At 48.7% G+C, this 211,114-nt stretch overlaps 2 protein-coding genes and 2 pseudogenes across 5 annotated transcripts; 2 read left to right on the top strand and 2 right to left on the bottom strand.

Moving 5' to 3' along the window:
* Positions 1-14,448: 14,448 nt before the first annotated feature.
* Positions 14,449-171,876, bottom strand: Eml1 (EMAP like 1). 4 transcript variants are annotated; one of them, XM_059278953.1, is made up of 23 exons: positions 171,559-171,876; positions 81,588-81,770; positions 72,190-72,322; positions 61,595-61,726; positions 49,300-49,328; positions 48,496-48,546; positions 45,187-45,316; positions 43,501-43,650; positions 42,360-42,429; positions 40,540-40,650; positions 39,614-39,709; positions 38,175-38,309; positions 37,483-37,582; positions 36,283-36,437; positions 31,715-31,840; positions 31,347-31,478; positions 28,787-28,854; positions 26,145-26,233; positions 19,861-19,958; positions 19,662-19,749; positions 17,814-17,909; positions 16,585-16,715; positions 14,449-15,940 (listed from the first exon to the last, which is right to left on the bottom strand). In XM_059278953.1, exons 1-23 carry the CDS (start codon positions 171,584-171,586, stop codon positions 15,815-15,817), a joined length of 2,457 nt encoding a protein of 818 aa, XP_059134936.1. In that variant the 5' UTR covers positions 171,587-171,876; the 3' UTR covers positions 14,449-15,814. The 4 variants fall into 4 exon arrangements, with proteins under 4 accessions (XP_059134936.1, XP_059134935.1, XP_059134937.1 ...); XM_059278952.1 differs by lacking the exon at positions 171,559-171,876 and adding an exon at positions 123,169-123,287; XM_059278954.1 differs by lacking the exons at positions 48,496-48,546; positions 171,559-171,876 and adding an exon at positions 123,169-123,287.
* On the top strand, positions 30,815-30,933 carry LOC131924811 (5S ribosomal RNA; annotated as a pseudogene).
* Positions 73,754-74,628, top strand: LOC131923795 (elongin-C-like; annotated as a pseudogene).
* A 5,338-nt stretch (positions 171,877-177,214) lies between the features above and the next one.
* On the bottom strand, positions 177,215-206,368 carry LOC131924265 (cholesterol 24-hydroxylase). The gene is made up of 15 exons (XM_059279537.1): positions 206,167-206,368; positions 198,458-198,538; positions 197,572-197,653; positions 193,727-193,800; positions 193,267-193,353; positions 187,972-188,110; positions 187,159-187,269; positions 186,212-186,362; positions 185,975-186,037; positions 183,674-183,746; positions 181,400-181,484; positions 180,760-180,870; positions 178,836-178,924; positions 178,211-178,277; positions 177,215-177,926 (listed from the first exon to the last, which is right to left on the bottom strand). Exons 1-15 carry the CDS (start codon positions 206,283-206,285, stop codon positions 177,756-177,758), a joined length of 1,503 nt encoding a protein of 500 aa, XP_059135520.1. The 5' UTR covers positions 206,286-206,368; the 3' UTR covers positions 177,215-177,755.
* Positions 206,369-211,114: the final 4,746 nt, after the last annotated feature.

Below are 211,114 nucleotides of genomic sequence, written 5' to 3'. Positions count from 1 at the left end.
CCAGCCCTTCCTGCAGCTCATGGAGCCCTCTGATGAAAAAAACAGATTAGAGAGACCTCCTTAGGACCTGAACTGCTAATTTCATTAATTCACTCAGTGATGTGGAGACGCTCACTTGCCCTTTCCCACAATACCTGTCTCCTTTTCCAGGGAAGGACTTGCTGTAGTTGGCATGGAAGGACCACAAAGGGTGTTTATGTTCTGGTTCTGTCAAGAAATAAAAATTATCTTTGATCCATTTTGCCCTTGCAACTTGAGATTAGCCTGGTTTTTCGAGACAGGGTTTCTTCGTGTAGTTTTGGTGCCTGTCCTGGATCTCGCTCTGCAGACCAGGCTGGCCTTGAACTCACAGAGATCTGCCTGGTTTCTGCCTCCCGAGTGTTGGGATTAAAGGCATGTGCCACCACTGCCCGGCTCTGGGATTTCTATTTTGACTCTTTCTTTCTTGAGTTCCTCCACTCCTCTGGTGACTCTCCTTAAGAGTATGTTGCACAGCTTGAAGGTGGGTAATTCCTAACAGGGCCTTGCTGCCCACCCTGCTTGGGAAGATACCAAGACAGGGAACACTTGAGGGGAAGCAAGACTGGTGTAGTGGGAGGGAGCCTGGGGTGGTTGTCCTGCAGGATCTGTGGGTCTTGAGAAGAGACTGAAATGCATGGCTGTTGGGGGGGGGGGGGGGGCGGCCAGACTGGCCAGAAGTTCTGGAGGAGCCTTGTCATGGTGTTTCAATGTGTCTCCCAAAGAGTATATTTTGGCAACTTAGTGCCCAATGCAACAGGACCTCAGAGGGAGTCACTGGGCCACAGAGCTCTGACCTTGTCAGCAGATTAATGCTGAGTTTTAAAGGGCTGAAGGCTGCAAAAGGAAGGTCTCACTCATGTGCAGCAAATTGAATGGCTTTACCCACTGAGCCATCTTGCCATCCCAAGTCTGGAAGACACTGAAGGAGAGCAATCTGAGTTTAAAAAATAATTCTTGTGACAAAAAAAATACATAATTTCAGAAATTAATTAGAGGCAGAAAAAAAACAGAAGAGACACTTAGCTAGGATTTAAAAAATGGCATACTTTTCTGTTGTCAGCTCAAAAACAAAGCTGCCAGCTCAAAAGGAATAAGAGAGTTTATTCTGGAGCCAAATATGAGTGAGTTTGGCCCAGGTACACAGATTCAACTTACCCCAAATACCATGCTCCAACACGGTAACAGTTTCAAGAAGCTTTTAGAGTTGCAAAACAGGGCTCTGGTTAAAAGCACTGGCTTCTCTTCCAGAGGACCTGGGTTCGATTCCCAGCATCTACGTGGCAGCTCACAACTGTCTGTAACTCCAGTTCCAGGGGATCCAATACCTAGGCACAGACAAACGTGCAGGCAAAATGCCAATGCACATAAAATAGAAATAAATAAATACGTAGGGTTGCAGAACAAAAGGAAGTCATAAGTCAAGGCATTTTTCCAATACAGCAGTGGAAACATCAGGTAGGTGGCTTACAGACAGCTCTATGCTCAGATGCTAATAACATTCTTAGTGGACAGGAAGTGGCCCATGCCCAGTGACCCACTTCCTCCTGCAAGCAAGACCTCCTGCAAATTCCACAATCTTCCAATTTGGGACCAAGTGTTCAAAAACATGAGCCTATGACACACACAACACTGCTGGTACCTTTATTTGTGCTCCCAGACTACGGAACTGTGAGAAAATAGGCAGCTGTTGTTTAATCACACGCCTGTGGTATTTTGTCATGGCAGCCCTGGCAAATGAGGTTTCTTTGGAGAGATGAGAAAAGCCATCTAAAATTAGTAGTGACGGTGGCACACTCTAGAATATGCTGAAACCACCCAGAGCACACTTTCACCAGGTAATCTTGAGAGGATGCAAAGTCTAGCTCAGTAAAGTTGCAAGCAAACAAAACCCAGAAATTACCATGTTTTGGAGAAGATGGATAGGGAGGACATATGGGTTCTTTAGAAACGATGACCTTTGTCTTCTCTGCTGTACTAAATGGAGTCTTAGGCAGGCCTGTAGCCTTCTTTCCTCAGACATCCCTGAGCTTCACTCTAAGCCACAGCTAAAAACCTGAGGGCCACTCTGATTCTATCTTCCACAGTGTGCATTAGTGTCTGTGGCAGACATGGCAAACAAATAATAAACAGACCTGGGCAGTTCGAAACAGAGCACATTATAATCTTATGATTCTGCAAATGTCTGACACAGGGGTGGGGTGGGCTGAGTCCTCTGGAGGCTTGGAGAAACTGTGCCCCTCACCTGTCCACATGTTAGAAACAGCCCATATGCTCTGCTTCATGCCCACAGGCAGAGACCTTGTTCAAAGGCCACTACAGGTTTGTCTTTCTCAAGTAGCATATGGACCTTACTTCTGTGGTCACTCCCTCTGACCTCTTTGCTGCCATCTTCCCACTGTTGGAGACCCTGTGAGTAGATTGGACCCAGTGGTTACACGCGTAACCCCCAAATTTAAGGCTGCTGTAGACTGGATGTTGTCTATCCACCAAGTTCATATATGTATTGGACGCTTAATCCTTGGTGTGGCCATGTTGTGGGGCAGGGGAAAGTTGTAAGAGATGGGGCCTCCTGAGTCATTACGTCACTGATGATGCTACCCTTGGAGAGGATTAAAGGGTTCTTCCAACACCCTGGTTAGTTCTTGAAAGACAGTGATGGTAAAAGAACAAGACCAGCCCCTTCTTAATCTCTGGTACCCTGTGCTCCCTCTGGAGCCCTCAACAGAGCTGGTGACTAGCAGTTTGTACTACTAACCTCAACACTGCTAAGTAAACCTCTTTACTTCATACATTACTCAGCCTCAGACATTTTGTGATGACATAGAAAATGGGTTAATACAGAGGCCCTCCACCTAGCAACTGCAATTCCCCTTCACCATGTAACCTGCAGCACAGGCTTTAAGGTCAGACATCTTGGGGTGGGCAAAAGGCACTTCTATATATGAGAAATGTGATGTCTTCCCCTGTTGTGGAATATTTAACTATGTAAAGATGTGTTACATTTGTTTGTGCTGTGGAATATTATTTAACTGTGTAAAGGTGTGTTACATTTGTTTGTGTTGCATTAAAAAGTCCCGAGGCAGAACATAAAGAGAAACAGATTTTAAAAAGAGCTAAGATACATTTGTTTGTGCTGTGGAATATTATTTAACTATGTAAAGGTGTGTTACATTTGTTTGTGTTGCATTAAAAAGTCCCGAGGCAGAACATAAAGAGAAACAGATTTTAAAAAGAGCTAAGATAAGGCTGAGCATTCATAACTAATAGTAAGTCTCTGTGTCATGATTTGGGAGCTGGTTGGTGGTCCAAAAGAAAAAGCCTGCTACATTTGGCGCCCCACATTGTTACATTGGGTAACAAATGTAACAGGCTTTCTTCGACCGCCAGCCCCCAAATCATGACATGGAGACTTATTCTTAGCTATAAATGCTAGGCCTTATCTTGTTTTTGTTTTTTGTTAGCTCTTGTAACTTAACCTGTTTCTCTTCATCTATGTTTTGCCTTGGGGCTTTTTACCTTTCTTTCTGTATGTTCTATTCCATGTCTGGCTGTCTGGCTACTGCCCTGGGCATGTCCCTCTCTTTCTCCCTTGTTCTCTTCTCCTTCTCTCTCTCTTCTTTCAAGCCTAGATTCCTCCTCCTACTTATTCTCTCTGTCTGCCAGCCCCACATATCCCTCTCCTGCCTAGTTATTGGCCGTCCAGCTTTTTATTACAGGTGCCTTAGGCAAGCAAGTTGAAACAAATGCAACACATCTTTACATAATTAAATAAATGCAGCATAAACAAACGTAACACATCTTTACACAGTTAAAGTAATTTTCTGCAGCATAAACAAATGCAACACATCTTTATGTAGTTAAATATTCCACAACACTCCCCAGAAGCTGGAGTTTCTTATCCTTGAAGTTCAGAAATCTCAGGAGAGGACTGGAAAGACGGCTCAGTACTTAAGAATACTTGCTCTTGCAAAGGACCTAAGTTCAGTTCCCGTAACCCACATGGTGACTCACAGCCACCCCATAGCTCCAGTTTCAGGGGATCCAATGCCCTCTTCTGACCTCCACGGGCACGTATATCATACACATACACACATAGAGGTGAAACACTCATACAAATAAAATAAATCTTTTTTAAAATCTCATGAATGTAATAAAGCCATAAATAACCACAAAAATATGATTAAAATTTGTTAATAACTGTAAAAATACTCTTGGATAATTTTCATCCTAAGGAAGAAGTTGTTGTTACAATTACAAATGAAAAAGAAATTAATGAAAATGGGAAAACATCATGGCAACAACTGTAGGAGGCTGTGATGGCAAACTAAACCAAATGCATATAAATGAGGCATTCAACTTAAATGCAGTGTAATAGATAGAAAATAATCAAGTGCATGGCAATAGCTGGAATAATGTTAAAATTAGTGAATTTGATAACTGAAAAATTAACATCTACTTCTGGAAATAATAGAATAGAAACCCCCAAAAAGTACAAGAAAGGAAAGAAAAACTAAAGGCAGAAGAGTTTACTGAATCTGCTGGAGCTGGTAGGTTCTGGAACAGAACTTGTGTCCTCTGCAAAAGCAGCAAGTGCTTTTAGCTGCTGAGCTCTCTCTCGAGCTCAAAATGGAACATTTTATTAAAAAGCAAATAGCAAGGAGAGACCCATGGCTGGTGGAGCATGGGGGAACCAGCCTCTAGGGTCCTCCTTAGAGACAGCATGTGACACACACACATGGATTTTAGGACATACACACACACAAAGGTGATCATCACAGGCTCTGGGAGTCTGGGCTTCCTGTCACAATACACCAGAGTCTCACAGTGGTAAAGAGCAGAGATTTAATCAATATGGCTGCATAGGAAAAGCAGATCCAGGGACCCCAAGCCTGAGGTTTAGGTTAAAACAGAGAAAGTACTGGGCAGGGAAGGACAAGATATATGTGTAATTAGAGTCTTGGTCAGGATGTCTATTTTTGGAGGTCTGCCTCAGTTCTGACTTGACTGGGTGGTCAGCAGAGGTCGTATTGCTTGAGGAGACAAGCTGCTTCTTAGAAGACAGTGGTTCCTGCACCAGGGCAGCCTCCCCCTCAGCCCATTGGTGGTGTGTGTTCCCTAAGGCTCTGTTGTTTGGAGTCAAGGGTAATGCAGGTTTGGCCTTGTGGGACCTGTGTGGAGTCTGGGATGGAACATCGTAAAAAGCAGAGAGTAAGATATGTCCTGTACTCTGATCTCTGTGGCTTCAGACTGGAAAGGGAGGATGAGGTAAGTTTGGAATCACCAGTTTCTTCATAGGCCCTGCTTGAGTGACTAGTGTGCCTATGTGAAGAAGTTAGCAGGTAACCCAGAGGAAAGGAACCAGAAGGCAGAATGCAGGCACAGAGGCCAGGCTTTCATTCTGTGGTTACTCACCTGTGAGCCCAAGTGAGGAGTCAGCACTGTTTTAGCAAAAGCAGCTTCTAAGTGTCTCTGAAGAAAGGATTCCAGAGAGTCATCCTGAGCTGGGCAAGACGGGTCATGAGGCCCTGTCCCCTCTGGGCCTCTGTTTCCTGCAGAGGTAGATTTAAGACAGTAGACCCTAGAAGGGCAGCTGGAGGCAGCCAGAGACAGCGAGAGGATGAGGTGCTAGCAGGACAAGCATGGGGGAGTGTTTCTGGGTCACTCTGCCCTTCTGGCTGCTTCAGCTGGAGCAGCAATGACCACACGTGTGCAGGGTAGAGTTTCCTGTAGGATTTGTCTGAAGAAATGCTGTGCCTGTGAGGGTTCCTCAGAGAACCAGGATATGGAGAGAGAGAGGTTTTTTTGTAAAGATGGGCTGGAACCTATCATCATGGAGGTTGAGAAGACCCAGGATCTAATGCAAAGAGAACCGGCAAAATCCTAATACAAATGGCAAGTTCTAAGAACCAGTAGATGGACCAGATGGCCTAAGACCCAGTTCAAGCTCAAAGGCCTGAGAGGCAGGAGCCTTAACCCACCACTGAAGATAGGGGGCGCTGCTGAGGCAGAGCAGACTCACCCTCCATCTTTCCATTGGGTTTAGGGGCTCAGCTGCTGGAGGAGGCCTTATTGGGGAGGTGGGCCCTTCACTTATTGGGAATATCCTCCCTGACACATCCTGAAACAGTGCCTCTCCAGCCCTCTGGAGGTCTCTAAAAAGTAAAGTAGACAGACTCGGGAAAGTGTGTCTGTGTGGAACGTTTGTGACCCTGTCTCCCAAGCCCACACCGCACTGACTTCTCCTAACATCTCCTGCAGTTTCTTGGTTTTGCTTCCTGGTTTCTTAGAACTTTAAAGATGTTCACCGAAGCTGTGCATGGTGGCACACACCTTTAATGCCTGCATTCAGGAGGCAGAGGCAGACAGATCTCTGAATTAAAGGACAGTCTGGTCTACATAATGAGCTCCAGGACAGTGAGAGCTACTTACTGAGACCCTGTCTCAAACAAACAAGCAAACAACTGAAAAAAGATGTCCACTGCTGTTAGAAACGGGTCTGGGAGCCGGGCAGTAGTGGCACACACCTTTAATCCCAGCACTCGGGAGGCAGAGGCAGGCAGACCTCTGAGTTTGAGGCCAGCCTGGTCCGCAGAGTGAGTTCCAGGACAGCCAGGGCTGTTACACAGAGTAAACCTTTTCTAGAGAAGAAGAAGAAAAAAAAAAGGAAATGTGCCTGGGGTCTCCAGAAAATGACCACATAAGTATTTTGGCAAGGGTAAAGTTTTACTTCTGCAGAAGGGCACTTTGATCTCAGAAAAACGTTGACTCAGAGAGAGAGGAGAGGATGTTTGCCAGATGGCGTCCTTACTAATTTCTTTAAAGATGGAGCTTTCTTTGTTTTATTTAACCCTTTGAAAGAAAAGACAGCATGGCTCATTCACGTTTCCCATAACACTTTGCTCTTCTCCCAAATCCACATCTTAGTCTGGGACACAATTTTAAACACACTTTTTCGGAATGACCTAGAAATAGGCAAGGGCTCAGGGCCCAGTGGGGCCAGGCTGGGGAGGCAGACAGCTTCCTCACACTTACTGGTGCTCTCCTTTGAGCTGAGGTTTACAGCCTTTAGGTAAAAAATAGCTTTGGGCGCCTTCCACCAGGAAGACAATTTAAAGGGAATAAAGGAGTCATTTACTAAAAAAGAAAAAGCCTACCACATTGCCACTGTAATTTTGGAGGGTTTTGGGTTTTTTTGTTTTTTGTTTTTTCAAATTATGTCAGGAGACATCAAGGCATTCTTGTCCTTTAACTGGGTGACTCCATCCCTGGGCATTTGCCCCCAAGAAACAAATGTTCATGATTCTGGGCTCAGCCCAAAGGACAAAGCTCTGACTACAGTCTCTTTGCCAGGAAGAGGTCTCAGGGAAGGCGTGCAAAACAAGCTCAAATACTCACTTGTGTGTTCACTGAGGTTCACTAAACCTGATGGTACTGAGTACCAGCTGTGCTAGGTGACGGCTCGGGCAGGGTGAATGTGATGTTGATCTTACAGACAGGGCTGGAAACCAGTCTGTGGGATAAGGGGAACGCTCTGGTGGAGGAAGGACACGGGAGGGACCAGAGGCTAGACCCGGTACTGAAGGCACACTTCCTGAGGGAAGCGAGCATGCTGTGGTGGAGACAGCGGGAAGCTCAGAGGTGGACACCAAGAAACACGGTGCTGGAGAGAGACCCATAGTTGCTGAGCAAGCCTGGGCACGGCACGAAGGACCTGCTTTCCTAAGAGCACTAAGGCATCTAAGGAGTGTGACCTGGTCAGGCTGAGAGTTAAGAAAGCTTCCTTAGCCTGCCAGGAGAAAGGATAATGCAGCTATGGTGGTGCCAGCAGTGACTGGTAACTGCAGGCACAAGCCAGGTGGGGGGTAGTACCTGCTGGAGACATGTGCCATGGCTTCCTGTGAGGTGGAATCCTCATGTCTTGGAAAGGTAGAGTTGTGAGGCTGATCTCCGAAATGGTTGTATGGGGGTTAAGATTTTGCTTCTTTGCCGTGTGACTTTCAGAAAGGCAACTAACCTCCCTGGAAGGAAATCAAACAATGGTGATAAGCAGTCAGTTCTTCAGGTTGTCGAGAGTGTTGGAGTCTATGAGCACGGCCTCCTGAAGCACCTGGAGTGAGTGGGTGCTTGCAAGTCACTGTGATTGGCAGCTTGCTGATCATGTGTGGTGGGTAAAAAAGAGGGGCTGAGAGGCATGCCTACATTCCTGGATCGAGTAGTAGGGAGGAAGGGCTCCAGGGTTAAGGGAAGAGATTCATTCAGTTTGGGACATGGCAGATAGTGCCACCAGAGGAGTGAGAACATAGGCACATTCTTGGGGTGCTAAATACTCAGTTTGAAGGAAAGAAGGCAGGTTCAGCTGAAGGTAATGATGTTAGCCTTGCCAAGGTTGAAGAGGTGACTCTGCCCAGGGTGGCGGAGGTGGGAGTGGGGACAGCAAGAAGGGGCCAGCAGAGCTCCGAGGGAGGGGAAGAATCCGAAAGGCATTCCTCACGGTAGGAAGACTTGGTGAAATGATGGTGAAAGCTGCTCAGAGGGGACACACTGTGGGGGACAGGACCCAGTGAGTGAGGCCTCTAAGTGAGTTACAGGTGTTTATTCCAGTGTGCTCTTTCTGCTCACATACTACACATCCAACCTGCTCAGGATTAACTGGCCTCTAAGAAAAATATTGCAGTCAATCTTACTATACTTTGGACTTCCGATGTAAGTAATTCCTGCACACAGCCTCAAATGTACCATGAGCCGTGATCCCTATTTATCATGCCCCTGACTCAGAAAATTGTGTGTGTGTGTGTGTGTGTGTGTGTGTGTGTGTGTGTGTGTTTGTGTGTGTGTTGGGGGGTGTTGAGCAGGTCTAACCATGAAAGCAGCAAGGCATTGAGAGCAATGTCAGTACCCCAATATGTTGGAAACAACATGTAGATACAATGTATTAACATCAGGTTGTGGCTTTGGGTGGTGTTCTGAGTCAGCAAGGCCACAAAACCAATTTTCTCTTCTTGGAGGCTACAGTAGCAGACTGAGACAAAAGTTCCTCACTTCTTTTCATTACCATATTTGCTGTGCTGTGCAATAGAGAGAGAAGATGTTCATATTAGGCTCTTCTGGGACTACGCTCTTAGATTAGAACACAAGAGACCAAAATTCTTCTGAATAAGTCAGGGACACTCTTGGGTAAATCACACCAAGAGTTTTTCTTGTATGTGGCATTGCCATATATCATCACCATCAACACCATCACCAGCATCGTCCTATTTCTCATTACCGTCATCAGCACCACCACCACCACCACGACCACCTTAACATCATCCCCACCGTTATCACTGCCATCATCAACCACCGCTCCCATCATCAGCATCACTAAGATCACCATTGTCATCACAGTCCTCATTGCTGTCATCGTCACCATCACCACCACCATCTTATCATCACTCATCCCCACCATTACCATCAGTGTCACTACCATCACCATCACCATCATCACCATCCATAACCATCATCACCACCCCCACTGCCGTCATCACTATCAACATCCATCCTTCTCACCAGGTCCATTATCATCACCCTGACCACTGTCATCATCACCATCACTACCAGCATTATTTCTATAACTGCCACCACCACCACCATCCTAATCATCAATGTGAGAGCATTAGTCAAGGACACACAGTATCTATCACCATACTATAGACACAAGTTATTTATAACAAACTATAATGGGAAAATACACAAAAAGTTATATAGCTTGATACATACGAAAATGTCAACCAGGGAAGTGGATCTAAAAATTGACTGATAGAGTGAAAATATAGGAAGGATATACACTAAGAGGCAATTGTGCTATTTTGGGGTAGTAGGAGCAGCTGATTCTCTTTTCGAGTTTGCTATAATAAGAGTGCATAATTTTATCATTTAAAGGCACAGTACTTTCATTTTAAAGAGAAGCAAACAGGGTAGCTGATACTGTCCCTAAGAAGGTCACATTGACCTTGGGTAAATCTACTTCTAATCTGTAAGAGAGAGGGCTGCAGATACAACACAGTGGGACAGTGCTTGTTTAGCATGCAAGGCCCTGAGTTAGAGTCCCAGATTCTCAGTATTGAAAAACAAAGAGAGAGAGAGAGAGAGAGAGAGAGAGAGAGAGAGAGAGAGAGAGAGAAACAAAAAACAAAACAAAACCCCTGTTGCTAACAAAAGGGATCTGGAGGAAGCTGTCTCCCTAGGGTGTGCTCTCAGTCTCTGGGCTGGCAGCATGGCTCAAGGACAGATGGGATGGTTGGAACGCCTCACCCAAGTGCTAGGCTTAGCCTCCATCCTTGCTCACCTGCCTGTCTAGTACCCTTTCTGCCTCTTTGTCACTACCTCCAATCACAGTTCCATGACAGGGGGAGCTCACTAGCCTGAGGGTGTGCCTGGCTCAGAGGAAGGAAGGGAAGGAGGGAGAGAGGGGAGAAAACATGGAAGATGGGTGGGCAGCCAGACACAGCATTCGCTCTGGACTCATGGTGTAAGTTAATATAGTCTACTGAGTGCTTTCTGAATGTGGAGAAAGCACTGGCATCAGAGGTCCATGGAACACACTGGGGGATATTCCCCCAAACTACCCACCCCTCAGTTTCAGTGCAGCCATGCCAGGAGAGGCCAGGACATTTCTAGGGTTGTCAACCATATGGTGGCTGCTTGGCTATCCTGAGCCCCATATCTTTCTGTCTGGCTACCCTGAGCATGCTGGGAATTCTTCCCCTGCTTTCCACTGAGGCCCAAGCCCTGGATTTTCCTCTGCCCGGGAAGGAAGGTGAACGGGAGTGAACTTGCCAGGAAGAGAGAAAAGTCAGTTTCTGAGGATGCTTTCAAATGCCATGTACAAACCAGCAATGACTGAAGGTGGGGACAGGGTGACTTCCAGAGCCCAAATGTCACAGCGTATGTCTGGCTCCTCCCATGGCTTGCTGCAAATGCAGACAATGAACGGACATGTTCTATCTAAGCCTGCCACTTCTGTGTGCACTAGAGTAAGACGAACCACAGGAAAACAGAGGGCCACTGGGGGAGTGATGGGGGCACATGAGAAGCTGAGCAGCATGCTGGGCTAGACCCACTCTTCTTTCCAGTAGCCATGATCTGAGGGCCTCCTGGTAATCTTAAAGATGCAGAAACTCATTTGTCCAAAAATATCCCAGAGCATGTGACATCAGCCTTCCTGTGGCAGGGAAACATTTTGACTTCTAGTTCAAGTTTGAAAAGTGGCCTGCTATGTTATAAGCAAAAGTGATATCACCAAATTCTAGGGTCTTCCATTCTGCCTACCCCGCCCACCTATTGCCATGGTAACTCACCAACAAGAAGAGGGATTGAGTCCTCCCTTGTCTAGGAGCCAGCTTCATTGCTGAAGCATGTTCATCCCAGGACCCTGAAGAAGTTGATGGGAACTATGGAGCACCAGGGAAGCCCTCAACACCTGTCATTCCCACCTGTGCTGCGGAGGTGAGGATGGAGAAGGATGGGTCCCGGACTTCCCTTTCTCTTCTTTTTTATGTTAATCCTGCTTGGATGTATTTGTTACTTGTCTTGCTGTCACTAGAGCAAGTTAAGGAAGGGAGGGTTTATTCTGGCTCACTGTTCAAGGGCTGAGTCCACCATGGCAGCCAAGTCATGGCAGGCAAGAGCGTGAGGCGGTTCATCGCACTGCATCTGCAGTCAGGAAGCAGAGAAGGTTGCCTGCTCAGCTCATTTGCTGAGTCCAAAATCCCAGTCCATGGAACGGGGCCACCCACAGTTAAATTGAATCTTACTTCAGTTAACCTAATCTAGATAATCCCTGATAGATATGACCAGAGATTTGTTTCCATGGTGATTCCAAATCACTAGTTGACAATCAACATTAACCATGTGTTCCATACTAGCACTTACCTGGATGGTATGTGCAGAGTACTGATTCAACAATCAGTGTTGGGAGAAAAAATGTCCAGAGCTCTAGTTGTGGAAATGGCCAGTTTTCTAATCACATAAGTGTCCAGACCTAGGCTAGGCAGCTGGCCCTCATTCTGCACATTCTGCAGACTGTACATAACATGTGGTACTTTCTACCCTTCTCTTGGTGCCATCTCCAGTGGGTGCTGATGATAAGGCTCACATAGAACTGTAGGAGATGGCTTGGGAGAGTTGAGGCGTCTTCCCTTATCTGTGCCACCAGCCATCACGAAACCCTGGACAAGTGTTTCTGATCTCTAACCATCTGCTGCTTCATCCTCACAAAAGGCAGCCAATTTACTGCTCTGGGGGCTGCTGTGCTGTTGAAAGTGAAAGGATGGGTCCAGATGTGGGGAAGTGAAATAGAGGGTACCTCTTTCTGCTGCTGGTCCATTCTGGGAGACGATTTGGCAATATCCAGTGTCCACACCAGAACACATCTAATCCCATTCCTCAGTAAGGGTGGTAGAGAGGATGGAAACCCACCATATAGACCCACAAAGAAACCATCTAAAGCTTGTCATCACAGCGGTGTTGGTGATGAAACCAGGTTAAACCTTGAGTCAAGGTCTAATAGGTTAGGCATCTCAAAGGCTCCGTAGGTGAAGGTACAGGTTACAAAAGGCTCCAGGAAGTTCCTTAGACTCCCTCATGCACATACAGACATACAAGATCAGGCGTTAGAAAATTTAAAGAGACAGGCTAGAGAGATGGCTCAGAGGACAAAGATGCTTGCTGCCAAGCTCAAGAACCAAGTTCGAGCCCCACAGCATAAAAGCTGTCTGACCAGCTGCCCTTTGACCTCTACATGTGCACCATGGTACGCACACCTGCACCCATGCCCACTAAATAAACAAATATAATACAAATTATTTTAAAAATATTTTAAAAGTATTTGGGAGGAAGATTTCTCGGTGTGTGTGTGGGGCATGCTGATCTGTTGATCATACCATCTTCCTTTCAGAAGGGAAGAACAGGGGTCATTCTGTCTTCTCCCAAGCCACATGGGGAGCACGCCATATGCTCCCTAGATTTGTGGACCGTGGCTGAAGATTCCAAAGGCAAAAGAGGGCAGTTCTCAGCCGTGTGCCCAAAAGAAGCCGGTGTCAGGCGTGAGGCACAGCGTGTCCTTGGAATAGAAGTGAGCCTCCCCCTGTGCAAGAGAGCCAGAGTGTGCTGCCTCAGTTCCTGCCCAGCAGCCCCCACCACTCCAGCCTCAGATGGGGGAACCCTCAAGAGAGGAAGCCACTCCTTAGACACGAAGTCTTTTCCTGGTTCCAAAGACTGCATAGATGTCAGGGTCTTTCAGGAACCTTTGAAGGCTTTTCTGAGCAGTCAGCTTGTGCACATGCCCCTACACAGCAGACCACGCAGTGGAATAAGAGATCACGGTCCTTCTCCACACACAGAGCTAAGGTGAAAGGTGGACTGTGTTCTGCTGTCTTGCCACTAGGTGGCAGAATGCATCGGACCACGGAGCTGTGCAGGTACGCAGGAAGTACTAACTATATTTAATCTGAGTTCAAAGTGAAGTTAAATACCGCCACAGTTTTCAACAAATGGATGCTAAGACACCTACTTGTTTTTTGGTTCTAGAAAACAAATTTGTTCGTATGTCTCCGTTACAGAGAATCCTAACTACATCCTTCTCTCCAGCTTCCTCAATACAAGCAGAGACAAGTCAGCTTCCTGTCTCCAGGATGGGGTGAGCAGTGGTAAGTCATCATTGTGTGTTATATGAATAATTAACAAATGCTACCTGTAAAGCTAACACTGAGCCATTTAAATATGGTACCACCGCAATAGTGCTAATTAATACTATTTATAAGTAATTACTATATAATATATACTTAATGTTGTGATGGTAGGCTTAAATATATAAAACTTATCATTGTCTTCATAACTAATAAAATATAGAATAATACCATGTACGTACATATCTTAAATATGAGTGTGTGCATATATGTCTCTTCTGCTTGATTTATATGTTGTGTTTGTGTATGAAATGTTGCCCACAGGCTTTGAATGCTTGGTCCCCAGTTGGTGCGGCTATTGTGGTAAGTTCTGGAAACTTGAGCCTCACTAGAGGAGTAGTCACTGAGGTTGGTCCTCAGACGGCTGATGTCTCTGGTCCCTTCCTTCTTGCTCTGTTTCCTGATTATCAGACAATGAAGTCGCTTCTCCAATCTGTTCCCCTCACCATGACGTTCTCCCCAGATGCTTGGAGCCAAGTGACAGCAGCCTGAAGCCCCTGACACCACAAACCAAGCCAAGTCCTCCCTCCCTGAAGTGGTTTCTATCAGGTATTGGTCATGGTAATACCAAAGGAGCCAATAAGCAAACTGCCAGGGACCCAGGGGAGTGAGCCCTCTGTATGGGAACAGAATGTAGTGTGGATCATAACTAATTTAAAATATTTTAATTTATATACTTTCAGAAACATAGGTCAATAAGAAATCCACTTTTCCGGTTTTATTTCATTATAGAATATATTTGATAAGGGTACATACAAACGGCTTCATCTTGAGTCACGTTCTTTTCTGGTACCCTGCCCTTTCACAGCAGGCTAGAGATGGCAAGGGAAATGTCTCCAATGTTGTCCTTCATCAGCCACTCTAAACAACCAGTGTGGTAGAGTTCAGATAATTCAATTCACTTACTTAAATGAGTTAGAAATCTCAGCATTTGTCCTTAACTCTTGGTAATCCTTCTATTTAAAAATCCGAGATACAGTCCCCAATGTAAACAATAAATCAATCTGTCACACAATGGGTAAGGCCTTCTTGACACATTTAGACCACCTATGTTCTACTCGTCAGAGCATAATTTTAGTCCATATGCTGCGCACTGTCCATGCACCAGAGTCGGGAAAGGAAGCTGCCCTTAGCCCTGGGACCTCTGAGGTGCGGCACTCCACAGACCACCACAACACTGAAGAGAGTCCCTCTCCAATTTGATCTACTTGGTCGTCAGGTACAAACGTACAATGTCCAAAGCACACACAGCGAGGCCCAGCCTTGGGCATTTTATCATGAGCTGCTAAACTCTATACAAGGACAATACCGTATCATGCCATTAATACACAGAGTGGTGGCTAAGGGTCTCACCATTAGTCAGGGCACACGAACAGAGATGGGGTGGGGACTGCAATCTGTGGAGGTGCTGAGACACTGGCTGTGTCCCCAGGAAGGACCGTCTATCCAGAGTGTGGAAGCACCTGTACACCCCACTGAAGCCCATGGGTTCTGTAGTAGAAACTGCTTATCCAGAGAGAACACAGCCCCGTTCTTGCCAGCCTCCCAAAGGGAGGAGTTAGTGAGATCTTAGATACATGACCAAGGAAAGTCTGGTATTTGCATTCCTGATTCAGCTGGGCAAATCAGTTATGTGATTTATCCTTTTAGGACCAACTAGTCAACGACCCCAGTTCAGTACTTCATTATCATAAATATCTGACTTAGCAAGGTGAAGCAGTGAAGACTATATACAATATTTTAAAAGGCATTCTGTGACCATTTTGAAGAGTTCATAGAAAAGTGACCACAAGGACACACCAGTCCCTTCCATCCATGCCACTGCCATGTAAACCTTGGGAACTTTCTTTACCCAACATGCATTCTGTCCCGCACTTATAGAACAAAAGCAGACACGAAAGCCGCTTATCTGGTGTGACACTCGCTGGCTCCCCAACTAAGGTAACCGGTAGAGGGACAATTTTCCTGAGGTTTGTAAGAGTTTGTAGACAAAACAGAAATCACAGTGACCAAGCGGAACGTGAGTCTGTCTCCTCGGGCACGATCTGCTCCCGGAGCTCCTTTGGGGACTAAATGACCCGCCATTGCATGATGCTCGTGTCTTTCCCACCCGTGGAGATAAGGTGGCTGTCTTCACAGAGGAAATCGACGTTGGTGACGTGGCTGCTGTGTCCGCTGTAGATGTGGCTTGGAGCCTGGAAAGGAATGGCAAGGAGGAAAGCTTAGATGGAGCTGACTGTGGCGTCAGGAAACGCTTGGATTTGAGATCAGTCCCTAACTCGGTTACTCTCCCCCTTGTAAGCTGCTCTTGTCTGTGCACCCTGCTTTGTTTTCAGGACTCAAGAGGGGTGCAGAAAGAATCCCCCAGGACAGAAGCAAGTGCATGACAGACCTGAAATCAAGTACAGTCAATGCCAGAGGATGCACCAGGTATGAGCCAACCCTAGGGTGGAACTAAGCAGTTGCTATGGTGAGGGATAGGGTCTTCTGGCTGAAGGATGTTCAGATTCACCAAGGCCTAGGAAAGCAATCTAGGCGCAGGTGGGACAGCTTAGCAGGGCGAGTGGGCATGGGGAGGTAGGGAGCAGGGGTGTGTGTGTGTGTGTGTGTGTGTGTGTGTGTGTGTGTCAGGGTGAAGCCCATACAGCTGCAGAGGTAGACATACCAGATATAGAGAGCTGGGTTGAGGTTGCCCCGAGGGCAGTGGGGAACCCCAGAGGTGCTCGGGCAGCAGATTAGCAGGGTCATATGCTGGCAGCTCTTACCCACAGTTCATTTCCAACAGGTCAGAGCATCAGCGCATGCCCTGTAGGAAGCGTGTGAATGGCGAAGGCCTTACCCTGAACTGCGAGCAAGGGTAGGAGAAGAGGTGCACTTTGCCGAAGTCATCGCCTGTACACAGCAGCTTTTTCTCGTGGGCCCGGCAGACAGCATTGATGTCCGTTCCGTCTGAGCCTTCTGGCCACACTCCTGAAACAGGGCACAGACAACACTGGAAACCCCCGAGGAGGCACAACACGCGGGAACTGGTCACCAACAGGCCACAGAAAGAAAACCTTCAGCCTGGGCTCTAGAATCAAGGGCCAGGAGGATGCTCGTTTCCACCTCCTGCCTCTCTCTGGCTCCTGGTTTGTCTACCCTGGGCCAGCCTGGAGAAGCTCCGCATGGCTTCTAATGGCTTCGCTGAATCACACGGCTCCAGCAGCCTGCTGAGCTGCCCGCCTTCATTGGGAGCACTTCCAGGTGCAATGGCAGAGGACCAGCTACCCTGGTTATGAAGTGACGCCTTTCCCTTGTAGGTACTCCAGATTGCAGAGGTACCTGGAGGATAGGGACACTGTCCTGGGAGAGACTTTTGGTTGAGAACTTTACATCTGAGAGAGCTGAGTACACACCAGCTCCTCAGCGGGAAGCCCTGGTGTGAACCTACAGGGCTCGACACTCAACACCAAGAAATGAGAGGCGCCACACTTAGGGAATTCCTGTCAGCCTGCTGACTTCCAGCTGTTTGGATTGTAGCAGCTTATTTTAGGCTATGTATTCCTAAGATGAACTTTGGAGGAAGTGAGAATTTTGGGCTAAGGGTCAAAGAACATAATAATCCTAACAAGTGGTAAATAAATTAGGTGCTGCATGGTTCGTGTAGGTACGACATCCAACAACCACTCAGGGAGGACTGTCCCGTGCTTTGGGAAGGGTTAATCACCTCCTCACCCTTCTCACCTGGCCTGAGCCTGGGAGATGAGGAGAGTGTGTATCATGGCCCCAAGTAGGGACAGAGCAGATGGACAAGATTGAAGGTGGTGGCTTAGAGCTAGGGTTCGATTCCCAGCACCTACATGGCAGATAATAATTATCAGCAATTCTAGTACCAAGGGGATCTGACGCCCTCTTCTGGCTTCCACAGGCACTGCACACACATGGTGCACAGATATACATGGAACAAAACACTCATACCCATAAACAATTAAAAATAAATAAATTCCTAAAGAAAGACTTGAGGTGGTGTGACCTCATACATTAGAACACATTCCATGTTCAAAGTCAGTGACATCTGCGGACCCCTACCAAAGACATGGAATCCCAGGGTGCAGGTGTAGGTGGCCCACTCGATGTCCCTTGTGGTTTCCACACTCACGACTTGCTTACAGGCAGACGGGACCCCTGGAAGAAGCAAACAGACTCGTGACTTTTCAGCCAAGACCCCAGCTCTCCCTGGGGCCAGGCATGGTCCTCAGAGCCGTGCCCCATCTGAGAAGACTCCCACCTTCCTACATATGGGAGCGGCGTACACAGTTGTCAGTTTGTGAGCGAAGGAGTGCAAATCTGAGTTTTAGGAGGGGCTGCCTCTCAGCATTCCATGTCCTTCTCTAAGACTCCCTCCCCTCTGCTCCCCACCACCAGCCTGGCTTCTCCCATCTGTGACCAGTCTCTGGTCCCCAGCCACCTATTGCTCAGTGTCCTCATGGCAGGCCTGAACCCTGCCCTGTTTCTGGACTGTTCAGTCCCCTTCTAGCATACACACACACACACACACACACACACACACACACACACATACACACACACCACACACACACAAACACGGACACACACACACACCACACACACACAAACACACCACAGACACACACACATCACAGACACATATACACCACACACATACACCACACACATACACACACACCACACACATCACGGACACACACACAGACACACACACACCACACACACACACACACACCACACACATACACACACACACCACACACATCACACACATGGACACACACACAGACACACACACACCACACACATACACACACACACACACACACACACGAACACACACATACACACATACACACATACCACACACACATCACAGACACACACACAGACACACACACACCACACACATACACACACACCACACACATCACACACACACACACACACACACACACATACACACGGACACACAGACACACACACACACACAGACACACACATAGACACACACACATTCATACATAGAAACACACACATAGTGTGTTCTCATGCACTCATGCACATCCCTCAGTCTCTTCAGCTCTGAGGTAGGGAAGGAAGTGCATGGAAATCAATCTCAGCAAGTGCCAAGGCCTCCAGGCTCATCTGTCTGTCCCCTAGATGAACCTCACTAACGGCCTAGGTGCCCATGTCTGGTTCTAGACCCAGGCCCAGAGCATCTGCCTGCTTTGCACCTGTGCGAGGCTGGACCCTCAGCGGAAGGGCTCCCTCCCAGAATTGGCTGCCTCTCTTCCCTGCCTTTCCCAGGCTCCTTAACAAGTGGGCAACAGGCCCAGAGGAGTGTAACTTCCTCCCTACCCACCAGCCTTTGGCCCCTCACCAGCATCTGAACCTGGATTTCTTTATTCGTAAGAGAGGACGAGCCCCCTTGGGGGTGGAGAACCAGAGCACTATGATGTCCCACGGCCCCCTCCTTTTTGCTCAGGCACGTGCAGGTACTGCTGTTAGCATCCTTCTTCCTCCCAGGTCCTGCCTAAGCACAGAGACTAGCCAAAGACAGGCTTGAAGAAAAGGAATAGGATCCAGGGGCTTTTGTCCACCCCAAGTGGGAGGGACTTCATGGTGTCTGTTTGTTTGGGAGGGTCCCTTTACCAGGGCCAGTCATACTGTGACATTCACCCACCTCCTGGATCTCCACACAAAGCTCACCTCTTCCCCCAGGGTGGGCCCTGCTCTTCAACAAGACCCCTCTCAATCAACCCAATCTGGGGTTAGGCCAACTCTTCCACATCACAGAGGACACCAAGGGATGAAGAGGGCCTCATTCCACACAGGCCTGAGGGAGTCTCAGAATGAGTGTCCTCTGTAATCTAAACCCAAACGACCCTGTTGCCTGTTACTCACAGTAAAGGATTTCGTAGTCCCCGGAATTTGACACCAGGAACTGTGAATTCACGGACCAGTCCAGGTGGGTGATGAAGCTGGAATGGCCCTAGAGAGGAGAACACTGGGTAAGTTCCTCTTGCCTTTCTGAACTTGGCAGACACCACGCCACTGTAATACAATGACCACATAAGCGTCCCCAGGAAACGGAAGAACGTACGGAGCACTTGCCAACTCTTGTGTATTTCCTCCCGTTGTCTCCAACGCCATATATGTAGATGCAGTTGTCGTGGGAGCCTATCGCTAAGAAATTCCCATCTGCAGAAACAGGACAGGTTGCACACGTGAAGTCACCATTTTATTCATCACAAGAGAAAATGCTACTTGCTGCCACAGATTTGAACCAAGCAGCCCAATGAATTAACTAGTCAAAGGGAAACATTGCTTTTCAATGCATCCTATACAGCTTTCAAAGCTCTCATTTGAAAAATATCCACAGAATAATAAGTACAGAGTCTGGTAAAAGTTTATAAAATCCTTTTTCCCCCAAACTTTTAAACATAGTTTTAAAATATTTATTTTTATTTTATGTGTATATGTATTTTGTCCACGTGTATGTAGATGTAGGTATGTACACCATGTACCTGCAGTGCCTGAGGAGGCCAGAAGGGGGCATCAGAACCCTTAGAACTGGAGTTACAGATTGTTATAAGTTGCTATGTGGGTGCTGGGAACTGAACTCAAGTCCTTTTCAAGAGCAGCTAACGCTCTTAAACACTGAGCTCTTTCTCCAGCCCCTGAAATAGAATTTTATAAATTATATAAAACCCTTCCCTGGCTGTCCCTTTCCCCACCCCTGCAGGGTGGAGACTCAGTTCTGTAGTCCCAGCTATCTGAGACCAGACCTCTGCAGCCACAGCCTTCCTCACAGGGCACAGGGCCTAGAAGGCATCCCTGCATCTCCCCGAGGCTCCACTTTAGTGGATTCACCTGCCTGTGTCAAGGAAGTCTAGGCTGTGGGGCTGCAGGGCTGGTGCTGACAGTCCAGGCAAGAAGCTTTGGATAAGGGTGGCAGAGTCCTTCCTGCAGCTGGCCAACAAGCAGCCAGAGTTGATGGTGGGGGAGACCCTAGGACCTACCAGGAAGAAACAGGGTCTGGAGACTAGTTCAGAAATGCCAGCATGTCCTGAGCAGGGCCAGCAGGAAAGACAAGGTAACGACATCAGAGTGGTGACCTCCAGTTGTTAGGAGGGGAGCTGAGAAAGGAGTCAGGAATGGTGGGTTCCCCAAGCCAGCCTGGCTGCAGGCAAGTCCTTGCTCTTGCTGATCATCCCTCCCTGTCCATGAAGCATGCTGTCTTAGTTAGGGTTTCTATTGCTGTGAAGAGACACCATGACCACGGCAACTCTTATAAAGGAAAACATTTAATGGGATGGTTTACAGTTTCACAGGTTCAATCCATTATCATCCTGGTGAGACATGGTACTGGAGCTGAGAGTCCTACATCTTGATTGGCAGGCAATGGGAAGTGAAGTGTCTCATAGGAAACCTCAAAGCCCACCCCCACAGTGGCACACTTCCTCCGATAAGGCCACACCTACTCCAACAGGCCACACCTCCTATTAGTGCCACTCCCTCTGGGAGACATTTTCTTTCAAACTACCACTCATGTGCAGGCTACCTTTCACAGTCCTCAGTCAGGCTCACTAGACAACCTCTGGGGAGTCCCTGGCAGTCACTGACATACACCGTCACTTCCTCCAGAAGGCCAGTTCTCTCCCCATAGGAGGATTACACAGGGTGGCATGGCCTGAGACCACCAGGAGATGGTATTTTAGGATGCCCTAGCAAGATGGGGAGGAGGGCAAGATTGAAACAGCCTAAGCAGTTAGGAAGCCCAAAGGGAGAGGGCAAGCATGTTTGCTGGGGAGGGGAAAAGAAAGACTATTACAGAAGCTGGGATCCTGGGCAGACCATCCACACGGCTGGCTCCAGACAGGGCCAGGGAGCTTCAGAAGATCCAGTGTCCCTGTACTGACCCCATCTGATCATGACCCTCTGCACTGACAACCACTAGTACTGTCACGTTCCCAGTGGTGGCTAGGGGCCAGTGCTGTCTAAGCTGTTCCCACATTAACCTGCTCCAACGTTATGAGGCAGGGGTTGCCCACCCCGTATTTTAGGATTAGAACCATAGTGGCATAGGGTGTGAGAGTGTGTGTGTGTGTGTGTGTGTGTGTGTGTGTGTGTGTGTGTGTGTATACATACATGCCACACTGCATGAATGGAGATCGGAAGACAATTCATAGGGAGTTAGTTTGCTCTTTCCACCATTTGTCCTAGGGAATCCAACTCAGGTGGCCAGGCTTGGCAATAAGCCTTGGCAATAAGCACCTTTACCTGCCATACGTTTCATGGCTGCCTGGGTTCCAGTGTCAGCTCTGCCAGCCACTGTGACCCAAGGTCACTGTGGTGGTTTGAATTAAGAATGCCCCCCCCCCCTCGTAGACTCATAGATTTCAATGCTTAGTCACCAGGGAGTGGCACTATTTGAAAGGATGAGGATTAGGAGGTGTGGCCTTGTTGGAGCAGGTGTGGTCTTGTTGGAGGAAGTGTGTCACTGGGGGTGGGCTTTGAGGTTTCAAAAAGCCCATGCCACACCTAGCCAGCTCGCCTGTGCATCCTCTCTCTGTCTCTCTGTCTCTGTCTCTGTCTCTGTCTCTCTCTCTCTCTGCCTACAAATCAGGATGTAGCTCTGAGCTACTGCTTCAGCGCCTGCCTGCTTGCTGCCAGGCTCCTTACCGTGATGATGGTGCTGAAACTGTAAGCAAGCTCCTAATTAAATGCTTCCTCTTGTAAGAGTCGCATTGGTCACGGTGTCTCTTCACAGCAATAGGGCACTGACTAGGACAGCCACTCCCCAAAGTCTTTGTCCCCTGCCCAGGTGCTGCTCCTGGGCTTCCCTGCCACCTTCTAGACATGAGTAATATTTTTTTTATCTCCTCCACTCCTCTGTCAGAGAACACACGGGCACCTCCTCTTCCAGTTAACTCTCTCAAATGTGCTGTCTGGTTGTGAAAACCATTGGGTTGACAAAGCGCCCAGACTCCAGACGGGTGGCTGGCCCAGGGCGCTCACATACAGTGGGCAGTCCGTGACTCAGAGGGGAAGGCAGCATTACCCAGAGCAAAGCTCCAGGGACTGCCATCGGGATAACAGAGAAGAAATGGAAACACAGGCCCTGCTCACGTGAGCAACTTCTGAAGAAGACAGGCTACAGGACAAGGCTCTCCCGTACCCGTTCTAGAGCTTCATAGTAACTATGAGAAGGACGAGACACCTAAGGGCAGCCCAAAGAAGAATGCACATGGGGAGCTAGAAGTATCTGTGAGCTGGAAACACAAGTTAAAATGTCTGAGGTGTGGCTTAGGCGATGACCGGGGTGGGGTGTGTGTGTGTGTGTGTGTGTGTGTGTGTGTGTGTGTGTGTGTGTATGGATGATGATTTATAGCATCTGTACCAGGGAAGTTATTCCCTAATTAACCTGGGTGTTTGCCTTCAGAGGCGGAAAAGTGGGAACTCCAGATAAGTCAAACAGGAAAAAAAAAGGAGGGGGGGGCATAAACACTAGGACAGAAAAATAAAAGGAAAAAACCCATCGGTGACACACAGAATTGGCTCTTTGCAAACAAAGATCGGCAAGACTGACATGGCTTTGTCTAGTTGACTGTGAGACCAAGAGAGAGGACCTCAGTTTCCAGCGTCAAGAATGAGAGACAGGCTACTCCCAAGCAGCCTCGGATAAACCAAAAGGATTGGAATCAAACACTGTATGTGTTGGTGCCGACAAATTGCCTAACACACAGAAAACAAGTTCCAAATGGACCCATAGCATCAAACTGCCTTGAAGAAAAAAATTTCAAAATAAAGCTATAATTTTTTAAAAAGGCACCAATCCAGCTGTTAAAAATCTCCCCAAACTAGAAAACATCATCCTGAGAGAGGTAACCCAAACCCAGAAGGACAAACATGGTATGTACTCACTCATAAGTAGATTCTAGATATAAAGCAAAGAACAATCAGACTGCAACCCACAGAACCAGGGAAGCTATATGGCAGGGGGGACCCTAGGATGACTGTGGCTTAGAATAAGTTTTGGTTTTACTCAAAACAAAAATAAATAAATAAATAAATAAATAAATAAATAAATAAATAAATAAATAAATAAAATAAAAATAATAAAAAAAATCTCCCCAAAGTGGGTGTGTGGTGCATGCCTGCCATTCCAGAAGGCAGGGCGAACTGCTAGGAGTCTGAGGCTAGCATAGGCTACTACAGCCAAGTTCACACTAGCCACGATCAAGACCCTGTCTCCAAACCAAGCCAAAGTGCATACACAAATACCACTTACAAAGAGCATCTCCATAGTTTCACTGAAGTTATGTGAATTCTATCAAATAGTTAATAAGTATCCACCAGGTGTGGTGGCACAGGCCTGCAATCTCAGGACTTGGGAGGTTTGAGGCAGGAGAATAGCAAATTCTAGGCTGGGATGTATAACAAATCTCTCTCTCTCTCTCTCTCTCTCTCTCTCTCTCTCTCTCTCTCTCTCTCTCTCTCTCTCTCTCTCTGTGTGTGTGTGTGTGTGTGTGTGTGTGTGTGTGTGTATGTGTATCTCTCTGTCTCTCTGTCTCTCTCTGGACTATAACTCTTCCACAAGCTCAGAAAACAGGAGAGGCATGCCTCATCACACTCTACAAGGCCATAGCACTTTCCTAATGAAGACATCACAGTATCACTATAGAACAACATCCCTCACAAACATGAATGCAAAACCCTCCACAAAATATTATAACTAAAATTTAACAATAGAGAAACGCTGTGAAACACTGCAATAAAACTACTTATCACAGGAATGTAGTTGGTTGAATGTTGAAAAATCAATATGCCACATTTAAAAAGAACAAACACATTCTCCATCTTTTTTTTTTCTTTCAAGACAAGGAAGGTCTCACTATGTAGCCCTGGCTGTCCCAGAACTCACTCTGTAGACCAGGCTGGCCTTGAACTCACAGAGATTCTCCTAACTCTGCCTCTGCTGGGATTAAAGGTGTGCACCACCACGCCTGGCTGCCCCCGCCTCACTTTTTTTTTTTTTTCACATTGTCCATCTTAACAGATGTAGAAAAGCATTTGACAAATCTCAACACTTCTTATGCTGAGGACAATCAGGACGGAAGAGAATGTTCTCGTAATGACATCTCTGCCCCTAAACATGAAAGTCTGAGAGGAAAACAAGAGAGCCACCACGGCCAGCCCCGCCAACATTTTCCTGGAGGAACCGGCAATGTAGTGAAGGAGAAGTAAAGGTGTCTATATCCAAAGAGAAGGCAAACTTTTTATTTACTGATGAAATCGCATTGTATGAGGAAAATCCTGAAGAATTATATACACACATACATAAATCACACATGTACATAAACCACACATATACACACACATTCCACACACAAACACTATACACATTCACACACACATACTACCTACACATATACACAAACCATACACACATACATAGACACACACACATATGACATACAAACTACACACACCACACATACATACACAAACCACGCACACCAAATCATACACACGAATACATACAAACCACATATGTATATACACAAACCACACATACATAACATATACATATATACACATGATACCCCCACACACACCTCTTTAAAACTGATTAGAGAGTTTAGGAAGGGGAACCTTTATAAGATCCATAGGCAAAATTCGATTTTATTTCCATATACTAGTAATCAACCATCTAGAAATAAAATTCAGAAAATTTTCAACCAAAATAACAAGAATATCTAGAAAATAAATACAAATTTACCAGACAGGGCTGGGAAATAGATCATCCGAACTCATGCTTGCAGGGCCCACACTTTACGGAAGGGGCCATGTCTCCAGCCCCCGTGAACATTTATAATGGGCAAATGACACACATCTTGGAGGGGCATGAAGGCAACAGGGTATCACTTCAAAGCCTGGTGATGGGGTGGGGGCCTCACCCTGATACTCTGTCTAATTCTGTTTGAGATTTTCTCTAACACAACCCAGGTGTGGTGGTGCACGACTTTAATCCCTGCACTCAGGAGGCAGAGGCAGGCGGATCTCTGGGGATTCAAGGCCAGCCTGGTCTACAGAGTGAGTTCCAGGACAGCCAGAGAAATCCTGCCTCAAGAAATGAGAGAGAGAGAGAGAGAGAGAGAGAGAGAGAGAGAGAGAGAGAGAGAGAGAGAGAGAGAGAGAGAGATTTTTTAATACAAAATTAAAACACAGTTGCACAGTGACAGTGACAGGGGGCGGGGAGTGCATACCCTACAAACCACAGCTATGCGCATGCTTAAGTTAAGTCTCCCTCGGAGGAGGGTTGTCAACTTGTTTCTTGTACAGAATGGCGTCATTCCCGAGAATGTGAAAGCTGCATCTGACCTGGTGAGTAACGCATGACGGACAGCTGCTCGTTCCCATCTGTGTGGACGGTGACCAAGTCCTTCGTTTCGGTGTCAAACACAAACCACCTGTTGTAAACGTGAGACACACGCACTGATTGGTCTGTGACACGCAAGGCTGCCCGACAGCATGAGCCTGTTAATTGCGGGACTGTGTAAACACACTCGGCTCTCATTCAGGGAAACTCCCTCCACACCAGCTTTCCCCTCAGTAAGGAACGGCCAGTTGACAATCACCACACGCCCTTCAGAACTCAGCACTGAGGGCTTTCTCAGGGTCTTGTTTGCACACAGGAGGCAGGAAAGCCCTGGCCGTGAGCAAAACCTGACAACAGAGCCTGTGGTCAGAGGTGCAGCCGAGAGCCACGGACATGAGGTGGTTGCCCCAGAGCTCTGGTCCAGGGTGAGGAGGGGGACCCCAGAGTGTGGGTAGAGAGGCGAGGGGCTAGGACAGTTTGACACCCCCCCCATGCTCCCCACTGTGCTGGGACTAATCAATGCTTCTCCTAAGGCCAGGGAGCAGGAAACAGGGTGTGTTAAGCATCAGAATGATGGAGCTCCCGGGCCCCAGCTGTGGCTCTGGCTGCTGTGGTTTCAGACCTGGATGATGGATGCAGAGGTACTGCCGTCTTGTCTACCACTTGGGATCTAACTACCCACCCCGGGGGCCTTCATGAAACCTATATGTTGCTTTCAGCTGAGTATTTGGTCCTGGGATCAAAGATGTAGGTGGAGTAGATAAAGTGGTAGGATTAGGTCACATGTGTCATCTATTTTATCCTAGGATAGTTCAATTCTGAACACTGTCACATGTCCCCTGTCAGCAGATGGTGATGTCCGTGAGGCTGCTAGAGTCTTCAGAGGGAAGGGTCTACTGAGTTAAAGCTCTGATGTCTCAAAGAGAGTCCATGTGTGCCTGTATGTGCACATGGGTGTCATTATGCAAGCATTTTTTTTAATAAAAAAAAATAATCAATCATGTGTACAGTGTGAGTCTGTGTGTGGGTTTTTATACACACATGCAGTACCAGAGAAGGCCAGCAGAGGGTGCCAGATCCCCTGGAGATGGAGTTAGAGACGGCTGTGAGCAGCCTGATAGTTCTGGGGAACACACCTGGGTTCTCTGCAAGAACACTATGTGGAGCCATCTCTCCAGCCCCTCCCCTGCAAATGTTTTGCAGAAAGACTCGTAAGATGCTGCTACTATGACTTGTGAGTAGTTGTCTTTATAAACCCCACAGGTACAGAACAGAATCGAGTGGTATGCTTTTAGGAAAAGGATGATGGGAGGGAGCATCTAAGAATATTATAGCTGAAGCTATAATAGACTCAGTCCTCCTCATCCAGGGGTTTGTTCTCTATGACTTCACTGCCCTTTTAAACCTCAAGCTTGAAAATATTGAACGGAAAAATTAAAAAAAAAATTTGTAGTTTTACATTGTGTCTGTTCCGAGGACATTATTCACTCCATTTCATCTCTGTGAGAAAGTGAATCATTTTATCCCACCATAGGGGAGGTGAGTCTACCATAACCAGATGCTTTGAGAAAAAATCATACGTACAGAATGTCCACAGTCATAACGGATCCATCTGATCCTTAGTTACCGTCACTCACCTCTCACTGAGCCGCATTACTCCATCAGATTTTATCCCAGGCATGTATAAGAGGAAAGAGCTAGGCTATAGGGGGTTCTGTACCAACTACATTCTTAGACATCCACCAGGGGTCTTGGAGCACATCCCCGAGGGATGCTCTATTGAGTCAAACAAAACGGAAGCACAGCCAAACCCTGCCAAACCATGATAATACCAGCTGCGCTGTCACCCGCTAGCCAGCTCGGCAGATGTTCCCATGTACATGGCTTTTTCAGTCATCCGTGTTGGTGGAATTACCATAGCTCACAGACAGGAAAGACAGTCAGAGTTTACATAACTGTCTCACAGATGTACGGCTGCTACACGGGGAAGCTGGGGAGCGAATGCAGATCTGCTGCCCAGTGTGTCAGCGGAGGCTGGCGAGAGGAAGCTGAGTTTGAACGTGAGGCCAGCATCTGGGCACTGTCTACAGGGCTGAAAGTTTCTCCGGCTGAGAAAGCAGGCTTCATACTTCAGGGCTTTGGAATGCTTTCTTGCCCAGTGATTCTCACCCTTCCTAATGCTGTGACCCTTTAATACAGTTCCTCATGTCATGACCCCCAACCATAAAATAATTTTCGTTGTTGCTTCATAACTGTAATATTGCTACTGTTAAGAATCATAATGTAAATATTCGTATTTTCCAATGAGTTTAGGAATTGTGACCCACAGGTTAAGAATCACTACTCTGGGGCCTCTGGCACTGGAGGCAGATGGAATGCAGTGGGGGTGGAGCTGGGGAGGGACATGGCTTTCCTCAAGGTTTCAAATGGGAAGGACTCAGTTTCTCTTTCGGGTTTTGATTTAATTCTCAGTAAATCACTGGGACAGAGAAGATGCAGCCAAAGCTGGTCTGTACCTGCCTCTGCCTCTGGGGAGGCTCAGACATCCAGCTGCTCGCCATAACTCTGACAGCACAGGCAGTGCTGGGGGTGGGGGGTGGGGGTGGGGGTGGGGACAGGGGGGGAGTGTGGGGGACGGGCTTACCTCCCAGTCAGTGTTCCGACTGCAACCACAGACCCTGAAGGATGAAAACCGGAAGACTGAGCTGGATCCTAAAATATTTTAAAGGAAGTGTGAATAGACGGCCAGACACAGCAAGACAGCACAAAACCCACCCGTGCAGTACTCTTCCCAGGCTCCCAGGCTCTGTTTGAAAAGCCTCTGTGCTCCCCCAGAAGAAATGAGGTCCCCCTGGGATCCGTGTCACACTGCAATCGCAGTACAGGTCTGTCCTTGCCGAATCTCTCTGTTGTCTTATAGCCTTTCCTATCTACAGTAGTCACGAAAGGCAGACAAAAATGCTCTTCTTCTGGGCTTGTGTGTCCAGACCTCTCGCTGACCCCTGGGCTCAATGGAAAGTTGGTCAAATGGTGTGCTCCATCTATCTGGGAACACAACACAGGGCAGGAGTGGACACTGGAGGCACAGAGCTGCTACCAGATCAACTGAAACCACAAGAGCCAACGGAGGCTCGGTACCAGTCACAACATCTGGCTGACTCCAAAGGAGGTGGTCCTCACTCAGGCTGGTGCTGCCGATGTGCAAGCTGAACTTGGGTCCCCTTGACCCGCTACCTGACAAGCTGTTTCTGTAAACACAGCTCACCTGAACCACATAACTATTTTCATATGAGGTACTAAGGTGTGGAGAGGCTAAGGGCTCCTATCCATCAAGGGTGGTGGGGAGAGGGTTTAGGACACCGCAGGGCTGTGGATGCCAGTCCTGGTCCCAAAGTGATGTTAGGCTAGAGCAGTTAGCTGCCTGGTGACAGGCAGGGAGGTGGAGTGTCAGGGCTCTCGGTGGGTGGCTATGCTCAAGGAACTGCAGGAGGGCTGCCCTCCCTCAGTGCAGTGGGAATGCCTACCCTTCAGACCCTCTACCCTGGGCCTCAGCTGGCTGCAGTGACCAGCACCCTGTGACAGTCTTCTCTGAAAGTGGAAGACAGGAGAGCCAGACCCAGTCCCAGGCCCTTGGAAATACCAGCAGCTTTGCAGGGAGTAAACGCATGATCCTGGGCACTGTGAGAGGGCTGTTTCCTTATATGGGGTGTGTGAGTTGTCAGGATACAAGTAACCAGTGGAGGCTGCCTGTGGTTTACTGTAGTGGGATAGAACAACACAGTCTGAGTTGGGCAACTAAGTCACTTATTTTTTTATGAGTATAAATGTTTTGTCTGTGTGTATGTAAGTGCACCATGTACATGCCTGATGACCCCAGAGGCCAGATCAAGGCGTTAGGTACCCTGGAACTGGAGTCACAGATGGTTGTGAGTTGTCATGTGGGTGTTGGAAACGGAACACAGTCCTCTGCAGAGCAGCTCATGCACTTAACCACTGAGCCATCCCCCAGGCCCCACTTACTAACTTAGTGGCCTTGACAAGTAACTCAGCCTCTCTGTTCCCCACTTTCCTGATGAATAGTCAAAGCAAAAGTAAAATTTTTCAACCTGCAGGGCAGCTGTAAGAACAAAGGACAATACAACACATTCACAGCCTGGTGTGCCTATAGCCCAGGGACGCCAGCCTGATCTCCATGCTGGGGAAGGGATCTGGGGCTCTGATAAGAAATCTATGTTTCCCTGTAAAGTTCAAAACAAATGCTTTATCTCTGCCTTCAAACTCCATAGAGGATACACGAACCCAGGTCCTCAGTGTGGCTTATAACTCTGTTAGACAGGCCATCACACAACACAGGTGTAAGGATTCAGTCCTTAATTACATCATCAGCCTGCGACAGCATCCCAGCCTAAAAAGCAAGCGGGTGGGACCTCTTTGTGTGCCCCCCTTCCTTTCTTTCCTTTCCGCTCCTTCCTTTCATCTGTCCTCTCTCTCCCTCTCTCCCTCTCTCTCCCTCTCCCCCCTCCCCCAATAAAGCTCTAAAAAGGTAACCATGGCTGTGATTCTTCCGATCAGCATTCTCCTCCGCCGGCATGGCCGCTGCGGGCGGCAGCCAGCCACAAGCAGCACGCCGTTTAACCAACATTGGTGCCATAACTCGGATTTGAACCGAGGTTGCTGTGGCCATACCACCCTGAACGTGCCCAATTTCGTCAGATCTCAGAGGCTAAGCAGGGTTGGGCCTGGTTAGTACTTGGATGGGAGACCACCTGGGAATACCAGGTGCTGGGGGGGAGAGGGAGAGAGGGAGAGAGAGGACAGATGGAAGGAAGGAGCGGAAAGGAAAGAGAGGAAGGGGGGCACACACAGAGGGCCCACCCACTTTTTAGGCTGGGACAATGTCACAGGCTGATGACATAATTAAGGACTGAATCCTTACAACAGGTTCTTCACAAGACTTTCTCAGCACCTGGGTCAGTTAAATGTGCTCTCATCTGCTCGGAGATGCTAACCTGCTGTTGAGAAAGCTCAATCTTAAACTTCAACATGATATGGGTGAGGACACTGGAGGCATCCTTAAAAACAAAGTAGTTACTAAAAGATAAAACGTTGCTTTCAAACAACTTCTTATCACTGTTAACTTCATGCAAAAATACATCCCAGATGAATTTTTATAAGGAAACCAGAAAGGCAGCATGCACACTTACCTCTATGATTTTGTCCCAGACGGGCCGGTGACCGACAGCATCCCAGAGAGTGGCGTGCTTGTCATGCCCACAGGTCAAGAACTGAGGTTTGGAGGCATGGATGGCCAGCCCCCAGAGCTCATCAGTGTGACCCTACAAAGAACCAAGACACGGGGACCGTGAGATCCCACGGTCGCAAAGGAGCCTACGTCATGCCTGAATGACTGTCTCCTCAGTTCGTTCCTCCCCAGCTTAATCACGACACAAAACACAACTCTGAAGTAGGTCATCCCACCGGGAAACTCAGGAGACAGCCCTCTTCCAGTGCTCACATATATCTGTACTAATGGCAGAGTGTAAGAGTTGGGCATTTGCCAAGCTGACAGTACCTGAGTGATGGGTGTGAAGTCCCCTGACAAGGTGCCTTGCAGGACAAAGTTTCTAGTCGTGCCTATCAAGATGACATTGCCCTTCCCCTCAGCCACTGTCCGAATTGGGCCAAACTGCTCGGGAATCTGTATAGTAAACAGTCACACGAAAACAAAGATTTAAGGTTTCATTCAGTTGGCTTTTTTTTTTTTTTTGGAGAGGTCTCATTGTAGTGTAGTTCAGGCTAGCCCTGAATTTACTATGCAAACCAGGCTAGCCTCCAACTCAAGGTAATCCTCCTAATTCAGTCTCCCCCAAGTGCTAGGATTATAGACGTATATCAGCATTTAGTTCAGGCATTAAAAATATTTGTGTCATGTGCTGACTTTTATGATAGTGTTATATATGCACCCAGAAGAGGAACTCAGTTATATAGATACCACAGCCAGCTGTTGAGCAAGTGATCAAAACCCTAAACCTTGTGTGTGTGTGTGTTTGTGTGTGTGTGTGTGTGTGTGTGTGAGAGAGAGAGAGAGAGAGAGAGAGAGAGAGAGAGAGAGAGAGAGAGAGAGAGAGAATGCACCTGGGACCTCTTGTATCTCGACAAGTACTTTACCTTTTAAACTATAAACATTTTAAATATCTTAAATGAATCAGCAAGAATAAAGTCTTAGCAGGGCATGATGGCCTTTAATCATAACACTGGGGAGGTAGAGGTGAGTAGATCTCTGTGAGTTTGAGATCAGCTTGGTCTAGATAGTGAGTTCCAGGCCAGCCAGGGCTACATAGAAAGACTCTGTCTCAAAAACAAAAACCAAAAAAACGAGAGAGAGAGAGAGAGAGAGAGAGAGAGAGAGAGAGAGAGAAAGAGAAAGAGAGACTGGCTAGTCTATCCTTTAGACTTGTTAGGTCTCCTGCCTCAGGAGCTGATAAAACCTGAGAAGTGTAAGAGTTCCAAAAACCTCCCTTAACTTCAAAGTGGTCCTGAGTGGTGTCACTGTGCACATGGATAAGTATACAGGGGCACGGGGAAGACATTCAGAATGCCCCTGCAAAGAACAGTTCACTCTGCTAAAGGGAAGTATGTCCTTTCGATGGGGCGGCTGGGCCCAGGGCCTGTCAGGAGGCATCCAGGCCCAGCACAATGAGAAGCAGCCTGCCCTGCCACGGCAGAGACTTATGGCAGGGCAATGACTGAGCTGGTGCTATGGAGCCTGCCTGGACTCCTAGTGCTTAGGAGGCTGAGGAGGGACAGCTAGGGGTTAGAGGCTAGCCTGGTCTATAGAGTGGGATTCTAGGAGATACCTCAGTCAGTTAAGCACTTGCCAGGCAAGCTCAAGAACCAAGGTTTGGTTTCTGGAACCCAGGTAAAAGTCAGATGAGGTAGTGAGGGCTTGCAATCCCAGCAGTGGGAAGATGGAGGTGGACAGATCCCAGTGGCCGCTGTCAGCAGCCTAGGTGAATCGGCAAGCCCCACAGCTCAGTGAGATGCTGTCTCAAAGAATAAAGTGGATGGCTCCTGAGGAATGGCACCAGAAGGTGACATCTGGCCTCCACACGTGCACACACACACACATGTACACACACAGACATACACACATGTACACACACACACATACACACAAATTCAAAACTAAAACTATTTTTCCAAGAAAAATTATAAAGGAGAAAAGGAATGATATTCTGTGCAGTGGAAGAGCTGTATGGTGAGTGATGGACATCATCTGAGATGCCAGAATAGGTTCTGGTACTTTCTTTACAGTTTAACGTTAGAATGCCCATGACCAGCAATGCACAGCACATTCCCTCAAATGCCAATCGAATCTCTATTATTATTATTATTATTATTATTATTATTATTATTATTGTTTTCCAAGACAGGGTTTCTCTGTGTAACATTCCTCATTGTCCTGGAACTTGCTCTGTAGACCAGGCTGGCCTTCAACTCACAGAGATCCACCTGCCTCTGCCTTCCAAGTGCTGGGATTAAAGGCGTGCACCACCATCACCCGGTTCCGATTGAATCCTATTACAAAAGAGTCATGTTTTTTTGGTGCTGGTGTTACAGAATTTAACTCAGCATGCGTGATGTCTTGTCCTGGTCCCTCAGCTTTACTGTCCTCTGAGATGAGATGGCATGAGTGTGATCAAGGACTTCCAAAGCCAGGAGACGGTGGCTACTTATCCACACTCAAGCACAAGGGATGATGTAAGGGAAAGAAAGGAGGAACAGAAACACGGACTCTGAGGAAAGGGACCTGAGAGTGTACCCATCGTGGAGGCTGGAAACAAGGAATTTGAAGGAAAGGCTTAGAAAGGCAGCGTCTAAGTCAGACACGTAGGGGCATCCAGGCAGGACTGGTCTTCACAAGCGGGGTCCTCGATGATTACCAGAGATTTTTTGGCATGCACAAAATCTTATGTCCAGAAGACTTGGGGTCCAGAACCTGCTGGTGATCTTTAAGCAGGGTTCTTTAAGGGTGAACCCCGAAGAGTGATGCTGGAGATGGGACCACTTCCAACAGCTCAGTAGGACAGACAAACGCAGGGCTTCTTAGAGCAATGTGGGCATCCCATCCCCACAAGTCTCAGTCTGATCCAAGGACTCAGAGTTCTGTGAAACTTTAGGGTACTGCATACTTAAGGAATAGGAATGAAACTAGATGACTTCCAAATTCCCTTGTCGGTGATAAGCTGGGCAGGCCTGTCCAAAGATGTGTCCTTGGATCTTTGCAAATCTCCAAATTAGTCAGTACTATCAATATATAGAAATCTCTGTTCCTCTATACTGTAATGTGATGAGTGATCTCCCAGTTGACAATACAGTCTCACCTCATCTGTTACTTATAAAGTATTCTCTCAATCAACCTCACATAATAATGTAACCATTCACATATTCTTTATTTTCATTCAAAGATTTGTTTTTTTATTATATTTATGAATGTTTGTCTGTATGCACATATGTGTACCACATGTGTGCAGGGCCCACGGAAGCCAAAAGAGGATGTCAGATTCTCTCAAACTGGAGCTACAGAGGGTTGAGAGCAGCCACGCAGATATTGGGAACTTAACCTGGGTTCTCTGCAAGAGCAATAAGTGCTCTTAACCTCTGAGCCATCTGCCCAGCCCCTATTTGTTTCTAGTTCTCCTTTTTGTTTTTCTTTTCTTTTGTTGTTGTTTGTTGTGAGACAGGGTCTCTCTACATAGTCCTGGCTGTTCTGGAACTCTCTATGTAGATCAGGCTGGCTTGGAACTCACAGAGGTCCTCCTTCCTCTGCCTCTGTCTCTGGAGTGCTGAGTCTTACTGAGATACACATGGCAAATAAAAATTGTATATCTTTAAAATATACCCATGATGTTTTGACATACATATCCAGAACTCTGATGGCTGAAGCAAGAATATTGCTGTGAGTTTGAGGCTAGCCTGGGCTAGACTTGAGCTCAAGGTCATCCTGGACTATGTAGCAAGATGCTGTGTCAAAAAGAAAAAATGCTAAGGTCTTCACGAGCATCTGGGGAGATGCCAGTTGGGAAGAAGACACACATTAGAACCTGAATGCAAATCTCTAACACCATGTAAAAAACCAGGCATAGCTGTTCACACCTATGGCCCCAGCATGGGGTATAGTGGAGACAGGAGGATTGCTGAGGCTTGCTGGCTGCCAGCCTGGCTCCAGGTTCACCAAGAGACCCTGTCTCAAGGAACTAAGGTGGAGAGTGATAGGGCAGACGGCTGACATCCTTGTCTGGCCTCCACAAATATGTGCATGGGTGTGTATTCCCATACACACACATGTGCACATACCACATACACATCACACACACACACACACACACACACACACACAAAAAAAATATATAAATGAAAGTATACTATCAAATAATCATGGAAAGGGAGAGGACTGCTAAAACTCAAATGAAAGCCTTTCTCTGCCAAGTAACCATAAACCACAACTTCATACTGCCCCAAACATGCAGTGTGCGACTCAGAATCTACATGCCATCACACGCTAGGGATGGAGTGCTGCCCCTCACACTGATGCCAGTTTTGCAACCTGCCTGCTCATGACTTGGAACTAGAGGGAGAGACCTCAGTGAGGCTGCTGGCTGTCGGGTGTCCTGCTTCGGCTCCCGTGGAAAGACAGTCTGCTCTCCAGGTCTAAGGTGGTGAAATGAACCGCAAAGGACCGGAAGTGTTAGAAAGCGTGCAGGCCCTCAGCAGAGAGCTGTGAAAAAAACAGGTGCCCCATACACCCGGTTCACAGTGATGCTGTGACGCTGTATGCGAGCAGCATGCTGGGGATTCGAGAAGAGAAAGGTTCTGGTGATAAATACAAACACTCATAAGGGTCCCTTGGAAAATGAAGATTGTGTCCACTAAAACAATGTTCCAAATAGGAAGTGTTGAGTAACCTCAAGTCCTATTTTGTTTTACTTGTACATAAACTGCCTCTCTGATTTTTCTAAGATTGTTGTCCCCCCCATAAAAATTAATCTAATTTTTTTCAAAACTCTGAGCTGAAGATTCCAAACCATAAACAAACATATCAGGTGAATAAACAGGTAAAGGGTCCACGCTGTGGCTTACCTCTGTTTTGTGAAGCTTCTGATAGTTTCCATTCCAGGAAACGAGCCTCCGGTCCTTCCCTCCTCCTGACACCAGCGTGCCATCTCTCAACATACAAAGTGCAAAAATGCCACCCTCATGGGCCCCTTGGACTGCGTAGCTTATCCGATTTGTACCTAAACATACCAGGAAAAGCACCATGAGCCAGAACTGGACCACAAGGCTAGCTAGCCTCTGGCCATTGTTAGTCCCATTTCAGTTTGTTTTAAAGGTGTTGTGGTAGGTTATGATATTATTTTAATGCATTCCTAGGAAGGACTCAGAGTTTTGACTTTCTCAGAGTCCCAGCATGCAGGAACCAGACAGCTCTGCAATTGAGGCAAGCATAGTATCACAGGAGCTGCGTGTCTGCGAACATGGACTCTGTGTGTACTCTCTGACTTCTCCGTAGTGGACTGTTTCTTCTTAGCCATTTGTGGAATGGGGCTACAGCTTACCCTGCAGGGCTGCTCTAAGGGTCAGATGAGCATTGTCTATCTACAGTAGGTACCAAAACAAACAAACAAACAAAAAACAAAAAAAAAAAAAAAAAAAAAAAAACCACACACCTTGCCATTCTGAAATTATATTGGGAGGTCTGTCTCCCCCTGCATTCCCAGACCCAATTCTGAGACCCAGGAGGACAGGAGGGTGTGTCTTCCTGAACCTAGAAAACTGGTGAATTCTCGCTGGACTTAACTGGCACCTCTTTTCCGAGTGATGCTGTCCCTTCTCTAACTGTAGGGGATTCAGATCTGACCTGTGCACATGCATCTCATCTGTATTGGTGTTGGCAGTGCTCCAGCAATATCTGCCAGATGCTATGTGGACCAGAAAATTTACCCACATAGGCCACAGCTCTATACCCATTAATAACTTCTGCTTTACCATCTGCTAATAGCTCTCCCAGCAAAATGATTAACTCCATCATAGTGTCCAGACCTTAAAAAGCCTTTACCATGGTATATGCAGTGCCAACAACTCTTAATACTTCCCTGTTTTCTTCCATCCTAGTTTTCGGGTTTCACTAAAACTACACACACAAACACACCTATGCAACTTGGAACCTAGTGGTCGTCCTGTACGTTACACCAGCAGCTCATTTCCATACAGACCACCTCCAATGTCTTAGGTACAACATTACCAAAACCACCAAATGGCTTCGGGACAACTGCTTGTTACCTTTTCCCCACACCAAGATGTTGCCACTTGAATCTCCGGTAATGGTATCACCATTTTCAGAAAACGTCACGCAAAGGACAAACTTTGGCTTCTCTTGTTTCTGTGGAATGTAGTAAGTATGCACAGGGATATTATTTGCCAAAGACATCCTTTTATTTGTGTTAATAAAGCTAGGACCCCATCAACCCCAGCTGGATGGTGTCAGTCTCTGCTGTCACCCTGGTGGCTTTTCAATTTTCTGCACTGTCAGAAAACGGGCCTCCAGATGAGTCACTCTAGGAGAAGGAGATTTATGGCAGCCCTAAATGGCTGTGGAATCCTAAAGCTGCGGACGGTTCGAGCAGGGTGGTGGTGGTGGGGTACATGGGGAATGGGGGATAGAGCACAGAAAGTCCCCGCCACCCTTAGCAAAGCCAGGGTGCCCATCCTAGGAGCAAGTGCCTGTCTCAGGCTCCTTGCCGCTAGCTGCCCCATCAGGAGGGCCTGACTTTTCTTTCCATTTTATTACCAAGGAGATTCTCAAGGTGTGGAGGGCTTCCCCACCGTCAGGGGGACCCCAAGGGAGTCTCGTTTTCTCCACACCTCATGTTTGTCACTAAAACAAGTGCTAAGACTGAACTGTCTCGACGCTCCCTTCAAACCCAGCCCCTCCATGTGCCACGCAGGCAAACTGAGCCAACAGTGCAGTTCACCTCAAACAACCCTTGCTTCTTGTTAAGGGAATTTCCTTCCAGGGTCCAAAAGTAAAGATGTGACTTCCCACAGGTGACTATGATATTGGTGTCTGTGGGGTGGAAATCCGCAGCAAACACAGCTTCATTCGAACACTTCGAGAAACAAAAACAAAACAAAACAGAGAATCAAATGCCACAGGCCTCTTACAATGCTTAACAAAACTGGGTGAACAGGGCACTGGGCCTCTCAAGCCCCACTGGCTTCATTTTGCATGTTATTCTGGCTGCTGCCTCCTTCCCCCTTTGTCTTCTGCCCTGTGGCTGGGAGCCCCAGGGAGGTCCTGGAAAGGCACCTTTGAGACTGGCTGGGCAGATGTCTCACCCCTTCCCTCTCCCCAGTGACTGGGACCTCTAGGGAGGTCCCAGGACTCCATCCATCCTTATCCTTGCTCACTGCAGCTGCCCTGATTCCCCCGGAGTTCTTCAGTTTGGGCTCTCATGAGGTGGCTCTCTGGCAGCCACATCAGCGCCTCTCAGTCCATATTCTTACTTCCAGGACAGGCATCCTGGTCCACTGCATCCAGCCCTGACTACTGCTTCTATGTAATGATTCAGGTCTACGTTCATAATCCTACCTAGAACATTGCCTCTGGCTGCTTCTAACCCGGCGCACAGGATGAACCCCGTACATCCCTGCTGGCAACATTGGAAGACAGGGAATGTCAGGCCAGGAAACACATCTGATTAGAATACAGGTCTGCATCCCAGACACGGGACAGACAGCTTAGTAGCTAAGGCTGTCTACGTGCAACCTCCCATAAGGTGCTAAGGCTGTCTGAGCAAGCCTAATGCTATCTGAGGAAGGCTGAACGATGTTTTTCTCTAGAGTTAGGTTAGCTGAGGCTGACAGATGCCAAGAGGAGACATGAGAAGTCAGTTCTTTAAAAATAGGAACCCAGGGGTGCGCTTGACAGGAGAAAACCTTAAGAGAGAGCTATAGGAATGTCAATTCAACGTTCTGTGCAAAGTTGATTAGATGCAGAGTCCTGACCTCAGGGGTGCTGGCACCCATCTCTCCTGCAGCCCTAGAGACTGGCAGGTACTGCGCACCTCAGTCATCATCCACCTCAGGCACCCCTCATGGGTGGCAGCCCAGCACATTGTGGGCACCTGGGTTTGTTGAAGGAAGGAAAGTGAGCACACAGTGACCAAATGAGTTAAAATTAGGCTTGTCACTATGAAATAAGGAAGAAAAAAATCTATAGACCCTGGAGGGCAGGAAACACCCTGGCAGGTCTTCAGCAGGATCTCAGGAGGGAAGAGAGATAGAAGCAAAGAGATCTGACAAGAAGGATTGTTCCCAGGGGTAGGGGTGGTGGGCAGCCCTGGAACCTGCTGCCTGTGCGGGCAATGCCCTGGGGGTGTGGCTTAGCCCCAGTGAATGACTTGAGCCAGACCTTCACGTCAGCCAGTCTCTCTTCTTTCTGCCAATCCCACACAGACAGCACGTGGTCATTGGAGTCGTCCACAGCACAGAGATGGCTTCCTCCGTTCTGCCAAGAAAAAGCATTCACGGGAAGACTGAACGTGAGAAAATGGGACAAACATGACTAAAACATGGTCGTTTACTTTCTTCTTCTTCTTCTTCTTCTTCTTCTTCTTCTTCTTCTTCTTCTTCTTCTTCTTCTTCTTCTTCTTCTTTTAGTGAGGCAGGGTTTCTCTGTGTAACAGTCCTGGCTGCCCTGGAACTAGCTTTGTAGACCAGGCTGGCCTCAAACTCACAGAGATCTGCCTGCCTCTGCCTCCCAAGTGCTGGGATTAAAGCCATGCGCCACTACTGCCACCACCTGCTTGGTGGTGTGCACTTGTAATGGCAACATGGGGGAGGCAGAGCCAGGTAGATCCTTAGAGCTTGCTGCCAGCCACCCTGGCTGAATCCGAGAGCCCCGGGTCTCAGTGAGAGACACTGTCTCAAAAACAAGGAAACTGAGGAACAGCACTGTGGTGAGGTTGACTTCTGGCCTCTGCATGCACATACATGCATGCTCACCTCCACCATGTGCACCTGCAGACACATACCACCCCCCAACACACAGAAAGGGTGCATTATATCATAGATGAAGACCGCACACTCGTTGTTTTTGAGTCCTGTTTTCCTGGCCAGGCACATGGCTGCTGTAAGATTATATGCAGAGCAAAGCCCTAGGCGGGTGAACAAATGGGAGTGTTTGGTGTGAACATGGACGTGGACGATCGAGTAAGTCTCCAAACTGAAGTGCCTTAAGTATGGGTCTGTTGGATCAGCATGCCCTGAGAGAGGCTGGAAGCCATGTGGCTAGAAATGTTGCATTGGAAATGTGTCCCTGTACATGTTCATACTTACAGATTTTGAGAATGCAATGCAGGTGACAGCCCGGTCAAAAAAGCCTATCCCAATGACATGCAGAGTGCTCAGGGTCACAGAATCCCAGATGCGCACGTGTGGTGGCAGTTGCTGTTTGGAAAGAGTACAGCCACCATTTATACTGTCAGCTAATTACTGCTCTTTACCTCAGAACTATAAAATCATTTTGGAAGTGACTTCAATTTTGTCAAACAGAAAGTCCTTTTTCTGCGTTTGAGGAGTCCACCTGAGAACGTAACGAAAGCATTCCCAGTGGCCTCAGGAGGCACTGGGCCCTGCGGGCAACTGACGTGTCAGGAGAAGCCTACCAAGTTTCAACCTTTGCCTAACCGGCCTCTGACAACCGTACCAGAGGAAGTGACACTCCTTTTGGATATTTGTGTTTCTCTAAATTTTAGAAGTGGCATTTCACCAAAGATAGCATCCTGGTGCCATCAGCAGGCTCGTCATCATGGAAGGGGGGGGGGGGCATTGTGCCCAGTGCAGAGGCAGGTGTGTGATGAACCTTGTTCTAGTTCAGCCTTGTCTCCCAGTAGTTGGACACCACATGCCATTATGTAGCTTCTCTGGGCTTCCCCACGGGTCAAAAATCAGCTCAGCTAACTCTAACTTTCTCTATGGTTTAGATTCAGTTCCAGTGCCAGAAATGGAAATACACTTTCATGCCACTAGAGGGCAGAGTAAACAGTTGGTTTCTAATTTCCAAGAGTTCCTCCAGGCTTGCTTTCTTTTTCTTTTTAAAAACAGGAACAACCACTCCATTTATGTGAGTTTACATAAAAGTAGTCTGGCTTCTGTTATTTCACTCCTCACAAGTGTAGAATGTCAATGAAAAACAGCATGAAATTGATGGTTAAAATTGGATATTATGAAAACATCGTCTCAGATACGGCTACATTCATGTTTTCTGGTCGGATATACATTGATAAAAATGAAGGTCCCCGTTGTGATTAGTTGTAGGTAATACATCACACAAGGACAAGATGTACAATCAGGGACTTGAGAAGCTGTAAGAGTTTTGAGGGAAACATGACAATCCCACATGGAAGCCAGCTTGGAAGTGTCCTAGTTGTTAGGGCCCACTTGTTCCCTCACCTCCGTCCTTAAAATCCAGTTTGAAGTCTTGCTAACGCACTTGCGGATTTCACCCAAAGCTCCCAGCAGCTTCTGTGATCAGCACCAGGCATGAACTCCACCGGAGGAAGGGATAACTGGTGGGCACTCCCGGCCAAGGACTTCCCATAACATACGGTTACTTGGTGATTTTTAACTCTGCTTATTAGATTAACGTCTTTCCATGCTGATCATGTATGGAGGTAAGAATTTCAAGAATTGATTCTTTGGCAAGACAATGCTGTTTTTAATGTGTTGTTGCTATTGTTCTCTCTCTCTCTCTCTCTCTCTCTCTCTCTCTCTCTCTCTCTCTCTGTCTGTCTGTCTCTCTGTCTCTCTCCTTAGTTTTTTGAGACAGGGTTTCTCTGTGTTTCTCTGGCTGTCCTGGAACTCACTCTGTAGATGAGGCTGGCCTTGAACTCACAGAGATCCACCTGCCTCGGCCTCCTGAGTGATGGGATTAAAGGTGTGCACCACCATAACCAGTGATAATGTTTATAAAATTTGTTGAAATTAAGGTGAGCTCTGGGGTGGGGGGCTTAAGGTCATGATGACATATTCATTTTGCATAAGAGGACTCAGAAGCTGTAACTACATGTAACCAGGTAGATTCATCAGCAAAATTGTTTTCAGGAGGTTGTTGCTGATTCCTTACAAAAAACAGGAAGACAATGAACAAACCTCACCTTTCCATCCTTAGACGTGCCTGCAACTTGTCCTGTTGCTATGGTGATTCTGTCAGGATGGACCGCTAGGCTAAAATAAGGATATTTATCAGACACCTCCACCACAAAGTCAAGTTTTACTTCCCTTTGATTAGCTACAATCTTCCAAAAGTTTAAACACAAGAATCCATTCTGCTTAGCTTCTTACAGACTCACCCAAATTCCCTGAACAGCCCAAAGACCTTAGACAACAAATGTTATTTCTTTTTTTAAAATATTAACCTATAAGACCCAGAGATGTCTCTCAGAGATCTTTGTTATTTTATTTATTAATTTATTCAAATTTTGTGATCATTGGTATTTTGCCTGTATGTATCTCTGTGTGAGAGTGCCAGAAGCCCTGGAACTGGAGTTACAGGCAGGTGTGAGCTGCCACGTGGGTGCTGGGAATTGAACCCTGGTCTTCTGGAAGAACAGCCAGTGCTCTTAATCGCTCAGCCATCTCTCCGGCCCCCAAATGTTATTTCGTGTATCAGAATCCCCTTATTTCTTCTTAGAGACTTCCAAACTTAAGGAAAGGCATCTTTTGTTGGGAAAATACCACTTCAATCTTAGAACCACTGACTTAGTCCACACCCTTTCTTACAAGTAATTTCTGGGTATGTTAATTAGGAAAGAGGCCTTCGTTTCTGTCGGTAGAATTTTTATCACTAGTCAGGGATCCAGGATGACCCCAAATCCATCTACCCATCTTCCAAGTCACTCCAAGGTCTTCCCTAAGCTATAAAATGAACTGTAGGTATATCAGACTAAGCCATAAGTACACAACAAAGCACATTTACCTTTATCTAAAATTAAAGACCCAGGTTGAAGCCTTTTACATTTGGTATGTTAAGAAAGCTTCCTAAAGCTGTTCCCGCCCCTCCTCAGGTAATCTGGTCACACAGAAGTGCAGTGAAGACAGAGAGCTGTGTGAATCTGGCAGCAGAGCCAGGGAGCCCAGAGACAATATGGAGAACAGAAAGAAAGCTTTACCGGCTTTTCCCAGTGTGGCCTCGGAGCTCAGCTTCCCCACTGTCACCCCGGTATGTGCTCCGATGCTGACCTCTTCCAGCTAAGGCTAGCTCACCTCTGTTGTGACAACCTGTTTGTGAGGACTCACCACTTGACGTCATCGTTGTGGCCCGCGTAATGCCTCTGCAGCTGCTCCTCCACATTGTAAAGCACCACTACCGACGCGATGAAGTACACGGTCTCCCCCGTCGGGAGCAAGTACAAGTTATTGCGACAGTCTCGGCCCCGGTACCCATAGCTTAGTGTCGTCAAGGTGAAAACAGTTTGCCTTTAAGAGCTGCTAAGGCACTGCTTTATTCAACAGGCCTCTAAGTACTGGGCAACTATTCCTATCAGTTTTACCAATTTAAACAACACTGAACAGGAAACAGGTGCAGGGCACGGTGGTGCACGCTTTTAATCCTAATTGGATCTCTGGGAGTTCCAGGCCAGCTGGGGCTGCATAGTGAGACCCTGTCTCAAACAAAACAAAATGAAATACGCTCTATATCTAGTAGATCTTAGTACCGACATGCTTGAAATAATCTTTAACTGTTCATTAAATTAATGAATTAATTAACCTTGCTCCAGCATTTTAGGAATAATTATTAGTGTCCTTCTAAATTTATTACATTTATTGAGAGAGAGAGTGAGTGTGTGTGTGTATGTGTGTGTGTGTGTGTGTGTGCACATGTGCATGGTTGCTATAGTGTGTATGTGGAGGTCAGAAGACAACTTGCAGGAGTCGGTCCTCTCCTTCCACCGTGTAGGTCCAGGAATTGAACTCAGGTCCTCAGGCTTGGCAGCAAGTACCTTTGCCCACTGAGCCCTCTCACTGGCCAACGTTAATTTTATCATGCGTACTTCTGAAAACAAAGCATCACTTGAACTTGAGTGTGAAAAATAACCTTGCCAAAATGCCATTTATTTGGAGCAAATTTTATTGTTTCACATCTTTTAAAACACAACTAAGGAAACATTCTCTGAATAACCTTTTCTGGATTAGATTTAGTAAACTGCTCAACTTAATTAAGAGGCAGAACCCGTCCATGACATGCGCCCAAATAGATTGCCAAGCAACATCTAATCTTTTGACTTCCATGAATATGATTCCATAATCTCAAATACTAATTTCTTGTCAATGGAGGCAAGGCGGCATCAACTTAAATCAACATCTTGGAGTTTGTCTTCAGAGCGTGACATTAGTCAGTGAGCGGCAATCACTGGACATGGAAGTGTAAAGTCTTTGCAGGGGGAGAGTGGTTACTGCAGCCTGTCTGCACGGTGAAAGTGAGTGCGTGGCACTGAGTGGCAGAAACGCATGCCTACACCCCCAACACTCAGGAGACTGAGGCAGAAGGATTGCTGTCAGTTCAAGGCTAGGCTACATAGTAAGACCCTGCCTCAAAAAAGCGAGAACAACGAAAGGTCATTAGAGTCCTACATGGACCCATTTTGATGATTTTTCCTAAGCTTGCTTCTCTGCGGCTGCCTAACTAACGTTCTTTTAGATTGACAGGCAGGCCATAAACATGATGTATTGCTCTAGCCCCCACACCATTCATCTATACAATGACCATTCCCATGTTGTCTTTTCAGGAAAACAGCAGGTATGCATTTGAACAGGAACCACAATCATGAGTACTTGCTCAGGAACTGCTTCTCCTACATGGCCACATTTGAAAACTTGATTTTTTTTTAAAGTTCACAGTAAAATATTGAACTTTTATGAATCTTTTACCACTAGACTTCCAGAAGTCACCCACCGACAATCTGGCCAGTGCATAAAGGATACACCCACTCCAGCTTCAGCCGCTTCGTTGGCAGCTCAGCTTTTGCTTCCAAACTGTAAGAATCCACTTGGTCTTTGGGCATGTACATGGTCACGGGGCGGCCTCGGAGAAACATTTTTACATATCCCTCTTCTACAAAAGCAACAGAGATGTCAGTGATATATCTCGGCACCCTGAGAGCAAATGCCACGCATGGGCTGGCCTGCCACTGCACAGGCGACCATTTCCCTTGTGTACCTTAAAAAAGTTTCTTTTAAAAAAATGTATTTACTTATGTAATGTGTTGGTGAGGGTGTGGGGGGGTCACATGGCACATGTGACGGTCAAAGAACAACTTGTGGGAGTCTCTTTTCTCCTTCCATCTCCTCCTTCCATCGCACAGGACCCAGGGGATCAAACTGAGGTAGTCAGGCTTTGGTAAGCAGTTTTATCTGCTGAGCCATCTCACTGGTCCCATTGTCCCCATCTCCTCTCCCACTCCATGCCATGCCCTTTTCAATTATTTGTTCCAGAAGAGATAAAACCTATCTCCTTAGATGGCTTAGAGGTTAAGAGCACATACTGCTCAGGTTCCAGCATCCACATCAGATGGCTCACAACACTCTGAGGGATCTGCTGCCCTCCTCTGGCCTCCTTTGGTACTTGCATATATGTGTACATACTCCAACACAGAGACACATACACATGTAAACAAAAATTAAGTTAAAAATCTAACACAAAATTAAATAACTTGAAACAAGCGTTTGTGTCATCGTTATTTTTGAGCTTCTCATTCAAGTTCACACCATACATAAGACTTTGAAATAGGTGTGAACTAGATGCTAACAATCATTCCCTGGGACATCTGAGTGCAGATATGTTATTGTTATCAGAAGAAAATGTACAACCAAGAATCACAACTAACTCAAGAAACCCATCTAAGTCTGTCATTGAGTCCAACGTATATACAATATCAGTATCAAACTTTAAAAAATATCTTATGATATTTAAATTGATTTGTAATATTAGAGTGTAAAATATACTTCCATGTATCTTTTACATTGTACAGTTCTTCCAAATGCAAAGAATGCCAAGTCAGCAGAATGATGAGTGCAGGCAAGGATTCAATAAAAAAGAAAATGCTAAATAAAAAAAAATTGAAACAGAGTTTCTTTGTACAGCTCTGGCTGTCCTGGAACTTGCTCTGTAGACCAGGCTGGCCTCAAACTCAGAGATCTGCCTGCCCCTGCCTCCTGAGTATTGGGATTAAAGATATATGCCACCACTGCCCAGATAAATAAATAAATCTTAAAAGCAAAGCATTAAAATAAAAAATAAACACTTAAAGAGAAGCTAGAAATGGAAAAAGAAAGTGAAGACCCAACAGAGAAGGAGGGAGAGGGAGGGAGGGAGGGGGAGAAACCAAAGCGGGGAGGGTTTTCTGGAATGACCATTTCTATTAAAATAACTGCTTTTTAACTGGAAGATTTATTGTTTTTATGTGTATGGGTATATGCACCACATGTATTCCTCGTGTCTGTGGAGGTCGGAAGAGAGCACCAGATACCCTAGGACTGGAGTTACAGGCAGTTGTGAGCCACCACGTGGGTGCTGGGAACTGAATCTGGGTCTTCTGTAAAAGCAGCAAGTGCTCTTAACTGCTGAGCCATCTCTGCAGGCCCCTAAAATAACTTTTTGGCATTCTAGTCAATAGAAGGGCCAAAGTAAAAACAAAAACAAAACGAACAAACGAAAAATCAAACCCACATGGGGCACTCTGACTAGAGTTTCAAGGCCATAATATGAGCAAAGAAAACATGGACTCCGGATGAGTTCAGAGTCAGACCCTCCATTCTGAAGCTCCTGCAGATTGGAGAATCAATGGACTCTAAAGCAGGCAGGGGTAAACAGCAATACCCACCCAAAACCCCACAAAAAGTCACCTTGGAGAGGATACTGATGAGGGTAAGTAGAGACAACCACAATACTTCAACGGCTAAGGCCTTTCAAACAAGGCCACATGCAACACCATTTGTTACCAAGGGCATGCGCTTCAGATCCCAATGCACGTGACACTCTTCATTCTGGGTTTAATGAAGCTTGATATTTAGGTAAGAACCATGATTGTGCTTATCCCTGTGGCACACGCGGTTCCAGCCACTGCCCCGGTGATGGCTGGGATGTTTCTCACATGGGCACCATCCTCCCTGGCTGTATCTGGAACAGTCTACCCAAGACTGCCATCACTGCACTGCAGGCTCTCTTATTGCTCCCTGGAGTCACCTTGCATACTGTTGCCAATCCCAACCAGCCCGGACTTCACTTCATCTAACGCTTCATCCATCAGGCTCACTGCCTACTTGTTCACCACTCGGTCTAACAGTCCTAACTTCCCTGCCAGGCTCTTTATCTGGCCTCATCTTCTACATCCACCTTCATGAGGATTCTCCTCTCAGGCTGAAGTGTCTCTCAGTACCCACCCCGCCTTCCCTCTGAGCCTTGGCTCCAGCTCTCTCCTTCCCTCCTCTTCTGAACCTCTTCCCGTCTCTAACCTCTCACCCAAGCTGCTGCTCTTCCACTGACCGCAAATGGCGACTTAAAAAGCAGCCACCAGCCCCATCTCAGAGAAAAGAGAAGCAGGAATGATGGAGTTTAAAGTGAAGTAGAAAGCGACCAACTCCACCAACTATCGGTAAGACGTGCATCAACCCTGCCAGGATGGCAGGACTAATGCCCATACAACGGCATTTCCAAAGACAGAGAGACAGAGCCGATCATGGGTGCAGACGGTGCACACACAGTCTATTGGACAGTCTATTGAAGTTATGTGGTGGTTAGGCTCCAGTGAAGAATGCCTGTGACTGAGGTTTCCTTACCTCACCCTTAAAAATTACTAGGTCAAAACAATGTTTAGCTGTGTGCCACTGTGTACTATAAACTCAGATGGCCTACATCTAGAGTCAACATGACACGGGAAAGCAATGCTGTTTCCAGACATGTTAGGAGCACAACACACAATCACCAAACCCAGAAGTGCTAGTGGGGAGAGGTCAGTGGTGCAGAGCTTCATGCCAGACAGTGGACACTCAAGGGGCTGCCTTATAGCTCTCTTCAGATCCGTTCAGACCTCCTAGAGTTAGCCAATGATGAATGGCAATCCAAATTACAGCCACGTGTTGAAGCCCATCCAAGTGAATGTTCAGAGGTGCGTTGAACTTAGGACAAGTTACAGAACCGTTGTCATGCGAGGAGGGCTCTGCCTGTACGAAGCAGTCTCTGGACCTGCGCAGCAGCCTCGTGCAGAGAGCTGTGGGCTGGGAAGCTCTGCCTACCTGTGCAGTGCGTCACCCGGCGCTTCCCTTGGGGTTTCGGAGACTGAAGGGCTAGACAAAGAGATGGCTGGTACCGCAAGTGTAACTGGCCTGTCTGCCGCAGGCTGGTGGTACTCTGCCCCCCAGAGGACAAGGGAACAAGGGGACATTTCATGTATCCTGACATGTACACTCAGGACGCACGCCTGTGGGTTTATGGTAGTTACATTTTCAGGGATAATTTTTCATGGAAGGAGGGAACTGGGAAAATTAAAATCAGATGAATTTATTTAATTACATACTCGTAATTTTTTGCATGTTTAACTATATCTTAAAATACAGTTAATATGCTAAAAAAGAGAGAACGTAGCATCTGCTTTCTTATATAGTGTGATTTAGAGAGATATATGGACAGCCATCTATGAAGTATTGGTTTGTAATTTAGGAAATTAGAGGCAGAGAGGGAGCAGGTATTTTGAACAGGTATTTGTGGAGGAGAGACTTTCCCTTGGGGAGAAGTGCAGGAGACTTTGGCTGAGCAGGTGGAGAGATGAAGGGATCTTTATGGTGGAAGTTCCTGCTCTAACCCTTACTGACCTCCATGTGGGTCTGACAAGGGGCGGGGAGTGGTCTAGTCTCTATGCCTGTTTACTGGCAATCCTGCTGTTAGCTGAGCTGCCAGTGGCTGCCTGGTGGCACTCACAAACACCGGAGCTGTTTCCTGAGTCCCCAAGGCCTGGCTTGAGGCCACCATTTCCTATTTGCCACTCAGTCAAGGTCTAAATTTTACCCCTCCCCCCATCCAAGAATGAAAACAGGACCTACCTGGGCTGAATGCAGGTTCCTTGGGTTTGCTGTGAAAACAAACAAAATTTAGTATTATTTATATGCATGTATAATATATACATATATCTGCACATATACATGTATTTGTAGTGTGCATGTACATATAGATGTGTGTTTGCATGTGTGCAGACATACATGTGTGCATGTTCATGTGGAGGTCTGAGGACACGTCACGTTTTTCCTTGATAATTCTCTATCTCATAGATAGAGACAGGGTCTCCCACAGATGGAGGCAGGGTCTCCCATAGATGGAGGCAAGGGTCTCCCACTGAACCCAGAGCTCACTGTTTCAGCCAGTATGGCTGGCCAGCTTGCTCCAGAGAGTCTCCGTCTCTGCCTCCCTCACACTGGGCTTACAAAAGCACTACATACCCACTCAGCTTTTATGGGGCTTTGGGGGATCTGAACTCAAGTCCTCACTCATGCATGGTGAGTGTTTTACCTGATGCGCCACCTCCCCAGCCTCCAAACACTTTTTAAAGGGCACCTGGGTGTTTCCTCCCACAGCTCCACAGCTATATGTCACAGCCATGTTCCACATGCATGGTGTGGAAATAATGTGCACTAATTACAAAAACAATGCCAAACTAATTGCAAAAGAAAACACACACACACACACACACACACACACACACACACACACACATACACACATACACACACATATACACTCAAAATTAAGTAAATGAGATTGTAATCCTGCTTTTCACCAAAGTGCTTCAAGGAGAGCAGATATAGGTTAGCGGACAGCTGGCTCCTCAAGGTGAGAGTGGTCTTGGCGAATGTGTTAGGTTTAACTTTCCTGCTCTCTCAGACGTAAGGAACTTACTTAAAATGAGCAGAGTCCTATTTCCTGCCAAAGAGATACTTGCACATTTATGCTTATGGCTGCACTATTCACAACAGCAAGGGATGGAACCAGTTGTGTGTCTGTCCACAGAAGGGATAGAACCAGCTGTGTGTCCGTCCACAGAAGGGATGGAACCAGCTGTGTGTCTGTCCACAGAAGGGATGGAACCAGCTGTGTGTCCATCCACAGAAGAATAAAAATATGATACGGGCACACAATGGAGTTTTATGCAGCTGCAAAGAAAAATGAAATTTATAGGAAATGAGTGGATCTGGAATATATTATATTAACTGAGATACGTCAGACTCAGAAAGACAAACATCACACATTGTTCTAGTTAGGGTTATTATTGCTGTGATGAAACACCATGATGAAAGCAACTTGGGGAGGAAAGGGTTTATTTCAGCTTACACTTCCAGGTAACAATCCATGACTGAGGAAAGTCAGGACAGGAACTCAAACAGGGCAGGAACCTAGAGGCAGGAGCTGATGCAGAGGCCATGGAGGGGTGCTGCTTACTGGCTTGCTCCTCATGGCTTGCTCAGCCTGTTTTCTTATAGAACTCAGGACTACCAGCCCAGGGGTGGTCCCACCTACAATGCACTGGTCCCTCCCCCATCAGTCACTAATTAAGAAAATACCCTACAGGCCTGCCCACAGCCCGATCTTTTTTTTTTTTTTTTTTTTTTCGAGACAGGGTTTCTGTGTAGCTTTGCGCCTTTCCTGGAACTCACTTGGTAGCCCAGGCTGGCCTCGAACTCACAGAGATCCGCCTGGCTCTGCCTCCCGAGTGCTGGGATTAAAGGCGTGCGCCACCACCGCCCGGCCCACAGCCCGATCTTACAGAGGCGTTTTCTCAATTGAGGTTCCCTCCTTCTGATGGCTTGTGCCTGTGCCAAGTTAACTCAGAACTAGCCAACACACACGAAATCCTCTCATCGGGATCCTAGCTTGAGTGTCTGTCTGCATGTGTGTAAGTAGTGGTGAGTGGGTATAGGCTACGAAATTGAAAAGGAGACCCTGGAGGGGAGGAGCTAGGAGGAGGGGAGGGAGAGCAATAAAGCATATGCAACTCAAGAGTGGAAAGGGGGCTGTGGGGAGTCAGGGATACATGGGGGACAGGGGAAAGCGGGGAGAAGAGGGAGAAAAACCTAGTAAAACACATTGTAGGGAGGCTGGAGAGGTGGCTCAGTGGTTAAGAGCTGTATCTGTTCTTTCAGAGGACCCAGGTTCAGTTCCCAGCACCCACATGGCAGGTCAAACAAACTATTTGTAACTCCAGTTCCACAGGATCCAACACCCCTTTCTCAGTTGAGGGTCCCTCTTCCCAAATGACTCTAGCTTGTGTCAAGTTGATATAAAACTAACCAGCAAACAAACAAACAAACAAAACAACAACACCAAAAATAACTAACCAGCACATCATCACATCATCTTGCATGGCAGGCTTTCTACTAACAGAGCCATCTCCCCTAAAATCCTAAGATTACCCTTTTTCTCCTTCATTCTAATTTGAAATACAATGAAAAATACCTTGACTAGAAGTCACCCATTAGCCCACGCTAGATCACTGGTATTACCCCTCACCACCCCTGACTTCCAGACCACTGCACACATGTGGGGCATGGGTGGTGGGGCTGCTGCCTGCACGGTGGCTCAAGCCTGGCTCAGACATGAGCAGCAGAATTGGCTGTTCATGACGCTGTCTAAACTCTGAACTGCGGCCATCAAAATCAGGGCTGCAAAAGCCCTGTTCGGCCTTTCTGTCTAAACACCTGGGTTTCCCTTGGGGCCCGACGGCCCCAGGCAAGCCATTTCTGGCACCTTGACTAAGCAGCTCCGGCCTGTCTCCAGCCTGTAGCTGATGTTCTGTGGCCTTGCCTCACACACTCCAGTATGCAGCATTGGCTTCCTCCTGGACATCAGCCTGCAGATGACACACGGCTGCAGCTCGGGTCTCTACTTGCGGCCACTTCCTGTGGAGGCCTTCTTAGATGTCCAGCCAACACTGCAGTCTTCTCTCCGGCCCCACTTCCCACACTCCCCACTCCTGCCCCACCCTGGGTCATTTTGTCTATAGCACTTTTAGCCCTGTAGTTTACCCTGCTTTTCCACTGGGCAGAAGGGCCCACAGATGCAGGACCTTCATCCTGCCCACCATGGCATTTCCAGTGCAGAACAGAGGGACACAGCTGCCTGGCACTGGGGGCAGGGCCTGGGGGCGGCTTCTCTCAGGCTTTCCCCCTCTGATCGCACACCACTGATGAACCTCAGAAAGTATCCCCGCCCACATTCCACTCCGGTCTGTTCTGGGCACTCCCTGAAGGTCTATCAGATGAGGAATGTGTGAGAGTGTGCGGATTCCCTTTGTCTTTCTTGACGTTTTACCTAACATGCAGCATGGGCCTGTCCTTGAGAAGGGCCTGTCCTTTTCTGTTTGTTTAAGTCCAGTATACCACTTAGTGGCTTCAGCTCTGTGTCAGACTTAGAATAGCTGTCTTTCTGTGGCTCACCTGGCTCGTCCCCACTGTCAGGGCATGAGTGACAGTCCTGTGATCTGTCCAGAGTCCTGATTCCATGTCATTTATGCATTAGGCTCACAGGCAAGAGTGAGGACAGTAGGGGGGAGACTAAGAAAAAAAAAAAAGACAGCAAGGCAAACCTCCTGAGGTTATAGAAACAGGATCAAGGGAGCCAGGCAGGAGATGGAAAGACAGGAAGAGAATTCTTTCCATCATGATGTTGATCGCTTAGGTAAAAAGATGCAAAAGCCCTGAACACTGACGTCACTGATCCTGGGCAGTTTCCAGAAATAGGAAAATGCAGTTATGGGAGCTGGGGAGGTGACTCCGGCAGTGAAGTCCCTGCTGCACAAGCAGAGGACCTGGGTTCATATCCCCAGCACCCACATAGACAGACTGGTGCTGCTTGGGGCGGGGTCCGAGGGGATAAAGACAGGAGGATTCCTGGGACTCTCTGGCTAGCCAGCTTAGCCAATCGGCGAACTCCAGGTTCAGTGAGAGGGCCCATCTCAATAAAAGGTGGGGAGTGATTGAGGAATATTGAAAGCAGTTGGGGTCCAGCCCCTCGACAGCTTTCCCAGAGTTCCAGAAGAGGCACTACTGGCGGCGAATAAATCTGAGGGATATTCTAGTAAATCTACGTACACGAAATCTCTTAGTCCCTACACTTTATTCTTCTGAGTCAGTTCTCTCTCTACATGGCTTCCATTCTGCTCTCTTACTTAACTCCTTTCTTGCCTGATCTCTCTACACCCTCTGTGCTGCCTTAATTCCTTCATCTAATTCTGCCCCATCTAGGTTCTCATCCATCTAGTTCTTTCCCATCTTAGCTCCTCTTCGTCCTTAGTTCCTCTCTATCATCTTCGAAGTTCTCTCTCATTCTTTCCCATCCAGTTCTTTCCCATCTCCTTAGTTCTTCCCATCTTACTCTTACCCACCTAGTTCTTCCCCATCTGGCTCTTCCTCATCTTCCATCTCTTTCCTCTAGTACTCTCTTCTAGTCCTCTAATCTAGTTCTCCTTCAATCTAGTTCTCCTCCAATCTAGTTCTTCTCTAATCTAGTTCTCTTCCAGTCTAGTTCTCCCCCATCTCAGTCCGTTCCTCTCCAGTTCTTACCCATCTCCATTCTCTTTTTTCTTCTCCATCTCTGCTCTGAAAATAAAACTGCCTTTTATCCCTTTGGCCTTTATCTCTCCAAGCTATCTCTGCTCCCACCATTTCTGGCAGGGTGGGGAAATGTGCTCGGTTGCTAGGCAACTTGGCTAGGCAACTTTCATCACAGCTACATATACCTGTAAGTAGGAACCCTTTAGTTCTGAGTTAACTGTTAAGGGTGGATCTAAAACTAGAGATAAGACTTTGGAAAGGAGAAGGTTAAGCTTAGCACATCCGCCAGGCCTTATCAAACAGATAGTCTAGGTGCTTGAATCTGTTCTTAGAGAGCACAAAGGTATCTCTGATAAAATACTTCATCCATCTGGGGATGGTCCTGGCTGGATGCTGATAATGATGATAATGACAGAAATGGCTGAAATTAGGGATCCTGGCTGTGTTACTGCAGAGAAAGTTATCTAAACATTCCATTAGAAAGGGGAAATTGTGCCCAATGAATGATGGAAAAGCTACAATAGCACATGAGAAATTCATAGCAAGAAATGGCTAATAATCAAAAGCCAATATCACCAAGACTCCCTGAGCCTCAGCTTGACCTCTGGAAGGCCCTTGGCTTCTTCCAGGTATTATTAGCTTGTCATAATCAGCTGAAATCCTACTTCATATTATTGCAGCTTGCAGCAGAGGAAGACAACTGACATTAACCTCTGGCTTGCACACGCGTACATACAGGTGAGTACACACACACACCACGCACATGCACACACATCTACATAGATATAGACAATGGTCCACTGGAAAGAGAAAGCCGACAGAGGAATTCGATCCCTCAAGGATGCGCAGGTATCTAGGACTCTGGGAAGAGGGAATAGCTTTTAGGAGCAGGTGACACAGGTGGGCACCAAAGCCAAAGGTCATGGAAGGGGCACCAAGGGTATTGGGGTGTTCTGTTCCTTTAAATCAAAGCTATGAAGCACAGGGTTGGGGATTTAGCTCAGTGGTAGAGCGCTTGCCTAGCAAGCACAAGGCCCTAGGTTCGGTCCTCAGCTCTAAAAAAAAAAAAAAGCTATGAAGTACATCAGGGGAACACACCCTGCTTCCCCTCAGTAAGCTTTGCTCCTTCATCCACAAAATGGACAGAACCACCTCAGACTTCATGAGACAGGACAAAGTGCCAACACACCGGAGCTGATTACCTCTCACTTGGCAATTTCACCCACAAGAACCCACATTATCTCTATCTCTGGAACCCTCTGCTGACAGTCACAAAAACCCAAACAACTAAGGAAAGTCAGCATCGGTTAGTTTAAACCTTGTTAAGAGGTAAATGTTGCCGGGCGATGGTGGCGCACGCTTTAATCCTAGCACTCTGGAGGCAGGCGGATCTCTGTGAGTTTGAGGCCAGCCTGGTCTCCAAAGTGAGTTCCAGGGAAGGCGCAAAGCTACACAGAGAAACCCTGTCTCAAAAAAAAAAAACCAAAAAACAAAAACAAACAAACAAACAAAAAAAGAGGTAAATGTCTCCAGGGCTTGAAGAGTGAAATGATCCTTTAAGGGACCAAAACACAAAACACAACCCTAAGGCTAAAGCGTGGTATCAATAATTAACCCCTAGGTGGCGCTCTTTACCAGTTTCTTAAATGAGTCTAGGTTTTATGTAATTTCATTCATCCTAGGACGGCTTACTGGGCAGTTTTTGTGTTCCCTGCACTTTGGAAAGTGCTGCAGAGTCAGAGACTGAGAAAGGACAATGTCTCTGCCCTTCTGGAGCCCAAGAGAGGTCATGGGTGGGAATGGAGGGGGGCACAGAGAAGGGTAACAGACCCTCAGCCACACACAGTCTTTCCGCAAAACATCTACCTCAGATGGGGGATAAAGAAGGGGCTCTTCAGCTGAGCCCTGCGGGGTGAGCTGAAGTCTGTGCAAACACTGTCACACCCCTCACTCCAACACTCCACAGCACCAGAGGTAAGACCACAACACAAATAGGTGCTGGGAGGCGTCTCAGAGAGACTCACGAGTTCAGGTAAGCCACTTTCGTCCACGCTTTAAGATGGCTTGAGCACCGTTTTATCCGCTCAGGCTGTGTCTTTCTCAGTGAATTGCTTATCTAAACCCTTTTCCTACCTCCCCCACTGGTCTGTGTTGTGTCTTACTGAAACTGAGGGACCAACGCCAGTCTGTTACCATGCCGTTGATACGTCCTGAATGAGTAAGGCAATAGGCACTGTCTGAGTTCCTGACTCCTTTCTTTTCAGGCTGGGGTAAAAGGCGCAGAATTCTAAGATGTCTCCGTGGATGGTTGATTAGCGTTGTCAATGGGGCATGACCCAGCATCACCTGGGAAGAGCGGCTCCCTGAGGAGTTGTCTGGATTGGGTTAGCTTGTGAGAAATTGTCTTAATTGGGTTAGTTGGGGATCGGGGAGAGCCCACCCTACCCTGAATATGAGCATCCCCCCCCCCCCCCCGTTGTCCTGGGCTATGTAAATGTGGAGAGGGGCTTGAAGCAAGCAAGCAAGCCTGGGCTCATTCTCCACTCTTTCGCTTAAAAATTAATGGGTGTGGGTGTGGGTGTGGGTGTTTTGCTTGCATGTATGCCTGCACGCCACATGAAGGTCTGGTGCCCCCAGAAGCCAGGAGAGTGTGTCGGATCCCCTGGAACTGGAGGTACAGATGGTTGTGACCCTCCCCCAACACGGGTGCTGGGAACTGAACCCAAGCCCAGCCCCACAATCTCTGCTCTTGACCACCAAAGTACTGTGCTTCACCTCCTCAAGCTCTTGCCACTGTGACTTTCCCAAAGTGACAGACCCTAACCTGGAACCGTGAGCTGAAACAGTTGCTTTTTATCACAGTGACAGAAACAAAACGTCCCGGGAAGAGAGGCATTTTCCCGGGGTGGGGGAGGAAGAGTGAGCAAACGTGTGCACATGGACCCTGACACCTTGGGATAGAGCAGCCGTAATGATAGCTGCACATGGCAGCTGCAGGGTCACCCCGTGTGGAGGAAGCTGGGGAGAGGACTTATTCCATCCTCATGACATCTATGAGGTAGATACTATTTCTATGCAGAAGAATCCACCCTCCATCCCCAAATCAAGGAACTTAGAATCACAGAACAAGAAGTGGCAGGGCTGGGATGGAAACTCGGTGTGAGCGTCAGGCTCCATCATTTTAACCTTCTCTTGTCTCATTAAGAGAGAGAATCAGCCAGGTGGCGGTGGCACACGACTTTGCCAACTGGGCTACATAGCAAGTTCAAGGCTAACCTGAAACACATGGGCGAAACCCTGGTTTTTTGTTTTGAAAGTCCCCAATATACACAGTACTTACATAGCTATCTGGTAGGGATGTTCAGGTTATTCAAAATAGCATTTCATTGTTCTAAGGAAATCCTTCCACTGTGCTAGAGAGAAGAGCCTGTGGAAAGGCAAACCTCTTCTGAAGCATTTCAACTCATGTTGACTATACATTGTGTGTGTGTGTGTGTGTGTGTGTGTGTGTGTGTGTGTGTGTGTGTTAAAGAAAACCTTGTTACTACCTAACTGTGTAGAGTGCCCTGTGTACTTGGCTGGGTGTGTGGGGACCCACATCTGAAATGAGTCTGTCTGCTGACACAGGACTGTGCTTATACAGCAAAACAAAGAGGGCCAGTGATGTCAAATCTAACCACACCGCCTGCACGGTGCCCTAGAAAGAAGAGCGGGTTGGGAATGTGCAAAGTGTCCTGTGAGTCCTGAGTCACTGCTGACAGTTTAGGAGACTTTCAAGTCTTCTTTGGGGATTTTCAAGTAACTTGTGTGATAAACTAACTCTAAATGAGAGGGAAAAATAATAAGAGGCGTGCTAGAGAGGTGTGATGTCAGGGCCCAGAAGAGGATGAGGAGCCAGATGAAGGACCTTGACCCGGACTGAGCAGGAAGGTCACCACTAGGGTGGCAATGTAGAAGCCAAACAACCGAGCCTTTAGGACCTGGAGGATGCGGCCAGAGGACAAAGCCACGGCCTGTAGGGCTCTCAGAGGAGGAAAGGCCAGAGAGCACAGCACACACAGTTGACCTCACCAGCCTGTGAGGCAGCAGGGCTGCCTGCCACGGTTCAGGCTGTCCAGCGGAACAGGCATTGGCCTGAGGATACTCGGTTTTCCCTCAAATTGGTTGACTCCAAAGGTGGGCAGTGCATATGTACGTGACAACCAAGTTTCCAACAGACGGCTAGAGAGTTCTTACTCTACAAAAGCAGCCCAAGGCAGCAGGCTGTAGATAAAAACATAGTGTCTTATTTATGAAGTTGACACATCTCTGCCAATGGCTATAACTGAAACACTTTCTCAGTCCAGCTACATCTAATGTAAACTGTACTTATAAACTTAGGAATAAGCAGTCATTTCTCTGAATTAAAACTTTTTTTAAGTTAAAAAATTCCTTAGTGGATTAGTGTACTGGCTACATCACCTTCTTCTCTCAGAATGTTATTGCTGACTCCCTATTTAAATTTAATAAGTACTTCGTGTGACAAGACTCATTATGTAATTATTAATATTCATTTGCCATGAATATTACATAAAGTAAAATATTACATTGCCCTACATTGCTTTTGTCTCTAATGGAAGCGTTGTCAGAACAGAGATTAAATGCTGTTCAAATCCTGAGGCGGGTTAGAAGCAAAGTACTTTTACATGTTAAACGTTCTAAGATGGAAGGTGAAGATTGTACCAAGTCACAAGTAAGCCTGTCACCTCCACCAATCACTTCTAAAGAAGATGGGATATGGGAGCAAAAATACAGAGAGCCTAATGAAGAATACAGCTCTAAATAAAAGAAACGCACACCTGTTTCAGAGGAAGCTACTACATTCAAGGAACGCCCGGGACTTGCCGGACACTTATTCTCTGCTCAAGAGTGAAGAGTTGCACAACGCACACAGAATAGCCCTGTAGCTGCCCTCACTATTGTTGAGGAATAGAGACACTAGCGTGGCACTCTTACACCAACGACAGCGTTGCACGTGGAGTGTGACACATAGCATTACGGCTACTGATGTGTGAGGTTTGAGTCCACACATTAGCGCGGAGCCAGAATTCTCTGGGTGACGTCAGTGTGCTCACTTCTACCTATGTGCTAAAGGCTGTCCTGAGAGGAAGTGGAACGGCCTCCAGCCACCATGAAAAAGTTATCAAAGTTTCTCCAGCCGGAATCATCCCTTCTGCAGTCAGCACACGACAGATGCCTGGCTGGCAGCTGGGAGGATCACGGGGTGGGCCATCCGTTCCCAGAATCATGGTTAGATTTGAATCATAGACAAGATCTGGGTTGTATCCAATGGCCTGGACCATTCATACAGATGTCATTAAACCTGTCAAGCCAAAGAAAAGGTGGGTCACTTCAGAGTCATCCATCACTTTCACCTTACACATGAGGAAGAGATGGCTGAGGAGTTGGGGAAGCCTCGTGCGCTTTTTTCCTGTGCTCTGCTGCCCCAGCACAGATGACCCTTTGCTGAGCACTAAGCACTGGTGTTTTCTTCCCAGTTAGCACCTTTGTAAGAATGAAAAGAATATGGCATGAAAGTCTCAAAACTACAGAGGAAAACCCAGGGCTCTCCCAAGTGAAGGTGCCAAGTCCTTTCCACGGACTTCCCATTCACTGCCTACAGGAACCGAACAGGCAAATCTTTTCAGATGGGAGGCAGCTACCTAAGGTGACTCACTGGAACTCAGAGCCCCAGTGAAGGGAGGAGCCAGCCTGTCTTCACCGTACAAAGTCAGAAGTCAGGGGAGAACTCATCGGGCCCTTCCTAGGCTTTTCTCTGTACTAGCCTGGAACCCAAGAGTTCCTCAGTAAGCCTCCGGGCCGGGGGTGCGAGGCTGGAGCTGGGCAGGCCTGGAGCTGCTCACGTAGGGAGAGCAATGAGGAACTGGGGCAGGCAATGCCCACATTGCTAACTTGACCCTATCACTCCTACTGCCCAACAGATGCCCCAAAGTATCCTCCAGTACCAGTGGGGCCCCAAGTGTCCTCTCTGAACCTCCTGGCAGCATGATGGTCTGGGCAGTCTCTTGATTCCAATGAGATGTAGGGTTTGGCTTCAAGAGGACACTTTCAGTGGCCAGGATTATTTTTAGAAAATGCTTTGCAAACATTCCCATTCTCTCATTTCTAAATCAAAATTCCTTCCTGTGGCATTTCTCAAAAATCCCTTTGTAAATATCTTTTATGGAAATATTTACCCAGTACATTAACCAAAGCCATGGGATTTAAAGGATAAAACAAGTCTAGAGTTTACACAATGTAGATTCTTTCTGGAAATTCCTAATAAAAATCAGATGTTCATACAAGATGCCAAAATCTAGACATTTCAGATTAGCACCAAACTCAATCTGAGTGCCATCCAGAGGCCCTGGCGGGCATGCTCTGTAGCCACCTGGCCTCACTGCCAAGGTCTCACCACCCTATTAGCGTGAGATTAGCATAATCTCTCCCTAAGAAGCACTAATAGTCTGAGAAGATGAGTCCATGGTTTCTGAAACTGTCAGTGGACTATGAACTCAACTTATCATACAGTAGAGAGAGGTGTCAGTATTTTTAAAAATCGTTTTACTTTGTGTGTATGGATGGGTGTTTTGTCTGCATGTGTGTCTGTGCACCACGTGTGTGTAGAACCCAGGTAGAGGGTATCAGAGCTCCTGGAATTGGATGGAGTTACAGGCTGTTAGGAGCTGCTACATGGGTGCTGGGAATTGAACCCGGGTCCTCTGGAAGAACAGCCAGTGGTCTTAACTGCTGAGCCATCTCTCTAGCCCTTTATCTTTTTTTTCTTCTTCATTATCTTCTTCTTCTCTCCCCCTCTTCCTCCCACTCCTTCTACAAAGATCCTTTTCAGAGCTAAAACTGACGCGGAGTTTAAGCATCCCTTACAAGACTGAATCCCCACATAGTTTCAAACTTGGAAGCTTTACAGCCTGTGGTTTGGAACTGACTGTGTTCTGACTAAGCCGTCTCCTTACATGAACATCTGAAAAGAAGCAAGCTTAACCTCTAAAACAGCCTCCTTCCCAGACTTCCCAGAGCAGAGAAACTAAAATCAGAGTGTGGCCGGAACAAGGCCCACACTAGGCAGATAGGCACAGGAACCTCACCAACAACACATTCTTAAAAAGGGCTGTTAAAACGCCAAAAAGCAGCTTTTGTAAAATGTTACTATGCACTTCACAAGTATTTATCATAATCTGCTGTAAACTAAACTCATAGCAGCTTCAAAGTTAGGAGTAAGTGTAGAAGAGGAAACCAGAGTGGAAAATGGTTTGTAATTCTGGTGTTAGCTCGCGATTAAAGACAGCCCCTGAGTGAGTGAGAAAGTCCAGCTTTCAACCTGTCCCTCTCAGAAAGCATTGCTGACAAGCTTTAAATACTCCAGCAAAATTAATTTCAAGATTCATTTGGGAAGGTGTATTGGTGATGGGAGGTCCTGCGCCTGGAAATTCAGATCCACTTTGTGGGCTAATTTCTCAGATACTGCTTTATTAATACCAGTATCATATTAGTATTATTAACTCAGACAATGGGAGCTAGAAGCCTGAGTTATAGGTTTTCTGGATGTGACCTATGATTGCCGGCTGCACACACACACACACACACACACACACACACACACACACACACACTGCCGTTAATGCAATCTCAGAAGGCCTGGAGCTCAGACAGGGCCTTGACTTGTCAAGAGGGCTCTTCCGAGGTGTCCCTTATGAATGAATTGTAATGAAATGTATTGCTAGCCGGGCTTCCTTACCTCTCATTGTTCTTTTTGCCACTGGAGGAACTGCTGGTCGAGCCTGTGCGGTTCCGACTTCCTTTGGAGTCCCCGGAGCTCTCCCTCCGGCCACCTGGAGACACTCGTTCAGAAGAGCTGGTCCTATTGATGCTGTAGGAAAGGCAGGCAGGTGAGAAAGAAGCCTCCATAGTGTGACTGTCCTTCACTGCTGAACATAGTGAGGGTACATGGGGTACACACTCAGGCTATCATACTGTTGTGTAGACATTTAAAAGGTAGAGGGGTCCAAAATCCTTGCTACGGGGATCAAAAGGCTCCCACAATGTCACCTGGAATCCACGCCATGCTTACTGCCTTTATGATGGAGGCATGTGGCACAGTTCAGAGTCATGGAGGAAACTGAGCCGAAGACCCCCAATATACCTGCGCTGGGAGGGTGCTTCAGTCTAGATCAGTGGCACTAATCAAGGGTGACACTATCCCCCAGGAGACATTTGGCAAAGTCTGGAGGCATTTTCTGGTCACAACTCAGGGGAGGGGGATGCTCCTGATGTGATTGGGTAGAGGCCAGAGAGACTGCCGATCATCCTACAATACACGGGGCATCCCTCAACGGGACTAGCTACAGCAACAACAGCACCTGCTCAGGAGAACTCACGCCAAAAGCACTCCACAGACAAATGCAGACAAGGTGCCACCGGTCATGGCAGAAGCGTCTACCACAGGTGAACCATCTTTATCTACCATCTGAGAGCACATAAGCACTCAGCTTCAGGCCATATAATGAACAGGACTGGAGTGGAGGGAGCCTGGGAAAGCGCCAACAGGGGCTTGAATGGGTCAAAATTACCCACACAGAAGAACCTAGGCTAGGGCAGGCTTCTTAAACATTTTCTCCTTGTGCCTTTCCCTGAGATACCGTCACCTGACCGGGGCTTATAGTATCTAAAGAGGCATGCAAATGGAACACTCACCACTAATAAACTATAAATTTATTTTAAAACAATTCTTTGGTATACATATGATTTTCCACCTACTGAAATGATAGCCAATTTGCATATTAATGATGTGATTATTTATTTTGACAAGAAGATTTAAATATCTTAGCTGTATATCTGATACTACAGGGCATAGAGTATCTTCAGTGTTTATCAAAGTTCATTGATATTCTGGTTGAGTAACTGTTGGTGCCAAGAACTCTACTTCATGTAAATGTGTAGTACAAAATGACAGAAGTATGTTTAGGACCATATCAGAACTTGTTGGAAATTCTGTCCTAACTCAAAATCTATTCAGTGATATACAAAATTCAAGACTGTACCTCAAACATCAATTTAAAGATTTTTATTTTTTAATTATGTATATGTACACACACAGTATGTATGTGTGTGTGCAAGTGCACTTGCGCACGCTCGAGTACACACTCACACACGTATATGTGCATAGTGGTCATTGGAGGCCAGAAGAGGGCATTGGATCCCCTGGTGCTGGAGTTCAGACAGCTGTAAGCCACCCACTGTGGGTTCTGGGGACCAAACTCTGCAAGAGCAGCAAGTGCTCTTAACCACTGATCCATCTCTCCAGCCTCAAACAGCAATTTTAAAAACTTACACAGTCTAACACAATAGAATTCAAAGGTGTATTATCAGATACTTACATGCTGAGGAAGGACAGTAAGAAAATATTGACTAAGCCATTATGTACCTACAGGAACAGGAAACTTTGTTTATATAGTAAACACACTGCGGTTCATAGCATATATAGCCTGGAATCTGAGCATAGGTTTTTCAAGCAAAGTTCCCTAACATGGCAGACATGGAGGCATGCACAGTGCAAAGTGCACACTGTGTGTTCAGAACCAAGGCTACAGGGATGCCACACAGTGCCATGTGGGTGGGTGCTGCCAGAAACCTCTGATTCATTACGCATTTAATTTTGAGTTAATTTTTGGTTGCTCATTGTCCAGAAATCTTTTATTCTTGCCCTTTTATTCATAAAATTTTCATGACCCCTTCATTCAGTCACTGACACTCATACGTGCTTGACACCCACAGTTGAAAGTCTAGTCTAGGAGAAAGCAATCGGTATATGGGAATCCCAGGCAGGTGTGGTAGTGCACACCTTTAAACCTAGCACTTGGGGGGCAGAGGCAGGTAGATATCTGTGAGTTCGAAACCACTCTGGTCTACAAAGTGAGTTCCAGGACAGCCAGGGCTGTTATACAGAGAAACCCTGGCTCAACACACACACACACACACACACACACACACACACACACACACACCACATATATATATATATGGGAATCCCATAGACACGGCAAGGAGCCAGGGGACAGTGAAGACTGAGTGTCCCCTTCCAGAGCATCCAATGTTTTCACCTAATGAAACCCTGACCCACTGTACCACAGGGTTGGAGGTGTGGTCCTCTGGGAGGTAATTAGGTCAAGAGGGTGGAGTGAGCCCTGATGAACGTGGTTAGTGCCATTATATAAGGGGCCCCTGGTGATATTTTATTTGTATTAAAATGTTATTTGTATGTTAATAAATAAAGTTGCCCAGGGTCAGAGCTATTAGCAAGCCATAGGAAAGCAGGGCAGTGGTGGCGTATGCTTGTAATCCCAGCACTTGGTAGGCAGAGCTAGGTGAGTCTCTGTGTGTTCAGGGATACAGCCAGTATTGGATACACATGCCTTTAATCTCAATACCAATCATAGAAAACCTGGAGGCCTATACAGACAGGCCATGACGAGGCAGTCATGTGGTTGGGTTTATAACCAATGAGAAGGCAGAACAGAAACTCTATATAAAGACTTTAACACAGAAAGTAGCTCTGGTTCGGAGATGTAGGACCATCGCAGGAGGAAGGGTAAGGTTTTAGCTCTTAGCTCTGACCTCTTGGCTTTCTTCTTTGCATTGGTTCTGTGTTTCTTATTTAGAAAGACAGTTGGTTACATCTACAGGCCCCTGAGAGCCTTCTCCTCCCCGACCACCACATCAGGACCCAGTGAGAAGAAGCAGGCTACAACCCAGAAGAGGACCTCTTGGAACCTGGTGCATGACAAACTCCCACTCACAAACTATGAAGGTCCTGGTGAGGTGCCAGGAGAGAGGGCAGGGGCTGGAGCCACTAAACCAGCTGCTCTCACAAGCTTAGGCAAGTCTCTGTATATACCTGAATTTGTGTTTGTCACCAGTAAAGGGTGATGGCATTTTTGCAGGGGATGTGTGAGATTTAAGTGAAATAATCTATGTAAGACGGGAAGTGTCCAGTTCCCATTAACCGCTGTTCCCATCATCAACAACCCTGTCACCTCTTCCAGGCACCCGCTTGAGTTTGGTTAGTGTTCACAATAGTTGGGTAATAGATGTGCTTTAGCACGCTGTGCGGGCATTTTATGCGGTTCTTTAAATTGCCGTGAACTTAACTCGAACTCCCACAAGGACACTGTAGATTCGACGCACTGGGCCTCTTTCTGCTGCTGCAGTCTCCCAGGGCCCTTTCAGCGGCTCCCACAGGAGAGCTTCCGAGTCTGCGCTGGGTCCTTGGCAGAGGGGACTCAGTGAGCTACAGCAGCTGATGGTTTTCATCATGGGAGGATGGTGAACCCAGGGCGTAACAGTTTCTCTGATCTTTAGACTGTAACCCTAGGTTCCAGAAAAATCGTGTGGTCCTAAGACCTGTCATTTTCTTGTCCCCAAATTGAGCATTCTAAAACAAAACACACACAACAAATGAACAAACCATGTGCTGGCCTTTAGGCATGCCCATGTGAGATGCCGGGTTATGCAGATTCAAAGCTCCTGCCGTCACCAGAAAGGCAGTGTGTAAAAATGATCATGGTCACAGTTACTTGAAGTACATTTTGCTGACTCTGAGAATGGGGTGATTCCTCCAAAGCCAGCACATTAGGTGGCCTTTACCATCGTGACACAGGTTACTATCAAGGAAGAGGGCTGAAGGCTAGACTGGGAAAGGAATGGACCCAGGAGGAAAAGAGAGGCAGGGAAGGAAGACGATGAGTGACAGGAACCTAGCAGCCACAGCCTGTGCTGGAGGCGCACAGCGGTGGTTTCATCCTGGAACTGGGACCTGGCGGGGTCCTGCTGTCTGAGGTCCCTCAGCTCCCATGCACTAGTTTGTGAGACTTGGTGGCTTGTCTTCCCCCCTTGGGGCATGTCCTTCACAGCTCCTGAGATAATCTCCCCCCCCACACACACACACTTCTCTGTATGTACAGTGCTACCGGGTTCTCTTCTTGTCTCTTCCACCTGATTCCATGGCAGCTTTTGAAACTGCTGCTACAAAAGCACTTTCTGTGGAGGCTTTTCTCATTTTATTCCCTCTTTTCTTTCTAAGATTTATTTATTATGTATACAGTGTTCTGACTGCATATATGCCTAGACCCCAGAAGAGGGCACCAGATCTCATTATTGACAGTTGTGAATCACCATGTGGTTGCTGGGAATTGAACTCAGAATCTCTGGAAGAACAGCCAGTGCTCTTAACCTCTGAGCCATCTCTCTAACCCCTTCTTGGCTCTTTTCTTACTGCCTTCCCTGTGTCTGTGGCACAGAGACACCCTTCAATAGCCACCAGATTAACAGTCCTATCCCAAGCCCTAGCATGAGTTGTACACTTGTGCGTGTAACTGCCAAGCTCCATGTGTCCAGTCATACTGGCTCCTCTTTCTCTGTCTGCACAATGGATGCCTTCCCCCTTCTCATAGATCAGCAAGTATGAGCGCAGAGCAACCCGACTCTGTCTGTAGCAGGAGCAGAGGATGAAACTTACCCATTTATTTTATCCTTTCTGGCCTGTGTGAGGCTCTGCAAAGGATGCAAAACTGACTAGTGTGGTAAGATCTCAAGGTTGGCCTACAAGGAAGGTAAGGGGCTCCCAGAGAAGCCTCTCACAGCCATGTGCTCCCCTAGATGAGTTTCAGCTACTTTACCATAGGATCATAAGTCTGTTGACTGACGAGCCAAAGAAGAGGAAGTCTCCTTAGTCACCCAGTAGAGATATCAAAGGGGTTATGTTTCCTCAGGGCTTTGAGGAACACCAGCTCTGCATATCTGATAAGTTTCTACAAATCCAATATCTAACAAAGTAATATAGTTACACAGCCTAAGCCTTGCCATATGGGAGGCCCTGGATAAGGCCATTAAGCCATCATGTTGGAGGGAGAGGAACAAGGATTACCCAGCAGATCTAAGCTCCCTCGCCTTAGCAATGATCTGTTCAGAGTATCTCAGACCCATTCTGTCCACACGTGAGTGCCTGTGTGAGAAAGCATTTTGCTGTTTAGATTTATTTTTATTTTATGTGTATAAATGCTTGCTTGTGTGTATATATGTGTATTACATGAATGCCTGGTGCTCAAGGAGACCAGAAGAGGTCATCGGGTCCTCTGGAAGCAGAGTTATATATACAGCTGTAGGCTGCCATGTGGGTGCTGATAACTGAACCCTGGTCCTCTGCAAGAGCAGCCAGTGCTCTTAACCACTGAGCTGCCTCTCCAGCCCCAGTGGAAAGTGTAGGGAGCTTCGGGAAATTGCAGGCTGCGAGCATCAGAACAGACAGACACCACATTTTGCTCACACAGCTCGGGACAATCCATCACAGCTCTTTTAGGACACTTGTCATGCCTACCTCCATTTGCATCAAAATGTTAAACTTTAAAAAGAAAAGTTACTATTGTCCTGTATGTAGAAAAAAAAAACGAAACAAGACATTTCCTTTTGAGAACCAAGAGCCCTTATGAATTAAAGAGGATTTAGGAGGGCTCAGATGAAGGGCAGAAGACAAAAGCTTGAAGATATCGCAGCAACCAGGGCGGCCAGAGAGAGCAGGGCTGTCGACTCCCTGCAGGAAGCTCCCTCTAATCACCAGCAGGGAATATCAAAGCCCTTACAGTCCCTCTGGACAGCAAGCGAAAACAAAGCTCTTTATTTGGGACGTGGCAGGGGTACCAGCTTGCAAGAGGCTTCTCCACAGCACAGCTCATCTCTTGGTGCTTGAGGGAGTGTTTTTGGTGCCTAAACACGAGCATTTCTTCCCATCTGCTTCTCTGTCCCCACACCCGACCCCAAACTTCTCAGTCTGAAGAGAAAGCGGCTTTCTGTATTTCATTATATATGCGTCGAAGAGTTCTTGCCAATTTGAGTCTCAGACATGATAAAAATTTCCGAAATGGTGACATGTGACATTCTTTCTTGTGATGAGATAATAGCGCTCAGCCCAAGAAGCTAGAATTATGGCTTTCTGTCATTAGATGATTTGAACTCAAGAAATGAGTTTTTCCAAAATTTCACAAAAAGGCCCTGAATATTTACAATTGGGGGAGGGGGGATCTGTACCAGATCTCTTAGGACCCACTCAACAAATATGAGGCATTGACCGAGTCTTACATGCTATGCCGAGTGCTACAGAGGTGACAGAGATTGGGGCCACAGGGGCCTTTTGTCCTGCAAATTATGACATATCTAATCCTGATAGGCTGATGACACACTTTAATAATTAAATCAAAACGCTCTTCCCTATCATTATGATAAATATAGATTAATCTGTGTCTTTCAAAAATTCCTTCCTTGTTTGGTGTGTGTGCCTGCGCTGTGTGGTGCATGCTGGTGTAAGGGCAGGGGCGTGCCCCTGTCCCTGTGGAAGCCGAGGAGGGTGTCACAAGGAGGGTGCCACGTGTCTGCCTCTACTGCTCTCTGCCTTTTCCCCTTGGAACGGGGTCTCTCACTGAACTCAAAGCTGAGCTGGCAGTCAGTAAACCCCAAGAATCCTCCTGTCTCAGCCTCCTACAGCACTGGGATTTCCCACATGTACAATCACACCCAGATTCCTTTGTGGGGGCGCTGAGAGCCTGAACTCAGGGCCTCGTGCTAGTACAGCAAGTGCTGTTACCCACTGAGTCACCAGCCCAGTCCCTAAAACCTTAGTGACACAACACAAGTGCTTTCCCAGAAACACCACCTTAGAAAGTCTTAGAGAAAAAAAACCACTTACCGAACGGCGCGTTTTTCCTTCCACAGAAAGCCAGCTACTTGAGCTATGGGAACTGCATGGTTTCTGATAACCAGCCGGGGCCAATTAGTCCTTCCTGACTTAACACCATAACCATCCTTCTCTGCCTTACTACTGACAACAGATGCAAACCTATATTCCATTTAATACCTTCATGGTATTGGATCTGAATGCAAAGACAGATATTAAAATATCAGGGCCTCACCCTTTATTCTGGTTAGACCTGGAACTTTAGAGACCGCCCCCAACTATATACCACTGGTTCGGTATTGGTGGCAAGTCGACTGTCTCAGGCTCCCAAGTGCTGAGATGATAGAGATGAGCTGCCAGGCCCAGTCTAGAAATAACTTTTCTACAAAATCAACTCAAGTCAGATTTCGCTTTCTGGCTCTTTGCATGGCGTGTGTATCTGGCGCTGACTTCCGCCAGGTCACACATCCAACAGCCTGACTTTTCCCAAAGGGTCGCTGACTGCTTGGACGCCACGGCTACTTCCCTCTCCGGTCTCGGACTGGCACAGAGCACTGCTAAAATGATGCCTGGACCAGATTTGTTCTTTTGATCTCTGCTCACACTCACACCCCAATTGTCCTGCTCTGCTACCCCCACCCCAGACAACAAGTGATTGTCTCTTTCTTGTGCACAGGGAAAACTGTGCTATTGATGGCCTCAGTAGTCCACAGAGCAAGGTGTGACCTACAATGTCTTCCCTGCATTTTCTGCCTTTTTCTCTGACAAAATAGAAACAAAACCTCTTCCCAAGGATTCCAAAGCAGGGGAGCCCAGTCCCAGACTAAGTTTTAATTGGCAACACAATGCACGACTGCTGTGGCTGGACTGTTTCCAAAGGGGATTTTGTCCTTGAGCACCAGGCTAACAGCCCCAGAGGCTTTTCTCGAAAACAAACACCCACCATGCATGCCCCCAGATGTCCCAGCTTGGTTCATTTGGAGTCGTGATTACAACAACACTCTTCGTGATTGTAAATGTGCTTATGGAGCCCCGTCTCCACCCTGTTTTAACCTCCACATTCAGGAAGTCTGGCTGGCTTCTTTTGGCTGTCAGAAACCTTTCCTAATGAGAGCCACTTCACCACATCACATCCAGCTTCCCAGTGAATGGGATGCATGCCCACAGGAGCCCATGGCAGCTGGGAGAACCACAGATCTCCGAATTCTCAGCTCGAAGTCTAGATAACCACACACGGCCAGTCCAAAGCTTCATGCTGAGATCAGCAGAGCCTGTGAGTTGGATGGACTGCTTTGTGAACTGAAAAAGAAAATCTAGAGGGGATGTAGCTCTCTGGTAGTGCCTGGCATGCACAAGGTCCTGGCTTTGATTCCCGGTACCACAAACATTGTCAATACTACAAAAGGGCGGGATGGGGAGGAATGTCTACAGAGCTAGAGAAGGCATGTGTAAATGCACATACACACACACACACACATACTCACATACACTTGCACGTCACATAGGCATGTGCACACACACACATTCAGCATGGTAGCTATGTATCATGATTTTTTTTTCCTCCTCTCAATCTTCCCTCTCTCCTCTTAAGATAATACTACTGAAAACCCTCACCACCTTCATGGTATTGGCTGAAATGAGGTAAAGATCCAACCACCACATCACTTCACACCTTGGCAAACTAGAAAAAACAAAACAGAGGGTTGACAGAAGAAAGGAACCAGTCAAGATCAGCGCAGGAGACACGGACATGAAGCAGGAACATAACGGGAAGGGAAACAGAATACCCGCAGATGGATTTATAAAGAGATCGACGGAACCAAATACCTGTAGTGAAACTAAAAGAGGAAAAGAGAGAGGCGGTTGAAATCCTTCAAGGGTGAATTGGAAGAACGACCATCACAACGGATGTCACCCCAGGAATATAAAGAAGTATAAGAGACTGCTAGGAGAAATTACATGCTGGCAAATCGGATAGCCTAGAGGGAGTGGACACGGTCCTAGAGATATATAACCTAATAGGAACGAATCAAAAAGAAATTAAAAATACAAACAGACCCCTAATTAGCAAGGAGCCTGAGCAGCAATAAGAACATCTCCTGAAGAAAGCAAGCCCCAAACCAGTTGGCTTCACTGGAGAATGCTATCAAACACCAAAAGTTTAATTAGCATCAACCCTCCTTTTGGAACCGAAGGGGACAGAGAGTTCTGATTCCCTTCTATCTGACAAGTATCACTCTGATACCAAAGCCAGACAGAGACATTACAAGAAGGCCAATATCCTTGATGAAAATCTATTAAAAAGGAAAGTTCTCAACAGAATACTAACAAACTGAATTCAACAAGATATATAAAAGACTAGACAGCCTTTAATCTCAGCACTTAGGAGGCAGAGGCAGGCAGATCTCTGGGTTTTAGGCCAGCCTGGTCTACAGAGTGAGTTCCAAGACAGCCAGGACTACATGGAGAAATGCTATCTCGAAAAAAAATGGGGAAAAAAATTGAACAGAACCAACCAGGATTTATCATTTGAATCCAAAGATGTTTCGACAGATCAAAATCAAACAATGTAGAAATCACGTTAACATATGAAGAGCAATCACCACACAGTCACCTCAACTGACGTAGAAAAAGCCCTTGAGGGTCAGTGAGGTGACTCAGTGGGTAAAGACACTTGCCACTCAAGCATGGAAAGTGAATTTGACCAAGCCTGGGATTCATGTGGAAGAAGGAGAAAACCAACCCTGTAAGTTGTCCTCTGACCCCCACACAGATGTTGTGGCATGCACACACACACCTGCAGAACAATCATAAATAAAACATAATAAAATAATTTTTAAAAAGAAAAAGCATTCAAAAACCCTTTCGTGATAGACACTCAAAGAACTAGGAACAGAAACAAACTGCTTCCCACGCAGCAGAAGCCACACAGGAACCCACAGCTACCACACAAGGGTGGAAGGCTGAAAGGATTCTCTCCAAGAGTGGGAGAAGAGCAGCAAAGTTCACTGTTGCTCTGGCATCCAGCAGAGTACTGGAAATCCTTGCCACAGCAGTTAGACACGAAAAAGTAAACCATTCACAAGCCAGCTATACTGTAAAATGAGTGAGCATTTAATTTTCTAAGAATTAACACTGATGATACAATACAGCACAGAAATTCAACAGTCAACAAGTCACCAGAAAGTTGAAAGAGAACTGCAATCTATCTGAAGCTAACACAGGCTTCCAGAATCTCACCATTAGGCATAATTTAAAAGTATGAGTTTACCCAAATCTTACCAATAAAACTTAAGGTTGCTATGGCAATCTGAATTTTTGCTATCTTGCATATGGGGATGTGGGTCACAATCCCAGTTGCTTTTATAAAGAACCTTAAGTCAAAATACGAGTGTCTTCCTGATGTTTGGGCTGAGACTTCACAGGCAACACCTTAAATCTAAAGCAGAGGAACGCTGAGTTACCATCCCATGGATGGCAACACGTCACAACCTGGGCTTCTAAAAGCTTCAGCTCAGAAGAGACCACAAGCATCTTATGAGAAAGAGGTGCTCCTTCTAGACCCCCAAGAAGCTGCTTTGAGGAGTCAGGGGGTCCCTCATGTAGCTTACCTTTTGGTTACTGGCACAACCATTTCTTTCCTGGACCCCGAGGGGGATGGGAGGGAAGCACTGGGTTTCTTTGGTAACACGGTGCCATTGTTGACGGTGGTTCTCAATGGCAGGGTCTGCCCCAGTGGTCTCGCTGCAAGAGAAACATAGGATGAAGTCAGAATTTCCCCATAGCAGCAGTAACACTCCACAGAACCCGAGCTCCACAGAACCCGAGCTCCACAGAACCCGAGCTGCACAGAACCAGAGCTGCACAGAACCAGAGCTGAACAGAACCAGAACTGCACAGAACCCGAGCTCCACTGAAGATGATTTCAATTCTAAAAGCTAGCAGTAGTGGCATAGGTACCAAGGCAAGTCAGTGGGGACTTTTTTAGCAATGGTGATCTAACAGTGATCCCAAACAGCATCCTCTCACCCTATACAACTAAGTCACAAGCAATGAGAAGCACAAAACTGAACATCTCTAGAAGCAAGCTTTGAAGGGCTAAGTGATCTCCTCCTGCTGCTCCTCCTGCTGCTGCTGCTGCTGCTCCTCCTTCTGCTCCTCCTCCTGCTTCTCCTCCTGCTCCCCTGATCTTCCTCCTCCTCCTGCTTCTTCTCCTTCTCCTGCTCCCCCTCCCCATCTTCCTCCTACTCTTCCTCCTCTGCTCCTCCTCCTGCTGCTTCTCTTCCTCCTCTTCTCTTCTCCTTGTCCTGCTCCCCTCCACTTCCTACTCTCCCTGCTTCCCACGCACTTAGATTACAGATGTGCACCATCGTGCCCAGCTTAGGCAGTGACGGGGACCAAACCCAGGGCTTCACGTACCAACCGAGCTATATCCCTAACCCAATGATGTTGCTGTTGTTGTTAAAGATACGATACTGTTCCAGTTTCACTTCTGGTGCTGTGATAAAATACTCTGCCCAAAGGCAGCACAGAGGAGAAAGGGGTTTATTTGGTCCCAGTTCCAGGTTACAGTCCATCACTCAGGGGAAGTCAAAGCAGAATTCAAGGAGCCAGTCACGGCACATCCACAGGAAAGGCTGGAGAGGAAGGAACACATCCACGATGGCTTCTGAGCCTTCTCTCAGCTTTACCCCACACTATTCAGGATGCCCTGCCCAGGAGATGGGGATGCCCACATGGACTAGGTCTTCCTCCACCAATTAAAAATCAAGACACTCTCTCACAGACATGGCCACAGGCCAAACTGACCTAGACAATGCCTGGAGACCAAGGCACTCTTCTCAGGTGATTCTAAGCCTCGGCAAGCTGAGAGTTAAAACTAAGCATCACAGGGGCCAGAGAGATGGCTCAGAAGTTAAGAGCACTTGTTGCTCTTGCAGAGGACCTGGGTTCGATTTCCCGCATCCACACAGTGGCTCACAACCATCCATAACTCCAGTTCCAGGGGATCCAGTGCCTTCTTCTGATCTCCTTGGGCACCAGGCTCACGTGTGGTACTTACATACACACAAAGACAAAACACTCTTATACACAAACTTTTAAAAAATAATTGAGGGTCTGTGGCGGAAACTACTAAAGTTCCTGTGGGATCAAGTAGAATTTTATAAGAACATAATGGATGGAGAGGAGAAATCCTATGGTGGCTGTGAAGGCCCTGATGCCATGTAGGTCAAATTAATATCTTCTGATGGGCATGAATTTATTGTAAAAAGAGAACGTGAGTTAACATCAGGAACAATAAAGGCCATGTTGAGTGGACCAGGGCAGTTTGCTGAGAATGAAACCAATGAGGTCAATTTCAGAGAGATCCCTTCGCATGTGCTATCGAAAGTATGCATGTATTTTACCTACAAGGTCCGCTACACTAACAGCTCCACCGAGATTCCTGAATTCCCGATTGCACCTGAAATTGCACTGGAGCTGCTGATGGCTGCGAACTTCCTAGATTGTTAAATAGAATAAATTATAATAAACTGTTCATTTTTTCAGTATTTAATACCTGTAGTTCAGTTAGTCATTTTTCCACATATAGCATGTTGCCTATATGAAACTGAACTCTAAAGTTAATTGCTGAGCAGATTCCTTCTGTCATTTGCATAGCAGAGTTGAAATTTGTTTGCTACATCAACAAATTAAGGACGTTCACAAGCCAAGAAATAAACAAATAATGCCAGTTTGTAGGTGGTTTGCTTTCTCCTTTGGATGTGACCTTTAAAATTATAAGTAATATAGCAAATTATCCTGGAATGTAAGCATAAATGAACATATTCTACAGGTAAATACAGGGGCTAAGTATTTTAAGTATTTTTATGTTTTTAGTGTTTTTTTAAGAACCAGTTCTGATCTTACAGCCACTGAGCATTACTAGAGTTATGCAAATAATTACATGAAAAAACATGTTTATAACTTAGCCAAACCTTGATTTTTGTAACTCAGAATAAGAGTTGAAATTTCTTATGTGTTTTTTGATAAACTGCAATATTGTTTAATTGCAAAAAAAAAATAATTAAACTAACCATTACAAACATCCAAAGCTTGACCCATGGGAGAAAAATGACAAAGTGGACCTCATTAAGAACTTTATAAGCCGGGCGGTGTTGGCGCACGCCTTTAATCCCAGCACTCGGGAGGCAGAGGCAGGCGGATCTCTGTGAGTTCGAGGCCAGCCTAGGCTACCAAGTGAGTCCCAGGAAAGGCGCAAAGCTACACAGAGAAACCCTGTCTCGAAAAACCAAAAAAAAAAAAAAAAAAAAGAACTTTACAAGTCTGCCAAAGGAACTGAAAGAGGATGGAAACACAGATTACAGGTTGGAAGAAAATATTTTCCAATTGTGTGTCTGATGAAGGACTTATACAAAGAATAATAAGAACTCTGAAAATTCAACATTAAGAAAACAAATAGCCCAATTAAAAAAAATGAATGAAAGATCAGAAAAGACACCTCACTAACAATCTTCAGGTGCCAAATGAACATATGCAGTGGTAGTTAATCACTGTCATTAGGGAATGCAAATTAAAACAATAATGAAATAGCTCTATACATCTATCAGAATGGCTGAAATCCCAAAGCCAAAACAAAACACCAATTGCTGGCCAGGACAGGAGCCACAGGAACCCACATTCATTGATGGGGGAAATGAAAAATGGTGCAGCTACTTTGGAATACAGTTTGGCAGCTTCTTATAAAACTAAATATAATCTTACCATATGATCTAGTAATCATTCTGACACTAAGAATTTACCTAATTGTCTGAAAACTTATGTCTACACAGACCTGCACGTAAATGTTTATAGCAGTTTTAATCACAATTGTCAAAAACTAGAAGTAACCAAGATGGCCTTCCATAGGTAAATGGATAAACAAGCTGGTCCATTCAACAGCAGATGGTGCCTCAGGGATAAAAAGAAATGAATTGCCTTCAAGATTACACGGGACTAGTCTGAGGAAGTGTGATGGTTAGGGTTGACTGGGAACCTGGCAGAATCTAGCATCACCTGGTTCTGGGCATGCCTGTGGGGGATTAGCTTGGTTGTGTTCATTAAAGAGCGAAGACCTGACCACTGTGGGTGGCACCATCCCCTGGGATTCTGAACTGTGTAACAGAAGAGAGACTGGGTGGCCTCAGTAGTGACCTGTATTCATTGCTCTCTGCTTCCTGATTGTGGATACAATGTTGCCAGCTGCTTCAAGTTCACCAGATCCCACCCACTTGGTGGGTGTGAGATGATCTGGAGTGTGTGCCTGCTCCAGGGTCTAAATCTGGAGGGAAGGGGAGAGGTCTGAGAATCTGCCACTTCACTTGGCTCTCAGGCAGGGTTCTGTAGCTCTGGAGACCACACTGAGAACAGCTGGCTATGGCACTGTCAATCTGGATTGTCCTCTTGTCTTTAACCATCCTATCACCCTTCTCTGGGATTCCTATCAGGTATGTGATGGCTATTCTTGGTTGTCAACCTGACATCTGAAATTAACTAAAACCCAAGCATCAGGGTGGACCTGTGAGGGATTTTTTTTTTTTAAATTAAAATCACTTAAAGTGAGAAGACATACTATTTTTGTTGTCATTTTTTCTTGTTTTTTATTTCAAGACAAGATTTCTCTGTGTATTCCTGGCTGTCCAGGAACTCATTCTGTAGGCCAGGTTGGGCTTGAACTCAGAGATCCGCCTGCCTCTGCCTTCAGAGTGCTGGAATTAAAGGTGTGTGTCACCACGACTGGCTGAGGGAAGATCCACTTTTTTTTTTCTATTTTCTTTTTTTTTGAGGGGGTTTTCGAGACAGGGTTTCTCTGTGTAGCTCTGGAGCCTGTCCAGAACTTGCTCTGTAGACCAGGCTAGCCTCGAACTCACAGAGATCCACCTGCCTCTGCCTCCCAAGTGCTGGAATTAAAGGCATATGCCATCACCGCCTGGCGGAAGATTCACTTTTAATCTGGATCTTTTGAGGTGGGAAGATCTGCTTCTGATCCAGGTCTTTGAGGTAGGAGGATCATCTCTAATTTGGGCCACACCTTCTGCTGGCAGCCTACATGAGAACTTGGAAGTGGGAAGCTTGCTCTCTTTGCCTGCTTGTTCTTGCTCTCACTGGCAAGTCTACTCCTTCACTGGCATTACAGCCCGCTTCTTTGGTATTCCAGAGTATACTGAATATACAGCTGAGACATCCAGCCTTGTGGACCAACCAACTACTAGATTCTTGGACTTTCCATTGGTAGACAGCCATTCTGGACCACAGCCTGTAAGCCACTCCAATAAACTCTCCATAAATATATTCATTCTATCAGTTACATTCCTCTAGAGAACCCTGACTAATACAAGGTAGCAGCAGATTCCTCAAAGGCAGCGTTTGGTTGACATTGTTACTGCAGGTGAGTCACTCACTGTCCGAGAGCCATGGGGGAGGGGTCACCTAGACACATGCACCCACATTCTACCCATGTGCTTGACTCTGTACCCAGGCCCAGAGCCCTGGCTAAATACTGTGTCCCTTGGGACAATAGAAAGACATGGTCATCACTCCCAGCCCTCCCTCAAGGACTGAGGGAGGGAGCAGTTACCAGAGCCTGGGAAGAAAGCCTACGCCCTGAGGACTCAGTGACACCAGCTAGAGGGACAGTGCCACACTCACTTAGGGATCCTCACAGAATCAGACAAAGGCATAAATAATCTGATCTTTTACTTTCATTCCCTACCTCTCTGTCCTAGAGGGGAGGTGGAGGCAGAGCGAGCCTGTGTGCAGTAACTCCAGCAGAGACGGCTGGGAAGGGCCCCGAAAGGACCTGGAAGAGCAGAGCCAGCTGTCTTCACACTGAGAATGCTACATGCCACCGCCGCCACCCACCCGACCAGTCTGCTCCAGCAACAGTTGGCTTCTGAGAGGTTACACCTGCCACCAGGCCCAAATATAGGGGGAACCTGATACAGATGGCCTCCATATCCACAGGTTCAATGCCCATGAGCTCTCCCAACTGGAGACAGGTAATGGCTTTTAAAAGTCATGTTTTCTTTTTCTTGCTATTATTCCTTGAATAACACAACTCATATAGCATTTACATTACATTAGGTATTGCAAGTGACACAGGTGATTTCAGTTATACAGGAAGATGGGCATGGGCTGTATGCAAAACATTTTGCCATTCTCCGTGAGGGGACCTGAACAGCCTCAGATCTGGGTATTTGTGGGCCCTGGAACCAGTCCCCAGGGATACGGAGGGATGCCTGTATTTGTCAGTCAGCTCACACTATATTTCAATAACGTAAGATGGAGAGATGGCTCAGCAGTTAGGAGTGCGCACTGCTCTTCCAGAGGACCTGAGTTCAGTTCCCAGCATCCATGTGGGGTGGCTCACCACAACTGCCTGCTAACTGCGGCTTCGGGGTATCTAACACTCTCTCTTGGCTTTTTTGGGCACCTGCACCCATGTGCACAAACACACACACACACACACACACACACACACACACACACACACACATAATTAAAATTCAAATAGAGTGTTTAAAAAAGATATGGTAGAGAGCAATCAAGGCGAGCACCCCCAGGCTAGACACATACCCCCAGACATGTGCACACACCTCAGGGAAGAAACAACATAACTTCCTGACCCCAGGTTCCTGGGAGAAACAAACTCTTGGTTTCCAGAGGACGCTAAATTAGAGGACATCCTTCTGCCCCATAAAGTGTCAATCAAACGTTTTAAAATCACATCTTAATTATCCCTAGAGGTAGCGCAGGTGGCACTGAAAGAATTCAGATAAAGGAGCACCGCAGCACAGATGTGGGTGCCATCAAGGAGGAGGCAGCAGCAGCCCCAGGTCCCTGGGAGACTGACAGGTATGTGTGAATACACAACTGGTCTCCCCAGCAACTTGCATCCGTCATGAATAAGCCAACATCCTGTCTAAGCCTCAATTTCCTTAAAAACTAGGCTGGCAGTGCCCACCTGGCAGGCCGCTGGCAGGGGAGGGTTAGGAATAGGAAGTGAGAGTCCCTAGCACAGGGCACAGCACCCAGAAGATGAGGTAGCTGACATCCTGGCTTCATTTCTATTGCTGTGATAAAACACCCCAAGAAAAAGCGACTGCTGGGGAAAGACATTACTTTAGCTCACAGTTCCAGGCTATCATGCACTGCCGCAGGGACATCAAGGCAGGAGCTTGAAGCAGCTGGTCACACCACAGCCACAGCAGGGAGAGTGGGAGGCACACACGCTAGTACTCCTTCTCCACTCTCCTACAGTCCAGGACCCAACATCACAGCTCTGTAAAACTCAGGCTCAGCCCTCAGCGCTTCAGATACCCATTAGCTTCAACCCCAAACTGACATAGTGGAGGGGCCACGCACCCCTCATGACACATGTCTCCCTATTTCCTGACTGCCTCTTATTTCTCAGTGTGACATCCCAGCTTTCAAACTCGTGAAAGCAATGTACAGTGAGGCATCAGATAACCATGAAAAAGTCACTTCTCTCCGGTTTTGTCAAGATCAGATGTCATTCGTCATCAAGTAAAATAAAAACCCTGGGCAAACCCTGTCTATTATTTCCACTACTCTTCAAAAATAAGGAAATCTTAGAAACCCAAAGCTTCAGTTAAGGTCTTTGGGACACAGTCGTCATCAGATCTATTTGCGGACAGCTGAGTAGGCCACAGACCATCTAAAATAACCGGGTTTCTGGTCTGAAATACCCCAACCGCTTTGTAACTTAGGAGCAAGGATCACTGGAAAGGATTATTCAAAATATAGAGCCGAGGGTAGAATGTGCCTCTGATGTGGATCTGGCCCTTCAGCAGCATGAAGAGACAAAGAATGGGCTTTTCCATGGGGTGGGAATGTAGTTGAGGACTGGAGAAGACACGGCTTGAGAAAAACCAAGACGATTTAGTGTTAGACAGTTCTCCCCCAGCTCCAGTGGTAATCCAAGCCTCAAGCCAACAAGGAGAGAGAGAGGGTGGAAGGGAGGAAGGGGAGGAGGGAGGGAGAGAGGGAGAGAGGGAGGGAGGGAGGGAGGGAGGGAGGGAGGGAGGGAGGGAGGGGGAGAGGGAGGGAGGGAGGGAGGGGGAGAGGGAGGGAGGGAGGGAGGGGGAGAGGGAGGGAGGGAGGGAGGGGGAGAGGGAGGGAGGGAGGGAGAGGGAGAGGGAGGGAGGGAGGGAGGGGGAGAGGGAGGGAGGGAGGGAGGGAGGGAGGGAGGGAGAGGGAGAGGGAGGGAGGGAGGGAGGGGGAGAGGGAGGGAGGGAGGGAGGGAGGGAGGGGGAGAGGGAGGGAGGGAGGGGGAGAGGGAGGGAGGGAGGGAGGGGGAGAGAGAGAGAGAGAGAGAGAGAGAGAGAGAGGGAGAGAGAGATCCTTATTTTTTGAGACAAGATCTCTCACTGACCTAAAGCTTGCCAAGTAGGCTAGACCAGCCAGTGAGAACCAGGGACCCATCTCCTGCTTCTCTAGCCCAGAATTACAAGCCCATAAACCCACCTCACCTCATCCAGGGGGGACCATCCTCTAAAATGTGCATGGCAAACATTTTATTGACTGAGCTATCTCAATGGCTCAAGATAGGCTTTGTTGTTTGTTTGTTTTTGTTTTGTTTGAGACAGTGCCTCTATGTAATCCTGCCTGTCTTGGAATACACAGGGATCCACCAGCCTCAGCTTCCTGGGTGCTGAGATTAAAGGTGAGCACCACCATGCTCAGCCAAGAAAGGCACTGTTAAAGGGACAGTAACATGCTGTAACTTCAGTGTGTTTTAGCCAGAGGAAACTCCATAGCCTGGATGGGGCAGTTACACAGAAAATCAACTCTGGCACAAGGTGAGCCACTGCACTCAGAAGTCAACATCAGGACACTGATACATGTAATACTGCATGTTGCAGGATATTCCTTTACACTGTGTGAAGATGCGTCACTGTGATTGGTTTAATAAAGAGCTAAATGCCATTAGCTAGGCAGGAAGAGGTTAGGTTTTGGGGACAGAGGACTTAGGAAAGAAGAATGTGGAGTCACCAGCCAGACAGAGAGGGACCAAGACGTGCAGGAGGAGAGGTAAAAGCTATGAGTCACGTGGCAACACATAGATGAATAGAAATGGGTTAATTTAAGTTATAAGAGCTAGTGCGACAAGCCTAAGCTAAGGCCACGCTTTCATAATTAATAATAAGTTTCCTTGTCATTTTTTATGGGCTGGCGGCCCAAAGAAAAATTTGTCTACACATGCATGTGGTCAAGGGCTTTATGACATCTTTTGAGTCTGAAATTTGAAGGCACGGTCACCACAATGGTACTTAACATAAGCACTGCTTTTGTATGCCATATCCTGGGAGAGGCATGAAATAATGGCTTGAATTGGCCAGAAGCCCACTGGTACAGACCCCTGTTACAGGCTGCATCCCCATGGGTAGCAGAGGAGTCTCAAAAGCTGTCAATGGCACATCCCGAAAGAAGCTGAGTGGACAGGCCAGCTAGATGCCTTTTGAACTTGGCTTTCTGAAGGGAGTCTCCCATGTCTACTACACCCAGCCTGGCCGAGGGGCTGCCATGCACCACATGGATAGCTGTTTGTTGTGCTTTGGAGCAAGCTGAGGATGCGGGAGGAGACGAGACACACCAGTGAACACTCCCAATGGAACCCCTAGTGGGAGCTGAAGAATTCTCTGTCAGCTCTCGCTGTCCCAGGCAACCTGAACTGTTCTCCGTGGTCTATCTGGATGGTCCCTTCCTTGACTCAAAGAGTATTTAAGGATCGTTTACAAATGTGCACTTCAGCACCAGGACAACTCACCAGCAACACACCAACAAATACTGTCACACTTGGTGAGATTAGTTCACTGGGTCGGGGCTAAGGACATTTTGATTTGGGGATCATTCTGGAGTGAAGGGCCCATGCAAGAGTGCGGATCTTTAATGCTGCTGTGGATGCTGTACCACACCCACCCTGCTGTGGGTGCTGCGCCATGCCCACCTTTGGTAGGTCCTTTTCTGTTAAGCACAGCTTGCTGCTCCTCTGTGATGTTCAGCCTCCGAACCACGTCAGCCAGCGCTGACTTGAGCAGCTGAATATCATCCTCCTGCATCTGGACTCGTTGCTCCAGAGAGGCGATTCTGTCCGATACCTCCATGCTGCTGGCAGCAGATGCGCTGTCATCTAGACCAAAGAGAAGCGTCAGGTGAGTGAACTACGCCCCGTGACAACCAGATCTGTATACACACCTGGACACTGTTTGAACTCGATACAACCTACCAATCTAAGATAACGGCTTGTTGGCAAAATCACTTGAGACAGTTTACTTTACAGAACTTCTGATCTTTGTTCCATTACTGGCATCTCACTCTCCACGTGCTTGCCATGTTTAAACTGAGGTCTAAACCGGCATCCTGTTTTTCTCCATGCCAATCGATGTGTTTGCTTGTTCGGTGTACCAGAGAACCTCGGTGACTTGAGTGATGTCAGATAGTTTACTTTAAGTTCTCGACATTGCAGAATCCCCTCTGCTTACAGTGCTGGCTAACAGGGAGTTTGTGGATGGAGGACCACATTACCCATCCATCTGCTAAGCCTGTAGTCACTCAGCCTCTTGAAGCCAAAGGAGGTCTGTCTAAATCCATCTCACATTTCTTAGATCCCCGACCAAACCATGGCCACATGGTCCTAGTTATGAGATGGAAATGCACCCTGACCAAGGTGAGAATATCAGCACTGACAGGACAGCTCCATAAAATTCAGACACAGCCTCAGAGCCTCGGATGCAAAGCTCCACTCCCAAATTAGCACAGGTTTGGGAAATGTGACTCCACTCTTTGAAGGACAGAGCATCAAGTGGTCAAATCTGTCTGATAAGCAAACCTTTATATAACAGCCACGGTTATCAGAGTCACAGGTCCCAACTCCTGGCCACTGCACGGGGCTCTGCATGACCTTCCTCACCTCTCCTCATTTTTAGAATCTTCCTCCTCACTGACGGCATTCCTACTACACCACCATTCCCCCACCCCTCGGAATGGTGTGAATGAGAATGGCCCCCATAGGCTTGGATGTTTGAATACTTGGTCCCTAGTTGGTGGACTGTTTGGGAAGAATTAGGAGGTATGGCCATGTTGGGCATGTGTCACGGCGGGTGGGGTTTGAGGTTTCAAAAGCTTAGTGCTATTCCCAGTGTGCTCTCTTTCCCGCGGATCAAGATGTGAGCTCTCAATGGCTGTTCCAGCCACCCGCTGCCATGCCTTCGCTCACCACCGTAGACTCCAAGCTTCTGGAACCGTTAGCTCATTAGCTCGATTACACTCTTTCTTTCACAAATTACCTACCTTGTGCATGGTGTTTTATCATAGCAACAGAAACCCGAAGCTAAACCCTAAACTAAAGCTCCCTTTAGAGCCTAAAAAACATTTTGTGTGTGTGTGTGTGTGAGTGTGCCTAAAAAACACTGTGTGTGAGTGTGTGAGTGAGTGTGTGTGTGTGTGTGTGTGTGTGTGTGTGTGTGTGAGAGAGAGAGAGAGAGAGAGAGAGAGAGAGAGAGAGAGAGAGAGAGAGAGAGAATGTGTGAGAGCACATTTGCGGATGCCATGGCACACATGTAGAGGTCAGAGGACAGCGTAGTCGGGGATCTAGTCTCTCCTTCTACCGTGTAGGTCCGGCTGACCCATCTCGTTGGCCCAACAGACATACTTTAGATACAAAGACAGGATGAAAATAAATGAATAAAAAAATAGTGTCATGTACAGCGATTAACATTTGAGAGGCAAAGAGCCATGTCACAATGCAAGGGGAGGCAGCCGTAGGGAAGATGGAATGGTTATCCCCACGTACCAGTGAGTCCAGCGGAAGAGGCGGAGCCTTCCACTGCAAAGAGCACAGACTCAAGTCAAACCACCCAAGCTCACTACCCAACCGACCGTGTGCAAAGACACTCATCTTTAGGGTACCCCAATTTCTTCACCAGAAAAATAGGGGTGACATCAGCATCTACCTCAGATGGCTATTGTAACAGTAGAGTTCTGTATCTGCTTCACTTAGACTATGTCTGTACAAGCTAATGCATAAGTGTATGCTACAATTAAACTATTATTATCAATATCATTAATACAATTATCAGAGTAAACTCAAATCTAACGTTTCTTTCAAAATTCCAGAGCATTCTCTGAACAGTTTTAAAAATTTGTTCTGTTTGTAATTACATGTCCGTGCTTGGGTATGTGCATGCCAGAAGAGTGTGTCGGATCCCCTGGAGCTGCCGTTACAGGCAGTTCTGAGTGGCCCAATACAAGTGCTGGGAACTGAACTTGGGTCCCCTGGAAGAGCAGTGCGCACGCTTAGTCCCTGAACCAGCTCTCTAGCCCCTTTCTGAACATTTTTGTGCAAGTAAGAATCTGTATTTTATTAGTAATGTGTTTCGTAAACTATAGTTATAGTTTGGATGCTTTCTCTCAAGGCCCCAGCTCAGGTGGGAGGTGGTGCTGTTGCAAACTTTTGGGGCTGGGGCCCAGCTGCTTTTAGAGAAGACACACAAACTTGTGAATGGGGGTCTGAACCGGCACAGTACAGGAGCCTGTATGGCCCAAATCTGTACAGTCAATCATTTATATCCACACACACAGTAAGACAGAACTGGCTTGCTGCTGATGGTCTAAATCCATGATTGAAAACAGCACCAATGTGTCCTCAATAGGTGGGTGGATGGGCAGACAGACGGATGGACAGGTGAGACTTAAACAAAAACAACAACAACAAAAAAACCCACATAAATCAGACTTTCAATCATATCACCAAATTTGTATAGGAAAAGGTATAATTGACTGACCAGAAAAGCACCTCAAAGTCTGCCTTTGGACACAAATAAAAACTGAAGTGTCTCATCTTCTAAGGAGGTTCTCTGCTTTGGAGCCTTGCTGAGGTTTCCCCTGTGAGCTAATCTGTGCGCTTTTCGGATTCTGCTCAGCTCTGACGCTTTGCTTGCCTCCATTTTTGAAGGCAAGGACCCTCAAGAGTGCGGCCGGGAGACCGCCTGGCAGCACTTGAGTCCGATGTCTTCCCCTCGATACAGATGGGGGACAGATTAGACAGAGAACAACAGCAGAGCCTGCTCTGACCTTCACAGACCGTTGCCAACAGCTGAACATGCCACCGGATTCCACAGCTCGGAAAAAGAATGTCTCCTCTCACTTCTGTTAAAGAAGACTGTGTTGTACTAGGAATGTGGCACAACTCAAACCAGCCCAAGCTATCTGTTTTAAAGTAGTCTCAGATCTGGTACCTCCTGCGCAATTTATCCAGGAAAGTCATTAAAACGGAGCCCGTAACAAGAAGCTGAAGAGACGGCTCAGCGGTTAAGAGCACTGGCTGCTCTTGCAGAGAACCTGAGTTTAGTTCCTGATACCCACATGGGGGCTCACAACCACCTGTAACTCCAGTTCCAGGGGATCTGATGCCCTCTTCTGGCCTCTGTAGGCACTGATACACAATGTTGCACAAATATCATGTAGGTATTCATATATAAAATAAATCTTTTTTAAAAGGATTTGTATACCTTTATGTCCTAGTGACTTGGAAGTTTTCACATTCTGTAATCATTTTTCTTGTAATGTTAGAGGGAGTGTGTGGTGATATTGTGTTCCCCAAAATATTGTGCATCCTAATAAACTTATCTGGGGTCAGAGAACAGAACAGCCATTAGATACAGAGGCCAGAAAATGGTGGCACACACGCCTTTAATCCTATCACTTGGGAGGCAGAGATCCATCCGGATCTCTGTGAGTTCAAGGCCACACTGGAAACAGCCAGGCACGGTGACTCACGTCTTTAATCCCAGGAATTGATGGCAGAAAGCAGAAAGGTATTTAAGGCGTGAGGACGAGGTAGATCCTAGTGAAGCTTTTAGGCTTCTAGCAACAGTTCAGCTGAGATCTATTTGGATGAGGACACAGAGGCTTCCAATCTAAGGAAACAGGATCAGCTGAGGAACTGGTGAGGCGAAGTGGCTGTGGCTTGTTCTGCTTCTCTGATCTTCCAGCATTCACCCTAATACCTGGCCCTGGGTTTGATTTTATTAATAAGACTCTTTAAGATTCATGCTACAGGGGTGTTGTAAAAAAAAACAAGCTTTCTCTACATTTTCATTCCTTGGGTGGTGGGGGGTTGGGGCTTGTCTGTCTTTGAGAGAGGGTTTTATGTAGCCTAGGCTGGCCTTGAACTCGCTACAGAGCCAAGCATGACTTTAAACTCCGGCTCCTCCTGCCTCCGCCTCCCAAGTGCTTGGACTACGGATGTGGTCATCACATACAGTTTATGTACTGCTGAGGATCAAACTCAGGGCTTCGTGAGTTTGCTGGGCAAACACTCTACCAACTGAGCTACATCCCCAGCCCACCTCGGGTTTTTAAGACTTCCATTTGAAACTGGAACCCACTAGATGGGTCACCTGCTTACTTGGGTGGCCTGGGCTCTGTTTATCCAGCATGGGGTGTAACTGGGCCACTGAGGAAGTCGCTTCCACTATAGAGTGACGGTCTCCAGACAGTAGCCACACCACAGAGCGCTGGCACTGTGCCCACTGTGGCAAGGCACTTAGCTGTAGAGGCCTGAGCAGGTAACTTCTCTGCAGGCTTTGGTCAAGAGCAGATATTCTCAAGGCCACACGTTTAAACATCCTAGCATTGTGCCGATGGTCCTGAGACAGACCGCTGAGCGTTACCTATGGGAGGGGGTGTCCTGGAGCTGTAGAGGGAACAGGGTACAGTGGAGAGAGCACTGGCTGGGCACAGAAGCATGCACAGTAGGATTCCTGATCTTAGTCATTAACTATGTGACCCCCGGAAGGTAACTTGACCACTCCTGGTCCAATTCTCCTGCCTCTGGTGTTCCCATGAGAAGGAATGTCAATGTGCACCTAACATCTAATATTAACACACTAATGGTCTGGAGATGCTCACACAGTGGTGGTGTGCATCCACACACAGGTGGAGTGTCCCTTGTCTGAAATAGTTTGGACCAGGAGTGTTTCTGGTTTTGAAGTTTTCAGGCTTGTGTTTTGCTGAGTGAGTACGGCAAATATCTGAAATCTAAAATGCACCACGTCGATTCTCTAAAAGCTCTGGATTTCAGAGCCTTTTATACTTTGAATTTTCAGATAAGGAACACTTCTCAATGAGTGGCTCCCTGCTGCTAATGTTATTGTTATCTCAACAAAAAGCAAAGCCTGACCTTCAGCGGCACTGGCCACAAGTTGTGCCACCGGAAGTAAATCTGCAAACTGCAGTGATTAGCCGGTGAGATCACCCAGACTGAAGACATCACTCCTGCTCTCGGCACGGTGACAACCTCAAGACAGAGTGGTTGGCACGACACAAACGCTCACATGCAGCCCTGAGAGAAGCAGGACTCGTTGAGAGGTAAGTCCAGCCCCACCCAGCCTCCCTCTCCCTCCAGACCCAGAGGAAGCCTGCCGACTCCAGACAGGCTCACAAAAGTAGGGACAGGCGGACGGACGGACGGGAGAAAGCAAGGTCCAAACGCAGGTGAGGGAAGGACAGGGCTTCAAAACAGTGACTTAAGTTTTGATGAATTCACACCACTGAAAACCAAAGAGGGAAACGGAGGGCGTCGTCCACACAGCGGCAATGGAGCAGCTTGATGAATTTACCAGCTCCTTTCTCAGGTCCTTTTTGCCTAACTTGTTATCAAGGTAGAAAAGTTCTCCTGAGGTCGTTTGGAAGCCAACTGCAGTGTGCCGGAGCTGTGGGGGTGGAGCAGGGTGGGGCAGGGATCTCGGCACAGCACAGCCAGACTCCAAGCCAGAGGATCTCAACCTATGGGTCCTGGCCCCCTTGGGGGGGATTGCATATGAGATATTTACATTACAATCAGTAACAGCAAAATTACAGTTATGAAGTCACAACACAAGTAATTTTCTGGCTGGAGGTCACCACCAACCACATAAGGAACTGTATTAAAGGGTCACACGGCATCGGAAAGGCTGAGAACCACTGCTCTAAAGCAACTGGGATGAGAGAGTCAGGGAGGAAGATTAAAGTCCTTTAAACACACGCACCTCCTCGACAGTCACACCAGATCCCACCACAAGGGAAGACAAAATCGTGATTGGAGAAGGGGCGAGCCGGGGAGACAGAGAAGACGGGGCTAGGATGTGGAACGCCTGGGGGCTTGGTCTGAGGAGATTGCTGCAAATGCTCACTCTCACACTTGTCCTCACATTTGTTCAGACCATTTAACAGAAAAGATCCGGAAAGGTCAATTTAAGGTCTTAAAATTAGGTCCCACGGTTTCAAAACCTTTCAGCCAGGAGGATTGCTTGAGCCTGGCATTTGAGCCCAGCCTGGACAACATGGAAAGATCTTGTCTCTCAAGAGTTTTTGTGTGTTTTATTTTTTTGGTTTTGGCTTTATTTTTTGGAACAGTTTCTCATCATGTAGACCAGGCTGGCCTTGAACTCACAGAGATCCCCTGCCTCTGCCTCCTGATATTTTCTATTTGAAACCTATGAAACTGTCGTCTTGACCTAATAGCTGTGATTGGTTTCAGACCATATGCCCTTGCCTGTGAAAGCCTGTCTCGTCACTGCTGAGATGAAACCAGAAAAGCAGTTTAAATAGTTGAAAAATCCATCCACAGGGTCAAGGCCAGCTCACTGGCTGCCTAACACAAGGCTTCCTAAAGCATCCAGGCGGCGGTGGTACCTCAGCAGAATGCTGCTGCACAGGCCTGGCTGGCAGAGTACCTTTAAAAACAAGAAATCTAAGCACTTCTTGTACAACCTCTCTCTCAGGTCACTGTCAAACAACGGGCCATTTGAAGCCAGGTACATGTCTTTAGACCCAGGAGAGGCAGGGGCAGGCAGATAGATCTCTGTGAGTTTGAGGCCAGCCTGGTCTACATAGTAAGACCCTGTCTTAAAAAAAACAAAACAAAAAAAAGGCTGGAGAGATGACTCAGAGGTTCAGAGCACTCTTCCAGAGGACCCAGGTTCAATTCCCAGCACCCACCTGGTAGCTCACAACTGTCTATAACTCCAGTTCTAGGGGATTGAGCACCCTCACACAAACATACATGCAGGCAAAAACCAATGTATATAAAATAAAAAATAAATTATTTAAAAAACAAAACTAAAAGGACCCTTTGAACTTAGTGTTACTTCTATCCATTATCCTGTTCGTGATCATTTTGTTACAGAAAACACTTTGTCCTCTTTTAATATCATAAAACTACTGTTTCTAAAGTACCATCGACTTCTGCTTTGAGCCATGATGGGATAACTGGGGTTTGGCCTTGTCATCTGAGCTCAAAGAGCTGAATGGAAGAAACCAAGTGTGTCAGACAGCAAGGGACAGTGACTTCTGAGAGGTGCTGGATCAAAGACTGAGTCTACAGCTATTTCAGCATGTGGCTGCAGCTTCCGGAACAGGCACACAGGAGGGACACAGGTGGAACCTGGTGGTGGCCCTAGGTCAAGGAGACATCACAGAAGATCAGCACAGCCAAGGTGACAGACTAGAGATGCAGGGGACACACAGGAGAGGAGGACACTGCCAGGAGGTACTCCAGACACATGCAGAGGATGCTCCCTTGTCTTCAGGTGTTATGCAAGGTCATGAAGGAATCTTCCGTGAAAATGACAGAGTACAGTCTCCAGAGCCCACACGGGATGGTTCCCACCATTACACGTTATGGTGTCACTAGACTCAACAAAGAAAGCATCTACTCATGGTGGACCAGGAGCAACAGTGTTCCTACTCAGGAGCCATCAGGAACTGAGGGAGGTTTAGACCCTCCCATGAGTTAGCCGTCTGGGAGATCTGATCCTCAGTTCTATAGAACTGAGGGTCGGGGACGAGTGCCAGCCTCCCTGAGATATGCATGCACCACACAATTAATCTTGCCAAAGAGTCTGTGATTGTAGGCACACTTTCAATGGGAGAGCTGCCGGCCGATAGACGGTGGTCAACGGCCTCTGCTGTTCAGCGCCATGCCAAGGCCGTCTTGCAGTTGTGAGAATTCACCTTGCTTAATGTAAACTTGAGCAGCAAACCGTGTCTGCGTGTCTGTTGGCCTAAAACAACCAGGGCACACATCCTGGAACAGTGCCCGACCTCTGTGTGAGTAGGGGGTACCAGTGATACCCTGTCAAATGGCTACCCGGGGCTCTCTTGTAGTAGTAAGGAAAGCTGGGGCCTCGTCCCTGCAGCTACCGTCTTTATTTCTTCAGCACATGAACTCATCACAACATCCACTGTTCATTCCACCAAAAAGTAAGTACCATGGTTTGTTTTCTTCCCTGCTCTTCACCACAAACCTAGAGTGGGCTCAGCACTCCACGGCACGTGACACACCTGTGTAAGGGGATCACATGACACAACACGCCCCCAGTACTCACGGACCCCCACAGTCAGTGCACAGACCCTGGGGCGTTTGTGTTCTACAAAGAACACAACAGTCAGGTTGGAGCTGTGGGGTGTCTTCACCAAATTCTGTCTGTCGTAAAGGTTCAGGTTCCCAGAAGAAGGTGCATTGCATCCGGTCCCTTGCAAGGTCTAACCCAGGGCCCAGAATGCCAATCTCCCGGCCCTCCTGCTGTACCATGCTCAGCAGAAGGCGTCCCACACTGAGCCCCAGGTAGAGCTATAGCTGCCATGTGACCAGAACAAGGTTGACACTGTCCATGCAGGAGGTGGCCGCCTCTGTGGCCAGGAACCGGCACAAGCATAGGAAGACCAGCTTCTCCGCTGGCACCAGAGTCACCTAAACGGTGGTTTTACAGAGGAAAAAAAAATTGAATTATCATAAAACAAAGCTAGTTGTGTATTATAAACCAGCCTCCCCAGGCCTACGCCGGCACCCAAGGGTGTAAGTAGCAGGATTAGGAATCTCAACTAGACAGAAAGGGGACCTTAGTCTGCTTCTGGGAGGCAAGGCTGCTGGAACCCACACTTGTCACCCCACTGACGCCAGCGCCGATCCAGAAAACACAGATGGATTGGACTGGTGACAGCCAGCATGTCTGGTGAGGTAGAGTGGGCCAAAGAAAGGGATGCTGGAAGAGAAAATGGCTAGAGAGAGGCTTCAGCAGCCTAAAGTGGGGACCAAAGACATGGAGATAATAAAAAAACAAGAGACAACACACACGCATTCATGCACTCGCTCATGCAGGGGAAAGTGGGCACTCTGGCTTAAGGGTCTACCCCACGTGGTTCCTCAGCTCCTCTTCACCTGAGCAGGAGCGTTGGTGCCACTCAACAACCTTTTACATGGAACACTTCTAACAGTAAAGAGAAAAACAAGGGGCATTTCAAAACAGACAAACACGCGTGCCATGGGAACTGGCTCTGGATGCCCTACCCAAGAGGGATTCTACAGGATGGGCCAGAAAATGAGAAAGACAGAGATTAAGGAATATTTGTAAGACATGTTAATGTTCTCTCTCTCTCTCTCTCTCTCTCTCTCTCTCTCTCTCTCTCTCTCTCTCTCTCTCTCTCTCTCTGTGTGTGTGTGTGTGTGTGTGTGTGTGTGTGTTGTTTTGTTTAATCTCAGCACTTGGGAGGAAGAGGCAGGTTGGTCTCTGTGAGCTCCAGGACAGCCAGAGCTACACAGTGAGACCCCATCTCAATAAATACATAAATAGAAAGCATTAATATACCTTACAAATATGATTATTACTATTGTTCAGGTACCTGAATGTCACGTGTCCATTCATCAGTTACCAGGGAACACACGCACGTTTGTGCACACCTGTGGGTATGAGTCTACGTTCTCATACACAGTTTCTGCAATTAATATTCAAATCCACCATCTACACAGAGTCAAGGTGGAAACGTAAAGGAAAAAAGAAAAAGCACAGCCCTGGAAGGAGGCAGACCCGAGAAGACTGAGGCGGAGGAAGTGTGTTTGTTCTCCACTTACACACCGGAGTTCCTCCTCACGATTAGTCCCACCAGACTCTGAAGCTGTAAAACGCTTTCGTTCAAAAATGAGCAACCAGATCTTTCATTTCTTCACACAAGGTCGTCTGTCTGCCAATCACTCCGTATTCCACTGCAGACGGTGTGGCAGCTCCGAAGCCGTGCTTGGACCTGCCTTCTGGTCTCCCTGCCCCCACTGGGGGAGCATTCCAGCCATCTAACCACACAGCCTCTTACTGTGAACAGCTTGTGGTTAGCCACAGAAGCATTACAAAGCCCACGTGTGAGCATATGAGAATACACTTTCAGATACCCGCCTTCAGGGCTTTTAGGTCTGCCCCCTATTCCATGTCTTCATTTCTTGTAGAATCCTTACACTGTAGAATCCCTACAGTTGGACATGACAGGAGACCTAGTGCCACGCACAGGGAAAGTTCTGAGTCAGAAGGTCTGGAGTACCATGACCCTGAATGAGTCAGGCAATGTTGGACTCACAGCTCATCTGGGCATAAAGAATGATGAGTCTCTTCTACGGGACTGCTCAGTGACACACTCATAAAGCCGTGACTAAGAGCTGGGGAGGTGGCTCGGTGGGTAAAATACCTGCTGTAAAGGTCCTGAGTTCAATCCCAGCACCCACATAAAACCCAAGGGAGAAGCACACAGGTGTAATCCCACCACTGGAGAGGCAGAGGCAGGAAGATCACCAGGGCTTACTGGCCAGGTAGTCTAGCCAAGTCAGCAAGCCCTCAGTCAACCAATGAGAGACCCTGTCTCAAAAAAGAGAGAGGAGGAAGGAAGGAAGGAAGGAAGGAAAGAAGGAAGGAAGGAAGGAAGGAAGGAAGGAAGGAAGGAAGGAAGGAAAGAAAGAAAGAAAGAAAGAAAGAAAGAAAGAAAGAAAAGAAAGAAAGAAAGAAAGAAAGAAAGAAAGAAAGAAAGAAAGAAAGAAAGAAAGAAAGAAAGAAAGAAGAAAGAGTGGCTAGCTATTGAGGAAGAGATTCACTCCAATCTCTGGCCTCCACATACATGAACATGCGCACACACACAGGCATGCATGCACACACACTGAGTAAAATGAGCAAGGATGTGAAAATTAATGTGGGAAATCCTGTTGCAACAACCAGATCGCTTAGCACCCAGCCCCTGCCTTAACCTCCCAATGCCACCGCGTGGCAGCACCTGGAGCCGGTGGTCCCTGGCTGGAAAGCAGGCAGACTTGTTAACAGAGGCTGACACATGCCTCAGCCTCACTGTGTCTTGCCAGCTCACAGCTGCCTCCTTTCACACTTCCCAACTCCTGTAATCCATCCACTCCAGTTCACTGCACACCGATGGCTTAGATACAACGCTTGAAATAACGCTTTCACAGAGGTCAATCAAAGCAAGAACACAGCTTCCATTCTGAACTGCCCCAGATCCTTATCTGAGGTGAAGGTGTGTGGGTTGTGGTTAGGAATAAGTTTCCTCAGAGAAAGTCCATCAGGTTGGTAGGGAAAGACTCCTCGGCAAATTCAGCATGTGTTTTGCCCACATGGACAGGTGTGTGTGTGCAGCACCAGCGAAGGGTCAGCAACCAACTAGACAGTCAAACCGTGAAGCGGAGGGGTCCAGAGTCCTCCTCGTCATCTGTGACAGTCCTCGCCCTGCAAGCTGCCATGTGCTGGGCAAAGCATGCGATCCTGGCTCTCCTCCACCTTGCAGTATATGGAGTGAGGGTTTCTTGGGGCATGCTGGCACTAATTACAAGCAAGAGCCACATGCCACGAAGCTCATCATGGGGAATTATGAAGCTAGAGCACACTGACAAAACAAAGAACTGTGTTACCCCTCACTCCATCGGAAAAAAAAATCATAATAAAAGAGGGTGTCTAGGCAAAGCTAAAAAGGGTTTAAATGAAACCGTTTAGAGACAGACTGCTACTGTGTGAGTCTGAAGTATTCCTCACACACTCAAGTGTTTGAACACTTGGTCACCAGCCAGAAGCATAGAAATATTGGGGTGTGTGGAATCTTTAGGAGGTGGGGCTTACCAGACAGAAGTGGGTCACTGGGTGCAGGCACCCAGCAGACACTCCTGACACCCAAACCTGCTGCAGTCCTACAGTGGGAATGAAGGGCCTCACTGGAGCCTCTCGTGAAAGATGACAGTACATCTACCATTATTTCTCCTATCCTAGCCATCCAATATCACAGAAACCATAACACATAAGAATACCAGCGTGCTCATTAGTATAAGAAAGAAAGGTAAGATTTCTGAGAACCATGAAGACAAAGAGAGATGCTTTCTTCTCAACCATTCCGCTGGGAAAACAACTGAAAACGCCTACCAGCATTTTACCAACCTGTACAAACCTAAAGATTGGGTTAACTCAGGACCAAAAACACACATCATACAGCTGTGTCACCACAGAGTATCTGCACCTCCGAACCATCTTCAAGGCTTCCTGACAAGTTTTACAGTTTCTCTCTTCTCCTCTGTATGTAGGAGGGACTCTGAAGCCCCAGCTCTTCAGGAGGCCTTTCCTCCTAAGCCTGTGGACCTGCCATCCCACCCCTTGTGACCACAGTTGGCAGGTCTACATCCTCCCACAACCTCTGCACAACCTCATCAACTTAACCTCATCCATTATCTATGCTGGGGTCTCCAGCAAAGCCTCCCCTGCTTCAGAGCTCAATCTACTGTAGACAAGTGTGTGTGTGAGTGTGTGTGGGTGTGTGTGTGGGGGGGTGTGGGTGTGTGACTATGAGACATGATGTTAAACGAATTGCCTTGTTTCTACTTGGGCTCCCTCACCCTTGTGAATGGCCAACTGTGCAGCCAGTCATTAATGTAAAACGTAGGTACACCCCTAGCTAATTCCCAATTTCTTATGATTAACATCAAATCAATCACCAAGTCCTGTTGATTTTAAAAATGCACATCATAGACCATCCAGTGCTTTGCCTCTGTCCCTTGCATCTTCTCATCCTCCTCCTTGGCTTGTCCCTGGTCATTTGCTGTTTGGGATCCTCCAACAACTTCCATGCTTTACCCCACAGCAGTCCCCGCCCCCCTTTCCATGCCTCCTTATCATGCTAGCATGATCTTCCTAAAAAAAACAAAAACGCAGTCTTCTTGTGCACTACTTTCAAAGTCCGGCCACATGGAGAGGCAGTATGGAGACTGTGGACCAGAGATCACAAGAAACGCCAGAGAGTTCTGTAATCAGCTTCTCAGAATGAGTGAGGGGCCAGTGAGATGGCTAAGAGCTGTGGGATAATGCTTTTGTACACTGGTTTAATAAAACACTGATTGGCCAGCAGCCAGGCAGGAAGTATAGGTGGGATAAGCAGACAAGGAGAATTCTGGGAAGAGGAAGGCTGAGTCAGGAGACGCCAGCCTGCCGTCCATGGAGCAGCATGCAATGACACACAGGTAAAGCCACGGAAAACGTGGCGACATATAGTTTAACAAAAATGGGCTGGGTTTAAGTGTAAGAGCAAGTCAGTAACAACTCTTACTTGGGTCTGAGCAGCTCTGGGACTGGCGAGTGAGAGAGATTTGTCCTGACCCTGGGCCAGGCGGAACACAGGAAAACTCCCAGCTACAGCTAAGTGGGTAAATGTGCTTGCTGCCAATGTAATTTCTGCTGTAAGTGTCCCCTGTCCGAGGGGAAGCACTTGACACATGCCCCTTGGCTTCTTGCCTGGCTTTAAGTTTGGTGCCCTACCCCAGCTTCAGCATCCACTGAACTGCGGGCAGTTTCCCGGATGCTGCACATTCTCTCCTGCTTCCTGGTCTTTCAATCTTTGCACGCGTGAGCACGCGTGTACACACACACACACACACACACACACACACACACACACACACACACCTTCTTTACCTGATTTAATTATACTGCTCTTCCAAACTCAACTCAGGTCATATCCTTCCCAAAACACCTCTGGTCTTCACTACCTAAAAAGCAAGCTGAGCTGGGGGACCCTCCCCACTAATGCCACAGAACCCCTGTATTTACCATGGTCATAAGGCCTATTTACTAGACCCCTTTCACATCCAACCAGGGTACCTAGAAGTTGGGGACTGCATTGTTCATGCTTGTGCCCCAAGCGCCTGGCTCATCCAGTGTGAAGTCATCCCCTGGAGTGGGCCACGGGCGTCATCATCTCTAAACCTCCTGAGTGGCAATTCTAAACACACAGAGCACTAACTCCTAAAATTCCCTGAGACACCGCCCCCTCAAGGAGTACAGAAGGTCAAGAACATTTTCCTAATAACATCTTGCTGACATTTCCTATGTCACCGTGTGACACCGGTACGACAGTGGAAATGCCAGTAGGCAGCACAGGGCGGTGACACCAAGGGTTCAGAGTCTTCGTTGCTGCCTACTCATCATCAAAATGAAAGTTCACCTAAGATAACTTGAAGCTGCCTAGGATACCATGCTATTCAAGATGGACCCTCAAGCATGGGTCTTGTTATATATAAAGCATGTCAAGTCCCAGGGTATCAGAGCTGCACACTGTGCTGTCCAGCTGTGAGCCTTCTCTCGGGCAGTCTGATTTTCCCTCAGAAGAACGGCCAGTGGACAAACTACAAGTCTTCACACCAGAGAGTTCTGTAATCAGCTTCTCAGAAGGAGTGAGGGGCCAGCAAGATGGCTGAGTGAGTGAATGTGCTTGCTGCCAAGCCTAGCACCCTGAGCTCGACGGCTCGCTCGCTCGTTCACTCACTCACTCACTCACTCACTCACTCACTCACTCACACAATGTGATCATAACAAGCCAGGGGCGAGCCTGTCACTTCAAGGAAAATAACTGAATAGTGCTTGACATCAGTAACTCTGAGCTTTCCAAGGGGAAGAAAACCAAAACTTTGCAAACTTTTATCAGCTGTTAGCTGCCTAAAGACTCTTTGGATAACACCAGTGGTGACGCCAAGTCTCAGAATACTTGGATGCCGAATAAGACAGTGCATCACAAGTGAATACTCTACACAACTCAGGGACTTCATGTTTCTCAAGTGGCCTAAGCGTGTCATTACAAGATCATATATGGGGAAAGGGCCATCTGAATGCAGGAGGGGACACAAGGCTGAGGACTTGGGCACATGGCCAAGCTGAAGGATGAGAAGTAAAGCTGTCAGCAGACCTCGCTCCATCAAAACCAGTTGCCAGGCATGGCCTATAACCAGGCACTAGGAAGGTGGAAGCGGGAGAATCCTAAGTGAAGGCCTGCCTGGGTTACAGCAAATCTGAGGTCAGGCTGTGTTGTAGAATAGAATATTTGTTTAACTATGTAAACATGTGTTGCAGAATAATTGTTTAACTATGTAAAGATGTGCTGCTGTTTTATCTTGCCTGCTTAAGGCACCTGATTGGTCTAATAAAAAGCTGAATGGCCAATAGGTAGGCAGAGGAGGGATAGGTGGGGCTGGTGGGCAGAGAGAAAAGGGGAGCCAGCCAGCCAGCTGGGGCCAGTCAGCCAGACATGGAGGAGGCAGGAAAGCAGGATAGACAGTACGTAGATGAGGTACACGAGCCTCGGGGCAGCACAAGATGAATAGAAATGGGTTAATTTAAGTTAAAAAAAAAAAAAACTAGCTAGAAACAGGCCTAAGATAACGCCAAGCATTCGTAATTAATAATAATATTCCGCGTCATAATGTGGGGGGGTGGTAGTCCAAGAAAGTCTGCTACAAGACTAGGCTGCACAGCACAATCTTGTCTCAAAAAAACCCAAATATACAACACACACACACACACACACACACACACACACACACACACACACACATACACACACGTGTACTCCGAAACAAAAGCAAGAGACAGAAATGCAGCTCAGTTCGCAGCACGCTTGCCCAGCATGCGCAAAGCTCGGGGTTTGGCCTCCAGCACAACATAAACCCGCTGTGCTGACACAAGCCTGCCTGCAGTCCCAGCACTCAACAAGCACAAGTGAAGAATCAGAAGACCAAGGCCAACCTTAGCTACGTAATGATGTCAAGGCCAGCTTGGGCTACACAAGACCCTGCCTCAATAAGGAGTGTGGCAGATGGCTCAGCAGTTAAGAGCATTTCCTGACTTTGTATAAGAGGTCCTGAGTTTGGTTCCCAACACCCATAGCAGGTGGCCCACAACATTTGTGACCCCAGCTCCAAGAGACCTGACGCCTCAGGCCTCTAAGGGCACCTGCACACATGTGCATATTCCCAGACAGAGACAGACAGACAGACAGACAGACAGACACACACACACACACACACAAATAAAATACACCCTTTAAAAAACCCACAGACCCCTTCCTGCTCTTAGACATTGACTGTGGCACCTGGCCTTGAATATCACACTTGCACCCGCCATTCCCACCATTTCCACGCATGCTTTCCTCATCCCAAACACAGCACCCAGCTTTCAAACTTGGGCCAAATGGAGAGACACCCTGGATCAGGAGAAACCCCATGGGCCAGGAATGACAAGAACTTCACTCTGGTTCCCAGGCCCCCAGGTCACCTGATGAAGCAGGGGACCCCTCTAAGTCCTTGCACCTTTACCTCAGCACCAGAAATGCCCACCTGCCTACAGACGTTGGTACTAGAGTCAGACTCCAGCACAACATTCCCAGGCAGACCTTGGGCATTCCCTGGAGTAAGCGGGAAAGGTTAGCACGAGGGCAGGGGAATGGCATTTTGACTTTCATGCTAGGAACATCAGAAGCCATCCCACTGCGAGTGCTGCTGCCTGAAACCTGGCATCCAGACTGTCAGGCATCTCTCTCCAAGGGACCACCCCCCCCTCTACACAGAACAAGAAACCCTCATCTCCACCACTCCACGTCAGGCCCCCCAAAGCGATGATCTTTTAAATCATCAGGAAGAAAGAAAGACTGTCAGACACCCTAAAAATCTCATTTGCATTTAAAACTCAACAAAGTAACCTGGAAATTGTCCTCTGCCGGTCCCTGCTGACTTATTCGACTAATCCCCAAGCCTGCCAGGCCGTCAAAAGCATCCTTCCTGACTGCGGGGAGTATCACAAAGAGATGGCTGCAATTTGGCTATCTGAAAGAAATATCTGCTCACCCTCATTTTAACAAAGACAAATGAAAAGAAAGCATTGTTTATAGAAAAGAATGGATCAGCCCGTGGTAGTCACGACACAAGAGGGCACGTCACTTCTGTATTGGAAGGTACTCGGCTCTCTCAAATAAAGTTGTGCAGGGCAGTTGGGCTCATGAAGCCAGTGATTGGGCAATGCTGAGCCATGAGGTATAGGTGCTATAAAAAAGTACTAGATCAAACTCATTTGGACCCTGGTTCTGCCACTCCGCAGCTGCCTGACCTGGAGCAATGAGCCTTGCCTCTCAGCTGGCCTGGCTGCAAAGTTGTTCCTGATTTTGGCACTCACTCACTGGGCATTCATCTTTGCTAGGACAGTGACAACCCCACCCCCACCCTGTTACACACATGCATGCTGGCCTTTCTGCTCTAGGGGTGCAGTCCGTAGTTAGGGCCAGGATCTGTGCATCACCTGGTGTATTTAGGACAGAACACACTGCCTTGAGGTATTGGGGCTCAATAGCCTCAGGCACCGTAGGACGCCAGCCTCTGCAGGATCTGCAAATGCATGGCTTTGCCTCATACTTGAGTGCAATCCAGTCTTGATGTATAGTTTTATAATCTATCAATTTAAAGGTGACTTATAATGAAATTGGAACTACTGAGCCTCCTTTCAGATTGCTGGTTGTTTTCTATGATGAACTCTGACACTCTCTTCTCTTGTTTCATTGAGTTTTGGTTTTTCTCTGTTTCTCACTGTTTAGCCTGGGCTGATCCAGGATCAGCCAGTCTCATCCTCCCAAGCGCTGGGATTATAGACATATGTCATCACACCCCATACCCCTTTCATTTTTCCCTGTTTAAGGAAAAGAACCAGCATCAACTCTCAGACGTTACAAAGCCACAGAACAGCTGAAGGTAAATGCATGTTCTCTGTCACCCACCAGGTCCCACACAGGCATCTGACATGTACAGGAGAAGATGGCCTCAGGCTTCTGAGAAGGGTCTCCCAGACAGACAAGGTGTACCCTGGCAACTGACTCAGGTACCAATAACCTTATGGTCAGTGAAATGGAATCTTGACATGGTGGTAGATGTCTACTATCCTAGCATTTGAGAGGCAGAGGAAGGACCATGATTTTGAGGCTAGTCTGAGCCACACAAGGAGACCATCGCTAAATAAGTAAATATACAAATACATTTGCTTTTATTTTATGTGTATGAGTATTTGGTCTGCATGTATATATGTGTACCACGTGCATGCCTGGTTACTTTGGAGATCAGAAGAGGGCATCAGATCTCCTGGGACTGGAGTTGCAGACAGTTGTGAGCCTCCATGTGGGTGCTGGGAATTGAACCAGGGTCCTCTGCAACAGCAACTAGTGTTCTTAACTGCTAGCCAACTCTTCAGACCTAAATAAACTTATAAACTTTAATTTGTCTCAATTCAGGTCTGAATTCCATTGTAGCTGAAGGAATCACATAAGTCTTTAATGACATGTCTCCATGGTTTTTAGTAGGCAAAGATATTTGCCTTTATCAGGTTTGTTTTGTTTTGTTTGTTTCAACTTTTTCTGCAACTATAATTTTCATGTATTTGCTGTAGAGATGCACAGGCCAGGTCATCTGAAATTTTTTCTTGAAGACTGTGATTTGAAAGCCGAGAGACATTTGTTTTTATCCATTAAACCAAAAAGCCAGTCTTCCTCCTGAATGGGGCTGGCCTTTGTTGTGCCCTCATTGAGAAACACAAAATCCACAGGGCTGGTATTGCAAAGCACACAAAACTGGTTCAGCCCTACCCATAATCCTTTTGTTCAGATAACAGGATTGATCTTCTGGAAAAGGTGGCTAGGAAGAGCCTGGGCCAAGCGAGTGTTCCTTTTGAAGGGTAACACCCAATGTGTTCAGCCCCAAGGAGACTCTGGAGCCCACGGGGTATTGGAGTTTTTTGTTTGTTTGTTTTTGGCTGGCGGGGTGTGTGGGGAAGGGTAGGGTTTGTAACTCCTTGGTCTACCTCCCCTCATTAACAGTGCTCCAGATAAGAGAAACACTGCACTCAGAAACATTTTATCTGCAAAACCATGTAAGAACGATTTGTTTTATAAAGCCTAGGCTTTATATAACCAAAGAGTAGGTAACTAAGCTGGGCACTAGGAACTCAAATTATTCTGAGCCTCTATCCAAAGGTTTGTATTATTCCCTTAACCCTTGCTGCTTTGGGGTCATCCTTCAGCGAGGGCTGTCCTCCAAATGCCTCCCCTAAATCTTGGCACTGTGAGTCTCTTTGCAAGGAGGGACCCTAGGAACCGAACCGTAGAGACGATTGTGTGTGGAGAAGAGTGGGACAAAGGAGTGCTGGGAAATGCATTGTGCAGCCCTAAGGGGTCACGGAGAGGTTTATGGCTAGGGGAGAAAGGACGGACCCCTCAATGCTGTGTGGCTTGTCCAAAGGCCAGATGGTCTGTAAGCCAGAACAATCCTAGTCACAATGCATCAGGAAGGAATCACCGTCAAGACAGGATTCCAAGAACCACCAGCTGCACTTTCAGATTTAGGTCTGGAAACACTCCCTGGCTGGCCTTCCTCAGCCCATATCCACTTATTGGGGTATTACAAAGGCACAGCCACAGGAATGTCCTCCGTCAGGCACCCACATACTGTAGGTGGTGACTGATGCAGCCAGAGGATGCCCCAGCTGTCCAGGCACCCAAAAGAACCAGCAGGCCTAAACTGCCAAGAACGCATGCAATCCATCCCTCAGCAATACCAACGGCAATGAACAGTTCTGGTTCCTTCCCAAAGTGAGGCAAGGTACAGTTCTCTAGGGTGAGTGAATGCAACAGAGGCTGCATTTCTGGGGGTGCCATATCAGGAAGGACAGAAATAAGCAGTCACATGGCCCAAGAGAACCCCTGGGTCCAGGACCGCATCAGTAATGGTAGAGTCCCTAAGACTGTACCGTTGAGGGACATGGCAGACATCTTTGTGTAAGTTCAGTCTGATTGCTGATGAGCCTGTGAGAGAGAAGGGGCAGAATTCAGAGGCCCTTGGACAGACATATCTGGATACAGGGATAGAGAAAGAAAAACTGAGTGTGACAGCATGTGTCTTTAATCCCAGCACTCAGGAGGCAGGTGGATCTCTGTGAGTTTGAGGCCAGTCAGGTCTACATAGTGAGACCTTGTCTCAAAAAAAAAAAAAAAAAAAAAAAATATATATATATATATATATATATATATATATATATATATATATATATATATATAGAGAGAGAGAGAGAGAGAGAGAGAGAGAGAGAGAGAGAGTAGGAAATAAGTTACCAAACAATCCAATGAAGTATTTTTAAATAAATAATAATTGTCAATTAAATTTTCAAATAATGTACAGGTAAGATGTGATGTTTTGATATACATGCACAATGTTGAGTGATTAAATCTAATTAACACACTCATCACCCATACACTCATCATTCTGGGAGTCGAGAACATAGAAGCGTTACTATTTTAAAACATGCTAGTATTAACTGTGCATTAATCCTTATGTGGATTATGGCCACCAGACCGAGGTTTATAGTTCACAGAATAGTCATAGAGATTATTTCCCTCAAGACTTTTAAGAAATAGGAACCCCAATGTACGGCACAGGAAACTGAGGCAGATACTATATATAGGCGGTGACTGATACAGTTAGTTAGGCAGTCTGCCTGAGCGTGCATGCCACAAAGAGCCATCACTTCGGGGCTGAGCTTTGAAAAGTGATGTGCGGTGATCAGCATTTATTTCCTGGGGCCTTTTGAAGGCTGCAGCAGAGAGATGCCTGTGGACAGGGAAATCCAAGCCCTTGGTTCCTCATGTATGGAAAACACTGACACCCGCCCGCCCCTCGGCAGGAATTTGGTGAAGGGGAGCTGAGCCACTCCCACGAAGCTCTGGAGTGGGCTGCCAAGCAGATGGGAAGAATCAGACTCCTCAGGCCACACACTAGGCTTTGTTTACAATGGACACACAAATTCCTGCTGAACAAAGCAAGAAGGAAGGAAGAGCCGATGAGTTGAGCAAAGTCAGTGGGACCTTCCTGAACTCGGCTTTCTCAGGATGAGACTAGCAGGCTGGCGGCTTGGCTTTCTCGACACCTGACTGCTCTAGAGCAGTTTCTTAGACTCCACTCACTCCAGATCCCTTGTCCCCTTCATATGACTGCAGGTAGATAAAACTATAGAACAGGAAAGAAAGCAGACATTTACCGATAATAAATCATAAAGAAAATGTTTTTTTTTTTTTTGAGACCAGGCCTTAGCTGGCCTGGAACTTGCTACACTGACTTGGCTGGCCTCAAGCTGACAGGGGTCCTCCTGCCTCTGCCTCCTGATTGCTGGGGAAGAAATTTATTTTAAAATAATTCTTTGGTATACATATAACTTTACCATTTATTTAAAGCAAATTTGCATTCTAATGAGATGGATACTCTTATTTATTTTTCTGTAAAGGTAATAATTACAGAATTAAATGAATAAATAATTCTGTAATTAAATAAATCTTAGCTTGGAAATTTGATACTTCTGGACATAAACCATCTTTCAACATCTTTCAGAGTTGACTGATATTTTGATTTTATAATTGTCAATGCTGAGGGAGCCACTTCACATAAATACATCATACAGAACAGCAGAAGTATGTTTAAGGCCATTTCAGAAGTTGTTTGACGTTCTGGCCTAGCCCTAAGCCAAAGTCATTGAATGATTCTTTATAATGAAATTCAAGTCAGCAACTCAAACAACACTTAAAAATCAAACATTCAAGCACAATGTGGCACAAACGCATATGTACAAGGGCCATGCAAGTCTTTGTAAACCAGGGCAGCTCTCTAAGAGCAGAAATCTTTGTATGCATGCATCGTAAAGCCAGATTCTGATGGGAGCTGAGGTGTCTCAGGCAGTGTTGGTTGGTGCTGAGTGGCATGAGGACATGCACATTGCAGAGCTCTCCTGCTGTGTGCTCCTCGCCAAGGCTTTCGGTGAAGCTGTGTGATACACACTGGTGAGCGTGGCCAGAAACACCTTGGATGAATTTGATTTTTAATTAATTCTCGGTGGTCGTCCATTCAGGCACCTTCACTGCTGCCAACTTTTCCATGAACCCCACATTTGGTTACACAGTGCCCCATGGGGCTGCAACCCACAGTTGAAAAAGCTGAGTTCTAGAGGACACTGTGTGACCAGTGATTGGTAGATGCCCTCATGGTTCCTCAGTACATGAGTCACCTAAATGTCAAGTTTGAGTAAAAAATGTCACCCAAGTGTTGAGCCAGTGTCCACAGGTGAGGCAAGTGGAGGACCTGGCTTGATCACCAGAACATACTGGTCCCTACACTGCATACTCTTCCCTAAACCACTGGGCCCTAATATGCTCTGAATTCTGATCCAGATGTTCAAATGAAAGTATAGGACATGGAGCCAATACACGAGAAGAGTCTAGGGTAGTACCCACAGCCACACTCAAAACCAGCTGTGCACAAGGGCCTGGGCATCGCTAGGTGGCAAACACTTGTTTGCATGCACGGGACTCTGGATTTCATCTCCAGCACCACAGACAGAGCAAAACCAAACCAAACCCACACCATTATGGACCAGCAGAACCATTTAACTAAGAGAAATCACTAGAAACCATTGAAAACCACACGTTTCAGTTTCTGAGTCTGAAATTGCAACTGAGCAATGGTCAGCCTGACTCTGGAGCTTCGGACTGGAACTCAAGATGTCTGAGGTGAACCTCGGACTGCGGAAGGGCCCAACAAGCAGGTGGTTCCAATGAGGTGCCAACATGCTGAGCAGAGCTCCATCCAAGCGCCGGACCTGTCTTCTGAGTGGGCCGCTCTTATCTCGTCAGCAAAGGCCTCACCTCCTTGAAGCACCTCCCCCAGAGGTCTGACTGAAAGGACTCAAAGACAAAAAATGCAAGCCACACACCCCCCCTTGGATACTGTCTGACGATAAAGTCAAGTTTGACAAGCATCGGACATTAGCATCCCATAAGGACAGCACTGCTTTAAAAAGTTGGCATGGAATTTGGGAGGCAGAGGCAACAAGATCACAAGTTCAAGGCCAAACCCCGGCATCTCGGTGAGGCTCTGACTTAATAAAAACTACAAAAGCAATGGGGATACAGCTCAGTGGCAGAGTGCTGACCCAGCATACCCAGAGCCCTGGCGCCAAGAAAAAGGAAAACACAGGGAGAGTCTATAAATAACTTGTTTTATCCAGAGTTTTGAATATTGGAGACCTTAAAACAAGGCACTATTTTATATATATATATATATATATATATATATATATATATATATATGTGTGTGTGTGTGTGTGTGTGTGTGTGTGTGTGTGCATGTGTGTGTATACATTTATATATGTATATATATAAATATATTTATTTATATATTTATATTATATAATATATAAATATATAATATATATATATATATATATATATATATATATATATAAATTCCAGGGTCTAAAAGGGGGAAGTCCCTCCAAATTGTCAGAATAAAAGATGCAATTTTCTAGAGCATATTTTCTTCTTCTCCTGCCCTCCCTCCCTCTCTCCAATAGTGCCTTGCTGTGTACTCACACTGGCCTCACACTCCTGATCTCCTGCCTCACACTGGCCTCACACTCCTGATCCTTCACCTCACACTCCTGATCCTTCACCTCACACTCCTGATCCTTCACCTCACACTCCTGATCCTTCACCTCACACTCCTGATCTCCCGCCTCACACTCCTGATTTTCCACCTCACATTGGCCTCACACTCCTGATCTCCCGCCTCACACTGGCCTCACACTGGCCTCACACTCCTGATCTCCTGCCTCACACTGGCCTCACACTCCTGATCCTCCTGCCTCACACTGGCCTCACACTCCTGATCCTCCTGCCTCACACTGGCCTCACACTCCTGATCCTCCTGCCTCACACTGGCCTCACACTCCCGATCTCCTGTGCTGAGATTACAGGCCCATGTTTGTTTGTTTTGTTTTTTTCCCCAATACATAAATGTAGATGAACGGAGCGCTGCACACACAAACACAGAGACCACGGTAGCTTGGGACAGTTCTAAGAGCCCTGGGTTTTCACTGGGAGACTCGGACTTGTGATCAGTCATTGACTTAACTGTTTGGGAACACGTCAGCATGGGCATCTGTAAGAGAAACGTAATAAAATAGGACTCCCTAACCTCAGGGTTTGGTTACAAAAAGTGAGGAACTGATTTGATGTGCTCCTCGCTTCAGCAACCTGGGAGGTTGAGGGGGAGGAGTATTTGAATTCAGGAATTCAAGGCTAATGTGGACAACAAGAGAACTCATCTTGAAACCAACAGTCCGTGTGTGTGTGTGTGTGTGTGTAACTGCTTTGCATTGCAGTTACGTGGGATTGTAGCTCAACAAACTAGCTGAAAACAAGCGTGTCATCGTTATTCCAACATTTCCTCAAGCCCTCCCCTGGGCAGAGCATAGAGTTTTGTGCACACTGTATCATCTCTCACTAAATCCCTCCCAAAATGGAACAGATTACTATCTGTTTGCTGAACACACAGCTTAGCCTGCACTTAGAGGTCATGTTGAGCAAAAAATAGATAAACAAAATAATATATGCTATTTCTTGCCAGGTTCACACATGTACGATCTGTGAATGTGGGCTGTACACATCAAGTCCACTGTGCAGTGAACTCGGTCACTGTGAAAATGTGTGCTAAGGCCTCACATGATTCCAGGATTCCACTCTGCCTCCCACGATATAGTGATAGCACAGCCTTTTGAGTAAGTTTAATACTGTTTTTCACTCAGCAAGTGCCCAGTGGGGCCATACTACAGGCAAGGCATCATGCAGAGCAATGGGGACAGTCACATAAAGGGGCAGCATGGAGCATTGCTCTTAAGGAGATTCATCGCAAACCACAGGCACACCCCGCTAACCACAAGACAGAGAGGAGCCAGCACTGTTCAGGGGTATGTGAACACCAACTGGGAAACAGAGAACGACCATAAACCTGTGAGACAAGAGAAAGTTTCACCCAGGATCGAGGCTAAAACTGATTTCTAAGGAATAGGCATACATTTCAGTATAGAAACAGGAGAGCCACAGGGTTAAGGCATGACCACAGAGCCATGGCATTCTCGGCACACACAACTCAGGGAGATATGGTAAGGCTCCCAAATCCAACACTCATTGGATACCTACTATGGGTACTGGGAACACGGAGAAGTTAACCCAGTCGACAGCATTCAGGAGACACCTAGTTGCAATAGTCCGCACAGGATAAAGGCCAGACTCATTAAATGTTAGCATTCCCATCCGAGAAAACGAAGCTCAGTCCCTTGAGTGTGCCCACAGTCCTTGTCATACCCCCTCCCTGTCCTCAGCACAGGGAGACTGAGTGGGCTGCATTGGTAGGCCTCCCCTTACCCAAGGTCAGCAGGTGGAAAGAGGGGGAACATGAAGCCAGAAAGCTAACTTCTCAGCTTCCCCAGGTGAGGTCACACGGGTCAGCTTGCCATGGCCTCTGTCCCCACAGCTCTATCTAAAGCAGGTCTGGACTGGGTCTGCACCAGGTGTGGGCACTGTTCTAATAGGCTGCTCACACACCTCCCTCAGCCTGTGTAACAGTGTCTTTACCAAGAGGCCCTTAAGTAGCCCAGCTTGAGGTTCCATTCTTCATACCTGGACTCTACAGAATCTCCTCATTCGAACCCTGGAGCCACCCGGCCTTGTGCTAGCCAAGGAATGTGAGGTCAGGAAAGATAAGCAATTCTCCAGGCTCTGGCTCATCTCAGCCGTGTAGGACAAAGCCTGGATGGAACCCAGCCCCACCTATCTCCAAAGCCCATGCTCCCAGCCTCTGCAAAAGTCATCTGTGGTCAGTCACAAAGAAGGTTCTAGACAGAACACACGTCATCTTTTGTGCTAATTCCCAAGGATTATTCATTTGGGGCACGTGCAGCTTATGCCTGTTTATCTCTTTAAATGGCCCTGGAAATTGGAAGCCCCAATCAGGCGTTCATGTCAGAAAATTGTGCCAAACGTGCAAAAGCAATCTTAAAAAGAAGAAGAAGAAGAAGAGAGAGAGAGAGAGAGAGAGAGAGAGAGAGAGAGAGAGAGAGAGAGAGAAAGAGAGAGAGAAAAACTCAGAGATATTCCAAGATTGCAGCCCAGATCCTCCCTAGTCCCAGGTCCTACATCTGCTGTTTCCTTTCTTAGTGTCTGAGCTAGCACAGAGAGAATGCATGCTACTGGATCAGAAAGCAGATGTTACGGGATTTCTTTAGCAAACATGCATCCCTCATCAGCTCTCTAAACTGCTAAAATCCCTGTCTGTCCCCCACCCCACCCAACTCCCAGCACAGCTCAGACGCCTGTCTCTCTTCGTTAGCCAAATAACCTTTACTACTGCTAGATGACTGGATAAGACAGGCAGGTCTCAGAGCTAGCACCTCAGTGTCCTATGCCAACCTCGAGTGTGGCTTCAGTCTGGCCTTAGTTGGGAGATGAAGCTCATTTACCACTGAGAATCCAGGGTGAAACAGCAGCCTTTCGTGGGCCGAGCAGAGGCACTAACAGTTCATGTGAGCTGGCACACGTCATTGTGGCATGTGACAGCCAGAATGCATGAGTGTTTGCCCCACTCCACACCAGACTTTGACTCTTTAGTTAGACATTCACTCGGTTTGGAATCCCATTGCTTCAGGAGAACAGTGTTTTTTGAAGGGTCCCTAGAGGAAATAAACCATTTACAGAAAGACAATGGTACATGATTGCACTCACCAGAGGATCCCAAGTGTTCAAAGTCCCAGAGACCAAGTAGAATGGCCATCCTGGGGAGGTGGTGGGTGGGGGACAGAGGGGCCTTATTCAGTGGGGACAGAGTTTTAGCTTGGAATGATAAGCAGAGTTCTGTGGACAGATAGGGCCTGGATGACCTGGTGTCACTGAGTCATGTACTCAAACAGGGTTGAGATGGATCATTCTATGGCACGTGGGGTTTGCCACAGTTACAATTTTTCTCTGCCTGAGAAGAGTTGGGAGGTAAATAGAACAAGGTGAGAAGAAAATCTGGAATCTGGAAAACGTGGTAACAGAGAGACAGGAGCTTCAACACACAGCTATAGAGGCGGCAGCAGCGACTAACACCAGACGTCCCAACTTGGTTTTCTCCTCCTTTGTCAGCACCAGGAACTGAGCCAAGGGCATCATACATCCCAGGCGAGCACTGTGAGCCATGATTTGTCCCTTCTTGTTTCTTTAGTACAGGTATGGAGGCCAGGCCCTCACACATGGCAAGCACATGCTCTGACACAGAGCTACACGCCAAGCCCAGAGTTCTAGAGCTTTCTGAGCACACTAAAGCTCCCAGTTAATATCCCCTCCCTGTAGAGATTGACTCTGGCTCAACAGGCAGATCCCGGCCACACCGGTGCTGAGCCGACAGGTGTCCTCGGCAGTTCCCGGTCTGGCTACGGGTTAGAGTGGGCACCACGGTAGCTGTGCTGAGGCACATCTGTATCAGGGGGGCTTCCCACGGTGTGCAGTGGTTCTGAAGCATGAGGAAAGAGCAATGTGAAGAGGGGCTGGGACAGGGCTGCAGTAAGGAAGAATGTCAGCGTGCACAGTCAGAAATTCCCAGAAGTACCTGCGGCCGGGCCCAAAGGTTTCCTGGAGGAAAGGCTGCCACTGGCCAGCGAGGCAGAAGGAAAAACAGACACAGAGATGCTGAGCTTGGGCGCCGTCCTACGGCTCAATCGGTAAGACATCCCAGAATTCAGAAATAAGTAGCATTCCTAGTTTTAAAAGTGTAAATGAAGTGTAATTTAAAAATAAACAACAAGTATGTGGTATCAGTTGTCCTCACTAGTTTTCTGTCACCAAGACACACGACCACACATTGGTTGGTTATAAAGAAAGGAGGTCATTGTGGTTCACAATCTGGAGGTGCAAGACTGAGGGGCTCCACACAGCGATGGTCTCTTGTTGGCAGAGTCCCAAGGCAGCCTAGGGTATGATGTGATGAGACAGGGTGTGTGTGTGTGTGTGTGTGTGTGTGTGTGTGTGTGTGTGTGTGTATGTAAGTGGGGGGGTGGGGATATGTATGCATATATGTATGTGTATGTGTGTATGCATGTATTTAAGTATGGGGGTGGGGATATGTATGCATGTATATAAGTGTATGTGTGTGTGTGTGCATGTATGTAAGTATGGGGGGTGGGGGTATGTATGCATGTATGTAAGTGTATGTGTTTATGAATGTATATAAGTGTATATGTTAATGCATGTATGTAAGTGTGGGGAGGTGGGGGTATGTATGCATGTATGTAAGTGTATGTGTGTATGTGTGTATGCATGTATATAAGTGTATGTGTGTATGCATGTATGTAAGTGTGGGGAGGTGGGGGTATGTATGCATGTATGTAAGTGTATGTGTGTGTATGTGTGTATGCATGTATGTAAGTGTGGGGGTGGGGATATGTATGCATGTATGTAAGTGTATGTGTGTGTATGTGTGTATGCATGTAAGTGTATGTGTATACATGTATGTAAGTGTGTGTGTGGATATATGTAAGTGTATGTGTATATGGGGTGTGTATACGCATGTATGTAAGTATATATGGGTATGTATGCTTGTATGTAAGTGTGTGTATGCCTGTGTCTGTGCCTGTGTCTAAGTGTGTCCCTCCCTTCTGGCATTCCTCATCTTAAGATTCAATCCACGCTGACAACCTTAGCTAATTCTAATTACCTCTCAAAGGCCCCACCTCTAAACACCACCATTAGATTACCTTCCCACCCTCTGAATGCCTCATAATGGAGATTAAATTTCAGCACATGAAGCCTTGGGAACAGGTGTGCCCAACAATATCCATATCCAGGCTGCAGCAATAACACCAAGGCCTGCCACAGCGCACCAGGTGACGGGCAAGAGAGCTGTTTGGGTAACCTGAGTGTCACCTACCACATAGCTCAAGCCCCTTCCTGTCTCCAGTCAGCCCATCTCCTGGCCATCTTCATCAGACACAACCAGTATTCCGTGTGACCCAGACACTGGAGCCACAGTGCTTGGGCTCAAACCCCAGCTCTGAACTTCACCTTGACCAAGTTCCTTAAAATATTGCACCTATTTCCTCGTCAATCAAAACAGACACAGTTAGGGCAGACACTCTAGAGCAGAACTGTATCAACCAAGAAAATGTACACAGAGTGCACAAATCAACACCTGATGCTTAGAGGCGTACTCCAGAACAGTGGGGCTGCTCCCTCCTGCCCTGCTAAATCTACACTCTCTCTCTCTCTGTCTCTCTGTCTCTCTGTCTCTGTCTCTCTCTCTCTCACACACACACACACACCAGTGCACACACTCTGCTAGAGAGACAACGATAAGAGAACATGGTCCCTACCTTCAAAATGTTCAACCTCTGCTTGGGAAACAGTCACTCTAGGGTGTTAGATATAATTTAGCCCCAAATGCGATCTGAACACTTTTTTTTTTTTTTTTTTTTTTTTTTTTTTTTTTTGGTTTTTCGAGACAGGGTTTCCCTGTGTAGCTTTGCGCCTTTCCTGGAACTCACTTGGTAGCCCAGGCTGGCCTTGAACTCACAGAGATCCGCCTGGCTCTGCCTCCCAAGTGCTGGGATTAAAGGCGTGCGCCACCACCGCCCGGCGCGATCTGAACACATTTTTAAAAATAATTTATTTAACTTAATTTTTATGTGTATTGGTGTGAAGTATCAGATCACCTGGACCTGGAGTTACAGATAGGTATGAACTGGCATGTGGGTGCTGGGAATTAACCCGGGTCCTCTGGAAGAGCAGCCAGAGTTCCTAACTGCTGAGCCATCTCTCCAGCCCCTGAACACATTTTTATACCACCAAATTACGTCAACTGGACAGAACACACTCAAGACAGGAAAAAAACAGTACAGCAAGCAGATTTTAACGTCTGGGAGCCGTGAGCGAGCACCCGCTCTGTCCCTCTCCGCAGCACTGACCCTGTGAAACCCTGCCAACCTCCGTGGTTGCGTCTCTATTAGAGCTCTACACTCCCTGGGGAGGGGCTGCCACGTTGTAGGCATGGGTGTGGTGCGCTTCACAAGAGACTCACTAAGTGCTGTTGCTGAGGCTTTCCAACGATGATGCCCACAACCGGGGCTACAATGTCTTGTAAATGCTATAGCGTGAAAGAGTCCCAACTCCACTGAATCACGTCCTAACTGAAGCATCATTTTCTTAAGGTTGTAAAATTCTTGTTACGTAATTCCTTTGGGGGAGGTGTTTAAGTCAAATCCTTTTTAAGGCTAAAAAGTCTGGCTTTGCCAGGAGCCACTTCATTACATCAGTCACTTTGTTGGAAAATAATGTGCTAAGACTGTTAACCACCATACGCTTTCGGCAAATGCTTCTACTTACTGATCTAAGTGACAGTGTCCAGAGAGTGCTGTTCTCTAGGAGAGTGCTGGAGAGCTCTGACTCTGTCAGACAGGTCCACTCCTCATGCTAGTTCACGATGCCGAATGCCCCTGTCTACTGGCTCTCCAGGGAGGGAGGATTGCTAAGGGTACATGCTTCCATGTCTTCAGGGAGGCCCTCAGAGACAAGACGCCCCTGAATAGACCCAGTGAACATTCTCCAGGAAGCCCACCCTGTGCCAGTCACTGCTGACAGAACCCTGGGAACCAGACTGGGAAGACCCTACGTCAAGCAGACACTTTACCCACTAGTAGATGGATGAGCGCTAAGGGTCCAGGAGTCCTAAGTGTGCACCCTGGAGGACCTTGGGTGCCAAAGAGAAAGAGAAGTAGCTGCAGGCTACTTTGATGGGCTCTGTCACTCAGAAAGAGTGTTCCAGTGTCTCTTTAAGTGAGCTCATCCAGGCGGCGGCTTTAATTACTCTCTGCGCTGGTAGCTGGCAAACGTTGGTCCCCATCCTGGCACCCTGGGACTCCAGACGCTTTAGCCTGGTCTGCTCAGCACCTCAGCTGCACATCCATGCCCCTCACAGACTAACACTAACCCATGAGCTGCTCATCCACCTGCCTCCTGTCTCTGCCTTAGAGGAGCCATAGCCCAGGTGCTGTCCTGTCTCCCTCTCTCTGAGCCTAAGTACAGATGACGTCACCCACTCTCTTGAACCCCACCCGTCCTGCATCAATTACCACAACCTCCCCTTGGAGTTCAGCCTCAGGCTCCCCCATCCACTTTTGCTTGCTTTTCCAGCCTACCCTCTCCACTGCTCCTGACGGTGACCTTTCAGAACTGAAAATCCAGCCAGGAGAGGTGACTGCCATCTACAAGCCCAGGCTGAGGCAGGAGGATCACATGGGGGCTGAAGGTCAAGGCCAGTATGGACAAAATAGAGAAATCTCTCTTTAAAAAAAAAGAAAAAAGAAAAGAAAGAAAAGAAAAAGAAAAAAAGAAGAGAAAAGAAAGAAAAAAGAAAAGAAAAAGAACAATTGAAAGTCTGTTCAAGTCATTCGCCTGACTCAACATTCTGCTGTCTTCTTCCAGCTCCCGGGAAGACCCAGCATGGAGGCCCTCACTCCACTCTCCGCCCTGAGCTACCTGCAGCTTTCCTGGGTCTGGATGCCTTCCTGCCTTCACCCCACTGGCCCAAAGTGAATGGGATGGAAAGACGGAAGCCTCGTGACACCCTGACACCTGCAGCACCCTCCCACGGTTCCCCAGGCTTCTCAGCACAGGCGGTTGGTCACTAAATAACTGAAAACCGTGTTGACATTTCACTCCTGATGAGCACAGTAGGGCTTCCTAAGGGCCAGGGCAGGAGGGCCCAGCGGGTCACTGGAGCCTGGGAACAGTGTGACAATGGGCACAGTGGGGTCCTACATTCTTGTGGAATACACAAAGGAAAATGGACTGAGGGGCCTAAGGCTTGAGAGTGGTTAGGGCAGGCCCTTCAAACCAAGCCTTACTTACCCTGGGAAACAGGCAAGGCTGAGCTAAGGCAGAAGGGATGGAGGGCAGACGGTCTAGGAGGATCCACTGAGCCAACTGACACGTGAGGATGGGAACTTCTGTGTCTAGGGGGGACCACGCATTTAACATTATGGGGTGTGTGTGTGTGTTATGTATGTACAAGTCTGTGTCTGTGCATGTGTGTGTTACATGTGGACCTGTCCATGTCTGTGAATGTGTGGAGAGGAGCAGAGATCAGATGTCTTCCTCAGTTGCTCTCCACCTTCTTTTTTTTTTTTTTGGTTTTTCGAGACAGGGTTTCTCTGTGTAGCTTTGCGCCTTTCCTGGAACTCGCTTTGGAGACCAGGCTGGCCTCGAACTCACTGAGATCCGCCTGCCTCTGCCTCCCAAGTGCTGGGACTAAAGGCGTGCGCCACCACCGCCCGGCTCTCCACCTTCTTTTTGAGACAGGACCTCTCACTGAGCCTGGAGCTCACTAACTAACTAGATTGGTGGTAGCAAGGACCCTCTGTCTGATGCCCTGTGCTGGGATTCCTGGCTTTTCACATGAGTGCTGGGGATCCAAATTCAGGTCCTCATGTTTGCATGGCCAGGACTTTACCCTCTGAGCCATCTCCCCAGCTCTGTATTTAACACGCACATTGCCCTGAGCCCACTGTAGGTGTGCACTGGAAATCACACTGCTCTGAGCCCACTGTAGGTGTGCACTGGAAATCACACTGCTCTGAGCTCATTGTAGGTGTGCACTGGAAATCACACTGCTCTGAGCCCATTGTGGGTGTGCACTGGAAATCACGCTGCTCTGAGCACACTGGAAATCAGCTTAGTTTGCCAAGTAGCCTTTGAACCTTCTCCTGCACACCTGCCCTGAACAGCTTTAAGCTGCCAAAGCTCCTGAAGGGCCGAAGATGGGGCCCCTTGACTGCACCCAAGAGGGGATACCTCCTACAAAGGGTGCACGGAGCAGAGCACACCCTCAGCCCTGGACCACACTCCAATCAGCCCTGGACCACACTCCAACACAATCACCACCTTCAGGGGCCTGTGGCCTTCACCTGTTCTCTCTCCCTTTGACCCTAAAGCCTTTGTAGGAAACTTCCTTTGAGAAGACCCCAGACTCTCTGGTCTTGGTGCTCCCAGCCTCCGGCCATCACATACATCACAGCCCAGATTGCTCTTGCCAGTAGCTTAAATGTTTTCCAAAAAGCTAGCAGGATAAAGAAAGATAAGCAGACACCCAGGAGTACACCACAAGCGCGTGGTTTTCCACACCAACAGTGTTTTTAGAGAAAGGTACAGTTCTGAATAAACAAAACTGGAAGTGTGTCTACCTGGTTTTCTTTTCTGCAGGTGTGGGGGATGGGGGTAGCTGAGATAAGAGCTCACAGCTTAGGCTGGCCTTGAGCTCACTAAGCACAAACAGCATTAAGCTCCTGGTTGCCCCGCCTACATCATGCTGGGATTACCGGTAGTCTGCCACTTCACCAGCCTTCAATCTGATTTTTAAATGAGTAATAAATAGTATGCTTTTAAAGAAAAACAAACAAAGGCTGGGTGGTGGTGCACACCTTTAGTCCCAGCACTCGGGAGGCGGAGGCAGGCGGATCTCTGTGAGTTCCACGTCATCAGCCTGGTCTACAGAGCAAGATCCAGGACAGGCACCAAAACTACACAGAGAAACCCTGTCTTGAAAACAAAACAAAACAAACAAACAAAAGCAAATCTCTCCCGAAGAATCATCTCTTTAGAGGAAATACAACTCTGTCCTACCAAACCGGAGACTCTCCCCAGTCTGCATGAAGAGTCCTGCTCCTAGCAGGACAGTAAATGTGTTTGTGAGTTGTCAAGGGCTGTGGGAGGGTTCCTATCACCAGTAATTATATAGCATGGAGCGTGTATAACAGACTTACTCTTTTTTTATTAGCAATCTTTCTGAAAGCATTTAGACCATTTCTCCAATATTAGAACCTGCCTCCCTTCTCCCAGCTGAGCCAAGGCTTTAAAAAGGATGACTAACTGTTCATTAAAGAAAATGTTCTCGACTGGATTGATGCTTGGCTGTGGATCTCTGCATCTGTTTCCATCAGTTACTGGATGGAGGCTCTATGATGACAGAGTATTCACCAATCTGATTACTGGAGTAGACTAGTTCAGTAGAAGAGAAAGAAGAGAGATTCTATGAACAAGAGGCATCAAGATCTTGATGGGGAAATGTACAGAGACAACCAAACCAAGCTAGGGGGAATTCATGAACTGTGGACCAGTAGCTCTGGAGCCTCCATGGGATTGAGCTAGGCCCTCTGCATAGGCAAGACAGTTGTTTAGCTTGACCTGCTTAAGGGGTCCCCTGTCAGTGGGATCAGGATCCCATCCCTGGTGATTGAGCCGGCTTTTTGGAGCCCACTACCTATGGTGGGACACCTTACACAACCTTGGTGCAGGGGGAGGGACTTGGACCTGCCTCAACTGAATGTACCAGGCTCTGCTGACTCCCCATGGGAGGCCTTGCCTTGGAGGAGGTGGGAATGGGGGGGGGGGGTTGTGGGGGAAGTCTGAGGGAACAGGAGGAGGGAGGAGAGGGGCATCTGTGGTTGGTATGTAAAATGAACAGAAATTTCTTAATAAGAAAAAGAAAGAAAATGTTCTCACCCCAGCAGCGGTGGTGGCGCATGCCTTTAATCCCAGCATTCGGGAGGCAAGGGCAGGCGGATCTCTGTGAGCTTGAGGCCAGCCTGGTCTACAGAGTGAGTTCCAGGATAGCCAGAGCTACACAGAGAAACCCTGTCTCAAAAAAAATAAAATAAAATAAAATAAAATAAAATAAAAAATAAATAAAGCAAAACAAAAACCAAACAAACAAACAAACAAGCAAAAATATTCTAATTCCCAAATCGAGCAGATCTGAGTCCTTGGAGAGAATGCCTTTCTTTAGAGTGTGCAAGGCACACTAGTGTGTATTGTTTCCCATGTTGTCAGCAACGCAATTTTTAGGCAATGAGCTTCAGAGCATGAACAGACTGTAACAGCAGAAACAAAGACATTATTTCTCTCTTCTCATCCACATCCTACCCAACTATTTCTTTTAAATTTAAAAGAATGTGTGAAAGGGACTCACATTATCTCAGGTACAAATAAATAATAACCAATTAATGATCGCTTTTAAAACACAATTCGGGGGATTTTTTTTCCCACCCAAACACTTGGGCTTGTTTATAATGTCATAAACGCTTGTGGTTTCCTTATGAAATAGAGTCCTTGCTGGGTGGAGGGCCTTGCAGCAATTAGGAGTGCCCCGGGCACTCACTTTGCTCTTTCCCATAGAGGCTTCTCCTTTTGATATGCCACCGCCATCTATGTCAGAGCTCTGTCACAGCAGGAGAGTATGAGGCGCCACAGAGGCTTGGAGACGCCTCTTGGTGTCCAGCTGGTTCCCTCAGGAGTTCCTAGATCCAGGAGAAACTTTTAAGTATTAGTCATTTTGAAAATTTGACCACAAGACAGTCACCAGTATCACAAACAGCAGACGTGACTAAGATTATTATCAAGGGGCTGCCAAGTTGGCTCAGAGGGTAAAGGTACTTATCACTAAGCCTGATGACCTGAGTCCAATTCCCTGAACCCACACAGTGGAAGGAGAGATTCAGCTCCTGCAAGCTGTCCTTGGATCTCTATTCACATGCCACAGCAGAAGTGCAAAACACTAACGTTCATGCACACACACGCATGCACTCATGTACACATACGCACATGTAAGTTGAAATGTAATTTTAAGTTTTTAAATATTATTATTAAATCGCTGTTAATTTTTTTTCAGGGGGGAGCCTTTTTTGAGACTGAGTTTCTCTGTGTAGCCCTGGCTATTGGAACTCGCTATGTAGACCAGACTCGAACTCACAGAGATCGGCCTGCCTCTGCCTCCTGAGTGCTGGGATTAAAAGGTGTGTGCACCATCACTGCCTGGCTCACTGTTAATTCTTAAAGTAGAAATACATGGAAATTAAATTTCTATCTGGATGCAGTGGCGCACTCCTTTAATCCCAGCACTCAGGAGGCAGAGGCAAGCAGATCTCTGAGTTCAAGGCCAGCCTGGTCTACACAGTGAGTTCAAGGCCAGCCTGGTCTACACAGTGAGCTCCAGAACAGCAAGAGCTACACGGTGAGAACTTACATAAAACGAACAAACATTTCCATTTCAAAGTGAGAGAAAATGACCAAGTACTGGAAAGATCATCCTCCAGCGATACTGAAATTTGAGCAGGCAGGTTAAGTAAGCTTGACCAGCCAGGGTCAGGAAAGAAAAGAAGGTACTGGCCACCTTGGGAAGGTAGGAGACACACTGTGTCCTCACAGGTTCCAGAGGGAATCTGGCAAGGTCTTTTTCAACGCCTCCTTCAAAGGCAAGAAGGAAAGTGAAGGGCTGCGAGCCAAGGCCAAACCCTTTAAACCTGCATGGTGCCTCCAGACTGAACCGCTGTGAGTGATGATGGCACTGCACACAGCACAGCACAGGTAATACTGTAATTGGAGAGAGCACTGCCTAGAGAAGGAAATTCCTCAAAAAAAGCTATTAACAGTAAGGGAATCAAGGCAAGAACTTTGCCATAATCATGTGAAATACAAGACTTGGGTAAAATTAGAGGCAGTTATTTGATATGACAAGAGGAGTCAATATCATCTCGGATGGGACTGTTAGGGTGATGTCTGGCTCCACTTAAAAACCTCACCAGGGGGCTGGCAAGACGGTTCAGCACCTGCTGCCAAGCCTGATGACCCTGTTTCCATTCCCAGGACCCACATGGTAGAAGGAGAGAACTGATCCCCAAAAGGTGGCCTCTGACTTCTATATGAGCACTATGGCATCCCCCAACCACCCCACACAAAGAATTAAATTAAATAAATAATAATATTTAAATAAATATTTAAATAATTAAAAAAATAAACATGTCAGGGATGACCATGATGACCTGGGCTGGCCCCTGTCATCCCACCACTTGGGATGTGGGGACAGGAAGTTCAGAGTTCTATTCAGACTGGGCTACACCAGGAGAAGCTGTTCCCCAAACACGCACACACAACAACAACAACAACAAAACCAGAAGTGTCGTGTCTAGAGATTCACATTCACCTGTAACAAGTTAAACAAGGAACACAGACAAAAAGAAGCAGGTGACACAAATCAGGAAAATTGTCTGTCTGTCTGTCTATCTGTCTGTCTTTTGATTGTTTTGGTGTTTGTTTGTTTGTTTGTTTGTTTTCAGAAATGATCTCTCTATGCTATCCCGGATCTCACTCTGTAGACTAGGCTGGCCTCGAACTCACAGAGATCCACCTGCCTCTGCCTCCTGAGTGCTGGGACTAAAGGCGTGCACCACCATGCCCTGCAAATTTTATATGTTAATGCTTAGCCAAAAGAAGAGTCTGGAAGAGCTCTGGTGGGCTTCAAACACAGGACGACGCACTACATTTGATTGCTTTAAACAAGGGATTAAATTTGATTGTTTTGGACCCAGGGAGCAAACTGGGGGCCAAATTTTGGCTACAAACAGGACTTGATGGTCTGAACTGTCCAAAGCGGGAAAGGGTTCCAGGTGGAGTAATGAGCAGCAGCCAGTGCCCTGCTCCAGCACAGCAGGGGAAGAGGCAAGATAAGAGGGCTCCCTATTTCAGCCAGAGCAGCCACATCTGTCTGATTCACCTCTGGGTTCCTGGTCAACTTGACTGTGGAGAATCAGCTCAAAGGCCTAAGAAAACAAGCAAGGAAATGAGAGACCTGCCAGGCAAGGGTGGCGCTGACTCATGCTGAGCTCAGACAGGAATACCTAAGGACCTACAGGTACAAAGCAGGGACATCCTACTTCCTTCCCACTTCGTTCTCTCTTGGATCTCACTGTTTTATCAGCAATCGTAAGAAAAAGCGCTTTAGATTTAGATTTCAAAAAATTCAAATAGGCTCATAAACTGTTAGACCCATTGTCACCACAGGACCCAGAAATTCCATTCTTTTTTACCTGCCCCCCAAAATAAGGACATATGTCCACACGGAAGTAATCATGCTGGTATCCACAACAGAAAAACAAAAATTAGTCTTAATGAAGCCTATCATTGTGTATAAGTAATCTATGACAATTAAAAATATCTTTGGGAGGCTGGAGAGATGGCTTAGCAGTTAAGAGCATGTACCTGCAGAGGGCCTGGGTCTGAACACAAGCATTCGTATCAGACAGCTCAGAAACCTCTGCAAAAATCCAGTGGCAAGGGACCTGACACCTCTGTCTCCACAGGCACGTGTAGTCATGGGCACACAGCCTCACACGGAAATGCAAATATGCATAACTAAAACCCATCTTTTTAAACATGTGTTTTTTAATATCCAGAATCCATAGAGACAGGAAGTAAATTAATGGTGGCCAGGGGCCAGGGCAATGGGTTACTCTGGGTACTTTTGGTGTGATGACAATAGCTGTTTCCCAGCACCACAAAAATGAACAAATATAAAAAAAAAAAAAAAAAATGAACAAATAAAAATAAAATAAGGGTTGGTAGAGGGCTCAGTGGGTAAAAGTGCTTGTCCCCAACACAGATGACTGGAGTTTCATCCCTGGAGCCCACACAGTGGAAGGAGAGAACCTACTTCCTCAAGTTGTACTCTGGCCTGCACACACACACACACATACACACACACACACACAACTTAAATAAATGCGATGAAAATTAAAAATAAATGAAACAGAATAAAATTTTTTTAAAAAGATAACTACGGTCCATTTTTCAAAATACTGTTTTCCTAACATCATTAAAAACAAGTTGTGGGACTAGGGAGACGGCTCAGTAGGTATCCCACGCAAACATGAGGACCTGAGTTTGAATCCCCCATGCCTACCATAAAGTCAGGAACAATGACAGACACACATCTGTAACCCCAGAGCCCCCGGGGGAGGGCGAGATTGCTAGCCAGCCAGTGTAGCCAAAACAGCAAGCCCAAGATTCAGTAAGAAAGACCTTGTCTCCAAAGTGAGGTAGAAGATGATAGAGACACCAGATACCAGCCTCTGTCCTTCACGCACCTGCACCCATATATACACACACACACACACACACACACACACACACCACACATTTGTGATGTCTAGCTCACTTTACAAACTCCAAATATTTAGAAGGAAAAAAAATGTACAAAATTTCAACTTAAGTGAGAGTGAGTTTCTAAACGATGTGTGTGGACAGCATTTTCAGGAGCCCGGAGGCTTCGGAACTTCCTACACAGCAGCCCTTAGAAAGCAAGTCAGGAGGAACAAGAGTAAAGTTGAGAGGGGAGATTACACATCTCACCGCTGAGGGGCGTCTCTCTCCTTGATGCGTCATCTTCCGCCTGTATCTTGTCACGTGACCATCCAGGCGGTAAGTGTGTGTTGCCTCTTCGGAGGCTGACACAGTACAGCTACAGGACATCTGAGTCCCTGTCATTTCAAAAAGCACGAGGCGAGCTGGACATATGAACATGTGTGAGTTCACATATGAGCCTGCTGGGGTCTGGCCATTGAAATGTAAATCTCTGCTTTAAAAGGCCAGAGGACTCTCCTCCCAGTGCTGCTAATGAAATACTCAAATGTTTCATTTAGTTCTTCTTGAGATGGCTTCTCAGTGACCCGCTGCTTCAACTGAATCATCGTAGTAATTAACTGAATGGCATTCATTTATATTTTCAGTTAATGGAAACTTACTGAATAATTTCACATCAACACATACATCTGTTGCCTAAGACATCCCTGGATAATAGCCATTTCTGTCCTCCAAAGTCTCTTTGGTTTTAAACTTTTGTCATTAAGGTAACAAAAAAGAAAGAAGGAAAGAGAGAGAGAGAAAGAGAGAGAGAGAGAGAAATTAATTACCACAGAACTAACTCTTCAAGGGAGGCAAATTCAACAGTTGTCTGTGCTGTTTGAAAGTGCCATTATTGTTTAATTTTAAAGCTATTTTTCTTCAGGTTGTCACCTCTCCAGCATGCAAGAGCTGGTTTTCACCTTCCAGCATCTTCATTAACCAGTCAAATATCACACCAACGTCTCTAAGCTGGCAGTTCATAGAAAGCAAGCGACCAAAACACTCACAAATGAACCAACTTCATGACAGAACTACTCAAGGACCTGGGCGCCCCACCCCAAAGAACTGCCCCAATAAAATCCTGGTCCCTATTTTCACCGTCAGAGTCAAGCCATCAATCATATGCCCACATGTGGGGCCTGTAAAAGTTCTGTGCCTGGGTGTCGATTCTTCTTTTCAGCCTCAGGCTTTTCACAGCCAACATAAGAGCTCTACTAGAACCATGCTAAAGGTTACACCTACCTTGGACAGCAAAAGTAGCTGTTCAGACATGATTGATTATCAGCCAATTAAGGAAACTATTCAAAGTGCTAATTGAAGAAGCTATTCGACCTACCCGGGAGCAAAAACATTCCCATGAGTCTATACTATAAAGTACCCCAGTGGCCAGCCGAATACCAAATGCAGTCTATCTGCCCCACGTGAAAATTATAAGCTGAAAAAAAAAAAAAAAAAACTAAGTCTATACAGTCATTTTTCAAAAAGGGCAAATTCCACCAGACAAAGAAAATCAGCATATTGAATGAACCAACACATTCGCTCCTCTTCACCACTCAGAGACAGCTCTGGTTTGCAAACAGGTGTTACTAACAAGAAATGCCTCCCTAGATGACAATTACAACTGCAATGTAAAATTTCTACAGTTGTTCAAGTCTAGAATTCAAAATTTATCCTGATCACGCTTGAGCAAATTCTTTAGAATCCTGATTTCCCCCTTTAACAAACTTTTGATAAAGCAATAGCTCCCAACATGCAAATAAAAAGATGTGTGGTAAACTTTTGTGCATGAATTATCTCACATCATGTTCTGATAAAATATGCAGAGCGCCGTGAAAATCTTTCCCAACCCCGCAAGAGAGACTACAAAATTTTTACAGCATGTATGATTCTATGTATTTTTAAGATGCCATATTGGTAGTGATGTATGTTTCCTTTCTGTAAAAACTGCCACACACATACACACACAAGCAAAAAAAAAAAAAAATCTATGATCCCATAAACAAAATAAATAAAATAAATAAGGTCTAACACTGTTAAGCCAGGTCCACCCCGGCTCTAGATCACATTTAACCGTGATGATTCCATCCAAGTGGCCCCAAAAGGATTCTGGAGGTCCATCTGCAGCCAGCCCTGCGTGCATCCTAAAAGGGTTTTGTTCCAGCAGTGATTTGTTTGCTGAGTTCTGCATCCAGCACTGTCCAAACAGATGTGAGTTTGGAAGCGAAAGAGCAACACGTTCCCCGAATGCCGAGGTCGCCCGGGCCTCCCGGCTCCCGGGCTCCTGCGCGCGCTTTCCGCCGATGCATCCGCTGGGGCTCCGGGAGCCACGGATCCGCCCGCACCGGGAGCCCGGGGGCGGGCACCGGGGAGCCCGGGAGCCCGCAGCCGGGGAGAGGCGCGGCCCCGCAGCCCCAGCACAATGCGCCGGCGGGAACCGGGGCTACTTGGCGCGGCCTCGCCCGCGGCCCGGCCTGGCCCTCGCCGCTCGGTCCCGGTGCCCTCGTCCGCCCGCCCGCGCTCACCGTTGCAGAACTGAAGCAGCGAGGACGTGTCGTACAGGCTGCTATAGCTGGAGAAGCCGTCCTCCATGCTGAGGCCGGGCCGCGCCCGCTCCGGCCGCGCTCACCCACACACTGCGCCCTGCCGAGCCGCCGCGGCGCTGGCGCTGGGGCCGGCCCTGCTGTGGCTGCCGCCGGTCACCATGGCAACCCGGGCCCGCCGCCGCCGAGAACGAGCACCCGGCGCCCGCGCTGCCCGCGAGGGGGCGGCCTCGGTGGCGTGGCCGGGAGGAGACGTGGCGGGCGGGGCGCAGAGCTGGGCGCGCCTGGGTCCCGCCTGGGTCCCCGCCCTGGTCCCCTCCCTGGTCCTTGCCCCTAGGATCCTCAGCCTGAAGGTTCCAAGGAGGCGCAGGGACAAAAGACAAGGCGAGAAAGCGAGGGACGCTTGCAGCCCGTCCCGGGACCCCGGGGACCCTCTTGCCCACCCTCTGTTCCCCACGCGCTGTCCCTGCGCCCCTGCAGCTGCCGCACCAAACATGGACAACCATGGTGGTGCTTGCCACAGCAGAGCGCCTCCCTCTGGGCCACGTCCTGCAAGGGGCGTCCCTGTCTGCATGTTCTCATGGCTTGTAACTCCATGAGAATCCTTGTGCCCCAGGAGACCAACGATGCAGAAAGAGGCCACCTGGTCCTCCTTCTCCAGTGACCACAGCCTGTGTGATGCTGTCACTTTACAGACTAACTTGTGACAGATCCAGAGAGCTGGGCTCACCGTTAGGAAGAGACCAGAATGTCATCAAAAGAAAATTGTAAGAAAAACACAGATCCAAGGGTCAGTAACATACCCAGCCTATACATAGGTTAGTGATCTGAACTTGATTACCCACGGCCAGAAATAAAGATGCTGACAAGTGACAAGCCAGGAAGAAGCAGAGAGAGGAAGGCTTGACCCGAGGGTGGGCTATGTTCCCTGGAGGCAAAATTCTGAAATTTTAGGTATTAACTTCCACTCCGTGAATACAATAATCACCTAATAATAAAGGAATACAAAGTTATCGGGCAACTTCCCAGACCTCCCTGGGGCTCTGAAGTCTATCTTTCTGGAAGTGCCCCCACATACGCACTTCATTAGATGACAAGCCTAGGGATGAGATCTATCATTCTGGTACCCAAAGATGTAGGCAGAAGAGAGATGGCCATGGCTGTCCCCTGTCCTAGCTAAGGAGACTTAGAAAATAAGGTTATTTAGTGGAAACTATGTGGTGGGTGGAGACAGAAGGGCTCCAGATGCTGCTGGTTGAACTGTACCAGGTGGGTGAAGGACAGTGGTGTGGGCAATAGAGCAAAAAAGAAGAGCAGGGCCTGCTGTCAGCCCAGGGGGGTTGGCCTGCCGTGAACGAGGGGCTCACACTGCAGGTGTGAGGAATGAAACTGAGCTAAAAGAAAGAGTCCAGACCAGAAGCCTGGAGGGGAAGAATAAGCCAGACTCTGGAGATGGAGGGACAAAAGGAAGTCTCCGGGCAGATATGTGGATCGGTGGGTTGGAGGGCTGAGGTTGAGTGTGACCTGGATAGCCAGAGTCAGGATCTGTTGTAAAACAGCCCAGTGTGTCTTCAGTGCTCCGGAAATGAGGACCCCGAGGTCAGAGGGAGGAAGGATGGAGGATGGACTTTAGGGAAAGTACTGTAGGACACACAGGGCCGGAAGGATGAAGAAGGTCGCATGAGGACAGCCAAACTCCATCGGAACTCTGTGGCAGCTGCAGAGACAGAACTGGAGGACGTTGGCAAAGAGATCGCGCATGAGCCTTCTAAAGAAGAAAGTAGAAAATTGGAGAGGTGCTGGGGCAGAGCTGTGGCCAGGCAGAGAGGAGGGAATGCTGAAAGAGCAGCCAGGAAACAGGCAGCTAAGAGGAGGAAGTGGCCTCAGGAAGCCGCCAGCACAGAGCTTGCAGGAGTGGGCACTGTCCTCCGTTCTTTGTAGAGCATATCTAGGAGCACCAGGCCGGAGGGAAGCCCATGTGTGCGGTGGCGGAGGGCTCCAGGTGACCTGCAGCATTGTGCAGAGGCAATGTAGGGTGGAAGGTGGATTCCTGGACACCACAGGTAGACCGTGGACATGCACGTCCCAAACTTTGGCGGGAAGAAAAATGAGACCACAGATGTTGGCAAATAGGTCGTCCAGTCAAGAGTCTTCATCGCCCTGCCCAACCCAGGTGAGTCCTCTGCATCTGTAAGAGGCAGGTACTACTGGGAAGGCGTTTCAGAAGGGTGAGATGTAATACCAGTGTATACTCACTCTAAGCTCTCCTCCCCACTTCCCATTCTCCCCTCTCAGGGTTTATGCTTTCTCCCCTCTGCTCTGCAGTAATACTTGAGGACATATTGGCTAGCTGGGGCTGGGAAGACGGCTCAGCGGATAAAGCACTTGTCACACAAGGTGAGGACCTGAGCTGGAATGCCCAGAGGGCAGATAAAACTAGCCGTGGGAGCTCCCACTGGTAATCCCAGCGTTCCTACAGTAAGATGCGAGACAGACCCAGGGGATATGTGGGTGTTCATGGGCACAGCCTGGCATGTGCAGTGGCCAACAACAACCAAAAAACTGTCTCAAACAGGGTGGAAACAGGGACTAACGCCTGAGGTTGTCCTACCTGTACACCACAGCACAGCAAGTACATGCCTGAACACACACAAAAGTGCACACATCAGCCGGGCGGTGGTGGCGCACGCCTTTAATCCCAGCACTCGGGAGGCAGAGGCAGGCGGATCTCTGTGAGTTCGAGGCCAGCCTGGGATACCAAGTGAGTTCCAGGAAAGGCGCAAAGCTACACAGAGAAACCCTGTCTCAAAAAACCAAAAAAAAAAAAAAAAAAAAAAAAAAAAAAAAAAAAAAAAAAAAGTGCACACATCATACACTCACACACAGCAAGTGCATGCCTGAACACACACAAAAGTGCACACATCATACACTCTCACACCCAGAAAGAAAACACACCGTGGAGGTGCGGTGTTTTAAGAATGGAAAGAAAATGATAACCACAGGCAAATTATTAAAGATGATTCTTCTTAGCCATACTTATATTCTTGGTTTGGGGTGCTTTGTGGCTATTTGGTTGACACAACCAATGTCTAAGGATGAAAAAAAAACAAAACCCTGAAGTGGGAAAGGAGAAACATGCCCAGTTCAGCTGCAAAACAGCGCAGATTTTCTTACAGGATATTATTTCCCCTGGAGTGAAATTACAAATAAGAGCTCATTCAGAACTCAGGCCGGCCACTTGTTTGTGAGGCGGTAAAGAGCATCATTACACTCTTAACCTTGAGGATTAAACAGCCATGGTTTTCCCACAATCTTAAAATCTGGGTTTAAAAAAAAAAAAGCAAAATTTAGAATAATTAGAAGGGTATGCATTTTAAGTCAATTAAGTATAATCTAGACAGCATTTTTAAAAGATCTAAAGTGTGCAAGAAAAATCTCTAAAGACTTAATTGATAATGTGTGATTTTTTTGTGCCCAAACATTTTAACAGACTATTATTCCACGTCACTTTGAGATAATTTGTGACCTGAGCCCAGAAAATGTTGTCATCATAATTAATGAGGTAGATTCTCTAGGACAATGTAACCACAGTGCTCAGTGGGATTAATAACAGCATTTGTGCAGTGTGTGAAAAAAAGAAAGAGAGAGAAAGGAAAAATGGGTGTTTTGTAGCCTTTATTCGTAGAGAAACAATAAGAAAAAAATCACCCAGAAATGTGAGGCTTTGCATACCTATTGTTTCATTCAACATTCTCCAAAACCATCTGCCCAATGCCAGGCACCACACTTAGGGCTGGGAATGAATGAAACAGAGAACATAGTGCTGTCCAAAGCACCTATGGCCACCACCACACCAAGTTACCTGGTCATAATCAGCATCAAGAGGAGAGAGAGAGAGAGAGAGAGAGAGAGAGAGAGAGAGAGAGAGAGAGAGAGAGAGAGCGAGCGAGCAATATTTCACTTCTGATATTATATTTAAAAGAATTAAAAGCAGGGTTGCAGTGAGATGTTTGCACGTCCACATGCACGCCAGCATTAGATGATTAGGTGCAACAGCCAGAAGGTGGGGATAACCCAAGTATGCATTGGTGATGGACGGGATAAGCAAAATGTGGGGTATCCATGGGATGGAATATGATTTCAACTTTAAAAGGAGAAGAATTCTGACACCTGCTACCACATAGATTATGCTGCATGACTAAGCCAGCCCCAAAGGATAAATACTGTAGCATTCTACTTATATGACCTCCCTAGAGTGGGTGGAGGTAAAATGATTGATGGGCACTGGGAGGTGAGAGTTAGGAAGCTGCTGCTTACTGGGGTTACAGTTTCAGTTTAGAATGATGAAAATGTTCTAGAGGCCTGGAGATGTATGGCAGTTCAGAGTGTAAGCAGGGGGATTGAAGTTCAGATCCCACCAACGAGTAACAAGCCAGGCATGGCCCCATGCATGCCTGAAAGCCCAGCAGTGAGGGAGGCAGAGACAAGAGGATTGCCAGGCCAAGGTGGTTGCCAGTCTAGTTGGAAAAAAAACCTGTGAGCTCCAGGCTCACAGAGAGATCCTGCCTCAAGGGAACAAGGACCAGCAATAGCCAATTCCCTCCTCTGGCCTCCATACAGTCACATAAGCCCATTCACACCCATGCATGTATATGTGTGCAAACACAGAGAGAGAGAGAGAGAGAGAGAGAGAGAGAGAGAGAGAGAGAGAAAGAACATAAACCATCCCTCCTCTAAATAAATAAAGGAAGGGAGGGAGGGAGGGAAGGAGGGAGGGAGGAAGGGAGGGAGGGAGGGAGGAAGGAAGGCTGAGATATTTGGACATAATGACAGAACACAGCATCTACCATCCAAGGGGTGCTTCTCCCGCAGTCCTCAGAGGAAGAACCCTGCCCACACCTTGACCTTGGCCTTCTAATCTCTAGAATCACAAGACAATAGAGTTGTTAAAATTACCTGGTGTGTGGCATTTCATTATGTGAATCCTATCAAGCAAATACAGTCAACAGAGAATCTCAGAACCACGGACTGGTTAGTCTGCAGACTCCAGCTTCCACTCCTGATATTAAAATCTAAACTATAAATCAGGAATGGTGGGGCACAGCTACAATCCCAACACTTAGGAGGGCTGAGACAGGACAAGCACGTGTTTGAAGCCAGTTTGGGCCACTTAGTGAGATCCTGTCTCAAAAATGGTATATGATATACAGGGGATGCATATATTATACCCACACATGATAAATGTTCTATAAAGTGAGAAGCAGAGAGATTCGTTCATCAATGAGGAGCATTAAGTTATGGCTTCCTGCCTGCCTGACAATGTAACTGTCTGTTCTACAGCATCCCTGACACACGGACACTCAGCCCCTCTCAAAGATAGAGTCCCAGTGATTAAGTATATTACTTTACATTTTATCCTAGACGCCCTTGCCAAAACATCCTTCATCGACCCTTTTAGTCTAGTTTATTCAGTCTGCCTGCATCATGCCTGAAGCGTCTATCTGTTCAGAAATATCACAATAATACCCCGTGTAAGGATCTTCCCTGTCGGCTCCATTACTTCTGGACTAACTGAACCAACGAGAGTTAACCCATGCCATCTCATTCTGTTGCCTATCATGACAGGCAGACATCTTGGCATAGACTTTATGTTCCTGCCTCCAAGGCCAGTGGTGGCCTCTAACACACCCTGACAGACCATGCTAGATGCAAACTCCCGTTCGCAGCTTTCAGTCATGCCGTCCACTTGAGTACTTTGGAGCTTTCCAGCAAGCTCTCCCTGAGTTCCCATCTCCCGCCCCATCAGCAAGGCCTTGGTGGGGATCCGAATGCACATTCAAGCCTATCCCCTACCATCACTATGTACCCCTGATGACCGTGGCCCTCGGCTTATGGGGAACCAAGCCCATGTCCATCTCTCCTGGAATATATCCTTCTAAGGCTTCACCAGGACACAACGCTGAAGAAAATAGACCATCTGTAAAAACTGATGAAACACAGTTTCCCATCACACACATTAGACTTTCAAATGCCAGAAGAGAGGCTGCATCTCTCCAAGATAACGCTCTCCATTTGCATACCTAGACACATAGCATGGTCCATGGTTTCTAGACTCCTCATCTGCATAGAGGCCCATCTCCAGCACATGATAACCTCACAGGACCTTAACAGGGTGGCCCTGCCCATAGTACCCAGAATACTATGATCTTATTGCTGTGAATGAGAGTCATGTTGATTTTATTATTATTATTATTATTATTATTATTATTATTATTATTATTTGAGTAGCCAGGGTATAAATGTTGGGTCAGAGTAAACCGTGGTCAATCATAATCCTATCAGTCTTTCAAATGAACTGACGTCAGATTTTTCTCCATCTTGTGCTGAGCTAATTGGTTTTGTTTTTATCTACAGACAGGATTTATCTTTATTCCCGCTAAATGTCATTTTATTGGTTTCCATCCATCATTTTAGCCAACCAACATCTCCTCAACTCTCAAATCTGGCATCTAACCCACCAGCTCTGTGACAGCAGCGAACACAGAGAGAGAAATCTCCAGCGTCTCCTTCATCCTTGTCACCCATAAGCACATTAGCAGAGCAGGTGGGGGAGGGGAGAGTGCTGGGCAGAGTGCTGGAGAGGCCTCCCAGGCGCCTCTGCTGATCTACTTATCAATACTCTGATAGGTTTGTGCAAGGACAGATGAAGTCACCCCAACTGTCCCCCCAGCCAGCCTAGTCACCTCCATACCATTCATGGGATGTCAAGAAAGGTCTCTCTGGCCTTGTCTAGTCTGGTAAGACCATGAATGGGTGGGTTTGGCTCTCAGCAACAGCCTTTCCTGCCAAGCGTTTCCACACTAGCTCTTCAAAGACTTGCTGAAAGCTTTTCTCAGAACCGATACTAATATGAAATGTATCGTTTGTATTTTCCAGAATCCCACTTTTCCTCCTTTTTTGGAAAATGATGACCTTTTCTCCCCTGCCAGTTTTCTGTAATTCCGTCTGGCAAAATTACAGATGGTTTGTCAAAACCCAGAAACTGCTTGTGGTAACCGAGTGACTCCCCACGGCTCTTTCCTCGCACAGGCTCTTATGAGGGCTATTTCTTCTGTCCTTTCACTTCAGGATTTTCATCCTTAGTAGAGAAAAAAGAAACCCAGAGAGCAATGTGCAGGCCAGCCTTCCTGGTCCTTAATGGCTCCTGTCCCAAGTTCAAGTGTTCTGGGTCTTTATTGCCCCCACAGCTCATCTCTTGAAGGTGACATCTGCATTCCTACGACTCTCAGGGTCAGGAGTATGTGCGGCACCAACCAAGGCCCTGAGTCCTTTCTACAACCATCCAACCTCACAGCCCTATTATAAAAATGCTGACCTGTCATATTCTAAGGATAATGTTGTTCGCTGTCTATTTATTCGAAGAATTTCTTAACGATTTGCATCCATCAAATGAACTTCTGAAGTATCTGAAGCCAAGTGGAAAATTAAAAGCAATTTGCAGCTGGCTTTCTTTTTTTAATATTTATTTTTATTTTCAAGGATGTGTATGTGTGTCTGTCCGCATGTGGGCTTGTACACATGAGTACAGATGCTCACACAAGGAAAAAGAGGGTGTTGGGTACCCTAAAGCTGGAGTTACAGGTGGATGCGGGTGCTGGGAAAGGAACTTGGGTCCTCTGCAAGAGCAATGAGTACTTTTAACTGCTGAGCCATCTCTCCAGGCTTGGAGTCGGTCTTCTATTTTTTTTTTTTTTTTTAATGTCCATTGCGTTGAGAAACCCTGGGGCTGTAAACATCTAAATGTCCCACATACAATAAGGCAGGCACCACAGGACACTGTGCATGAATTTCAGTTTACAGTGTCTCAACAGGACAATTTCATCTTGAGGACATTCATTTGTCTGTTCCATCATGTTGCCTGTATGCCCCCAGAGCAGCTCTTGGCATGCTGCAGGCTGACCACTGAGACGATCAGCTAATATTAGAGCCACTCATCACAGTGGGCCTGGGACAGCCAGGGTCTTGCCTATGTCCTGGCAAATTCCCAGCTGTCTCCCTTTGACTTGCTAACGTATTCTAGTGGGGATAATACATTATATGGTCACTCCAGCTGATGTGGGAGGGCTTAGAATCCACTCACGTTGTGTACTGGAAGACATTACTGATATTCATATGTGCATATTTAAAATGCTATCTGAAGCTGCCTCTAAGCAGCAGAGTTTCAAAAATACTGTGAAGTTACTAGAAATCTGGAATTTTATCGAGAAAGTAAAGAAAAAGACCCACCCAGGTCCTACAGGGCTTGCTCATCTTGCGGGGGAGCTGTCCAAAGTGAGGATGAGAAGGGGACCCATAGAACAGAGTCCAAACCACGGGACAAGAACAGAATCTTCAGGAGGACGGGATGGGATAAGAAGCAGCATGCTAACAGGATGCTAACAGGATGCTAACAGGCAGCCAGAATGATCAGAAGGCAGCAAACAGGCGTTGCAAGTTAGGTAGGCACTGTTTCACCTGGACATCTGCTTGCTTCTCAAAGGTCAGTTGCCCATGGGAAGGACATGGAAAATGAAGAGGGTCACCGCTACCTATTCTTAAGACTTTGAGAGCTATAGTGTGTGTGTGTGTGTGTGTGTGTGTGTGTGTGTGTGTGTGTGTGTGTGTGTACATATGGGTAGAGGTCAACCTTGGGTATCATTCTTCAGGTACCATCTACCTTGTATTTTTTTTTTTTTTTTTGAGAAAGAGTCTCTTACTGACCTGAAACTTAACAAATAACCAGACTGGCTGACCAGAGAGTTTCTGGGTCCAGTGTTGGGATTACAAGTTTGGCACCACACCTGGCTCTTTTTCCTGCAGGTGCTGGGAATCAAACTCAGGTCCTCATGCTTGTACAGAGAGCACATCGCCCTCCCTATGAATCTTTGAATCTCCCCTCCCAGCTTCCATGTGCATCTGCTCAGTCTGCTGATTCCTTCACAGACTCCACCTACAGAGGTCTGGGCAGCTGTCTTCAGAGGGGGATGATGGGAGGAGAAACGGTATCAATTCTCAATGGGAAGGACCTCTCCTTTGAGTAAGAAGAACTGCAGGGTGACAGCTCTCTGGGCCTTTCCACTGAGGCACCGAACTCTAGAGTCTGTGAGTGATAACGAATCAGTCCTCAACTTCTACTGAGTGAATCAAGAGATGGGACAACAGTGAGCTCATACACACCGTGGGGACTCCACACCAATGGACTTCACAGGATTTAGCTTTTCCTCCATTTATAGCCAACATCTGTAAAGGTGTTAACTAAGTGTGTACAGTCTGTACACTGTCTGTGTACGGTTGCCCCTTGGTTATATGCAGGGGACACTCTCAGGACCCATTGCCAATACCAAAGCCCACACATGCTCGAGAATCCTGAATAGAAAGCCACAGCGTTTCCCAGAACCCATGCACACCCACCTGGTTTGAGCCCAGCATGCCAGGCAAGTGCTATACCCTGATTTCCACCCCAGCCCTATGGTTAAGCCACATCCAGATGATGCTTTATCACACCCGACCAATGTCAATGCTACATAAATAGCTGTGGCACTGTATTATTTAGAGATCCTAATAAGAAAAAAAGACACTGGACTTTTTATGCACATTTTTTCCCAATAGGTGGTTGACTGAATCCAAGGGCACAGAACCCACAGTGCCCCACTTACGTATGGGAACAGTTATGTCACCTGCTAAGCCTTTATTTTTGATCATAGGACATTTTATTGTGCCATTTTAAAGCAGCAGGAAAAATATTCCCCAAAGGCAGGCATAGTTTAGAAAGCCCATCTGTTTCAGTTGGAGGAATAGACACATAAACTATAGCATAAAAACATGCTATGGGAATGTTCTTTCTCCCAAACGCCGTTCTTTGTGCTGTAACGATTCACATTCTTATATGTCCCGAGTGAGTCTGCAAAGCATTTTATTCATAATCCTTACTGTCACCCCAGTACTGACTCCATAGGTGATAAAAAGAGACTGGGGAGTTATATGCTTGCCTTGGGCTCCTTGTCTCTAATAGTATAATTTAATTATATTAAGAACATAGCCCAGAAATGAGAATGTACCTTCCACACTGGAAGCCGGCCTGTCATAGCTCAACTCTAACCTAGTCCCTCCTCAGTCAAGCGAAGAGAGATCAGAGCCTGTGAGCCCACAGCAGTGGGGCTAGGCCAACCTTGCTGGCTACCTGGAACTTCTCATACCTGTTGTGTGTCACCAACCTGCCTGGAAAATGGGCCATGTGCTGTTCTCTATACCTGCCCCCCACCCCCCATCTCACAGCCGGACTTATGCCCCCCTACCTCTGCCCCTTATTTTCTCAGTCACCATCTCTCAAGGCTCATCTCAAATGTTACTCACCCCTAGAGGCCCTCTATCCTCCCCTCCACACATACCCTGCCTCCTCCGAACTCCCCAGCACCAAGGTACTGTACATGATGGTCCCTGTGACCTTGCTTCAGGCTCTGTACTCCCTAAGAACAGAGACTAAACCCCTCCGGATGCTCAGGAGTTAGAGATTAGTCTGAGCTGGATCACACCATCCTGCCCAGGGCGAGCCTGATGAAGACTGCGACTCCACCCTCACCTCTTGGGCAGTGAGTGCGCCCACCACAGAGGCTGCATTCCTGACTATAGTTCTCAGTGGATCACAGGATGAAAAGAAAGGATGGGGGGTTTCATGTTGTGTGGGTTTTTTTTCTTTTAACCAGAAAAAAAAAATCTTTATGATCACTGGACTAGTTTCCATTTTAAGCTAATTAGTAAACTGCATTTTGGCTCTTTAACTGGCTAGCTTAAATATAGCTCATCTTTTCCCTTAAAATCAAGCTGTCGGTGGGGTTTGCAAGATTTGCAATTAAAATCTTAATTCATTTCCAAGAGGATGCAAGCTTCCCCTCCCCCATCTTTCCTAGCTTCAGTTTTGGCCCTACCAGACGCCACCCCCCACCCCCACCCCCGAGTGGACAAAGAAGATCGTCCCTGACTAGCAAAGCATCCATGAGGCTGGCCAACGCCCTTGGTTGCCTCCCAAACAAGCAGGACCCATGCCCGTGGCTGCAAAGTATCCCTCAGGTGTGCAGCTGAGCCCCTGTTCTTTATAGGATCCCAGTGGGGTTATTAAAGGTGTGCAGCAACCTCCCCATGGCTAGCAGCAGAGAGCTAGCAGAGGTACCCTGATGTACCAGCCATGCAGATACTTTAGTAGCTCCACATGGGGGGTGGCTCTGAGGACTCCCAGGACAGCAGCCTGGGTGCAAGCAAGAAAGGTATGCATGGGGGAAGGGAGGCAATATCCAAATGTAGAATATTACACAGTCATCATGGCCAACCAGGACACTATAGCCGAGACTGGGTCCCACTGGGTTCCAAGAGTACCTTGGAGAGGAGTGTGGACAGGTATGAAGGCTACAGTCACCAAGCCTCCTGTCTCTGCGACCAGAGTCATTCTGAGAACTGGAGAAGATCCCCTTCCTCCAGACTCTCACCCTCTGGCCTCTCATTCCACACCCTCTGCATTTTGCTGAGACACTCGCTGCTCTTCCTCCTACTCCCCTGGAGCCATACCAGGGAGCTCTTTTCCTGACCAGATCTTCCTGCCTTTTCCAAGCATGGTTCAGAGGCTCCCACCACAGCCCAGCACCCCAGCCCCATGCAAGTCAGATTAAAGGTGGGAGTGACGGGTAGATGCTCACCCAACCTCCTCGGAGCAGAAGAAAGACATCAAGCCTGGTCCTCCCTGTGTGAGCCACCCGGCTGTCCCTCCTCCAAGGGGAGCCTGGAGGCAAGGCAGATAATGAGCAGACTGTGTGCATCTCATGTCCCTCCTTGCCGTTAGTAACCATCCATTACGCGGGCTCTAATGGGACCCACAGACCCCGAGAACGCTCCAGGAACAGGGTAGGGTCTTTTTGGTGGGGGAGGGGGGAGCAATCACCTCAGTTAGCTGCCTCCTCTTCCCATCCAGCTCCTGCTCTCTGCCACAAGACCCTGTGTATCTGGGAGGTGGTAAGTAGGGCAGATGGGCTGCCTCAGGGGGCAGGCTGCACTTAGTGAAATGAGCTCTGTGGCCTGGGAATTCTGTGGAACAGAGAGGACTCGAAGTGAGACCTGCGTCTCTGCAGTCAGAGAATTACCCTAGGGAAATCTGGAACCCCTTTGTTGTCCCAGCAGCTTAGTCCTGAGCAACGTCCTCCTCCCTGGATCTCATACAGGGACTCTAAGTTTGGGGGCCATTCCAGTCTAGCCCCCTAGGGTACTGGCCAGGTGGAGGCTCCTGGTGCTTGTCCATGGACATGTGGTATGTCTGTCGGGAAGGAAACGTTTCATTTGGGGGCTTTGCTTTCCTCTGAGGTTGTTCATGTGGCATTTAAAATGACAAAATAAACTTCCTTGGGCCAGCAAGGTGGCTCAGCAGGTAAAGGCGCTTGCTGCTAAGCCTGACACACCGGAGTGTGAGGCCTTGAACCCACATGGGAAGAGAAAACTGACTTCCATGAGTTGTCCTCTGACTTCTTTTACATGTGCACTGTGGCAGATATGTTCAAGTGCACACACACACACACACACACACACACACACACACACACAATAAATACAATAAAACTTTAAAAAAATAATAATAACCTTCCTTTTAGGAAACCATGGCCAGAGGTAGCAGGCATCATTATTGTATGTCCAAATTTAAATAGCAAAATGAGAGGCTGGCAGCCTTTTGTTGCTACTCTGAGCGTGTGTGTGTGTGTGTGTGTGTGTGTGTGTGTGTGTGTGTGTGTGTATGTGAGAGAGAATGTGTGTGTGTGAGAGAGGAGGGGGGAGGGAGGGAGAGAAAGAGAAAGAGAGAAAGTGTGTATGTGTGCGTTCGTGTGTGAGAGAGAAAGGTGTGTGTGAGAGAGAGAATATGTGTGTGTGAGAGAGAATGTGTATGTGAGAGTGTGTGTGTGAGAGAGAGTGTGTGTGTGTGTATGTGTGAGAGAGAAAGTATGTATGTGAGGGAGAATGTGTGTATGTGTGAGAGTATGTGTGTGTGTGTGGGGGGGGGAGTGTCAGGATATTACAAGTCATTGAATTGTTTCAATTGAAGAATGAACCCTGAGTAATTTTAGGCTCTGGTCACTGTAGACCCCAGAGGAGTGGGGGCACAATAAAGTTGGCCACCCTGTTTCTGGGACAGCATGTGACCATTCTGTACCCAGTATGCTCAGAATGCCAAGCCCTCCAGGCCATAAGTGGGAGGGGAGAAAGTACATTTTATTCGTTCAGTGAGTGCCTCATTAGGAGCACCTGCCCCTTGTCTGTCAAGCTGCAGAGCACCATGGGTCACACGCGGGTTGTGACCCACTAATGGCCCATAAAATCAATTTAGCAGAGACTAAGGGGACCAGCTACAACATGACATATGTGGAACCAGGAAAAATACCAGAATGTACTTAGGAAGACAGGGAGAAATGTGAAATCAGAGACCTTTGTGCCACCTCTGCGATGAACAAGGCCATCATCCACGGGTACCCTCAGAGCACACAGACTCTGCACCAAATAAGAGCACACCCCACAGCCCTGAGGTTAACAACAACGGTCGGAGCTTGGCACACCAAAACACGTGGTGCAACTGCCTTCTGAATGCTTATACCTGCGCACTGTGCTGCTCTCTGCAGCTATCAGCAATGAACGCAGAGACAGAACTAGCCAAAGTGCTGAGAATAAGTGGACGCTGAGGGCTCCATCCTAAATGGGACATCTGTATCTACCCTGCCCCCCAAGGCTTGGTGAACATCGCGGGCTAAAGAGGGAACAGCTGGAGACCAGGGATGGGGCAGAGCGCTGTGAGGCGCTGTCTTCTGGAGTGGTGTGGCCACTGCAGTGGTGAGTTCTCAGAAGGTGTGGTTATCTGCACCAGGCCTGTATGAAATGGGGCCTGTCAATGTTCCAGCATGGACGGGGGAGGGTGTCCCGAGGCTCCAGCCCTTGACGAGGAACTGAGGGCAGTTAATGGTTGCTGTCGGGGAATGAGCACCCTTTCCTTCAGTGGCGTAGCCATATATAAGTCACCTGTGATTCAATAAACAACCATCACCCCCTGCGTTCACGCGGCAACCCTACTTAAACACCTGCTAGGTTTCAGTTAGGTTTCAAACCGGGGACAAACAGCTAGCCTCAGGCTAACTGCAACGGCCATGACCAGGTCCCCATTCTCCAGCTGTTCCCTCTTCAGAGATGTTCATTGAGCCTTGGGGAGGGTGTTGATAACTGAGATGCCTATTAACATATCAAAGCCGACACTGGCCACAGGTTCTTCAGCATCCCTCAGTCCCTACCTGTTACAGGGTCTAGCTGGCACACCGGCCCCCTACCCTGAACTCTCCAGCCCAGGGGCTGGGCTGCCCTTCCCCCAGCTCTTCTCTATAGAATCCAGCCTTTTTGGCTATACCTCCCCCCCCTTTTTTTGGCTCTTTGGCCTCTTGGCCACAGGTCCAGGTTCCACTCTCCACTCTCCCCTCCCCCTCTCCTCACATGACCAGTTCATGTCCACTCTGGACTCTCCCAGGTGCCTCTCTACCTCTGCCTGAGCTCTCCCTTATATCTACAATAAAAACTTCAACCCCTTAGGAGCATTCATAGCCTTATTTTATTTATTTATTTATTTATTTATTTATTTATTTATTTGTATATTGGCATTCAACACCAAGTCACAAAACAAAATGTAACACGTAAAAGATGAAGAATTGAAGGAAAGACGGGGTTCAGGGGGAGCAGGAGGGGGCGAGAGGGAGTAGCAAGGCTGTGAGAATGATCAAAGTGTGTGTGTGTGTGTGTGTGTGTGTGTGTGTGTGTATTTGTCAAATAATAAATTTTAAGAAATTTTTGAGGAGTGTGGTGGCACACGCCTTTAATCCCAGCACTAAGGAGCCATAGGCAAGCAGATCTCCCAGTTGAAGGCCAGCCAGGACTATACAGAGAAACCCCATTTCAAAAATCCAAAAAAAAAAAAAAAAAAAGAAAGAAAGAAAGAAAGAAGGAAGGGAGGGAGGGAGGGAGGGAGGAAGGAAGGAAGGAAGGAAGGAAGGAAGGAAGAAAGAAAGAAAGAAAGAAAGAAAGAAAGAAAGAAAGAAAGAAAGAAACTTTCAAGGATCAACCTCACTTAGCAAAATCTCTCATTTTTGAGGCCTTAAGGCCAATTTGTAACACAATGGGACTAAAATTCCAAGAGATAACCTGCTGTCCGTCCACCCAGCAGAGCCAGAAGGCAGCTTCCAGAGTGGAAGAAATGATCCAAGATGGGCGGAGCCAGAGAAAAGAGCCCCAGATCCTCTGGCTGATCCCCAAGTCATATATACTCTGACACATACTAAAACTGAACCAAAATATGAGCCCCAACCCACCACAGAGATCAGAGTCTGAAGTTTGTGTCCTACCAAGTTAACTAACAAACACATGAACACTTAGGGCTGGAGAGAGGGCTCCACAGCCAAGAGCACTTTCTGCTCCTCCAGAGGACCCTGGTTCAGCACAGCCTGGCACTCTGGTGAGGACCCTGGTTAAGGACAGCCTGGCACTCTGGTGAGGACCGAGGTTCAGGACAGCCTGGCACTCTGGTGAGGACCGAGGTTCAGGACAGCCTGGCACTCTGGTGAGGACCCTGGTTCAGGACAGCCTGGCACTCTGGTGAGGACCGAGGTTCAGGACAGCCTGGCACTCTGGTGCCAGGGGCTCTAACACCCTCCCCTGGCCTCTGCGGGTACCCACACACATGTGGCATTCTCTCTCTGTCTCTCACTCCATCTCTGTTTCTCTCCGTATCTCTTCTTTCCCCTTCCCCTTCTTTCTTCCTTTCTTTGCAGGAAAATGCAACTTAATTTTAAGGAAGAGCTCAGACAGCACACACTCATCCTAAAATGACCCAGATACTGGAGTTATTTGACAAAAATTTTAAAGCAACTGTTATAATAAATGTTTCCAGTGAGATAAAAAAAATATGATCTAATCAATATAAAGATAATACATCTCAGTCAAGAAGTATAAAATATGAAAGTGAACTAATTGCTGGCGTTGTTCCTCATAACCTCAAAGTGGAAAAAAAAATCTAAATGTCTACCATCTGGTGAACAGGTAAACAAATGTGTTATGTCCACACAACGGACTTGACCATAAAAATGAAGCACCGATAGACGCCACAACACGGGCGAAGTTGAAATTAGGGTAAATAAAAGAAGGCAGACACAAAACACTTCATAGTGTCTGATCCCCTTGTGGGAGATAGCGGAGTTTGAATGTGAAATGTTCTTCATACTGCACGAGCGTGAACACTTGGTCCCTATCACTTCTTCGAGAGGCTGTGGAACCTTCTGGACACGAGGCTTAGCTAGCAAATACAAGGCCGTAAGGGTGGGCCTTGAGGGGTGGAAGGCTTGGGTCTAGCTCTTGGCCTCCTCACTCTCTGGGAAGCAGTAAGCCGCAACTCCGTGAGTGGAGCCGCAGTCACCGCGCCTTCTCCACAGCGATAAACTGCTCGTCCTTTGCGGTCCTTTTCTTGGGTACTTTGTCACAGTGACAGGGAAAGCTAACAAGTACATGAAGTCACAGGGCTGTTAAGAACAGGCCAATCCATAAACACGAAATAGACTCGTGGACACCAGGAGTAGGAAGTGATTGATTGATCAAGAGAGTGGGTTTCTGCTTGGGGTTAATGAAAGGTTATGGACTTAAATATCGACAATGGCTGTATGACTCTGGGAACAGACTGAAAGCCACTGGTTTGAATTCTTATACAGAGTCAAGTGGGCCTGGCACATCTGCACGGTGTCTGAAATCAAAGGGGTCGCTGGATGGACTCCGCGTTGGTGGAAATGACAGAAAAAGTCAGCAATTTGGAGAGTGGAGTAAAAGACGCATAATCAGATGAGGGGGGAGAAAGGAGGGGAAAGGGAAGGGAGGGGAGGGAGGGGGAAGATGAGGGACAGAAAGGGAAGGAGAGGGGGGACAGAAGGTCTAGGTGCCGTTGGAACTGGGCAAATAGAGCAAAGAGTAAACTGAGTGAAGGTGGAGAGGCAGGAAGGTTTCAGAGTAGTAGAGGAGGCGGTGGGGACTTGTGGGAAATGTGCCTGGGGTGAGGGTAGGTCCAGATCAAGGAGCTAAGCCCCCGTCCATTTCTACATGTGCTGTCCCCCCATCCCCACCCCATTCCCTGGCTGGCTTTCCTGGGAGATACAGCTTCAGAGGGATTTTTCTTTACGTTTAAATTAGGAGACTTTAAATTGCTTGGACCTGAGTCTGAGTCCCCATAACCCATGTAAAAACCACGAGAAGTCAGGCTTAGTGGTGTGTGCTTGCAATCCCAATGCTGGGGGAGGCGGAGTCGGGTGGATCCCTGAGACTTGCTAGTCGGCCAGCCTAGACAACTTGGTGAGTTCCAGACCAATGGGATGCCCCGTCTCAAAACAAAGCAACAAAAAATGTGGGCAGTACTAAGGAATGGCACTGAGGTTGTCATGTGAGAGCAAACACACACATTCCAAACAAGTAAATAAATAAATTCGGTGTTCCCAGTGTAATGCGTTGAGCAAACCTGTGCACCAAAGCCGGCTGTAGCTGGGGCTAGCCCAAGTTCTTCCCTACGGTTTTGAGGTCTCTTCTTCCAGGGCAGCTCCATCAACTCCACAGTCCTGCATCAACTCTCCCCAGACACCACCTCCCTGCCAGACTCTGCAAACCTGTAAGCTCCCCCCCCCCCCCACTACACAGAAGGGTCCAATCTGCGACCCACATGTCCATGTAAGGGTTTCCTTTAACACAAGCTCTGTGATGATCAAACTCCTTCACCACTAAGACAAGCCTTTCCCCTTGGTCAGAGTTAGAATGGACCTTACATTCAATGTACACCTACAGTGTGGGGGTGGCTGTCCCTGTCCTCACCCAGTGCAAAGCTAATGGGAACCCAAAGGTGTACCCTTAAATCAGGATGACTTGGCCCCTGTCCTCATGAAGCTGTCTGTCCCCTACCCCTAACCTGGTACAGCATGGACTTAGCAAGCATATCTTGGACCCAAATCCAAATCCAAGTATTTCCTTAGCTTCTGTCTGTACAGTCATGTGTGTGGCCAAGTAGAAGCCTCAGAATAAATATAAAGTGGAGTTCTTATCCCCTAGGAAGTCATAGGGGTGTGTGTGTGTGTGTGTGTGTGTGTGTGTGTGTGTGTGTGTGTGTGTGTGTGTTTGTGTGTGAATGAGCAGAGGGAGGTCATAAGACAGAAAACAACAGTGAAGGAAGACCAAGTCCCCTTTCCCACCACTTTGACAGGGATTAAGGGATTTTGTGTTGTTCTGAGAAAGACTTTATAACTTGCAAACATCCTGCATTTTCTCAACTAACTGATTCCCGATCTCCACCTCGGTTTATAGAGAAAGAAACTGAGCTTTAGAGAGGATGTGTACCCCAGCAGCAGTAACTGGACAGTGCTGGAACCAGGCCCAGCTACCAGCCATGAGTCCTGCCTTGCGGTCCCTCTCAGCTGTAGCAAGATCCGCTACAGAGCCTCTCTCTTCCTTGCGATCTAAACTCGTAGCCCACTCTCCGCAGAAGTCCAAGCTTGGCTGTGGAAATATGAAGTAAACCCTGAAGTTTCTCCCCAGGCCTTCTTCTCACACAGTCACCATGGTGATGGGAAAATATTATGCAGTGGTGGAATTATGGGAATATGAATCAGCAGAAGCAGAGAGAGAGACCTCTGGAAAGCGGGGACTCCCAGTGGACACGCTGCCTTTTCAAAGTAAACCCCTGAGATGATGGATTGCCCTCTGCTTCCCGGAGAAACCAGCGCCAGCCTCGCTGCATTAGGGGCTGACCTGCTCGCTCCATGCAAACACTTCTTACAAGAAAAGCAATGGCCATTTATTAGCATGATGGCTGCCTGGCAACACAGAGTTATGGAAATCTGCTGGCTTCATTAAATTTTAAACATTGCTCCTTGCCAAGCGAAACAAAGTACTGATGTTGAGCTGGGTGGACATTTAATGTTGTCCAGCAGAATTTCAATGGTGAGGAGTTGAAGCCTGCTTTGGGGGTTGAGTGCTGGGGTGGTTGGGATGGGATAGCGAGCTTAGGCTGCTGCTGGCAAACCCTCCCCCAAAACTTCTAGCTGATTTAAGTGTGATTTTTTTTTAAAGTTACCCTTTGAGTTCCTCAAAATAATTAAAAATAAGATCTAATATGAACCAGCAATTCCACTTCTAGATATACACCCTCAAGAACTAGAAACAGGAGTGCAAATAGGGCCTTCCCACTCATGTTCATGGTAACCCTATCCACACGAGCCCAAGATGGTAACAGTCCAAGGATCTACTGAAGGACAGACATCCCATCTGGCCTGTACAAAGGGGGACACTCCTGAGCCTTCAGAAGATCGTGGCAACACTTGCTACATCACGAACGAGCGCCGAGGATGCGACCCTGAGCAAAAGGTGACGGGTGTAGACAAAATCTCAAGGACAGAACCTGGAATAGTAATTATCAGAGGCTGGGTGTTGGGGGCGGGGAGATGAACAGCTGTTGTTCAATGGGGACAGAGTTCATGCTGCTGTAAAGTGAACTGAGTTCTGTAAAGCGGTGGTGAGAATGATTACGGACCAGTCAGAACTTTTCCAAGTGCCCAGTGCATGTTTCCAGTGTACGCGTAAAAAATGGCTAGGATGTCAGTTCTGCAACCACTGTAAACTTCATCTTAGGGTTAAGATGTCCGTTCTGCTGTGTATTTTACCGCATGAAGAAACTGCTAATCAGGGCTGAGGATGCAGCTCAGTTTGGAGAGTGTCTGCCTACAGATGGTGCAAAAGGCCCTGGGAGTGGTGGTGCCTGCCTGAAATCTTAGCACTCAAACAGGAGGACCAGAAGTTAAGGTCATCCTCGGCTACGTAGTGAGTTTCAGGGTAGCCTGGGCTACATTAGATGTTGTCTTAAAAAAAGAAAAAAGGTAGTAGGGGAGGAAAGGAAGCTGCCAATAGAGAAATGGGTAATAGAGTATCTCTATGCATCTCTGTACATTGGCTTGGACCCACTTATAGCCAGGTCACAGGTCTCTCAAGCAAGCATAAGGCACATTTCATCAAGACACTTGGTGTTGTTGAGGGTAACATTTCATCAAGAAATCATCAACACTGCTCTTAAAAATTCAGCAGTCTCGTTGGGCGTGGTGGTGCATGCCTGTAACACCAGCACTCTGGAGGCAGAGGCTGGAGGATCTCCATGAATTTAATGCCAGCCGGAGCTACATAGTAGGTCCTTGTCTTTAAAAACAAAAACAAAAAGCTGAATTGCAGCTTGCAGCTTGTAATTATGCTAAGGACCAACCCAACGGCAGAGGCTATAAACTAGCCCCAAAGCTAAAAGCAAACACCCATCCTGAGATCGGGGCCACACAGAATTGTCTTCAACTGACTGCAAAATCAAGATGAACAGTTATAGCGTGTGATTAATTTTCCTTTCTTGGTTGGTCAAAGGAGGAGTGGGGGGTGCAGCTTCTGCCCTTAGGGATCTTGCCATTCTGGTATGTCAACTGCACACCCTCCTAGATCTGTCTCTACCCATGCCCCACACCCCCCTCCACATACATTCAGAAACACACATTGTACCCAGGGATGTGATTCAGTTTTGATAGACTGAACGCATGCCCAAACAGTCATGTCACCGGTGTGGTGGGCTGGTCTACGGAGGTCACTGAGGGCCCTTCTCTAAGAATGAATTAAGATGGCTCTCAGGAGGGTCAGCCATAAAAAGAAAAGAGCCTTGCCAGATGTGGTGGCACATGCCTCTAATCCCAGCACTCAGGAGACAGAGGCAGGCAGATGTCTATGAGTTTGAGGCCAGCCTGGTCTACACAGGGAGTTCCAGGACAGCCAGGGCTACACAATGAGTCTCAAAAATATAAAACAAATAATCAAAAAAAACTAAAAAACAAGCCCGTTTCTGTTGATATTTGGCACTCTTATTGTTATTTTACGGAAAAAACTTAAAAGTTCTTCCTCAGAGAGAGAGAGAGAGAGACAGAGAGAGAGAGACAGAGAGACAGAGAGAGAGAGAGAGAGAGAGAGAGAGAGAGAGAGAGAGAGAGAGAGAATCTTCCTCAGATCTCTCTGTATTAATAGTGGAATCCTTTAGCAAAAACCAAAACCAAAGTATAAGCCTGGTCACTTTCTAGAATCTTTGTCTTCCTATGTCTGTTTGTCTGTCTGTCTGTCCCTCCCTCTCTCTCTCTCCCTCTGTCTCTGTCTCTTCCTCTCTGTCTCTGTCTCTTCCTCTCTGTCTCTGTCTCTTCCTCTCTGTCTCTGTCTGTCTTTCTGTCTCTCTATCTCTGTCTCTGTCTCTCCCTCCCTCTCTCTGTCTCTGTCTCTGTCTCTTCCTCTCTGTCTCTGTCTCTTCCTCTCTGTCTCTGTCTCTTCCTCTCTGTCTCTGTCTGTCTTTCTGTCTCTCTGTCTCTGTCTCTGTCTCTCCCTCCCTCTCTCTGTCTCTGTCTCTGTCTCTCCCTCCCTCTCTCTGTCTCTGTCTCTGTCTCTCTGTCTCTCTGTCTCTCTCTCTCTCTCTCTCTCTCTCTCTCACACACACACACACACACACACACACACACACACCCTTCCGTTTTGATGCCCTTTGCCATGTCTTAGAAAAGCACCGTTATGACAAACTCCGGCTCTTCTGTTAACAGTAACAGGGAACAGACAGAGAGACTTCAAACACAGCATCCGTCTCCCAACATGACATTAGCGGTAGACAGTTCACCGGCAACCAGTGTGAGCTCAGTGGCTCCAAGTCTTTCCTAACATATGCTGTTGTCACTTACACAGAATCTACAGACAGCAAAATTAAGCTAATGTCAGAAGCAGAGCAGAAGTTTGGGGGGGGGGGACTGGTGGAAAATGAGGGGCTTCGGGTGCCATGGTATTCTTTCTTTTTTCTTTGATGTGTGGAATCTAGATATTTGAAAATATTTGTGTTTCTTTTGAGGATCTCACGCATGTATACACTGTATTTTCGTCATATTCACACCCCAGCTCCTCTCAGCTCTCCCTCCCGTCACCTCCCCTTCCCAACTTCACTTCCTCTCTTCTATAACCGGCTGAATCCAGTGGGTGCTGCCCATATGCACAGAGGGTGGGACCATCCACCAGGGCATTGGCAACCTACCACGGGCCACACCCCTGAAGACAACCTCCCTCCCCCAGCATCCAGCAACTGCCCACAGCTTCTGGGCTAGCGTGGGTCTCTCAAGCCCTTCTATGCTGGACTGCTAGCTAACAGCTCTGTGTAGGCTTCCTGACAAGGTGAACTCACTGTGTGCAGATCCATGAAGCCATACACTGACCATCTGAATGCTCTGAACGCTGTAATTTTTTTAAAGTTTATGAGATAAATAAATTTAGAAACAACCCAGCTGGGCCACTGCTATTATTGTCACCATGAGACAGGGGAAGATGCCGGCAGTCAAGGTCACTGTCTGGTTCAGGGCTCACTTTTGGAGCTGATTTATATAAAGTTGCCCCACGTGATCAGAATCTGCCATTTAGCCCTCCACATCTTTCTCTGAGTGTCGTTGGCTTTCCTGACACGTCATCTCCACAGGCTGATCTGAGTGCTGGACTTTGTGACCATCACATTTCATGAGGTTTTTTTTTTTTTTTTTTTTTCCCAAATTCTGACGGAGATCATTTTCTGTACTCATGGCTTCCCTACCACTTCCTTATCCAAGTTAGCTGTGACCCATGAATGTGGTCCATACACTTCCTGTCAAATTCTCCAAACACACCCTGGGCAGCTTGGCTCTACTGGAGAGAGGGCAGGCAGGCCCAGTGACACACAGAGATCTCTGTCAGCCTGTGTGTGGCACCCATCACCCTGCTCCTTCCACCTGCCTCCCTGTTACTCAAAACTATGATGTCTGTCAACCTCCAGCTACCTGACAAATATCCTGTGTGATAATATGTGGGACTATCCTGTGTGGATGCTTTCAGAGGTGGGTGGAGCCACCCTGACTTAGAGCTAAAGGGAACAAGGTTTTCAAATCCCCGACTCTGCTGCTGTGACACTCTGCCCCAGTGACTTGATTCCCTCATCCGTAAGGTGAGGAACATAATGGTGGCTCCTCGGGGTGCAGCAAGGATGAGTGAGTTAGTGTTTTCAAAAGCTCTTTTAATGGGTGTCTGCTGGGAAGAAAGCACCCAAAAGTCTCGCTGGTGTCAATGGCCTATTAGCGCTTCTGGCTTTGTCTATGGCTTCTCATTTTCTTTCCTCCTGCCTGCCTTGCTCAGCTTGGAGTCAGCCTTTGCTGTTCTGTGGTGGCAGAGGGCGAACCCACCCAGGAGTGTGTTCAGTGAGGTCGCAGTGTTCCAAGTATGAAGTGTCCCAGCTTACACTTACTGACTGAGCACAGGGATGGGCCTAGAGCCTAGCTGTCCAGCCATGCGATAGGGTTAGTGAGGCGCACACCACAGGCTGTCTGGTCCCAGAGAGGAGCTCACTTACACCGAGACTACCCCTAGTGACTCTCACATGTGTTGGGGGATGAAGATGGCCCCTGGGTTGTCTTCAAGGTCCCTCAGAGAGAACGGGATTATTGTATGCTATAGGAGGCCAGGCGGAGGAGGGACCAGGCAACAGTGGTCACTGGTTACCAAGGAGACACGGAACTAAAGCAGCAGGAGATGAGAAGTCACATCCTCTGAGCAGTGACTTTCAAACAGCCTGCTTAGTAAGACTGGCATGACGGAAGGGGGCAGTTGCATGCAGAAAGCTGCCTTGTTTGACTTCGGGTTCCACAGTCCTGAACATAAGCAGCAACTGAGCAGCATGCGGCTGTGCTGGTGATGGAGGGAAGAGGGAGGTGAAGCCCTTTGATGGACAGGTCCCAAGTGCAGGGACTGCGGCTACTTTCGCTTTTCTTTTCTCTACTTAACTGTCTGGAGAGATCTGGCTTATTACTTACAGTTGGAAGCCCCGCCCCCAACAGAATGGTTTGAGCCCAGCCCACAGCTCTTGATCCATTACTGTAGACAGTGTATGAAAGCAGCTTTCTCGAGTTCTGCTGCCGAAGAGGAAGGCCAAGTCTGGATTGCTGAGCAAGACGGTCCTCCCAATTTGTGGGTACTATGTCAGGTTCCTGGGAGGGCTGAATGAAGGGAGATGTGAGTGCTCATACTTGTGACTGTGTATAACAGAAACTTTTTATGTCACCCAGGAGACGTAAAGAACTGAGACCTGCCACCAGAATGCATTGCCATAGAGTCGGTGAAATTCAGAAAGAAGAACGGGAAAAGAAAGGCCCAGCTGTGGAGGGCCACGCCCCCGCCAAGCATGCCACACGGCCAACACCGCCTGATAGTGTGCCGTCTGTGTGCTTTGCTCTGGCACCTCTGGCTTACAGGAAGAGAGGGCACAGGAAGTGGGAGGTCCAAACACTGGCCCCTCTCCCTACCACAGCCATGCGCATTAGAGAAAGCAGATCCCTTCCCTCTGGTCCCACCTTGACCCCAGGCCCCGCCCTGATTCCATGGCGCCTGACCACATACACCTGGGAAGCTCTAGTTTGGAGAACTTGTAGATCACACATCTGAGTGGCACCTGTGACCCGTGGGGCCTCTGTACGATCAAGTGATTTCCACGTCTAGGATGGCCTGTACCTAAACAGCACACAGGCCTATTCTGACCCCTTGATAGCCACTGGCATCCATGGCTACCCGTGAAGCTACAGTCAAGGAAAGCCCAATAGCTTCACAAACCAGAGTCTCGGGCTTACTTAACACGCCCCTCAGGTCCATTGTGTTGGGAGGGAGGGATGTATGTGTGCTTGTGAGCAAGCCTTCTGTCGCCTGGGGCTAAAAATCACTCAGCCCTGCTTAGCCTCTCCCGGAGAAGACATGGAATGCATAATTGATGGACCAGCTATGCATATTCATGAGCTCATTGCCTTCCAAGGCCAGTTGCCACTGTGAAGGCTCCTTGCATAATGAACCCCTGTGAGTGTGGCCAGACTCCGAGAGGCCTCGGGTCTTCGGCATCACTACTGGGCTCTGAAACTTACTTTGAAGAAAATTCTCCAAACTGTGCTTGCCTGTGCTAAAATGTGGGAGAGCCAAAGAATGAAGCCTCCCCTGTGGGTCCTGAACCCTAAGGCTGCCCAAACTGAGGTTCAAGAGCAGCATTTCCGGGGATGCTGAGCCTCTTCCCCCAAAAAAAACGATCCCCATGAGGATGGGTGGAATTCCATGTTCTTCATGGTGACAGAGCCCAGAAATAAGCCCCGTTCAGCCTCAGATACCAGACACCTCAGGTGTCCAGACTGAGGTTACTGGCCTCAGTCGTTCAATCCAGCCGGATGCCTGTGGCTCTGATGGACTCTAAGATATACTTGCCACACACTTTTGAGACTGGGGTGAGTTGGGGCTGGAGAGATGGCTCAGCAATTAAGAGCACTGGCTGCTCTTCCAGAGGATCTGGGTTCAATTCCCAGCACCCACTGGCAATTCACAACTGCCTGTAATACAGCTCAAAGTGATCTGACAGCCTCATACAGATGTAAACGCAGGCAAAATACCAATGCACATGGAATAAAAATAAGTATATCATTGAGAGAGAGAGAGAGAGAGAGAGAGAGAGAGAGAGAGAGAGAGAGAGAGAGAGAGAGAGAGACTGTGCATCTTGGCTGATACCAGAGCTTAAGAAGTGAGATTTCCTTTCTTAGTGGCCTAGAAAATATATGAGTCTCACAGTCAGTAGGACCTTAGGCTCTGAAGAAATATAGCAATGTTACCATTTGCCATACACCTACTATGTGCCAGGCAGTGAGCATGGATAACATCTGCATAGCAGTTGAGCACAGGGTTGGCACACAGTCAGAGGTTCCTTCCTTTGACTTCTCTCCACCTTATTTATTGAGACAGGGTCTTTCACAGAAGCTGGAGATCACTGATTGGTTAGGCCAGCTGACCAATGAGCTCCAGAAATCTACCTGCATCCACTTGCCCTCTTCCCTCATCCAGCACTGAGGTTATGTGAGTGTGCCAGCTTTTCACATGGATGCTGTGGATCCGAACATGGGTCCTCCCTTGTGCTTGACCACAAGCACTTACTGACAGAGTATCTCCCCGACCCCAACTTTCCTTCCTTCTTGCTCCTAGGAAGACAAAGCTGTCCTGTATCTTCTTTCGTTGGCAGGCAAACATTCACAAAAACTCTTAAGTCCACAATTTACTAAGGAAGCTTCGTGGCTTTGGAAATATCAGTGCCAGTTGAATTTGGATTTGGGGGTGGAAGAAACCTAAAAGTTTTCCCAAACTAGTCACAACCCAATTAAAACGTTACACATGAAACCCAAGATGATGATTCACAGAAGGCTCCATCTGGTGATTCTCACTACACGCATTTCACATGTGACTCAACTTTGATTTTTTTTTTCCTCATTAAATGCTAAACAGCACACTTTCTATCACAGTAAAAGAACATTTTAAAAGCCTTGCTGCCTATGAGCATGTGTGAGAATGCTCAGTGTGTATGCACATGAGTGTGTATTCATGGACATCTGTACTGTGGGGCACATTCATCTGTGCGGATTTGGGGATGTATGCATGGGTCCAGTTTTGTTGACCCGCACTGTGCCTCAGGCCCTAGCTGGTTTGACGGTTCAGAATCAATGCTGTGAACTCTGTTAGCATTCTTTCATATGCTCATTTCATACAGGGCCCTGCAAATCCTGCAGCTAGCCTGAGGTGTATGAGTGTGTGCCTACACATTCATGTGGCCTCATGTGTACACACACCTAATGTGGATGGGTACTACCTGTGTGTGCTCTTGGGGGTGCAGACTCTGGTAGGGCTTTGAGAAAGTGCCTTTCGAGAGGAAGAGCATCTCCATAAAAGGTCCAGAGGCTACATATGTGAAGGTGCTTGCTGACAAGCCTGACTAAGTTCAACCCCCTGGACTCGCTAAGTGGAAAGAGAGAATCAACCCCCCTAAGTTGTCCTCTGACCTCCACACGTGCACCAGGGCATAGCACCCCCACAAATGTGCACACACACCACAAAATAAATAACATTTAAAAATAATTCTTAGAAATTAAGTGCCCAACGGCGTTTGAGAAAGAAGATCTCTGACATCAGGGGACCGCACAGATTCTACCACTCCAGAATGTGTCCCTTTGGCTGTTACTCTTTTGACACAGGGTCTCACCATGTGGCCCATGCTAGCCTTGAACTCTAAGGATCAAGAGGTCTTCCTAGTTCACACTCTCAGGAGCTGGGCCTAAGATAGCATCATCCCTGGTTTCAATGTGATGTTTGAACAAGCTCCCCAGACCAGTCGTCTCTAAAGTTTTAGGTTTGGTTTGGGAAGGCCCTTGAAGCAGGCATGCTTTAGAAATGTGCTTAGAATTTCACACAGATTCAAACCACATGACCAAGCACTTTGTGACCTTCCATTCCGATTCCCAGGGGCCACAAGCCCACCAGGAATCTGAGGGCAATAATGAGCTGCTAACCCTGGGCAAGTCCGGCCACAGGCCTCCCTCAGCCTCTGCCTGGGCCTCCCGCCAGCCAATGACTCACAGTGGGGCTGGATGGAGTGGCCTGGCTGGTCAACCTTCTGTCTCCTACAGCCCTGTATCAGGGCCAGGCCAGGACTGCCAGCCTGTGACTACTTCTTTGGCATGGTCACACTGCTTGACTCTTCCACATCTGGATCCCTCAGATCAGATGTGATTAGCACTGGGTGGGGCCCCCAAGACCCTGATGCCATTGGGGGTGCCATTCCTGGCAGCATAGTTAAGGGCCTTTGGTACACAGATCTAGAACCACACCTATGCTGACAGGCTCCTTGGTATCCTGAGGTGCCCCCAGCACAACTCCACTCCCTGATTCTTTTTGCCCCCGAAACCATCTCAGGCTCAAGACGACCCTTGTAGAGCCCACTGACCAGATGACATCCGGCAGAGTAGCAGGTGAGGATGTGGATGTTGTATTGTGCCACCTGCCAGAAGGTAACTGTGTAGGTAAGTGGCTCTCTCAGAGTCTCGGTTTCCTCATCACTACAGTATCCCTGTGCTGAGCATGGTCCAGCGCTGAGCCCTTCTCAGCCTTCACTTGGTCTTCGTGGGTGAGCAGATGCGCACTTGCCCCCTGGGAGGCTAGCAATGGAGTAACCAGATAACACCCACCGCCGGGCACCTCTTGTGTACCTGGCATTGTGCCAGCTCTCCTCTGGAGCCCAACAACATCAACAACTACTACAGGGAAATGAGGATATGGTGGGTGAGACGATGAGGCCCAAGGACACACAACCTGTGGGATCTGAGATGAAACTCTGTGGCCTTCACAGTAACTCTGCAGTAGAGACACTTTGCCCAGCCCTCCATGACTATAGACCCCCAGACTCTCAGGTTGCCCGAGGAGGCTGCCTCTCTGGCTTCAGCCTCCTCCTCAGTGTGAAACACAGAAGGGTGGCTGGGGTTCCAGTGCCAGCCTTTCTATATTATTCATGCCTCCCTTCGGCTGCCAGCAGGGACCTGGCCCAGAGGCCTGGCGTTGCCAGGAAAGATAAGGAGCCTACACCTGACTTGGCTTGTGTGCTCCCTCCTGTTCTCGAAAGAACGATGACAAAGCCCTGTTGTTCCTGGCCCTGTGCAGGAAGCCCGACCTCCTCCTCCTCGGGAAAGGGAGATCGACCATTAGTGAGATTGTGGCAGGTCAGGTTTACGGCTTTCCTCCACCTGTCCCCTCCTGCAGTACAGTGAGGGCCTAGAGGCGGGTGCTTGCTGGCCCAGAGGGCACAGGGTTTGATGGAGCCCCTCCTATGTACCCGGCTTCATACTCAAGGCCTGGAGAAATCTATACAGAACTTCGTGGAGTTGGTATTACACATCCCAAGTGCCAGGTGGAGAAGCTGAGGCTGGTGAGGCTGAGGGAGTACTCACTCAGAATGCATAGCTGGCCCGCAGATCAGCCAGTGCTGCCCCTTGCTGGGATGCCAGACTGAGTCATGTGTCCTCAAAACACAACTAGGAAAGAGTGAGTTCATGCCCACCCACGCTCTGTCCTGAATACAGTCATGTCAAACAGAAGTCCACAACACAGAGCAAAAATGCAAGGCCACCAAAGGGAGTCCCAGAGGTCCTTCTGCAGTCATTGCCTGGCCATTCTTCCTCCTTTAGCACAGGGAACCCAGCAGGCCACATCTAGAAGTCTGGCGGAGCCCCCAGGACCCACAAGGACTCTGGTCCAGGATCACACATGCCACTGTGGGATGGCAGAAGGCAGGGGTGAGGGATGGGGACTCTGCCAAGCTGGTGACCCCGCTGCCTGCCATGGAGCTACAGGGATGTCATGTCTCCAGGGGTGGCACACAGGAATGCCTGGACACCAACAAACACAGTCCTGTCCTCCCCCGTGATTCCTCACCCCCAGTCATGAAGCACTTCAGAGACTATCAAGTGCAGCTCCCTCCCATCTACAAATCAGGCCACTGAAGCCCAGAGAAGGGATGTTACTTACACAGAGGCTCCAGTGTAGCAGGGACAATTAAGGAGGGCTTCAGACACTGGCCTAGTAGAGGTACTTAATGAAAAGCTCTGGGGCTGCCCTCTAGCCCGGCAGCCCTGCAGCCCTGCAGCTGAACCTTGGGCTAGCTCCACTGCCAATCACACCCTTCAGACTCAGTTTCCCTGTCTAAAAACGTCATCCACAGCTGGTGGGATTGTATACCAGTAAAGGGCCTTTTTGAATAAGTACTTCCTGAAAGACCTTGGAGGAACAGTAAGGATCAAGGGGTGTATATAACAATTCTGACCCCCTGGTGCTGGGGAAACAGGAGATGCCCTCTGGTGCTGTCACCTAGGAGGGGACACCAGGCAGGAATCAGATGGAGTGATGGAGGCTCTTAAGGGCTATTACTGCCCAAAGGAGGCCCCTCCCCCACCAGGAAAGGAGAAAGCAGAGGGAAGAAGGGCTAGCCTGGGGGAATCCTGGCACTCCAGCAAGAGGGGCTTGCACTGGCAAACAGCCAGGCGATGTGAACTGCCTGTCAGCCATGTTAGCATCCTTACCCGCTACTGTGATAAAAATACCCTGACAACTTCATGGAGAAAGGCAGATGTAGGCCTACGCACGGCTCACTTTCCTCATTTTATACAGGCCGGCATCCCAAACCAAGTGGTCCTCTCACCTTTAAAATTGGTCTTCCCACATCAATTAATGTAATCAAGACAGTCCTTCACAGACATGCTTAGAGGCCCATCTCCCAGATGATTCTGTAAGACGACAATCAATACTAACCATCGCAGAGGGTGAGGATCAGGTGCCTGAGTCTGAGGCTCTAGGAGTCCTTGAAGAGAGTCGGACCATGAAAGGAGTGTGCCAGGCTCAGACACTCATGCTTAACACCAGTGGGGAATTCCCCCTTGAAGACTCTACTCACTGAAGTGTCCGGAACTGGGCTGAGGAATGGCCCTGGAAGCATTGGTGTGTGTGTGTGTGTGTGTGTGTGTGTGTGTGTGTGTGTGTGTGTGTGTGTGTCTGTGTCTGTGTCTGTGTCTGTGTGTCTGTGTCTATGTGTATCTGTGTGTCATATATGTATGTGTGTGGTGTATGCACATGTATGTATTGTCTGTGTGCTTGTGTGTGTGTATGTGTGCATGCGTGCATGTGTGTGGAAGCCAGAGGCTGACATCAGGTGTGTTTCTCTGTTGCTTTCCACCACTCACTGAACCTGGAGCTGGGCTGGTGGTCAACAAGTTCCAGCGAGCTTCCTGTGTCTGCCTTCCCAGAGCTAGTGTCTCCATGCCCAGCTTTTCACACAGGTTCTGGGGACCCAGACTCGGGTCCCCATGCTTGCGTAGACAGCACTTTACTGAGTTGTCTCTGGTTCCTTAAAACACATATTTTTTAAGGGTAGCAGCAGCTACCCCTCCTGAAACCAGGCCTGTGCATCCTCTTCCACGGCCCCTGCTTTCTCAGGGCCGTAAATCATTTCCTCTGAAGAGGACCTGGGGGTAAGGAGGACAGAGACCATTGCCTTTGGCAAGCTGCAGTTCACAGGCCAACCAGGGTTCAGATTCTAGAGGCCATGGGGCAACAGAATCCTACCCTTGAGGTCACACTGCCTGCTGGGGGGGAGGGGCTCGCTCTCGACACCTCAGGGTGGCGGCAGCCCAGGCCCATCTTCTGCACTAAGGGATCCCAGATGCTTTCTACTTCAAGGGCCTGACCTTGCAGGAAGGGTGGGAACACAGCCGGAGGAAAGAGCTGTTAGTGGCCAACAAAAAGCATATATACTGGATCCTTCCATATTGGTGGGGTGCTGGGTTCCAGGTACCCCGTGTATCAGACCCCAAATCCCTCATCTGAAAGAGGGTAGTGTTTGTAAAGAGCTCACACTCAGCCTTCCTTGCTGTCTCAGTCACTTCCGAGTTGTTTGTTAGGGAAACCTGTCATCTGGTAATGACGAGGTATCCCTAAGTGTTCAGAGCAGTCTCGGTGCTGGAGTGTCAGGCTGCAAATGTGAGCCCCGCAGATTTAGAGGCCAACTGTGCTTCTTCTCACATGAAACAGTCCTGCCATTTATCTGAGATGGTTTTTGTTTTAGATACTGCCTTGCAATGTTGTCCAGTTTGGCCTTGAACTCCTTAGCTCAAGGAAATCCTCCTGCTTCAGTCTGCTGAGTAGCTGGGACTATAGGCTTCACTGTGCCCAGCAACCCATGAACCTCCTGGTTCTTCATTCACCAAAGCTTTTCTAAGCCAGACACAAACACTCAGGTGGGTTGAAAGGCCAGTGAGGCCCAAACTGTAGTGACCTCACAGGACAGTGCATATGATGTCTGGGGACAATAGCCTTGAGAGCCAGGCTTCGTGGGAGGAGAAAAAGTGTTTCTAGGGCTGGGGAGATAAAATACTTGCCACTCAAGCTTGAGAACCAGAGTTCAGTTCCCCAGAACCAGATGGGGGACAGCAGTAATCCCACCTGTAATCCCAGCGTTAGGAGGGAAAAGAGAGGGACTCTGACCAGCTAGAGTAGCTGTATGGGCAAGCTCTGTGTTCCATTGATAGACCATGCAGCAATAGATAATTCAGAAAGGAATTGAAGAAGACTTCCAACTTCAACTTCAGGCCTCTGCATGCGCACCCATACATGTGAACACACAAGTATGACATATATATATATATATATATATATATATATATATATATATATATATATATGCATGTAAATAAAGAGAAACAGCCCCTATGTGTCCAGAGAAGAGCCTGAAGGACTATGCTGCAGTGTGGGAAGATGCAGGGTGCAAGATACATCCGGGGTGAGGATGCCCTCCCAGCTACCAGGGAAGAGGGCAGGTATCATGGACAAAGAGGGTGCTGCTGTCTCTGGGACAAAGCCACCTAGGGAAGAATGTGCACTCCTTCCGGACATTTTCCTGGGTCCCTAGCCATAGCCCTGGGAGACATAACCTAACAGTGTAGTGTCTATAATGGGCTCAATAGTGACCCCAGAGAAATCAGGTCTCTAATCCTGAAAAAGCCACTTGGGGTGGAGGGGGTGTTGTTAGAACCTGGGGGAAGTGGTGATCCTGGATTATCAGGTGGGTCCTAACTGCTGTCACAAATGTTCTCACCACAGAGGAGCAAAGCCGGGAGGGCCCAGGGAAGGTGAGGCAGGAAGCCACAGACACCGAGGAGAGGCACGCCAGAGCTGCAGGGTGCACGGAAGGACTTCTCCCCTGTGGCGGAAAGTCTGAAACACCTGGGTCTGAGCCCTGGGACACTAACGTTAGACCCCCCCCTCAGAACTTCAAAGATGGCTCCTTTCTGTTGTCTTGAGCCAGCCACCATGTTTGCAGAAGTCATACAGGGCCACAGCCAATCGGTGCAAGGGTAAGAGGTGTGGGAGCAGTGAGCAGGCAGATTGGCTCTGGGGACTGAATCCACCTAACTCCTGCAGGCTTTGTTAAAGCCTGGCCATTTGTCTCCAGCTCTGTGGTACCCATGCTATCCACATCCACAGCTCCCTACAGGATAAGGCTGGCATGGATAAAGATGCAGGAATGTGTAATCAATGAGACATTCAGCAGATGTCTACTGACCATCTGCAGACAAAGACGGTCAGGCCCCTGCCTTTGGGGGTCTGACTTCACCTGGCACCCTCTCCTTTCTGTTTCTCCTGAGAGTCTGTCTCAACAGGTCACACATATAAAACGAAAGCTCTGTTTTTAGGGGCTCTGATCAAAAAGGACCCCAGTTCCCCAGCTCTGTCTTTGAGCACATGTGTTAAGACATCGTACTAGTGGCAGAAACAGCTGGAAGGAAGGATTTACTTGCTTGCTGAGAGGGTACAGTCCATAACAGAGGGGAAGCAGAGGCGGGAACAGCCCATGGCCATGGAAGCAAGAGCCTGAGGTGGCTTGCTCACGTCTTGGTAGATCACTAAACACAGCTGGGACCAGAAGTCGGGGCTGGATTTAACCCTCAAAGTGACCTCCAACAACCCCCTTCTTCTGGCTCGGCCCCACCCCCCACAGGACCCATAACTTCCCAAAGTGGTGCCACCATCGGGGACCGAGTGTTCAGATGCATGAGCCTACAGGAACATTTCACGTCCCTGCGTCATCAGCCTCATCTCGCACACGAGGGGACGAGCGTCAGGAGAGGATAGAGATCACATAGTGCCAGTGCCAGCCTGGTTCCTCCATCCTGCCCTCCTTCCCTATTCTCCACCTGTGGCCCCTTTGGCCCAGAACACACCACCAGGGCAGAGAATGAGCCTGGCACTCAGCCGGCTGCAGTCTCTACGAACATCTGGCTCAGAGCCAGGAGCTCTGCAGGTGTCACCTCCCTCTCAACTGAATAGATTCAGTGAATACCCCAGGCCCCTCGGAGACTCTCCCCTCCTCCCAGCCTGGTTCTGTTCCCAGGAGCCTCCTAATAAGCTCGCCGTTCCCAGGTGGGTTGGTTTCCACTGTGACAGGCTGATTAGGTCCCTCACCTCCACCCGGCTCAGGTTACCGATACACAATCAGTCTAACCTCGGCACCTCTACCAGGCCGTAGGCGCTCGGCACAGGGCACAGCTGCACAGCCTCACAGGAGGGTGCCCCTGCCTACAGAGCCCTCCAGTGACCAGCGGAACTGTAAAAGTCACTGCTCCAAGTGCCCGGGTATCCAAACTATTTATAAGAAGGACACATCGATTCCCCTTGTCAGACACTTGGTGCCAGCCAGGCCTGTCTGCATTCCACTGGGGAGTGTCTGTCTTGGCTTGCCCATCCACAGCCTGGCAGCACTTCAAAGCCGAAGGGAAGATCACCCAGGCCTGGGCCATGTCCATCAGCACCTTCTCTGATGGCCTTTCCAGTGGGGCTTTGGACACACACACGCCTCCATGTGTCTGGCTTCCTCTTTGTCCCTCTCTGCTACTAGCTTTTGGAGGAAGGACCCCAATGCAGCATGCAGCTCCAAACAGCGATGTCCACTGGAAGTCATCTAGGGTCAGGACCTGAACATTGCTTAAACTTGAGAAGCAGATGCTGTCACTGTCCCCTTATACAGGTTGGCAAACTGAGGCTTGAGGTCACAAAGCCAAGAAGTGTTGGCCAGTGAGTATCTAAGAAAATACATAGCAGCCTTCATCACCAGAGAAGCCAAAGACACAGTGAGTTGATACCCCATACTCCCCAGAGTGACCACGATTATAATGCAGTTCCCTGAGGGGATGTGGGGTCAAGGCAGACATGCCAGCTGGCAGTGCTAATGGAACACAAAATAAGCACCCACAAGCCATGGTCTGGAGCGTGAGTTCTCACGCCAACACGGCCAGGTGTGGTGGCCAGTGCCATCAGCTAATGAATGGATCAGTCCCCACAGCGGGACTTGCAAAGAGGTACAATGATGTCCTGACTCTGGCTGCAACAACAAGCTTGGATATTCCCCTAAGTGAAAGAGATCTCAGCTGTACAGCATCCAACAACATACACATGCTCAGTCCAGAGTGGGCAAATCTAGAGACACAGGAAGCAGACTCGAGGCTGCCAGAGGCCCAGGAAAGGGAGAGGTGTGAGCACTGTTGGGTACGGGATGCCTTCATGTGACAACTGCAGAATGGGCAAAATAAAGGGCAGCGTACTTACTATTTTTTTGAGAAAAGAACCCATGTACCCCTAAAAGGTCTCAAGCTTCATATGCAGCAAGGATAACCTTGAATTTCTGAGCATTATCCCTAACTCCTGAATGCTAAGATTACAGGCATGCATCATGTACTATGTACCATTTCACCTGATTTTGGGCGGTGCTGGGGACAGAAGCCAGGGGTTTATGCATGCTATTCACTCTACCAACTAAACCACACCCCCAGCCCTAAATGGTCGAATCTTATAGCATATGGGTGATATTTCAAGAAAATAGTTACCCAAAAAAATGAGAGGTGGGACAATAGAGGCAGGATTTGAACCCATGACTTACCCATACAAAACCTGCAGCTGTAGGTGTCCCTGGCCATTCCTTTTGTTTCCTCAGATGGTCTCAGAGGACCCTGAGCACCATGAACTCCATGAACCTATATCCTCTGAAAAGCCTGGCCTGGAGCTGTAGGCAGGAGCTGTCCAGGGGCCATGGGGCCAGCCTTCCACCCTGGTCCTTTTGCTGCCCTGAGTGTGCCTAAGGACACCAGATACGTTTGCTGAAAACCTGGCTACAGTCTCTCCTCCTGCCAGGCCTGGCCCAAGTGGAGTCCGGCCTGGTGAGGAGTGGGGACACACACACCCTCAATAGCCATTACACCTGTTAGTCCTGGTGGCACCTATCTGTATCACCTCGGCACTATTGAGACTCATCCCTTTCCCAATATACTCAGCAAGTTTTAGGAAGGACAGAAAAAACGGACAAAAAGTCCATAGGGAGAGTCTGGGGTTTTGTGGCATGGGGTCCACTTTCTTAAGTCTCGCCATCCCCGCAGCAAGGCTCTGCAGCCTCATTCCCACTCTCTACCTGACTGATGTCTGCCGGAGGGCAGGAGAGAGACTTGGCACCTTTGAAGACCGGGGTGCTGAACTGGACCCTCCCATCAACTCTTAGGGCTCCCCAGGACTGGCTGGCCTCTTTCCCTAAGGTCCTGCAGTAAGGGACTACCCAGGCCTGTCCACAAGCTCTCCTTATCAACCCTGGCCCAGTGCAAACCTGAAGTGATCAACAGATACAAACTGGGTACTCTTGGGTCCCAGAAGTGGCCTGGCCGGTGAGCCATGGCCTTTCTCCACTATTTACAAAGCACAAGCCACTCCTTGAAGGAAGCCTGTTCTCCCCTCAGATTCCACTGCCTGTGAGCCGCAGCTGGTATTCCTCAGACTCCCTACATCCCTGTCCTGTGACACTGGACCCTGGGTACAGGCTGGGTTTGGGGCAACTCCACATCCTCTAGAAATTTCTCTATATTTCCAGGAGAGTTGGGCCCCTTAGGATCGACCCTACAGTGGAGCAGCAGAGGGGCTAGAACCCAAGACCTCATGCTTGCACAGCAGACGCTTTCCTGACAACTCTCCCCAAGCCCTAAGTTTTGGGCTGGTCTGGTCGGTTTTGTTTTTTCTCCCTGTAAATGTTAGCGTCTGTCTGTTATTTGTGTTCATCCCAGGTGTCTGAGCTTGTGCACAAGTGTCATCTGATAGAGTTGTGACAACCTGCATGAGCAAGCACAGATGGGAAGCAGTGTCTGCAGGCAGGGCACATGCACATACCTGACAGGAACCTGGTTCCACGTATGCCTCTCTCTGTAAGGAATTGTGAGCCCTCGGCGGGGGTTGGGGGGAAGGCACAGGCAACATCATTGCAGCCCTGGACAGGATGGAGAGTCCTACTACCGCAGGTACTGTTCAGCCTATTCTGGTCATGGGGCAGAGCCAGGAACCTGCTGCAGTCCCCAACAGCTCCAGCAGATGGCTGGTGCTTTGGGGGTGCCTCCCTGGCCCTGGCTCAGGCAAAGGGAAGAGATACATTTGTCTTTATGTTGTGCACCTGGCTAGGACCCTGTGGTGAACACTCTGGAAGCAATGGACTTGCCCGATGGGGCTTTTTAGACAGAGCTGACTCCAGGCCAGGCCTCCAACTTCAAACCTAGGTCTCTCCAGGAAGCCCTGCTTTCCAAGGACACAGGGAACAGGTGGCTCATCGTGCATGCTTGGTAAGAACTGTGGCATCAAACTGAGCACCCCTCTCAGAGCTTAGAGCCTAGAAGGATATTTGTGGCTATACCAATATTTGACATTTTCCCACTGGAAATGATGAGGTATGATTCCTAGAAGACGTGGTTCCAGCCAATGCAGGACTGCGGAAGCATTGTGTCCCCAGAGCAGAGCTCACGGCCCCACCTACAATCTCAGTCCTGTTTCTAGTAATGTTGTACATCCTTAGGGAAGGCATCATAGACATCATAGAGGCTAAAAACTCGTGTGGAGTGTGTGTGTGTGTGTGTGTGTGTGTGTATGTGTGTGTATGTGTGTGTGTGTGTTACATATGTATCAGTATCAGATGCACACACATGTAAAGGTCAGAGATAGTGTCTCTCATCGAACCAGAAATTTACCGTTTCTGCTGGGCTGGTCAGCCAGCCAGCTCCCTCTTGTCTCTACCCCCAGTGTTGGGCTTGTAGGCACATAAAGTCATGCCTGGCTTTTTACGTGGGTGCTGGAGATTCAAACTCACACTTGCAGAGCAAATGCTCATCCCCACTGAGCCATCTCCCCAGCCCCGCAAACTCTACTTTAAACCAGGTCTTCTCTTGTGATAAGAACCAAGGTGTGTTGTGCTCTGCCCTCTGATAGGAGGTAAATTTTTATTTGAATTCATTTGGCTATGCATATATACTATCAGAACAGTGGTAAACTGGTTGGTTGATTAGTTAGTTAGTTAGTTAGTTAGTTAGGTGGGTTGATGGTTAGTTAGTTAGTTGTTAGTTAGTTAGTTAGTTCATTAGTTAGTTCATTAGTTAGTTGAAACAGGGTCTTACTCTGTAGCTCAGGCTGGCCTCAAGCTCCCCGTCTTTCTGGCCCAGTCTCCCATGCTGGGATTGCAAGCCTGTGACTATAGCCTCTGGTAAAGCTGTCCACTGTGGACTGAGTCTTCCGTGGATTGTGTGTGATCGTGCCTACCACAGCCACAAAGCAGACTATCCCTGGAGCTTTCACAGACCTCCCCCACTATTTTCCTATGATCATTTTCTTCTAAGCTGCCTGGGATACCACCACTTGGTCTGTTCTGGGCTTTGCCAGCCACAGTCCTCTTTTGTTCCTTACCAAACAGAACACCAAAAGAGACTTTTGGAGCTGGGGAGATGGCTCAGCCGGCTCAGTCAGTTTAGATGTGCAGAAGCGCTTGAAAAGCCTAGCAGGGCAGTGTGCACCTGCATTCTCCCTGGTAGGAAGGCAGAGGAGAGAGAATCCCTGGGCCTAAAGGACCAGCCAGTCTAGCCAAATCAGTGAGCCCCAGGTTCAGTGAGGGACGCCGTCTCAAACACATAAGCTAGAGAGTCACCGAGAAAACCAGTGTGACCTCTGGCCTCCGCATGATGCACATACGTGTGAACACACACACACACACACACATACACACACACACATACACACACACACACACACACACACACACACACACACACACACACGAGACTCTTGACCATCATCAGCTAATGTTTTTCTTAGCTGTGTTATCCCTTGCTGGAATTGGAATCAAATCTTTCAGAAGTTGATTTTTTTTTGTTTTTCTTTCCTTTCTCTTTTTCTTAGATAACATAAATTTATTGTCTCACAATTCTGTGACCAGAGGTCTGAGACTGAAGTGTGTCTGTTCTCTCCTTGGCTAATACATGGTTTCCTGTTACCCTTGCTTCTTACCTGCCTCTGTTCTGATTTCCTCTTTTTGACTAAAATTAACAAACAAATTCTATTACATGTGATTTATTGTGTGCACACGATGTTTTGAAGTCTGCATGCGTCGCTCGAATCCGGCAATGAACAAACAGACCGCCTCGCAGGGTTATCTAACGCCGAGAGCAGACGCCTCGCAGGGTTATCTAACGCCGAGAGCAGACGCCTCGCAGGGTCATCTAACGCTGAGAGCTCTTACCTCCCCTCTCTCTACTTTCCATGAGTGCGGTATGCCATCCTCAACAACCATGCCGTCCCGCAGATCCCAAATGTACTTCTTGAGTCTCCCTAAGATTCTGTTCCCTTGTCCAAGTCCCTCCCTGCCCTGCTCCCTGCTCCCTGCCCCAGCCCCAGATAAGAACCATTCTACACTCCACATCTACGGACCAGTTCTTTTAGACTCTACAAGAGAGTGAGGTCATACAGCATTTGTCTTCTGATGCCAGACTCATCATTATGCTGGGTGACACAATTCCATGCTGTGTTGTCACAGGTGGCTGGGTTTCCTTTTTTATGCCTGACTAGCATTCCATTGTAATAGCCCACACTCCTTTATCCATTCATCCACCAATGTACACATCATTCTGGGCGAGGGTTTATTTTCAATAATAGCTCAAAAGCGTAGCTAACAAAAGCACAAACAGACAAATGGGATTGTATCCCATGAACGAGCTGTGCACAGCATGGAAAACATCCCACAGGGCCGAGAGACCACCTCCAGGACGGCAGACAATCCCTGTAAAGGACAGTCTGCCTTCTGGGCCCTCTCTGCTGCATCTGTGGATCCAGTCAACTGGGAAACAAAGTGTTCAAGAGCAGAATATCACGCTGTACCTGACAAGGGCTGTGTAATTAGGTCCAAAGTGTCCTCTACTGGACATGTGCAGATGACCTTGTCATCTCTCCCTTACCAGCACAGTGTGGTAGCCTTCCATAGACTCCACACAGTGGCAGGAAGTATCAGTCATCTAGAGACGATGTAAAGTACTTCAGAGGATGTGTAAGTTGTAGCATTTTATGTAACTACTTGAGAATTCTTAGATCCTGGTATCTTCAGGGGTCATGGAAAGGTCCCCAAAGAAAAACTGTATGCATCTAACAAAGGGTTAATATGAATGACACATGAGAAATTCAGGGAGCTGGAAAGATGGCCCAGGGGCTAAGAGCATGTACAGCTCTTACAGAGGACCCACATCAGGGGACTCACAACCACCTGTAACTCCAGCTCCAAGGGATCTGACACCCTTTTCTGGCCACCTTAGACACTCGCATGTACATGCACATGCATTCAGACACACACAGAGGAAGGGAGGGAGAGAGAGAGAGAGAGATCTTTAAAAGAAAGAAAGAAATCCAAGCCAAGTGTAGTGGTTCATGCCTATAACCCCAGCATTGGGGAGGCTGAGGCAAGATGAGTGCTATGATTTTGAGGCTAACCTGAGCTACATAGTGAGTTATAGACCAGCCTGGGTTACAGTATATAGACCCTTTCTCATAAAAGTGAATAATCAATTAATTAATTTTTAAAAGGACCATCAGTTGTGGCACATTCCTTTAATTCCAGCGCTCAGGAGGCAGAGGGAGGAAAAGCACTGTGAGTTTAAGGCCAGCCTAGTCTACAGAGTGAGTTTCAGGACCGCCTGGTCTACAGTGAGTTTCAGGACCGCCTGGTCTACAGTGAGTTTCAGGTCAAGCCAGAGATACATAGTTAAGATGCTGTCTCAAAAACCAAAAAACTAAAAACTGAAAAACTAAATTAAAAAGAAAAGGAACAAAGAAAGAAAGCAACTCAAACAGCTTGATAGTTAAGAACCGAACAACCCAATTGCAAAGTGAGCAGCCAGGCCTGATGGACATTTCTCAAAAGGAAACATTCAAATGGCCACGAGGTATGGGCAAACACACTGGACACCAGTAATCACCAGGGAAATGCAAACTAAAATCACAGCAAGACATTACCTTGTGCCTGATAGAACGGCTGGAGTCAAAAAGAAACGGCTTCACAGGAGAAACGCACTGGCCACACAGGCCCAAAAAACCTGGGTTCAATCTCCAGAACCATGTAAAAGTGAGTGGAGAGAATTCTGACTTCACATGTGTACTCAAGCACGCACACCTATACACATATCATCTACACACACACACACACACACACACACACACACACACACACACACACTACAAAACATTTAAAAAATTGGAAGGCAGCTGAGGAAGAAGAGCCCTCATCCACGGCTGGTGGGAATGTAAACTAGTCTGGCCACTATGGAAATCAGTATGGAGCTTCCTCAAAAAATTAAAAATAGATCCACCATCTGACCCAAATCTCACTCCTAGGGAAATGGAATCAGTGTGTTTAGGGACATCTGCACTCCAGGCAGCGTGTCAAGACAGCCAAGAGACAGAAACAGTCTAAGTGTCCATGAACAGACGAATGGATATTTTTGTGCTTTTAAGTGTAAATTCACATCTGTGGGAGAGCAAGACAGCTTGAAAATTCTCGCCCTTTTTTTTGTATAATTTGCATGTTGAAAGTCACATGACCTACATCATGAATGTCTGCTGACCACAGTTTACACAATGTGCTCTGGGCTTTTCATAATTAAAGTGGATTACTATAGCATTACAAAAAGTCTTGGAGTAGGGGAGAGTCAATAATATTACTATTATTCATTCAGACAGCACTTGCCCATCCTTTTGCCTTCATACATGTCATGTGACATGCTTTGGCCAATGAGATGCCAGCACAGCCATGTCCATCACTTCCTGTGGGGCCATATGATTGGCCATGCTGGTATCAGCTCTGTCTTCCCATGTGAATGATGGGGGGGGGGGGTCTGGGCCTGTATGGAAACATCCCAATATACACTTCTGTGTAAGGGACCTGCTCTACCTGGAGCCGACTGGAATGGACTTTGCATGAGTGAGAAACCCTTCACCACTGTGAACCACAGCAATTTGTGTTTTCCACAGCAAACCAAGCCCGTCCTGACTTCAGCACAGTCAGTGGAAACAAAGAGGACATTTTAATGAGTACCAACCTTGAAATAAAAATGCAGCATACAAAGGACCACTGAAGGGTTAAACCTGCCTCAGCAAACAGTTCCTGTGCTTTATTTTGACTGTATAATGTCAAGAAGAAAATAGTCTGTGGCTCCAAATGCTAATAACTTTATTTCTTTTCTTTTTCTTTTTTCTTTTTGGTTTTTTGAGACAGGGTTTCTCAGAGAGATCCACCTGCCTCTGCCTCCCAAGTGCTGGGATAAAAGGCATGTGCTACCACTGCCCGGCAATTTTATTTCTTTTAAAAATATGATAAATCAGGCTGGTGAGATAGCTTGGGATGTGAAAGCACTTGTTGACAAGCTGACAAGTGGAGTTTGGTCTCCAGAACCCACACAGCAGAAGAGAGTTGATGCCTTCACATTGTCCCCTGACCGCTACTACATGTGCCACTGTGTGTGCACACTAACACACACACACACACACACACACACACACACACACACACTGTGAAAAATACAAATACAGGGCCCAGCAAGATGTCTCAGTAGATAAAGGTGTTTCCCCCAAGCCTGATGGACTGAGTATAAGCCCTGGGACTCACATGCTGCCAGCTGTCCCTTGATCACCATGTGTACATATGGCACACACCCAAACTCATACACACACATATACATGCAAAATAAATAAAACTGATTAAAACATCTTGCTGTCTCAACAATGTTCAATTCCAGTTGGTGCAAAACTCCCACATTGAACTCCTAACGGCTTCCTGTATGCTTGCCTTGTATTTCTTCTCATAATCAGGAAGTTCTCATGAGTACTGGAGACACTGGAACATGGCTCTAGCAGTGAGAACATTCATCTGCTGCTCAGAGTTAAAATCATGTGTGAGGGCTGTGCTGAGCCCGTATGAAAGTCCCACTGATATCCAAATATGGGACAGATGCACAGTCATGTGTGGCTAGCCAGTAAGTGTCACATATGATAATGGATAACCTCCTTGAATGTAGAAAGAGAAGGAGGCCCGTGTCTGGATACAGGATAATGAGTGCTCCAGCTGTACTCAGACACCCAGTACCTTAGCACTCCAGCAAGTAGCACAGGGTATGATCAGGCCAGGCAAGCATCCTTCAAGAATGTTGCCCAATGAGACAACAGGATGTAGATTCCAATGTACAGGGTCCCTGAAGCTGCAAATCTCAGGGAAGGGTCCCTGAAGAGGCAGACCCTCATCCCATGTCTGGTGATGGGCTGGTTTTGAACAGGAGAAAGTGGATGAGAGCCCTTAGCACAATGCTGGAGCACAGTGGGACCTGTTAGAGAGAGCAGCTCACAGCGCCATTGCTGGGTGACTGACTGATCTTTCTCTCTTGGGCTCAGTTTCCCCCATGCACAACATGGGAACTGTGAGCTGGAAGTATGGTATGAACCATGATAAGGGACAATAATGGGAGTGGCCATCCTGCCCCACACCCAGCCTCTCCCATGAGGTAGTTCAATGTTGCTCAGGTTAATCCCTTCACACAAGCTCTGAGTGCTCACCACATCTATAGTGACACTTTAAAGAGGGCCACCTGCTGCCTCCCGCCTCTCCCAGACTCCACATTTATAGGGAATTGAAAGGCATCATCTCACAGACTCCACAACACCCCAAGGTCACAGTGTCACCTCCCCCTCACAGGTGAGACTAAGACATTCTACTGGGTCCTCCCCGACCTCTTGACCTCCATAGTCTTTCTCCAGTGCCTCTGTCCACAGTACCCCAACAATTCAGGTGCCGACCCCCCCTCCTTGGCTCCAGAGTCTTCACTGGCTCCCTTCTACCTATAGATTGCAGTCACTTGACTAGGAAGGGGGACGTCAGACAACCCTCAACCTCAAAGGGCGAGCAGCCCGGAGCAAAGCCTCAGGGCCCAGAGACCCCTCCAAGAGTAGTGTCCCAGAGAGCTTTGCGGTTTGGATCTTGAATGTGTCTTAGAGGTCCATATGTTAAAGGGACACTATCAGCAGGAAATGGGGCCCGGTAGGAGGAAGTTTATTAGGACCTTATTCCCTCCTTTCTCCCCCTCAGCTTCCTGGGTGCTGTGAGGTAAGCCACTCTGCCATCATGTGTTCCCACCACAATGTCCTGCCTGCCACTGGCCCAGAGCCACAGTGCCAAGTGACCACGCGCTGCAACCCTACAGTGAAGGCAAAGTGACCCTTTCCTCCTTGTGATGTGATGGTCTCGGGCACTGTCACCGTCACAGAAAGCAGATGGACAGTGCTTGGGTTCATCTCCTCCAGAGACGCATACAAGGCTCTGAAGTGGGCTGTCAATCAGCCAGTCAGCGGGCATAGAGGAGGACAGAACCCAGGCTGCCTTTCGGACACTGAGCTCACATCACTCCTCTTGCTCTCCTGGAGCTAGCATGGCTGGTGAGCCTTGAGAGGCGCAGGGCAGAGAGCCTGGCTCAGACCGCCAGAGTGACTCAGTCCCTTCCCAGAGCCAGTGGCCTGAGATCATCTCAGAGGCCTCCTCTGTGTTCCAGGGTCACTCCTGGGTCCTCTCTGCCCTCTTCACAGTGTTTGCCTACCCCGAATCCAGGGCAGGGAACGTTGTCAGGCCTCTCCTCGGAGGTCTGCACAGCTGTACTGGGTGGAGTCTGGGACAGCGTGGATTGGGGGCAGCTTCCAGGGGGAAACTGAAGAGCTGGGGTTGGCCGGGGTAAGAAGAGGTCCCTAGTACCTGCTGAGGGACCCAACATGAGGCCTTGGGAGGAAGAAGTCGTGTCTCCCATGTGCCTGGACAAGTGAACTATGGCTGGCTCCCCCAGTGTCTTGGGAAAATGCCTCTGAATTGACACAGAGAGCCAAGTACTTCAAGAGCCAAGTACCCGGGGGGCCTGTGAGGATGTCAGGGGCCCTCTTAGCTGAGTCTCCTGGCAAAGGAGTGTGAAGCGAGTTGATGTTTAAGGGAGAGCAACCCTCCCTCAATGACAGTATCAAGAGGGAAACTGAGGCAGGCAGATCTCTGTTCAAGGCCAGCCTGGCCTACAAAGCAAGTTCCAGGACTGCCAGACAGAGAAACCCTGTCTCGAAAAACAAACAAACAGAGCAGCCATTTCTGAAGGTAAGAGCGGGTTGACCGCAATGGAACTGGCAGAAGTTACACAGGAAGAAGCAGAAGGTCACTCAGCAACCAGACGCATACTCAGTTAAGCCCCAACCCCACCACCATAGACTCAGTTTCCTCTTCTCCACCACATTCTCAGTTTCAGTCCCCCACCACCATAGACTCAGTTATGATACACACTTTCACCACAACCCCATACTCAATTATGGTTACACACACAACACATACACACACACACACACACACACACACACACACACACACACACACACACACACACCATGCTCTCCAGTAGGACAAATGTTCACCTATCAAGTAAATGAGTTGCTCAAGGCCACAGAGCCAGTGAGTGGAAGAGCAGGGATTTGAACCCTGAGCTGGTCTGACTGCATTCACTGCTATCTGATAATGCAGCAGGCTGTTCTTAAGGCTCAGAGTTGACTGCACACATCATTTCCCTTCCTAAAGTAGGAGAAACTGGCAGCCCGGGGCCGGGCTGCTCCTTCCTATTGAAAGGGACTGGATGCTGTAAGGTCAACACAGGAATGTCGGGATGTGTGGAATAAGTCCCTTCAGAGCTGGGATGTCCAGAAGGTGCTAAACACAGACCCAGTGAGGGATGGGGCAAGCCCTCATTTCACCAATGTTGAAACTAAGACTTTGTCAGGTCAAGTGATGCATTCAAGTCACCCCTGCACCCAGGGAGAGTCTAGTCTAAAATGCAGGCACTGAAAAGGCCGTGTCTTCAGTGGGCCGGCAGTTCCTGCTATAAATACAATGCTGACTCCTGGGTAACCTTAGCCTCCTCCAGGCTTGCCCGCCCAGGCATGGGGCCATAAATCGCAGTCTGTACCACCCGCTGCGCTCCCCTCTCGGATGCCCTAACAAGGTACCACATTTTTTTTTTACAGGCTCCAGATAATTGGAGGCAGTGTTGAGCTCTAGCTATCTCTGAATAAAGGGGTGTTGCTGAAGGCAGAGACTCCTGGAATGAGGACCTAACCTGGGTACTGAGCAAAGAAAATGGGGTGGGCTTGGTTCTGGTCTCTGCTGAACGCTGCAGCAGTGGGATGGCCTTGGGCATGCCACCTGACCCCCTGGACTTCAGTTTTCTTAGCTATACAGTGGAGTTGATGTCATTCACCTCCAGGCAGTAAATGGCCTATCCAAAACGGCCAGGACTAGGTCCCATCGCTTCCTTCTCTGCACGGCAGCTTACTTATTGACGAGACAGCCCCTCACACTGCTAACTAGCACTGGCATCATTTTAATGACGCTACGTGTTTGGGGTTCCTTGATTCTTACTGCAGCATGAAGGGGAGAACCCCTTCACTGCCCCCCCCCCCCCGAAGAGATGAGAGAACTATATAGAGCAACGCTCAAGGGCTCACTCGCAGGTCTCAAGAATGTTGACACTGTTGTCACAGTCCCTGAGACTGGTTAGGGACAACAGGGAGATTCCACGGCAGCTTCCTGGGTCTGTTGCTGGAGGCGGGAGTCCTGGAGAAACCTGAATGTCAGGAGACTCTTTCCTGCCCAGAGCCTGCTACCCTGCCCCAACTGCCTAGTTTGGTTTGCTGTTGTTTAGGGGAAAGGCATCTCTTTTGTTTTCTATTGCTTTGTGGTTGTTTGTTTGTTTGTTTGTGACAGGGCCTCTCTATGTAGCTGATGCCCTCTCTATGCCCCTCCTTAGCAGGGCATATTTATATTCTCAAACAACGGTCTATGTCAAACTCATATATGGAGGACAAAGACCACTGCATTGTGTTTTACAGCCAGGAAAATGATGCTCGGAGCTTGCCCAGGGCCTCTGCTGAGCCAGGACAAAATGAACCAGTAGTGACCCCAGCCCCAGCCTCCCAGCCCAATGCCTCTCTCCTAGTCAAAGAAGAGACAGAGAGGACACTCTGGCCCCCAGACCCAACACACATGTACACTCAGTACCACACCATTGCCCTGGCAGGCTAAAAATTGTCTTAGCCTTCCTGAAATACTCTACCTACGGGTGGCTTTACAAACTGCTAAAATGAGGGCTGTGTCCCGGGTGCAGGGAGAGAGCTATTCCGGGTTTGTGTCAGGTGTGGGGCCTGGCCAGCCAGAGACTGCTGTTGGCTGCTCCCCAGGCACCGGCGGTCTCCACAGCCGGAGCAGCAACGCTTGGCAGCCAGCTCCGCTGGCGCCCAATGGAAGCAGGCGAGGTCAGGCTGCTTTTGTCCATGTCTCCCTCCCGACACACATGCACACCCAGAGCCAGGCCCAGACTGTCCATCAGATGTCACAGTGCCTCCCGGGACAGCTTGGCGTGCCTGTGAAAGCCCAAGAATCACCAAGGCGAGGTTTTAGGATAAAGACTCTATGGGCCAGAACTGAGCCGTGTCTTACCAAGGACACCACTGCAGGGAGATGCCCAGGCCATGTGTACCTCTGAGCACCTACTCTCAGTCCCCTCTTACCCTGTCTCAAAGGAGCCACTGCACTTACGACATACCGGGCACCAGCAGACACTTTTGTACATTATCATAATTTTCACACACTGTGGGTTAGGTAACATAACCACATTCCCATTGTCACCTACAGACATTGAAGCTCAGAGAAATCAAACCACATGATAGATGTCACACAACCTGTAGGTAGATCGGAGCCTGGACCGATTACTCCAGAGCTCCACAGTAAACACTGATCATCCTGTCCTCTGCACCCACCCTGCCCCAGGCTAGTTCAAGGAAAACATCACAGCCTGCCCACTATTTGAGACAGCCAATCCCCACCACATGTCTGGGCATGTGGGCAGGACCCAGAATCTGACTGCATCTCTTCTCACCTGTCTCCCTAGCCACCTCCAGTCCAGAGAGTTTGGAGGTCTCAGCGAGCTAATCTCGAGCCGGTGGAGGGGCTCAGGACATCCCCATGGGCTCACGGTCCCAGGAAACCTCCCAGGCCCTATGAACCACCCCAGATTCATGGTTACATGCCTTCCCTTGGAAGCCCAGCCCCCAGCTTGATTCCTGCACCCTGTGGTCAGCGCTGCCCCTTCTCCAGGCTGACAACCTGAGAATTTGTTATAGGCACAGCTTCCTGCTAAAGCCTACTAGGAAATCGGGGGTGCGGTCAGAACTGAGCTCTGGAACTCAAACTGCCCACGCTGGGCTGCAGCTCCCAGGTGTCAAGCGAGGAGGAAGGGGTCCCCACCTCACTGCTGCCTGCAGCCCATGGGGGGCCGGGTGCCCTTGGTGACCGGAGGCCTTGCCTTTGCAACCGGAGCCATGGCCGGTAAATATAGCACTGCCACTCACCAGCTGAGGGGCCCTCGCCGTCCGACATGGTGGGGGAGATGGGCAGCCAGCTGGCCACCAGCCTGCAGGGACACTCAGAGCCCTCCACAGCCGTCACCCACCCAGCCTGGCTTGGGACTGCTCTGTGTCCAGCCCCTAGGCAGTGTCCTGCCTCAGCCAGCCTGGCCACCCCCCCATGTCGGGCTGGGCAGATAAGAGCGTGCTCCCGGTGCCAGGAACCTGTGCGATTGGTGGATAATTCTAGGCACTGCCCTCCCTTGCCTGGGGCCTCTCCTCAGCAGCCCCGGAATGTTGCCTGAGAAGCCGTTGCACCCCTGGATGCTGGACCAGCCCCCAGAACCCCAGCTCTGGAGACTATGGAATGCCTATTCCCTCCCTCCTGGTGGTTGGTCCCACCTACTGAGCCAGGACCATTTATGGGCATTTAGTGTAAGAGACTATCAAGGGATGCTGCCAGCCAGTGCATGCTGGTACCAGGAGGCATGCAGAGCATGGCCACACTTGTCATTTCCTTCTGCTTTCCAGACAGCCACATCAGGTCCATGTCACAGGCAGGGTTAAGTGACCCTGAAGGGAAACCAGCCTTCTAGGGGTGTAACCGGGATCTGGAGCCAGGCTGTCTGTCTCCAAGGCATAGGAAGCCTTGCCTTTGTTTAGCCAAGAGCACCCATACTCTGGACACGCACAGGGTGCACTCAGCTCTACATGTGTTGGGGAGCTGCGTGAAGTGAGGGAGCTCCCTACAGGGGAAGTAAGGTGACTCCTGTGCTCACACAGGAAACATACGGTTGAGAGAACACATTGCCCCAAGCACTTAGTATGTGCTTGCTGTATGCTTGACTAAGATTCAACTCAGTCCTCTCCTGGTTCCCAAAAGGCAGTGGGTAGTCCTAGTGTAGGACCAGGGCTCCCAGGGGTATCCCCCCAGTGTTGTGCTTCCTGGCCCCCTGGGATCTGGGGTCATTCCAGTTGTGGGACACACAGGAAGTGAAGCAGGTTCAAGCGAAAGGAGTATGGGGGGGATCCGGGAATGAACTCAATCAGAGAGACCCGGGATGCTTTCACGCTCCTCCTGAAAGAATTGTCTGGCTACAACATCCATTCCAGGAATGTGCGCCAGCAGGGGCAAAGGAAAGAGGTGGCAGTCCCCAGCAGGACAGTGGCAGGGGCTGCCGAGGTGCTACAAGGAGCCTCCTGCCTCCTTCTCTGGAGCCGCCCCACCCAGAGGGACAGCCCAGTATCAGCTCCTGTGTCCAGGCCACTTCCCCTTCCTGTCCTTGGCCCCGAGTCCCTTCCTGTTCTCTTTATTGTGGGAACATGTGTGAGGAGAAAAAAAAAAACAAAAAACAAAACTTGATTCTCTTGTCCTTGAGATCATAATAGCAGCGAATGAACCCACTACATTTATAAGAATTTGTAGACAGGTGGGTGGGCATGTGTGTATAGCCGTTTGGTAGTGGGCCTACGAAGTGTGTATGTGACAATGTGGGTATGTGCTCCCATGTGAGCATGTACACATGCACATACATGTGCCTTATATGCATAGATGTGTCTATGTATGTGAGGCAAGCATTTGCACATGTGCCGTCAGGCTTCTGCCAGCTCGTGCTGAAGTTGACTATCTCCAGCTCACCAGCACCTGGTGCCAATTCCAAGAACTGCTGGTGGGGGTCACGGCATGGTGGCCACTACCAAGGCTCTAACAAGGCCTTGTGCAGTCGCCCAAGGACCCAGACTGCTGCAGGTGGCAGGCCTGAGGTCAGGAGGGCAGGGCAGGTGGTCAGGGAATCCTACGGGGAACTGTTTAGCAGAAACCTAGCAAAGGATCAGGGGTATGGGTGTGCAGGAGAAGGGCCTGGTATAAGAGCAAGCTCATGGCACTGGCAAGAGACCAGCAGGTAGGATGAGAGATGTTTGCAGGAGCTGGGGCCTTTAGAAGAGAATAGGGAATGGAAGGTCACCTATTTACTGGACACCAGTGGGGCCTAGCCCTGAGCCTGAAGTCGGGGTGACATGGTCATAGAGAAGGTCCACTTCCTATCCCTCTACCCTGCTACACTCACTTTCCCCAGGTCACCTGGCCCGGCCTTGGGTGTCCAGCATCTCCTCTTTGCTGGAGACATCCTTCTCTCTCAACCTTGGGTAGGAGAATATACAGCCTCCCCTAGGACCTCAGTGGGCGGAACTTGAAGGCTGGTGCATGTCTACACCAAAAAGAACTGTGCTTCCTGACCAGGTGGCCTTGTCGAGGAGGCCCGACCTCTGTGTGTAGGCTGAGCATGGAAGGCAGGCTGTTTGGACAAGGCCTGGCTCAGGGAAGTGCTCTCACGTGTTCCACCAACTCTGATTAGAACAGACACCTCCTCCAGCAAGGATAAGATCAGACACACCCAGCTGCACACAGCCTGAGACACACAGAACACACACACACACACACACACACACACACACACACACTCATATACACACCTGTGTGCTCCAGCACAGTCTGGAATTTAATTCTGCACACCCAGCCCCTCTGGTCCAGCCCAGGCACATAAGTAAAACACTCCCTGGGCAGCCTCCAGGCTCCAGGCCAGGAGAGAGGCCGGGCAGGATGGTCCAGCTGCTTTAGCATCCCTGGGTAGGAGAAGCAGAGGGGGCTCCCACATCTGGCTTAGGGCCCTAAGAACCTTACCTTGTAGCAGCAGGAAAGGCTCACGGGAGGGCTTCCCATCCTTGGGTCTGCAACTGGGGCAAGGCCAGTGGACACTGAGGCCCCCACCCTGCCTTGGGCCTTATGACAGGGAAAACCTCCTTAAGCTGTGTCCACAGAACTGGGCCCTCATACGTATTCCAGGAAGCTGAACCCAAACATGCCACTGTAAGTAGTGCTCATCAGGCCATCAAGGCTGCCTCTACCATTGCCCTCCCTGGGGTCTCTCACACAGAGACAGGCCCTTGCCCTGGTACAAGGGCCAGCAAAGGGCTTGGTCACAGACTCTGCTCTTGGATTAAACCCCCAGCTAAGGCCTGAAGATGGAGTGGGAGACAGAAATGGGTCCCTTGACTCCCACCCATCCCCATCCAGGATAGACTCTGGAACCTGGCTGGCCACCTAGACGGATAAGATGCTCCTGTTGAAGCTGTCCCCCACTCTTACCCCTGCCAAGCTCCCTTTGGGGCAGCTGGGAACTGAACCCAGCAAAGTGGGTGTTTCCCCATGAGCCAGCACCCGGTGGAACCCCCAACCTCCTTTAAGACTCCACTCTCTCAGAGGATCAAAACCTACCCCTTACCCCAGGTAGTAAGAATTCCCAGCATGCCTCCTGCTGGGGTAGCTACTCTGCTTGGGAGCTGGAGCAACCCACTGTTAAAGGGTCTCAAGGTGTGGGGGAAATTAGAGTATAAACTGCCTACCTGAGTGTGAATACTAGAAGCTTCCTGCCAGGGGAGAATATGGATTCAGAGCGCATGCCCTCCCACATTCTTGTGTCCAAGTTTACAAAGGAGGGAACACCATTGCCTAGAGGCAGGCAAGGAGGAAGCAACACTCCAGAGCCCTGGGGAGGGCATCTCAAGCAGTGTGAGAGAGCCTGCACTCAGCCCCCTCCCATTCATGCATTTCTGGCCAGTGATCCCGTCTGCGGCCTCTGAGTTCCAGCTGGCTCTTGACGTAAGGTTTTCCCCTTTCCAGCATCCCACAGTCCAGGTCCATCTCTAGGAAAGGTATTGAAAATTGAGGGCCAGGTTGTTGACCAGCAGAACACTGACCTGGCACCTTCCAACCCCAAGCCCCCAGCAGGGTGTGGAAGGCTCAGAGCACCCTGCCATAATGGGTGAGCAGGTCATCCCAGAGCTGCTCCAGGGTGCCCTCATGTGGCTCCTCTGGGGACTGCAAGTCTTTCCTAAGCCTGGCCTTTCCTACTAGGAGCTAGCAATAAAGATGTTAATAATGGCCAGAGGGAAGGGATTCACAGGCTCTGTGCCACACGTCACTCCATGCATGAACTCGCCAAACTGGTCCACCAGCCCAGAGAAGTGAGTCCTGCTAGCTGTCCTCCATTTTGAAGGAGGAAACAGAAGTCTAAGCTTCAAAGCCAATGACAAGGAGGGGTCAGGATTTGACCTCCGCATGACTGAGGTCCCGCCCCTCAGACAGTCCACTGTGTGGTAGGGTGTGGCTCAGGAGGTCTGGGCATTGGTGGGGGTGGGGTGGCAGGGGGCCCTTCCTGACCTTTATCTCTCCTTCCTTTAGGTTCCAGCACAACGATCTAACTCAGGCCTGCAGTAACAGGCCACTAGGCATGAAGGGCCATGAGCGTGTCCTGACTCCATTATGACTGTGACCCTGACTTTTCCATTTCTGTCCCCTGGGAGGATTTGGGGCAATAAGGATGTGAAGACTCAGGCTCAGAAATTACCAGTCCAAATCAGAGGATGCTAACACAGGCAAATTGACACTTCTGGAAAAGAGCGGATTCTCCAAGTGAGGCCAGGTTGTGCCCCTACAGTGCTGAGGTGCAGTGACCTGTGACCCTTTCAGGTGGGTGAGGAGGGAGATGCTGTCCTGTGGGGTCAGGCCCAGCCGTGGCAGAAAACGGGGCTGGCATGCATGGAGCAGGTGGCTGGTGAACTTGAGAGGTGCCCTGGGCAGGGTGGAGGAGTCGTGGCAGGTCAGGGCTGAGGACAACATGAGAGAGAGTACCCTGGGAAGGGCCTTGGAAAGGGCTGATGGGGGCGGTGACAAGTCAGGGATGGCTTTGCCTGTAAAACAGAGGCCAAGGCTGGCTATTCCCAGTGAGTGGCGATTCTGGTCCGGGTACCTGAAAGAGAGAGACAGCAGAGGAAGGGCAGCAGGAACCTGGCCTGCAGCTCTAGGGGTGTCCCCAATGCTCTGCCGAGACCAAAGTCCTTGTACAGGGCAGCCTGGGCTGGGGCAGGGACAGGCCAGGGACCCAGGTACATACTCCCCTGTTTCCAGCTGCACCCCAGGTCCCAAATGTACAGAGCAAATCACTGCCTCCCTTAGCCTTGGTCTGTTTCTTGGGAAGCTTCTGAGAGCCACTGTTAAGACTGCCAAGGACCACGAGAGGCAATGTATGAGGAAGGTTCTCACAGGTCTACACCTCCCTGGCATGCAAAAGGGGCCTTGATTGGGTGAGGGCAGTTTGTCTCTGACACTGGCTCCCAGTGGAGGAGGAGGAGCTGGGACCATGCCCCCTGGACTGGCAGCCTATAAAAAGAAGGGCTTCCTCTTTCTTGAGGTCTGACACACTCCCAAACCTCAGGGCTGCCAACAGCCGCCTCTGGCTAGGTCAGTAGGTGCAACACTGTGCCCACAGGTGTGAGGTAGGTATGGATGCCCACCTCAACCACAAGGACCAGCCCCCTCCACACCAGTCTCAAATCAAGCTCTCGATGCCGGGAACTCTCCTGTAATCCCAGAGCACTCAGCGCCCTGCTGCACAGACTCTACCCATAGGGAACTGGTTTCTGCTAAAGCAGGGCCCTTCTGGTAACAGGCAGGCTTCTCGCACAGTGGTATTGTCTGGGCCTCTCTAGGGCCGTTCCTAAGCAGGCAGCTTCCGGGGCTGTACCAGCCCCCAGGGATCAACCTCATCACCCCACCCTGCACCCAGAAGAAAGAGAGCTCTGTGGCCTGGGTGGCCATTCATTCATGCAGTCAACACACATTTATTGGGCATCGACTCTGTTCCAGACCCTAGTTAGCAACAGGGGCCTCAGAGACGAAGTGCACACAGACCCTGCCCTGTGGCACTCACAGCCTGGCAGGGCAGCTGGTCACATGAGCAGACATTCACAATACAGTGTGGTCAGTGTGTTAGAGGTAGCACAAGTGACCGAGGGAGCACAGAGGAGCGACCCTGGCCCGGCCGTGGGTAGCAAGGAGGGCTTCCTGGGGGATGTGTCACTTGAAGATTTTAGGGAGTGTGCAAGAGTTAGGGTGTCTCTTTTGAGGGTGTGGCCAGTGCAGAAGTTCAGAGGATAGACGACGGTGGCGGTGGTGGTGGTAGAGGCTGGGAGTCAGGCAGAGCCCACCAGAAAGGGCTGAAAAGCCAGCAGATGACAGGAAGCACTGGGGGTGTGAAGCAGGCGAGGGTACAGGCCCGCCAGGAGCCATCATGGAAGGTGGCAGAAGGGTCAGGGGTGCCAGTGGGTAGCCACGGCCCGAGGAGTCTGACCCTACCCAGGGCTCAGCAGGGTGGGGGTGGGGGTGCAGGCTGCCAGCCCCGGGGCCTCAGGGTGCACAGCACTGGGTCCAGTGGCTTCAGTGTAGCCTGCTCTTGCAGTCCAAAGCGCTGCCCAGGCACCAGCCGGAACTCAAGCCTCTGAAGCAGCTTGGCCATAACGACCTTCACCTCCATCTGTAGGGGCAGGGCATGGGAGGAAGGGAGGGAAGAGAGGGAGGGAAGGAGGGGAGCAGAGGAAGGAAAGAGGGGGGCATGAAGGAAGGGTGGGAGATGGGGAGGCAGTGGAGACACATGAAGGGAGGAAAGGGAGGAGAGAGAGGCCGGGGAGAAACACAAATGTGTAGGCTCTCCTTTCTCGCTCTCCTGTCGGGCATGCTCAGCCTCACCCCAACCCCCACCCCCGCACAGCCCCCACCCTGCGGTCATTTCTTGGAGACCCCAGGCCCTACATCTCCTACCTGAGCAAACTGCTGCCCGATGCAGGAGCGGTGGCCCAGGGAAAAGGGGAAGTAGGTGAACCGTGGCCTGCAGGAGAGAGACCCTTCCGGGTCAGCACACGGAGCAGGGTGTCCCCACAACCGTCCCCTCCTATGACCAGGTTAGGGCCAGGAGCAGAGCCACCTTCAGCAAACTGCTGAGCTCTGCCCCTGGACAGATGATGGTTAGCGGTAATCATCTACTTGGCAGAACCAGAAGCTGAGAGGAGGCATTAGCTGAGTGGGAAGGCCCTCCCACTGCATGCAGCACCGTTCTTTGGGTAGGGCATCCTGGACTGCACAAGACGGGGAGAGCAAGGCAAGTACTGACATTAACACACCCTAGCCTCTCTGCCTCTGGGCCAAATAAACCACACGCTAGCTAGCTGCCTCGAGATTTTTCCCCCTTGAGTCAATTTTGTCTGAGTATCTATCATGGCAACAGAAAAGGAACTTAAGACAGCAAGTGACTCAGTGTCCCTGAGCTATGATGTCCCCCACAGCCCCCTCCCAGGGTTCTGGAGGAATGGATTCTGTGGGTGCAGGTAGCTCAGCCCAGAAGCCTTCTCTCACAGACCTCATCATGGCAGCTCACGGAGGGACTTACTTGGGCGCTCCAGGGCTGAAGCGGTCGGGGTTGAAGGTCAGTGGGTCTTCAAAGTAGGTGTCCATCCTCCCCATGACATAGGTGCTGAACTGCCAGGCAAAGGGGCTGGTGTCTCTGGTCCCCAGGGTGTTCTCCTTGCACCTCCCAACCCGCTGCAGACCCCTCCCCTTGGTTGATGTGGAACAAGCCCCTTTCTATCAATTTAGAGAGGTGTGACATTCCACTGACCCCCTGGAAAAACCTCAAAGAGGAAGAGGAGGACACTGTGATACACCATTATCCTCAGGATGTGCTGGACCATCCCATGCCTGGCACAGCCCTGGGGGCAGCCACAGTGACCCCTGTTTTATAGATGAGGTAACAGGGCTCAGAGGCTTACCTGAAGTCACCCAGCAACTAAGTGGCCACAGACTGAGGCCTGGTGCTGGGAGGCACCTTCCTCCTGATCACTGGAGGCTGACCCCTCCTTCACCTCAAGCTCACTCCAGCCTTCAGGGCAGAAGCTGGGGAAACAGCTGCCCAACCTGACCTCACTGTGCCTCCTGAGAGAGCTGGTACACCCTCTATGCCCTGGGTCTTCGTGGGCTAGGTGTCCAGCCCCAGAAAAGCCCCTAACTGGGCTATGGGCACTGGCCACGCTGGGCCTGCCCACCTCACTTCCCTGTGAGAACAGCAGGCTGGAGCTGAACTGTGAAAATGAGGGGCAGCAGGAGGCAAGGTGAGGAGCCGGGGGATCTACTGTGAACCAGGGTATTTGCTGGGCATTATCTCATGCACATGAATAGACTGGCTTTGGTACCTGCCACCGAATACCATGCAAGGATGAGCCCGGCTCACAGGAACCTGAGGCTAAGGCAGGGGTGATCAGGGAGCTGGGGAGAGGCCTCCTCTGTACATCAAAGCCTTGAGTGCACCCTTATCCTGCTTTGCTACTCATTCTGTCCCTACTTATGAACAGTTCTGCTGTGCCTGTGGCTGCCTCTGTCAGCCCTGGCGGGGACAGCATCTGGGCATTGAGTGGACACACCCACTCAGGATCCATCCACATCCACAGACAGAGCAAGGCCATGACAAGCGCTAAACTAAGGATAGTGACCACTCCTGGGAAGGACAGTGATCAGTCCTGGGAGTGGGCGAGTGCATGCAGAGATGGGTGAGCTCAGTGAGTGAGTGAAACACACACCGCAGAACTGCACACGGTCCAGCTGGGTACAACAGGTCGAGGGCAGCAGGAGGAGAACAGCAGTGGAGGAGGGGCATAAGGAAGGAGAAGAGCTAATGGGGGGGGCGCTCAAAGACTGGGGAGATGGCCAGTGGTTAAAGCACTTGCTATGTAAGCATGAGGGCCAGAGGTCAGAGCAGCGAAGCCCACTTAAAATGCTGTGTGAGCACGGCTGCCCTGCTGCAACTCCAGACAAACTCCCCAGAGCAGGCTGGCCAGAGACTAGCCATACCTGCAAGCTTTGGGTTCGGTTGAGAGACCCGACTCAATGAGTTAGGTGGAAAAGGGATTGAGTGTGATTCTTGACATCTATCCCCAGCTTCCACATCCATGAGCACCCATATGCACGCATACATCTCACACACGTGCAGATACACCACACACACACACACACTAGAGTCACGGATGACTCCAAGAACATTCCATATCTCCCTCCTGCCAGCTCTGGAGCCCCAGGAAACTGACTAAGGCCCAGTGTCTGCAGCTGCATATGGAGCATTTCCTTTCTAGACCTGTTTGCTGGGCATGTGAAAGGGAGAAGAGGACCTGGCAGGGTCACAGGGACACTCGCGCAACCACAGGGCAGCCAGGAAAGTGGGTGTCATCATGGTAACAGGCTCATGGCTTCCCTGCCCTCAGGGACAGTCCCAAATTGGCCACCCTGGGAACAAACAGGCCAGCCTGCCTGAGGGCCCCACGCACCAGGAGAGGAGTGTTGCCGGGGACTCTGACCCCATCGATCAAGGTCTCCTCCTCCAGCAGGCGGAAGGTGCCCCATGCTGGTGGGTACAGCCTCAGAGACTCTTTGAGGACCTACAGAGGACATGTAAGAGGACGCAGGAACTCAGGAGACCCAAGGCAGTAGCTGTGCGCTCTGTTCCCATCCCATTGCTACTGAGCACACCCCCGTTCCAGGATGACCCAGATTCCCAGAATATCACCCTTGCCGTTGTGTCCAACGCCTCATGTGACCAAAGGAGAAACTGAGGCCCAATGGAGAAAGACACAGGGGCAGCACTGGGACCAGAAGGCAGGGACCCTCTCTTCCCAGAGGATGGCTGCCTGGGGCACAGCGGAGCCCTCTGCTTGGCTGAATGGGAGGAGCCTGCTGAGCCAGCTCCAAGGGGGAAAGCTTTGGAACCAGCCTTGCCTGGAGGTTCAATTTCAGCCCCGATTACTAAAGGGCCGCTTTCCAACCCTGGCTACATACTTGGGGGTGGGAGGACTTCTCCATCCTGCTGTTGAATCCAAGGGAGCTTTGGCTCCAAGGAGGGCCCAGCGAGGCAGCAGGCCTGACTGACGGCCCACACCTCCCCACAGGCGTCTCACCCACACTGCACACCTGGGACAGGTACTGTAGTCTCCCCAGGTCCTCGTAGTCCAGGTGCCTCTTGGAACCGACCACCTCATCCACCTCGGCCTGCAGCCTGCCAGGTAAGACAGAGAACTCACCTCTGGAGAGAAACCTCTGCTCTTTAAAGCAATGGGCGGAAGGAGGGTAAAGAGCGGGGCACGCGGTTCCCACCAGCACACACTGCCTCTCCCCTTGGGACAGGCAGCGGCATCCCAGCCCGGCCACATCTAAGAGCAAATAGAATCCAGTCCCTGGATCCTTAAAATATCCACCATTGTTTCTTGCTCAGATGGAAGGAACATGCCCCCACACAGCCCTTCACAGAGGATGCCCACCCAGTGGACTGGCAGCAGCCACAAACGGAAACACCAGCAAGAATGGTGCAGGGAGGCTGAAGCCTCAGATGGATCTGGACCACTTCACACCCCTCAGGATGGCGGTGAGTGAAAAGTGAGTAAATTTTCAAGACCTGAAAATAACAAATAACGTGGAGCCAAGGACAGTCTGGGATACGGGTGTAGCATGGGTGAGGACAGAAAGCTGTGTAGCTACCGTAGGAAGCAGGGTGGTAGGCTCCCCACAAAATTAAAATCAGAATTATGCTCTGGTAATTCTACCTCAGGGTGGAAACCCACAAGCTCTGAAGACAGCAACTGAAGATGCAGCTGCATGCTCACAGTCACCACAGATGATGCAGCTGCATGCCCACAGTCACCGCAGCTGATGCAGCTGCATGCCCACAGTCACCGCGGCTGATGCAGCTGCATGCCCATAGTCACCGTGGCTGATGCAGCTGCATGCCCATAGTCACCGCAGCTGGTGGGCAGTGAACAAGGGACAGAAGCTGCCCAAATGTCACCCTGTCCAAAGAAGCCAAGGTCCCTTCACCCCCACGATGGGGCCAGAGCTAGACTTTTAAAAGAAGGAAGGCAGTTCTAACCTGGACTCCAACATGCCTGAGCCTCGAGGACTCCATGCTGAGTTAACATAACCTAGGCACAGACAGACACACAGGCACAGACAGACACATGCTGTCTGATGTAGCTCTTGCCAGGCACCTAGACAGATCAGAAAACTGAAGGCCGGGAAGGTGCAGCTGCTTAATGGGGCAGAGTTTTGAGGTGGGAGATGGAAAGGCCCCAGGATCGGGTGGTAGCCAGGCTTGCTCCACGGTGTCAGTGCACTCAGTGTCCTTGGGCTTTGAGTTTAAAAACAGCTCAAATGTGGCACATTTTCCCAGTATCCGGGATGGAACCTGGGCCTTGGGTATGCTAGGCAAGTGCTCTGCCACTGAGCAACACCCCAATCTGCCTCCAAGTGCATATTTCTAACACATCTATATGCACATGTATTAATACATAGTATTTATTTAAAATCCAAATCTATTTTTTTAAATTTTGTGTGTACTGGTATTTTGCCTGCATGTATGTGTACCACATGCATGCAATGCCTGTGGAGGCCAGGAGAGGGCACTGGATCCCCTGGAACTAGAATTATAAATGTTTTTGAGCCACCATGTGGGTGCTGGAAATCAGACCTGGGTCCTCTGGAAAAGCAGTCAGCACTCTTAATCACCGAACCATTTCTCCAGCTCCCAACAAGCTATATTATACTCTCATGCCATCTCTCACTTCTACCCTTCACGCTGGTGGCCATCCATGCTTATATAACAGGCTTGTTCCCCTTCCCAAGAGTTCCACAGCATCTTGCATGGCCAGGGGCTCTGAGCTTGGTTCTGTCTGCTCTCTGACACTCCTGAGGGTGCCTATCTGCAAAGGAAGCCAGCTAGGATCTGACCAGCTCAGGCACTGTATCCCATCCCCTAAACCCCACTGCCCTCCTTGGTCCCACCACCTAAAGGGCTGGTGGTCAGCCACAGCTGGGATGCTCTGTGCACTGTGGGCAGGATGGGACCACAGTTCTTGCCAGCCTGCAGCTCTTGGTATCGTGGCAAACAAAGACTCAGAGCCAACAGTCCTTGGAGAAAATATTGTCAAGCTAGAGCAATGGGGGTAGAGTGGGGTGGAGGGGCAGGGTGATGGCTACGTCAAGGATCCCAGATGGCTTTTCCAGAGGAGTGTGGACATGTTCTCCAGGGGAAAGCCGAGAATAGGGCCTGTAGGCCAGGAAAGAAGCACAAAGGCCTTGGGGTAAAGGAAAGCAAGGCCCACTGGAGAGTTCCAGCCACAGCATGTGGGGACAGGCAGCCCTTGGAAAGACATCAGGGAAGCCCTTTGCCAGTCCCAAGGGCAGCATTCATACCTTGCCACGATCTCCGGCTGGCGAGACAGCTCCATCACCGTGAATGCCAGGTGGTTGGCAGAAGTCTCATGACCTGAAGGAGGAAGGAGGGTCACTGGTCTGGGTGGCGCTGCAGGGGCTGCCTACCCCCTGCCCTGTGATCCCAGGTTCTTGGGAGCATCTGAGACTCCACCTCTTCCCTCCTCCACAGCTGTGATATGAAAGAGACAGTCAGTCTGTCTGTCTGTCTTTGCATCCCCTCTGCTGGCCAGTAGCTGAGTAAGCCTGCCCCATGCCTCCACTTAGATGCTGTGAAAGCCACTCCTTCCATCCTCTGCACAGCTGTGCCCATTTTACAGAAAAGAAGGCCAAAGGGATGTACATGGTGGTGCACACCTTTCATCCCAGCACTTAGGAGGCAGAGGCAGGAGGATCTCTCTGAGTTTGAGGTCATCCTGGTCTACAGAGTGTCTCAAAAAAAATGAAGCAAACAAAAACTTGAAGTTGAAAGTGTTGGAGCTCAAGGCCCTGACCGGGCCTCTGTGTACCTAGCAAAGCTTTCTGCAACCTCTGAGGTCCAAGAAGGGGGTGCCCCTCCAGTCACAGGGACTGATAGGAGACCTCCCCAACCAAAGGCCAGGGGTTCTTTCAGAAAAGCTAGGTCATGAAGGATGCCATCAAGTCGACAGGGTCAAAACCCTCCAAGGATGACTTGGCTGGGGGGAGGGAGGGGTACTGAGTCACATGAATGCACTTGAGAGGGGCAAGTAATTCAGCAGGTAGCCACCAGTGACCAGCCACACCATCTCACAGCCAGCTGGCACAGGGAGGTGAGGCCACCTGCTCTTAGGGTCTCTCAGTCAGGACAGCCCTAGGCTGCCTGAGCTGGACAGCAGAGCTCTCCTCATGGCCCCCCGGCTCCACATAGGCCAAGGCTAGGTCTGAGCTGTGAGGTCAGGAAGGACTGCTCAGTCCTCACTGGGAGACAGGTGGGAGTGTGGGTAGCACAGCAGCCCCTGCTTGCAAAGGGAGAAAACAAAGTTCAGGCTCTCCAGGAGTTCCACTCTGGCCCTGGCTCCCAGGGACAGAAAGATCTGCCATCCATTCAGAGGTAATTTTATTTTCACTTTTCTTTCTTTTCTGTGTGCAAGTGGGGAAATACACATTCACAGGAGTGCATATGAATGTGTGTGCACGTGCTGACACATTCACAGGGGTGCACAGGCATATGTGTATGTACTAACATGTCCATAGGTGTGCACATGCATACTTGTGTGCATTTACACAGAGACCAGATGTCAACTTAGGAGTCATTCCTTGGGAGCCAGCCCTCACCTTGTTTTGAGACAGGGTCTCTCCCTGACTGGAGCTCACTGATTAGGTAGTTAGCTGGCTGGCCAGTGAGCCCCAGGGATCCCCGTCTCCACTCCCTACACAGAGATCACAGCTGTATGTCACTGCATCCAGCCTTTTGATGTGAATGCTGTAGCCAAACTCAGTCCCTGATGCTCACATAGCAAGCAGCTTACCACCTGAGCTATCCCCAGTCATCAGAGATGCTTTTGACCCCATGTGGGCATGGTACCCTATAGTCCAGCTCTGACACGGTCTCTGCATGGGCTTCTGCCCACTGGACACATCCCATCCATGTGGCAAAACGTGTCTGTCCACTTCTGCCACGGGACCATGACTTGCTCCACCTCTCATAGCCTGTGTCCTTCCAGCACCCAACACTCATTCATCTTGTCCCATCTGCGGGGATCTCTGCTGCACAGGGCCATGGGAGTGTCCACACCACACAGCCTCACTACTGTGGAGCAGAGAATCCTTATTGTGGGGGAGACAGCCCTCACCAAATCAACTTGGGTAAATACAGCCTCACACATGAGGAGCAGCCAGCAGGAGGCAGGCTCTGGACATGGGGATGGTTTCCACTTGGGCCTACTGTGCTCAGTGGGCAATTGCTGAGGACTTCCTGAAGAGGAAGCACCTGCCAGATTGCTGGGGGCGAGGAGAGGCTTTCTAGGTGAGCAATAATACTAAGGAGATGAGCAAGGAATGTTCTTGGCACACATTCAGTACCAAGCTAACGAATCTGAATAAACCTGAAATGAGAGAACCCTAAATTTACAGCCAAGCTTTCCTGAGCCAAAGAAGCCAGCTTCCCCAACAGCCCAGTCAACAGGTAGGTCACAAGGACAACAAGCAGACAGGCTCCCTTCCCCTGGGACCTGAGCTAGGCTCAGACAACCTCTGAACTCAATCAGGGTTAAGGTACCTGGAGCAAAGCTTGGGTACCTTACCATACCACAAGCTACGCACCCGCTATGAAGAAGGTAACAAAGTTGTCCAGGAGGACCTCGTCGTCCTGGGCTCCCTCTTCAGCTGAAAGGCAAGGACACGCTCAGCCCCACGGCAGCCCTGGCTCCCAGGCCCCTGGCTCATGGAGCACCATTTTCTCTGAAGCCAGAGGCAGAGCCAACGGTGAGGAGCGTTGGATGGTGGGACAGGAGCACCCCCCGCCCACCGGGCCCTGCTCCTGGGTACCCCAGCCCGCACCTTTGAGAATCTGCGTGAGGATGTCGGCGGGCACGTCCTCACCCCGCTTCAGGGCCTCCCGGCGGCGCTGCACCCAATCCTTCCCCACCTGACGCAGCAGACGAATGCTCTCTCGGATTTCCCGCAGCTGCTTTCTCTTCCCTGGCATGAACTGAAGGAGAGCCCCAGCTCAAGGCAGCCCTTAAGGTCTGCAGTTCCCTCCCCAGCCCCCACCCGGAAATCCATACAGCAGCGTGCCGGGGAGAACGTGAGAAGATTCTAGAAAAGATCAAGCAGCCAGGCAGACCAGAACAAGATGACAGTGTCCAAGCATGAGCTTCCCCCTCCTGCACCAAATCCCTAGAAATGGTGGGAAGAGAGGCCCTTCTTCCTCCATGCAGCGCTGGGAAGAAAGGGCCCCTGAAGGAAGGGGACAGTTAGGGCTGCACCGGGAAGGAGAAGTCAGGGCCAGAGGGAAGTGAAGTAGAATCAATGGCTGAAAAGATGGGGCGGCGTTGGGGGCTGCAAGCTCAGAGACTGAAGGCCCCCAGGAACAGAAGGGAGCCCGGAGACTGGCTCAGGAATCACCTTTCCCCTTTCTTCTTCTTCATGTCTGGAATAAGGAAGTGATAGCTGGAGCTACAACAGCCATCTTATGACAATGAGGTGAGGTGCTGAGGGCAGTGGAACACAAAGAGGAGACTCCAGGAACATCTGACATGGTGAAGTCATCATAGCACCCTAGAATTCCTGCTTTGGGGATCGTTCAACACAAGACAAAAATTAACTCCTGACTTAAATTAAGCCACTTTGATTTTGTCCTTCTACTTAGGTAAAGCATGCAAATCTGGATTCAGAAGTCATTTTGGACACATTGGCACACAAAACCCATTCTGAAAGTCACTGAAGGAGGTAGTCAGCACACGCCCACAGCTGCAATGTGGTCGCCCGGGAAGAGCAGGCAGTACCTTCGCCAGGGTGTTACGGGACGCACTGATACCCTCCAGCATGACCTTCACTGCCTGGGACAGGGGTTTCTGGGCACCCAGGAGCATGCTGGTCTCCATGCCAAAAGCTGCCTGTGGAGAGAGAAAGCTGAAGTCAAGCATGGAGATGCAGGGCACATCCACAGAGACTGGCACATGCAGCTGGGGACCTCGGCCTTGTGCTCTGTCACACACATCTGACAGTGACCAGGAAGGGTCCGACCCCACGGGAAGTCCTGAAGATCAAGTGGACAGATTCTCCCTCCTCCCTGGCCCAATGCTGCTTCTCCCCAAGCTGCTGCCTTCCCCGGAGGCGCACACCCACACCGCAGTGCATTGTTCACACCCACACCGCAGTGCATTGTTCACACCCACACCACAGTGCACTGTTCACACCCACACAGCAGTGCACTGTTCACACCCACACCGCAGTGCACTGTTCGCACCAGAGACAAGCAGCTCTGTGCTGTCTGATGACCAAGTCTACTATGACCGGCCTAGCCATACCCCACCACGGTACAGAGGATAACAAAGACAGACAGGCCTCAAAGAATATCCACCTTTGCCTTGACCAGCTGAAGCCAGTCCCCATACTTCTGGGGGTTCATTTCTGGAGATGGAGTCAGAACCCCAATCTCATAATAGGTCACTTTGAATAACCAAGGAGATAAAATGTTTGAAAACTATGCAGAGCATAGAATGGGAACAGCTGAGTTACAGAAGGAAGAAGAGAGAAGGGGACCCTCAACCCCTGTGCCCCAGCCTTTCCTCCCGCCGGCCAGCACCACCCATTACCTTGGCCAGAATGTCGATGGTGGCACAGGTCAGCATGTCCTGCATGGACACCGGTGTCTGCCCGTCAGCCTTGGCTTCTAGAATTTCCACCAGCTGCTCTGCCTTCTCATTGAATGTCTCCATCAGGCTAACCAAGGAGCTGGGAAAGCAGTACAGGAGTCCCCTGGCTGGCCACCCTGTCCCCTGCACCCTGGCCCTGCCAGCCTCCCAAACTAATCCCAGACTGAGACTGTGGTTAGAGCAGCTGAACCCAGCCCTGCATGGACACTGTCCCTCTGCCCCCTACCCCCGTCTTAATGGTCTCATAGGTCCTCGGCCAATGTGATGCCCCACTCTGACTTCAAAGGGATACAACAGTGCTGAAATTCTGGGGTCCCCTACAGTCCTAGACACAGCTGCCCTGTCTCCCCTTCTGCCCCTGTTTGCTCTGTCTGTTCCCCTTACTTGTCTGTGCTAAGATACCATTTAAAGTCTTTGTTTTCCCATTTCACTCCTGTCCCTGAGCAACCACAGGACCCAAGTCTATGTGGAGATAAGACCCCCAGATGCCATCTGCAACTCAGCTCCCAAAGCTACTGCATTCTCTGCCCTGGCACATCCCCCAGGCCCAGAGTTTAGAAGGGTGTACGGAAGGATACACCCCAAACTCAAAATCAGCAACACAGAGGCAGGAAGGGAGGTGAACGGCACGTTTTCCATTACACACTTCTTTTAAAAAAAAAAAAAAAATTTATTTATTATGTATACAGTATGCCTGCATGTATCCCTGCAGGCCAGAAGAGGGCACCAGATCTCATTAGAAGTGGTTGTGAGCCACCATGTGGTTGCTGGGAATTGAACTCAGGACCTCTGGAAGAGCAATCGGTGCTCTTAACCACTGAGCCATCTCTCCAGCCCCCATTACACACTTCTTACCAAGAGAAAATGATGTTTATAATTAAGTGTTTAGTAGTAATCTGAGAAAAGTGTATGTGAGTAATTTTGTCCTGTTCTTTTAAGATGTATGTATGTTTAAGTGTATGAATGTTTTACCGTGTATGTAAGTGTGCCACACACATGCCAGGTGCCAGTAGAGGCAGAGAGGGCATCGGATCCCCTGGAAACTGGAGTTAGACAGCTACAAGCCATCATGTGGGTGCTGGTACTTGAGTGCGCACATGCACGTGGATACACTTGTGGAGATAACCAGGTCCTCTGCGAGAGCAGCAAGTGCTCTTAACCAACGAGCCACCTCTCCAGCTCCCTCTTTGTCCTGCATTCTTAATCTTGAAATTCATCTGGAAATTTGGAATTATTTCCAAATAGGAAGCTTTTTAAACATTAGCAAGGAAGTATGAAAGAGAAACAAAAAGAGCGCTTTTTCAATTAGGAAAGAAACTGCTCCGGAGCCTCATCTGCTTGCTGTGACTCTTCCCTGGCCGCTGCCTGCTGAGCGTCTTACCCTACAGTCAGCCTTCCTTGGAAGCACCTCTCAGTACCCTCCTGGACAACCTCAAAATCCTGGAAGCAACTGTTGCTCTTAGGTAAAAAAAAAAAAATCTACCCTAGGGAAGGGAGGGGGCAGACTCTGCCCCCTGCTGACTTCTGCCTGCAACAGCACCCTGCTTCAAAGAACAACACTCCAAGCCACTGTTGCGTACAAGTCCCTACACGGTCCTCCCTCCCATCAGCACCTGGATACCTGCCCAGCCTCCAGATGGTCCTCAGGACAGTCTCTCTCAAGCATCAATACATGCTCCTAATGCCTTGATTTCTCTTCATCTGCTCACACAGTCTGCAGGGATTCACTGAGTGGCTGTCCTTTTTTTTAGCAATCACAGTCTGGTGAACTATGTGGGCAGTGTGTGGCTGGCCAACACTGACTTTCTGGCCACCACTGTAAGCAGAACAAGTTGCTGCTGTACAGTCTCGGCCCTGTGGTCTTTTGTTTTAAGCATCTATTTATTAATTTACTGTGTGTGTGTGTGTGTGTGTGTGTGTGTGTGTGTGTGTGTGTCTGCATGTGCACAGCATACATGTACATGGGTGCACATGTGGAGGTAAGAGGATAACCTGTGGGAACTGGTTCTCTCCTTCCACCAAGTGGATCCCAGGAATCAGACTCAAGTTGCCAGGCTTGGCAGGCAAGTGCCTTTACTCATTGAGCCATCCTGCTGGCCCCAACACGCTAGTCTTTTCTGGGGAAAAAAACAAACAAACAAAAACTAGACAAAGCTCTTCTAGTAAAAGTAAAGTCTAGGAAGTAGAAAGTGTAAGTGTACTCTCACAGTTTTGTTTAAAGCATGTGGTGACATTCTGTGGGGATAACAGCGGAGACTGAGCTGCCAGTGGTTCCTGTAGTTCCTTTATTGGTGAGTTAGGACTTACTCAGTCTCTCAATGCTTGCACGGTCTCTTCCCTACAGCTTGATAACATAGGTGTTTACACAGAAACAGTCCTCTCTAAGGAAGCACCTTAACTTCTGGCCAGAGCTCCCAGAAATGCAAATGAACATCCTGCCACCAAACTGTCGCCTGGGAGGGCCAAGATGGCATCCTTGGTGCTGTGTGTCTTGGAACAGTGGACCTTTTTGTTCAGGGGGTAGGGGGTGTATGCATAGTGTATGTGCACAGGCATATGGGTGTGTGGGTGTGCCCATGCACATATGTGTGAGTATGTGAAGTCCTGAGGTTGGCATGGGTGTGGATGCAGGGTCTCTCACTGAATCCAGAGCTCATTGCTTGAGCTAGTCCAGCTTGCTAGCTTGCTCTGTGACTTCCTGCCACCATCTCCCAGGTACTGAGATTACAGGTGGGCCTCCACACCCACCCAGATTGGGGGCCTAAATTCTGTTCTACATGCTCTCATGGCAAGAACTTTACCTGCTAAGCCATTCCCCAGCCCCTCAAGATGTTTTTAAGTGCCTTGGAAAGCACAGAATGAAACAAAGTAGTAGTCAGACATGGGGTCCTCTTTGCTGCAAGGAGTCACACTGTCCTGCAGCTTTCTTTCTTTTTTTAACATTTATTGTGGAAGAAGCAACTTGCAGGAATTGGTTCTCTCCTTCTAACAAATGGGTCCAAGAATTGAACTTAAACTTGGTGGCAAGCATCTCTACCGGCTGAGCCATCCCACTGGTCCAATCCTGATGTCATGACTCTGGTTAGAACCATCTGGTTAGAATCAAAGTTCCCCTCACAACTGGGGGCTGGGACCACAACACTCAGCTTGCTTGTGTAAACTGCTCTCACTCTCCACTGTTATTCCTTTCCATCCTTACTTTGGCAGCTTTCCAGTAAGGTCCAGACTCTGCCAATTCCTCAGATCTCTCATGGGCATTCTTGGAGAGCTGTATGGGCACATAAGCTATGGACAGGGATTTCTCCTATTTCTGGGACTCATGATCTCGTGAGAGCAATGGGTGGGAGAAACAGTACTGCCTGGGTGTGGAAGGAGCCATGGTATGGGTAAGAGCTCACTCAGCCCTGGGGAGGAGGGATACCTCAGCTGGGTATCAAAACAGGCAACAGGAATCCCCTAGGGGAAGAAGCACAGTGAGATGGTGTAAACAAGAACACAGTAGCTCCAGGATGGGGTGGGAGCAAAAAGCTAGCAAGGCAGGGGCAAACTAGGGGTGAAGGGCTGACCTCCATCTTTCAATTGACAGTGAGTCACTAGAGGCTACCAAGCAGTGGGGGTTGGGGTAGGTCTGAGTTTTATTGACATCTGTCCCAGGCAGTGAGGGAGATGTATTGAAGGAAGAAGATGGGAGGCAGGGAGGTTATAGGAGAGGCTTGGAGGGCTCAGGAGGAAATGTTTACACAGAGCCCACAGATTATTCTCTAGACTCTAGAGTGACCCCTTGACTCTAAGCCCTAAACAAAGTTAACATGGCTATCTACAGGGCAGACCATCAGCATGCACCCTGCACGTGATTCTTGGAGGAAGGTGGAACGTCACTGTTTCTACAAGACAGACCCAAGCCTCATCACAAGGAGATCACAAACAATCCCAGGCTGAAGGACAGTGTGCCCAGCTGGCACTCAGGAGGCAGAGGCAGGCAGATCATCTGTGAGTTTGAGGCCATCCTGGTCTATATAATGAGTTCCAAAACAGTCAGAACTACATAGTGAGACCCTATCTCAGAAAAACAAAACAAAACAAACAAAAACAAAACCAAACAAACAAACAAACAAAAAACCCAAGGAAATGACATAAACCTATAAACACACATAGAATGAATGACTAGCATATATACGGATGGATGGATCCTATAGGCAAGTATCTGTGGGTTATAATTCATATATGTATATATATATGAATGCAGTTTGTTTGTTTGAGACAGAGTCTCAATATGTAGCCCAGGCTAACCTAGAACTTGTAGTCTTCCTGTCTCAATCTCCTAGGTGCTGGAGTTACAGGCATGCACCGCCATACCCAGCACAATAAACATGTATACACACAGACAGAGAACAAAATTACATATCAAATCATGGTTCTAACAAGTCAATATGAATAAAAGATGTTTTTCTATAAATTTGAAATTATATCAGAGTAAAACATTACCTCTCTCAGAATGTTAGACGCACACTCAGCATGCTACCCCATGACTACAAATGGTATTTATGACCAAGGGAAACAAAGACATGTCTCCACACAAAAACCTGTGTCCATGTGTCCTGGTGGCACTGTTCATGAAAGCTCTACAGTGGAGGCAAGCCAATGCCTACTAACTGAATAACATACAGCAGCTACGTGGTGGGACATTACTTACCAGTAAAAAGGAACTAAATATTAGTACAGGTTACCAACATCATTCTCAGTGAGGAGCCAGACATGAAGGACCACACACTGTGTTGATCCATGTGTGTGAAATGGCAAGAATCCAGACACAGTGGTGACAGGAATTAAGGAGTGATGGTGGCACAAATCTATGAAGACTAAAAATTGTTGAATGACACATTTCAAATGAGTGAAGTATATGGAATGTGATGTACAACTCAATAAAAGTTATTTTGAAAAAAAAAAGGACCATCAAGAATTTTATTTTAAAAAAAACGAACAAAAGAAACTCAGAGTCTGGGTGGGACGGTTTTGGCTAGCAGGGACTCCACCTTGTCCTCACCTCTGGCTATTGAGGTCACACAGCCCTTGTTCCCAAGCCAGCCAGATGGGGACTCTCTCCCTTTGACCTCTTATGTCCCCAAATATCTCCTCAGCTGGGTGAAGCCCCTGAATGAGGCCTCCCCACCAAAGAGCCCTCCAGTCAGCACTACCCGTGGCCAAGCAGGGCCCATCCCACCCCAGCACGCTCACCTGCGACTGAAGGCCAAGTCCATGACTCTTCTCTGCTTGTACCAGCGCCCATAGTCACATTCAGACACCAAGCCCTGGCCAAACAGTCTGCAAAAGATAGAAATTGGGTGCCAGAAGGAAGGTGGGAGCCTGTCGGGTGACGGCTGCCCCACATAGTGGGCGTAGCCAGTTCACAGGTGTCAACGTGGGTGAGATGGGCCATTTAGTACAATAAAAAGGAAGTGTGATGTGTGTGTTCAAAACATTGTGTGCATCTTACAAAGTTGCCATTTTTATATATCAATATAAATAAATAAGCAGGGTGGCCCTGTGTCCCAGTATCAACAAACTCCCATGTCCCTATCTGCCCCCAGAGGGGGAAGAGGCATCAAATACCAATGACAAGAGCAGGAGCCACCGTGCACAGGGTAGCCATCATGGGTACAGCTCCCAGTGGAGCCCTCCTTCCTAGAGTCCTTACCTCTCTCCAAACACAGTCTGAATCGCTCGGTACATCTTGGAGTCCTTGTTGTACTTGGTGGACATCAGGAACTTCTAAATATCCCCCAAAACAACACAATCCATGAGAGGATGCCCTCAGCAGCATGCTGACACCAGCCAAGCCCCAGCCCCAAAGGAAATACAACATACATATGACCAAGTGGACTGTCGGTCACATACCAGGAAGCCTGTCTTTAAGTGAGAGCAATTGTAGAGGGATATAGAAAGGGATCCAGAGATGCTTAGACTTGTCCTATGACCACACAGCTGGAGTGGGCATGGGACCCTACACCATGCCTTCCAAAGCAGTGTGAAAGAGGCCCAGACTGTTGTGAAGCCTTTGAGACACAGGAGAGACCCTCAGGATATGTTCTCTGTCATCAGCCCCAAGCCAGCCTCAGAGGAAGAAGGACTTTCTGGAAGGGCCAACTTGCCTCTCAAGAGCTATGTGACATCAGTATGATGTTACCCAACAGCTTCTGAGGCAGTGGAGCCCAGTAGAAAATGGCTTGGGTTGGGCTTAGCAACCTGTTCCGTATTTGCTAACGCCACCATCCTGGATGAGGTGGTCCCTGTCAGAGGATGACGGTGAAAGGTGCCTGCCTGGTCCAGGCTGTAGTGAGGAGTAAGTTAGCTCTACAGCAAAAGAGCTGAAACGGTGCCTGGTACACAGCAAGCACTTAGTTAATGCCAAGGACACATTAACATCCTGCAGTTCACTTCCTGCTCCATCAACCCTCAGATGCACAAGCTGTTTTATGCTCATCTTACACACAGATGGAAAAACGGAGATTTGAGACTAGCACAAGGGAGCTGGGATGCTGCTGAGCTTGTGGAATGCTTGCCTAGTGAGCACAAAGCCTGGGATCTGCAGTGGCCTGCACTGCAGGAAATGGGCGTGGTGGTGGGCACCTGTAATGCTAGCACGTGGAGATGGAGGCAGGAAGATCAGCAGCGCAGGTCATCCTTGGCTACATAGTGAGTCTGAGGCCAGCCAGGGCTATGTTAGACTCTGTGTCAAAAAACAAAACAACAAAAGCTGAAACAAGGAAATGTTTATTGTGGACACAGGACTTGAACCAGACAATCCGCAGCCAGGTGAAAGGAGAGTACTCCGGGTTCTAAGATACATTCCAACTGTGATGTGTGAAGTGGGGTGGGCAGTGGAGTCCACAGGGCCCAGTTAGAGACTAAGTTTGGTCCCAGGAGCTCTGGGAAGGACTTGGGAACTTCTCTATAATAACTGGGGCTATTAGCTTCTGTGGACTCTGCCCTGGGGTCTCACACCAAGCTTTCCGCTGACAGGAGCCCCAGAGGTGGCTGATTTTGCACCATGAGAGATGTCAGAGTCTCTCACCCAACCCAGAGACCTCAGCCCCACCCTCACATACTTCAATTTATAAATCAGGCTGTCATCACCCTGCCCACCCAAGACCTACTCCTCTCAAAGGTCCCCCACATCTGTGAGCCCCTCCTCAACTAAACTGGAGTCCCCACTACTGAGGTACCACCACCAGGATCTCCCACAGCCTGCTATCCCAAGGCTGAGGATCCATGGTTGACCACTGAGCTGAGCTTTGGGGGTGAGAGATACACAAGGAACCCCACACCTTACCTCTTCCTCTGGTCACCTCTACTAATGTCACAACGGAAGCAGTAACAGCTAGGGATTTACTCTCTTGATGTAAATAACCGGAAAACTGGGCAAAAGAAAATGTATAAAGTGTGTGTTTTCCGATGCTCGAACAAGCCATGTGGGATCGTGGACCAAAAGGACAGAAAAGCAAGGCAAGGAAGGGCATGGTGACCGAGGGTGTCCTAGCTCTCCACCCAGTCAATTCCAGGACAAAGACACTAAAGTAGACCCAAATATAGCACAGCAGCCATGCTAAACGGCACAGTCAGAGGTCAGGCTCCAGGCAGGCCGCAGGAGGCTGGCAGTTTTAGGCCAGCATTCTAGAGGAGAGCTATGTGTAGACAGAGCTCCTGAGAGCTGCATGCTGCTTCATGAACACGCCATGTGCACACACAGTAACATCGCAAAACCTGAAATGACAGAATGAATGGGCAGCCTTCGGCTTTGAGGGTCTTGGGGCTCACACACACCACAGCCTTCGGCTTTGAGGGTCTTGGGGCTCACACACACCACAGCCTTCGGCTTTGAGGATCTTGGGGCTCACACACACTACAGCCTTTGGCTTTGAGGGTCTTGGGGCTCACACACACTACAGCCTTCTGCTTTGAGGGTCTTGGGGCTCACACACACTACAGCCTTCAGCTTTGAGGGTCGTGGGGCTCACACACACTACAGCCTTCAGCTTTGAGGGTCTTGGGGCTCACACACACTACAGCCTTCAGCTTTGAGGGTCTTGGGGCTCACACACACTACAGCCTTCAGCTTTGAGGGTCTTGGGGCTCACACACACACACACACACACACACACACACACACACACACACACACACCACAGGGGGTTGAAGTTGCCCTGGCCTAGAGCACATCAACCTCAGGAAGAAAGCCTTCAGGAGAGGCCACAGGATGGCTATTCCCTCACAGAGGGGCTGGCCCAGCCTCCGGAGTCAGGTCTGCTCTTGCCTACACTACAGACTTTCACTCAGGCTGGAAAGGACTGGGCTTATCTGCAAGGAAGTCACTTGTTAAGTTGAAGTCCGGCATCCTTTAAGGAAGTGAAACAATGACAAAAAAAAAAAAATTTTTTTTGAGACAGGGTCTCACTCTGTAGTTCTGGCTGGCTTGGTACTCACTATATAGGCCAGGCTGGCGTTGAACTCATACAGATCCCCCTGCCTCTGCCTCCAGGGTGCTGGTATTAGAGGAGTGTACCACCGCAGCAGACAAATTCATATTTTTAAGTGATTTTTAACTTTGTTCTTGATGCTATGACTGTCCAATCTGTCTCCTGATGTGTCCTGAAGTTCTAGTTTAGGCCTGGGAGTTGAGCTCGGTGGTGGTACCCTTGTAAGATCCAGGCCTTGGGCTTTATTTCTACCATTACCAAAGCAATATAAAACAAAACCCACCAACAATGGGCTGGAGAGATGGCTCAAAGGTTAAAAGCACTTACTGCTCTCACAAAGGACCCAAGTTCAATTCCCAACACCTGAGTCGTGTGACTCACAACTGCCTGTAACTCCAGCTCCAGGAGATACAAGCCCTCTTCTGGATTCTGCAGGCATTTGCACTCACATGTGCATACCCATACAACAGATGTACAAATATACACATAATTAAAAAATAAACCTTACACACACACACACACACACACACACACACACACACACACACACATCCTGAATCGTACTCTGTCTCTCTCGGGGTCACCACAGCCACCCTACATGCAGAGAGCCACACCCACAAGTCCACTATGGGAACAGCACCATCCATTGAGACGTTGTTGTGTGCCAGGCATGGACTAGAGGGCTCACACACATCAATTCAGCCCCATTCCTAAGCCACCTGTGGGAGGCCATCATCCCTACTTTACAGATGAAGAAGGAAAGTGGGACCCAGAAAAATGAAGTCATTTGTCCCAGGTCATATTTGAGTCCATTCCTGTAGGTAATACGTGCCTGCTCCTGGTACCACCACGGCCCACACTCCTCTATCAGTGGGGTACTTAAGCCCCACCTCTGGGAAAATTAAACATATCGTGGTGGTTGGAGGACATAGAAAGGCCTGTAAGACATCAGTGCTTCGAGAAGACTCAAAGGAGGTTGGCGAGAAGGGCAATATTAGTCCCTGGGGCCGGGTGTCACCTGCACACCAGGGGCAGGGAAGGACACCACAAGGGAGTCATCTCCTACCTTGACTGATTCAGGACTCGTGACGATGACTGAGGTTTTGTGGAAGACGTTGACTCTCACAACAGGACCATACTTCTTAGCCCTGGGAATCAAAGTGACTGTCAACTCCCCATGCCTGAATACCATCATCCCTGGCTCAGTGGGTCCCCACTGTCAGGGGGAGCAGAAACACCCCATTCCAAGAGACACTCAGCCCTAGCTGCAAGTTCTTCTGGGGCCCAGGAGGCTTGGCAGGGTGTGTCTCTTCTCTGTTAACTCGTGGCTAAGTCAGGACTCCCTTAAATTCACTTTCCACATCCATGAAAGAAGAGTTGAAATGCCCTCCTCTGCCCACAACAGCCTGTGCCAGAAGTAAGCAATATCGTGCATTTAGAAGTGTTTTGAGGGCTGGAGAGATGGCTCAGAGGTTAAGAGCACTGACTGCTCTTCTAGAGGTCCTGAGTTCAATTCCTAGCAACCACATGGTGGCTCACAACCATCTGTAATGAGATCTGGTGCCCTCTTCTGGCCTGCAGTCATACATGCTGTATACATAATAAATAAATAAACCTTTAAAAAAAAAAAAAAAAAAAGAAGTGTTTTGAAAGTTAGAAAATAACACCCCAAACAATAACTGTTACCTGTACTCCAAGCCAGTTTGCTGGTATGGAAATTGAGGCTTAGAGATTCTAACAGCTGTGATAAGTCTCCTCAGCTAGTCAACAAAACATCTTGGCTTCACATTGCCTTATCTGCCTCTGTGCTCAGGGATGCTGCTGAGGCAGGAGTGCCCTGGGTAAGGTCAGGTGCTGGGAGTGCCCAGCTGGGAGGAACTGACCTGGGGTAGACACTGTGGGGTTCCCACTGAGAAACCCAGGACAAGAACAAGAGACAAGTTGGAACTCACCAATCCAAAAACAGGTCCTGGAGCACACGGCCACAAGCTTCATCCTTTTTCCAAAAGTAGGGGAGATGTCCTAGAAGGAAGCTAAAAGAAAGGCAGACATCAGGCTGGCAGTGGTCACCCTCAAAGGGTGTCCTTCCCCCACAGGACCAGGAGAGGTGTTCTCGGGAAGCTGGGGGAGGCATGGAGCTGGCTTGAGGGCACCAGGCAAAGGTGCCAACAGTGCAAAGCCTGGTGCAGTGGGTACCAAAGGCTTCCTTAGAAAGCAATCGTCCTTCTGTCCCTTCTGTCAGAGGCCCAGGGCTGGCATCGCAGAAGGACTCAGTGGCCTCTGACACTCATGGATATTCACCATGTGCCAGGCCCCACACTAAGCCTTACCCATGGTTGCTAGCATTACCTAACCAGGTTACACACCACAATAACCATTGTCATCATGATTTATAGGTGGGTAGAGACAGGGGTGGAAGAAGAAATAGCTAGAGAAGGGCTCCAGGGGCCAGCCACCCAGCCACCCAGCCAGCCACAGAGTAAGAGTGAAAGTAAGATTACAGAAATAAGAAAAGGGGAAAGCCCAGAGGCAAAAGACAGATGGAATAGTTTAAGGAAAACTAGCAAAAAACAAGCCAAGCTAAGGCTGGACGTTTATAATTAAGAATAAGCCTCCATGTGTGATTTATTTTGGAGCTGGGTGGTTGGCCCCTCAAAAGAGCATAAAACATCCAACAACATACAGCAGGCACCAGGATGAGCCTCACGGCTTCTCATCAGGGGACAGTATATGTCCTCTTCAGTGTGAGCACCAGATCATAAGCATACCTGCTTGTCTCTTGATGCACACTCCAAGTGCACATGCTGTATGCTTTTATTCCCCTCTGCTCACGGAAGCCTCTTGAAAATATAGTTGGAGTATTCTAGGTCATAGAACCCAGGGCAAGACCAAAAGAAGATAAATAAATAATAGCCAGAGAGTGCTCGCGCCAGCAGTGAGTATACTAAAATAAGATGCTGGAGGACCTGGTGACACAGGAAAAAATCAGGCCGGGCTGGACTTGACGGTAGACCGCTTGCCTAACATGCACGAAGCCCTGGGTTCCACAGAGTTCAGGAATCCGATAAACTAGGTGTGGTGGTGCGTATCTGTAATCCCAGGGCTCGGGATGGGGTCGTGGAGGCAAGAGGGTCACATGTCAGGCCCCCCTCAGCTACATAACATTTGAAACTAACCTGGGCTAGAGATTCCAGATGGTGTGGTGACGGATAAATACAGCAGTAAAGCAACAGAGACAGGCATGTGGGGGATGACATTTAATACAGATAGGGAACAGCCCCTTTACAGGGCACTGAGGGGCTGGGAGATAACTCAGTTGTCAGGTTGCCACATAAGCATGAGGACCTGAGTTTTAATTCTAAACACCAATGTTAAAAAAAAAAAAAAAAAAAAGGCGAGGCATGGCGGAGAACACCCTGTAATGCCCACGCTGAAGACGGGGAGATGGCACCCACTGGCTACCAGTGTAGCCAAATGGTGAGAGCTAGGTTAGTGAGAGACCCTGCCGCAAGAAATAAGGTATAAAGTGGCTGAAGAAGACATCTGACATCTCTGGCCTCTACATGCACACACATGAATACAGCACACACAAATGACACATGCCCCGTCCCCCGACACACACACACACACACACACACACACACACACACACACACACACACAAGAAGGTGGCATATGAGCTGAGACACAGAAGCTGTGAGAGATTTGGCCACACAGATCTATGCGGGGAGAACACCCCCCAGACAATGGTGATAGCAGGTACAACGGCCCTGAGGTAAGTATGTGCTTGGACAGCAAGAAGATGCATATGCTGAGGCGGAATGCAAGAAGAGACAGTACAAGATGGCATCACCAAGGTGGGAGTGTGGACGCTGGAAGGCGTTGTGGACTTTGACCTTGGTGGGGTGTGGGTCACTGGTAGGTTTTAAGCAAAGCACAGAGAGGGTCTGATGTGGTCCTAAATGGATCCTTTATAGCCACACCGGAAGTGTCAAGGCCCAGGGTAAGATCAGAGGCACCAGAAGCCAGTGGGGTGGAGAGGTAAAGAGCAACAGACCAGGGCAGGGTCAGAGAGAGATAAAGACAGAGCCAGGGTGCAGAGGTATGAGTCAGTGAGAGGTCCAGGACAGAGGCCTGTGGCCTAGACAGCTAGCTGAATAGGAGAGTCTACCACTTACTCAGGTGATGAGCAGTATCTATGGGTTCAGAGCCATCAACCCATTCTGCAATTGTGCCAGGGCCTTCTCTGGTTCTGCCTGTAAGAGGAGCAGGTCCCATCAGTGGCTCTGCTTCCTCAAACCGTGGGACATCTGTGGGACATGTGCTCCACACAAGCATCAAGAGTTACAAGGAAAGTTGTGCCTCGGATTCCCAGAGGTTCCTCACCTTTTTGGATTAATCTCTTTCTCTACGAACACCCCCAACCTGGGGTACCTGAACCCATCAACTACTTTCCTTTCCTTTCCTTTCCTTTCTTCCCCGAAGACCAACAACTCGAGACAGGCAGATGAAGTCAGAAGCGTGGGTGTGGACCCCTAGTTTGTACCAGGTTACAGAAAGGGCTTACAGCAGTGGTTCTCAATCTGTGGGTCGAGACCCCACAGGGGTTACATATCAGATATTTACGTTATTATTCATAACAGCAAAGTTACAGTTACGAAGTAGCAAGGAAAATAATTCTATGGTGGGGGGGGGGTCACCATGACGTGAGGAACCGTGTTAAAGGGTCACAGCATTAGGAAGGTTGATGAGAACCACTGTCCTAGAGGGATGGGAAGCAGAGATAACATCTGGAGTTCAGAGGAGACTCCATGCTAAATTCAGGGCTGAGGGTTCATAGGAAGGTGCCATGTTCCAGCCAGTACCCAGATGAAGCCACAGGGATGCTTGGAGACAGAAAAAGAGAGACAGTGACTGAGACTGAGCAGGTGCCACAAGATAGGAAGAAGCAGGGTGGAGTGAGCAGAGAAGGTGCCACAGTCTGCAGGGGGCAGGGGGCAGGGTTAGGGTTGGGTAAGCAACTGGGGCTGGCACTGGCTTCAGCAACATGGGTAGAGAGGCCGGGGTCAAAACCAGACAAGAGTTCAAGAGTCAGTGGGAGAGAGACCGGAGGCCCACAGGCAGGGTCTGCTAGAGGGCTGCTGCAGGGGGCAGAAACTGGGGGCGACAGGAGGGTGGAGAGACAGGCTTTTTCAAGGCAGAGACTAGTACAGCATGTTACATAAAGGTGGGGGAGATAGAGAAGAAAACAGTTGGTGTAGGCAGGAGGGGGGTGCTGCTGGGGGAGGGCCACTGAGCCAGGGGGACAGGCTGGCCTTGGTAGGCATCAGTGACCTGCAAGAGCAGCTGGAAGGTGCCAGTGGGCCGTGGGGCAGGGGTGGGCAGCAGAGGTCAGGACAGGAATCCCCCCACCCTGCAAGTTGCTCTATTTGCTGGGGGAAGTAGGAGGCGAGAATAAAAACTGAGTATGCGATTGGAGGGGGAAGCGTTAGGGCTGAGAGAAGGCAAGAAAGCCGCCTGGAGAGGGGGTGGGTGAATGTACTGGGGCAGGAAGCGTAGGGCAATTTAGGTCACTCCCAGTGAGGGGCCTTGGAGAAAGGTGAGTCCCAGACATCACATACTACGGGGCTATATTTCCAGAATCATCTATTCGCCACTCCTAAAACTATGCATATTAGGGGGAAGGGATGTTCTGTTTTGAATCACCTCTGTGAGTCTGGGTCCTTTTTCTCCTCCTGGGCCTGACTGACCACAAAGTCTACACCTAGTCAACTGCAACCTGGGAAGACCAGGCAGAAAGGGGAACTAAAGGCTGTTCCTTATTATTCCAGCAGGGGGCGCAAGGGAGAAAACAAGCCGTAAGACCTAGCCCTGGAAACAGGAAAGCAGGTAAGATTGTAAAGGTGAACACTGGGACCTCACACACACAGAAGCCACTTGTCTTAGCCCTCGTGACAGATTGCATAGGGCAGGGCAGGGCAGGGCGGGCAGGACAGGCAGGCAGGGTGGGCAGGGCAGCACTTCCCAGCATGTCTGCTTTCCCCATAAGAGTGACTGGCCAGGTGGGGATCTAAGGGTTCTGCGGATTTCGGCAGAAAAAGAGCAGTAGCCATCTGGAGGGCCCACTGTGAGACCACCAGAGGGATGTCACCACAATGGTTAGGAGCAGGCTATCTACCACAAATGTGTGCAGGTAAGACCCATGTGTGTCCCGTACCAGGGGTACCAAATGCTCAGCTGGGAACTCAAAGTCTATTGGGTGGTACCACATAACAGGACCAAGAGTGACACTCTCCCATGACTAAGCCCTATATGTGCTTTGTAGAATGGTCCCCATCCTAGACAACTCACGAACCAGCAATTCTGAGTGGGAAGAAAAGCCTAACACTGCCTCCATCAGACCATCCAGGAGACAATGTCAAGATATCTATCTAAAAACTAGGTTAGAGAAGACCTTTGGTCATCAAGCCCTGTCCACTGCACAGAACCAGAAAAGCAGGGGGCTGATGACGTTTACTGCAGAGACAGAGAAATAGAGACGCAGGAAGTGTTTATGTGGGATCAGAACGTGGGGCTTCAGGCTTCAGCTATTACACAGATCAGTGCAGTGGGATGCTGTACTCAGAGCAGAGAAGGCACATTGGGGGAGGGCCTCCTGCAGAGTAAGGAGGATGGAGGGCAGGGTGGGGGTGCAGCAGCTGCCTCTTGCAGACAAAGGGCTCCTTGCTTGCAACTGGCAAAGCCCTGGAACACCAAAGGACAGACGCTGTTCCACAGCTTTCCTATCCACCACAGGGTGGCCAGTCACAGTTTGTGAGTCCCAGCTTTGAAAGCCAGGGCCTCTCATTTGTGCTAGAAGACATTGCAGAACTTTCACTTAGTGTAGGTTTATATTTGACCACCAATCCAGTTTGAACTCAAAATTCTTTGAACTTATACATTGTTCAGTTTGCCTGCGAAAGAGCCTAGTCTGGTTAGGGTTAGCCTCCTCACACTGCTCTGCCCTCAGCACACCCACAGGTCACAGGTAGATTCTGGTGTCAGAGATGGAGAGAATGACATCATAGACAAGAGAGAGACACAGATTGTCTCAGCTTGTTTGTTTGTTTGTCTTTGTCAACAACACAAGCTAGGGGCATCTGAGAAGAAGGAACCTCAGTTGAGAAAATGTCCCCATCATTGTGGCCTATAGGCATGTTTGTGGAGCATTTTCTCGATTAGTGGTTGATATGGGAGGACCCAGCCCACTGTGGGTGGTGCCATCACTCCACAAGTGTAAGAAAGCAGGCTGAGTGAGCCATGGAGAGCAAGCCAGTAAGCCGTGTTCCTCCATGGTTCTCTGCTTCAGTTCCTGCCTCCAGGTCCCTGCTTCCAGGTGCCTTCCTCGATTTCTTCAGATGACGGACTGTAACCTGGAAGTGAAGTAAACCACTTTCTCCCCAGGTTGCTTTTGGTCATGGTTTTTCTTTTCTTTTCTTTTCTTTTCTTTTTCTTTTTTTTTAATCACAGCAACAGAAGCAAACTAAGACAGACAAATATCACTCCATAGAGGACCCTTGAAATCACTGTGCTAACTGAAAGAAGGCAGACACAAAAGGTTCCAGATTGTATGACTCCATTCATAGGAAGTGTCTAGTACAGGCCATCCATGGAGACAGACGCAGACCAGTGCTAGGAATGCTGAGGCAGACAGGGCATGCCAGACAATGGATACAGGATTTCTTCTTGGATGATAGAAATGTTCTAGAATTACTGATGATGGTTATGCAACTCTGTGGCTCGGCTAAACACCTTCAAAGGGGAGATTTTAAAGTATGCACATTATATCATGTTTGGTTTTTTGTTTGTTTGGGGTTTTTTTGTTTGTTTGTTTTTGTTTGTTTTTAGAGAGAAGGGCTAGAGTTCACGTCTGCCTTCTCTGGACACCAGCCCAACCAGTTCTGAAAGGCCCAAAGCCCCTGAGTTTAGGAGAAGAGATTGTCAGAACAGCAGAAGCTTGTTCATTCCTGAGCTGTGGATAGATGGTTTGGAAACAGAACAGCCGTGTGTAACAGAACCTGGAGATTCCACCATCCAATTTGCAGTCATGTGCATGTGCCAGATGCTGCTTGCTGGAAGAGACGTTCAGGGTACCAGAGTGAATGAGACAGACACTGAACAAGAGGTGGCACAGTGACTTAAGGACCTATGAAATGACTATAGTACACTCAGGGGTTCAACAGAAGGGCCCCCTCCCTAAGGGGTTAGCACTCTAGTCAAGCTGTGTGGGCCAGGGGAAGGCCTATTTAGGTGGAGTGGAAGGCATAAGTGCTAAGCAAGGGATAGGGATCACAGGGAGACCCCCCCCCCAAGGTCAGAAGGAGGACACAGGGAGGGCAGAGAGCCGGGCGAGAGAAAAGTTGTCTCCCTATGTCACCAGCCACAGGGGTCACTCTTGAGTCCAGAAGCAGGAATTCAGGCTGCCAGGCTGGAGATGGTACCTTCCAGAATGTTCATGTCCAGGGGTCTTAAAAAGTGTGTCTAATACCACTGTTTATTCATTCAACAAATATTTATTGAGCAAGTGCAACATGCCAGGCACTGGGGATACACCAGCAAACACAGCATCTCTGCCCCCCTGGGGCTTACATTCTGGGATGGGGACAGTCAACAGGTAGGAAGAAAGTGACGGGGGGGGGGTCATGGCCCTGTAAGTCACCCAGGGCTGGGCAGACTTCACATAGAGTGACTGGAGAGACCAAGAAGATACCCCCCATAGGCCTGAGAAAGAGAACAGAAAGATCCAATGGAGAGATGTGGGGGACAGGCAGGCTGGGGGCAAGAGGGGCAAGAGGGGGCAGGTACTGAGTGGGACTGTGAACTCATCAGGGGCCTTGCTAGCTATACAGTCTGCTTCATGTGGAGCTGAATTTCTCAGTAGAAAAGCGATGGGACGGACGCCTTTGGGACACTGCCATAACACATCGACTCTAAGCTTCAGAAAGCTTTTGCCTGGCATGGTGGCACACGCCTTTAATCCCAGCACTCGAGAAGCAGAGGCAGATGGATCTCTCTGAGTTTGAGGCCAGCCTGGTCTACAGAGTCCCAAGACAGCCAGGGCCATGCAGAGAGACCTTGTCTCAAGAAAGAAATGAAAGGTTAGCCTTTAATGGGGGCCATTAGTAAACTGGGTGAGGGCCAAGAATGGAATGGAAATACTGAGGACAAATGGAATGTCCCAGGACAGAAACAAAGACACAGGGAAATGTGACGAAAGTACAGTCCAAGTCCCAAAGTTAGCAGTACCCACTTTGAAAGCAGGCTGACCTGGGTTTAAATCTAGGCTTACCAACTGTGTGACCTTGGGCAGGTGACTTCGCCTCTGCGCGCCTCAGTCTCCAGGTCTGAACGATGGGGTAACAGCAGCGCCTACCTGACAGGACTGTCGCTGCCGTCACATTTGTGCGGCCCAGCCAAGCGCGGTGGGCGCCCAGCAGCTGCTGCGGCTGTGAGTAATTTGTTACTAAGAATAGTTAGCGCCCCTCTCTGGGCCTGCGTCTCCGAGCTGGCCGCGCGTACAAGGCGAGGCTGGACCCCCGGCCCGTATGCGGGCTCGGACTCGGTCCTAGATCCCCCCGGATCGAGCTCCCCAGCCAGGCCCCCACCCCCACCCCCCGCTCACCTGGGCCGCGGCGGCCCGGGGATGTGCTCATAGCGGCTGCGAGCGCGATGCACGAAGGTGCAGCAGAGGCCGAAGGCGAGCAGGACGGCGCTAGCGAGCAGCAGCAGCCCCGGGCTCATGGCTCCGGGCCCGGCCGGGGTCGGCGCCGGGTGCCGAGGGGGCCGGAGGCCGCGACCGACTCGCTGTCAGCGCCGCGCGCCGCCTCGGCCCCAGGCCCCGCGCTCGCCAGCACCGCCCCCGCCGCTCGGCTCCGCCCCCGCCGGCTCGACCCCGCCCCGGGCACGAGGACCCGCCAACCACGTCTCCGCCTCCGGCTCCAGCTCGCAGGACCCGCCCCCGCAGGGCCACGCCCTCTTCGAGGCCCGGCCCCAGCTGCCACGCCGTTCCCGCCCAGAGCAGGAAGTATTCACCAATCACGACCTCGCTTTCGTCTCAGACTCCAGGGCCCCGCCCCTCCTCACCTCCCTTGGGCTTAGGCTCCGCCCCGAAGTTGGCCCCTCCCAGAACGCGTTGTCCTGGCAACCTCGCTTCCTGGGCGCACGCTGCCGGGGCGGCGGCGCAAATCCAGCCCGCTGGCTCCGCCCCTTTGGCACCTCCAAATGCCTCTCCGCGTGCGTTCCAGGCCTCTTCCTTTCTCGCGCAAACCTTCTGGGAACCCTACCTCAGCCGTCCAATTACCGTCTCACGCTGACTGTTCCCAAACCTCTCCCTGGAACCGCAGCGCAATGAAAGTTGGTCATCCCCAAATGTCCTTGCTCTGCGCCTCCACTGCGGGCCGGTGCAAGCAGTGCGCCCGCGTCCGCCCAGAGGCGAGATACAAGAGTCCCCAGACCCGGAGAAACCCTGATCCTGACTGCGGGTCATGGTCCACAGAGTATGCTGCTATGTGCTCCGCCTTTTCATCAGGTGTGAGCGCTGAGCGCGCCACGGGCGTCTCACTTCCGAGTTTCAATTTCCGAGGGTGAGGGCGAGGGGTCCTCAGTGTGGCCTGCATCGGATGGGAGATCCGGATGTGTACTCTCCTACACCAGATAAAGAGCCTAGGGGCTGGGGAGTGAGGGATCTGAAGACCGCAGAAGAAGCTGGATTTCTGGCGACCCCACCTTGGGTAGGTCCTGGAGGGGTTTGAAGACTGGAAACAGGAGAGCTGTGTACCCACGTTTCCAGGTATAAGAGGGCCAGCCCCAGGAGGGACATGGCAGAGGTGGGTGAGTTGCAGGGTGACAGAGCTCTACGAGCTGTGCTCAGTACTGAAGAGGCTTGATTTCGGCCTGGAGAGGCCACCGCAGCCTGAGCAGGTCGGGAAGCCAAGCCTCCAAACCGGGACTGGCCTGAGTGGCACTAGGGGACGTTGCTTGCCATTGCGCCCTCGTGTGGTAACGAGATGCACTCGCAGGTGCGCAAGGGAGACCTCGCATGGCCTCTGCTTGGGGCAGAGGAAGGTCAGCCAATCTGGTTTAGGCATTTGTGAAAGCTCCTGGAGGCTTTGATGAGGGTGAGTTGAAGAAACTAGACAGAAAAAGAAAGGTGTGGGGCACAGTGGTACACACAGGAGGAAGGATCAAAAGTTCTAGGCTAGGTGGGTGCGGTGACACACACCTTGAATCTCAGCACTTAGAAGGCAGAGGAGGCCAGGACTACATAGCCAGGGCTACATAAAGCGTCTCAATTAAAAGGGAAAAAAATCTAGGTCTTGAGAGTTCAAGGCCAGCCTCGGCAACTTAAGACCCTGTCTTAAAACTTTAAAAAAGGTGAGCTATCTAGCACAGAGGTAAAGTGCTTGTCTATAAATACACAATGCAAGGTCCTGAGTTCAATTTCCAATAGTGGGGGGGGGGGGCGGGGAGGGAGGGGCCCGAACAGAGTAGCATGCATGGTCACCTTAGGCAGCTGGTTATGAAACCCCACCCTGAGCTTAGAAGACATCCCAAGCTGTGTGAAGCTAACTTTGTGTTGCTTTGTCTGGACTCTGAACAGAGACTCTCTGGAAGCAAGGCTGGATTCTAATGAGCTGTGCCAGCTCACCCCACCATTTTTCTTCCTGTTTCTGGCTAGGATGTATCAGTAGGGACCCTGACCCAGGCCCCGCATCCACTCTGTTCCTATGCCTCCATTCCCATCTGATGCTCCTAACTCGCTGTAATTAGTTGGGGGCTGCTCACCCAGGCCCTAGGTCCCAGGGCTGACTGACTGCCCTTCCACTGAGCAGGTGGCCAATGGCCAGCAGAGCACACTGCCTGCCACCTGGCTCTTCCCTGAGATCTACACTAATACTACCCAACAGGGTAGCCACAGGCCACATGAGACCATCAATTGAAAGAGACATAGTCCAACTTGGGATATCCATGTGTGTAAAATACATGCAAGATTTCAGAAATGTAGTAGCCAGAAACTCTGTGTGTGTGTGACAGAAAAGGGCATCAGGTGTCCTCTGTCACTCATCACCTATTCCTTCCTTTGAAACAATCTCTCCATGAAACTGGGTCTCACATTTTCTCTCCTAGGCTAGAAGCCAGTGTTGTGGAATGTTACTTTAACTATATGAAGGTGCCTTGCATTTGTTTCTGTAGCAGAATATTTGTTTAACTCTGTAAAGATGTGTTACATTTGTTTATGCTGCATTTATTTACTGATGTAAAGATGTGTTGCTTTGCCTGCCTAAGACACCTGGTTGGTCTAATAAAAATCTGAACAGACAATAGCTAGGCAGTAGAGGGATAGACGGAGTGGGCGAGCAGAGGGAATAAGTAAGAGGAGGAATCCAGGGGAGCATGAGAGAAGAGAGGAGGGAGAAAGAGGAGAAACCCGAGGCCAGGCAGGCAGCAACCAGCCAGACACAGAGTAGGGCATACAGAATGAAAGAAAGGTAAAAAGCCCCAAAGCAAAACATAGATGAAGAGAAACAGGTTAAATCAAGTTATAAGAGCTAGCAAGAAACGAGCCTAAGCTAAGGCTGAGCATTCATAACTAATAATAAGTCTCTATGTCATGATTTGGGAGCTGGTTGGGGGTCCAAAAGAAAGCCTGCTACAAGTCAGCAATCAGCAGCAAGCCTGTCTCGGTTCCCCCTTGGAGCTGGGTCACAGGTGTAAACAGGATGCCTGGCATGTTGGGTGGGTACTGGGATCTAAACCACAGTCCTTTGCAGTAAGAACTCTTAACTGCTGAGTCACCTCTCCTGCCTGGCAAAAAGTTGCTTTTAAGTCACTGATACTTTAGAGTATGTGTAGTGGAGGTGCCCACATATTTGGAGATCAAGAATACAGCCTCAGGTATCTGTTCTCAGCTATATCTTATTTTCTGAGACAAGGTCCCTTGTTGGCCTGAAACTTTATGAAGTAGCCTAGGCTAGCTGGCCATCGAGCTGCCAGGGGTTTGCCAGTCTCCAGCTCCCATCTCACCATTGCTGGGATTTCAAGTGTACGCCACTACACCAAGCCCCCTAGAAGCTATTACTAAGCCATTAGTATTTAATCATGTATTTGTGTATGAGTGTCCATGTATATTTACATGGGTTCTGGGGGATCAAACTCAGGTCCTCCTGTTTATAAGACAAACACTTTGCCAATAGAGCCTTCTCTCCAGCCCTGGTATTTTATATTAGCTACCTATTAAAATATTTTGAATATGTTGGATTAAATAAAATATTTCAAAATGAAGGGGGACTGGAGAGATGGATCAGCAGTCAAGAGCACTGAATGGGGCTGGGGAGATGGCTCAGTGGTTGAGAGCACTGGCTGCTCTTCCAGAGGACCTGAGTTAAATTCCCAGCAACCACATGGTGGCTCACAACCATCTATAATGAGATCTGGTGCCCTCTTCTGGCCAGCAGGGACACATGCAGGCAGAACACTGTACACATAATAAATAAATAAATAAATCTTTAATAAAAGAAATAAAAACAAATAAAAAATAAAACCACTGGATGCTCTACTAGAGGACACAGTTTTGATTCCCAGCACCTACATAATGGCTCGTAATCATCTGTAACTCCAGTTCCAGGAAATCTGATGCCCTCTTCTGGACAAACTTGAGGCAGGAGCATGGTACACAAACATACATGTACTCGAAACACCAGTACACATAAAATAATATTTTTGTGGCTTTTTGTTTGTTTTTTGTTTTGAGACAGGGTTTCTCTGTGTAGCCCTGGCTGTCCTGGAACTCACTCTGTAGACCTGCCTTCTGAGTGCTGGGATTAAAGGCATGCACCACAACCGCCCAACTTATAAAAAAAATTTTTTTTTTTTTTTTTTGGTTTTTCAAGACAGGGTTTCTCTGTGTAGCTTTGCACCTTTCCTGGGACTCACTTGGTAGCCCAGGCTGGCCTCGAACTCACAGAGATCCGCCTGGCTCTGCCTCCCGAGTGCTGGGATTAAAGGCGTGCGCCGCCGCCGCCGCCGCCGCCGCCGCCGCCGCCGCCGCCGCCGCCACCACCACCACCCGGCTAAAATATTTTTTTTAATTGAAGAGTAAAAACTATTATACTCTTTTAACGGGGCTTCTGGAACTTGAATTGCCTCCACGGTTCCCTTTCTTCCACTGAGCTGTGGAACACAGGCAGCAAACCCAGAGCATGGCCCTTAGGTCACAGCATTTCCTCACACACAGGAACTCCAATAACGAAACCCAGACCTGAGTCACAGTCAGGATGGGGCCCTGCCACTCATGCTGTCTCTGCAAACTACCCCTGGAGATGTTCCCATGTTAGGGTTTCTATTGCGGGGATAAAACACCGTGACCAAAAGCAACTTGGGGAGAAAAGGGTTTATTTAAGTTTACATCTCGTAGTCCATCATCCAGGGAAGTCAGGGCAAGAACTCAAATCAGGAACCTGGAGGCAGGAACTGATACAGAGGCCATGGAGGACCACCACTTACAGGCTTGCTCCTCCATGGTTTGTTCAGCCTGCTTTCTTACACCATCCAGGACCACCAGGACCACCTGC

Source organism: Peromyscus eremicus, chromosome 14 (genome assembly GCF_949786415.1).
Source record: "Peromyscus eremicus chromosome 14, PerEre_H2_v1, whole genome shotgun sequence".
NCBI lineage: Eukaryota > Metazoa > Chordata > Mammalia > Rodentia > Cricetidae > Peromyscus > Peromyscus eremicus.
Note: the sequence above shows the minus strand (reverse complement) of the source record. Positions and strands in the feature narration are given on the sequence as shown.

Coding starts and splice junctions, on each gene's coding strand:
- LOC131924265 (XM_059279537.1), bottom strand. CDS start 206,285: ATGAGCCCGGGGCTGCTGCTGCTCGCTAGCGCCGTCCTGCTCGCCTTC. Junction 197,654..198,457: donor CAGGACCTGTTTTTGGATTG/GTGAGTTCCAAC, acceptor TTTGATTCCCAG/GGCTAAGAAGTATGGTCCTG. Junction 193,354..193,726: donor CAGACTGTGTTTGGAGAGAG/GTAAGGACTCTA, acceptor TATCTTTTGCAG/ACTGTTTGGCCAGGGCTTGG.
- Eml1 (XM_059278952.1), bottom strand. CDS start 123,235: ATGGAGGACGGCTTCTCCAGCTATAGCAGCCTGTACGACACGTCCTCG. Junction 61,727..72,189: donor GTTGTGCCAGTAACCAAAAG/GTAAGCTACATG, acceptor CCTTTCCTACAG/CATCAATAGGACCAGCTCTT. Junction 17,910..19,661: donor GGACTACGAAATCCTTTACT/GTGAGTAACAGG, acceptor TGCTTCTTCCAG/GGGTCCCGTCTGCCTGTAAG.